A 246,738-nucleotide genomic window follows, 5' to 3' on the forward strand; every position below is an offset into this window, starting at 1 on the left:
CAAAACCACCTCACCCAGGTGTTAATGCTGCCAGTGCCTCTGCACGTTTTGCCTAATGTCTTCAAAAACAATGCTGTTCTCCGTTGTTCTATCAGGATGACAGGGAAACAGAAAGGGATCATAAGGAGGAAGTTGTGTTCTTGAGACTTTCTGGTCTTCAGCCTTATGCTTCAGAAGATGATTAGCCCTTTCTTTTGGTGTTTTATGTGTGTTTAGAATGGGCAACACAGCTGTTCTCAGGACAGCAAACAAGTAAAATAACTGATTATAGTTCTTTTAGAGGACTTGTTTCTTTCTTTTGAATTTTTACAAAGTAGAGAAGAATCTTCAGTTTCAGTTGGGGACAGGGAACGTGTTTCCTCTTCAGTGTTTTCCCCTTAGTGGTCATATACATTTTTTCTGGTTTGGGATAGTGGCAGTGCAAGTCCTGAAAATGCATTGCTACAGCTGGGGGACTACAATTTTATTGCAGCAAGATTCAAAATCCACGTTTTTGGTGGTAGGATGAGAACCCTCTGTAGGTGTCCCCTTTTTTTGATGGCATGTCTCTTGTCTTCCAGCTACTAGCCAGGAGTGGAATTCTCAGTGCAAGGTTGGGAGTATTTGGCGTGTTTTTAAACTGTGGGGCATGTTGTTATACATAGTATGAGACTACTAAATTGCACAAGCAACATGCATTCATACTGAAGACTATTTTGAAATAGGTATGTACATTAGACCCCATCTTTTGGTTTAACAACCCCTCTGAGGTAAACGAAATGAGAATTGAGATTATATTCAGTATGTGAGAAATAATCCTTTCATATATGATGCTATCATATATTCGTGAGAAACTAGTAAGTTGTAGAAATTCATGGTACATGCTTAATGTTCCATATACAACATATATGTATACATATATAATGTGTGTGTGTATATATATTTTGTGTGTCTGTAATTTGGCACATAAAATTGCTCTGCTTGCATTAGTAAGAAAGTTAATATTTAGTTTTATGTCTAGAAATCCGTAATGCATTTCCGGAATGTGTTTGGAACTTGGTCTTGTAGATTTGCTGGATGGTGATTTTTGTGACTTTGCGTGTGTTATTTTAACCAGTCCACTGAGCAGGAGCATTTCATGAGTGATCTACAACTTCATCTCCTTTCCTACAATACAAAAAGTTGGAATAAAGCCGTAACAAAAAACAGAGCAGCCATTAGGTGAGTTTAGTTTTAGTTATTCACAAGGCTTTTCAGATTGTTGATGTAAAACCAATTATTATGCTAATACTTGATATGAGTCTTAATAGTCCCTCTGTAAGAATAAAAAAGAACACAATTTGTAAATGAAATGGATGTAAGTGTATCTGTGTGGGAAGGGTTCATTACTGAAAAGACCAATCAAGGGGTAATTTGCCAAGTTTGGCCATCACATTCAAGTGTTAGATTTAAGATGCACCTCAGAACTCCCCATCAGGGTCTGAGCTTCCATCAGCTGTGGCAGAGCAACAGAGTCCAGCAGCTGCTTGTTTCCTAATGGATTCCTTTACAGTCCTAAAATCCAAAACAAAGTTATCTTCAAGCACAATCTCACAGGCTTCTAGTGAGTGTAGAAAATGAAATCCCCCATGAGAGCAAGAAGTTTGTTTAATGTGATTCTACCAGAACAAAAGTGAACAAAATAAGGTTGTGGTAAATCTGGCTGCAGCAGGGTCTGTCTGCCAAGGAGCCCATGCTCCGCACAGCTCCGTGCTCTCAAGCCAGGTTCCCCTTGAGAGAGGGAGGCTGTGGGCACCGCAGTCCTCTGCTCTTTAAGGCCTCTGTGAGTGCTACACATTTCAGATAAATGAGCTCCATTGGAGAAGGTAACACACTTTGCCTCTTTAATTTGGATATTTACACTTACTTCCAGTGGGTGATACGGCATATGGCTATATTTCCAAAAAAGTGTTTATCTCAGCCTTTTATGATGTTTTCATAAAAGATGGGTATTTGGTTTTCTGTGGTGCTTCCTAGACAATCAGGTGCAGAGGTGAGGTTATTTGCTGGGTAAGCGGCCAGGCATTCACAGCTAGATTCTTTAAACTTCGTTGTCTTCTATTATTATTATTATTATTATTATTATTATTATTATTATTATTATTATTATTATTATTATTATTATTATTGTCAGACTGATGAGTTCTGGATAGAAAGCATTATTTTCTTAGTAAATTAAGTAACAGAAATTCGAAGGAAGCAGAGAGGACTTCGTGCGCTTCCCCTAATCAGATTAAATACTTCCACAGGCTTTTTTCCCTTACCATGCTTATAATCTGCAGCAAAACAACACTAAAAGTAAACCCCTTCTACTAGGTGACATGAAGCTACACTCCTGAGAGATTCCTGAAGGAATCAGGCCTGTTAATGAATGGAAAGAGGATTATGTAAATTCACAATGTCTACATCTGCTTAACCCCATTTGTAAATTCCTTTTTCCTATTAAATGTTTCATTTATATTTTTTTTCTTGTCATTACCAAGCTTTGGATGAATCTGAATTCCTCTGGTACACTACACGGTCTGTCTGATGCAGGCTGGATACAATTTGACTGTTCCACCTCATTTTCTCCATGGATTCAGGAATCGTGTATCTTTTCACATGGTAAGCTACAGTATGACGCAGCAACTATTTTAAATGTAAGAATAAAAACAGTGTGTCATTGAAAACAAAAGCTGTTGTATTAGTGGGTTGTTAATGCAAGGCACGAGGTGAGACAGCGCTGTAGGAGAGAGGAAGTTAAAAAACATAGATTCAATTTTTGTACCACCCACAGACATATGCATTAGATCCACATGGATCTAATAGATAATTAGGGCAAGTCACATGTCTTTGTAATACCACAGACTCTTTCTTAGTAAAAATGAGTAATGAACTCTCCCTCTCCACTAAACCATCCTGAGGCATGCTCTGTTCCCACCAAATAACGGTGTCACTATCTCTGATTTTTGCATGGTGTTTGCTTGTTGGAGTGTCCATTACAAGAAGTTTCAGCAAGTTCGCAGCAAATAGAACTTATTTTTTTTTTAACGCCCAGAATCTGTCTACACTTCCTATGACCCACTATTTATTGCATGATGTTGTAGCATGATCTTACCAGGTATCCATTCCACTAGAGCCATGTTGCAGGCTGGAGCTTTCCATCTTAGTCCCATCCCACACAGAGTGTGTCGTCAGAGTGTAATAATTTCAGAAGCTGGGATCCTCATGGAGACCTGCAAAATCACCATTTCTGCTTGTAGGCAGCTGGACCCTAGATTCAAACCGTATTCTTTCCTTCAGTGATTCTAATGCATTTACTTCTTGGGTTTTTTTCCCAGCATATATGAAGTTACAAATTCAAGAGCCTGCAATACTGCATGATTGGAGGGGAGTCAAACCACCCTGCCATGATGGCAGAGTAGAAAAATAAGACCGGGTTAGATATCTATGAATGTTATGGCCAGACCAAATCAGTATGTTTGCAGTCACTCACATACAGTGTATATTGTGTGAAAATATCATTACAAATGTCTAGGGTAGAAGTTCCCTGGAGAAAATTTTTAACTTAGGGCCGACTGTTTAGATTTTTAACAGTTAAATTTTTAACTCAGGCCAGACTGTGGTTCAGATGAGGAGAAACTCCAAGTCCCATAAATCCAAGTTTGTGGACTTGCTTGTCCCTCTACAAGAAATACCAGTAGAATGCTGACGCTAATGATAGCATAGCCAAGGACACTGCTCTGCTGCTTTGCTCACACCAATACAAATCAGAGGACATTTCTGAGAAGTAAATAGAGCCAAATTACTGTAAAGCAAATCTAAATCAGAAGCATTTCAAGCCCAGTTGATATAATCTGGAACACCACTTTGAATGAAAACAGGATTTTTCCGACTGAGTAGGATCTTTCACTGATGTAGGTCAATGCTGTTGTATGGATTTCTCTCAGCTGTGCTGATTTACACCATTACATAAACGACTAGTGGACCTTAAAATCACAGTGAGAAAACATGTGTTAAAATGAACATCTTTTATTTCTTCTAGAATTGTAGATCATTTAGTGAGTCAGCTGCAAAATTATCCATTTGTATAGAATAACAAATCACATAAACTCAGTTTCCTTTTACAGGGTGTTGTACATGCAACTCATGAGGGGATGCAAACTGAGCCTCGTGAATTAGGAAAAGCAGTTCCACCTTAGACAATGTTCAGGTACATTGATGAGTGCAAAGCATTCTGGTTATTTCAGTCTGAAATAAGATAAGGTCATGGCAGGGCTGTTCAGCAGCATATCACCTAACTCCTCATGAGCAAGCTTTCTTTCATTTTAGGTAATAGATGAAAATCGTAACATTCTGCCTCCAGGAGAAGGCGGCAACCTTGCCATCCAGATCCAACCTTGCCAACCAGCAAGGCCTTTCTGTCTTTATGCTAGGTATGTGGCAAGGAATCAAACACATTTTGGGGAATATTTTCAGTTCACTGGTGACTTTTCAAGTGCCTCCCTCCAAACACGTATGCTTAGCTTATGAAAAACTGGGTTTTTCACACAGCTCTGAAGGCATCATAACTGATCTCAGAAGCACTGGGTTTGGCTTACCACTGAAGCAAAGATTTCAGAATTATTTGCTCAGCTCTGCTTCTTAATACCAAATTCTTATTTTCTCTCTAGGTATCGCATTAGGCTGCTTGAAGTAGAGAGGGAGTATGCTGATAGAGCATCCAACAGGAGCTGAAACAGCTGCTGTCAGCAGCTCAGACCCCATCAGAGGAGAGGTAAGGACATTGATATTAGGAGCTACCTAAAATATCTAATGTACATGTGTACTGAGAGAGAGCTATGTCTGCAAGGGAAATCTTGGCTTGTATTAGCATTGTAAAGATGTAGACCAGCGTTTTCAAATACATTTGAGGCAACGAAGAGGCATCTAACTTCCTTTTGATTTCAGAAAAATTTGGCGTAGCTAGCCCAATTTGAAACTCTGGCAATGGCTTCTCTGAATCCCAATGAGTTCCTGTACCTTGAAGGAATGTCCCCTAGCTGTTCTTTTTAGGAAGGCCATTAAGGAAATGTGGCCTACCTGAGTCACCTCTCGTCTTGAACACTGTGAGGACATGACATGGCTGCCCAGACACCAGTGAAGAATTCCTGTCTGCTAGGAACTCCACTATGCTCACTATAAGTAGTTTTAAGGCCCATGTATGGAGCTCAATAAGCGATAAAACCCAAAAAGGTGTCCGGCATCTGGCCAGAAACTTGTATTTCTACTGGCCTGAAAGAAATTTGGTTGTAGAAAATTGTTATTCATCTTAGTTTTTCTGCTGAACATTATTCATCAAGTTAGTGATTGCTGAGTGTTGCCTTACTCTAGCTCTCTCCTTTAGGTGGTAAAAGCTTTTATTGTTCTGTCTCCTGAATTTACATCTCATGATCCTGAAAAATTAATTCTTCATCACAGGAAAAAATGTTACTGCACCTTACAAATACCGGAGGAAGGCAAGTTTCACTGAGTTCTGAATATACAAGTAGTTCCTGGCAATGCACCCTAAAATTAAAACTCTTCTAATCAAATGTAACAATCAATCAGATTAGAAATAAAATCAGGTTATATTTTGGAATAGTAGAATTTTGCTTTTTTTCTCCTGGAACTTCTTTTACTCAGGTTTTGAAATGTAACATTGAAAAATCTGTCCCCATCCTAGCTACATAAGTAAACACTGCTTAGCTGAACATCACAGGCCTATCCTGATAGGATCTGATGTTGTCTTCTTACATTGAAACTACAGATGAACCTATATTAGATTTCACTGGGATTATGTACAGGGAAATGAAATGTTCCTTCACCTAATCAAATTGTGTCTATGAGCATAAATTTATCCTAATTACTTTAAGCAAAAGAATCAGATTTTACAAATGAAATACAGTTATAAAATATTAAATGTATTTCTAGACTTTTTGAATGACTAACTGAACAGAGAAAGATAATGCTTGGATGTTACAATAACAGGGGTTTTGAATACTATAGCGTGGGCGAAAGCCTCCGCTGGCAGCAATCAGTAGCCTGTCAAGTTCCTCAGCAGAGTTATCACAGTTTGCACTGGTCGCGTATTATCAGGCTCAAAGGGTACTGAAGGTTTGGGGGAATCTCAGCATGAGTTTCACAGCTCATTACTGGTGGCAGTGGGCTGTGCAGAGGTAAACAGTAGAACAGCCTTTCCAGGTGAGGCAGGAATCAAACTCCCCTAGCCAAGTATCTAGAATGGTTGAAAAGAATCCCAGGGTGTCCACGTTCAGAGTTGCACGTGAATAGTTTGTCAGGAGTAGCAGGATAAGCCCCACGTGGCTAAGCAATGATGTGCCAGCTCCCACCAGAAGTCTTCAAAAAAGACTTCACTGTCTGTCTTTGGCTTCCCTCAGTTTCTGCACAGGGTTCCAACAACAGTGATGCAGGGTTTTAAATTTCTCTTCCCTTTTCCTGAGTAACAGCTTCGTTCTGGGAGATTAATTTTCCTCTCCTTGATTCAATCAGAACAGAGGGAAAACATGTTGGATATTTTAAACGTAATTCCATTTTTGGACCGGAATAACTAGAAATAGCACCAGATTTTTAAGTGCAGTCATAAAAGCATGTTGAAAAATGTAATCTGATCACAATTTCAGAATCAGATTCTTTTTAAGCACATTCAGATTTCAAATGTGAGTAAGTACTTTTTGGCAAAGTAATCCACTTTGTCTGAAGTGAAGTAATCAGATTGTTCATGTAATCTATTTATTCTATGTAATCAGTTTTTTAAGATAAGCTAATTATGACCTTGGGAAGTAATTGTTTTTAAAGCATTCTTAAAAATATAATCCCGGAAGAGATTATTGGGGTTTCGCACTGGTCTACGTTGGGCTTTTAACAGATCTGGCTAGATATTCCCCTGAGCCCTGTTCTAGTGGTGTAAATTGCTCATTGCAGCAGGGAAGGTCTCACTCAGGTTTCCTCTCTGCTGCCTCACAGACTTCTCAGAGTCAGTCAGAGTCGCCAACACTTTTGTAATGATACAAAACCTGAACTTGACCAGAAAAAAATGAGGAAAGAAACAGGTGAATCAAAACATTTCTGTTTGCTGTGTGGGCAGGAGTCCTAGCTCTGCCTCATCGGCCAGGGTTTCACACAACCAAACAAAGCCCCCTAGTTGCTCCCTTTGAAGTCCAAGTTGTGCTCAAATTCAGTGGCGTGTGATTGTCGCGCACTATTGGTTTGAGGAACTACTGAGTCATCCAACTGACGAGCTCTGTTTCTCTAAAACGTAACTCATTCCTTTTGTTGGGCACTGGGACTGATGTGCTGCCTGCCTGCTTCATCCTCAAAAGAGCCTGTAGCTTTTAAAATCGCAGGCTTGCCGCAGAAAAGGAACCCAGCTTGGAATCAAGCTGTGTCAAAGTGCTAAGTATTGTAGTTATTTCTCTTTACAGACAAGTTGGAGTTTGTTCAACAAATACCAAAGATGATCTCTGGGAAGATCCAAAGGAAGAAGCTAAGGAACAGAGAGTGGGGAAGAGCTTAGCTTTGCTGCTGAGCGCCCGATCAGAACATGCTCATCCTGGACTGCTTTCCTGCCTTCTGGCATCCTGTTCCCTATCAGTCTTAAGAGTTGCTGGACAACTTTCTGAATACCAATTTTTGTTCTGGTGCTTTGGGGTGTTTCTAAAGCAATATGTTCCCTATAATTTTAGATGTATGTGGGAGAAACTGTTTTGAAAATAATGATAAAAGAGGGGAAATCAGACTTGACTTTAGCTTTTGCCTTTATTTTTGTATGTGCATTGTTATCACTGAAAGCCACAAAGTATGCAACTATGTGTCAAATATTATTTTGTGAGAATTTTTTTTTAATAATTGTTGGTGATCAGACTTCCAGCTTTAGCCAGTGCTGGGTCACATATAGTTTCAGGATTAAATATAATCAAGGATTTCCTGGACTGAGTAGTAAGTTCAGACTGTGAGATATTTCCATAACAGTCAAGCACAGTTACGTGGGTATGGGTGCAGCAGAGGTTTAGATCATCCCTGTTAGGTCACATCTCACATTTCTTGTTACCCCTCTGTAGCACTTGCACCTCACACACTGCTGCTACAGCACAGCCTGTGTACTCTTTATTCTTGCTTCAGAAGATGTAAGTAGTAGCTGAACTCTGTGACCAAGGTTGTATTTACTGGGAGCACAAAAACACCAGTGAACCAAAAAAAAAACCAGGGTTGTTTATCTCAAAATTTCCTGGTTCTGCTGTAAACCCACTATGCAGTACCCATGAGCACATCTGCTGTTGTACCAAGAGCCTGGGAAAATAGCAAACGTGCTGTGTAGTAAAGCTGTTGATGACCTTTCAGGACAACTAATTGAGTTATTAACTGGCAAACAAACACAAGTCCCAGGAGAGGCTGTGCCAGGAGGGTTCTGCAGGTGGATCTCGCCTCTTTCATACCCTTAAGCTCTGAAATGGATATTGCTTTGCTTTCCAGCTACGAAGCACGTAATTGCCTGAGGTCAAAAACAAAGAGAAAACAAATGCGCAAAATGCTTCATCCGTGTAGATTACATCAATCTAAATGGATCTGAGCTTGCACTACTGAAACCAAGGGATAGTTGAAAATTTATTTCTTTAGGAGCAGAATTAGACCTCAAACGAAAAATAAACCCCACTCTCTGGCGTATTTGCATGCTGAGAGCATTACATTTTTAAAGGAAATTACAAAAGTGACTGAAAGGAGGTGGTTTTGGTTTTTTTATTAACCAGTCCTTTGGAGATTCATTCCACAGAGGAAGTCTTTAGGCTGCCTCCTGTCCAAAGTGGTGTACTTGAAGTAAGCAACAGACATGCCAGAGATGAACTGCATCATCTGCCTTGGGTGGTTCCCCACTACATTCGCACCACCAGCTGCTCTGAATTCTACTTTCTGGGAGCAGGTAGTTACATTTTGGTGAGCAAATGAGAAACTTCTCTGGATTTCATTGCTACTACCATGAAAATCACTGGTCAACTTTCTTCCACATGTGCTGGTGGAAGGCTGCTATAGTACACTCACTGTTTGGGGGTTGTCATACTTCTTATTTGTTTGTTCTAGGACTTTGAAGACAAATTAGGCTGACCCATCTGTGTGTGTATTGCCTATCATTATTGCACGCAATAATGGTTAATGACATCTCCAAACAGTAGCAGCTGTATTAGGTGTCTCAAAATGTATTTACATGGCGCAGGCAGCCAGGGGGATGTCACTAGAGTTGTTGCTGTAAACCCCTGAGCGCTCTTAGGAATTTACCCTGGGAAAAGGGCCAAATCTGGCTGCCTTGCAAACTTGTGAGCAAACTCACTCATCGATTTCAGTCTCTACACACTGGGTTGAAGACGGGCTTAATGCCCTCTTGTGTACATACGCTAGAAACACTGTGTGTTCAGAATGGCTCTTTGTGTGTGTGTGTATCACACAGCTCGAAAGCCACTTAGCAGCCGCAGTAAAGTGAGGAATGGGAGAAGTTATTTGCAACATGAGGAGAGCAGATGGAAGACATTGTGCCCTGTTACAGAGGCATGAAGTTCCTCAAACCCTGACCCAAACATTCTTGCTCTGAATCTCACTGTATGTGCTCCTGAAGTGTAAATTCAAAGAACTGAGCACTGCACTGTGGTTTTCTCCAGGTTTCACTGGGAATTTCATGTGGTTGTCATTGCCCTGTCCATTTTAATTTCTCTGACTGAGTACCTAGGCTTCTGGACACCTTAAAACATAGTTACCCTTGCTCCCAGTCTTGATTGAAAAATGGTAAGAGAAGAAGCAGAACCAGTTAAATAGCAGTCAGATCAGAAAAATGGGGTTATTCTCTTTTCAGATCACCTTAACATCAGTAAACAGTGTCACTTCAGGTAGTCTGCTGTATGCCCTTTTTAAAAAGTGTTACAATGAGAGACAAGTAGCCTATAATTACTTTAGCTTTTTCAGAATATCATATGTGATTTACCAAACTGGGGAGGGTCATCTCCTAACAGTGAACTCTACAGCAGTAGGTCAGGGAAGCTGGCTCTGAGTCCACGATGAGACACAGAAGACAGGGAGAGAGAGGTGGTACATGACTTGTGCAAAGACACTGATGCCAAATTGGATAGTTTACTTTTGAGTAATTTCAGAGCTTACATTCAGTTTGCAAAAAGTGACTTGAAAGCTTTCAGATACCCCTAACACATAGCAATTCAGTGGTTTTCCTGGAAGACTGGCCATGCATTGATGCCTGCAGAGATTCCACACGTGGGCTCTAACAGCCTGATTCTGCTTCTCCATAGTCCATTACTTCCATAGCTGCTATCTGTGCTTGTTGTTTCTAGCAACATCTCTGACTGTCTTCTGACTCTGATCCTTAATTATACCTTTTATTGCCTCTATATAGAATCATAGAATCATTTAGGTTGGAAAAGACCTTTAAGATCACTGAGTCCAACCATAAGCCTAACACTGCCAAGTCCACCACTAAACCATGTCCCTAAGTGCCACATCTACACATCTTTTAAATACCTATATTTACATACAGTCTATATATATTATATAGTCTATGTGTATGCTTATGTATAGCCTTTATTTATCTAGGTCTCAGTTTAAAAATATTTTCCCCTTGCAGGGCTTATTGCCTGCGGTAGCAATACTAGCAGACTGTACTGTGACTGTAGTAGATTCATCTAAACCAAGTGTCTCATAATTGAATAGCTGGAGATCCTGTATCATGCTGCTGCCTTCCAGAGCATGGATTTTGTGCCTCATCCCTTTGTCACCCTGTTTCATAGCAATGACTCAGTAGTCTGAGTTTTCATTGTCCTCCTCAGAGCTGGTGGCCCATGTCTGAACTGCATTATTTTCTCCACAGAAGTGTCCATCAGATATTAGAGGTGATGTTTACTGGCACCAGGCTTATGAAAATCTTCATACCTTTATCATACCAATTCTCATACTGTGTTTAACTCCAGAATCTGAAAATAAAGCCCCACTGTTGCCATTTCCAAATTCATTCATGCCATAGAATAGAGTTACATATTAATGTATGGTGGATTATCCATTCTCCAAAGGCAGTGAACCAGAAATGCAGTCATTCATATTCAGTGCTCTTCCATCTTCTCTTAACTTTTTCAGTGATTGTGCCTTTCTTCGGAAGGTAACTGGAGAATTGACATCTGTGTTCTTGGGGGCAAATAATCCCCACCACGGAACGCGATGTGCGATACTAATGAAGGGCCACAACCACTCGGAGAACTAGAGTGAGCCAGGAGGAGGCAAGCCTTGCCAATTAAGTTCTAGGCAAGATACATGAGAGGGAGTTGAAAGAAGTCTCACCTGATCACAAATAACATCTCCAGGTAAGCACAAATTACTTAAACACCCTGAGAAATTAGTTTTTATTTAGTAGTTCAAATACTTAGTCTTCTCAAAAACGAAAGATGCCATCTGTTAATGTAAAAAAAAATCTATAATGCTGTGTTTTATTCCTCTTTCTTCACATGATTGTCACTTTTATGAAGGAGGGTGGACTACCAGAAAGCAGTTATACTTCTCTGTTTTGTATCAAGCAGACTGAAGTAGTTTCTTTCTGCAAGAACATCTTCTAGGTCTGCGTCTGCTTGCAATCACTGGCTCAGATCTGAGGGAAAAATAAAGCAGCAGCCAATTCTACAAAGATTTCACTGATTAACTGTGAGTTCTGGAATCAGGCCTTTTTAAATGACTTGCTCAGGATAGAGATAAGAAGCAATATGTTATAAGCAGACTGTGAAAAAAGAAAAAGCCTCCATCTGTATCTTTTAGTCTCTGAAGCTGAATGTATCCTGAGCACCGTGTTCCCATACATACAGCTCTAATTCACTCTTTTGCCAAGTGTTTTCAGGGTAATACACAACTCCAGATAGTATTTTGTGAAGCCAAATGCAACTCTGTATATTCAAGGACAAATGCAGACATGGCAAAAGCATTAGTCCGGTAAACAAATCAATAACAGAATGTGGAAAACCACCTCTGAGTTATTCATGATAGTTTGCTATCCAACTAATACAAGGCAAATGCCTGGGGGAGGAGGGGGCACAATCTTTTCTTTGGACAAAAGGAAGGCAGAGCAAATGGTGCAACGTGGAACATACTTCTGGTTAATGTTTATTGCTTTAGCAACAAAAGCAACAGTAAGGATGTTTATCCCATCTCTTCTGTATTGGCTATTGGTTATATCCTGGATTCTGAGGCAAAAACCAGGAACAGAAGATGGCATCCATCCTGCAACCAAACCTGTGTTTGCCATTAGTAGCCTTGTAGGGCAGGGTGAGACTGCTGTGGTGCTTAAAACATGGGAATAGTGGGTACCAGTCCTGACAAGTTCTTAGGTTTTTTGGTTGGATGGGTTTGGTTTTTTTTCGAAACACCTAGTTGTTCACAGTTTCAAGCCCCTACTTTGGCTGGACAGAATAGGAATTTTCAGCTCCAAGGGGAATTCTCTGAGAAACCTGTGGACAGATGAAAAAGCAGGAGACTTAAAAGGGTGACCAGAGCTCTAGCTTACCCATAAGGAGAGGTGGGATAAAATGTCATATAGAGATGGACTTGCTGCTCTGTATACATCTGTTCCATTTGGAGCCAACAGCTCATCTGGGAATTTGCACATCATAATACTGTTATTGATTTTTCTGTCTCTTGTAGGAGGGAAATAATCATTAAAAAATAGTTCTGATGGTTATCGTCTCTAAAAGCTCCCATATACTTGCTTTTGTGCCATGAAGATTTTACTTGAATTTCAAGCGTTGCGGTCCCCATGGAGCATCCAGACACTCCGTAGATTATTCCACCAGCATCACAAGACTTTTGCACCTTTGAATTTCTCATATTATGAAGCTATCAGTCGTTGTGAACAGGAAGTGCCCGAGTACTTCAATTTTGCAAGTGATGTGCTGGACAAGTGGTCTCAAATAGAAAAGGTAGCATTTCTGACCCTATAGATTCAGTATTTTTAGTGAAACTGTGCCCCTATCCCCAAAGTCAAGTCTAAAACCATCACTGGCTTCAGTGGGACTAGAATTTCCTCCCCTATTTCTATTTTAACATAATCTTACATTGCAGAGAAAGGAGGGGCAATTTGCTTTAGCATCAGAGGGAACATGGTGCTTTGTTTCTGTGACTCTGATTCAGCAGTGTGTGCAGTGCTGGGTTCATAAAACCATGTGAGTGATTTATGAGCATTGCAAATGGGGTAGATATACACACCAAGTTATATGTGCCTTGGAAAGGGGCTTTTTTAAACAAAACATGCTACGTGCTTAATATCCCTGCCCTAGAATATGTAACACTATCCGATTCCACTGCCTGGAGCGTCCCAAAAACTCCGCAAGGAACTGCAGGAATCTCAGAAGTAATCAGCATGCTATTTACCCTTGTGTTGTGTATAGGAACGAAAGGGACCATCAAATCCAGCTCTGTGGTGGATAAATGGAAAAGGAGATGAAATTAAATGGAGCTTTGAAGAGCTGGGCCTCCTGTCCCAAAAAGTGGCCAACGTGCTCTCTGGGCCGTGCAGTCTGCAAAGAGGAGACAGAGTTCTAGTGATTCTACCCCGAATCCCAGAGTGGTGGCTGCTGAATGTGGCTTGTATGCGAACAGGTGAATTGTATCATTCCTAATGGTCTACAGATTGTTTGTAACTGTCTATGCCAAAAGTTGGTTAACAGTTCATTTAGCAATTACATTTCTTATTTGACTTTGTAGCTTGAACATTTGACAATCAAAGGGGCTGACAGGGGTAGTCTCTTATGACTGATGGAATTACCTTCATCATTTTTCTTTAACTTTCTGTGGCTTGTGTTAATTGTGTTAAATCAATTTGGTTGTGCTAAATCGATTTGATTTAATTTCAACAGACTTAAGTTAAAGCTGCTAGTGTTTACTGCCCCAAAGTTATACTTTCTACTTACATTGTGCCTGGAGCAAAGGATCTTGTAGAAACAGAAGCTATTTTGTACTTCAGATCGGCACACCTGTATTCAAGTTCAGGTGTGTGGGACTTGTTTTACCTTCTTCTCATTTCTGGATTGAATGGTGCTGTTATTCAACGAATCAGGAGAAGCTATGAAGTGATCAGGACTGAAAGTGAAAAATACCTAGTAAATTTCCCATTTTATTGCACTTTCAGGTGTTATCATCATCCCAGGGACAACACAACTGACAGCACAAGACATTTGCTATAGATTGCTGGCTTCCAAGGCTAAGTGCATTATTACAACTGATGCGCTTGCTCCTGCAGTGGACTCAGTTGCATCCAAGTGCCAGTTTCTGAAAATGAAGCTAATTGTATCTGAAAGCAGCAGGGCCAAGTGGCTGAACTTCAGTGATTTGCTCAAGTAAGTGACTTCTACCTTAGCTCCATCATAGTTATCTCTGGTGGAAGATTTCTCATGCTGTTTAAACGCACTTGTGTCTCATTAATGAACTAGATACCTTTGAGGGGGTGGGAGAGAAGGCAATTTAGTCTCATTTCTATGAAGAAAGGGAATATTTGGGAATAGCCAAATTGTTAATTAACAAATAAGTACAGTATTATGATGTCTAGGTTTGTTACATGTGACTATGAAATAATATGGAAAAATTGATAGGAAAGCCTCTTTTATTGGCAGCTGTGGCCTATTTACCCTCTAAAGCTCAAAGAAAAATATTCTATACAAATTATTCCAATCCATATTCCTAAAACTTGATGATAATAAGACTAATGTGAATAGCTTTTCACTATGAAAGGCTAAAAAAAGCACAATGTAGAATGGACCTCGTATTTAGGAATCCACCTGCCTCACTACTGAAAAGCAGCTACTAAAATGGCACCCAACAGGCAGCTCTTCACTGCAGTGTGTGGGACTGTAGAAGGGGTGGAGAAGCAGAATGGGGAACACAAGCAAATACCCTGCTGCAATCTGCTCAAGGTGTGATTTTACCCCCTGATATTTTGTTAAAAGCATCTGTGTAGCTAAAACCATTCTTTCAAGGTGGGGTCCAAGCTCTTCAGTCACTTTAAGAGCTTTGTAAGATGTACCATGTGTCCTCACAACCACAGGTGTCTGAACTAGCATTACCTGGGCAGCTCGCTGTACAGTGTCACTGTATTTCCATCTGCTCCTTTGAACAACTGCTCAGTTCAGTGTCACTGAACCAGGAGACGGAGGAAGCAGTAACATTGCATTCTCAAACCTCCTGGAGCTACTAAAACATTGTCAAGTCGATTTGATGAATCCTCTTTGCTGCTGGGCTAATATTCCATGGCTCAGTTCCATGGCAGAGGGTAAAATTGATTTGATAAAACCTAAATGTTGTCTGGAACTGCGTCAGTCCTGCAGAGGCTGTCACTGGCGGTCAGGCAGGTAGGCTGTCTGGTTTCCTCGGATGGCTGCCTTGCAAAGTGCTGGCTGTCTGGTTCCAGGGTTGCTCAGCTGTCGGGCTCCTAGTCTTCCCAGAGTGCTGGGCTGCTGTCCTGCCTGGCTTGTTGTCTAGCCAGATCACTGGCAGCCTCCCTGCGTAGTGGGCTAATTGCCCAGACTTCCCAGCTCCCCATGTCCTCAGCTGCCTTAGCTGGCTGCTAAACTGGCCAGGAGGCTGCGGGGCTCCAGAGTGGGGGCTCCCGGGCAGCCTGTCTGCCTGCCCGCCAGCACAGGGAGACGGCTGGCCGGGGGAGACAGACTTCCCATGCCCAGCCTTGCAGGCATGGGCAATGTTTGTGTGCCAAGCAAAATCTTTTTGAACATCAGTCCTGGCAGAGAAAAAGAAGCGATTTTGCTTTCTCATCTTAGTATGAGATGAGAAATGTTTTCTTCCCATGTGCCAGACAACCAGGAGTTTGAGCCCCCCCATGCTTCCCAAACATGGCAAGGATAATTAACAGTGGGACCACCTGCCAAAAGAAATGGTGGGTCCTCCCTCAGCTAATTGCACTAAGGCTAGAAGATACGCTTTCTGGAGGGCACTTTGGTCAAACACAAGATGCTGGGTCTTTTGGTGGTTGTTAAGGGAGGCAAATGAAAGACAGCCAGTTGGCATTTTTACTCTGGAGAAGGTGGACATAAAGAATAGTTAGAGAGCAAGATCAGCAATACTTTAATACAGAACTAGTAGTGCAAGAGTGAGGGGATCTCAGTAGTTTCTTAGCCCTTACATCTCACGGTACAAACAATCCTGCATGTACTGGGCACAAAGGATCCAAGCTAAGTGTGCTGAATAACACCAGCCACTGTTTCATATAGCCTTTCATTTTTATTAAGGGCTGCCCCTGCTGTCCATAACTGCGTGAAGACAAAAAGCCAGGATCCAATGGCAATCTATTTTACCAGTGGTGCCACAGGCTCCCCCAAAATGGTTGAACATTCCCATGGAAGCTTTGGTCTGGGGTTTTTTCTCTGTGGAAGGTAAAGTATTCAGCTAATTATGCCTTTACAGCTCTGAAATGTGAAGCAAATAGAAGAGGTTTTGTATGCGATAAAATTATGATAGATTATGAGGCTGCCACAATACTGTACATGTCATTTCTTTTGGTCTCCTGAGCTGAATTGTACCGAGGAAGCAACGATCTTGTTTGATATGGTATATGGCTCCATTTTAGAAACTACTTGCCTGTTAATCCAGGCTATATAACATATTTAAATGAGATAGGATACTGTTTGATTTTCTTTATCTTTGCCATCAGTATAAAGGCTAGACAAAAGGCATTTCTTTGAGCTCTTGAGTTGCAGATCAAATTTACCATGCCTTTGTAAGGAAGAAAAAAAAAAAAAACCAAAACACAAAACCTCACATTTTTTAATTTCCACTTGCAGACTCCCTTATATTGGCCACCTTTGTCTTCAACAGATACTGGATGAATTTGACTCCTTCAGACATCATGTGGAACATGTCAGACACTGGTTGGGTAAAGGCAGCTATTGGGAGCGTTTTTGGTCCGTGGTTCCAGGGCACGTGTGTTTTTGTACATGCCATGCCACAGTTTGATCCAAGAGCAATCTTAAATGTAAGAACACCATGCTCACAATGAACAGTTACTCATATTTCATGTTGTTTTCCAGGCAGGCCACAAAACTAAGCCTCTTAGGTTTATAGGATTAGCTGTTTTAAGATGGCATAACCACAAGGTGATTGTTCTTTGAATAGGAATATAATACAGGAAGGATTTTGCAGCATAACTCTTTTGGGCACAGGATATTACCAGCTGGTTCCGATCAGTAGGAGTTACTGGTATTACTTAAACCTCTTCCCTACTGTATTTCACTACTGAAATGATAAATGAGCTGAATTACATGTAAATTAATATTTTAATTACGCTGCTGTGACCCTGAAGAAAGGCAAGTCAGTACTGAAAAACACTGAAGCCGTGAGATTGGCTTGGTCTTAAATTATTTTCAAGCTTTTCAAGCCAATCTGAGTTTTAATCCAACACAAAGGGATGAGTGCTGTTCCCAATGGCTCAAAGCACCTACATGGAAAAGTGTACATTCCTAACACGTGGGGGTTATTTGGGGATTTTAATCCCATTTCATTTCCTTTCTAAAATGGTAGCTGCTAGTTTGGTTTTCTTTTTCGTATAAATTTCTTGGCCTTGCAAACACCCGCTTGCAACATGCATGGGGTTTCACATCGCTGCGCAAAATGAAGTTTGATAGGAGAGGCTGCTTTACCCATGGTGTGGTTGAAGTGAAGGCTGGTGAATGAGAGGTCTTCCCCTGGCTTTTATTTATCGCTGCCTGTCCCCCTCTCTGAGCAAATTTTTATTGCAGGCAGAAGTGTGTTTAAAAAAAAAAAAAGTAAGGCTTAGCTCTACCTGAGGGACTGTGAATCATCCACTGGTGTTATGGGTGAGAAATAAAGATGTGTCAGAAAACAGAGGCTCAGCTGAGATCTTTATTTTTCTAGCAAGGCACTCATGTCCTGTGTTCTGTCCCAGCTAAAGGAGGATATATAAATTTGGCAGTCCAAAACAACCTTTTAATACAGTATTACTCTCAACTCAGCCAGAGCTCATGGAGACTTGGCTCTGTCCATGTCAGGCCTTTTGTCAGGACAGCTGAGGGAATTGCAGCATGTCTAAAGCTTTGTGACAGTCCATTTCAGAAAGCGTGGGGCCAGATAAAAGACTGACATAGGCAACACGTTCAAATGCAACCTCTAGTTTTAGGTGCCTCCATTTTGAGATGCCTGTCTTTGTCCTAGGGTGAGATGCAGGCTTTACTGAAATCTCCTGCAAAACTTCGTTGCACCTCCAGGACCAGGGTTTCATACCAAGGGATGGTCCTTGTGCTTCAAGTGAGCATCAGGACAAATTAGGTACACCATTTACCACAGTCAATGCATCACCTCTTCAGCTGATGTTGTAACATCTTTCCTGAACACTGACAGTGATGGCAATTACTTTGCTTTCCATGTAAGTGAGGTTACAATCAGGTCTTGTAAGTTGTGCTCTAGTACGGAATAGAAAGGAATAGTTAGCAGCAAGTTTTTTCCCAAAACAATATTGTTTAACCCTCTTTTTTTTTTAATATGTCAGACCTTGTGCAGATATCCAGTGACCACTCTGTGCAGCGCCCCAACTGCCTACCGCATGTTGGTACAGCATGACCTCACCAGGTACCATGTGTCTGTTACAAGCGACTACACTACGTTTGTTCAAGCTATTGCCCAGCTCTTTAACAATTATTCCTACAGGCTCTTACAGCCACTTAAACTCTCAGAGTGGTGGAAATGCTGTGTTGGAGGCAGGGGCTGTGAGGAGGCGGACCCCTTTCCTTAGCACTGCAGAGACAAGTGGCAAAGTCCACCCCTCAGGCACCTCCAACCCAGGGCAAATTTTGCCCTGAGGCGTTACAGACAGTAAATACAGAGGCCAGTATTCAGCCCTTGAAGGCACACGCATGGCTGCACTGCCATCAGTCCTGTGCATCGTTGCAGCTCTCGGCTTTGGCAGCCCCTTTCCAGCCCTACTCCAACTGAAGCTCTAGGCTTTCCCTCAATCCTAACTCTTAAGAGAGTCCGGTGTGTCCTGAAGTCATGGGGTTGGACATACGGATGTCAGGGAGAGCAGAATTTGTCCCTTTCTATTCTCTGGCGCTCAACAATGTCCTTTGTCCATGAAGGTATGCATTCAAGACACTGAAGCACTGTTTGACTGGAGGGGAACCACTCAACCCAGAAGTGATGGCACAGTGGAAAAGCCAAACAGGACTGACTATCTATGAAGGCTACGGCCAAACTGAAATTGTATGTTCAGCTTTTTTGTAAAGGGTTACAACTCAGCTATTACTTGGGGGACTTAAATATCTCATTCCTCTTGGTACATATGGAGCTTGGCCATATATATTTGACTAAAAAGAAAGATGGCAGTAGAATACAGAGCAATTGCCTACAACAGGGTTTATTGTTTTGCTTAGAATTGCTGTTGGGTTATGATACTGCTTCTAAGACTACTTAAGCTGTAAAATATCTTTAATTTTTTGTCCAAGACTCTTGGTGAAGTTCACAAATGTTTTGGCTCGCACAAATATAAGATTTAGATCTTATCCTAGCAAAATGGTGGGCATAATACAAACCAGGAATAGCCTCAGGAATGACAGTGAAAAATACCTGGGCTGGTTGGTTGTCTTTTCCAACAGGGAATGATATGTGCAAATATGAAAGGAATGAAAATTAAGCCAGGTTCCTTTGGAAAGGCAGCTCCCCCCTGCGATGTTCAGGTATGGTGGTCCCCTTTTCTGTTAGCTGTTGATTTCATAAGAAGTAAAACACGAGAGAGTACCACAAAGTAAAACACGAGAGAGTACCGCATACAAGTTTTGGTACCATACAGTGGTAGGGTGGCTGACTTTTTTGGTTGAGCTGTTGGCTGCTGGTTAGTTTTAGAACATGGCTCTCTTAAAATGGGAAGTTAAAATCACTCATTTGCCTTTCCTACTGCAGATTATAGATGAAAATGGCAGTGTTCTGCCTCCTGGGAAAGAAGGAGATATTGCTATCAAAATGGATGCCAAGCGGCCGTTTACTTTTTTCACTCGATACCTGGTAAGCCAAAAGTGAATTTCTGGAGAGCCAGTTCAGGCCTGCAGCACGATACGTATTTGTACCACCAGGAGCAGGTGCAACACCAAAGACCTGTGGCTCTTCTTGGCTTGACTTGACAGTGTTCTGACTTACGAATTTTTCCACCATTCTTCTGCAGACCTACTGTGTGATCTTCAGTTCTATACCTGCCCTTGTGATCAGTTTTCCCCTCTGGAAAAAGCAAGCACAAGCTCTTATATTCTTGAAGCAAAACAAGCAGTGAAAGATATGATGGGTGGTGTCCAAAGAGGCAAAACTCATCTCTTGGCTTAAGGCTTCTCAATATTTAGAATATTTAATTGTTGTTTGTTCAACAGGATGATCCAGTGAAAACTGCCGCCACAATCCGTGGGAACTTCTATATCACTGGAGACAGAGGGAGCGTGGATGAGGATGGATATATATGGTTTATGGGGAGATCTGATGACGTCATCATCTCCTCTGGGTTTGTAGATTTTGGTTAAAATGCCAAGAAATGTCTAAAAAATAACCATATACCTTTCCCCTACTAAGCATTTAATTTCTCTCTCCTAGGTATCGTATCGGACCATTTGAAATAGAGAGTGCCCTGATACAGCACCCAGCTGTCATTGAGTCGGCTGTTGTCAGCAGCCCAGATCCCATCAGAGGAGAGGTAACTGGTGGTCACTCTCCTATTCATAAAGTGCCTTGTGTGACAGAGCTTACACTCAACTGCCACTGAATTCATAAGACTTAATATAGTGATACAGACTTTTCCATCTCTTTACCCATAAGCAAGGAGAGCAGTAGTTTGTATATCCTGTATGCCATTTATTTTTTTTTTAATGAAAATATAATCCTTAGTTTCCTGAAGAACACAGACACTGAATATAAAGGTGATTCTGTTAAGAACTGATGTACACTTTGACCCACTGCCTGGAGAATTATATTCTTTACTTTAACAACATATGCTTACAGAAAAGGCCCCAGCATCTAAGAACTTTAGAACAGTCCTTTACAGAACTCTTACAAATTTGGAAGCAGAGTTTGAAACGTTTATCATGTATTACTTAGGACCTTTACTAATGTAAGATAGAAACAGTCTTTCATCCTAATTTTAAATTTGCTTACACAAAAGCAAATTTTGCTCTACAGTGCAGGTGTGATACAGCAAGCCTGTACTGCAGGCAATACGTACTCTCAATTAATTGCCTCATTTGTTAGGTTGCTGTAGATTAATTAATGCTGCATTTTTTATTTATGTTCCCTTTGTAGGTGGTAAAAGCTTTTGTGGTCTTGTCTCCTTCCTTTAAGTCACAAGATCCAAAGAAACTGGCCTGTGAATTGCAAGATCATGTCAAGAAAGTCACTGCTCCATACAAGTACCCCAGAAAGGCAAGTAAACATGAGTGTATTAAAAAAAAAATAAAAAAATCCCAAACACCTATTTTAACCGTGGAGAGGCTAGAAACAGAGAGAGTAGACTCAGTTCAAACTCAGTAACAAAGAAAAAAAAAACAAATATGTACTGTGCAAGAAAAATGACAAATATTATTTTAAAGAAGATTTTGGAAAATAATAGGTACAACACAATCTAAAACCAAATCGGAGTTATTTCCCCAGTCACAAAATTCTTATTTAAATTAAGTAGGATGGGATATCTATGCTGTTCTGAAAAAAATTCTAAATGAAATCTGCTCATTTTACTTTTTTCCTCTTTTGAATCAGATTGAATTTGTCCAGCAGCTGCCAAAGACAATCACTGGGAAAATCAGACGGAATGAACTGAGGAACAAGGAGTGGGCACAGATTTAGTTTTGATAAGCAACCTAAAAGAGCCTATCCCTATCAATTTCATTCATAATCGAGCTTTTCTATTACAACTGTAAGCACCAACATAGGACTATATTTCACCCGTTAGGCAGTGATTGTGTAATAATGCACAAGGTTTAAAAACTCCCAACTGTATGGTTTTTAAATGTTTGTGTTCTTGCTTAACAAAAATCAAGCCTACTTAGCAAGGCATATGCAAACATATCTTCCAGCCACCTAACGCTTTTCAGAATTACAGTACAAGCAGAAGTAAGCGATTACCAGGTGAAGGAGCAGTGTGTTCATTCTTTGAGACCAGATATTTAAACTCACAGGAGGCTTATTAATGAGGAAATTGTGATAGTATGTAATGAAGTTCCCAGAAATGGCCACAGATCTTGCATGCATCCAAATTAAGCACCCTGCTTATATGAATCCTGAAAGCCTCAAGATTAAGGAATTACGTGTTAACAATGAAAGTTCAGTAAGTGCAAATTATGAAAAATCAGAAGTAAAAGAATGCAGACATCTTTAAGACTGCAGCATAGGCAGCATCTAAATGTCAGACATAGGCTTGACAAATGGATGGTAGCTATTCAGCAGTTTCTTCTGAAGACCTGTAGGTCCTGTAGACACACAGATGAGTGAGAGAGAGAAGGAGAAAAAAAACCCACCAAACCCACAAACTATCCAAGAGTCTATCTTTGTCCTTAGGAATGTAAATAGGCTGTACTGAATCATGATCTCGAACATCAGCCACCAATAAACATTGACAGTTGGCCTTTGTGTCTGGTCTCAAATGGTTCTTTCCTATGTGTGACATTGCTGGTTTTAATCCACACACAAAAAGCTTTAAAATTTAAAGAAAACGCCGATGGAGGTAAGAAAGCTGAGTTTTAATAAATGGGTGGTAAGGGAGACAGGACTAGGGAAAAAAGTCATTTTAATTTTCCAACTTCTAAAACAATTTTGAGAGAAGAAGAAAATATAAATTAAACTCTGTTGAGAGACTTGAACACATCCTTTTCACTAAAGCAAGACAATAACAAGTGGTGTTCTTCAAGATGAGTCTTTTCCCATTAGCAACCCACAGACTTTTACGCTAGAAATGAAATACTAAAGCTAGACAGTTGTACAGGAAGCATACTCAAAACCCTACTGGAAAGCAGGTTATAGCTGCACTGGTTTTGGTTGTTTTTTAAAAGTCACTGGGATATCAAAAAAGTTGCTGTGACAAATGGACAACAGAAAGACTCACTAACATTACTTTCAATCTAAAACAAAATTAATACTGTAAAGCTAAAACTGTACCAAAATTAAACTTAATTCCCCTTATCCAGTACGGTATAATGGAGAGCTTCTTTCATAAGAACTTTCCAAGCAGTATTTAAATTCAAATTTTGAGACCTAAGAAAAAAATAAAAACAAAAAAAGACTTTATAACCCCCCCCCCCCCCAAGGATTTGGAAAGAGCAGCAAAAGGCTATTTGCAGGAAATTACTCAAAAGGATTCTGTTCAGTGACTACAGCATTTCCTATAAACCAATAACTGCTGTATACACAGCTAATGTAAACACACATGTAGTTTTTGCTAAAACCGTCTGCAATGCCTGCACTGTACTTCTGCTGTTGTAGAACTGTCAAATCTATTACTCTAAATCATCTCATAGTATTCAAGTATTTTGATCGTAGCAGTTCTTCCCATTCACTTTCAAAACTTAGCATATCCTTGTAGAGCGATGCATGTATATAGACATATATAAAACCCTCCGTCATACAGGACATGATCAGTTTTAGCTCATTCCGTTGTTCACACAGAAAAATGTATCTGAGTTCTGCAGTCACACAAGTTGTCAGATCGCTTCCTTAAAAACCCTCTGCAAGCAACTGTCTTTTTCACATCTCTCACTTATGTCAATACTTCCTGACAAGAGCTGATTCTGCACTGCCTTTTGATTTCCGTAGCCATCAGATATAACAAAGGAGAGTCAATATATATCAGGATGGCCACATTTACATATGCATGCACACACGTGCTTTTTGTGCTAGGTAAAGGCAATGCAGAACAAAGCCGTAGAAGAATGACAGCAAGCTTCACCAGAAAGGTGAGGCACTCTTGAGCACTCTTACATCTGCTGTAATGTCAGCTCCACCTGCATGGAGCATTAAAATTCTTACACATGTGGATTTTAAAAACGAGATTTCAAAACAAAACCCACTCTCCTCTTTAAAATGCCCTGTCAGAACTCGTAGGGCAACTTTTTTTAATACGTTTCTATTGTATTTATCTTTCCCTTCTACCACATTTTCTACACTGTCAGCGCATCATTCCCCTTGGGCTCAGCTTCTGTTTCACCTTGATTCTTGTTCTCTTGTTTTACTTCTTTTGAGCTCTTCTCCTCCTCGGTTTCTGGTTTTACTACCTTTGAGTTCTGGTCTTCTGTCACACTTGATGGGTTTTGTTGTGTGTCTTCTTTGTTGCTCTTCACCACCTCCTGTAGATTGTATTTTCTGAACAGAACATAGTCTCTCACCACACTCAAGCAACAGACGTTTTTTATTATTTCCACCACAATTGTATATTGTGGGTTATTAAGATCGACTTTGTTTTCTGGATTGAGGCTGCCCACAATTCCTGTAAAACAAGATGTAGTTTAAAAGATGCTGGAAAAACTGTTTCAGAGCATAAGCATACCCTATTGAGAGACGGCAACATCCCCCTTAGTTGTAACCAATTACTTGTTTTTGTAATCGCTTAAAGTAGCAGAACACAGCGGGACCCTTAGGATATACCACCAGTATGACTGAAGTAATTGAAAAACTATCCCACAAAGAAACAAAATATTCGAGTAAGGTGGAGCTATTTTCTGAGTCATATATTCAACAGAAAGAGTAACACATTATTTCAATATAGCATCCAGAGGGAAAGCCTGATAGCAGTCATTTCAAAGCACATGTGACTGACACTCCAAATTATATTCAACGCTGTACTCTCATCAGCTTGTTGTCTCTTAAGACGTCAACAAGGAATATTGTCAAGCTTTTTTATCAGACAAACTTTTGTAATTCAACATACAGATTTTAAGTAACAAATATGTATGCCCATTAAAACCACTTTTAATCATATGACCTGTGTTATGCATGCAGTTGTGGGCTGCTTATATACTTGTTCTTAGTTCTGTGTGAACATACATACCTGCCAATTCCTTAATTACTTCTTCCCTACTCATATGACTGTTATTACGAGCTTTGTAAACAATCTGAAAAGTACCCTTATTAGGGGCTTTAAACCAAGGCTCAAAAAACGTTTCCGTGTATTTTTTCATATCCTCTATAAAAGCCTTGCAAGTTCCAGAAATGGGCAGCATACGCAGAATGACTCTCGTCTTCTTCTTTTTAGTGGCATGCATATCCTTTAATATATGGTGCACCAGGTTCTCAGGTTCTACAAGAAAAACAGCTAGGTATGAGAATCAAATTAAAGGCATTTTCTCCCTTCTTCCCCCCTCTAAATAATAAGCTGGGGAAATGCACGCTTGGCTGCACTGCTGTCAGCCTCAAATCGTTTTCTGTAAAGAGTTGTTTTACTATACTGAATCTGGATAATGAAAGATTACTTTGTCAAAGCAGATTCCTCTACCTTCAGCGACTCCGCTAATGACAAAATTTAGTGGCAATGCCAAAGGGAAGGGGAAACCCTGTATTAGTGTGGTGTACGCGAGCTTCTTGAAAGTCATGCTCTGTGGCCTGTTACTAACACCGTTCAGAGCAGTTTATCCCCACAGCATTACGCAGCATCAGTTGATGTCCCACCTATGCCCCGGGTTCTGATGAAGACCACGTTGTTGGCGCCACTCTCCACCGACTGGAACCGCCGCAGCTTCTGCTCCATCGAGGCGCGGATCTGGCCGACCTCCTTCTTCAGGGCAGCCTCAACATCGTCCTCATCCTCCTCCCTCTCGCTTCCAGACAGCCTCTCCTCGTGATCTGAAAACTTCACACAAGGCACGTCTCTTGTTTGGCGAGTACCGACCAACAGCGCCCGCAACTTAAAAACCAGCAGCAAGGCACTGCCATGCCCAGGGGCTTGGCGGTGACGGGCAAGGGCCTTTTTTCTCCGGCCACCCCGCGGGGCTGCGCTGGGGTCTGCTTACAGAACCCGGCATTTTCGTGTGTGCGGTGACCACAGCGAGGCTCTTTTACCTACAGAAAGGGAGAGGAGGCCTCCCGGCGCTGCTCTCCCCGCCCCGCCGGCGGTAGGCGCTGAGGGGGGCGGCCGATACCGCGCAGGGCCGCGCTCCCTGGCCTCAGGGCCGCCTCCCGCCCCGCACAGAGCGACCGGCCGGGCCCGCCCGCACGCACCTGCTCGGGCCCGTAGAGCAGGTCCCCGTACTCGCCGAGGAGGCTGTAGGCCTCCCCCACGCACTTGCGCTCGTTCATGTTGCAGGTGATGAGGATGCCGCGCATGCCGGCCTCCAGCTGCTGCCCGCCGCCGCGGGGCCGCTTGGCCCGCCCCGCCGCCGCCGCGAAGTGCCCCCTGGGCCGCCGCTTCCGCGCCGCCGGCTCCGCCGCGGCCATCGACCGCCACCGCTGCTGCCGCCGCGCACCGCGATGGCGTCAGGGCCGCGCCCCGCCCCAGCGCCCGCCCGCCGCGGCGCGGCACCGCCCCGCAGCCCGGCGTCGAGCGGCGGCTGCCCTCCCCCCCCCCCCCCAGCCCTGCCGGGGAGCGCTGGGGGAGCCCGCGGGCGCAGGCCGCCGGCGCCTCCTGTCGGGCCCGGGGTGGCGGGGCGCAGGCCCGTGCGTGGCCGTGCTGCTCCGAGGAGGCCGAGCCCCGGCACCGGGCCGGATCCCCAGTGAGGCCCTCGGCCGGCTTCCAGGCTCCTCTCGCAGCCGGTGGTGCCGTAGGCAGTGCGGTGCCCTTGGAGGTAAAAATAACCCGAAAACCCACCCTGGACAATTACAGTTCACCTCAGACTCCACGCGTGCCGGGGGGAGGTTGAGCATTGCCCAGGCACGGTCCTCTGGACTCGACGCGCTCAGCCGTGGTCAAGCTCAGTCACCCGTAGCCCTTGGCGCTTTCTCTTCCCCCCAAACTTCGGTTCCAGGATTAAAGCCTGGGTTTGTGTTAATGATTCCAGAATTGAGAGAAAAGGTTGGGTGGGGGAGAGGAGAGGACGGACGCTCGCTGAAGAGCAGGGGGGCCAGCAGACCTCAGCCCTGCTCTGCCGTGATGGTCAAACACCGACCCGTACACCCCAGCGGGGAGAGAGCCGGCCTTTGGCCGCTTCCCCAGCTTCCTATCGAACTCCTGAAGGTGTCAGGGTGTAGAGGGACCACCTGAAACAGAAACTCTTCGTACAGGTAGATTTAGGCCTGAGATACTAGAGAACATGCGTTGACAGAACGCATCTTGGCATCCCTGTCCATAAGAGCCTCCTCTCCCTGCAGTAACTCTTGAGCTTCTTGGACAATTAAGGGGGAAAAATTAAGTTCCTCGACATTTTGTGGAAACAGGTAGAGGAGACAGCTAAGGAGGCCTCACTAGGGGCAGGACTATCTTATTATTTACATCCAGAGAATCCAGCTGGGCTAAAATAGGGAAAAAAGGAAACTTCATGAATTGATGGAAGTATTTATCAGTTACAACCACAACAGGAGGTGGCATTTATATCTTACATGAAGCTTTGTTCCTGCAAAGCCTTTGAGGCTCATACAGTTCTACAGCCGTTGTTAGACATCGGTGCGATTATTGGCCACACATTAATTAAAAGTCACTAAATCTTTGCAGGGCTGAGGTCGTGTGAAAGACTCAAAGTTCTGGTGAATTATAGTGATAGTCTCTGGAGCTGGGCATGTCAGGACATGTTTGAAACACGAGGGAGAATTTCTACAGGCAGCTGTGAGTGGTGCAGAGGAAATGCAATTAACCACTCCGAAAGTAACTAGGATACTCCTGTGGTGAAAAGTGCTGGGGGACTTAGAAATACCCATCGGTGTTCTGGAAATTAGTTACATGCCCTACCAAAAGAATAGGTTACAGGTTAAGTGACTGTGGGAGTTACGATTTTCCTCCTAAACTGGAAACCTTCTTGCCTGGCACATTTGCTGACTCTTATCATAAGCCATTGCTGTAATTTTCTCCTAATGTTCGTGCCTCCTCTAGGGTGATGTGATCTTCTGGGTAGGGAATCCCTTTAAGGCTGTTCCTCTGCCTTTCCTCTGGGAGGATTTCATCGCATGCGTTTCAAAGAGCTGTTTAAAATGTCACTACTGCAGACTGACTGTAGGTCTCCCTTTACCACTAGGCAGAGAGCAGCTTTGTTGTTTGGGGAAATCTGTTTTGAATCAGTTACTTCCTGCTGCAGTGAACATTTCAGGGAGCTGGTTAACATCTCCTTTGAGATGCTGTTTACAAATGTTGCTGTTTACAAATGGACGTGGACGGAACCCCAGGAGGGAGTTCTGGCAAACGTACAGGACCTACATGCCAGGAAAGACTGCAGCGTCACCCTCACTGATCAGCACCCAGAGGACTGTTCTGGTCCAAAGATGTAGATGGGTGCTAGCAATCTCTCTGCTGACCTTAGAGCCATGGTTTGAGGATGGAAATACAGCAGGAGCTATTTAGAGCTCTGGCAGCCAAACCCTTATGAATCTTCATGCCCCAATTTAAGTTACAGCTGTCGCTAGCTCCCTAGTGAGTGACATCCTTGCAGGAGAGGCTGAAGGTAGAGGAACACACCAATGTCACAGCCATGCCCACAGTGATGCTGGGTCCCGGCCTGGATGGCAGAGAGGATGGCACACGTTCCCTCCTGCCTCTCCCGTGGGAGCGGAGCAGAGGAGGCAGCGATGCTGGAGCACCACATAACTGCGTGCTCTCTGAACATGAGGTAGAGCCCTTACAAAACCTCACAAGTCACCAGGTATTAACAAAGCTGGTCCAGGCACCAGCTGCAGCGTCCCAGGAATCGATGCTCACTGTTGTCATGGCTGAACTGCTGCGGTTATCTGGGAAGCAGGTACCCAAGCTACCCACTGAGTGGTGCAGTCACAAAGTCAATCGCAAGGCTGTTGCTCCTGTGTTGCCCCAGCCAAAGTGTATCAGATGTGATTTGGCTGTAGCAAGGTCTTATGACTGTGTTCCTCCATGGGCTGGTGGGTGGGAAGAGGGAAGAAAAAGGAAACGAGAGATTTGGGACTCACGCTTTCTACCTCCCATCTGAGCTCTGCAAAAACCTATCGGCTCTTCTCGCTGAGTTGGACTTGGCTGCCCCTTGTGTGAGTCCAAAGTACATGTAAGGAACACAGGAGCCGGTCACTGGACACAGTAATGGTGCAAGAGTGAGCACATGGCCAGGAGTCTGAGATCTGTGTAGGGAGTCAAAGCTGTGACACATCTGGGCACTGAGAGGGCTACGCTTCAGTCCAAGGCAGGGAGGCAGTAAATTGGGACTGACGGCCTTTTGACGAGGTAACTGACCTTCCACCCACCCCTGCAAGCTGCTGGCCAGGACATGTTCTGGCACTGGAGCAGTGCTGATTTGCCTCTTGTCTGTCCACATTCCTTCCTCTCCCTGTCCCTTTCTGTCTTTCATTTGGCTGGGTTTCTCTCCTGTGTTTGTCATATGCAGACTGAATGTTACAGATCCAAAAAATGTCCCTTTGCTTCACTAAATCACTAAAATCACATGATTTTACAGCTGGATAGTTACTGATTCCATAAGGAACTAGCAGTGTTTATATTATTTTGTAAATAAAAGACAGTTGACAACGCATGAAAATAATGACTTCAGAGTTTTCAGACCTCCTGCTAAGTTGACTATTTTTGAGAAGCAAGGCTTTGCATTTTGAATCCTTTTTCAGGGAGTGTTAACGTTTCCCTGCCTCATAAAGTGATGCTTTTTGCTGACCACACATCAAAATAATGTTTAAAACATCAATACTTAGAATCTTTTCAGGGCTTTGCTACATTCCTTTCATTCCTGGCAACCAATATATCCCCAATGCTGATAAACTAGAAAAACTGTAAATGTCTTTGTACCAAGGGACACTGTGGTCACATCCCAAGGGCTATGTTCCTGCGGACTCCCCTGAGAAGATCTCTCCAGCTTGGCAGCCGGTGCTACCCAGTTCACGGCTCTTTGAGTTATGAAGCCATAAAACAACAGTATAGACCAGAGGTGCCAGAGTACTTCAACTTTGCAAGAGATGTGCTGGACAGATGGACTGGTGTGGAAAAGGTAAGTTACTTGGCTTCTCTGATGCCGAAGTATTTAATGCTGGTCATTACTGCTGAATAGCTGACAAATCCAATAACCGAGACACTGGGGTTATGTTCTGATTATAATCTGGTGATCATCTCATGCAGTTTGAACCTGTACATCCCTTAGGCCACACGCTGTGCTGTCCACAAGTCCAAATAGTGTTTCCTTTAATCAGTAACTCCAGTGAGATTCAGTATGAGTAAATAGGTGCCTCATAAATGAGACTGTGAACTGAGCCACTCTAAACCGTGCATCAGTTCCGCCATCAGCCATGCCATGCACCCTACCTGGATGTGCCAGGGAAATCACTTGAGCTCTATGTGTTTTATTGCCTGCCTGTAAAATGAGTAATAAATACAGTGTAATGTGAAACCTCACCCACCTATCCCAAACATGAAATCTTTTGCATCAAGGACTGGAAATCTACAAAACTGAACAACTTTGAACCCCAAACCAGACATAAGCTCTATGCAAGGAAAGAAATAGAAATAATAGAAAAATAGAAAAAAAAAAAAACATGAAGTATAAGTCTGTCACTTTTTTTACTATATAGGTCTGGTCTCTATGGATGTAGGACTGGTTTTGCAGGCTCAGGCTGTTCATGAGGGGCTAAACACAGTTACGTCCAGCCTGGCAGCAAGAACAGAGCGGAGGTATTGCCTGTCTGACACAATTGTTCCTTTTGCAGGAAAACCAGGTTTTGGCAGGCTGTAAACAGAGCAAGGAACAGCCGCTGGAGAAGAGATTTTGCCCTCTGAAGTGCACAGATAAAACCTGCTCCCCTGAAAGTGAACCTTATTGTTATTGTACCTTCAAATAGATAATAAGGTGTCGTATTCTTGCTGCCCCAGTGAATTTTTTGCTCAGGAGGTGACTTACTACACTGCTACTGCTAAATGCATTGGCCCCCTTTAAAGCACATCGTATGCATATATTTCAAATCACTTCACACATCAGTTAGGTGAGACATTGATTAAAGATCACACTGTGGGCCTATGCTTTTGAAACTTTGATTGATTTTCAGAAGTACCAGATAGGCCCAATTCCAGATGAAGTTGAAAATGAGGTCTGAGGGCTCAGGAGACTCTGGGGCACAACCCAGAGTTACCCACATTCATCAGCTGCTTTGTTGGTGTGACCTGAACCAAAAAGATTCTTCTTTCTCCGTGCTGATTACTGTACAACCTCTTCAGAGTGTAAGATGAAGAACTCGGGAAGGGAATACAAATTTAATTTCCTAAATGATATTTATAGGCTGTTCTTTCTAAGGCAGAGTTCTCTGCCTCATTTGGAATCAGTGGCAAATTTCCATTGCATCCCCAGGTTTCTCCAGCACTGAATAAGTGATGAATGCTTTTCTTCCTCAAACTTAAGGTAAAGGCAATGTGTTTCTAAAATGAATCATTTGTACTGTACCCTGTTGTTCTATAGGAAGGAAAAAAGTCTAAAAACCCTGCATTATGGTGGGTAGATGGTGCCGGAGAAGAGGTGAGGTGGAGCTTTGAGGAGCTGGGAGTGCTGTCCAGGAAAGTGGCAAATGTACTCTCTGATGCCTGCGGTCTGCAACGAGGAGACAGAGTTATTCTGATTCTGCCCCGGATCCCGGAGTGGTGGCTGGTGAATGTGGCTTGCATGAGGACAGGTTAGTAAAAGCATAGAAATGGTATATAGGTGCAGAAATTTTGACTTAAACCAATCCTTGCTATTTAATGCACTCAGAACTACCAGCATGCTAATGAGGATGAACTAGTGTCATGCTGATCAAAAGCACTCTTCATGCCAGGTTTTTTCTTCGTGGTATTTTTAGGACTTTTGTGCATGCCCTAGCTGTTAAGGAAACCCTGTGAGTCCGTGTGCCCCTGTCATTCTCCTTTTTCCAGCACTTGTGACGTATCACAAATGCACTCTCTTGCTATCTTGCAGTGAAATTAGCTCACGCTTAACGAAGTGTTTCACATGTTCCCGTGTGGGATCTGTTAAATACTCAGCTTCCTAGTATTTACAACCCAGAATGTCTTGGTGCCTCACAAACACTAGCAGTACACCTTGTGAGGCAAAGGCTGTGTTTACCAGTAAAGAAGTCAAGTCCAGAGAGATGACATGTTGCAGGGGCAGTGTTTTCAGAACAAGGAAAGTTATTCTGTTGATTTCTTTTACTGTCCCATGATCAATATAGTATTTGCTAACTTATGCTAATCCTCCCATTGCATTTAATCCATCAAAGAAATCAATATATTTACAAATGTAGGGCCAAGTCCTGCATTTAGCACAGCTCTGTCCCACTCAAAAGAACAAAGTAAGCTGAAGTCTGCTTGTAGGTACCGGTGCTATTCTTAAATGATGAGACTGTTTTTCCATTCCCCTTCCTTCCCTTTAGGAACTGTCCTGATTCCTGGCACACAGCAGTTGACAGCAAAGGACATTCTTCATCGACTACAGAAATCCAAGGCAAAGTGTATCATCACTGATGATTCTGTGGCACCAGCTGTAGACTCAGTTGGGGCTGACTGCCAGTCTTTGAAATTCAAGTTGCTTGTGTCAGAGGGCCACAGAGAAGGATGGCTGAACTTTAAAGATCTCCTGAAGTGAGTAAATACCACTGTGAAAGCACCACAGCAATATTGAAAGAAAAGCACAGTGATTTGCTTTGAATAGGAAATGTTGGCACGCACCAATATATTTTCACCCTTTTAGGTTTGCATAGTAGAAAAATATCAATGTTTGTGACACTTCTGATTGCTGCAGTTATTTTGGTTAAATATTTTCAAAAATGTGTAAGTCACACTTTCAAATCACTTTATTCATCATTTTGCTTATTTTAAGAAATGCTTCCTCTGATCACCACTGTGTGACCACAAAGTGTCAAGATCCAATGGCTATCTATTTTACCAGTGGAACTACAGGCTCTCCAAAAATGGCTGAACATTCCCACAGCAGCTATGGTATCGGCCTCACAGTAAGTGGAAGGTACAGATATCACCCTAAATTGGACATATTTCTGTAGCTGGTCACATAGCAGAGGGAAGAGAAACATAAGATTTTTACCAGAACCTTTTGTTTCAATAGTTCAAAAAACAGCAGTTGTTTTACATCCCAAAAAGTGGGGTTTTTTTTCCCCATAAAACAGGGCAGTTTGAGTCCAGCTGCCTTAGTTTATAGAGAATGTAGCAGTCATATAGTCATTAACTTCTTTTTAACGTTTTCTTTAACTTTTGGTAAATTCTTCACTGTGTATACTTAATAGATTGCCCATGAACTGAGCATCAGCATAAGTTTATGAAGTCTGTACCATAAAAGGGAAAAAAACATGGGTTGTTGGGCTTTTGAATTCCTGTGTGTCTGGATTAGACACAGCTCCTGCAGGAACAAAATGCTCATAGTTCAGAATCTTTAAATTTATAAAACAATGTTGTCTATAAAATTGATATGGCAGTGCACTTCACTCTAACAGGCAAAGAATAACAAATCAGAAATTACCAAACTAGAAGTAAGTAGACAACAACAAAAAAAAATCCTCATCCCTAAAAATGAGTTTAGCAAGACCCCAGCGATCTCATACATATTCATACAACACCATGTTCTGAGGTGGTGTTAGGTTGTCCGTCAGTATCATTTTTCCCTTAGAAGAATGCAACATCAGTCTATCCTGATGACATCCTCACTATGCTGTGTCTTACTCCTGCTCAGAAATTCAGCCTTTTCTAATTGCCATTTGCACAAGACAACCAGTGATGGATTTGCTTCACTGGCACATCTCTTGTTGATATTTTAATATTTGCCTTATTCCTGCCAAATAGAGACTGTGGACCGTTTCCTTGTGTTGCCAGGTACTGGCTGGACTTGACTTCCTCAGATATATTTTGGAATACATCAGACACAGGCTGGGCAAAGTCAGCTTGGAGCAGCATTTTCTCGCCATGGATTCAAGGGGCATGTGTATTTGTACATAAGATGCCACATTTCGACCCAAGGATTGTCTTTGAGGTAAGTGAGGAGAGCCCCGCAACAAACAGCACTGTTCTCTCTGGCTGGTCTCACCCAGGTTTTTGTTTCCCCTGGCGCTGCATGGAGGGAGCACGCAGCACAGTTACAACTTTCACCATGCGGTAACCAACTGATCAGTTAAGTAGCGAGTGCTGCAAATATGTACCCCAAAATGAGCAAATTTAACATCCAAAGAGTTTCATCATGTACTCTGCTCTGGGTTTGACTGCACAAACCTGCAAACATCCATTATTAGGCCTAAAAGTGAAGTACATAAGAAATTGTTCTGGGATTTGTGGAGCACTTTAGTGGTGGTGTTAAAGTAAGTGACAATAACAGATGAATGAGAATTTCAGTTGCCTGCACCATGTAATTCAAAGTTAAGGAGTGAAGAGGCAGTAAGGTTGAATTTCTGTAACAGGAGGCACCACCATTATATTCTCTTAGATCCTCCACACACAACTCTTCATCATTTGAAAAAGACTACTGTGTTTCATTTTACATTGAATGACTTTATCATCATATCCATGTTAATTAGATGGCTGGAAATTGCTAGTTAATATTAGGATATGTTGAAGAACGCTGTCAGTTGTACACCTACAGAGCATCTAAAAAAGTAGCCTTATGGTTTCACTTGTTTTCTACTTAAACTGCAATTATGAAGAAATTCTGCAAGAGAAACTGTAAAGCTTTCAAGAGCAAAATACTTTGGTGTGTTGAACTAATTGTAAGTTGATGTAGATTCTGTTTTGAAGAAAAAACTAATTAAATGTAATTGCTGTGTGTTGGTGTTGGCAAGTACAGAGCTCACTGCTTTTAGGACACTTAACGTTTTGTTCATGTGTTTCATAAGCTGGATGCAGAGATCATTACATTATCTCTTACAATGAAGATGGGACCTCATGGGTTTCAGTATATTGGCAAAATTCACTTTTTTCTATTCTAAATTCTCTAGAGTCTGTCAAGATTTCCCATAACTGTCTTCTGTTCTCCTCCAACTGCCTATCGAATGTTTGTGCAACATAAACTGTCCGGGTAAGCTAAAGCAGAGTATCCTTGTTGGTGTGTTTGATCAAAACAGCAGACCAAATGCTCATCTCACCTTGATTTTATTCCAAATTTACAATGGCGTAACAGTAACTCAGATCATGCATGTCTCAACGTTCGTAATATTCGTAATAATCGTAAATATTAGGAACAAAGTCAGAATAAAGATTTAGGGGTAGCTTAACAATTTTTTTTTGCAGATTTGTTTTTGTTTAACGCTGCACAGTTCAAATGGAATCAATAGGACTCAGTAAAAATTTTGTTCTTATGTAGCAAGAACCCTGCAATACAGGAACACAGTAATGAATGGGGCATAGCAGATAATGACTGCCAATTATGTGTTTTCTCTTTCCCACTAAGCTATATGTTCAAAAGCCTGCGGCACTGTGTGAGTGCTGGGGAGCCTATCAACCCTGACGTGATGGAAGAATGGAAAGCACAGACTGGGCTGGATATTCATGAAGGCTATGGACAGACAGAAACAGTATGTTCTGCTTTACAAATGTAAAAATGTATGCGTTACAGATACAGCAATAAATTCTATTCAGGTTGCCAAGAAAAAGTGATTAAAATTATTATATGCAGTTCTGACTTTTAGGGGAGAAGTCAATTGCAATAAGCAACACTGGAAAAATGTAGTTTTTGTAAGTCATAAAACAATCATAACAGCTTCACCCAAAATCCAAGGACTGTTTTTTATTCCTGTGGGCTTGGGAACTAACACAAAAGGGGTATATTCCTCATTACTGCATTCCAAATTCTGCTTTAGAATCTATCTTTAGAGCACTCACTGACATTATTTGGAGCTGTGGGCATGATTCTGAGGGCATAGTTTATTTCTAGAAGTTTGATCATTGTATATATGATTATAACGAAGACAATTAGTATTTCTTACAGAAATACACAATATTAGCTGAGTATTTTAAACCTAAGCTAAAGAGTGAATATACAAGCCACAGTTTAATTGAAAAAAAAACCCAACAAACCCAACACCACTTGTTACAGGTGCTGATCTGTGGAAACTTTAAGGGAATGAAAATCAAACCTGGCTCTATGGGAAAGCCGTCTCCAGGGTATGATGTCAAGGTATCGTACCTCTGGTGACGCAGTCTCACTCTCTTGCATAATCACTTTCCATTAAAGAGGTTTGAAAGCACTAACATGGAGTTGTACCATGTACCATCATCATTCAGCAGTGAACGAAAGAGTGAAGAAATGCATGTTACTGCCCTAAACTGAGCATGCAAAATAAGCAATTGGACTTCCCTCTTGCACCACCCTCACCAACAGATGACAACCCACTGCTAACTGACAGATATCAAACGTTAAGGCAGTGATAGAAATTAAATTTCTGAGTTAAGGAAGCGTGGGAGTGAATGGTGTTTCCTGGTGATAACAAAACTGCCGAAGCAGATTCTAGCACCAGATCAGTTTGCAATATGGGTTAAAATTTTTAGTATCTTTCTTTCAGTTCTTAAGTTTTCCCACCCCGTTACTTATGATCCTCCCTGGGGTTTTACTAACGTCATTACATGTTTGCATAGTACTTGGCATTCCTCAGGTAAAAGACATAGTGCAAAGTAGAGTGGATTAGTCATAATCTTACACTTCAGTTGTCAGACTAAGACCCGCTACTGCTCCAAATCATTTCCCAATAAAAAAAATACTTTGATTATGTATTTTAAAGGCACACCAAGGTTGTATAATCTTAACATAATGCTTTTTAATTTGGCTCCAAGACAATAAAACTGTGTTTTGGTTTTTTTTAGATTATAGATGAAAACAGTAATATTCTGCCTCCTGGAAAAGAAGGAGATATTGCCATCAGAGTAAAGCCTACAAGATCGCTTTTTCTTTTTACTTGCTATGCTGTAAGAATATTTCTACAGTTAAAGTAGATATCCTGTTAAATCTCTGTCACAAGAAATGCGGTGCCCCGTTTCATTTACATATACTGTGCTTACCGGTCTGAAAACCTGTAGGGAGGAAAAAGGGATTTCTGTTGTTTTTTCCTGCAGATGCTTGGTCTACTTAGACAAACAATTACATGCTCAATGAGATTGTCCTGCTTAGCAAGTTAAAATCCACTTTCTTTTGATTGCTATTTCCTTAATAAAAAGGGAAATGTTTGATGGAACCCCTAATCCCAAAATACTCTTTGGCCTGAGGGCTAGAGCCCCCATCTGAGAAGCAGGACACTGTTCAAATCCCTTCCCTCCAGATTTGGGCTTCATGGAGTGTTTCACACACGGCAACAATTTTCAGTTTGTTTTTTTTTTTCCATGTTGGTTAGAATTTTCAGTCTGAAGACCAGTAGAAGAAATGCATAGTGCTTTCAGGTCTGACACCAGGAAACCTTATTAAATTTTATGGATAGTATTGACCTATAATCAGGTCTTCTGAGCAGTACTGAGCATGTGGGAAAGGAACACCATGCATACCACCTAGAAAAATTCTTGCAGAAGTCAGTTGCATTGGCTGTAGAAAGAGCCAAAACTTTTCTGGGGGTGAAAAAAAAAAAAATCTCAGGATAGGAGATGCTCCAAATACAATGGAAATAATCATTAAAGGATAATCACCTAAAAGCAAATTCTCAGTTCCGTAAGCCTACATATTTTTGCAACCTTCCATGTTTCCTAACGTTGTGGGGCATAATACATTATGATTAAAATTGTCAGTCACAAGTAGTGAAACTTGATTCACTTATTGCAATTTATGAATTTTGTATCTAATTTTGTAGCTTAGTAATGGTGACTTAATAATTCTCTATTATTAATGTGCCACTTGAATCTGATGCACATGACCACAGTATAGACCAGTCTGAAAAGCTCAAATTTTTGAATATTTGACTGTACTATAACTTAAATGCTAAATATGTTAAAATGCAATTTCATGTATTTTTAAGGTTGTTTTCATGTCAAATGCAATTTAATATTTCCTAGGATGATCCACAGAAAACAGAGGCAACAATACGTGGGGATTTTTATGTCACTGGAGACAGGGGGATTATGGATGAGGATGGATACTTCTGGTTTGTTGGAAGAGCTGATGATGTCATTAATTCTGCCGGGTAATTTAAGACTGATTAACAATAAATCATTGAATAACACAGATGATTCAGATGTGACATTATGTTTATGTGTTAGTAAATAGAACTAAAAGCCCTTTCCTCCATTTTAAAGATACCGTATCGGACCATTTGAGGTAGAAAGTGCCCTAGTAGAGCATCCTGCAGTGGTGGAATCAGCAGTTGTCAGCAGTCCAGACCCCATCAGAGGAGAGGTAAACAAGTTAAACAAGCTTATATATTTAAATAGCTTTGTGCATACCAGAGCTAATAAAGCCCGACTTCCAAGGGATTTGTCTATCCAGGGATTTTTTTTTTTTCTTTTTTAAATTAAAACTGAATAAATTCAAGTTGGCATTTCTACTCTATCAGACACTGGAGAATCCACATAGGAAAAAACTGACCAAGGCAATTGCCCCAAATCCAATATAACAAAAGCGCCAGTTGAAGCTTTCCCTGTCGTTCAAATACCTATTTTTTTTGTCTTTATTAAATGCATATAAACTGCCTGCACATTCCAGACCAATAGTGAGCACCCACAGACTTCACCAAAGCTTTTTGTACCTGCCCTATGCATTACACTGCAGTTTGTCAGCAAATGTTTGATTAAAGTTTCAGATCTTAGTGTTGTGTAATACTGTTTCCATTGGTATTTAAACCATTGCTGCTGTAACTTCTTTAGGTAGTGAAAGCCTTTGTTGTTTTAACATCTGACTATGCTTCACATGATCCAGAAAAAATGATGAAAGAGCTGCAAGACCATGTTAAGAAAGTTACTGCTCCATACAAGTATCCTAGGAAGGTGAGTGCTCCAATATCCAAATCATTTTCCCGACCATAAGAACTGTTATGTGGCTCATAAGCCTATGCCACTGAGGTTAAGAAAAAGTAAAGATTTAGGTAAACTGAACCTTATTTTATATTGCAATTTCCTCCCTTTTCCAATAGATGGAGTTTGTTCAACAGTTGCCAAAAACTATTAGTGGGAAGATCAGAAGAAATGAACTGCGCCAGAAGGAGTGGAAAAAAGACTAGAAGTACTTGTTGCCTTTTTATAGGATTTTTTACGAAGTAAAATATTGCAGATTTACACAGTAACATAGACTAAAAGACATTATACTGTAGCCGCCTTAGTTAAGGGTCGAATAAATTCTTACCTGATTCCCAGCACTAGGCTGTCCCAGGTGCTACACTAATAGCTAATAGTACAAAAGTAGGGAGACTGATACAAATGAAACGGGAAACTCGTGTAGTCAAGAGCACAATAGGTGATGTGCGTTAAATAAAGTATTTAATGAAGTGTCACCAGCATTTTAGCTTTATTGTTATTTAACAGATTAAAAAAACCAGTAAGAGTTTAAGAGAACACTTGTTTCAAGAATCACTTTTGGTAAGTGCAACAACTTCTAAATACATTTTTAAAAGTTAGCTATGGTCATTACAAGTATGTTTACAATAAAAAGTGTAAATAAAATCTGTATCATTAAAATGTTCTTTAAGGACTGGACTAGTAAAGAATTTAAAATACATTATAAAGCAGATATTTAAGACTTGTAGCAACAGCTGCTCATACTTTAATTTTAGCACTTAATAGTTTTGTCTGTTCTGTTATACTTCATTGACAAGATACTTTATGATATATTGATACTTTTGTATGCTTGAGCAATTTCCATCTATGTTAACCAAGGATTGTCATTTTTGTCACATTCTCAGAACATATATCTGAGACATCAATTGACTGCGCTGATTATATTAAGCATGATCAACTTACTGAGTTTAAGATTGAGACAAAAAAAAAATCATCAGTTTTCAAGTTCTCATAGAGGGTCTAAGACACACATATTTTTTGTTGGAAGAATTTCCTGAATTACTGGTGTAAGTTCTAAGAGAGGTCAAAGCATCTGCATTCAGGGTGAGACCATGAGATTTCTGTTTTAGAAGCACATATTCCCACTTGAAGTATCCACAACCTTTCTTATTACCTTCACACTTGCCAACAGGACAACAAAAAAATGCTTTGCCATGATTTGGACCAGCATTTGACACATACAGTTTTTTAGCTCTTCGACCACAGTTACATAGAGGGGGAGTTGGTTTTCCATTTTTCACAGCTCTTACAGACTGATTCAAATCGACTGTGGAGTTCAGAATGGCAGGAGACACTTTGGGCAAATCTGAATTTCTTAAAGGTAAGGAATGATCAAAAGATGCGGTTTTCTCTTGATATATAGCAAAAGACTGTTTTTTTGCTGGTGGGAACATTTTTGGACTAGTTGGCTTTCTTTTAGGAACCTCTGAAGGAGTAGAATAATTTCCAATTAATGCTGATTGTGCTGAAATAGCATTTACCTTTGCAGGTGGTAACTTAAAAGCTGAAAAATTTGAAGTCTGCCTTTGTACTGCTCCTACATTATAGACAGTAGTATCAGGACTTTTGTAAACGATAGATTTCAGAGGTTCCACAGGTACTACAGTTTTCTCCAAACTTTGCTTATCTGAACTCATCACAGCCGATTGCTTCGAAATTGTTTTCTCTTCAAACACTGTTAAAATTTCTGTACTTGAGTCATCTTTGAATTGAACACAGTCTGAATTTTGTTCAGATTGAGATTCTGGTATTAAAGCGACATCTTCCCAGTCAGTCAACAGAGATAAGCACTCAGAACTAGTACTGATATCCTCGTTGGAGATATTAACTGAGGAGACGGTAGTGGAGACGAGCACTAGTCCTGATGCAGGTACTGGAGCACTACATCTGGCTGTACCCAGAGGCTGCCCGTTGCTCAATCCTTGCCGGAGGCCTGTTGCTACAGTACTGTGAGATTGCTGTGCCTGCTCAGGAGGGACAAGAAATCTGTCAGTAGATGCTGCTGAGGAGCTTTGGGCTTGAGCGTGTAACTCGGTCCTTGAGCTGCTGCTAGGTACAATGTGGACATCTGCAGAGGAATCAGTGCAAGTAGTCTGTTGTTCTTCAGTTTGTACATTAGAATTTATCTTAATTCCAGCAATGCCATTGTGGTTTTTCTCAGCCAGAGAGTTTGTTTCGCAAGTTCCATCTCTAGATGCTTCAGGTCTGCTGTTACTTCCCAGTGGAGTCTTGTCAGCAAAGTTGATAGTCAGTGTTCCGGAAATTAAATTATTTTTCGGCTGTGCCTAGGGAGTCCGTAAACAAAAGGAGATTTTGGAAAGTGAATACCCAGAAGTTTTAGGAATCAATGCACAAAATTAATAAGTGTATCAGCCTAGGGATGTTCTGTTCAATTCACAGTCAAGATGCTGGGTTTATTATTTGAATAGCTCACCTTTCATCTGTATTCCAGGCTACAAAGCAAGTAGAAGGGAAGATATGAAGTAGTTACTAACCTTATCCAAAGATTTAGTAACCTTCAGCACACATCCATCACAAATCAGCCTCCAAGCAAGACGGGCAGTATTCCGAGAATCATCCAACCCTTCAAAAGTATGGTTATATTAATGTCTTCTTTTTAAACACTACTGGGGCTAATTCTTACTGTTGGAAAAATGTGATCTAGGTAAGCCTTACATAAGTGACAGGGATCCACGGGACTCTGACACACAGTTATCTAGTTCAAAAAAGGGCAGCAGAAGTAAAAAATTTCCTGTGCTGAAACATGTGAAGGACCAATCCATAGAGCTGAATATACACCCACAATTTTTAAAATCCTTGTACTGTTTTATTAATCATGTAAAAAAAATTGATATTGTGCTGGTATTCTCTTACACTAATACGCTGTCCAGAGCTACTGGGTAAAATCAATTTTCCTTATCCTTCCTCCGCCTCTTTTGTTTTGTGCCCTAACAATTCAGAGATTGATCTTGTTGAACATGCACTCAATAGCACTAGGAGAGATTTCAGAGATAAAGCATGAGGTTAGAAATGACAAACTCTGATCTTTGAAGCATCTAGCCCTTCTTGTTTTGATGTTTTTGTAGGACAGAACATTGCATAACCCAGAAATAATAGTTACTATTTAAAGTAACGACTAGCAGTTACTAGCTGCTTTAGTTTAGCTAACTAAAGCTAAATAGTAGCTATTTAGCTTTATAAAAACACATGTATATTAAAACGAGGATCATCATATTGTACTTACCAGAATGTTCCCGTCCTTCAAAAGCTATCCCCAAATCCTGCAAAGCACCATTTAGCCCCTTAGGCTTCCTATTATAGAAGGCCTAAGGAAAAAAAATGCAGGTGCTTAACATAAAGCATTTCAAAACCTCTTGATAGTGAAGTGAAAACCATTTCAGAAATATCACCTTATGAATAATAAATCTCACAAGGCAATTGTGCAAGCCAGGTATCTTCATTTTACAGGTGTGATAAATAAGCATAAGGCAGTAAGTGACTTACCCTGCTACATATTGGAATGGAAAGAACCATGAATCCCTTCTCTCAGTCTTAAACTAATCAATTCTGTCTTAACTCTGGAGTGTCATTCATTTGCACTTTATGGCTTACACTGATGAAGGCCTTGACAGAGCAGCATGGAAGAATACAACTACAAATAATATCTTGAGATGTTTAAACTGTTGCATATTGCAAAGGCATGGGCATGAATATATTTGGCATAGGTATAAATTTTTTTTTTTTTTTGAGAAAAAGTGAGTATTGCTACTCACTCCCAGTATCTCATTTGGTCACAAGAAAGGGAGAATATTCACGCTGTTTGTCTTTAGAGACCAAATTCTGCTACCTAGGTTAAGAGCCTAAGCTCCAAGTGTCAGGAAAGGCAGACTGGAGCACCCTTTGAAAGCTTCCGTGACTACACAGGGGAAGGTACACTTAGGTGCTCTTAGCCCCCAAGTTAGAACTCTATTGCAGTGTAGACTGTGTAATAAAAAATTCATTCATTTTTTCAGTATTATTCATGCTGTTCAGAATATACTTTCTGGTCCATGTACAGTTCACATGCTAGACCTTTAAGTACCCCTAAACAGATGGCGATGGCTGTTTTCCATGCAGCAATGCAAGGCAGCAATAAGAGCACACAAAACCGGGGAAGTTAGAAAGCAAGCAGAGCAAAAGATGTCAGGAAAGGAAAGGCAGCTCGAAAAATTCTCCTGGGATTATCATTCATTTATCAACAGTAACACCAGGTGGTTTTCCTAGCATTGAGATTTCTATTAAAATTCACACAGTTCTAGGGCATGCAATTTGTTACCGAGCGATAACAACGTGGAAAGAAAACAAATGGGTTACTCTAGTCACTGGAACATACAATATTTTCTTGTAACCTCAGATACAGTTAGCCTTTGAGATGATAATATGGGTATAAATGTTTCACAGTCTATCGATCTTCTCACCCTGTATGTTGCTTTGAGATCAATCCAGGAGTTTAAAATGTCGGGTTTTTGCAGCTGCTTCCTTTTACACTCATACTGCAAACACACACCCAGGTCCCAGTCTGCACGGGAAAAAAAAAAACAAACCACAAATAATCCATCACTAAAGAACAGGCCTAAAATCTACATAAACATGGTTTAAAATCTACATAAAGGGACATACCGTCAACACTCTAGTAGCGTCCTGTACTGCTGGACAGGAAGCATAGGCTAACGGGCTTTGTTAGCACAGGCTAACGAAGTCTTTGTACATGAAAAGCACCAGGGCTGCTGCAGTGGGGCATCAGGAGAAGTGAATGCCGATTGTTAGTAAAGAATGACTTCATGATGGGTAAAGATCTCAAAGACCTCATTAAATCATTTAGACACATTAAGAATGGTGACACAATTAACTATATGTAAAGCAGAAAAATGTAACGATGTCAGACCCTGCAGACAAAGATGTAGTGAACAAACGAGGATTCAATGCATTGCATATTTTCAGTCTTAACCCAATACTGTACATCTTCAATACCTAATAACAGGATTTTGGCTCCCTAGAAGGGAAGACGCAATCTCACTAGCACCACCAAATGTTCATTTTTATGTGTACTATTCCACAGAAAAAGCAAATGAAAACTTTATTTACCTGTCCAAGTAACAAAGGTACATGGTTTTGCCTCTGAAGTAGAATGACTTGGAATATCTGAACTGAATGTAATTTTCTTCTCCTTTTTTATCTTTTGAATCCATTTCAAAAACTGTGATAAACAAATTTTTAGAGGGACCCCTTCATCAACTTGATCCTTTATGAAACAGAACAAGAAGTATGTATGTGTTAGTATGCACTGAAGTTCATTTGAAATTTGTTTCTCTTTAGCTCTTTACAGGCATGTTTAAAAAAAAAAAATAGTAAATTGCAATTATAACGGTGTAAAATAATACTAAGTAGTAATTATACCTGTGTTATGCCAGTTAGTTCTGTACAAAATTCAGAGAGAATAGGATGCTCCTGGGGCTGGACATATGTGTGGAATTCAGATTCAGTCTCTCCTGTTGAAGTGTTCAACAGGACTGCTGGAAATTCAACTGTGACAAAAACAAAACGAGAAACAAACAAACAAACAAACAGAACCCCAAAACACAAAGCCAGAAAGGTTAAAGCTGTTCACAGAAATTATTCCATTAACCTGGGGTTGAAATGTCAGGAATTAGAAGGAACACCGTGCAGTGACGAGACGGCGGTCAAAGCTGCCTCCTGTCATCGCCAGGCCCCCGGCCACCCCCTCCTCCCCGCAGCCGGGCTGCTGCCCTTCGCCGCCCGGCCGCCGAGCGCCCTCCCGCCCCGCCGGGGCCGGGGCCGGGGCCGGGGCCGGGGCCGGGGCCGGGGCCGGGGCCGGGGCCGGGGCCGGGGCCGCCCCCGCCCGCTCCCCGCGCCGCCGCACTCACTGATCTCGGGGCCGCGCCGCCCCGCCTGCCGCCAGCAAGTGGCCTCGAAGTCGACGACGATCAGGTAGGCGAAGCGCTGCTCCGCCGCCGCCTGCGCGCCGCTCCGCGCCCGCGCACTGCTCCGCGCCAGCCCCAGCTGCCTGCGGACCGCAGCGGCGCCGGCACCGCCTCAGCATCCCCGTGCTGAGGGGGCCCGCCCCGCCCCGGCCCCCTCAGGGCCTCGCCGGCCCGGACACCGACACCGACACCGACACCGACACACCCCCACCACCCCCCGGTCCCTTCGGGGTCCTCCGTGCGAGGGACCCCCCGCCCCGCACGCCCGGCCCCGTACCTGGCCAGGCGCTTGGTGGCCATCTCCGCCCTCAGCCCCGGAGCGGCCTAGGCGCCGTGGCGGCCACTTCAAACCTCCCGCTGGCGGCGGCGGCCCCGCCTCCACCCGCGCTGTCGGCGGATCGGCTGCTCTGGCCTTGCCCGCAGACAGGCGCAGGTAGCCGCGTGCCGAGGCGGCGTGCTCCCCGGTGGCCCGAGAGGCCGGCGTGGCTGAGGTGGGATCCGCGGCCGAGGTCCCTCCTCGGGGCACCGGGGGAGGAGGGAGCGGCCGGGGAGCCGCCCCACGGCGTCAGGGCTGCGGACGATCCCCCCTCCCGATGCTGCCCGGCGAGCCCGGGCAGCGGGCGGGCGCTGGGGCCTGCCCCGGAGGGGCCCGGTCTGACTGACAGCCCGGGCCGTCCCCCCGCTCTGAGGGGCCGTGGCGGCATCGCCCCGCGCCGCCCTCACCCCGCGGCGCTTTCTTCCGTAGGCCATGGGGAAGGCTGGCTGCGTAAACGGCTACAAAAGGCCCGCCGGAGCCGGTGAGGAGGCGGGGGAACGGCAGGCGGCTCGGAAGCGGAGGAAGGCGGATGGCGGCGGCCGGGTCCCCGAGGTGAGGCGCGGAGCGCTGCCGGCGCACGGGCGTTGTGAGGCGGCGCTGCAGGCCGGTGGCTGTGCGGTGTTTCTCTCTTACAGCCGCCCTTTGGGTAGGTTTATTGCATCACACGTTGGGATGCTGGAAACTCAGCAAAAACGTGGTTTACTGGCAGTCTAGCTAGAGGACTGGCTGAAGAGAATACCTACAGGTAATGGCTTGGTTGAGCGTTGGGCATTTGCATTGAAGGAATTCTGTCAAAAAATAAATACGCTCTGCAATATCGTTCTTTCCTAAACAAAGGAGATCTCAGAAGGAGCATTGTGTCTGCTCAGCACGTTCACACCTAAAGGATGCAAATCAGCCCAAAGTTTCAACCTCGCGGTAACACCTTACTCACCCAGGTTACAACTTATTTTGTGCCCTGTATGGACAAGAGTAAGCGTGTCTGACCTGCGCGGTCAGTCTCATTGGTACCTGATTAGAGACTGAAATTCCTGTGGTTCGCAGGTAGCCTTTGCTTGGTGAAATTAAACTTCTGCTGTTTGGTGGGATTTTTTTTTTTTGCAAAGCTCTCATTAGGCTGTATTGAAAACAACGTGTCATTACTTATTTGTCTAACTTAGCATGAGAGATGAGGGACTAACAATTACACCAGCCTGTGTTGTTATTACCAGATGATTCTTAACCACTTGAACCTCAAAGGGTGTCACCTCTGTTCAGCTTTCTTACCCAATGACAGATGGCTTTAAAAATGCACCGGCTCAACCCCACGTGGGCAGGCTCTGTCAAAATTAATGAGCACGAGGCTTGTTAGTGTGGTGGGGAACACACAACTTCTGGTAGTTGTTTGTCCTGGGGGATTTGATATTCTGTCATTTTCTATGGTCTTTTTTTCTTTTCCCCTGTATGCTGTGATGTCTTTTCATCACATAAAAAAAGAGTATCTTTAAAATTCTTACAGGTCAAAGGAGCTCCATTGGAACAGGTCTCCAAAATCATACATTAACTTGCTGATTAGCTTTTAGGAGAATTTGTGCATTTTGGCTTAAAGAGCTGTTGTGTTGAACTGTGTGGTACAGTCTCCACTCTTCCTGCAGTTTCCTGGGATTTTACTGAAACTTTTTTTTTTTGCCTGCAGGGGTCAGCAAACCCATCTGCCAAAACAGATCACATAATGTAAATTAAGTAAATGGGTTTCAGCAAACCCTTACATGAAATGGCTACATATAACACTTGTATAAATGCCCAAAGCTCTACAGCAGCAAGTGGGTGAATGGGTTGAGAGAGCAGAACATCGTGTTTGCAAATCAAGTAACTTTAAGTCTCCTTACTACATACATCTACTTACACTAATCTTTTATTTAATAAACATTTGAAGTTAGAGTACCTGGGTTGCTGAAATATTGATAGTAAATTTAATATTAAAGTGTGATCTGAAAGGAAACTTTTGCCCATAATGAGTGGAAGAGTTATTTTAAATGTAGTTGGTTGATTGTATCCAAATAGTAAATGGTTTCCTTTTACCATATCATTCACTTAATTTTCCATGAAGTGGTGTGATTACATAAAACCTTTCTTTTTAAAACCTTTACCTTTTTACAGGAAAAGTCATCTCGCTTGTCAGCAGCTTTATTTGGTGAGGACTGCGAAATCAGCTGTGACCAGCTGTATGAACTGTTAAAGTATGCAGCTTTGGGAAAATGCCACAATGCAACACAACCCAGGTATAACACATTCATATTCGGGAATCAACCCTCTCTTGTGTCCTCGCATGTTGTGAAAACGTACCTAAAGGCATATTGGCCACGCTGGTTTTGGAATCCTTGCAACGCAGTTACCACAATGACAGCCTGTATTATGTAGATACAGTTGTTGTTAGACTTGGCCAGAGACCAGAATTCCTCTTCTGACAGAAATTCAGCCAATTCATAGTTTTGTTTCATGCAAAAACTAAACAATTTTGTGGAACAGAAGAAGCTTCACACACTGAGAAATGAAATACCACGTTAAAAATATTATCATAACACAAAAAATATTAACAGGTTTTATGTCAGATATAATTGAAGCAGAGTGTTCTAGAGTGTTTTGGGAAAAACATTTTAATCATTTTGCCCTTTTTCAGAGCAGCTTCTCAGCAATGGACGGGAAAGGCTGAGGAGGGTATATAACCTCAGATGGCAAAAATATGGTGAAATGTAATGAATCTTGAAATGAAACTCAAGGCAAAAATAATCCCACTTGAGATTTTTAGTAGTGTATAGAAAATGATTTTGTGAAACTTTTGTTGATGCATTAATTCACTAGACTGCATCACTACAGCTGAAGTTACTCGTGTATTCACATTCTGATGCATATAAATGTCTTGAAACGGTACTGCAGCAAAATTTTGCTATAACTCATTCTTTGTCTGTCTCCCATATTATGTTGCTTCCAGGAATATGTGGCTGTTTGAGATAAGCTATAAAGCCTCTTCTCCTTGAAGTCATTTGGCACTTTGCCATTCACTGTCTGAAAAGCTGGGCTGGTTCCAAGTTTGTTTTTAAAAGTGCTTGATAATTGTTTTGATTTTTTTTTTTTTTTTAACTGCAGCTGGTGCCGTATTTATCACCAAAGCCACCTGGCTGGGGTTGTGGTTATTGTCCTACATGAAATGAGCCAACTCCATTTCTACAAATTCTATTTGCAGTTCAAACACCTCAGAAAAGTCTTCCGGCATGTAAGTCCCCAAACTGTATTGCTGTCTTCTAAACTTCTTCCAGTCCTGAAACCATGTCCCAAGGATTAATCACTGCAGTGAAATGATCGCCTTCTCCCATAGGAAGTGGCCATCTTTGACTCTCAAAGCAAGCTAATGAGAGGATCTATTTGTAGCTGTTGTCAGCTCAAAACAAAGGGCAAGGCTTTAATATTAGAAACAGGTTTTCAAGACTTGCGTCTTTGAAGCCTTACCAGGTGAAACTTGTATTGATGTTTCAGTCCTCTGACTATTACGCTTCCTGCATCTTCAGGATGCCAATGAGATTAAAAATATCTTGGTTAATTTGGAATTTACTCTGAGTGAGTGAGAAGACTCTCAACATTGAGTTATGCTATTCCCACTCGTTGAAAAATCTCACTTTTACTATTTGCACTTTACGTCAAGTTTCTTCCATTTCATGAAAAGATTATTAGAAGAATTATTTTAATTTTCTGAGTTACAAGCAATGTTTTTGAAGGAAGAAAGAAAGAAGCACTTTGATTCACACTTCTAGAGAATTCTCCCTGAACTGCAGCAGATGCAAATCACAGCTTAACTGGAAAGTCTGGAACTTGCTTTAGTTTCTATCAAAGAAAGTCTTGAGATTTGCCTTCTTGATCGTATCAGGCAAGGCAAATCTGTCCCTTAGTACAAAGAATCCTGTTATCGTCTGTCATTAAAACAGGTTTAGTTTGTGTTGGGGTTTTTTCTTCCTTGGGAAAACACCAAACAGATTTCCACTACTTCTTTATCCATCCTCCTCTAAATTTGGCTGGTTTGGGGATCAAGAAATATCTCATTTGCTTGATATTTCTGCTTCTGTTTCAAAGTCTCTAACACATCTCCTTTTTCAGAGATTCACATTAACACCTTGCGCCAACTTCCTAGCCAGCCTGTATGGAGCAGGAGCAAACCTGAAACCTCAAAACACTGCACAAGGTATCTTGCTTGGTTTTGCATCATCTCTTTTAACCACAGTGATTCACTTTCGGCAGTAATTTATGACTTTGCATCCTGTGCAATTGCAGCGTGCTGCTATGGTAAACGTGTTTACAAAGGAAAGCATACAATGGCTTAAACCATGAGACTGGTTACCCTAACTAGTTCAGTAACTCTCTGTTGGGCTTATTGTCACAAGTAAATGCAAAAAGCAGAGAGAAAGTTTTTGACATGTTTAATCCAAAATCCTGATGCTTTGTTATCCATTTTGTGATTATTTTATTCTAAGATGTATCTAATAAAAGTTAGAGAGAGATAAATTAGATTCAAGTTAAGTAGTTACTCATTTCTTCTTGGTTTTCTTTTTTATACTGAGTAGCAAATCAAGGTAAAGAATGGGTGTGTTGACGACTGATTTCCTATTTTTACACTCTTTGTAGAGGTGATTGTAATCCAACAGGCTTGTACAAAACCTGCAAGAGACTACAATGCGAACTTCACTGAAATTGTTAGAAGTGTAACACAGAATCTTGAATTCAAGTCCTAAATGGGAGAATGAACAGCTGTTGCTTTCAATGTATTGACAAAGTCCTCTAGCATCCTGACTGTAAACCTACTGCACAGTCACAGATCTGAGATGTCAGGTATATTTTTCTTTTAAGTGCAATCTGCAGAGAATCACCTACAGGATAATTTAACTTTATACAGCTGTGGATTCTGGTGTCAGTTCAGTGCTTGCTTCCTTGTAAGCCCCACTTAGAGCACGTTTTCTCCTGACAATACTTACGGAAAGAATTTCACAGAGAAGGTAGAAAAAAAAAAAAGAGAACTTCTTTTACAGCTCACATGAAGTAAGAGATGATTATGTTGTCATGCTTACAAGGCAAGTTCATTCTCTCTATTTCTGAAAGGAATGTGAGACAGAGACTTGTGATGTGACTTGCTTCTGTATCAGCCAGCAGTGTCAGTAGCTGAACTGGGAAAAGATGGAAGTATCCTGAATATTAAGTATATTTTATATATATATCTAGTATATACACTATATACATTATATATATAGTATTGTGCATATAATTATGTATATATAATGTATATAGTGTGTGTGTATATATACACACACACAAAATAAATGAGATATAAACTAGATACATATATATATATATTAAAAAAAACTGGGGAGTGAGCAAGAGAAGTAAACTGGCAATAGACAGATCTATAAATCGATCGATCTGTCTGTCTGTCTATCTATCTATCTATCTATATCTCCCATTTATTGTTCCAGGTAGTGTTTTCCTTTCAAATGGTGTAGCCTCTTAGTGTGTATGTCAATGCAGAAAACTGACTGCAAATAGGGAGTGCTATCTGAGCTTGACAGATGCTCCTGTATTTTACAGGTTTGACTTCCGCTAGCAGTGAATGTATTCCTAAAAGTTCAGACTTGCAATGTGATCCCATCATTCGGAAATACGGAGAAAAAAAACGAGGCCTTACTAGCTATACTCTAACTTTAGAAGAACAGAAAAAAAATGACTATCCCATAAAAGGTCAGTTTTTGAGGACTTTTGTTTGGTTGTTTGTTTGTTTTTTAATTTTGACAGTTAGTGATATGTTTGGTCATATAAGATACGTGATGAGTTTTAGAAGAGAGAGGTCTGTTTGTTATTCATGGGTGTCTTTTCATTCTAGGCTCCCCTGGATGTAAGGGCTATATACATACAGAGTGTGATCAGCAGAGGACGGACAGCAGCCCCCTCTTTGGTCTGGATTGTGAAATGGTAAAAATAAATGTCTGTGGCCTTACAAAATACAGCCAAGCAACCAAACTGCTACCAGCTATTCCAAAGTGAGCCAAGCACCCTCTGTATTTGCTAAACCACTTCTGATGTATTAATATCTGCTGCCAGTCCCTTCATTGATGGTACCAGTGCTAATGCAGCCACGGGAGGGACTCAGGAAGAGGTTCTGGCGACAAGACAGAAATATTGAGCAGTGCAGCAGAGAGCTCAGTTCTGCATTGGCTGTCAGAGCAGCAGCTGGATCTGCCAGGCCCATCAGCAATGCTGCAGTAACCCCTGAGACTGCTGGGGAATTCCTCTTCCCAGCCCTCCCCGAGGTTTGGGAAAGGAAAGATACTTCCCTATCACACATCTTTCGTTTGGCCATCACAGTTCTTCTGGCAGTATGCTGAGGTGAAGATGCCTCCTTCAGTGCAGTTTTGACCTTGCAGAGATGCTTATTTGGCATCAGCATTGAGTAACTAATGATACAACCTGGGCTCTGCTTTTAAACTGTGCATCTTCTCTGGTGAAGATGCTCTCAGTGACAGCTCTGCGGTACAGAGCACAGGCTGATACTGTGAAATCAGCACTTCTTTGTAACTGTTTTCTTTGTGTTGTGCTTGCCTGTGTGTTTGCTGTGCTTATGGTGGGCATGTAACAATTAAAATGAAGCTTGCTACAGTATAAAACAGCTAGCTATGAATGGTAGATCTCTAAGTTGAGTAACTCCTTAGTAGCCAAAGCAGCTGTTAGCTAAGGTTTTTGAGTGGCAGCATCATGCTGATTCAACAACTGCCTCTGCTTCTTCCTGACAGTGCCTGACTGCAAAAGGGAATGAAGTCACTCGTGTCTCTTTGGTGGATGCACAGGGTCAATGCCTCTTGAATGAACTAGTCAAACCTGAAAGCACAGTAGTGAACTACCGCACCAGGTGACTTGCACATAAGTTTCTTATCTCTTCGTCTTTAAGAGCTGCAACCCTTTCAAATTAAACCTGTTACACAGGACCTTTCAAAAGGCTTTGGTCTGCACAGATGCCTACTGCATTTTACTCTGTTAAGAATACAGTTCTTGCTATGTGATTAGAATAACCGACATTATGTATACTCTCTGCTACGTAGTGCCCATGTGGCTAGGCAGAAGCATTATCATTCTGCAGTGTTCTAGGAAAAGTTCTGTTACAGATTAGCAATACACAGTACGAGTTACTTTCTACTGCTGGTTATAACAGCATACAGGGTAAGAGTACGGGATTGCAATCTGCGTCTCTCTGCTCCATAGTTAAGCTTGCTCATCTGTAAAAAATGAATAGAGCAGCCTATCAGCTTTCACACACCTCTAGGGCTGGGCTCAGGATTATAACAAAAGCAGACAAAACTCAAGCCTTGTCTTCTCTAGAACTTTGCCTGGCTTTATCCAGGAGGTGACATGCCAGTCCCCTCAGGTTACTTGGAATCATCTCCTTCCGCCATCAGTCTTGCAGTATTTCCTTACCTGTGCTATCTGATGCTAAGAGCTGCATCACTTAAGTTATATTTGAGCAAGATAAGATTTTGAAACAGATGTGGTAGCACTCATAGCAGTTTAATATACCTGCGGTATACCCTCTTATGTTGGAACAGAAAGCAGTAAATAGCATTCTGTCATTAGTTATACTCGGTTCATATTTTACATGCCCTGCCTGTAATATTCTCCAGTAGGCGCTGCTGCTAATGTGTTGCTTTTACCTCATCCAACTTTTCTTTTGAAGATTCTCAGGAATCACAAAGAAAATGCTTCTTCCAGTGAAAACAAGACTGCGAGACATCCAAACCAGACTAAAAAAAATGCTTCCCCATGATGCAGTATTGGTGGGTCATTCTCTGAATGCTGATCTTCAGGCTTTGGAAGTGAGTATTTTTCCCAATGCTGTGATACTCATTTCAGACATGAAAAAACTCTATAAACAATTCCTTTTTATTAGTGAACACTTGTTAATTGCTTTTTATTATGAATAGCCTTATGTCTGTAAGGATTTAAAAGAGAAAGACTCTCCTTACATCTATAAAACTTGCAAGGGGCCATTCAGAACCCAAAAGGAAGGGAGGAGTCTGTCCAGACATAGATACGGTTGCAACAGAAGCTTTACCTCTCTGCTTCAGGCAGATGCTTTTGACAGCGCTGTCAGAGGAAGAACCGAAGTCCTTCCTATATTTAATTTAACCAACCTAAAATGCTTGAATCAAAATTAATCTTTCTAACCCAGTCTAGGTCTTCCCAATAGAGTGTCAGAAAGGAGAGTTGGGCTTGTTTCATTATTCCCATCTGCTCTCTTGTTGTGGACCAGTTATCTGTCACTGAGAAACTGGCAACTGAAATGAAAAGGCAGCGGCACAGATAACAATGGAGTTACTGCCCAATTCTGTATGACTGCTGTTCTTAAATTAAACTGGTGATGTTTTGTCTCCTCCAGATGATCCACCCCAGTGTTATTGATACTTCATTGCTTTTTGCCAGAAATGAAGGTCGAAGATTTAAGTTAAAATTTCTAGCAAAAGCTGTTTTAGGGTAAGATTATTATTGTATTGTCATGGGAAATATTAGAAACTGTCACGGGCAGGTCATAGGGTCTTGCTTTTCCATTAGTAGCATCAGAATTTTTTTTTTTTTTCACTAAAATTCAAAAGAAAGGAGCAGGCTGTGCAAATAGACATGATAAAGAAGAATTTACTGCCTGTTTGAAACATCAGGCAGCATAATAAATCGGCTTGTCTTTGAGCAAGCAGGGACGCTGTGACCCAACCAGATTTGCGTCCTCACAAAACTAGCTACAAGTCTGTAGCAGTACCAGCGTATTGAATTGTAGAGCAACAAAGACACTCTGGCTCATGCAACGGAGATCTGTTGCAGTTAGCAAGAAAGAAAGGCTAATGTATGAAAGTATGATTTACTGATTTAAATCGTATTCCTCAGTATACTAGCTGCCACCAGATAGAATGTCATAGCGATACAGTTCTCACCATTCATGTAATGAATATTAATACTCTGCAGCGTCAAACTTCACGGAGTTGGAGGTTCCCTCCCTGTCTGTGTGCAAATTGTGAGTTGGGTCATTGGTCAAGGAAGAAGTAAAATTAAAAATAGTCATGCATCAGAGTACTGAGTGTTAGCACTGCTTCTGTCAAACCTGGTAAACAGTGTTTTGCTCAACATTGCAAAAACATTTCTTGCAGTAACTTTTGGGAATATTTCACAAGAACGCTGCTGCACAGAACTGAAATCCTTTTTGGAGAGGGGAAAGCTATTTTGCCCGAAAAGGACCCAGTTTAGAAAAGACAGGATGTTGATCAGTGTGGAAAAACAGATAACCTGCCTGTACACCTAATTTTGATGCCCTAGGAAGGAGATTCAGTGTGAACAGAAGCTTGGGCATGATCCTGCAGAAGATGCTAGAGCTGCATTGGAATTGGCTCAATTCTTTATTGAGCAAGGACCAGCAAAGGTAGCTATATCTAATTAAGATTTCTGTCCTTAATCACAGTACGTACAAGTTGTGCTTATGAATGAAAAAAAACCCCAAACATTCCTGCCCATCCTCTTGTTGATTTAAAAGAGAAAATGGAGCTGTGATAGAGGCCTCAATTTTGGCAGCTTGTTACTTTCAGCGTATATCCAGGTATCTTAATAACCTGGAGCATTACCAGCATTTCAGTACGCAAACACTGACGTGAATCAGCATTGCTGCTGATCTTGAAGAGGGGCTTTGGATAAAGAAGGATTGAGACACTTCCAGCCTACAGGAATGCCTGTCATTTTTCCAGATGACTGAAGTGAGAGACCTTGTATGTTGTGGTAGTGATTCAGCTGGTTTTATGAGTCTCTTGCTTGTATCATTGGTTTCTGAGAGAACTTTTTTGGAGATGATTACTGGTTGATGCTGTGAGTGCTGCATGCTTGAAAATGACAACAGAAAATAATAAGGCAAGAAATTAATGCCTGTCTTTCTTCACTACTGTGGAGTGTGCCTAGGTGACTCATAGAGAAAGCACATGCTTTTTGGTTAACAACAATTAGCTGAGATGAAAGTCAACTACTAATCTTTTTCCTTCCCCAAGGTAGCAGAACTAAACTTGGAGATGCTTCTGACAACTGAAAAACTGGCTGAGGTCTCACAGAACAAAGCTGCGTTACAGCCACAAGGACGTAGGGTCCAGAAACAGCTGAATGAGCCTCCACATTTGTCCAAACCATGGTAATAAGATTCTCAGACATGCATGTTTTTCCTTCAGTTGAATCCTCAGTAAAAATCAAAGAAGTGCATTACGTTTTTCAGGAGCCATCAGGATCTTCTGAGAGACACAAATAATTGTAGCATAGCACTGAAAAACTTTCAGAAGTTGCATCCTAAGTTTCACAAAGCATTTTCTAGGCTTCTTTTGATGTTGAGGACAAGAATATTCTTTCAAATTCCTTTAATGAACCGTATCATTTTTCTCTGACAAGCACTTCTTGAAAGCTTTTAATTCACCATATTGATAAGTACTGTGATTCACAGCTTGCTTCTCTCTGCTAGTTTTTTAGACTGCTTGCAGGTGACTGGCCAAAAACCGCTCCTTTTGGGCAGACAGGAACTAGACTCTTCTGGCCTGTGTCAGAGTAACCTGAGCACTTCAAACAAACAGGTGAATGGACTTAGAGTGGGTTGGTCTAAGCAAGCATCAAAGTAGTTCAAAGTTCTTCTTATTCTGGGGGTGGGTAGATGAGTCCTATTTTAAAAAGCTGACTGACAGTACTGTTAGCAATAGTGTTAATACCAGGTTAGCCAAATCCATTTTAACATTTCGGAAATAAGCTTTGATCCTCTACATCCTCTCATGACTCACTGAAGAAGAATTTCTGCCTGAGGGCTTCCTTGGACAATAATGAAAATTAAAGTTGGGAATTCAGTTCCATAGCTTTGTTTCTGATCCTCTGCAGTACAATTGTCTTGTACCTCTTTGACCCTTGTACACTCTTTTCCCTCCAGATCCTTCAGAGAGCCTTACAAGATGTTCCCCTGTCCACATTCAGTATCGTTCAGTTCAGTCTGGGTCCAGAGTACATTGCATCTCACCTTCCTGCTAGACTTTGTGAAAAGGTACTATTTTTTTTTTGAGAATAGCCTTCATTGCTGAGCTTGGAAAGAGATGTTATTTATCTGGAGGCATGAAGTAGTTAGTTCTTTTGCTTTGTGAAGTTCCTTCTCTAATCTGTGTTCCTACAGGTGAGAAGCAAGCTGACTGACATGCTGACAATTTACGCAGGTCCTTTTGAAGAAAGCTTTTGCCTGAAGTCTGTGAAAAAAGAATTTGGGAGGTGTGGACCAATCCAGTCTCTTACAGTGGTAACTGAAACGTACCAGGTGAGGAGCACTCCAAGCATTAAGCTTGCTGACAGGCATGGAAGGCCTGAGTAATCTCCTGGAAAGATAAGATTAGAACCACTGAAATACCAGTTACTTTGTTTGGGGATTTTTTTCCTGATTATTTAGTCATCAGCTACAACAATTCAAGCTGCGCCAGGGGAGGTTTAGGTTGGATATTAGGAAAAACTTCTTCACTGAAAGGGTGGTCAAGCATTGGAACAGGCTGCCCAGGGAAGTGGTTGAGTCTCCATCCCTGGAGGTATTTAAAAGACGGATAGACATGGTGCTCGAGGACATGGTATAGATGGACTTGGCAGTGCTGGGTTAACGGTTGGACTCGATGATCTTAAGGGTCTTTTCCAACCTTGATGATTCTATGAATTCAGGGTATCTAAAAGCTGCTCCACACAATGACAAGAATAAACACAGCTCATGTGGCTTAACTGTGCTGTTCAAGCTAGAGGACTTTGAGCATTGGAGAAGCTGAGATTATTTTCATCCCTCTCTAGAGAATTGATATGCTAAGGCCTTTAATGGCAAAAAAAGGTTGTTATTAATTGATGAGCTAATTGAAGGTTGTTTTTAACAGCTATGGTATATGGAGTGTTACATATATTACCCCCAAACCTTTTTATAGTCTATTTTTAAAAGAAAACACAACTTTATTAAGACCTGACGTTTAAAAAGGGAGGGCTAATGTGTCTTATTGGTAAGCCTGAAGTATCTTACCATTCTGTTTCAAGCCTTATGTCTGTATCCAATATGAAGTGCTGGAAGCTGCCCAGCTTGCCGTGGAAAGCCTAAATGGAGCTGAGGTAGCGGGATCCTGCATTAAGGTAAACAATGCAAATAGCAAAAACCCAAGTTATGTTGAGCAGAGGACCAGCATCCAGTATTTCTCTTTTAACATCTACTCACAGCATAGCGTCAGCAAATGCTGGCTGGTTGTGCTGTTACCCTCTCCCTGTCCCTGGACAATTTAGAGCCACTGGCAGAAAGGAAATGGCTATAGCCCTCTTTCTTCCTTTCTGCCTGTCAGCAGAAGGGGGTTAGAAAGCATTCTGACCTCCAGCTGCAACTTTAAAAGGAAGAGACAAGTAACAGGGTGTTAAAATGCCATATACAAAGTCTGGGGTTCTTAATTTTATAGTGTTTCTGCATTACAAACATGATCTCTCTTCCTTTTTCATGACTAAGTTAGCCTTCATTAGTCATATTTTTTTCAAGAGAGGGAAAATAGTTTGTCAACTTTGGGTAATGGGAGAAAATAAGTTAAAAAAAGAAGCTCAGAACACAGAGCTGCTTGGGCTGATGTGCTGTGTTTGTTCCTGCTGAATCCACCCCAGGTTCAGAGACCTGTCACTGCAGCAATGCTGGACTGCGATGTTTTGATAAAGGAACTAGAACTGGATGTAGAAAACGAAGGTGTGATTTATGTGGCGGGTTTAAAGAAGTCAATAACAGAGACGGACTTGCAAGAAGAATTCAGCCAGTTGCAAGACCTGGAAACACTGTTCCTGCCAAAGGATCTCCAGAGTGGAAAGCACAGGAACTGCTGTTTCCTCAGTAAGTAGCTTCACATACAGCCTGCTTATTTCCTTCAAGTAAGCCCATTCAGCAGCCCTTGGGACTTTGCACAGACACAGCAAGAGCTACTGAAACCCGTGTATGCTCAAAGTGATGGTATTTAAAATACTCCAGTGAAAGCATGTATTGTTTGGAGGAGCAGTTTACAGCTAAATACTTAAAAGGGAAAAAAAACCTGCTTAAAAGAAAAGGTGATATTTACTTAGAGAAGTTCCAGGATAGCTCATTGGCTCCAGTACCTCAACGTGAGGGCTGGCTACTGTGCAGCTTCACACAGATGAGTAATCACGTCTAAAAAAGGTGAGGAGAACAGGATGAGTGCTGTTGCAGTTAACGGGCATTTCTACAGTCTGATGTTTACCTGTAGCAAGATGACAATCTGCTTGCTGCAGTGATTTCAGTTTCTCGTCTCCCTCCTGCTCCACACCTTTATCCCTGCCCGACAGGTGCCAAGGAACAGGGCAGCAGCATCACTGCCAAAGCATGTTTCCCCTTCTCTTTGCGTTTCAGAATTCCAGACATCACAGAGTGCTGTGGATGCCCTTGAAGTTATAAATGGATGGACTGTGAAGGGTAGAAAACTAAGAAGTAGGAATGCTCTTGCTTCAGGTCACCTCTGGAGATGGATTCAGCAAATGAATCACAGCAATGGGAAGCAAGGAGGAAACACCTTGTGTGAGAAAATGGAGCAACTGTCTGACTCTGTGAGTTTAAGGCTATGCTGATGTTTGTTGCAGTTAGTGAGGAGGTACTGCCCTGGCAACCGGGAGTGGTAACTTTGAGCAGACTTAGGTGCAGAGCTGCGTGTAACGAAAGGGTCTCCTTGCGCTGGAGCAGCGAGGCTGCCAAGGATCAGGTCCCACAACACAGTTTGGAGAGGTAATACCACGTGAGATAATGTGATGTCCGCAGGATACTGTATAGACTTAAAAAGAAAAACCAACCAGCATAGCTGCTCGGGGCAGTGAGCGATGCTACGCAGGAACTGAAGCCTACCACTTGAGAGCAGACGGAGCAATGTACAGGTGTAGCAAGTGGGTATGGGAGTCAGAGGGAGAAGTGCCTGGTTGTGCAGCCCTACAGGAGGGAACAGCTCTAGTTGCAGCTCTCGTTTTTACTGGAGGAAGCTGTAGCACCATTTGAGTAGGGCACGTGGTTCTCCCTGCTGCTGAGCCACTGCACTGCCACATGCCAGCCCGTAACAGAATCACTGCTGTCCTCACCCTGACACTGCCTGAGGGCCAGTCTTGCCACACACGCTTTTAAGTGTGATTGCTACAGATCTGCAGATGAATTGGGGATTTTAATACTTATATTCTGTTATGCAGGAGCAGGATACAAGGAAAAAGGTGAAGAAGTTAGACCAGCATATCAAGAAGCTTTATAGAAGTCTGCAGAATAACACCCTGTGCGTTGTTCTTTTTCCTGGAGTGAACAGGTAACTTGCCACTTATTTTGCAAAGAGCCAAGGAAAATACACAGCCAAATATTTTTATCTTAATCTACTAAAAATTAAAACCCTGCACAAGGAAGTGAAAGCCTGAGAGAAGGCCTGAAGATGCTGCTGTACTTAACTCAGTCTGACTTTCATGTTAGGCCAATAAAACCCGAACAGTAAGTTCTGCCCATAAGCCATGCCTGATCCGGAACAAGCACAAGTGCTGAAACCACTTACGTAGCTGATGGTCCAGATTAGCAAGGCTGAAGTACAGAGTGTTGATTAATTAGACAGGTATTCTCAGTTCACCTACCTTCCCCTGTTGGATGTTTCATCCCTGCTGACAGCAAGGTAAGTTTTATGTGCTTATGAGCGAATCGAGCAGAGTTTCCACAGCAGACAGTGTTTTGGGGTGGTTTTGGTGGGCTTTTGTTTGTTTTTTAAAACCACCTAACTGCTGCAGCCAAGGCACCATCTACCAGCTGGCTTGTGGTACCCTGCTGTATGTGCTTCAGCCACAGCTGCTCAAGGAGGTGGTTCATGCCCTCGTTCTTACGTAAGGGACACGATTGGAAAAAAAAGAACACTCTCACCGAGTCCTTAAGCTTTCATAGGAAAGGGCAACTCCTAGAGTTGAGTTGGGCTTCAGTGCGAATATCGAAGATGCTTCCAGATGGGGTGGGCTTCCTGCAATCCAGACCCTGGGGCCTGAACTGCCACAATCATTCACTGCTTAATTATTAACCAGAAAGGTTAAATCTTTCCCAGGCAAGGCCCTAGTTACAGAGTACATACTTATTTCAGCAGTCTTCTTTCTGTTCTCTCACTCTGTCTCTGTTCAGACAGTCAAATAAAGGTCACATCTACCCTTCCTTTTCTTCACTTCCCCTTCAACAGAACGGGTACCATTCCTTCTGGAGAGAGACGACAGGCCCTGAAATAGAAGCAGGGAGACAGAGCTGCTCGGCAGCATCCCTTCTGCCTGGCTGGGCAGCCACGCCAGGTTCCCTTCTCTTCCGTGCAAAGCTCCCTGAGAAGACTCATGATGCTGTATTAGCCTCTGCACCAAACGGCGTCCCTAGATGGGAGATGCATCCCAAGCCAAGAGTATATTTAGGCTTAATGCCAGTGACAAGCCATTTCAGCAAGGCTCATGCCAAGGACTGCTCTTGGCACGATCTGCTCTACTTGTTGAGTTTTCAATAACTTTTTTTAAAAAGAATATTTTTTTAATTTTTTTTTCCAATAATTTGTGTTCTTAAGTAAAGGTCATTCAGCTGTGCCCACCACCGAAGAATAATAGCATACAAAATGAGACAGCAGCAATTCCTACCTTATTAGAGAAGTGCTGAGTGCATGTAGCTGTGTGTAAATGGTTTCTTGCACAAGGTTGGTGTCAAATACTGCCGCAGTTTAAATCAGCCATGGGGGGTGGCCTGAACTGAGGGCTAACCTCTGCGGGCAGTTTCGTAGTGCATGTGATCCTTTAATCAGCTGCTGCCGCCTTCTGGGCTATAACCGAGTCAGTTTTTACCTTTCTGAGCAATCAGTCATTGGCCTCTTCTCTACGCCACTGTGTCACCTCAGTTACTTTGCGTACTAACCCATCAGCCCCGCTGGAGAGCTTTGAGGAGAGGATGGCTGTGGAGTTACCCTCCACACTGTGTCTTCTGCAGCAGATTCACTGGTCTCAGCAGGTCCAGATTTGCTTTTCAAGGGCCATCTCTCACTAGCCTCATTTAGCACACGCTTGCCTGTTGTCTCACATCACCGAGGGGTGTGAATCCCACTAGCAGAACAGGGGATTCAGGCGTTCGCATCCACAAGGAGCCTGCAGAAGCCCCCAGAGCCTGGGCTCACATCTCTCAGGCTGCTGAGTGGGGTGGACGGGAGCTTCCTCCCAGGCTTGGACGAGGTTTCTTGCCAAGTGAGGTTCCTGTATTACTGTTTCCCCGAGGACTGATAGTCCAGAGGAGGTTTCTTGATTAAAAAGAATGCCAAATAATTGTTGGGTGGAAAAAAAAATAATAAAGTTTTTCAATCTGCTGACCCTGAGGGCTGCAGGCTTCTCACTACTAGACCTTATGTGCATCAAGGCTACCCTGAGCAGAAATAACGCACCTCTTGTTTCTGTTGCAGCATGCATGGATCACAAGCTGGCCTTGGTCTGATGGGAATAAAAGATGACGGAGGGAGGAGTGCTTGTTAAACCGCCAAGTTTTTAAGCAAAGCTTTTGTTAAGATATTTTTAATTACTTTAAATATTGATGTCTTTGTAAAGATCTCTTACCATAAGAACAATAGGCTTTCACTCTGTATCTTTTACAAAGTCTAAAAATAAAAGCCATTCAAAACATCTTAAAGCACAAAACCTTTTCCATTAACCCTTCTTGCTGTGGCAGTTTTCCTTGGCAGGGGGTGAGCTAGGCAAGCGCTGAGGAGGCGCTGGGGGCAAACCGGGGGAGCGCTGCACAAAAGCCGATCAGTATGGGCCTGTAAGGTGTAACTCAGCGCGTCGGTTGTTGACGGAGACTGACGTACCCGCGGGGTTGTCGTCACTGAAACACTGCAGGCTGTAAACCAGCAAGGCAAGTTAGTGTAGTACCTGCAGCAGCTGCTCAGCGGTTAAAAGCTGTTCTCGGGGAATTGTGTGGATTTCTGGAAACGTGCTGTGCCAGCTCTGAAGCAGAGTCGCTGCCTCCTTTCCGGGAAAGTACTGTACTTAGTCCATGGAAAGGAGGAATTGGTGATTCATACTTCTTGGACAATCTCCACTTTCTCCTCCCCCCCCCCCGACCGCCCCCCACCCCCCTCACACACAAAAAAAGAAGAAAAAATAGAAGTTACAGTGTGGCTGTGGGAGGGGCGAGGGCCATTTTAAGGAAAGCACATGTCTCTGCGAACTTCACACATCACCGCTTTCCGCAGGGAGCTGGAGGCACAGAGTTGCAGTAAGACTCTGCGCGTTACCAGCAGCAGGATGAGGTGATTTGCAGCCGGACAGCTTCAGTCCTGTGCTTTGCAGCCATTGCTACTTAAAGGCTGCTTGAGCATCGCCTGTTAACATACGGATTTCCAAGCACGAGGATGCCCAAGAGACTGTTGGCACTCAAAAAGAAAAATTAAAAGGAAATGTTTGTTACAAGGTTTGAACGTGAGACGAAGGATTTCTAGATATGAACTAGAATAGGCTGGGATAAAGCTGAACTAGTTATTATTCCAGAAATCATTAAATGCAGCCGATTGATCGATAGAATATTTACACTCTCCTACTTTCCAACCCCAAGTTCATTTCGCCGGGCTCCTGAGCACAGAGCAGCTCATCACGTAGAAGCTGGGAGCTGCTGCGTGGAGGGGCAGGCAAAAATAAAGGCAAGGGAGAGAAAGGCAGATGCAGCACGAGCCCAGAGGCAGCACCAGTGAGCGGGCAGGAGATGCTCACGTCAGCGTCGTTCGTACCTAAATTTAAAGCCTCGAAAACTGAAATGAAATCTATTATTAAGCAAGATGAATGCAGACGGGTTTTTTTTTTCCTTTAAAAAGGTACTTTATCCGCTCCAAGTGAGCCTGGCATCCTTTGGCTGTAGCTGCTGCAACCTGGGGTAAGCATCACGGTCAGTGCTAGTGCCGAACGCGGAAGGAGTCCGTCCCTTCGCCCGGCGCTGCCGGTCGCCACTGCCGAGCCAGCCCCGCAGAGCCCAGGGGTCGGGCAGCTCAGTGGAAGGGGGTGAATGGCGGACTGACCTCAGCACCCGTCCCTCTGTAAGAATACGCTCCTTTTAGGACTGTTTGCATCCAGCATCTCCTTGGTGTAGACAGTTCCACTGCAAAGTTGAAAAAAACCAGCTAGTTTTCATTCCATGCACTGAAAAACGATGTGGTCACCTCCCTGCAAGGGCTAGGCAGGATTTAGTAAGCAGCCGGGATTCCTGCTTGAGAAACTCTGGACATGACAAATAAAACTAGCAAGAGTCCTATTTATAGGCATGAAAAAATAATTAATTTGTCCCCTTTTAATTGAAAATGTAAAAAGGACTTCAGCTTTAAATAAAACATTTTGTACAAAGCTTGAGCACAAAAAAGTGAACACCAGCGTGTCATTATGTAAACACCACAAACGTTACTCATTTCTTCGGTAACGCGCAGAACGGCGTGCAAGTTCCCTTCCCCGTGGAGCAGGTTTCTGTAGCTCTTCCCCTCCCTCCCCTCAGACCTTACTGGAACACAGGAAACCCAGGAGCTCTGGAACATTTACAAAGCTACAGTAGGCGGGATACATTGTTGACTGAAGGATTTTTTTTTTTTTCTTTAAGGGATTGGTCATTTAAATATACAGAAATACAATAATCTCACAGGTAAATGAATGGCAGCTTGGATTAGAAAAAGCACCAAAATATTTAATATACATCTGGCACAAATTCCACAAGAAGTCAGTAATGGACAAACCAATGCTTTGCTTATAAGAAAAGAAAAACCTCAGACCGCACTTAATGCTCTTCTTCCAAAAGGGACACGACAAAAACATTGCACTCAGGATTGCTATCAAGTAAAGACAACCTTCTTAGTACAGCCTACGTGCACTGTGCCTTCGATTGCACATTGTAGAAGATGCTGTTTCCATTCTGTTCCAGACAACAACGGTGAGCAAAATTTGATATAAGAAAAGTAATTGTAAAACTCCAAACCAAATGGGACTCAGTAGATGCATCATCTTGAACTTCTCCCACTTTTCCTCTAGATCACGGTTTCAAATTTGGCCACATCCCTTTAAAAAAAGATCCTACATGAAACAGAATTTACTCCAGCCATTTTCAAGCATTACATTTACACAGCACTTCTGTTACTGCTGTCTGAAGAGGAAGCACGGCTCTGCTCCACGACACACAATACATTCATCGTTTCCCAGAGCGAGAAAATTGGATCATACGTGGTTCTCTCTCGGGCAAGTCCAAAAAGGCAAAAACCACTCCCGACACGAAGAGTGGCAGATTTGATCCTACCCACCCTTGCTGGTTTGCTGAGGGACTGAGAGATCGATCAGCTAGTTGTATTCACATGCGATTCAACAAAAGCCGCAAGAAGGTGTGCTCTCATTATTTCCTTAATTAGAATTAGTTACTTCTCTGGGAGCAAACACACTATCAAAACGCACTCCTTCCATACAGGGTGACTTCAGGCTAAATTGGGGCCGAGATCCACAAGCAAGTGCTCCAAGAAATCCAGCTGCACCACCTAGCTCTCCCGGCTGACCCTTCTCCTCCACGCAGCCTGTCGAGGACTCGCGGTTGCTTCATGCCCTCAGGACCAGCCAGTACAAACCCCAGTAGCGCTGGGTCGGGGCCTAATCCTGCCAGTTGCATCCATGTCTCTTGGAAGTCAAGTTACTCAACAACCAACAGCACGAGGCCCTCCAACCACTCCTGCCAGCCCATCTCCTTTTTTAAAGACTGTTTCAAACTTAAGAAAGCAAGCGTATTTTTAAGATAACTATGTTTAGCGTGACTTAAAAAGTCACAACTTCAAAATATTAAGCACTATTCTGTGAAGGCCTCTAGCATTTAATACACACGGGAGTATAAAAACAGCAGCCAGCCTTCAGCTCCGCTGATCCTCTGTGCGGGTTTGCCGCCTCTGGTCACACGATCTCCCCTCTCACGGGCCCAGAGAAGAGCAACAGTCAGCAGTTGTAACTGCATAAAATGGCAACATTCAAGTAAACACACCGATTCAACAGCAGGCAACCTTTAGTCCAAATATAATTTACACGGGAAAAAGAAAACCCAAAACTTTACAGCAAGACCACTGGAGACGGATGGTTTTTTCCTGTCTGTGTGTGAAATGATACGTTATCCAGAAAGGGCTTATCTGAAGAGTGCAATTACGCAAAGAGAGAAGCTTTTTAAAAATAAAATAAAGTTCTATAACCTCCAGAACCTGTTGGATTTTAAAACCTAACTACAGAAAGACAGAGGATTGCAATAGTAGCAAGGAACCGCTGCAATTTCAGTGAGTTAAGGCAAGCTGTTAGCAGGACTAGTACGTGCATGCTTCTTTCACCCATCGGCTCACACGCTCCCCTGCTCTCTTGCAATATATGCCCGTACAGATAGCGCAGGAGGTCACACCCCAAACGCAGCCCTCCAACTGGAAGAGGAATCTTGTAGCAGCAGTTGCTACAGCACGGCATCTATGCGGGATGTGCAATGACAGCAACTGGGTTGTCGTTTTCTTTGGGGGAGGAAAGCAAGGGACGCAGATGTGTTGCATGAAAAAGAGACACCACCTAAGCGCGTTAATGAATACAACTGAGCACCGAAGCCACTCTGGCGGCTCCAATACACTCAAAACTCTCCAGCTTTGCTCAAGCGCAAGGGTTTTATCCTGAGCAAGATTCTGACCTCAGGGAGGAAAGGGATGCGCGCAGCCCTTACACTCTTGCAGCTCCCGTCTTTGCCAGGTGTTACGGGTCCAGCCCAAGGGAACAAAACGCAGTATTTTTCATCAAAAGAAAAATACGCTCATGGCACTGCATCAAGTGGGTTCCTAAAATTTTTCAAGGGCAAATGAAAAGGCTGATGGCTCCCTCTTGGGGAGTAGCTGCTCCATCTTCAATTTATTGTCAGGACAGGCATCCCGACCAGGGAAGAGGACATGTGATGATAAAAGCCCCTGAGCCACGTGCGCTGAAGCTCGGGTCGGTCACGCTATTGCACTCCAAAACTAGCACCCGGGAGGACCGCCACTTTTGTTTGCAGCTCGACTTGGCTCCCTTTCAAAGGGTCAATTGCATGCAGATTAAAAGCAGTATACCAAAAAGTATGGCAAATAGATAATACTTGGGTCAATTAAAAAAAAAATAGATTACTCATCCAGGCATAAAATCCTGGGAGCAAAGGAGGGTAACCTTAAACTATTCAAGTCTAAGAACAAGAGGTAGAGATACCTATGTACTTCATGGTGAAGGAGTTACAGCCTTCTGTCCTACAATCTCACGTATTTCACTTCAGTTGGCAACAGAAAACCAAAGATTCAATCTTCAATAGTCCAGAGAGAAAATTTTAACACTGGTGGGTTTGTTTGCACACAACAAAATTTAAGCAGACACTTGGCTTTCAATACTTATTTGAAAAAATAATTATGTTTTGCTGTATATTGAAACACTACCCTGAAGAATTCTGAGTTTCAGGTTAAGCATCTTCCTTTTTAATATGAAAGGCTAAATTCACATGCACACATTTGGAGCAGAGTGAGCTCAAGGGAAGAACTGGGTGCCCAATTTACCGAGGATCTTCTAAAAAAGGACCACGCTGCAGAACACAAGGCTGCAAGACCCAGAGACTCACAATGACTATCATTTTCCGAGGAATGGGAATGATGTAACCTCAGCCAACAAATTACATCACGACTGAGGTGGCTTTTAACTATGTGGTGTTTAACTTTGCTGGGTTTTTTTTGGAAAGAAGGCTTAGAACTGTAAGGAAGATACTTATGTTGACAGTGTCATGAAAATACTAAGGTCACTAGTCAGTGCATAGCCATGTCTGGGAACCACAGGTGACAGGCTGGGACCTGTCCTGGGATCCACGGGGTATTCGGGCTGTGACGGACACGCAAGGAGCGAAATCAAAGTCAGGCAGGCAAAGCTGCTGCTGCCCCCAGCACTCTGAACCCCCGGGAAGAGGGGCTGCATCTATTTGGAGCCAACCCCGAGGCACCCACTCGTCAGCAGAGCAGGGTGAACTCGTTTCATGCTCTTACGTGTGCTTGGCTGCAAAGCTATAGCGGTTCAGAGGCTGATTCACGAGCAGATCTGCCCTGCCAGCCTGGGGAAGCCAGCGCTCGCCCTGGGGCGGACCGAACTGCCACAGGCTTCAGCTATCTGATTTTGTGCCACCTGCCACACCTTCATTTATTATTCCTGTGGTTCTTTCATTATGATTGCACAGTATTAAAAAGCTATAATTTTCCAGATAGAATAGCACCAGCAGCAAGTAAACTCACAATTCAGCATTCAATTTCAACTGATTTCCTTGGTCATATTTTATGGCCAACTATGGGCAGAATCTTTCAAATCCTTACTTGAATCAATAAATAGTCTTTGACCTCAGAAACGCACCCACACAAGTAAAAATTAGCACAACTGAAGCTCCAGTTGATCTGGGAGCCAAATTTTAAAGGTGTTGCAAACTATAATATGGTGCAGGTGGTCAGTGTTTTATTACTCGGGAGTAAAGTTTACAGGAGTTTTATTTCTTTGCATATAAGGGAAGGCAATAAAATGCCACAGAGTGTGGATGTCAAGACCGGTTTTCCAGTATATTACTAAAACTATCTATATCGTTATCTATAGTTATTTAACCCAAGTTGCAGCAGATTCACTACATGTATCAAGTTTCCTAATGCATACTCTAATTAAAAAAAATAAATAAATAGTTGTAACGGTTTCAAGGATTCCAGCAGCATCACTGCTCACTACAGTCCTGTGCCCTACACAATAAAGATTTAAATTATATCAGAATGAAGAGTGAATGTATTTGGCCTGTTCCACAGATATTCACAGTTTAACCATTAAACAAGCATATTTTCAGAGGCTCCAATATTGTTAAAGACTTCTCAGAAACACGTACAAAACCCCACTCCCACACAGGTCCACCAGCATTACAGAGCACGGCCTCTTCTGGGTTAGCATCATAAAATCACCAGGCAATCCAAGGGAAGGTCTGATGCCCTCTCTCACTTTCAGCAAAGAGTTGCGCCTTCAGCTCCTGGTTCAGGAGTTTAAAACTGATACAGGTCTGGCTTGCATTCTGTAAATGGTAATTAAAAACCTGAAGTTAGGCTAAAAATACATGGTACTTCGCTAGCTAGATCATTTGCAAGTATTCTACCCAACCGGTGGAGTTGCTCCTGCTAGGCTGAAAGCAGCAGAACAAGAGCAAGGCTGTCCTCTCGTACTGAAAGCATGCGACTTAAGCCACTGAGAACTGCATGTCCTTGCCCCAACTGGAAATAAGATTTTTCCCTTCCTGTATATTCACCACCACTGCCTTTAAAAAGAAGCTGTATTACATTTGATGCACTACAACAGGCTAAGCCTTGATGTGCTGCAATTTGATTTCCTTACTGCAATCCCCATTCAGACCACAAGATAAACACCTTCCTTAAAGAGCTCTATCCCTCGTCCTTCAGAGCTGCTGCAGTTTGACGTGTAAATCAGTAGCAGCCACTGCCACGACTTTGTGTGCACGTGCATGTGCTGGCTATCCATTTGAATAGTTACGTTTTCACACTCTGGACATTTTAAATTCCCTTTAGGAAAAAAAAAATGAAGTGAGGAACAAATAGTTTAACAGCTGAATGAGTGAGTAGTCTCAAACTTATAAATACAGTCTTCATTTACTATCAAATCAGGTCTCCATTTGGAACTTTTGCTAACAAAGTAGCCTCTGTTGGGGAATTTTTTTTCCTTCTTTAAAATAACAGCACTGGCAAAAGCCTCACCATAAATTCAGTTATACCAGCACAAGTGCTTTGGCCTGCTTTGCTCACCAAATGAGAATAAGGTTTTGCTGCCAAACAGTGCTTGTGCCATGGTAGCCTGGAGGGTTACAGTAGCAAGGACAAAGCTTTGGGTGTATTTCCCTATAAAACAGCAAGTCCAGGGCTCCCCCCCTGCAAAGAGACAGGCTCAGCTGCATCCGGAACAACTACATTTGTTTTCCACAGCTTAACACGTCTCCCAGCAAGAGCCTGCAGACGCAGCATGGACCAAACTCTCCTTTTATTAGATGAAAGGGATGCTATCTGTGGCTTGTGGGCTTGTTTTTAAACAGTTTTCAATACCCACGTTTTGTTAGTGATTTATGATCTCAGAGCCAAGCTATTGCATAGGCTGCACACCAGCGAAGCCAGTGACAGAATTCAGGCAGATCCTCCTCCTCTCTCTGCTCACCCCCCTGGGGCCCAGCAGATGTGCAAAGCATGCCATCCTGGATCCAGTGACAAGCTCGCCACTTAACATCTGTTTCCCTTTAGCTTTAAAACCCTTATATCACAAAAGCCATTAGATGCTATGGATGACTGTCCAGGTTGTTTTTGGTTTGTTCTGCTTTTTTAATCGAAGCCGTTTTATGATCCTGAAATGCAGCTCTGAAAATAAAAGGTGTGTAATGGAAGTTTATCAAATTCATTAAGCCAGTACTTAGCTCTATAGAAAGCCTTGGCAATCATCCCTTTTACCAAAAGGTGTAAAAAAGTTGACATACTAAAATTAAAAAAGGTAGCATCAATAACCAAAAAAGTTTCAACCAGTGTTAATAAAACTCCCTTTAAGTCACAACAGTTTCAACAGGCAAATAGTCCCAATACAGGCATTGTAAAATAATAAATTGACTCCTATTGAAATATTATCAAATCAGTCTAAAAATGACTCATCTACACTGTTGTCATTAAGAACACATTAAGAATTCACTTTGTCATCAGATGCCGATATTGTTGCTCCAGAAAGTGTGGAGTATTAACTGCGATTTAGCAATTAAACATAGGTTTTAAAAAATCGGTTTGTCAATATTAATGCAAAAGATAGTTCCTTACATGGAAGTACTGTGCTTGCCAGACAAGTAAGATAATACTTTAGGTATAAATCAAACAAATTAAAGCAGAATTATACCACAGTTTTCCTTGAAGACTTAGGGTTTGTGTGTTGCTTCTGTCAATGTTTAGCAAACTTAAGAAGCAGAACCTTTGGTTCTTTTAGTCAAGTAAAAATATTCTCATGTTACCACAAAAATACAACTTCCAGAGAAAATGGAAGTCCATCAAGAAGTCCACTTTCAATAAAACTGAGGTAGCACTGCTCTTTTATTACGTGATGGGTAAGAGATTTAGATACAAATCGTCATCTACCACTCAGTTGACTGACAGGTACAGTAATTTTATAAAACAATCCCAACATTTAGTTTGAAACTCCAAAAAAAGGAATGATCTGGACTCATTCACTAGGAGTTAGCTTAAAATGGGAATTAGCCATATTACAAAAAGCTGTTGCTTATGTTGTTTAGAGCCTTATTACCGGGGGATTAATGCATTTATAGTTAACAGTTAACACTGCTGTTCATCTTGGTATAAAACCTTAAAATTATTACAGCCTAAAATTTCAACAATGTAAACAGCACTACACACAGTACAGACCTGCCCTGACAGATGTAGTCTGAAAAACTTAATCTGGCACTGTATAATTTAGCAATGTTAATTTAACCTAACTAAAAAGATCTACATTGTGCAAGAAGTATCAGACTGACTTATACTAATCTGAAGTCTTAAAAAAAAAAAAAAAACAAACCAAAAATGCTTAACTTGTAGCCAGGGTCAAATATTTCAGGGCAAGAGTAAAAGGAATAACCAAAATTAAGAAAGTGCCTAAAACATGATACAGCATTTTAGAGCCCTTTCAAAGACAAGGCAGAAAAAGGTGTAAAGTAGAAAAATCTGGAGTCTCGGTAATTTCCAGAAACATCCAGAGTTTACATTTTATGAAGGGCAACAGGTTGCTTTCATCACTGCTGCTTCGACGCCGCTAAGTCTGTTCCTCCGCACACAGGCCCTCTGTGTCCGAAGACGTAATACATTTGGTTTCCTCTTCCTTTTTCCTTCGCTCCATTTCCCACTCCACAAAGGTATCGAAGAGACTCGGCCAGGCCTCGTCCTCGCTGTAGTTGCTAAGGTCCGGTCCAATCACCTGAGTAAAATTTAGAAACATGTTCCACGTGTCCCGGGAGATTCCCTTGATTCCTGAGGGGTTCTCAATTAGGAAGTGTAACCACTGGTCCAAAATGGGGGGCTTGTTTTGGGTGAAGACTAATTTCCAAAGGGCAATGGCTATTTCCCGATGTAGCGACCTCTGTCCTTCTTCAGAGTCCAGGCCGAACTGGAAGGTGAAACGATAGAGATCCTTGAATTTATCTTCCTGCTTGGCTTCGTTTAAGAGGCTGGGGAACCTTGCACAAATGCCATCAATGCTGTCCGCGTTTATTGCTTTGCAGCCTTCAAAAAACTCCTTCCTATTAAGCAAGAGAACAGAAATTAGATCAAGCGCTTCCCACCGACCTCACCTGCTGAACACTGCCCATCTCCATTCAGCTAGGCCAACTCAGAAGAGGGTTATCTGGACAAGACAAGGTGTGCTCTCAGCCCAGGTGGCACAAAAATCTTGACAGTGGGAGCTGTTGGAAGGGGAGACGTTTCCAAGAAATTTCTCATGGCTTGGGGAACCACAGACACCACTCAGATCTGCTGGGGCACTGTTAGCATTCGAAAGTGATTCTGCTGTCTAGCTTTCTGACTACGATAATACCACATCCAGTGCCTTTCACAATAAAAAGTGAATAAAATTTACCACAGAAGAAATGCCAAATGTTTGAAAACACCACATTTATAGACTGAAGTGCCATATATAAATCAGCTTGATTCAATATTGCCCATGCCTAAATGCCCATGCTATGGGCAAGCTGTTCTCAAGGGACAGAGCAGTTCACTGGTGGCTTTCCTGTGGTTTTTGGTTGCTCTTCCAGCCTGCAAAATAAAAAGGGTGCCAGCGGCGACAGTCAGCAAGGCACCTGCCAAGAGAGTGGAAGAGAGCACATCATCACACAACACAGGCTACAATGCAATGTATAAACACTGCTCGAAGCACCAGGCCTATACTAATTAGCCTACTAATAATCTGGCCCAGTGGGTAGATGGTTAGCTCTGATTTCTCTAATGCTCGTGAGCAAGTGTTATAACCAGCCAATATTAACCAAAGCCAGCAGGCTCTGACGCAGGGCAGGCTGGAGGGAAGACAGGAGATGGGGCAGTGCTCAGGAGAACGGAAGACTGCATTGCTTTCTTTGACAGAAGTCGTCGATCAGCACCCGTATCACGGAGCGTGCCGTTTAACAAAGGTAACCTCTCGCCACTAGATTTGCCCTCTCTCCAAGAAAATCAAAACAATGTTAATAAAACTCATGGTGGTTGTGCAGAATCACAGACACTACTTGCGATTCCTTCACAATGTTAGCAAACACCTGCGCCGTCAGCCTCTAGTAAGTCCACGTTTGCATTCCAGAGTAACTCATCCATTTGACACGCACCCACATCCACAAAGACTCTGAGGATGCTGGAAAAGCTGTGTTCAGGCTCAGAACACCAAAGTAATTTTGAAAGTTAGAAGCTGAGTAAAAATAGGTAGCGTTACTCAAACCAATCTGGATAGACTATTCATTCTCTCTCAGCCAGTCCCTGTAGGAAGTCTTTACTTGCTCTTACCTGGACATTGATAATCAAGTTGAGGGGGCTGTTGTAGTTTTGGGTTTGTTGGTTTTTGTGTTTTGTTTTGTTTTTTTTCCCCTGGTAAGTTTTAGTCTTTCTGTCGTTTCCTGTAGCATCACATATGCTATAAGCCTGCTGACTGACCCCCTTGTCCAGGAGGACAGACAGTACTTTAAATAACAAATGACTTGTCAGCCTGTATGAAACAGCTACCAGTGTCAAAAACCTTGCATTTCCGTCTCTCTCCGTGCTTTAACAGGATTACGCTTGGAAAAAGACATTAAGTGTAACACTGGTTGGGCAGGAACAATTCTTAGGAAGCAGTCTGTCATTCTTTCACAGAACGATAACAGAGTTGGTAGCAATTACAAAGGAATCTCACATTACTTTAAAGCAAAAATTAATTTCAGTGTCCAATCTCATCACCAAGATAATGCTGGATACAGTAAAACTTCTGTTGGTAAATCAAGAATAAATGAATGTCTACAGAATCTCACTACACTGTTCATCATTAGCAGCATAATGCCCAAAACCACATTTTCGGTTCTGAAATCCACTGTGAGGGGAAGGGCAAAAGAGGACAACATAAAGCTTACCTTCTGCGGTAGTAGGAATTAATTTGATCAAAATGCAAGTGTTAGAAGAAATAAGTAAGTGAAGCTAATGAGGCTGTCTCTCCAACATACAAATGACAGGATATACTTTAACATATGAAAATAATTACAAGTTCTACAAGAACTAACCTTGTAAATTTGCACATGGTAGCAGCCTGGAATTTCCAAGCCAAAACTAGCACTTTAAATTCAGTGGGATCAACACAGAGGTCATTGCAAAATCGTTCCATTCCTTCTTCCAGTATGGCATCTTCCCGTTCATCCTTATACCTCCTAAATAACTCCCCGATCCTTTGGAGCGAAGATTCTTCTGTGCTGGAAACAGAGTCTTTCTTTGTATCTCCAGAAAACGTTGGAGGCTGACTAGACTCTACAGCAGCGTCCGTTTTCTTTGTCCCATTCACAAGTATATCTCCTGAAGACTTCCCACAAGCTGAACCATGGTCGTCTTTGTGGACTGCACTTCTCTTACTATGCGACTTGCTGCCGGATTCCCTTTCCCCATTTTTGCTGCCAAGGGTAGAAGAAGGATTCTTGCACTTCGTGACACACTGGCCCATGATGTTGCAAGCCCAGCTTCTAGAGCAGTCCCCTTGCCGTCGGACACCCTCGCAGCTGCTCTTCAACACATCTCACCATGCCATTAGCGGCAGTCAACTAACCTGAAAAACAGTTTCAGAGTCAAATTGCTGTTTCTCCACAAAGAATATTGTAAGCATTAAATGTGGGATAACATTTGGCAGTAAGAGACCGACTTCAGGATATTTAAGTTTTGCGTACTGAAAAGGAGTAGTGTACAGAAGGTTGGCATATGCCATAAATTTCAGGCAATTTCAAGCTGTTTTACCTAGAAATCAATGCAGCTCACTCAGTGGCTGCAGTACACTAACAGGTCCTAATAAAGGAAATTCCTAAAATTCTTACTGTAACATAGGTTACAAAGAGGTTGATTCATGTACAGGCTTCATCAAGACAGACTACTCTAACCCAGAAATATTTTAAAGGAAACGGTTTTTAAAAGTATACCCATATTTTATACACAGAATATAAACAAAGCGGGGGGGGATGGGGACACTGATGGGACAACCTGGCAGAGGCTTAAGTAGTAGATTTAGACTGTACCTTCAGCAAATGGGCAAAAGGGTTTTTTTCAGGGGGGGTGGGGTTTTTTTTGGGGGGAGGGAGTTGTGTTTTTTTTTTTTTTTAACAGAGTTTGGAATCTAGATTTTTGTTCTTAAAACATACACAGAGCGTGTTTGCAGAAAGGAGGCAACACTCACTTTTCATGCAAGACGGTGTTTAGGAATTATTCATTGTTTCAAGTGGGCTCCTCTCTTCAGGTAACGAGACAGGGAGAGGGGGCCTTTTTAATGAAACTTTTTCAGACACACAGACAGACAAGAAGTAGTAATTCCAGTTCATTTAAAAAAAAAATCAAAATTAAAATGCCAAAATTATTTCATCATACTCTGTTTTTATAAATCACAATGTTAAAGCCTTGCATATTTGGAAAAGATATTTTACCCACAGAAAAGGTTTCTTAAATTTTCCCTATTAAAACCAAACTAACCCTCTGACACTATCCTATCAGCATGCAGCCATGCCGTGGGCAGTCTATTTCTCAGAAACATCAACTCCAAGAAAGCAATTGCTTATCATATTCCTCCTTTACCCACTTATTTGCATTTCATCTCCACTGTCAATTAGGCAAAAGCCTCAAACATAAAAATTGGGTTTGCCTTGTCTTTGTTTACTGCTTCCAGGTTACAGAATTAGAACAAGAAATAAAAGAGACAAAAACTAAAAATGAAATAAAATAGATGTCATGTCAGTTTTTCTGTATTCTTTCTTGGATAGAGCTCTTCTGAAACCGAACCCCTGTTTTAAGCTGCAAACCAGCTTGGAAGAGCAGCACCAAGTGCAGATGAATTCTCCAGATATTAGGATTACAAACGTAAATCTTCTCTCAGCCATTATACCTGTTTTGGCAAAACAGCATGTATGCATTTTCACGAGCAAAAAAAGTATTTTTGCCTGTACAACTACAACAGCCAAGATGCTGGTTTCAACTATCTGGCTTCCCTTCCCCTCCCCAATCCCTTTTCTTAAGCCCATAACCCACAAACAGAACTAACAAAAACCTATTTTTAAGCAGCAGAAGGAACAAACAGCTGGTACATCCTTGCATCAAAATGCTTTAAAGATGAACTTTGCAGCATCATTTTATAGGCAAGTTCATTTTAATGTATTCAAGAATAATTTCTTATTCATTTGTATTTTAAAGGATTCATTAAAAATATGCATTTCCACAAAAGCAACCCAAAAGACAATTTCACTGGTCCTTAGTACTTCACAGCTCGTTGTGAATTGCAGAGTACAGCCTGGCCCTGGTTGCTGTGCTGCCATGCGTCTGAGCAACATCGTCTTCTCTAGTCTACACCAGTCATTTTTTCATTACACCAAAACAAACAGGATATTATTAGGCAGTGTAAATTACTGCTTAGTGATTAACTCCCAGATACCAGCCTTCCTTTTCCCCCCCCTTAAATTCATCAGAATTCAAATGCTCAATCTACACTAATTCTTGTTTACCCATCAGTTTCTCAAAGGCAGCTAGCACTACTTTGGCTAAGTTTTTCTGTAGAGAGAAGCACGCAAGTAAAGGAACAGAATAAAAAAAAATCCTGAGTAAAAACTAGTATTGGAGTTTAAAGTAGAGTTTAGCTAGTTTATAAAACTTACTGCTCAAACACATAACAGCAATTATTAGCTGTTGGGGATTTGGAACAGCTTTTCCCTATGGGCAGGTTAAAGAATACCTGTCTATTAGTGAATGGTACTTTCCTCTGAAGTAGCTGGTAGTAGTCAAATCACATGCAGCATAATGGCCAGAGATGAATCCAATTCACTTTAGGAACCCCAATTTAAAGTTTGTTTTTTTTTTTTAAGAAAAAAAAAAGACAGTTTGCAAGACTAACTTACATCCTCTGTCCATAAATTTTCCTAACGGAAGTGATTCATGCTGTCATGCTTCCTAAGCAATGGCTTGTATTAACAATGATAACAATCTAATAGTCAAGTCTACAAAGTGACATCACCAGTATGATGAAACAGACGGGGTTTATTGTCATTTGCTGTCATGAAAAGACAGTATCACGATACATAGAGGGAAGGTCAGCCAGCATTATTAAACACCTGTATGTAGGGAAGTGTCCCAGCAGCTGTTTCCAAAAACCACTGGAGAGCACAGTAACCTTAACCCATAGAGCGCAAGTTAGCCACGTCCCCCGCAGCGTACCCCTCTCACAAACACGTTTTCGGTACTCCAACCTACTTGCCTGCCAAGGAGCTGACTGCTGCTCCCAAACAGCCACTGCCCGGGCTCTGCTAACACTGCTCTTCCCTGCAGTAATGGATTTCTTCCTTCCTCCTCCCCGCCGAGGAGGTTTTCAGAGCACAATCCTACTCGTTATGAACAAACACTAGAAGATACTGAAGTACAGTTGCTGCAATTCCTCACTTTTCTACTACTTGAAACTTGATGCCACGTGCCAGATACTTTGAAGCATTCTACCCCAAAAATAGCAAAACCAGCTTGGGGAAAAGAAAACAGTCAGACTGCATCCGCTGGCAGTTTATGCATGTATCTGGTTTTGTAAGAGAAGTCTTTTGGCGCTCCATCAGTTACCCTTTTATAAAATGCCTTCACTGAGCTGGATCCACTTCACTTACTAGTCACCTCCGCTTCCTACATGACTCAGGTTTCAAGGCATGAAAGGAACAAGAGCCTCGGAAGGAGATAGAAACAAGTGGGAGAACTCGGCCCTTTTGTTAAGGAAGGCTGGAGAGAGGATCCAGTTGCAGCATCAGGAGCTGCACTGAACTCGGTGTTCAAGGAGCATGAAAAAGCACTCCCAGGAAAGCGAACAGAGCTACTCAGTTAACTGTGGAGCAAAGCAAATGTCACGTCTAGGTCATGCCAATTACAGCTAAGTGAGGACAAGGACGTGCAGAGATATTTCTCCCAGCTGGATTGGGAACTACAAGTATAAAGTTCTCACAGAGCCAAAGGTTATACTGGATTGGTGGCAAAGCACCAATTCCCAAAAGGATCGGTTCCCAGGAGCAAAATCATTGTAACAGCGTTGTACAACCTAACAGTGAGACACAAAGGCAGCACTGACCACTAGTTTTGCCATTCTACTAAAAAAGATCAAAATCCAGGGCTAAGGTTGGAATGTACTCAGCGCTACAGGATGCGGTAGTCCCAAAGAAGTTCGATTACTCAGACAAGTATTGAGCAATAACCTACAGTAAACATGAATCACCAAGATGCCCATGAGGCCATCTTCCACACAATAGGAACTGCAAAGCAGAGACCAACAATGATGTTCTCTGCTCCTTTCTAGAAGGGAGTAAGCAACTGGAACCACAGGAAGACTTGTGCTGGTGAATACAGCCAGTTAAAGGAAAGCCACCCTCTAAGAACAAAGGATGTGTAGAACCATATTGCCCAATATATTAAATGGAAAACCTGAATAAGATTGGAAAGACCTTGCTAATGCTTGGTGCGGTGTTTTGTTTTGAGGGGTTTTTTTTTAGGTTTTTTTGGTGGTTTTGTTTGGGTTTGTTTTGGTTGGTTTTGTTTGTTTGTTTGTTTGTTTTTTAAAGTGCTGTAAAGAAATCAGTTTTTCTTCATTTTCAAGTGACCAGATCACACGTAACCCCAAGATTTGAAGGGAGCAAAACAACAAAGTGACTCAGTAATAATTCTCTGTCATACAAGCACACCATGGCACAATTGAAAACAGCAGCACTGAAGTGGGGGAGAGCTGGCAGGAGGAGAGAAGATGCAAAGGAGATATTTAAGTAACCCTGTATTTTTCTTTAATGACCGACATTATTGTAATAACAGAAATTATTGGACATGTCCAGAGAATAACAAAACACAGCCAAGCATTATGCCGTTTAATAAAGAATTGCATCAGAAGGTGTTTACAATAAGTTTCAAAATGCAGAAAGTATCAAGAGAGAAGAGGAAAAAACCCTCCATTCAAGAACACCTCAAAGACAAATTTAGGAAATCTCACAACAAAAGGGGACACAGCTCAGCCAACCATTAAATCCCTTCCCAAGTAGCAGTTCACTAGCTAAGGCAAAGACAACATTGCTAGAGCTTAACTAAGTCTCAACCCAGCCTCAACTTTTCACAAACACTTGAGCATAGTTTGTAAGAATTGTACAGAATTTCACTATGCATTATCTACCTTTTAGTGGACAGGGATACATGACTTCTAAAATAGCTGAGTAGGGAACAGCATTACGGGTGGCCTGTCTTTTTCCAGCTCTGAACAGATACAGACAGCTTTCCATTGGGAGGCTTGAGAGGATCATTGCAACTGCTGAACCAGAAGCAATCACTGCTCTGACAGTTGATGCTGGGCAAGTGATCTTGTAAGCAAACATCTAATACTTACATAGTTTCAGCTACACGGGGAATCATTCCACTAGCTGCACAGCCTTCTTCAGGCTCCCTGGGTTCCACATGGAACGCTGCAAGACAAAAGACCACACAAATCTTTACATTTACAAGAGGCTATGAAAACCATAAAATGCACTAAATCGCTCAGAAGCGACTATACATTTAATAAAACCCCTCATAGCCAAAACCCATTTGGTGAAAGAGTCATTTTATAAAACTATTTCACTTTTTGACTTATAAAGTAGCATTAACACCATTACCTCCGCATTGTCATGTAAAGCATAGATCAGGTACTGAACACAACAGACAAGTTCAAATGTTTGTTAGGAGTAAACACACACTTCCGGATACTTTTATGGCTTTCAGCATGGGAGAGTTAATTCCTCATTTCATGCACTCAGAGCAAAACAGAGGACATGCTACCATTGTCAATGCATGTTAGCTAAGCGGCTGTTTAATCTGTGAATGCCAGACAGCTGCTACCTAGCAAAGCATAATTTGGGTCTAGAAAGTAATTCTCTTTTTTCATTCTCTAGCACATTCTTTTCCATGTTTGTTTTCCCATGTTCTGTTGAGCTGTCTCAACTTCACGTCTCTTAAATTCCCAGCTCTGCTATATAACTACAAAGGTCTGAAGATAAGATGACAGACAAAGGTATGCCTGGTTTGTGCAGCAAGAGCTACAACTGCAGCATCTAGTCAACATCTCTGTTTGTATCTGATCTACAAAAAAAAAAAAAACAAACAACCAAGAAAGCTCTGGGCAAATCTCCTCTGCTCTACCATACTAACAGAAACACTAAAACTTCTTGTTTTTACAGCTCTTAGTACATCTAGGGAGCAGACAGGTGATCAAAAGCTGCCTTTCTGCATACTTACTTTTTACATGAGACCTACTTCTTAGGAAACAAGTGGGAACATTAGCTTGTTCAGTGCTTTCTTCAGTAGAAAGTGGGGAATGGATGTGAAAGACAACCATGAAACCAGTTCTTATTGCACATGCCAATCTCCTCATAAGTTTAATTTTTCCCCAAACTTGAGTCCTATACCTGGATTAGACCAAATTTGACTGACAAATAAAGCCTAGTTCAGATCAAAGCTTTCAAAAAAGCTTTTAAAAGCCCAGGGAAACAGGCATCCAAAATGCTTCAAAACCCCTACAAACTGTGGAGTGGCACTTTCACCCATAATACACACACAGAGCAAAAACTCCACTCCACTGAACCATTTCTAGGCATTTACTTTTGAGATGGATAGTCCAAAAAGCCTACTTCACTCTAGATTTATATCCTCCGCTTCCCAACCTCATCTTCTACACAAACAACCACCCTTTTGCCCCACCGCCCCGACAGCCTCCCAGCTCTTTTAGCATACATTCCTGCTGAAAGGGCCACCCCGTGCAGGTGCACGGCCACCAGCCAGCCTAAATGTGTACGGGAACAGAGGATTTCCTGCCTCTTTTGTGGTGGAACTACTAGCTTGGATTTCTTTCTATTTGACCATAGCATCCCATGAATTTCAAGAATTTAAAAAAAACATAACATCTGGCACTTCTATGTTAATTTCTTTTGGCCCCCTGCAACTAAATAATTCCTTTTATAAATCATCTGGGGAAGAAAGAAGAGCCAGGAGGGACACAGAGCACCGTGCAGCCTAATTCCCCCAAGAGGAATAGAGGAGAGGCAACATCTTAAACGTCGCATTTTAAAAAACCATTGTCATGGCAACTTTATGCAACAAACTAACTACTTTTCAAACAGATTCGTATTCCTTTGGAAGAAATCTATGATCCACCAAATCTACATTTCCAGTTGACTACAGCACATACTGGAAGCAAACACTTAGTTCAAGTTCAAAAGAACCTGAATCTGATGGAGTTCAGCCCTACCCAGCAAAAGCCAAACTTTTTCAGGTTGTTTGAAGTAGTTTCCACATTGGCAGACCTGTACACACACAATGCTGGGAGCCAGAAGCCAGAAATTTTAACATCTGTTAGAACCACCAGCTACAATTCTTCCCCCACTCTTACTAATTTTATCCTACTAATTTGCCCATTTCACCTTTTTTTAATTTTTAATGTAGTAGCAAGTATACACTTCTGTGACAACACAATTATGGAATATGGAATAAAAAGTCAGTATGAGTTAGCAGTTAAAAAAACAAGCCCTTCAAGTCTGTATTTAAAGGCTACCATAGCACAGCAATGCGTTGTGGCTGAGTTCATCCTAAATCACACAAGGTGGTTGTGGCGGGGGGGGAAAGAAGCATCAACACTTTCGTGCCACAGGTTTTAATTCAGTCCTTGGGTCAGGGTTCCAAGGCAGAGCCATATGCTATGATCACCAAGCATCCCCCCTTGCTGGCGCGGGAGGAGCGTCACGCTGCAGTAACTCAGAAAGCAGCCTGCATCGCTCGTTAGCAATCCCACTCAGCAGTCCACTAGGAAAATAAGTAAATAAGCAAGTGGCATGCACCCTCAGGATTATGGAGACTTTTGTTTTGCTCACCTGCCTCTTTTTGCACCTGTGTCTGACTCCCCCCTGTGACTTTGGCTCTCCTGAGCACTGGTGCACGGAGGATCACACTGCAGAACACTGCAGTGCCAAAGCTGCTGTTGCCCTCGACACTTGTCCTCAGCAGCTTTTCCAGGGGTAAGAGCTGATAGTGTTCTCACAAAAGGCAACTTTCTTTGCTTTTCTGTGGGGAATCAGTGAAGAATTAGCAATATCATTTCCCTCTTCAGCAGGCAGAAATTGAGAGGATCAACTCTGCATGGGGAAGATTCTACTGCGTGCAGTGAAGAGTTTTATACTCCAGCATCAAAGCACTTGGTGCGTAAGTGTTCAAGCATGAACGAAGCTTCGGTCAGCAAAGCCATCACGTTATGGAAACTGCTTATTTCAAGTCATAACCTGCAATGAAACTTTCTCAGCAAAAGCACTCTGACTCCAGCACAATGGACACATTATGGGCTTTCATTAGCCCAGAAGAGACCTCACCACATCCCTAACCAAGCGCTGTGCTAGCACCGGTCTGTCAGAGAGATCTGCTCCGCACCTCTGCCGCAGAAATACATTTATGCAAAGTTACTTACGAGGAAGTCTAAAAGCAGGAAAGTCCTGCTGCAATTAGTTAAAATTAATTATTAGTTTGTCAGGCTTCCTGCAGTTCAAGCACCTTTCAATGAACTACAGCCAGGTTATGATTTTGGGTGCATAGAGATGGGAACTTTGTCAATCTGTTCCAAATCAGGATAACAAACTATTTCTGATTAATTGTGCTTTGAGCTTTGGAAACAAACCGGATTTAGAAATGTGATCAAACTGGGTAAGTTTGTCTCTACAGAACACACCCGTATCAGAGGAGAAGCTAGTTATACAGACGCACGAAAAGGGACCATGCAGAGCTTTGGCTGCCACTTAGCAGAAGGCTACATGGCAGTCAATGGGAAAACCAAGTCACGGAACACGTATGTTGGAAGCCTGAGTACTTTCTCAAATGAGATGTGGACTTCTTTGAGAAAGACCATACCAGAAAGGCTTAACTAGTTTGGAAGGGAACAGAGGGGCAGGTACAGAAATAACTAAAAAAAAATGCGAGTAAAAATACATTCAGAAACTGCTTCATCATGTCTACAGTCCATAACGCTGGGCCAGCTCTCAGTACCAAGAACCGGAGCTATCACCAAACCTCTTCCTAGAAAAAAAACACACAGTTGCCAGGAAGCAGGCAAAAAACTTTTTAACAAAAAACTGCACCTCGACCTGGTGTGCTTTCACTTCAAGTCCAGGGCTGGGATGTCAAGGGAGATTTTTCCATTCAAGATTCTGGGCAGAAGAAACATGCTTTCTGCACCTACTAAGAGCACCCTACTAAGACACAGGGCATGACACCACATTTCATGTTCAAACTCCAACAAGTAGCCTTAAGAAAAAATGGAATAGATGTTTCGGATCTGTAGTTCACTGTGTGCAGCTAATTATAAAAGGTTAGCTTAAGAAAAAATTGATAATAATGTAAAAAACGATAGGGAAAAGAGCACCTTACCCTTTTTGTCATGGAACACACATTCCTTAAGCAGCTTTTTCAGCAGACACACATGCATCATCCTCAAATCCCTCCCTTTCGTTTACACTCTCTAACCACACAATACCTTACTGATTATTTCTCATTGTTTTTCCACTTGGCCCTATTAAAAAGTTTTAAATCCTTTCCTAATATACACTTCATCCTACTTTATTAGGTGGGTGGAATGATTTGTTAGGTTTATTGTATTTCACAGAGCAAACCCTAGTCCAGTTAGCTAAATAGCATATAATCTTAGAAGGGTGCCTTCAGGTGCTTCTGTAACATAAATAAATTAATGAACTAACTCAAGCAGCAGCAGTACTTGTTTTGAGAAGTCTGTTTAGGCTATGAGCAAGACAACAGGCAGAGGGGAAATCAAGACAGCCAAACGACGTGGCTGTTCAAGATCACGCCATCAGTTTTCAGTAAAGCTGAAACCAGAACCCCAACCAGATTCCATCTGATTCCCTACCTCGTACATACTTAGACATGAACAAACTTGTTTATTTCACGGCACGCAACTCAAACCCTGGATGAGTTTGAATCTACCACCTTCAAAAAACAAAGATTCGGCCACTGAGCAATTAATCTCCATCCATTTAAAAACTATTAGTCTTCCCCCTCTCCCCTGAGCTCCTTGTCAAAGGCCATACAACTCTCAAGGTCCAGCACTTACAAAAAAGCAAATCATCATCTAATGCAGGTTTGTGGGTTTTTTCCCCTTTAATGTGCAAGGGTTGTAAGAGAATAATCCTTCAGTATTTTTCCAGGGTACACTGTAACTTTTGCACAGCATGATAGACCTTTAGCACCTCAGTATGTATTATGAATAATTAAAGCAGCACATGCCAGGGGAAGAGCTACTCTGTGCTCAGACACAACCAGTTCACATCTCTACAGTAAAACTGAAGATTATGGGACCAGCAGAAACCATGACCCTCAGATATTTGACACAGATGCATCCCGCTGTAAGCATCTGAAAGTAGCTGTGTTGCAAATATTTACCTTACTCTGTCTCAGTCAATTCCGTAAATTAATCTACGGAAAACTGCAACTACCCTGTAGCCAAACCAGAATAACTTTGAAAAACCACCTTGGTCTACAATCTGCTCTGCAATGGAAAAAACACATCTACTTTTAAACTGAGCTAAGTGTGCACAGATTTTCTTTTGCACTGAGTTCAGCTAGCAGACTTCACCTTGAAGTGGCCGAGGCACCTTCATCCATTACGTTCAGCTGAATGTAATTCAGGTAGATATCAAGTGATTCCTGTAATAATAAGATATGCTTTAAACTAATTGTAAAAAGTGAATAACTTTATATTTCTTACTGCTCTGAACAATGAAGAAAACACACCAATCACAGAAAAAAAGGAAGTCCTTCCAGGAGCTCTGGTTAACAGCATCCCATCTCCAGCACAAAGCAGCTGTGAGAACGGTGACCCATACAGCTGCCTAACAGGGCAGCGAAGGGACAAGTCTAAAGACAAGAGCCAGACCACCTCACAAGATCACTTCTGGCAGCAGATGCTCATAAAGAGTTTACAGAAGGCCCGCTAGCCATCTCGGCAAGTGTAACATAGTTTACAGGCTGCCAGCCAAGAGAATCACTCATTTCATGCAGTTGTGTAGGAACTTCATTACCAGCTGACCACGTAAATACTGGAACTATATTTAAGTTATGTACAAAGATTTGTTCTAAGCGAAAGGACTGACATCTGAAAGTGCTTTAAGAGCATATGCTTGGATTTTTAAACTGACTGCAGTTTTTAAAGCAGAAAACACACAAAGCCACCCGCAGAGACCCTAGTTCTCGCTACTGATTTGAGTCCTGACTTCCCTATTACAGTGACTGACACTAACACTTCACACTGTACGAAGGATGCTGCAGTATTTAGATGTTAACTGTATCAACAGCTTCAAAGGAGCTCCTTTGAGTACTTGAACTTAGGTCATCAGTTGTAACAAAGAATAGCAGCTCTCCTTAAGAAATCTGGTGGCAGCTTCAACCAACACACACATTTTGTTAGTAAGTTTTCACATATCCTCGATTTCACTTGATGTCCCGTGTCTCACAAGAGAGGTAAGGTGTGTAGGTATCTATCCTGTGCTTCACCAGACATGATCACTAACTCCAAGCACAGGTAACTGTGCTGGAAGCTGGTATACATCAGACCTTTGGCACTTCCAGACCACCCATTTATGTGTTGATCCAGAGTACTCGAGGCTTTCAGTACAGACTAATTTGCAATGAAAATATTGAACAGTCAGCATATGACCAAAATCAAGTTCTAGGACATTTGTGTTTATGAGTCTATTACTAAGCTACACACGCCTCCCATAATCATAGGCATTAAGATGCTTTTTCTCCCTCCCTTTCAATTTTAAAACAAAAGGATTAGACTGACTGCATTAGACGTTTCAAAGTTGCAGAAGAAAAAGTTGTATTACACTAAAAAATTTCAGAGTAAGAACTGAAAACTGCCACTTTCTGCTACTACGTGGATGCAAAAATAAGACTGGTATTTTTCAGGAGCACATAATCCTTTTGATTTTAAAAAAATACTAAATAGGAGAAGTGAGACAACAAGTAACTATGACTGTCATACTGTCTTTGGCAGTCTGACTTTCTGGGAATAACAAACTGTGACAGGAGGTCAGTAACAGCATTCTCACATTTTGCTAAGTAAGTTTTGTCTTTCACAAAACAGATGTCGCAGACAGAACAGCATTTATAACTATTCTTTCTGAGACACCAGAAGATTATACTAGCTCATTCTCTTTACTGGAATGCTGTCTCGCCACCTATGCTTTTGTTGGTTTCTCTACAGTATTCTGACTTCTGCGACAGAGTTCTTTAATACTTACAGCTAAGTAGTCCCCTAACCACCACTCTTTGACTAGCAAAACATCGCAATTAAATAACCTTTACCTAAAATCCAGATTTTCTGCTTCCTTCAAGATGCAGATCATTGGACTGGAGAGCTGCCCCCCCCCAAGACACATGGATAAAATGGAGACATAACGAGTCTAAATGGGTTAGTTCCCCGATTATCTTTTAGGCAAGAAGCTTTGATTCACTTTCTCTTCCCCTCTTTGCTCTGTTCTGGTTAATGCTGAGATCAGAATGTAAAAGCATGACCAAACTGTCACACCAAAGCCACATGCGACAAGGAGAACCTCCTTATATCACCATAAAGAATACTGGCATTTGTGCAAGGCAAAGCAGAGCTCCCCTTCCGATTGCCAACCACCATCGCCCCGGGGCTCTCAGACTTGCTCACCGACAGCCGATAGCTGAGCATTTCCACAAAACCTTCTCATGAAAGGGTGAAGTCAAGGTACAAGTGAACGATGGGAGCACATCTGCAAGTCTTGGCTTTTCTGATCACTCCCTGGGAAGGCTTCAAGCCAGATCTGTAATTACCTGACTCAAACTAGAGTCAAAAGAAGGGGCGGGGGGGGGGGCGGGGGGGGCGGGGAGAAAGATAGCTGACTGTTTCAAAAGACACACTTGAGACAACTGACTGCATAGAAGACACCGAGAAAATTAGCACAGTTTACTCGTGTCATATGTTTACAGAGGGTAAATTGCAGGTGGCTCTTTACCAGAAAGCAACATTTGCCTGCAACATTTGCCATGAAATTACCATTGTTTCAAGTCAAGTTACTATGTCATTACTGCTGAATAACTTAGAGTCAAGTATACAATTAATCCATGTCACCAATGCAGACAACCTGCAAAACATTACAGCCATTTAATCTAGTATTTTTAAAAGGAGGAAGGGGGAAGAGACAAAAGAAATTATTAGACTTCCAGTAACCAGAAGACAAAGCTTATTAGTCAGAGGCAAGTAGAGGAAAGGAAGCCAGCGAGATAAGATGCAGACCCCTAGGGAGAAGCAGCCAGAGAGAAGGAGTCCAGTCAGGGCATTCTGATGAAGGCTATTAGGGGGGTTCCCTCTTATCTTCTTGTGGATACCAAGTCCCTCAAGTGTTTACAGATTGTTCTTTCAGTCTCCAAGAATTCTGGCTACCAATCTTCAGCTCCTTCTTTATTTTAAAGAACGAGGATGAAAGAAAGGACTGTTTTTCTAACATCCCATGCCTTTATTTTTACAGTCTCTTCTTACTCAGAGCAGAGTTTTCCTGTTACATTCACTACTACAGACCCATGTGCCTCATGGAACAATAACATTGTTTTTGCACTTTGCAAGTTCTTACCAACTGCCAAAACCCCACCACCATGTATTTTATAGTGCTCCAAGGCTCTAAATTAAATTTATCAACACTTCCCCAGCACCAATAAAGAAAACTGAGTGCGGAGCAGTACTGGGGGACTCACACTCCTGCCGACTTGCAGCTGTGCATCTTTTTATATCCAAACCACCTCTCCATCCTTTTCTGCCGTGAGGAAATGCAAGTTGAAGAGAGTCATGTCTATCCCCCATTCTTCCACCCCCTTTCCATCTACTTTATATTCCCCTGCCCCAATACACATACACACAACATATAGGATTTTTTTTCCTGTTCCTTAAGCTTAACCAAAGAAAGCAGCAGAACCAAGCCTCTTCCTCATCCACACACAAATTTTCAGAACAAGTCCCTTTGTCTTAGAAGTCTGTCAAACTCTCTGGCAGCCCCTCCTGCTCAATATATACTTCTTTAACCAATTTCAATGACGGTCTTCCAAAAGAGCTGTTCTTAGTTTTCTCTCAAAGCCACCCCTTCAGTTCATCTGATCACCTTTTTTTAATACAATTCACACTAAATGCAAGCAAGATGTAATTATGAATGAATTTCCAAGATCAACAAACTATAAGAACTACTGACACAAATCAGTTAGAATTTGCTATGAACATGACAATGTTCAACTCCAAAATAAAGCAAGAAACTGCGCAGAGAAGGCACCTAACCCAGCCTTAAAGATCCAGGAACTGATTACAGCTCATATTGCAGGCTATCAGTGTCAAGATAAAAGCAATTTCAAAAGCATCACATTGAGCAGCCAAGTAGTATCAAGAGTGTAAGTTCCCCCATTAACAGTTTTGTGAAATTTTTTAAGGATTATAATCATTCATGCCTGCATATAACTTGCTATTAGGAAATAATCAGAATTTTAGAAATCATTACAAGAGCTGATACTTGCAGTAAGTTTGTAAAGCCAGTTGTACTTTGCAAATCTGAACTAATTCAACACAGATCACCTGCTCTTCTTTTTCTGCTGATGTGCAGAAAATCTTTCCTTTAGACTGCCTGCTGCCTTTCATGTCAAGGGCTACGAAGGTTTTTCCACAGACCACTAACACACACACCTGTGTGGGAAGATTTTACAGACAAACTACAGAACTGACAAGAACGTGCAGTCAGATCTCTCTAGTTTCACATGCACTCTTAACCGAGGGACTATGTTTCCTTTTCTGAGGATCATCTTTTACCAGGGAAATACGCAGCAGGGTTCAGAAGCCCTCAAGAAACACCAGTACTCAGACATTCTCTCTTCCCTTTGCTAGCCCAAATAAAACACTAACACCATAGTTACACATTAACTGTTTAACAAAGAGGCTCTTAAACAGATAATAAGAACGTGTTTAGAAGAGATGTCTTTTGATCAACTGCTCTCCCAAAAAAAGACAGACCATGCAGCACAACTGCAGCTGCCAGCCAGGCCTGTCTGTAATTTTCAGAAAGGCAAGGCGGTTCTGTGCTTTTTGTTTGTACAGCTATATCCCTTTTTTCAGAGCACTTAACCTATTACCCCTTTAAATTATACGGTAGACATTGCCATTTAAAAAAAGAGTTACCAGCTGCAGATCAATGCCGTATTCTGATACTTGGCATCAGACTGTTCAGTTATCAATGTAACATTTTGAAGGACAGCATATCAGCAGTGTTAACTATTTAAAAGATAATCAATGATTCTTTCCAGCAACCACAGCACTAACAAGAAAGGCATATTCTCTCAACCAATATTGGCTTGAAACACTGATTATGCAAGTTACAATTTAAGTTGTTACGAGTGGCTTATTAGTACCACCATAGCCCTAAAGAGTAAGAGCGATTAACGCAGGTTGCAGCTTTCACAGGAAGGGCAAACATACCCAGGAGAGGGAGCGAAAGCTAAAGTAAGACGAAAAGTGGCTGTGCAAAGGTGGTGCGTTCAGATTACGAGAACTATCTATCTTGGAAATAAATCGCTCTACGTTTTTATCTCTCTGTCTTTTTCCTGAAAACGCTACAAACACACACCTTCTGGCGTTACACGTGTAAAGGCCGGGCAGGACGAGTGTTTGAACAAAGCAGCTGATCCCCTCAGCCCTGGATGGTGCCGCACGCAGAGAGGCGGTTTGTCAAGAAAGGGTTTAGGATCCTGCAGATACCACACGCCAGAGTAAAATTTAAAAAAATAAGAACACCACCACCACCACCCCCACCCCCCCTCCCCCGAGGCGCGCCAGCACCGTGACTTGGGGCACACGGGCCGGTGACGGGCAGGCTCGGCTCGGCGGCACCCAGCGCTACGCGGCCGCGGAGCCGCCGCACCGGCCTGCGCGGAGCCAGACCCGGTAAACAGCAGCCGGGGAGCGCCCCGGCCGGGACCGCCCCGCGCCGCCGCACCGGGGGAGGCTCCCGGCCGGGCACGCCGGCACCGCGGGCCGGCCCGGCGGCTGCCAGCCCCGGGGGCCGGGCGGGCTGCGGCTCCGAGGGGGCCCCGCCGTGAGGGGGGCAGCAGCGGCAGCGGCGCGGGGCCCCCAGCGCCCAACCGGCCCTGGCGGGGCTGAGGGGCAGAGCGGCGGCCGCCGCCACCGCCGAGGCCACCGGCCGAGCCCCGCCGCCGGCCGAGCCCCGAGCCCCGCGCCGCTCCCGCCGCCCCCCCGCCCGCGGCGCCCGCCGCCCGGCGCGGACGGGAAGAGGCACGGTCCAATTCACTCACCTCCGCGGCGCCCTGCGAGGCTGCCTCCCCCTCCCCGCATCACTTCCGGGGGGGAGCAGTCAGCTGGCGGCGGCGCCGCGCGCCGCGCCCTGACGTAAGGCGGCGTGCCCGACGCCGCACGCAGGGTGAGGGCAGGGAGGGCAGCGGGTCGCCGCCTCCCTCGCCCACCGAAACGGGGGGACGGGGCCCAGCGGGGCGGAACCGCCGCAGGAAGGCGGGGAGCGGGGCCTCGGCGCGCTCCTTCCCGAAGGTAAAGCCAGGGGGCGGAGGGCGGGGAAGCCGGCGGGGAGGGGAGCGGCCGGAGGCCTGGGGGGGCTGGGCAACCCTCTCCGCCTCACGCGGTGGTTGCTCCCGGCTGCGGGGGCAGTGCCGTCCCGGCCGCCAGGGGGCAGAAGGGTGCCCGCGCCTGCAGCGCCCCCCAGCGGCCGGGCGGCTGCGGGCAGTGGCGGGGGGCGGCCAGCGCCATCTTAGCGCTGGCCCCTGCCCTGCGCGGCGCAGGCGAGGCGGGGGGCTGCCCAGCCCCACAGCCGCCCTCTGCTGCCTGGCCCCGGCCTTTGCCGGGGTAGGCCTGACCCCCAGAGCGAGGAACGTGCCTGGCTGGTGACGCCCGCGGCGGCAGGCATGGCTGTGGGATGGCCCGGCTGCCGGGGAGAAGGTCCCGGGCGTAAGGAGTCCTGGACCTCTCACCTGGGCCTGCAGGTGCTGCTGGCCTGGAGCTGATGTCAGGGCGGTGTCCTCCCATCCCGTCACCACCACAGAAACCGGGAGAAGGCTCTGGGACAGGCAGGGGCCCTTCCCCTGACCCTGTGCGCCTCTGCGCTCCTGCTGCCTGTGAGGCAGGAGGCCCCAAAGGCTGACCCACACCATTCAGGAGAGTCTAGTGCAAATACTGCATGCGGATTTGTTTCAAAACTCCCAAATCTGAAGGGGATTCACACACTTGATTTCCAAAAACCAAATTTTTTCGATACATGCCCTCCTCTAGGTCTCAAATAGTGACTACAAATCATATCTATCGATGTCTTGGGACCGAAGCATTTGGAAACTGAAGCAGAGGGTTCATGAAATGAGTTCTATTAGGTGACCCACAGAACAACGTAGGAAAGGGGGTAGGGAGGATTGTTTCTCTGCTAGCATTAATATTTATACCTGTTCTCAAGTTTGGGAACCATTCCAATGCTGGGAAATATTTCTATTCATGCATTCAGTTGCATTTGGGTCAAAGCCAAGGTATGAATAAGGTGCATAAATGCATACTGGGTTTTGTGTCCATGTTGTATTTCTGTATGCCTCTATATTATATAAGTAAGGCCACCCAAGGATAGCTGAGACTTCATTTTCTCTGCTAAATTTGTTGCACTGCATTAAAACCGCTTTCTCTGCTTGTAACAGAGAACTAAACACACAGGAGAAAATGGTTCCAAATGTATAAAAGCATGAGCGACAGGGTTGCACAAGACTAGAGACAAGTTCATGTTGCTTTAGAGTTTACCTGGGCACTGCATGCTTTTCAGGAGAAAGCCAAGAAATATGTAAAGCCGTTTTTTTGTTTCCCCTCCTCTCCACGGTCTAAGTCAGCATTTCTGTTCTTCCTGAGGCTACTACAGCACAGGAGGCACTCCCAGAACCAGAGTCGGTATGTCCTACTAAAACCAGATAATGCCTCGACCACCTCCGACTAAGAGAATGAAAACTCTGTGATCGAAAGGGACTAGTTAAGGGTTTCCACTTTCATTTATTCAAATGAAGAGAATGTTGTAGAATCCAAATTTTCTGCAGTTTCACTTATTTGAAATCACATAGGAAAACCAGTGATAAAATCCAAGTCCTTGCTTTTACTATTTAATTATATTCTCTTTGCATGCTGTTTCCTTTTTCTGATCAAAAGACTGCTCCATATGTAAGAGAAAGCTTAAAAGAGAAAGCTTAAAAGAGATCCAAGTTCAGTCAGAAATCTGAGGCACGAATAGAATGGCAGAGGTCTCATCCCAGCTGATGAACAGTGTAAGTACAAAGACTCAAGAGAGGCTGGTTCAGAGGTGTCGATCGGTGTTTCAGATCAGGGTTTCAGATCACTTCAATTTGCCAGCAGAAAGATACTGGCGTGACAAAATCTAAACCCATGTGAAAGTCACCTTGCTTTCAGATATCGTTACTGAATAACCTGATTCAGTAACTTGGTTCTTTTTCACCGAATCTGCGTAGATTTATAATTGCTGCTTGTAGATGGAAACAGTGAGAAATACTTGGAGTCAAATTAATCCTTGATGGAAATGTCTTGAAATTTACAGGCTCGTGTCACTGGTAGATATGAGGATGTAACACCATCATGGAAGAATATGATGTTTCATTGTAGTTTGTTTTTCACCATGTGGAGATGGAATATTTTAGCTGTGATTGAAGTTTTGCTATGATTTGGTTTTGACTGAATCTTAAAAAAGTATGAATGTTCAATCAAGAATGAAAATCAAATGAAGTTTTCACTTTGCCAGGTACATACTGCAGCCACATGTGGTCGATGTTTGCAGGGTACTAGCTGTCACAGGCCACTAAGTCGTCGATTTGAGTAAAAGAAGATAAAATTACTTTTGTGGAAATGGGATTTTGAAATTTAGTATCACTGGAAGGCATGTGAGCTGCGCAGCTACCACAGCAATCTGTGACCCCTTCTCTTCTCCCTGTGCCACAGGAACTCATTGTTTCAGTAGTTGTCCCTCAAGGAAATGATAGACCAAACTCATCGCTGCCTTAAGAACCGCAGGCTCATTTTGGCAGACTTGCACAAAAGACGAACATGGATTACTGACCTCTAGTTGCTGTGGCTAGCTGTGAAAGGAATGATTGATTATCTGTTGCATTAGCAGCAGGAGAGAGACTGCAGGTCACTCTTTAGCTAAGTGGTATAATTTAGCTCTTTAAAAAAAAAAAAGCCAGATATGCACAGTTTTTTTCATCTCTTTAAATAAACGTTAGCCAAAGAGCACATTTGAAAATATGAGATATAGATTGTCATACAGGCTGTAGCTGATGATGTTCCATACTATAATGTTGATACCCTATGCTTTTGAATTATGTCATTTATTTCCATAACAGAAATGTGATCATAGCTTGATTCAGAAAGCAATCGGCCCAGCAGTTTGTCATTATGTCTTTAGGACTCCTTGCCGGTAGCAAACCAGCTGTCAAATAGCAGTTGTGTTGCTCCTAAATAAAACATTTTACATCTGAGAAGTTCAAAGCCACTTTTTCAAATTATTTCACGCAGAGTTCTGTTCCTCACCATCTCCTCCCCTGAGCCAATATGGTTTCAGCATCAGCACTAAGTGTGTGTTCCTAATGCGTGCCCTAGTTAGCTGGGATGTAAAAGAAGAGATCTATTGTTTTAAAATATCCTTTATTTCCCCATGGGCTATTACTTTCACCCTTTGTTTCCTAAAATCTTCTATGTACTCGCTGCTGGCATATTTTATGTTTAAAGAGAGTAGCTAATGCTTGACTTGAAAAGAAAGGGTGAAATAAAATAGACTTACAACTTGAGCAAAGGAGCTGTGCAGACAGGAGGAGAGTGCTGGACACGCATTCTTAGCCAAGCATCCCTTGCTGGGAAGCAGTTGTAATTTAGCTGCTCGTATATAAGTAGTCAGTCTCCGTGCAGCTTGCCTTCTGTCCTAACTTTGCTTTGACAGTGCACTATTGGGGTCGCTTTACAGTGCAGTTGACAGATTCCTTTCCTTATTTTTATATAAATTTCTAATTTAAATTCTAAACAAACCTGCAAATAGCAAAAGACGACTGGTGTTTCACTGATTATTCAGATTATTGAACTTTTGGGTCAACCGTATAAAAATCCAAAGGAATGCGCATGCATTTCCTGAAAGAAAAACTTGTTATTACATTTTATAGTCTAAAGGATTATTTGTTTTAATTAACAATGAAAAAAGTTTACGTCTTCATCATGTAGTAACTCATTAACTGCTCAAGCCTCCTTTGCAAGTTTGGATACAATGGGATATTTCATGTGCTTGATCTGCATGTTGATAACAGGGGTTTGCATGTAGATCAAACAGAACGATACAACCCTGCATCGTCAGAACTCTGCCACAGCATCCAGCAAATGCTTCTCTGGAAGGCAACGCTTGGCTTCCCTCCAAAGGCTTAATTCTAACAATCAGCTCAAAACCAGCCTGCAACCTACCACTTCTCCCATTGATACGTTTGTGCATACACACCTACCTTTGACCTCTCCTGGTTTGGTTTGTTGCAGTAAACACCTGAAATTTGCTCAGCTCATACAATAGCCCTGTACTTTTTGACAAAAACGCCTGTGGTTAACCTCTGTGGGCTGCATTCTGCAATGAAATGAAGGGTGGTAGAAGTTAAACAATGGGTGTGACTACCACAAGATGAGTGTTAGTGGGAAAGTGGTGTAACATCCACTTAGCATTCCAGAGATGTGAAATATAATTATGATTTAAATGCCAAAGATGTAAGTTGCAAGATGAGTAACTACAAGGACATGAAAGCCTCCCTTATCTTGCTTTCTGTCCCACTCAGAATCATTTTGCACACCCACAAAACTAATAAAACTGTCACTTGATGAAATTACACCTGATACATGACTTGTACCGTCACTTACGTTTCTGTCGATGTGGGCTCTGTTTATACCAAAGAAAATAATTCTGATCTCATTTACAACATTTTAAGTTGGAAGTCATTTTCCTCTTGGTGGAATTATTCCCTATTTACACTCCCACTCAGATCAGAATCTGACCCAGGCTTTGAATTTTGTCCTATTTGCTCTCATCCTTTCCCATGATAGACAGGGTCCTCTATCCGTGAAGGGCCCCTCACACCGTCATTTATGTATCTTTGCAGAAATGGTTTGTGAGCAGGTCTGTGATGTTAGAAATCGTTGACTAAATGAGCCACGGGAGCAGCTGGTTACTGAGTATATATGAAAAGCTGCTTAATGTCTTTTGCATCATTTAGTATATGTGGGAAGGAGAGCGATAATGCAGAAGTGCAGCCCATGCCTAGATGAGGGGGGCTACATAGTTCTGTATCAGTTCCAACACTGAGAAATTAAAGAAGGAAAAGATAAGTTCTAGGTGGGGGAGCGGAAGCAGCTAGCGGGGAAAAAAAATTGTTGGTTCTAAACTTTTAAACCAAATCTTTATAAACAGATTCTCGGTATGTTTAAAATCCAAAAGCGACAGGTGTGGTAACAGCTCTGAGCAAAAGGCATGCACTGTCCCAAGTTGTGGCCTTGGAAAGTGTCCTATGCGTAGATCAGAATTTAAACCTGTATTTTAACCATTTTTTTCCCCTGACATTATTCCTCTTATTTTCTGTATGGATTACATGAAAACCTAAGCTGAAACTTTCTAGTGCAGTACTACCTTTTATTAGCTGTCAGCAGGGAACAAAGAGCATTACCAGCTCCACCAGAGGTGACACCTTCAAATAAAAGCCGAGGGGTGAGGCCAGGAGGGGCCCTAGGTGAGGATATGATTTGGGACTCAGCTTGTGCTAGGTCAGCCCTTGTAATTGAACTGTTTATTTTCTGTACAAAATACGCACTTGACAGAGGGAAGCAATGGTTTTTCAGATACCTGTACACGCTTAGCTTCGTATATGACTAATTTTATTGCCTGAAATGGAGCTGTAGAATGGATAAAGTGAAGCATTTATTCCATAGTGTTTGACGAGCTGGGAATACCTGGCTATTTTATTGTGGCTATTTGTTTCCTAGGAATACCATAAACATTTACTATAAATCGTTTTTGTATCTGGGGAAAAAAAATATGATTGGTTAAACATTTTAAAATAGCAAAATAAAAATGGTCTCTTAAGAATCAGAGAAAAACAGTTTTATGCCTGTACTTCTTAAGATCCCTAATAGAGTTCATGAAGCAACAAAAAGTCTTTAGATCATAGCAACAGCTAAGACAAAAAAGGCTAGGATTTAACAGTTTGGGATTTTTTAGCAAAAAGAACTATGGGCCAAATCCTGTCTTCAGGTTAGCACCTGTAGTTCTGCCTTTGGTGAGGCAAAGACGGCGTGACTGCCTGAAGCCCCAGGAGGACCGTACTGCAGTATTAGCGGAGGTCGGCTGCTGTGGTGGAGGCAGCCGCTTGAGAACGGCATGGCCTGAGAAGACTTTGGTTCCAAACCCTCCTCTGCTACCCACAATAACAGGAATTGGCACAGACTGCAAGGAGATGAGTGGTACCCGCATTGCCAAACCACCCGCAGTAGTTGGGGTGCAGGCATTTGGAAGCAGCTTTTCCTCTGTCACCGAGGGAGAGCGTGCTCCTCCAGAGGGCAGGTCAGGCTCTCCGAATTACCCTGCTCCAAAGTGTCCTCCGGAGGAGCTATTCCCAGCACACAGCTCTGATTTCAGGGTAGATTCAGCCACGGTAACTAGAGCTCCAGGCTGGCAAATGGATCCTGAGACAGTCAGATAATGTCCCATCCCTGACACTTGTTCCTCATTGCATCCATACACTTCACTTACTTTGCAGTGCCGCTGCATCTTCCTTTTGGACAGCAGGGTGTCCCTAAAGCAGAAGTCATTGTTTCTGTGAATCTAATCCATGTCAGAAGTGCTGTTATTCCAGCAGTGGATTTGTCTCAAGGATAGTTGTGGTCTGGGATGAAATAGTGGCACCACTTACATGATAAAATACTCATCTACATAGAATAAGAATAGGATTTCGGTCTTGATTTCTGACCAAGATTCTTATCGCACCTGGAGGCTGATTCAGTGGGCTCAGCAGGTACACAGCTCTCTGAAAATCAAGACATTCAGGACTTTCCTAAATACAAAGTTAGTCTGCCTCTCCTGCAGTGCTTGGATAAAATAGCTTTCATCACCTTTTCATCACCTCAAACTCCAGCTGAGTCATTCCTACATATTATCATGGTATCACAAATAAGCTGCTCAGCCTCTGAAACCTATACTGGTTTTCAGCAATATCGTGGTGGTGTAATCAGGTATTTTATTCACAGATTTCAAGGTGCTTTTGCAAAGATAGGGTCAGCATTGGTATGACAATTCCACAGGAAGGGGGACGCTCAGAGTTTCGGTGACTTGCCCAATGTTTGCAGTTGCAAAATAGCAGTGAAACACAACCCGGGCATTCTTGTACCAGGCTTGTGATTCAGCAGAGCACTAAAGCAAGTGCTTAACTTTGATCAAGTTTGACTGGAGACAAATTTAAGTATCAGTTTAAATACTTTTCTGGACTGGGTCTTCAGCTTTCAACAGCTAATTATTGTTTACAGCCATTTCAGTTCTTTTCATATAGCTCAGCATATCTTTAGATGGTGGAGATATTTTTAAACGAATTCAATTGTCTGAAAAACTGTACTGCTTGCTGGCCTTTTAGCAACTCAAATGTTCATGTGGTTTTTGTCTTGTTTTTTCAGATGACACCGGTTACTCGACAAGAAGTTCTTGGCCTTTACCGCAAGATATTCCGAATAGCCAAAAAATGGCAATCGGCATCAGGACAGATAGAAGAAACTATTAAAGAGAAAGAGTACATTAAAAATGAAGCCAAAACATTATTCCGAAAAAACAAAAATGTAAGTGGGTGTCCTTACAGTTTTGAATTTCTGAATGATTCTCCTCTTGCTCTTGGCACTGTCTCAGTGATTGGATGCTAAGATACCAATATAAGAGTTGATTTCCCAAAATTTCATTCACCTTAAATGCTAGTATATTCAAGTTATAGTTTAAATTTCACCCCTGAAATAGTAATAAGAAAACTCAAACCATTTCAGCCCTTTATTAACTACTGTAGAAGTCTAAAAGGTCTAGAGCATTCACTAAAAAAATGCCAAGAAAAAAATAAATTCCAAAGATACTGCCTAAGTAATTGAAGCAGCTTTTTATCTTTTAGAAAGCTAGCTAAGTGTATCATTACTCATGCAATGGCAAAGAGCTCAGTAGCTTCTTCTTCTTCTTTTTTTTCTTTTCAAAGCAACAATTATTGGCACTTCTTTTAAAAGCACCACTTTAATTTTTTTCTTAAGGAAGAAATTTCAACCCCCTTTTGAAAGGGGTGATACACACTCCATAGTAATCAAAGTTCCTTCTTGTAATTCAAGATCACAATACTTATTTATATCCCGTTTTGGCCTGGGACTAAATTGAGGTAATGCAAGATCAAAAAATGAATTTAAGTCACAATTTACACCACATTTCTGACTTCAAAGGGAGTTTCTGGATAGGATGATAACAGAATGTAGACCAAGGATTCTCTTCCCTTTCTCCTCTAGCTACCTTGCAGAGTGACGAATAGGTGAGTGGTTTTTTCATGAATGTATTAGTAGTTTACATGTGTATTGTCATTTTACACAGAAAGTACCATGTTTGGGTAAAATCCTCCTTCTATAGCCTCAGTCGTGACAGCCTCTGGGCCTTAATATCCAGCGCCATCAAGCCCAGAACTGTTGAGTCAAGGCAAATACTAATGTTACCTTTTATGGATGTGAAAAATGCAATCATTGTATCCTTGGCATTGCCAAAAAAAAGCTAAAGAAAGTCATGTGGCAGTGCATCATTTATGCTGGAGCTTCCAATTGCTAATTGCTGTACTTGTACAAAACGTTTGTATGATCTTAGGTAACGGATCCAAAGTTGATTAAGCAATGTATAGAAGAATGTGAGGCAAGAATAGAAATTGGACTTCACTATAACATCCCCTACCCGAGACCTGTGAGTATAAATCTAGTCACAAAGTCTTCAGCTATACCCACTTAGCTCTCACTGGACAATAAAACTAAGTTCACATCACTGTCACCGCACTGCATTTCTAGATAAGCCAGTATTTAAATGCTATGCTAAATCAGATAAGCCAAATAAGCCAAATGTATCTTGACATGTTCTCCATTTATTTCACTGTAAATTGGCTAATTTCTTCTCAAAATGAGTCAAAGCATAAATGGAGTTGCAGGAGCTAAACTCCCAAGGCCTGTGAATATTTAGGCAGCCTTGACCGACCAAGGAATCATACTATGTAAAAAAGACAGTAACGGAATCAAATCTGTTAATCTTTCCACATAATACAAGAGAATGAGAGAATAAAAATACTTAATTACATCTGCCATAGATACAGTAATTTTCATAGCCTACATTACTGGTAACTCTTCTCCTGGTCATAAATCAGGTCTTACAAAACACCTGTCTATGCTGCTGCTGCTTTTCCCCTGTTCCTAGAGAAAAACATGTCCAAGATTACCGAAATGCTGGAAGTTGCAGCAATGTCTTCTGTTGCACCATTCAGTATAGTTTCCTCACTGCCCGGTCACTTCTGTCTGTAGTACTTTATGCTGCCTCCCACAGAGACTTCCTCTCTACTCCTGTTGATTAGTTTACATTTTCACATCTATAGTTTCCTGATCAAGGCAGTCATGGTCAAAATTAAATGGTATCTTCATCAGATGCTTGCCTAGAATACGGTCACTGTTAGCATCTGTTTCGCATATAGCTTTTTCTTTTTCTCCAGTATACAGAATAACAATGCACATCTGGCAAGCAATGCTCCTAGAAATGGGCTTAAAATGTATGCTCTGCAGTGGCTTCAAAATCCCAAAGGATCAGCCCTAGATCAGCTCCCTCACACAAACTGGATTATCATTATTTTTCAGATTCTAGAAATGTCTATTGCTGCTTTAGTCAGTGCTTTTACTACTATTTGCACCTAAACAGCTATCTTACAAGATGACAGCCTCAGCAACAATAACATCTGACTGCTAACACCTACATTTTTCAATCACTTAGGGGGGGATATAGCTGCATGACTCCCACTAACAGTCTTATGAAGTATAAAGACTTTGTCAATCAAAGGAAGAGCCTGTCACCTATTGCTCTTCTGCTTGTGGAGTCAATGACATTGTGCATTTTAATATGGTATATATAATCATACAATAAGAAGGCAGTCTTTCAATACATACAGTTTGGGGTTATTTTGTGACTTGTTAGCTAGGTATGAATTAAGCACACATTGCTTTAAGAAATCTACTCAGGAATTTTTAGGGTTTTCTAGGTCTTACTGTTCTTGCACATTGTCAGCAGTCCTATTTCAACAAGTACTTTATCATTACAGTCTGATATCAAGATACAAAACAAGGTTACTAAAGCCTAAAATATACAGGATTTTAATAAATACAACATTTAGGGCCTGAAAGTTACACCACTAACCACTTCTCAGAAAGTGCTCCTCCTAGAAATCTACTAACCTGGTTTGAGACGGTACAGTTGCCCTCTCCAAAGTGTGAAGAAATTATTTGAGTCTGTATATATGCCTTCTTTTTCTTGTAGCTTCTCAATTTGCACCTAACCGGTGGAATTTTCTTTTCCAGATCCATCTGCCTCCTATGGGTCTTGCCCATAAACAAGGCCGTATGTTGCGACACCAGGAAAAGTTAAGGAAGATTTCTAAGCCAATATACCTGAAATCCCATGATGAAGTTTCATAACCCATTATTTAAGCTGTGATGTGTAAGCACATCGTTTAAGCGGTGGACTGTAATCCAGGTGATTTGTGTGCACAACTGTGAATGAAGCTGTTTTGGTCACTTGCTCACACATTTCCTGAGGCCAAAGCGCTAATTGATACATTGCATATGATGGATAAGGTTGGTCTAGTATTTATTACATTTCAACCACTGACTCATCAATAAAGGTAACACTTTTGAAGGAGTGAGGTGTGATACGAAGATTACTTTGACATCAGGACAAATTACAGCAAGTTTTCAAACTCTGTTAGTCTATAGCAGGGTTCTCTGGTGGTTTGAAGATTATACATGCTCAATTGTGATTCAAGGCAGTGCCTTGTGTAAGGGTCAGCAAAAATCAAGAAAGTCCAGGAGAATCAAGCAGACACAGTGCCTCCAGAGTTTCCGAATGCAAGTGGGAATACGGTGACTGCATCATGCAGCAGCATTGCTTCTCCTGTCCCTGCTCTGCCTGTTGCCCCTGGAGAAACGTTCCAGTTTCATAGGATCCTTATGGTGAAGTATTGTTTCTAAATGGACAGTAGCAAAGAGACACCAGAAATGCCACCACTCCTTCTTTTTCCTTTTTGCAAGCTGCAGAGGAGTGGCCTAGAGCCTCTATGTCAGCTTTTCTTTCCCCTTTCCTTTGGAGAGGGTGTGGACGTGAAATGCAAAGTTTGGAATGCCATTACACAACTCGGAGTAAAACATTCCAGTGTTGGGTTCCCCAGGTTCCCACGTATGGACTGACTGAAAACTCTCCCTTCAGGGTATCACTGGGAGCAAGCTTAAGATGCTTTGGGTGTCTTCACTGTGCATTTTTACATGGTTAGCTTTTCAACATAATCAGCACACTGGCTTTCTCAACAATCATTTTAGTGTTAGGTTTTAACTCTTACATTATGGACAGAACCCCAGCTTTATTAAAAGAAAGTATCTACAACTATCTCTTCAGTCTCTTAAGTTCGAGGGGTATTTCTGTTTTGTAGGTGCCTCATGAATGGAAGTGAAAAGAAATTAATTTCCCCCTCACTGGCCACCAATTGTTTTGGCTCCTTTTGAGTCCTCTGGCTTTACTAGGCTGTTTACAAATTCTCTTCAGGACAGTTAGTGGAGCCTTCTGTCCTTCAGGCTAGTAGTACCAATGAGACCAAGCTGTGGACAAGAGCCACACTGTACGTAAGCACAGCCCGCAGCTGCTTGAAGGACAGAGGGTATAAGCAGTGACCTATTCCAACCAGAAGTTAACGGTGGCAAAAAAGCAAATTTGAAAAATGCAGTGTGTATTATTTCCTATTAAAGTGGGCAAAACCAATGAAATCTCATCTTCTGAGCTCTGCAACTCATCCTAAACTCTCCAAGCCCTAATAGACAATGGCAAAGAAATATTCTTGTCTACCTTAAAAATAAGTTAAAACTGGTCATGTGCAGACCAGAATGACAGTTTGTCCCCCAAGAACATAGTTGTAAGAGCGAAAAAAATACAAGCGGATGAGAAAGTACAAGGAAACAATGAGAACAGCGAGTCAGCATGACAGGTACTGGCTAGCCCAACTTCTCACTACCCTTTATGGCTGCAGTCCACAAAGGTATCTATTGCTATATAATTATTTCCTGGGAATGCCTCATGTGGGAAGTAACATGTAAAATGCCATTGTTCTGCCTGTCAGTGGGAGCTTTGCAAATTTACTGCTGCCAGGAAGACACAAAACAAAACTCCTTTAGCCTAGGAAAAGGGGGTTGGAATAAAGACGGTACAAAATAACATGATTATACACACTGCTTAATCCTTCATTGAAAGAAGTCCAAATACAGTCTTTTCCTATCCTCGTTCTGATACACCAGTGTAGAGATGTGTCAACTGAGCCACCCCAAAATGTGCAGAGACAAGGGTTTTGAATGGAAGCTTAGGCTCATTCTTTGTCATTAAACTATCATTTGAATCTTTTTAATTGTTAAAATTCGTGTGACTAATGAAGGTACTGATGCTGTGACTCATCAGGTGAATAAACAGCTATGTAAATGAGCAGTCTAAATTTACTGTCTGTATTAATAGTCAGAACTTTTTCCTGAGCACATACCGTAAGATTTAGATTATTTCAAAAGAACATCCCTAAAATTCCAGAAGGTTTACACCAAATTGAAATAACAACATGAGTCTGAGTTTATTTCTGAAGGGAAGCATAAATACGCAATTTTAAAAAGGCTCAAGTAGCCTTAAGTAACTCAAATGAGTAGCCACTTGCTTAACTGAAAAGCCAGTAAGTTGAACTGCAGTAACAGCATCACATTATTTGAGATGCTTTAAACGCCCATTAATTTTTCAAAATAAGTGTTTGAGAAATTTTTAACCAGTGCCTGATCCTTATTATTTTCCAGTACCAGAAGGCAAAGACTGAAATTTGTTAAAACCTCAGGCTGTTCAGCTAAAGGAAGGATTAGATCAGCTCTTTTGTCCAGTCTGGAGAGCAAAACACTTCTTTCACAGCTGAAGTTAAACTCTGTATGGAAAAGAGAATCTGCCTTAAATAGAGCCCTTTGTTTTTGGAGCTCAGACTGGCAAACTACCATTTTGAGGGAGTTTCATTAAAAAATTTCATCTGCAACTCAGTCCAGCAGGTAGGCAGATGTCTCAACTGGTACTCATTGTATTAAAGTCCAAGGACTGTATAACTTCCGTCAAGAAGTATCCCAGCAATGGTGCAATATGTCATTCCTACACATTAATTTTACTTGCAAAAAGATGTCCAAAAATACCTCTGTGTTCTCAAGAGTTTGTAATGCACTGGATTCAATCAGTCAGTATATACTCTGTCCTGTACTTCCTTAACTTTCTCTTACTCCCCTTCCAGTAAATACTGTCTCTTTCCAATTTATCACACTAGTCAGGAGAAGCTTTAGAATAATTTAGAATAAAAAGATGACATTAATTTTATATTCTTTAGAAATAAAAATCCTGAGTCAGTTGCATAAACTCTCCTGCAAGGTAACTGGTGGGCAATGCAGCAGTAATTTCTTGGCACAGTGTCTGGCCTTGAATATCTAAATAACACTTCCTCTCTAGAAATTCTGTCCCTAACTCCATCATTAGTAAGGTTGTAATTTATGAAGCCCTGTGCTTATGAAACCAAAATTAACGCTAACAGCAGCAAGCACACCATCATTTCAGAAGAGGGACTTGGCACCTGCTTACTGAATGTACCCCCTCAGTGTTGTCTAGGGGTGAGGAAACGCTCATTAAGTCGCAGCAGTGACCCAATCTATTCCAAGGGAAGTATCATGGAACTGAAACAGGTTAAGACAGATTAGGGTATCTATCTGATCTATCTTCCTACTAATACAACTTTGTTCTTGTAATGCTTTTTAGATCTGGATAAAATAAGGCAACCTGGACCTCACTCTCTTGGGGCCCTACTATGTATCCACCAGAAATTATGTCAGTAACATACATCTTTTATCCACAGACAGAAAGGTCACTTATTTGATCATACCTATAAATTCATTTTCAAGAATGCTAATTACAGGAGAGACCTGCACCTTTCACTAATTTTCCTAATCCTATTAGGCAAAACATTCTAGCTTATAGGAACTCCTAAGTAGAAGAATTTGGGGCCTTTGTGTTGTCTTTTGCTTTTTCATTGTATAATTTTCCCTTTAACAGCCCAACAGTGTTAAAATCAACAGAGATAGTACTTTCTGTTTCTGAAATGGATTTTTGTACAGATAAGAGAAAGGTTTCCATCTCCTAAGAAAATGTACTAACCCTATCTGTCTTATAGCACCCCTAGCTGAAAATCTGTCTCTGCTATTTTTAAGGAAAAAAATATGTCTTGCTCGGTAATGTCTGTATACTGCATTTTTTTCCATCTGCTTTGAGTTATTAGCAAGGCTGTGGATCTATGATTTGCAGTAATTACAAGTGTTTTCTGTGGTTTGTTTAATGAGAGTTTCTAATTAAAAAATGGAAATACTAAACCTGTAAAGCCAAGAATTCTAATACTACTATTAGAAGGTACTTCATTTGTCCAAAAATTTTGCACATTTTGATCATGTCCGACTAACAGCCGAGTTGCCTTTTTTTAATGCATCTCAGCCAAGAAAGGTTGTGAATTCCAATGTTTAGCCAGCTTGTCATTCTTCAGGAAGGTCTAAACAATGCGCAGGAAATAAGGCTGGGAAGCTCATTTCAAAGAACCACAGAAAAACATCTCTAAGACAGATACCCCTCAACAGTAAATTCCATTACTTTTTCTCTAATAGTGAGGGCAGCTCAGGAAATCACGTACTTCAGTAATCGTCAACTAAAGCAACTCAGCCATGCCCGCTCCCTGGCAAAGGGGGCATAGCAACTGGCAGATGCATGAACCCTCTTTTACAGACTTCCCTCTTACCTGTATATTTTGGTCACATCTACAAAAGCTTGAAATACATCTTTAATTACATTCTAAGAGATGCCTTCATCTCAAACCTAAACATTAACACAGAAGAAGCATTTAGAAAATCAACACAGTAACAAGGACATTGCACACAATGTAGTAGCAAAGCCACTATATATTCACAAGAACCACAACTGTGTCATTTAATAAACTATCCCTTAGTGTTTGTTCACAAAAAGGCATTAACAAGAAACCCACATGGCAAGCTATCCCACCGTATTTTCCAACAGTTTATAAGTAATTTATCTGCATAAAATGTAATTTAGCTAGCATATACTAGTGAATATGGCTTTTAATTTAAAATGGCTTAATTTAGAGGACTGTGTTTGCAAGACTAGCATTATCTGAAGACGGATGGAGAAACTCAATCCTCAAATTTCAACTTCTCTTCATTTTAGTGTTTTAAGAATGATACTCTACTGTTGCCCCAGCTTCCCTTTCAGCAGGGCCTCAGCAGCGAGAGGTAAGCTGTCACCAGTCACTTGCATGCATAAGCTCAAATCTAAATGGAAAGATCCTTTTAAGAGCAGCGACTGGATGCCTGGGCCCAAAGAGTTGTGGTGAATGGAGTTAAATCCAGCTGGTGGCCGGTCACAAGTGGTGTTCCGCAGGGCTCAGTATCGGGGCCAGTTCTGTTTAGTATCATCTTTATCAATGATCTGGATGAGGGGACTGAGTGCACCCTCAGTAAGTTTGCAGATGACACTGAGTTTTGGCTGGGAGTGTTGATCTGCTGGAGGGTAGGAGGGGTCTACAGAGGGACCTGGCCAGGCTGGATCGTTGGGCCGAGGCCAACTGTGTGAGGGTCAACAAGGCTCAGTGCCGGGTCCTGCGCTTGAATCACAACAACCCCATGCAATGCTACAGGCTGGGGGAGGAGTGGCTGGAGAGCTGCCTGGCTGAAAAGGACCTGGGGGTGTTGGTTGACAGCCGCCTGAACATGAGCCAGTAGTGTGCTCAGGTGGCCAAGAAGGCCAATAGCATCCTGGCTTGTATCAGGAATAGCGTGGCCAGCAGAACCAGGGAGGTGATAGTGCCCCTGTATTCGGCATTGGTGAGGCCGCACCTCGAGTACTGTGTTCAGTTTTGGGCCCCTCACTACAAGAAGGACATGGAAGTGCTGGAGCGTGTCCAGAGAAGGGCAACGAAGTTGGTGAAGGGTCTGGAGCACAAGTCTTATGAGGAGCGGCTGAGGGAGCTGGGGTTGTTTAGTCTGAAGAAGAGGAGGCTGAGGGGTGACCTTCTTGCTCTCTACAACTACCTCAAAGGAGGTTGTAGCGAGGTGGGGGTCGGCCTCTTCTCCCAAGTAACGAGTGATAGGACGAGAGGAAATGGCCTCAAGCTGCACCAGGGCATGTTTAGGTTGGATACTAGGAAAAATTTCTTCGCCGAAAGGGTAGTCAGGCACTGGCACAGGCTGCCCAGGGCAGTGGTTGAGTCCCCATCCCTGGAGGTATTTAAAAGACAGGTAGATGTGGTGCTTCGGGACATGGTTTAGTGGTGGACTTCGCAGTGCTAGGTTAACAGTTGGACTCCATGGTCTTAAAGGTCTTTTCTAACCTAAACGATTCTATGATTCTATGACTGAACTGATCAATCCATAGGGAAGGATCTAACAGCCAGGTCCAGTCCCTTTGGCTTGCATGCAAAGCACCTATAAGAGGAAGCTCGTGACTCGTCTGTTATCTTTGATGCCGCAGTGACCTAACTAGTGATCTGAATTGTTAATGTGATAACAACAACAATTAGATGCAGCCATTCAAAAATGTGGTAATTACCACAATGGTTTTTAAGTATGTAGTAAATTTCAGCTAATTTTAATTATATGAAAAGTGCAAAGTATCTGTGTTACTCTTATGAAGCCTAAGAAAAGACAATTTTTTTAAAGAACCAATTTTAATTAATTTATTTACAGATCTTCTGAAACATGATTCTCTTCTCAAAAATTGTTGTCTGTTTGGATGACTGTGCTGTAACATTTACAAAAAAGTTTTATTTTTGCTATAAGTGCCAAATATAATTTAGTCTAAATTGTTAAGAGTAGTTTCTTCCTATCAGTAAGTTGAAACACCTGCACATTTCCATCCCCTTTATTAAAACAAATATCCATTAAGTGTCCTGGCCTGACATCTTTGCCCTAGTCACCACATAACAATAATGATGCAACAAATGCCTGTATACTGTACTGTTAATGAGGCATTGAATATGGTACATATGGTACATGAAAATACTGTACTAATTACCTGTGCATATCTTTGTGCAGAGCAGCACTGTACAACGTGCCTGTAACACTTCTTGCTTACCTGTATGTTACCATTCTTAAAAGTTACTATTTTATTAGTATCTATATAAAACAAACCAGTGGTTAATAAAACAATAATGAACGCTGTTTCCACCTGTAACAGCTAAGCACAACACAACAGATAAATTCCTACGACAAGAACCATGTTTTAATGAGTTGTAGCAGCATCACTGAAGGATTGTAGCAGGATACTGGGAATGGCTGAATTATAGCTGCATCTCTGACTTTGTGAGGCCTCGAGCAAGTCATTAAAATGCTGCAATTTGGGCAATGAAAAAAAAAAAACCCAACAAGATCCCAAATCAGTGGATGTTTATGCAGTGGGTTGTTGTTTTTTTAAATGTTTGCCTTGATCTTTGTGCTTCTCTTGTACTGTGTACACAACAAGTCTAATGATCCATCTTTAGTACCTTCTTGGCATGCTGTGGGGATTAGTTAATGACTGCATGGCTCTTTGAAGATGTTCAGGCTATTTTATTTTTAATTAATGTTTGCAAGCTACTTTGAGCTTCTCTGATGAAAGGGCTTAAACAAATGCAAAATTTCAGGTGGTTATTAGTCCAACATGGAAGAGGGCAAGACAAGGAAGTAAAATGAGACTATGGGAGAAAGAAAACAGCTCCATTTATCAGGCACCTGGGATATGTAGGTAAATAATACTGAAATAAAAAAAGTTTAAAAATTATGAGACAAGCATACTGCTCTGAGAAATGGCAGGTTCCTAATGCATGTGCTGTCTACAAGTTTTCCATGGAAATTCTGAGGCACACCTTCAAGGAGCGTCAGTTACTATATAGTTTTATAATACAGCTCTGGCAGGTCATTCTAGCTGAGGATTGGTTTTACATGTTGACAATGGACTAGTCTCATCTCCTCCCTCCTTGCCCTACATACTCCTGGGACACAGAAGTGGTAGGCAAATCCACAGAGTCCTATTTGCAAGAGTTGTGGATTAGATTCCCATTAAAATCAGCAGCAAAACTCTTTGGGCCCAATTTCATTAAAAAATAAAAGCCCTATGATAGCAGCTAGGTGGTAATATTAGGATTTCACAAGATTTGTAATGACGTGGGTGGCACACAGTTTGATGGGAGTTCTGTTCATTCTGATCTATTGGAAAATAAAGCCCAGGCCTTTGAAATAAGTTTCTATTTGTAGTATTCTATTTTCACTCACGCTTGCTCAGTGGCTGATAATGGCTAAAAACCAAACCAAAGAAACTGGGAGCTGCTTTGAAGTCAGAAGGAAATCCTGATATAAAAAAAAAATGCAGCCATTGGGGAGTAAAGTATATCTTTTAATAACAAAATGTGAGCGTTTTGACTTGCATACTCTCAGTCGTCTAACTGGCATAGTGCTGCCACACCTCGATTTATCCAGTGTTTCTGGGGCTTGTCTGAAGGGAGTTCAATTGAGAAAACATAGTTGGTTGAGTGGCCAGTAGTGGATAAGACACCTCTTCTTGCACTTGTCTTGTATACAGGGCATGAATAGATGTTCATATGAGGAAATCTGGAACTTTCTCCAGGTTTCAGCCAAATTATGGGCAAAGAATCATAAAGGATTTTTGGAAGCGATTCTCCAATTACCAAGGATTCTCTATCCCACCGTGCACCTTCCAAAAAAAGGCCTCTCACATAAGCCCCATCTTCTGGCATTTTCTCCATCGTGTGCTCCTGTTTCATCACCTAGAATGATTAAACCATTGCTTGATTTTATTTTTGTCTGGAGTATATTAAATCCTATAAGCGATAGTCTGAAATTACTCCTTTAAATAAAATTTCTTTTCATTTGAAAACTCTATTCCTTGCTGCCCCAGAACGCATTTCAAGCTGTTCCAAGAAAAACAGAATTCCTCTGCATTCTCTTACCTCAAATTCAAATCCAATATCATCAATTGGGATGGTGTATTTTCTGGCATAGTTTTGTAAAACACCAGTCAAAAAAGACTGAGTGAAGAAGAATCCTGAGAGCCAAAAGACTGTGGGTGGCCCATTGATAACCCAATCCTGAATATGGAGAGAAAAAACAAGCATAAGAAAAAAATACATTCTGTGGCTTCACTGTGCCAATTCACCAGAAAAAGGATGTCTTTTCAGATACACTCAAACAGCACAATGAGATCTAAACCTTGATGGGACCTTTTGGATACTACCATTAGTTCTAGATTTTTCAGAGACAACAAATCACAGAAGTCAGTTATTTATGATGACAACAAAAATAATCACTCATTCTGAAACAACCAGAACTCAATGCTACTAAGAAAGAAATTTCAGAAAGTAGCATAAGCATCTTTTGGTAAGTCTAGATACTAGCCAGCAAAAAAAAAAAAAAAAAAAAGATTGAATTTGGACACTTTTATCAATATACCTTCTTTTACAGTCTTGCAAACACCAACCTCCTAACATGAAAAAAGGCCAAATTTTCTTACATAGTATCTTCACCGATCACTGTGAGGGCACTCACTACAGCCAACCCATCAGATCCTAGTAGAGGAAATCACTCCAGTACAAAGATGCCAGACAAGGAGATATTTGTTGGGTATCACAAAGGCAGCGGGAAAAACAAGGCAAGAGCAGAATGTCCCCACACTACTCTAAGCCACTTGGAGTCAAAAGAAGCCCATATGGTACTCTGATCCAGGAAACAGGAAACTCTGCTGCTTATACAAATCTTTGAGACACTTCTTTCTAGCTTTCTCCTCGGCTGACTTGTATGGGGTTCCACTACATCTCAGTACCTCAGCTATTTAAGGTACATCTGAAATTTTAAGTAATTTAAAGAGAGCACTAGGAGTGCAAGGGAAATAATGGAAGGGTGAGTAAAGAATAAAATAGCTTGTTCAAAAAGTGTGTGGAAGCAGTGTCACTTTTTATTAAACTTGAAAGAGATTTATAGTCACATATATAAAATTTAATAGTGCCTGTTATGCACTGTTTCTAAAGCATTCTCACACCTGGTTCAGTGTTCTTTGAGCAGGGAAGTCATTAAGGCATCAATGCAAAGTAAAACGCACCTTCTAGAAATAGAAAAATGGAAACTACCAAATGCCATGCTGGATTAGCACCAAAAGATTATACTCCCAACTCACCCTGCTGAGCAATTGCCCAGCTAATTCCAATGCTGTTAATACAGTATATATTTGGTCATGAGTACGTGCAAGTAGTTCACAATCTGGAGCTATAAAGGTACTGCTGAGTGAGGACAGTACTGACACACATTTCACCCATTCAGCTTTCAACTACTGAGTCCTTAGACCTGTCAGTCTCAGTTTAGCATACCTGGAAGAAGACCAAACGACAGAGGAGATCAGACACATAACTTCCCAGTGGCTTCAGTGATGGGTAGGATTTGGCAGCCCACATTGATGGTACTTTTCCCATTAGCATGCTGTTGAAAACATCTTCAAGTTCAGATGACATCAACACTTGGCCTTTAATGGCTTTGCCTAAATTAATGAGGCTGCTCCGAACAACTTCAGTGAGCCTTAAGATAAAAAAAAGAAATTGTCGTCTCATTATTTACTTCTTACTATCTGGCTAAAGACATCTGAGTCCAACTTGAATGAAGGGCCGATCAAAGCTGGTAAATGTCCTGTCAGAAATTCCTTATCTCACCTGTAGTTATCAAAACTCTTACAAAAAAAGAAAAGCAATGTTCTGGTTTAACCCGAGCCGGCAACTAAGCACCACACAGCCGCTCGCTCAATCCCTGCCCCAGTGGGATGGGGGAGACAATCGGAAGTGTAAAAGTGAGAAAACTCATGGGTTGAGATAAAGACAGGTTAATAAGTAAAGTAAAAGCCATGCACACAAGCAAAGCAAAACAAGGAATTCATTCACTACTGCCCATCGGCAGGCAGGTGTTCAGCCATCTCCAGGAAAGCAGGGCTCCATCACGCGTAACAGTTACTTGGGAAGACAAAATGCCATAACTCCAAACGTCCCCCGCTTCCTTCTCCTTCTCCCAGCTTTATATGCTGAGCATGACGTCATATGGTATGGGATATCCCCTTGGTCAGTTGGGGTCAGCTGTCCCAGCTGTGTCCCCTCCCAGCTTCTTGTGCCCCCCCAGCCTCCTCGCTGGTGGGGTGGGGTGAGAAGCAGAAAAGGCCTTGACTCTCTGTAAGCCCTGCTCAGCAGTAACGAAAGCATCCCTGAAATATCAACACTGTTGTCAGCACAAATCCAAAACATAGCCCCATACTAGCTACTATGAAGAAAATTAACTCTACCCCAGCCAAAACCAGCACAAGCAAAGAAAGAAAAGACACACCCAGAGAAATGAAAGATAGTGTCCCATTCTAGACAAGGGAAATCAAGAGACAAGAGCTTTAAAGATTATAATGCTAATTAACATAGTGTGCTGTGAATATTGGGGCCGGGGTGTGACTTAAAAAGAATAAAGTATGCTGCCCTGCCTCAACACAACAAACTCAAATCTGATTTAAGGTCATATAGTCCAAGAATATAGGTACTATTTCTATATTCAGGTAGTCAGCTGCAGCTTTCAAGTCTTTTTATAAGGTTCACCCAAAGCAGAAGCTATCATGTTAAGAACAATGTACTATAAAAGGCTTATAACTGTTTAAGACTTGTGAGTGGCTAGCACTGATGAACACAAGCATATTTCAGTATTAGTAGTGCTACACAAAACACTGAGCCATACCTGTTAAATCGAATTAGCTCTTGCCTAAGAACTGTATTCATGGACTGTTCATAAAGTACTGGGTATACCTTCATAACCTCTTTAACATCAAAGCCACTTGGTAATTTGGATAGGATGTCCTGCGCCAAATCTTCAACAGTTTCCTGAAATCACAAGTTTGCAGTGAATGAGGAATTTCCCTTTTTTTCCCGCCTATTTTTATTCAATAAATTCCACAAAACACTATAGATTTTATATTTTTTCTGTATAACCACATAGGTATTTTAGTGCATTTTCCTAAAGAAATAATGCTTACATGCTCTTTGTGCATCATCCTGTCTGTCTCTGCATGTGCCTGCTTGCTCCTTTTCCCTTCTTAATAATTTTAAATTTGTTAATAATTTCAGTTTAATTTGCAAAAAGGTTTTAGGCAACTTCCAAGGAAACAGGCAGCAGGGCAGACAAGCATAATCCTACTACTGCCACAATGAAGGAAAAGACAAAGTATGCAGCATGGGGAAAATGATGGGAAGACAATATGAATATCCCAGCCATGAGAGAAGCTTTACTTACAGCACATGGAAGTAGGTATGATAGGGCGTTGGGGTATTTTCCATCAGAGAATACGATTAATAGACAACCCCACAGGAAATGAGGCTCCATCGATCCCACTTTTCAAGAATCCACTTGTGTATGAAATATAGGATGTCAAATCTGAGGGGCTTGAAAGGTCATTTACTTATGTCTCAAAGGGGCATGGATTTGGCCTGAGTAACCTGCGCTGCCAGGACAGGATGAAGGAAGGAAATTCCCAGCATCTTCACAACCAGGTCCCATGGAGGGGTAGATGACAGTGAGGTCCATGTCCAAGTGATTCCATTCTGCCAAACCGCCCCCTTTCTTTGTGCCACACAAGTCACAAACACAGTTACGTGTTTGGGAGTGTAGAAACTGAAGCAGCCAAGAGGAAGCAAAAAATCTTATCTCAAAATCCAAGCATTCAATGAGTAATAACAGACTGGAAGTGCCATTATAGCACAGACTTCACCAGGAACACAACTTTTGCCTCTAATGGGCTTATATTGGTTGCCTGATGTTTGATGATTTGATGTAATTTCCTGGCACTCTGGAGTCTGACCCCTAGTGAGAACGGCAGGGATGGTCATATAACCACTGCTGGATGAGGTCAGGCCAGTGCATGAATCTCCATCATTGGAATTTGTAGACTGGAATTAAATGTCATACTTTAAAATTGCCTAGAGATGGATGTGACTTGAGGTGCTTTACCAACTGTGATTGTTAACTGTGCTCTAACTACAATTCATGACTGAAGTGAAGCACTTCACTCTTATTTTAAGACACAAAATATCAAAGAAACTTTCTACTACATATTTGACTCAACCAGGTGGGGTTGTGTGGTATTAGCCTATTTGAATTCAAAGTCATTAGGGTATCTTCCATCTTTAAAGGTTCTTCTATGCCAAATCTGTCTGCTTCTCTACAGGGACATTCGCGTCTACTCCCAGTGCCACAGTCATGTGATGAGAGGTGTTGGATTACTCTGAGACCTAGGTCATGACAGGAAAAGGCACCTTTCCAGAGTGCAAGTTGATCTTTCTTCCCCAGTTACCTGAGGGGACTTCCCACCTCCCCCTGCTTCTCTAGGCAAAGTCAGGAGCACTCCACTGAAAAGCTGGTTAGTCTCCTGGTTATCCTTGGTGATGTCTGCATTTTCATGAAGTCCAAACACTTCAGGGTGTGTTGTAATTGGCAAACTTCGCAGGTATTCAATGTAAGACTGTAAAAGAAACATTTAGATACCAGAAATCATGCAATGATATATTAATAAATGATCCGTAAGCCCAACTTGGACAGAACATTCCCATTTACAATCAAACACATAAGTTCCCAGTTAAATGCATCCAGGAATTTACTTAGTCCACAGAGATAAATATGAAAGTTTTGAATAGTTCAAAGACTCACTGAGGCGTTGTTCTTACCACCCTCATGTAATTAGCAAGAGAAAGAAATGTACATTAGAAATATACAAGAAATGCTGGCAGGAGTCACAGAAGAGGGTGGGATGCTGTATGTATCACCCCTACAATGGCAGGCTACACAAATAAGTGGGATTTGAGCACGTTCGTTCTCTCTATGCAGCTGGTAGAAGGGAAAAAGGGGATGAAAATTGGGTATATACCTGCCATTCCACCTCCTCATCCTGATCGTTGCTTTGAAGGCAAAAGTGGTTGCAAGAGGCTGCAGAAGTACCCTGTAAATTCCTGAAGCCTGACTCCTATTGGCTTTCTAGAACTGTACTGGAAACCTGCACAGGGGTGGCTCTTTGCATCAACAAACATCAGAATACTGGATGATCACTACATCTCCATTGGGGTGTGTTAGATATTAGGTACCAGATTCATTTTGCATACATAAGATATATTCTGGCATGGCTTTGTGATCTTACGTTTTTCATTTTCTACTTGTTGTACTCAGCATATCAAAGTAGAGTGTAGATAAGGTTTTTCCCCAATAACTCAGAGAGAATTTACATCTGTTATCTTCTCACCTCATACGGACCATGTGGTGGTATGTAGTAGTCATCTCCAGGTGCAAGCATATACTTGTCCTGCGCTATATCCTTGCTATAGACTATGGAAAGAAGGGACAGGAGAAGACGCCTGTCTTTATCATCTGTTACTCTACCTCCATAGTTACATTCCCCTGGGAAAGGACAAAGAAAACCAGGATGAAAAATTGGAAGCTAATGAACAAATAAAAATTGTTTTGCAATAATGTATAGTTCCAGTAAGTTGAAATTCTGAAGCTCCAGATCTTCAAGAGTTTTTAGGCTGTATACTTCAATTGCTTCAATGGAAATTAGGCACTTTAACACCTTTGGAACTATGGGCCAAATTTGCGTGTCTTGATTGACAAAAGGTTTAGGGAACACTATGAGTTGGTCTGAGAAACTGCTACTCATGCCACAGTAAATAATCTCATGTTTTAAATGACAGCTCTTTTGCTTGAAATTCTCATTAGTAAGAATTTTTAGAACTGTCAAAATCGGGACAGTGCTACATAGCTGATTCTTGTCTTGTTCCTTTCACGCAAACTTAACCTGATTAATTATGTATACAGTAAAAAACAAGGGATCACAAATATGCAATACCCCTGTGCAGAAGGGGTTGGAGAGATTTAAGTAATGGGCAAGCAATGAGGGGAAGTTTACACTGACATAAAGTACAGAAAACAGCTAAAAGCTCACAGTTATTCCTTTAATCCTGACTCCTGAAATTCTTTTTCATAAAGCTAATCATAATATTAGCAAAAATCAGGAATGATCTTTATGAAGTTGACAAAGGATGTGCCAAGAAGCAGCTATCTGAGAAAGAGAACTGAATAGCCACAACAACCAGGTTATTTACACAAGTCAACACCTCCTGCTTTAAACTGATAAGTATTATCACATCCTCTGGTAAACGGCCAATGCTTACTGTGTCAGGATCATATTGATCAGCTAAGGTGAAACAGAGGCCATTGATGTTTTTATTTGACATATATGAAAAAAAGACTAGGAGGGTTGCTGGACCATTAGTAATTCTTCTAGCTATATATGAGCCAAGACAGCAATGACATCTGAGGGCTTGGGATCCAACTTGTCTGTATGTGGAAGGCCAAGAAAGTAAACCTGAATGGAATCCACTCAATTTGTCAAGAACTCATCAGTTTATCTGATGATATCTGTACCAGATGAAAGTGCCTAGCAAAGTCAACACATGTTAGAGGGTGCAATCCTGTACCTGTTAGATACGTCAGAGCTTCAAATGGGATTTCTTCATATTCATTCAGAAACATCTGGATCTGTCGCATACTGATTCTGAGGTCAGATTCATTGAACTCATATGGAATATTCCAACCTGTTTGGTTCAGAAAAGATATACAGGGCAATGGTGCACTGTACCAATAACCATGCTCAGGAAATGATGGTATTGCTACTACACCGCTACTACAGAGCTGAAGATAAGAGCTGCCAGACAGTACGTAGAAGAAGCCCTGGAATTTACCAGGCTGTTTATTGCACAAGGGAGCAAATGACTCCATAACAGTATCGTGTCCTAAGGCACTATTGCCATCATTCTATACAATTAAAACATAAGCACAGGCATTTTGGCATCACACACTCCTGAAAAATTATGTTTTACCTGAAGTAGAACACAAACCTGCTTGGTACCTTCAGCTAATCTGTTGCTATCTGGAGACGATGAGAACAGGAGTTTTAATTCATTGATTGATTTTAATTTTTAATCAAACTACCCATCTATTAATGCTGTTGCTATATGACATTCACAGTAACAATACAATAAAAAACAACCAGGAGAACACTTCAGATAAGACAATCCTTCAGAAAACCTATACCCCTAGCACAAACCAAAAATTAGGGCTATTGCTGCAACTCTCTTTCTTCTACCAGAGAGCTAGTCACATTAAGCAGTAGATGTTGCTTTTGAAAATGACCTCTTTGTCACTTACAAAAATTATATTTTTACTTTAAAGCAATAAATTAGTATCTTCATTCTGGCAGTGTAGTGTTTATTCAAGCAGCTGCCTATCAAAATAAGAACAGTGGCTTTCAGTCAAAGTATAACATTTCGTAACAGTTACTATTATGACAAAGGCAGACTCAGTCAGAATGGAAGGCTGAGATCTTCACGTACACCAATGGAGACTCTAATCTCCACATAGTTATAAAAATGGAAACTATAATTCCATGCATTTCTGCATTTTATGAAAAACTTCAGAATTCTATAGTTTTCTAAATATTTTAAGATTACAGAAAAAGCCCAACCACAAATCTTACTGATACCTATCTTTACGTTGCTATGTTATGAACAACACACTGCAGCTACATAAATTTCAGTTACACACCAAGTAAACACATGCATTAGCTTTGCTAAAACAAAGTATACACATAAATAGCAAAAGCAGAATTGAAGATGACACATCTTTAATTGTGAAAATTTAAAATGGATCTAGATTTGATAGATAAATTACTGTAGTTAGTAAGAATAAATTAATAATTTAGTAAGCTATAATTTAATGTAACTACTGTATAATATATTTGCTTGGAAAACTGGCACTTTCTACTTCTCCCCCAGGGTAACACTTCTAGTAGCTTCAAGAGTAGCTTTGCCTGAATAAGAATCCCTGCAAATAACAGCTTTTAAACTTTACTGTGTTCTGTGCAACACACATTGCACTCTTGTAATATTGCTAACAACAATACTGCCGTTTCACAGAGACACTCCAATAATGCATTTCAAAACTACTAATCTTTTTGAAACAACCTGAAAAATAATCTAAATCTTACCCAGTGCGCCAAAGTTTCTCCTTTCCTGCACAATAGCATGAAAAAAGCAAAGGCCAAACAGCAGTTTTTGCCACATTTCTGGCTTTTGGCAACTGCTAAAGAACACGGGGTCAGAGATGGGGTCATTAAGGTATGATCGAAGAATGTTCGCTCTAACTCCTTTTGGAGGCTCATTCGTCATTTTGATGCCATTCTGGAGAATACTAACAGGAAACTTTTCTGATGGATAACTAGTTAACCACAACCTGAAAAGAATTTTGAAAAGCACATTATCAAAAAAACATCAATATTGACAAATCCTCAATATTGATCTGCAGAAGACTAAGTTTTATTACTTGCTTAAGTAGAATAATAACATCTAAATTTGTTTTAAAATGCAGGCATAAAGTAGATTATACTGGACAGGTAGACAAGATAACATCCTAATTAGGTATCTTTATTTTATCACTGCACATAAACGATATGAATGTTATACTTAGTTGTTCACACAAAAGATGTTTCATTTCTTTTTACTAGTGTCTTCAGCAAACAAGAAATAATCCCATTAAAAAGAGCAAAATAGTAAAACTCCTACCTGAACTTATCATTGGTATTCTCAGGCACTATAACTTCCTCGCAGATTTTTTCCAAAGCAGGCATCCAGCTAGTTGCAAGATGGCAGTTTTGTAACACTACCCAGGTTCCATCAGTAATAGCCTGATAAATCATTTTTGCTGCTATTGGGCCTTGGCCCTGTCCAAGTGAAATAGTTTGAATGCTTGTGCCTCCCATACCAACATCATCAGCAAATTTTAGCAAACCTATGATGGCAAGTTTCACACATGCAAACAAACATAAAGTCTATTAGAAAGTAGATCTATGTTATGTTCATCATTTTTATAATGTAAAATGTAATTAAAAGGGCAAAAGTCAACAAATATTTTACTCAATTGAGAAAAAAAAAAACAACACCTCAACAACCCAGAAGCATCAAATGCTATATCAGGTACTGTGTTTCTGAGGCATATGCTAAAATTTAGGTGTATAAAGTAATAAAAACAAAACAAAACAAAAATAAAAACAAACAAACAAACAAAAAACCAAAACCCAAACAAAACAAAACCAATCCAAAACAAACCAAACAAACCCCTAGCCAGGTTAAATGCCTGTCCTCTCCTTTAGCCCTGAGTGCTCAGTTCCAGCCTGCACTACAGGCCTCTGCTCTCTGTTGCATGGGTACAAGTCTTTATGGGGTTGAGCTGTAAACTGGATCTTTAGATCTGGTTAAAAATAATGCTCCAGCTTTGTCATCAAAACCAGCACCTCCTGGAAATACATCTTTATGGTATGGCTCCATATTACAATTCTTTTGGCAGAAAACCAGGTTTAAAAATAATCTGGGTGGTTATTTTTTAAAGGACATTTAACAGATGTGTTTTTAAGTGTGGTCATATACACCATTTAATTAGTAACTGAGAGGGAGGAAACTTTCTGGAGGAGGGATTGTAACAAAGACTGGGGCATGTCCCAAACACCCACTGAAAGAACTGTAACACAAGCATAAATTATAAACTGGTCTGGATGTTACAAGCTGTTAGATCCCTAAATTGCTGCTCAGAGACCTAGACATTTCATCACCACTACATTCATTCCACCCTCTAGCAATTTTACTATCACTGTATACATACGGGCAGATGCAAATGTTTGATATTCCATCATTGCTGTATTGTACTTTAAAGACACTTTAAAGATCAAATGAAGAGGCCTACACTATTACCAATTTAGTCACACTCAGTGATATTTAACCAGATAAAAAAAGATTTTTTAATACCAATCTCACCTGCCATAGGATCAGCACCTGGTGATAACACAAAAATCAAAGGCGCACAACAATTTGAATCACTGTAACTTCTTCCAAGATCAAAAGTAGGTGGTTCAATAAATGTTCTTCCCATATTTTTCACAATGAACTCCTGCACTGCTGGAATAATTTTGTCAGGTCTTAAACATCTGAGAACAGCCATGCGATCTAACCCCCTCAGTGTGCTCCACGCATCTGGGAAGGCTTCTTCATGGGGTCTTACAGAGTCATATATTAGTTTCCACTTCGAAAAATTCTCTCTTACGTGTTCCATTAGTCCATGGAGGTTTGTCAGACTAGATGCACGTACGAGCTCAGCCCACGATTTGCCAGATAGCCAATCTGGAGCTGGATTGGGGTGAGGATTATCAAGAGCAACACCCCCTGTCAGTAGGAAACGCCAAACCTCATCATCTATTTGGTCTTTTCCCTTCATAATGCCTACTGTCAGAAGGAAGGAGAATAACAGCTTATCCTTTTCAAACAGTGAACGACAGACATTATTATAGATGCTTATTGTGAACTGCTCGGTTATATTTTTAATTCTCTCTTCTAGATCTTCACTCTTTTTGCTTTTTGCAATAGATTGAACATACAAGTTAATGAACCAAATCAATGAATACTGGTACATAGGTTCAATGTTTGCCATATCAGAGATGCAGAAGAAGACAACAGCTGAATGAACAGCAACTGGCTTATACCCCATTCGAGTAGAATCTATTTGCATCTCAGTTACAGAGGCAATTTTTTGCTTTTCAGAGATTTCTTCAGATAACTCTTTGGATGAAGACAAAATATTAATTGCTGTTTCATCTTCTAAGATGTTTCCTTCTGAATTGGAAAGGATCTCCAGGATTTTATCTTCTATATCCTTTAGTTGTTTCTTGTTGGCTGCGCTTTCTATAATCAGTTTATTTTTCTTTTCTTCTAGCTCAGGCTTTTCCTCTGCAGCTACAATTCCAAGAAGTTGGTCCTGAAGACCTAAAGGTGTAATCATGAAGTTGAGTAGACAAACTTTCACAGCCACTTCAGGAAGATAATGAGGATTTCTTAAGCGGGTTGTTATGTAAAACCTGAAATCTCTTGAATATTCAATTATATTTTCCCCCAATTTCATGTATTCTACTCCTTGTTGTTTGAATGTTAGCTTTAATAAAATGGGTTCTATGAAAGCATCTAGTTCTTCACCAATATTTTCTAGCAAGACTGGTGTTCCAAGCTGAATAGCATTTTCTAATGTCCTCACATAATGTGTGTCAGATAATTTGATAACTGACAGCCTGTTAGTTTTCTCCATATTTTTTACCCACTTGTTAGCTTGCCTTTGAGGATCTATCATTAAAGCCCATCTTCTTGAGTTAGAAACAATTATGCCGTTGTCAATGGAAAAAGAATCAATTGGCAATCCAGCAATCTGCCATGCACGGATTTTGACTGGATCCCCTAATGTATTACTTAAGCTAAAATCACTGGAGCACGGTATGTTCTTTTCATTGCACAGGACCTGCCATTGCTTTTGACATTTTAGGCGGTAATCTACAGTAAAGGCTCCCAAATAAGCCACAGTTCCTGATGATAACAACACATCTCCTATAAGGTCTATGTACCGGATTCCTAATAATCGTGCAGCTTCTGTCCACCTATCTTTCTCTCCACCGAGACCACTAATAAGCTGTTCAGCTCTCACAAGCTTTTGTGAGCAGAGTTCAATATTATTTTCTAATTCTCTCTTCCGGTCATTCATGTTGTCGAACTCGGCGTTCAAAGCTTGGAGGCGATCAACTACCTCCTTAAGTTCTGCTTGTTTTGTTTTTAGCTTCTGCATTTGAACATCCAGTGATGCTTCTGCAGCTCTCAAACGTTCGCGCTTTGGGGCAACCACTTTTGCAACACGGTCATATACCTCCATGGCTCGCACCCACTTGCATAGTCCTTCACAGGCAGATGAGACATTTTTTATGACAGCTGGCTGAAAATCTGGATGATCAATAAACCTCTCTCTAATTCTCTTCATTATAGCAGGAGGAATATTATCCTTGTCATACATCTTTAAGCTCTCAAGGAATTTCAGATCACCAAGAATTTTTCTAGATGGTCCCCAGTAGTCTTCTAGCATTTTACCTATATTGCAAGTAATACTAAAATCAGGCTTAAAACATGCATGTTCAAATTGAAAAAATACTTGAAACATACTATGAAGAATTAAAATCAATGATTTCGCAACAGAATTTCACTATGCAACCACTGTTAACTAGTTTGGGAAAGTCATTACTTGAAGAAATTCAGACAGGAACTTCAGCATCACTAACCTATTTCATATTTATTAATTACATATTAATTCTACATCAACCAAGCAAAATAGGGGATTAAAAATAAAATTACTATACAGCCTTTCTTAGCATAGTTTAATAGATAAATCAGTAACTATGTGAAAGCATTCCTTCCTAATCTAGGTAAGACAGTTTTGGATGAAAGACATTTATAGAATTCTTATTTTCAATTATGAAGGGTTGAACTGTGGGGGCATAAAGTAGAAAAAAAGTGAAAGAAAAAGGTCTCTTTCCTTTCCTACCTTACAAATCCTGTGCAATCCCACAATAACAACATAACCCACACAGAAAGAGCTTGTTAGAGTAATCACCTATGGCAGGGGTATAGCTAGAATTCTGTCTCCCAGTATAACTGGTAGAGTTTAGTAGCAGGGATCAGAGGGGAAAATACAGGTGAATGGTGCACAGCACATCTCCAGCTCCTAGAGTTCCTCAAGGCAATGCAAATCTCAAGAGTCAAAGCAAGTTGAAGAGATGACTTTGTGCTGGTGACTGGGATCATATTTACAAAGCTTGTACAACAGTGTCAAGCAAGTGCAATATGTTACAATGGCAAAAGCAGCTGTTAGCTATTCAGTGTAGTTATAAGTCATTGCTAGCAAAACGCACTTTTAGTGCCCATGGCTGCAATCACGCCAGAAGCACTTCACTAGTACAACACAACAGTACCCCAAGCATTCCTAGGGCAGGGATGACAAATACTGCATCATTACCACTGCCACTTGGATCAGGCTTTCTCTCTGGTTTAGTTCCCTTCATGACACAGATGCTCTCCATGACAAGCTTAACAGGACCAGGTGGATTCTGCATGGATTTCACAAGAGAGATGTCTGAAGGATTCAGGGTATCAAGAGCTGTAAGTGCTGCCTCCAAAGCTGGCATGGCCTCAGCAAGGTCTCCTTCACATTCATCCTGTTAAGACATTGGGCAGAAGCCTGTAAAGCCTTCATACCATACCATGTCTGCAACCTGACTACCCCACTCCAGCACAGCCTCAGAGAACCTTCTCTACTTATAAGTACCTAATAAAAAAAATTCTTCACAACATTGTGTTTCTTGGAGAGAAAACTACTTCCACAATTTGTCTGCACAGTTTAAAGAGGGAAGGTTTGTAGAGAAATTAGTAACTTCCATAAGCTGAACTGATAGCTGAAAAAGCCAGACAAGCTTTCAAGATCAAAGTTTCTCTGGTCTGACAAGGAGAATTAAAATACAGGTTAGATACCATTGTTCTTAGTTAAATCTTACAGTGCTGATCATGTAAAAATATATACTGTGTAGCTTAAATTCTTTATCAGGTATTCAGATCTCAGTAATTATCTATCACTGACATTTCCAACTAGTTACAAAAAAAATATTGAGGAATCCTGCGGCTTCCCACGGGAAATTCTCTGCTACAGACATCTGGCTATGGCAATACCTCTTAGGTTATGCCTAATAGGGCTCCATGCAGCGCTATGCCAAATTACCTCAGCTAACTCTAAATGAACTGTCTTTGGGCCTGGAAACAGTGTAACTTCATTACTCAATCTGTTGAGAAGGAGAATATATTAGCACAGAAATAAGAGCCATACAGCTTTTGGGATGTGAACTAGAAAGGGAAGCTATGCAGTACTGTGAGATACAGTCACACTCCAAACAGCCAAAATTTACCTTGTTTATATTGGGAACATCTCATTCATCATCTCATGCAACTTTGTTACTTTAAGAGCTTGGATCATACCATTAACACATCATCACAACTCCCGTTTATTTGGAAAGACTTGGAACCCATCATGCTCCAGGCTAAAGGCCTTGTACACTACCTTAATAGCTTTAGCAACAGCTGCTGCTTCATTAGCCTCTTTTTCGTCTGCTGACACTAGTTCCTTCTTTGCATCTACTTCAGTTGTTTCCTTTTCAATCTGGATCATCATTTTGTCTGTTTCTGCAGAAGTTCGAATCAGTTCAGGCTGAAGGGCAGTCAGTTCTTTCTGCATTTCTGCAACCTGGTGAACATAACAGGAAATCAAGAAGTTTGTGTAAACATTGCATGCATTTCACATCTTGATGTCTTACGAAGAAAGGTCAGAAGACACTATAATAATACAATCTAAACAGGGACGTTTGATCTAAATAATTATTAAATTAGTTCTCTAGCCTATTTACTAAGAGCTGTTTTATTTAACTGAATAGATTTTTAAAAAGTTTTTTTTTATCATCCATGCAATACGCTTGCTTTTTTATGATCCACTTAATTTCAATAATGAGAAATAAATTGATTAATTGTATTTTTTTCCTCACAGTCAGTTTCAGTTTATGGAACCCCAAATAATCCTTTATTGCACAGGTGGAAAACAAAATCCAAAAGAAACTTGGAAGGAAACACAGAATTGGTGACAGCAACAGCTGCAAACTGGGTGTTCTTCTTCATCCAGCAAGTATCTGGAAGCCCCTTTACTCTGCATCTTGGAAAGATCAATCCCTGGATCATATGGGTTGAAAAAGGGGGTTATTTACCTGGAACCTGATCAATTTCCTACTGGGAATCTACTCGGGAATTAAAGTTTATTATTGTCTTATAATATTCTTCAACTTCTCCCCTATTTTGAAAAGCATAATAGGTACTAGGATGCTGAGGCATCGATTCTCCATATAAGGTTTTGAGAAAATAATGAAATTTTAAGTTTATTTCTTCAACATTTAATGAGTACCATCAATTTAATTTAGCTTTCTATTAAGTGCTATAATCTGAATTTACATACCACAATTTCTTAAAATGACTAAGCAGTCATCTAACTTTTCCTGCTGGCTTTCTATAGAAAATTATCAATAGCATCATGAATATAGTGAAGAGGGAATTTGATAAGTTTTATTTTTATAAGTTTTAATCAGCTTATACAGACCCCATACTAAAGTATGCATATGGCATATATTCAGTGTTTTCATCTGAAACTTACTTGTGAAGATGCAAAGTCAAGTTTTTGAAGTCCCATAAGATAACGAGTTCTCATCGTGTCAACTTCTTGCCTTTTGCTATTCAGCAGAGTCTTAAAGGTAAGAATCAATTCTAGGTATGAAGTTGGTGTCACATAGTTGTGTCTTCGCAGTGTAGTGTAATAGCTGACGGAGAGCTCTCTCACACTTTCTTGGAAATATTTGCACATTGACACAACCCTAGAGAAAATTTTTCCACATTACTATGGAAATACAATCTGTCTTTACGTTAATTACGAGGAAATTACTCTAAGCTTATGAAATTATATTAGTGTTAGTGAAGGCAGAATTGTTTTTTCCCCATTATAAGAAATATTTTAGACTCCTTTTGAATAGTGGCCTGATTTTCAGAAACATCAGATACATATATCTAGGTATTTTTGACTTGCACTGAAATCCCAGAGTTGGCTTAGCTTTGTCCATTTATAAGGACAGTTTCCTGATCAAGTATGTTGGGGGCGTGAAGGGGAGGGGAATGAACATTTGCTTCATATGTTTCTTGACAGATAAACTCATACTCTTTTCTAATGTCATCTTTGAGTTCAACATCCTCTAAAAACTTGTTAGCAACCATTTCCAAAGCATCTGTAGGCCAGGTTTGGAACCAGTCAATGGTGCAGCAGTTTATCAGTGAAGGGAACATCCGTAATCGATTCCGAAATGCATCTCCAATAGGACTCATGGCTAGAAAAAAAAAATATCACAATTTGTTTGCAGTTAGGAAGCAGAAAAAACTAAGCCTAAGAAAAAAACATTCTAAGAAATAACACATTGTATACAGACCTAAGACAATATGCAAATTTTTCTTCACCCTTTCAATAAAGAAGTTGTACATAGCAAGGGGAGTGGCTTCAATTTTCCTGTTCTCCATCCTTGCTGCACCTTGCATTTTCTCAACGATTTCAGCTTTCTCATCTGTTGCAAAGATATTAGGCACATCACCGGTATTTAAAAGCATGTTGATATCTTCTACAAATGCTTCATCCTTTATTTGATTATCACAGAACAAAAAGGACACATTCTTGTTACCAACACCTGCTTTCAGCATGACCCGTTTAACATCTTCTTTCCATTCATTGATTCCATAGGACTTCGTAATTTCAATTTGAAAGAGTTCAAAGGTATTCATGTAGGTGGCTAGCTTGGTAGCACTTTGTCGACCACTCCCGCCAACCCCCACCAACAACAGATGTCCATTATCCTGTTTCAATACCCTGCATATCCTTGAGATATGCTCAATAGCAAACTTGAACATGACTAAGGACATTGGTGCTTTGCTGATATTGTTGTATTCCTCAAGGTAGTATTCCATCACAGTTGTCAGTTGCTTTAAGTCTGTGATTTCATCATACACTTTTACATTACTGTCCGGCTTCAAATAGTCTCCAAAGAACAGGCTGCGAATATTATCATCAGAGATTTCTCCAGTAGGTGAGAGATGACTCAGTAGCTAGAGAAAAGACAAGAATCAACAGATAATTCAAACTATTAGAGAATTATTTTCCTTAAAGTCATAATCGTTCTTATCTACATAGTAATAATACTGTGGGAAGCACTGTTTTCCAGCTATTCTAGTTATTACCTTAGTCTGGGAAAAAAAACCCAAAAACACAAAAAAACACAAATGGGGAATATGCTGTAGGTTGACATGCAAGTTTCCACATATGCATACTTCACAGAAAGATTCTGCTGTCAAATATAGGACAAGTTCCCAAAAGGCTTCTCAGAAAAGTACCCACTACTCCCATTGGCTCATCCAAATATTAACTTAAGCAAAAGCCCAGATAAACATTGTAAGACATTTATTCCAGATAGTCCTCTGTACCAACACAGAATCCTTTTGAAGTTATGAATTCTGATATGAAGTAATTTGTATTAACTTGACTAAGAATATGTATAATATTCAATACTGAATAGGAGACCATCCATAATTTTTAAATGCACTGATTGAAATAATTCAAAAGGTGTCCAATACTCATGTAATATCAATGTCTAAGTACTTCTGAAAATGCATCAGTCTCATTCTTGGTCCCAGCACATTACCCAAAAATACCTTATTAAAGCTCTGCTTGAAGCTGTTTGATGTTGTCTCTTGTACCATCTGAAAGAATACCTTCCTGTCCTCCTCATCAACTAAGCGATCATAAAAAACTCTGTAAACCTCATGAATCCAAAGTCGGATCAGTTTATCTCCATCCTGAAAATGTAAATACAAGAAAAAGTGTAAATATAGCTCAGACAGGATTTGTTTAAAAACAAAGGGATAGAAAGGTCCATCTGGACCCTGCTCTATCTTGTACTAAACTCAGTGGGAATCTTTCAATTCCAAGCCATTCAGCACGTGGCTCAGCATCTGCTAACTTAACTGGCTTCCTCACCTAGTTACCATCTTGTCCTTCCTGCCAATACAAACTGGGACTTTTATGTCAAAGCATTTTTCTCTACTGTATCAAATCTCCCCACCCTTCCAACATACAGTAAAGAATAAATCTTTCAAAGGTATGGCTCATGGGCTCTAGCCCAAGCCCTGCCCAAAACTGTTGCTGGCTAAGATTTCCCCTCAACAGCTTGTAGCTGTTTTGTTCTGTTTCTGCACCAAAAACATTCCCTCAACAGAAATAAAATTTTTAATACTCCTTTAACCTGACATTTTACTGAAAATGGATGAAAAAAGTAGAAGGATGAAAATCATATATATCACTATTCATTTGTAGCTTGTGACAATAGGCAAACTTGGGGCTAAATTATTGAGTCTTGATCACTGATGAGCTTGCCATTTGTAAAAGAGAGATACTGAGTCTTTTTCCACTTTTTTTCTTTTGTATATTTAGTTTGCAAGTTCAAGAGAAGGGACTGTCTGACTTGATGTACAGGCCTTAACACATGGGCCTTGGACTTCTGGGCCCAAATGTAATATATGTAAAGAATATTAACAAAAATGACAGCTGTCTCTTTCAGAGACAGACAGAAAATATATAGCAAGGTATTCAGGGACTATCCTGATTTTAAACCTTATAAATCTATTGAAATCACAGTTCATGTATTTTGAGATGTTTACTTACTGATATTATAAAAAGAATTTACTTTTTCCAGCAACATAATTAAACTACAACTTACTTGCAAATGAGTGTGTGGACAAAGCAGCACTCCTTTAATAACCCTGGAAAAATCCCGTAGATTAAAGACATAGTGGGATTTTGAAGGAGTTGGGAGAAAATTATCAACCGCCATTTTATAAATCACCATTGTCGCTTGGACCATCATCTTACCCAGCCTTAAGAAGGAAGAGATACAATTTTAACTTCTGCAGATAAATCACAGGAGAAAAGATGACAAAGGTGTTACAGGAAATATATCACATTACCTTAGAAACACAGGCTCAAAGCCTTTGCTGAAGTGCCAATCAGCAACTGCAGTAAAAATATTGGTTAATATCTCATCATCAAAATAACAAATAGATACAATATTCAAGTGCCGTGTGAAGCGTCCTGTAATACACACAAAAAGATGCAGAAAGATTTAGGAACATCCGAACATTTTTCCACCTTTCAGCTAGCATATTCTAGGATTGACTGGCACTCTAAAAACAATATTTGAATCTGGCTCCAGCTCCATGATTTTGTTTCTGGCAAATTTCTGCCCCAGCAGTGATGCAAAAGAAATATAAACTGGTTTATATTTTTATATCAGTATTTCACTTAGAATAACTGTTTTTAGTATGAAAAACATGAATCTCCATTACAACAAGGCCACTGTTACCCAAATTTAAATTTCAGCTCACATTAGCCCTGTTGATTGTGATATGACACAGTAAAACTTCATAAAATCAAGGATCTTATTGGCTTTCATCTAAAAAAATTCAGTCTATACACTAGTAAATTTTATGAATTTATCTGTATCAGAATAGTTATTTTAATAAAGCCTCCTCAGCATACATACAGTTATACCTATATTAGAGTGTTTATATGAAGCAAAGTAGCATAAAGTGCCTTGTAACGGTGTAGCTGTAGCTACATTGGCGGTTTTACTGATAAAACTTTCTCATTAGAAAATATAACCTCCCTTACATTGATATGACAGGAATCGTGGACTTGCAGGCAACATGCTTGTCAGTAAATGCAGGCAGCCTATCTTAGCAGCAGGAGATACAATTTCAGAAGAGAACTGCCAGAAAGACTTGGCAAGAAGATGTATTCCCTCCCTTTTCCAAAGAATAGAAAATGGAGAAAGTGTCCAATTCTCTAATTTTAGAACTAATTTCATCTTTCGTAGTTTAATCAACATTAAAAACATTGTTTCTAATTTGATTAAACTCTCCCTAGAAAAGGTACAGATTTGACCTTGAGCATACAGACTTCTATTTGGAGTGACCTAGCCAGTGAATGTATCCGTAAGTTTACAGGTAATAGACAAAGGTAGAATTTGTCATCAGCAAAATTGAACCTGCCTCTTAACTTCAGTCAATTAGATAACTACTTGCCATAGTAATATTTTTCCTACCTGTAATATCATTCCTGCCTCCCCCAGGTGGACCCATAGCTGAAACAAGCAGCACATCTATGATATTAATCTTGGATGTATCTTTCTTGTCATACCAGTGACCATGATCAATCCATTGTCTGAGAAGCTCAATAGGTGGCTGGGCTCCATACACCTCCTTTGCAGGCATGTTTAGGTCATCTATGGGGAACACAGACATTGAATAAAAAAATCTCAGCGTTTAGGAATTACAGTTTTCTCTCAAAGCTCAGAAGAAAAAATAACTGAACTAGAGGTAGAATAAGGTTGCGTCTTGTTATTCTTGCTTCCGCTTAAACTAATCAGAATCAAATGGCATTATACTTCGCAGGCGTACTTAGAGGTGATGGTTTAACTTAGTGTGGTTGGTGATTTTCTTTTATTTTGTGTGACACTGCAACACTATGAACTATTCGGACGACAACCACCACTTAAACAGTTAGAAATCTTTCAGCAGGGGGCAGTGCTAATCCTTCTTTGGATGCCTGAAAAAAGCCAAAGAGCACTGAGGCAATCCAAAATTACTAGTCTCAGTGAATCACTTCCTGTGCCTAAAGCCAGAATTAAAATGATATAAAAACCCTGAAAAAACTGTCTTACCCACAAATATTATAGCTTTTTTCCCCGAAGGAGGTCCATATAATCCTTTTCTTCTTCTGTCCAGCTTTGACATAATAATATCCTGGGTTTGGTTAGCAGAGGTCCTTGCAGAGAAGTTGATGAAGCTTGGGATGTATTTTTGCTTTGGAAGTTGTAGTAGAAAATTGTTTGTTATAGCTGATTTTCCAGTGCCAGTGGGACCCACAAAAAGCAAAGGCACATTATGCTCCACATATATTTTAAGAAAAAACATTTGTCTGGCAGTTTCCACTGTTGGAATGATCATCTCAGATACCTATTATGCAGGAAAGTAAAATAACACATGAAAATCAAACATCTAATACCTTAATCAACATGAATATTTGCAAGCAACCACAGGAAGCTTGTAGCACAAATGCTTTTTTAAAAAATTCTTTTTTCTGAAAACCTAGGCTATAACAAGGTTCTGGCAGATAGTGTGGCCCCACTTCTTGTTCAGTGTTTATACAGTAAATAGCACAACTAGTATTATCTATATTATGGTTCATAGACACTGTATAAAGCTCGGAAGGAAAACTGCAAGGTTAAGTATGGCTTAATTCTGTTCCTCTACTGTGCAAAGGGAAAGGAACAGTGCTATGGAAATTTTTTTCTCTTCCTCATCTTCCACTTATCACTAACAGCTGTGCACTAGATAGATATCAAGAAAAGATTTTAGACAGCAGAATGAAATGTAATCTTACATCTCTCGTGTACTTAGTAGACAAGACAGTTGCAATTACAATGGAATGAAAAGCTGAACAAACATCACTTAAGTTATCTTGAAATTTCATCTGCAGAATAGGTACTTTTTGCAGATCTCTGCTGTGTTACACTTCCCTTGAGTTCACAGCTGCCATTAAAATGTGAGTGCCCCTGTTTGGAAATGGAGGGGATCCAGGACTCTCAGTACTGCTCTGCATATCCCAAAGAAGTAGTAAGTCTCTTTGCTTGCTTTCTCTGATTAGCTCATACTATAATATCATGATATCAACCACAGAAAACAAAAATGAAGGAACGGGAATTCAGGCTCTGGCTTTTTCCTACCATGATTTCCCCAACATCAGATGCTATTACAGAGACAAAAGCAGAACCAAAAATTTTAACCAGCAGCCAACCAACCTCAGGGATCCACGTTCACCTGCAGTGCTGAACTTTCAACGCTGATGGTACCAGAATTAAGACATAAGCATGAAAAAGATCCTACAGAGATTAATGAAATATTGCAGATCAAACATTAAACAGCCTAATGTAGTAGAATCAGAGCTAGCTAAGGTAATTGATTTATACCTCTAAATCATTTAGTCAAGTAATTATTTTCTATTATGAAAGATATCAATGTGAACCTTAGCCCCTGGAGAGATAACTTGCTCTTCTTTTGTGATGTACTCTGTCCACATGTTCCAGTGCCCACTGCCATGCTTGTAAAAATAGAAGTCATAAACACTCCCTGTTAATTGAAAAGCAACACAGGAAAACCCACTGATTAAAGAATAAAAATAAACTTCAATAATTTTAGTGTGAGACGTTCAACACTGTGAGATAATGAAGGCTTTCTAGTACGCGAGATACTCTCCCCCCCACTGCCATTATAATCACAAAATTATTTTAGTTCGGATTCAGCTACATTGTTTGAGTACAGCATGAGGCATATGCTACTCTTGGTTAAAGGAGCCAGGAAAGAGCACCCAACTGTGCAGCCCAAGGTCTGGCAGATGGTGGCTCTGCTGCAGACTTAACATCTGCCAGGCACTCTATTCTCCCTTAAAGTGCTGAGTTTTCTTACTGCTTTATAAAAGGCCAGGCAAGTACGGTTATGAAGAAGCACCTTTTTCTGGGAAGATATTGTTTCTGGTAAGCTTCACACTTTTAGGGCGTGGGTTTTCATCATCCATTCCCAGCAGCAAGTTGCGGTAAAACAAATCAAATTTCTTCCTGCTGTCTGCATCAATGATCCCACCAACTGTCCAAACCAAAGCAAAAAGGAAAAGCCCCTGCAGCCACAAGGTGATCTGCTGACTAGACATGCTTTCCTTCTCCTCTTCCTCGGATTGCTTTATTTCATCTAAAACATATATTTTTAATTTAGTTAAATGCCAGTAATTACCATAAATCCCAATTCAAAATGCATTTTTGCAAAAGTAGTCTGAGACAAACTTAGAGCATTGTCTTCAGTGGAACAAAGCCAATCTACAGAGTAAGGATCTTGTCTGTGTAAAATTCTGTTTACAAATAAAAATAAACGAGAAGAAAAAAATATTTACAAAGGGTCCTAATTCTTTTCTTTGGATGCTAGCAAACAGCAAGCAAGTGTATATGGAATACACTCATAAGATCACGTTCAGTTTTGTAATGACACCAGTGTCCAAATGTGAAAGCTCTGTATGCTAGTCAAAGCAATATTATTAACACTGGTCAGTGAGAAAGGCCTTGTGTCATATGATCTCAACAGTAAAGGAATTCCTTTGGTATTTCCTTGCATCTGATAACATGCATCTTGTTATGGGACACGGCAGGAAAAAAAAAGAAATATTAAAATAAAAAGAATACGGCTTAGGGTACTTACCAAGCAGACAAGTGAAGAGTTTCATCAAGCTATAACTCAGATGAATAGAGGACGTTTGTACAATGGCTTTGCAATGAAGGTGAATAAACTGTAAACAGGGCTGGACGAGCCACATAAACATGTCACTGATCTGCCAGGAGAAAAGGAAATGGCTTTCAAACAATGCAGGAGTTGCCACGTTTCCCACCATCCCTCAATTCTCTCTCAATAAAACATAAGGCACCAAAATTCTCCAAGTTAGCAGAGGGAAGACCAGGAAGGGACCTCTGTGAGGCAGTACTTAAGTGATCACAAGGTCACATTGTCATTATCCGATAGTGAACACAAGTTGCTTCCGCCACGGAGCATTTCTCAGGCTAAACTATAGATGTCTTAGACAGAAAAAGGATGAGTTAAAAACATTTTGAGTCTTCCAATATTTCCCACATTGCATTTCTAGTACTCATGGCATCTCCAGCTCTCATGCACTTTCCTTGCAACAAAATTTGACATTCATCACTGCAAAATAATTTACAACAGTCTCTAGGAGATCTAGGACCCTCTAAATGATCAAAGTACTTCAAAAAGTTTGATTCTGCATGCCAGCCTTCAAGTTGGCAAACTGTGAACATCACCTTAATCTTCTAAATTAGACCTATGTAAAAAAATTAAGTCTCGCACCAGTTCTCGGTGTTCTTCCTGCAGTTTTGGAGGCAGTGTATTCATGTAGGAATCCTTCAGTGGCTTCCAACCTAACTGTTGTGGGTCCATATAGATCATACCACACCTGGGAAGAACAAACAACTATGTCACAGGAATAGATGTGCAATGTGGGACAGTTCAAGTTTGAATACTTTCACATTACCTGCTGACAGTTGCTGGAGATGCCTCCTCTAAGTCTGCTGGCTCAAAGATTAAACTCATTTTTGAATTCATCTGGATTATTTCACCACTCATTAAGCATAGCTAGAAGAAAAGCATCACGTAAACATGATCTAGTCATGTCAGTGCTGATCATCCAGTGAAAGCAATGCCTGTCATAAAGATCACTGAACATTCTACTTAGTGTCACTCCTCATAACACATGAGATTTTCTGACCTTCTCAACTTTTCCACATATTACTGTAATGGCTTGCAGAGACACAGAGAACAATGCTCTATCTTGAAATAACTCTGCAAGGAAAAGCAGTTATGACCTGCAGCTTTTTTTTAGTTAATTTATTCACTAAGTAATTTGAGCAAGTTAAATTTTCAGTTACAGAACTGAGTTTAGGTATTTCAGTTTCCTAAATGGGTCAATAAAAAAGCCTCAGTGAGCAACCTCATTTCAATAAAGTAGGAGCAAGACAAGGCTTCTAGGGAGAAATAACAACTTAATATCATCTACTAAACCACTCATATCATTGGGGAAAAAAGCAATGCTTTTAAGCACATCAGTTTTCCTGAGTCTCACACCTCCTTTGACTACCATGGTAACAATATTGCTACTACTAAAATAAAGTATGTATATTCAAGGACAAGGTTACTGGCAAAAATTAGGCTACCTTTTTATTATCATCCAGCACAGTATTCATGTTCTCTATCCAAACTGCATCCACTGGGCCATCAAAAATAATCCACTTCCGATCATCTCTGGTAGAAGATGCTTGTTCCCTGAAGGCATTTGCAAGAACTCCATCTGTCCACTCATGGCTTACAGGATCAAAACTGCCATACAACTGTCCCATAGTAATTGCTTTGGGATTAATAACTTTGTATTCAACAGCAAATTCATCCATGGATTTTGCTGTGTAAAAAGACAAATAGATGACCTTAAGAATTTGATAGGTTAGTTTCATTCAACAACTGAAGTACAGAACAAGAAGATTCCTGAGGATCCTACTTTAGCTGCCCAAGGCAAAAAACCCCCAGACATTTGGCAGCTAGGCAGCAGTAAATAAGAACTTCCATTACTTGTACAAGGTAAGTACAAAGTCCTATGTGCAAAAGCACATGAAAAAAAGAAAAAGCAGAGCGGAATAGATTTTATATGCTTATGAGAGCTACTTACACTCTCCCTATCGGAGTGAGTTTTTTTCAAGAGTATTATGCACAAATTCAATGCTTCTTAAAATTCATAAAAGCATAAACACATTAGTGTGTTTCACTATTTCAGTAAATGCAGACAAAAATACTTCCAGACAAATATACCAGACAAAAATAGTTCCATGAATAGAAACTTTCCAGATGAGAAACCAGAATATAGGATAATTAACAACCTGTGCATACCTCTGCAAAGGAAAAACATTAGTCATAGAATTAACTTAATGAGAAGTTAGTGGCTGAACAATGTTACCTGCACACAAATCGCCAAGAGCTCCAGCTAGCACTTTGTATGCACAGGTCTTCCCACTCAAAGGATCTCCAACAATCATGAAACCATGGCGCACCAGCATCATTTCATATATCTGTATCAGTGACAAGACTGACTCTTTAACATAGCACAAAAGCAAGCATTATGTGTATGAAACTAGAGCTCTCTCTTCTGCACTCAGATGCGACAGGACAAAGTATCAGCCAAATATCTGCACTCTATTAAGGCTGACCAAAGCATTAACCCAAATCAGAAGGCAGTCATATTATTATGGCAATTCTCACTGATATAATTTAAGAAGTCATCGCCTCCAGATATCCTCCCTTTCTCCTTGCTAAATGTCATCCCTCAGCTGTAACAGCATCATTGTACAGGGTGTGAGTCCACTAACCAGACGCTACAGATCACAGCCCAGTGTAAAAGCCTAAACTGACATCAATGGTTACCAATGAAGCTAACACAAAGGGATTGAAACTACAGTTCTGAGGATCTGTAATATGACTGGTCCCACAGAGGCTGACTTTGGACTGCAAAACTGGTAACTTCTTCAGTCACCCCACAAGATCTTGCCAGAACGCAAGTCAAAGCCTTCAAACAGAACACTTTCAAATAGACCTGTAAGAAGAATCCTTAAGAAGAATTTTTTTAATCTCAGGTTAAGGCTGATATTTTCTGGTTTAGCTTAAATTCCTAACCAGCTTATGCTGCTCCTATTTAAATGAAAGATAAAGCATGGTTTGCAAAGCAGCATAAGCCAAGTCTGAACATAAGCCATAAAGTCTGAACTGCTGTCGGAGGGGCCCCTCATGATCCTGCCCCAGGCCACACATTTTTGACCTTGCCATTGCACTGTCACTAGGCTGCATACTCACAAGAAAAAAAAAAAGTTAAGCATTCTTTAAAATGTCACTAATACTAGTAAATGGGAGACAATGGGAACACAGAGCTGGAGGTAAAGCATAAGCAAGAGTGAGAAATGTTACCTCTTTCAAGACTTCTCAAGGAGACTGTGAGTAGAACTGGGAACAGAGCCTGACTCCCAGTCCAGAGTTCTGTTCACTAGGCTACACCACCTCAGCTAGTAATAGATTCAGTTTAATTTTCTATCCTGAACCATAAGACCTATGATGTGGCTGCACACATTAGGTCCTTCACAGGCTAGCTGAATTAAAAAATCACTATGAGCAAAGCAGGCTTTTACTCCATGATTTTTACTCAGTAAAAATAGTTGTTTGTTAATATTCTATTAATTGATGACGGAAACAATTAGCTATTCATTCATGACACAGACAGGGAATGAAGAGTGTTTCTGCTCTCACACTTTTTTTCCCCAGAAGTAAGTATGTGAAAATAAACCTGAATAATTTTTCCAATGAACCATGGAACTGGTTGAAGATCCATTTTTTTTATATTTTCAGTTAGTGCCTTGACAAACAGGTCATAGTCTGGTGTAGGAAGAACCACTCCAGGAAACAGGTCAGATATGATGCCCTGTTAAGGAAAGACAGAATAGAACAATATTTAAACACAGATTACAAAAAGGGAAAATTCCCAAAGCATAAAAATCTACAAGTAAAACAATGTTCATACAAATAACAGGAGCTTAAGAGGAAATGTCCTCAGCTGAACAAAACTAACTTCTAGGCAAACTGTAGCCATGAAAGTATTCTGTATGCATGAGACAGAAATGAGTGCCTGCACTTTTCACACACACACAGTTATTGTAAAAGGAAGCTTAACCTTCTGCAAATTTGCCCCAGAAAGTATTACAGGAAAGGATGTGAAAGTGGTTGAAAGAATTTCAGTGATTTAATAGATATGTGTTCTGAAATCTCAGAGCAATGATTCTGTGTGTGCTTGTACCCTAGCTTTTAGGTCTTTAATATTGATTGCTTTGGAGCTTAACGTAGTCTTTATATTCTATTAAAGCATCATGCAAACAGAAACTTCATCGTTTTCATTCTGACTTCAAATTTCTAATTGGCCATAATTTAGTTGTCCACATCTCTTTGGCAGCACAAAGCCAGAATGTAAACTTCAAAGAATGGTTTCCATGAATGAAACAGCAAAAATGACTTTTAGCAAGATATCATATAAAACATTTTATAGAATAATCTAAAAGGCACCACTGAAAGTTTGTTTTTCAGAATAATACTAACAGAACCAAAGAGTGCATCCAGATCAGTGGACTTTCTGAAATAACTCTACACTAATATGGCAGCATCTAAACCAAACTGTTCTAAATTAAGATAATGGCCTGTTTCTGTAGGTTCTTATAATGGACCTCATCATCACAAAACTTAAACACACCGGCCTGATAGCTTACCTGAAACAATGGCACATCCTGCGCCAAGAATTTTGCCAAGTTAACATCCAGCAAAGCCCGAAGTAACAATACGCTTTCATTTTCAGTTGGGTACTTCAGTTTTAAGTTTCCTACTGCTGTCAGGACAGATTTAACAGCACGCATTCCATAATCATAGTGATGCTGAGATGACAGCTGCTCAGAGCACAAACGGTAAGTGGCAACAATTTTCTGGGCAAGGCTGTGGATATTAAAATATCACGTGTAGAATGAAAATATCTCACCATGCAAGGAAAATGATTTAAGTACCTATATACACAAAGTAACTGCAGTGATTATCAGACAAATCAGCTGATAAGATGGCTCAAAACCCAGGAAGCAGAACTGTAGATTATGCCATGCCAGAGAATGTGTGTGCCATTTAGGAATTCTCTTTGATATCATGATACATTTTCCAAACGATCCTGTGTAGAGGTGCATATCTGTCAACATGAGGTGGTAAATGAGAATTGAGGATAAAGCAGGAGATTAAAAAGTACTTTCTGGAGAAACGGAACATGGACAGCCTTCCAGAATTATATGCCTCAAACACACATATATGCCTTATAAAGGAATGAGGTATATCAGACTCAACTGAGGTGGAAAATTCAGCATGTCTTACCTCCGAGAGTCCAAAAATCCCATTGAATAAAGTGAAATTTCTCCAATCAAAGCATAATCTGGAACCATCATGGCAACTGTACGGAACAGTGCCTGTAAGAAAAAAAGTAAGATATAAGCTTAGACTGTGGAATATGGTAATAGCTTGCGCTTGTTTTGCAAGAACAGTATCTCTCCATAAATTCATGAACTTCTATACTCTCTTCTATTTTCATGACTTTAGGAATCATCTGGAATAGATGAGATTGCATTAGAATTGTTACTAGAACTGTGATCTTATCAAGAGGTTCAAGTGGTCTGTGCTAAGCACTGTAGGAACAAATGTTCAGAAAGAGTAACAATCCTAAAAAACTATTAATGGAGGAAAACAGAGGTGTCATTCATCTCGCTTTCATAATAGACAAACTAGCACATGGTGTGTGGTTAATATCTTGTAAAAGGTCATGCAAAAAATTGTGGCTAGGAAAAGAATTAGGACCATATCAGTCTCTCTGCAGTGTCTCAGCAACTTGCAAAGTTATAATAAATTTAAATTGGGATTTGGATAGCCAAGTCATTGTAAATGAGGAGAATTTCCACTTAGAGAGAGCACAGTTAAAGTGGTGAACTGGTATCAGTATGATTAGACTGAGACCTTTCATCTGTGCATTTTGTACAATCCTAAACACTTAGAAAGCTTAACAAAAAGCACAGCAGAATACACTTGAATGGGTTATCAGCGTATTATTTGATTGCTGCCTTCCTTTTCTTATTACAATAGACCAGAAGTTGCAAATTCTGCTTAATTTCTACAAGAAATCAGGATTCCAGATTTACCTTCAGATTATCAGGCAGCTCTGCCCGTCCAGCATACCCAGGATTCATTGTGATAAACACAGCACAAGCAGGATTAAGAGAGATCTCTGTCCCTTCAAAGATGAATGTTTTGAGTTTGCGAATAATAGCTTGCTGTATGCTAAGTATTTGTTGGGCAACTACAGATAATACTTCAACCTAATACAGACAGAACAGATTGGAAAACATAAGACACTTGGAGACAATATAAAATGGTTTTGTTTCTATATTTTGATGGCTATATCTGCGTTCCTCCAGGTGAAAATCACCCTGTGTCTGATAACTGAGCCTAAGTATTAGCTGTCTATTGAAGTGATCCTCTGAAAGTTAGTGCCACCATCCCCTATTCAACCAATGTACACAGATCAACAGAGGCCTCCAAAGGGAAATATCATCTGCCTGAATGTAGACATCCAAGTTAAGTGGACAGGAACTCCCTCTGGAGGCCTCCAAAAGTACTTCCCTTTCACCTCAGACAACATAAAAAATTTAGGCTTTTCGGAAAGACTGATTCACTCAATGCCCCAAATTGAGGGTAAATGTAAAGAATGGGTATGGCAGCCTAGGGCCAATCTTCAGTGCTTTAAAGTATCAAGGTAACAGAATATTGGAAAATGAGAATGCTAACACTTGAATTAATGAAAAAACAAGTTACAGCAGACAAATGGAGAAATTCAGATGTTAAGGATACTTAAACATACAAAATAGATCTTAATGGAATTTCCACATTTACTAGTATATGCTTAAATCGAACTCCATCAAAATAACAATAAAACTTTTCCAAAGTCATTAGTTACCAAATTAAAAAAAAACAAAACAAAAAAACAAACACAAAAAAATCAGAGTAAGACCAAGGAGGGGATAAGATGCATCTGGTTACACAGCTAGTTAACCAGGTCACTCAGGTAGTGACACTCAGCTAGTCATCGCAGGAATTCCTCCACTCGGATTTGTCTGTTTTGTGCTGAACATAGATAAATGCAGCCCCACAGCTGTAGCTTGATTTCTCAAGGAGGAGAGAAGGACAGTTCTCTGCCAACAAATGAGTGTCACATACAAAAGAGGAAATTGTACAGGAACATTTTTTTTTTCAGCTAAAATAACCCAGAACACAAGACTTCTGCAACACAGCACAGGTAGGCAGGTGCTCCTACAGCAGGCAGCTGAGTACCTATTTCTGTGTCACTGATTATCGAAATGAAGAGGCTATACCACAAATAAAAGTAGAAAATTGGCAATAATGCTCTCATGTCTAAATTGAAAACTTCTCATGTCTTAAATTAAAACTTTAGCATTTTGTCTGAGTTAAAATGTTACCTCAATTCTATTGAACTCGTCAAAGCAGGACCACGCACCAGATTGTGCCAGCCCCTTAAAGAACTTGCCCATTGCCTTGTAGTCGAGACCATCGGAGCAATTAAAGACCACACACTACAACAAAAACACAGAGAGAACATCTCTCAGTATTAACATAAAGTCCACTATAAAATTCTTAGCATCTAAAATGGGAAGGGATTATTATTGCTAATTTTGGATTATAACACTAGGATGCCATATAGACACAGTGCTAAATGTGTAATTCTTACCAGCTATTTCTGTGAATAAACAATAAGTACAGATCAAGCAGTACTTGCTTAAGAATGGCATTTCAGGAACTATCCACATATCCAAACATAAACAATACAAAGAAACAAAGTTTGTATTTTGGTACCTGCTTAGCTAGGGCTTTTGCTAGATCTTTTGTTGTTTCTGTTTTGCCAGTCCCAGCAGGTCCTTCTGGAGCACCACCAAGATTTAATTTTAAGGCACCCATTAACGTCCTACATAAACAAGAACACAGGCATTAGAAACAGTAATCTTTAATGGCAGATTGTTTCTGAAGGGATGGATAAGTATTTTCCTATACAGATTCCCCTGGAAACAAGTTACTTGTTCCCTGCTGACTTTGCAGCTTGCCCTAAAAACCCAGTATTGTCTCATAACTGATGCCCAATTGTGGAAGCTCACGTTCACCCACTTGGCCTACAAGGAATGTCAAGGCTTTTTATTACTTGCATCCCCCCTGTATATCCTCAATTACATAAGCAAATGCACAGTGCCATAACCAAAATGGCAGAGTTTGCAAAAACACACATTTTCACCAAGTGGCATTCCTCACGACAAGAACTTGAAGCTGGCTTTATAAACGAAGTCAATCTTTAGAAATGGCTGAGAAAGCATAAAGGTTGTTTCATAAACCTGGGTATCACGTTGCTCTCCAAGTGATTTTCATACTAAAAATGAGATCCCTGTTAACACTGGAGTGATCTGATTATTTTACAAAAGCCTCATTCAAAGGCTTTGCCACCAAAACCAATTGTTAAGTTGTGCTGAATAGAGTCTGCTTGCTCATTGCTTGCACTGAAACTACATCTGGCACAGCTGACTGCATAGTCTTAGTTTAGATTGAGATAATGACAACAACCCCAGTTTACAGCTAAATCACCAGCCACATGGCTCTTTCAACACCACTGTGAATGCCAGAAGATTAAGCATTTGCCAACATAGGCATTAACACAGGCACTTTACTACAAGTGCCTTCTACACGATGAGGAGTTCACAGCCCAGTGCTGAAGTAAAATCTTTACATCCTCACCATATATTTGCCTGGAGATACTATAAAGAAAGTTCTTTAAACCTTAGACCTAAAATTACCTGCTGAGATAACCTGTGTCTCCAGGGTTCACCAGAAGTGAAATACCAAATGCCCTTGAATGCTTCACCCTTGGGGGATGAAGTATTTCCATTTCAACCTCTTGCAAGTGAGTAGAGGAACAGGAAGCTAACTGCATACCTGCGAAGGGCTCTATAATTACTTCATTTATTTTACAGGCAGGCATACCCTACCTGTATGTCTTATTTCAAAGAAATGAATTGACCAGTGCTACTGCAGAGTTCTTTACAGTTCCAGTACCACGAGCTGCCAGCTTTAGTCACAAGCACATTCTTGGATACAACAGAGACTATCACTCTACTGGCGTAGAAACCTATACATTGTAAATACCTTACCATATTTGGGCAAAGAAGATATGTAAGATTTGCCTCCAAAACCTGCAGGAAAATCTTAGCTGCTGAGGTTCCTGCTATTATTAGCTATAACAAATGAAAATAAATATAGATCAATCCAAAAAATGAGAACGTTATTCATAGACAACATGACTTTACCTATAACATCGATCTGTTAGTGGGGTTATAACCAGACGTAGAGAATTGCCCAGATACTCATAACCATATTTGGCTTCTGTTGTAATCATTCGCACTATTACATCCTTCTCTTCCCAGTAGTATCTCAGCTGAGAAATCCACTGGAAGTCGTTCAGATCTGTGATTTTGTCTTCAACCAATTTTGCAACCACATCACGAGCTGCAGAGTAAGAGACTAAGATTTAGAAAAATCTAAAATACTTCTACTATGTTAGTTTACTTAAAATAATAACGTATAAGTAAACTAACATTTACTTATAGCTATGTAAGAGTAAACCAACATTTAGAGTAGTAGACTGGCTTTCATGTTAGAAAGGAATCTGCATCTGTTTTGCATAGGGAATCAGCTTAATTCGATCTAGATTCCAGCGCCTGTTCTAAGTAGATGGGAGATAGTCCATTTGCCCAAAGACACTGTGCAATAACTCTGTAAAGGTTGTTTAAAGTCAGAGAAAGCATTTTAGCTGCCTCTTTCAAATAGTTCACCTAACTAACAATAGCAGTACTGCCCCAGATGTAACAAGAGTAGCAGCAACTGCAGATTTACCATGCACATCAATGACAGTAAGAGCTCCAAGTGTCAGCCGGGCTCCACTGGACAGCTTTCCTCTCACTAACTCAACAATGTCCCCAATTTGTAGATTGCTCTTCTCCAAGAAATCCTGTCACAGAAGCAGAACACAGGCATTAACATAATGCTGTAGCTAGCAGTTCCTAAGCTCCCATAGGTGCCGTCATTGGAGACAGCCATAACAATGGAAGTCCTGGCACTACACAAACATTCGTATATTGGCATTTTATTTTACTATGAATGCTTCAAAAACCTTTATGGCCTGAAAATAGTGTAAGCAGAAGTCTTTCTTTCTAATGGAAATGACAAAATTCTACAATAGGAGATGAGCAGATTCTCTCTGTTGGGTAAATTTGGATTAGATTTCTTCTGTAAATTAGTAGTAAATTTAATAAAAGTAATAGAAATGTAAGATTCTCCTAACTTTGCTATAAACATTTTAAATTATTTTCTCATTATTAAATGAGAAAGTTTAATGAAATGAAAGATTAATGAACTTTTCATTAATGACCTAGACAGCAGGACAGAGTGCACCCTCAGGAAGTCTGCAGATGACACAAAACTGAGAGGAGTGATTGATAAGCCAGATGGGTGTGCTGCCATTCAGAGGGACCTCAACACACTGGAGAAACAGGCAGACAGGAACCTCATGAAGTTCAACAAAGGGGAAAGTCCTGTCTCTGGGAAGGAATAACCCCATGTGCCAGCACACGCTGGTGGCCAACCAGCTGGAAAGCAGCTGCAGAACAGGACCTGGATGCTGGTGGACACCAAGCTGAACATAAGCCATCAATGGGCCCTTGAGGCAAAGAAAAGCAACAGCATCCTTGGCTGCATTAGGAGGAACATTACCAGCAGGTCAAGGGAGCTGATCCTTCCTCTCTAGTCAGCACTGCTGACACCACATCTGGAGTGCTGTGTCAGTTTTCGGCTCCCCCACAGAAGGCAGGCATGGGCATACTGGAGCAAGTCCATTAGCAACCTCATTTAGTTGGCCTTGCTTTAAACAGGGGTTAGACTACTTGATGTCCAGAGGTCCCTTATATTCTGTGATTCACTGTTCTGTTATTCCTTCTCATTTTTCTTAACCTATGGATTGTTCAGGATATTTTCTTTGAAAGCAATAAATATTTACAGTTCTGACTGTTCTGACTGGGTATGTGGAATAAGACCTTCAACTGGTATTAAACAACACAGGCAAGTTAAACCTAAGATATTCAGTAAGGATACAGAAACAAAGAGCTAACATTAAAATTTAGTATTTGGTGTAAAGTTTATTAAAACTTCACTATTTCCACATTTAAAAAACAGCCCAAACACTCTGTTGACAGAATTAATCCCCAAATAAATCCCCATCCACTTAGCTCAATTAAGATCAGACAAGCGCCCACTGAATTAATCAGAAATTATTCCCATTACTTGAGCATGCATTTGATTAGCCTCAATGAATTGATACTTAAAACTGTTGTGATGACAGAAGCGCTACAAACGTATAAGGAAAGTCTCTTGTATGAAATAAAAAACTTGGCTGCTGCACCTTTATCACCAGCAGAATCTGGCAATAACCAGACAAATAACTGCACCATTCTCTAAGGAGAGATTTCTGCCTGCACATTTCCCTGGGGCTTCACATGTAAAGATAGGAGTTCGAAATAAAAATACATAGTGTTTAACAACAGTCTATTGCTTCTTGTTTGGTACTTTTATTTACAGCAGTATCACTTGTAAAAAAAAGTAATAATTATCTTCAGTGGGACTTCTCCTAATACACATCAAAGTAAATGAGAACAAGCCCTTGCTAAGACACAAGAAAAAAAGGAAACAGAAAATAAAGCACACTGCATGAGTAAACTATAACATGTTGTTGACTGAGGATCTTTGCTGGAAGGAGTTTTTCATTACTAAGCACTAAACTCTGATTAATTAATAGAAAGGTAGAAGAAAATCTTACTAGTAAAGTTCCTTTCCTTATAGCCTCAGACACTTCTTCTGTCCAGTAAATGGATGAAACGCAAATAACCACCTGTCCAGGCCACTGAAGTACCCATGTTTTTCGAGGAACCTTAAACAAAAAGATCCATTGCAGACCCAGAAAGGCATATAAACACATTAGATTATGGCATTGATAACAATTACTTTCCCCAAATTTCTTTTGTCTCATGCTGTAAATAAATGAGAATCAGCATGGAAAGCTTTGATACTTTTTCTTCAGGAAATTAGAGTTAAAACTTCAAACTGGTACTACTGAACAAGGAGAGCTGGATTACACTTAGCTTCAAACATGCTTCCCTGGTTAAGAATTTGAGCAACCTGTTCACGTACATTTGCTTGTGAAATCTATTCTATACTATAATTCAGGAACAATTACCTTGATGTAATCTCTTATGCCATCTTGAAGAACTTGTCTTACACTGGCCAGCATCATTTCCTCTACTTGCAAAAGCCATTTTTCTACCATGCCCTTCAAACAAGAAAAACAGTTAAGAGTCAATACATATTTCCTGATTATATTCCTCTTAAAAGGCAAATTCTTTGTAATGTGTTAGGCTTAAATATGCTGTTTTCTCATCTAGATGTGGTATGTAGGAGAAAAAAAGGCCAAAGCTTCCCGAATTCTGACAGCCACTACTGCAGTTTAACACTGTCTGAAGGTAGGTAAATCAAGCTAACTCTAAAGACAATCCAGCTGAAGAAACAGCTGGATATGTTTCATATAAGCGTAAACGAAAAATGCCGATCACAGCTTGCATGATCAGGGCACGTTTTATTCCTGGAGGATTAAGGGAAACAGGGTATCTGTAACTTGCAACACGTCCCACCTTTCATTTCTTTTTGATTAACATACAGCAATTCAGCTCCATACCTTCACATTCAGAATGGCAGAAAAAGCTGGAACTGAGATACTTTTCAAAACTTATAAACTTGAAGACCGTAACAGTGGAATTGTGCTGACCTAAGTTTAATTTAAACAATCTTGTAGTTATCTTATACTCACAGTGTACCATGATAACTTAAAGTTCAATTTTTATTGTGAATCACCACTAGTTTTAGCAACAGCCAAAACAGTGTGAGTTACTCCTTGCATATACCAATGAGAGGCATTAGTAGTGTGGGAGTAGAGTAACGGAGATCCTGTAGCCCTGCTCCTCTCCTGCTTTCTACAGCCACTGAATAACGCAGGTCTAATAAACCTAATAGAACAGTATTCAAATGGTACTCTTGCCCTTGTAGGACCTTGTGTGCAAAGAAGGCAGACTGTTTCTTTACTTGCCTAGACACTACTATTTCTACTCAGCCCTCTTGAACTAATGCTCTGACTATTCACTGCCAGTCATTCATCTTTTCCCTCATTCCTCTCTGTTTCAGCCATGCTGTGCAATGTTACATACATATGTAAATAGAGAGATTGGGGGGTTTATATATATAGGGGTGTGTGTGTATCTATGTATTATCTATTTATCTACATCTTAAAAGTAATAAGTGCATAAAACTTATATAAAAATTTACCCAAAAAGTTGCATGTCTTATTCCTTTTTGTAGGAAATCCTTTTTGTTCTAGAGTACCAGCGTGCACTCTCACTTCCTAAATACCTTTCATGATCTGATCCTAAATGTTTTCAACCTCATTCCCCAAAAACCACACACTTTAGGCAAAGTATTAATTTAACATCATATAGCAAAAAAAAAAATAAATACATTTGCATTCGCTGGATAGATTTTAGCTATGAAAGGAACAATTTCCTTCTCCGAACTGATCATGCCTATGATCTCCAGATCTTCTGTGAACTCCAGTTTAGCAATTCCTTCAAAACACTTCTTTAAATGTGGTTGTACTCGAAGGGGATCCTTTGTTTCGGACAGTATTTCGAGCAGCTCATCATTAGACAAGAAAAAGAATCTGTTAGAAAAATACAATTAATGAACATGAACTTTCCAAACATGAAAACTGTCATTAATAATCTACTATATGCAAGATAAATTGAATTGGTTTTATTGTTGCTTAGGACACTAGTGTAACAGAGAGGAAATTATTATCTCAAATCCCTTTTCTTAAGCAATTTTTAACATTATAAAACTCATCAGGCCTGGTTTTTTTCAGGATTTCAATATGAACATCCTTTTATGCAGAGGAAGAAAGAAGGGTTCTCAAACTCACACAGGAAAGACCAGATATATCTTTGCAGCCAATGAAGACCTTGTAAAAACATACATCGATTATGAGGAACGGGATCCTGTCACTCCTAGGTATCCCATGCCTCTGCACAACTAAAGAGGGTAGGGCAGAGGCATAATTGCAAATCAGCCATGGGAAGGCAGCAAGTTCCTTCAAAAATCCTCTGTAAGAGATAATGTGTTTCTAACCATATGTTTACACTGTGCTAGACAGATTTTGCCTCCCCACCTCGGCCTGTCCCTGGCATTGCAAATTTAACTGGAGCTGAGGAAAATTAATGATGTCTGGAAAAAAGAACAAGTTTTCATTTTTTGTTGCACGGGACTGTCCCACATGTTTATAAAATGAGACTTTTCAGTTCAGTAGAAATGGTTTGAAAGAGCTTATGGCTTTTTGTCTCTAACTTAGGCCTGTTTAATTAATTTACCTTGGGAAAAATAATCTTTTCTTCTCCAAGTAAGTATTCAACCCTTTTTGAATGTCTTCTAAGAGAGTATTTGCTTCCTGAAGTCTGTCTAACATCATGGGTTGTTCAGTTGCTACAAGTACCTTTGTGTCTTTCACCTTTATAAAAACAAATACACAGCAGAAACTGCTAAAAGTTGCAATATGTTTGTACATTAAAATTGTTATCATCAATCACATATGTTGCATGAGGCTAAAAAGCTAGATATTATTCTCTGTAGTGTGCCTTCATGTTATTAAATATGTATGCATTATTTGATCTGCTTTTTCAGACTCTCAGTTTTACCAATTTGAACTTTACAGCAATAATGCAACAAGGAAATATCCACAGGAATTAAAATCTTTGGCACTTGCTCCTGTGTCTGGGCTTGCTACATTTTTTTCCATTCACAAATAAGGTCTGTCAAACAGAGTCACAGACCATGACAATTATTTTCCATTCTTGCCATCTAGGTTGCATTTTTTCCTTCTGGTAACATTCCTCTTAACTTGAAAAGATATACCTATTTCAGAACAGGCTTCATCATTCACAGAGTCTGAGCTGTCAGACAGGTCCCAACTTCAAATTTGTTACACTGATTATTTCAACACCTTTATCACACAATCACACACTCCTAAGGTTTTTGACAAACATCTCAGCTCATGCTACCACTAAGTATCTGGCCTCTTACCCAACTTCTTAGTTATAGGGAACTGAACAGGATACCCAATTGCACTTACTATCCCCATTATCTTATCCTGACATGCTACCATCTCAGTTCATATTCACCAAAGTTTTGAATAAACATGCCACCACATATTAGAAAACAATCATATGCAATAAAAGCCATTTAGTTGCTCTAATAATGTGTAAACCTTAAAAGCCTAATCCAAAATCTAACTGTATGCAGAGAAGGCTTTCTACAGATTGTCAGTGAACTCTGAAACAGATCCTGAAAGCATTCATCTTTCTACCTAATTCTGATCATTTAGCCATACAAAAGCCAGAAAATTTAGAATTAAAATGTTACAAGCTCTAATTCATCCTACAATATCCAGTCTTTACAGAAATCTCAAAGCAATAATGACATAATCTACCACTTTTACTGCAAGACTAGATTTTGGTGGGCTTTAGTAAAGGATTTTCCACTCCGTATTATACCTTCTTGTGACTTAAATATAAATATCTAACTCCAGAAAAGCTAGTACATCTTCATGATAGTAATAATCATGTTATAAGAGGTGCATAAAAATACACGATTCATTAAATGGAAGCACTTACCACTTGTGCCATAATGTCCTTCCAGTATGTATCCACAACCCCAAACTTTCTGCCCTCTTCAGGCATTTGAGCTATAATGTCTTCTGAACTAAAAATTGGTTCCAAATACAACCATGTTGCCTGACATTTTAACCAGCTATCTACAATATCTTGCATTAAACACAGCTTATCTTCCCAAGCCTGTAATGAAAACATTTCATATTTAAGCAAAATTATATCAAGAATTAATCTACACTGAGGAATCAAAGAACACAAGTTGCTTGGCTTCAAAGAAGAAAAAAAAAAAGAGGAGGAAAAAAACAACTGAACAATTTTAAAAGAGGGAGAAACTTTATTTTTAAAAAAAGGGAACACTAATAAACATCTGAGTATTTCTTATAAACAACAGATGTATTCTTTCACTAGCACTTTTTACAGCAAGTTGTGGGAGAACTGCCTAAGAAGTGCAGAGATGACTAGCATGACAATCCACAATCTCTTCTTTTAACTCTACTTGTGTACTCTCTATCTTATAATCAATGAAAGGATAGAAGATTAACAAGGTATTCAGCAGACTGAGTAAATGTCAATTCACAGGCCCTGTATATAGTGGGTTCAATCTTTGCCTGGCCTAAAAAAAGCTATTTCATGCAACTCTAGCAGTACAAGCCAGTTTTAAAACTAGAGAGATTCTTTTTGAATAACAAATTTCAGATAGCATTGCTTTTGTGACTTTGACAGTCTACAGTGTAAGGGATATGCGAGGGGATGTATTCAGTGAGAAAACACAGCCAGCCTGTATTGTTCATTACTCTGCAAGAGGTACATGGAGATTGTTAAGATAGCTCTATATTCATCATTCCCTTTCATTTCACCAGCTCCACTGGAAAGCAGAATTCAGCTTTACCTATGATTTGGCTAAAGTCCATAGGAAAGGATAGAATTTAGGTCTTAGCATCGCTTACAATTCATCACTATGAGGCCAGAAAAAATGATATTAAATACTGACAGGAAAGAAGTCTCTGCTTTCTGCATAATCTTCCTAATAGAAATTCATCGTCTTTAACAAAGATCACATCTTTACAAAATAGTACGACAGCTAACAAAAGACTTCGAAACCCTTATGGATCATGCCAATACCAGAGGATTACAAATAAATTCTCTCTCACAACTGACAGACCTATGTCTTTTTACACAATGCAGCAGGATTTGTTTAAATCAACTGACCCATTCCCAAGACATTCAACTAAAACCCCATGCTTATAATGACTAGATTAGCAATGCAATTACAATTTCCCTAGCTGTAAAGCAAGCTTTGCATATCTTTGTCTGGAAACCATTAATTCAAAGCTCTGGAAGAAAAATATGAATGTGTGTTCTCAGAAACAGTTAAAAACTATGTAACTTCTTAACATGCCAAAATACCTTAAAGCACTTAGGGAAAGCATATTAGGAGACATGCAAGCTCAATCAAACCAGCTTTTCCTTACCTGGCATTCAGCTTCTATTGGTTTGATGAAGGGAGAGCCACGCATTGTCTGAGTCTTAACAATGTGATCATCCAGCAAAAGCTGGATGTCATCAATTGCTGACAGGATGCTGGTGTTCTGTAAATACATCATATTTTGATAAGGCAAATAGCAGTTGCTTTATTTCACCACTCTTCAACCTCACCCTCATTCAGCTTCCTGTTCCCCCTTTCTCTATGATGGTTGAAGGTAAGAAAGTAGCAAGGCATTGAGAAAGCCTGCAACATGTTTGAAAATATGCAATGGTATCTCCACTGTACATCTCTGTTTCAAAGGTCAAGAGATAGATGGGTTTGTGAATGGGAAGCTAGCCAGGGATGCTAGTGACTTCTGACTCAATCTTTTGGACTGCATGTGATTTCTTGTTTCTTCTGGGCAAGTTAAAATTGCACAACTGTCCAGCTTTCCATACAACATTGCAGAAGCTCTGAGGCTTACAGATTTGTTAGGATGAATATGTTGAGATCACAAGTTATCCAGATACTAAGGTCCAAATATAAGGATATATAGTAATAGAGACATTTGTCCAGGCTCTGGGGTATGATACTGCTTTCCACCATGACACAATGAATCAGCAGTAACTTCCCTCTAATAGTTCTCAACTGGTATTCAGAATCAAAGTAATTCTTTTCAACAATATATATATTGATTTGGTGTTTACTCACAGTATCCCTGTATTTCACCAGACTGAAGTGCACGTTGACCCACTCTAATTTCATTTTCTCTATTGATTTCTCTAAGGAATACTCCTTACTTGCAGCTGCTCCAATAGGTTCCAGCCTAAATTGAAATGAAACATATCTTTGAAATGCTTTTGCAACATAGCTGAAGAGTAAAAAAATTCAGTTGTAGGCAGAGTTGCATATGAGACTACATTTCATATGGATTTGTTAATAATATCATAAGACTCTTATTTCAGGGAATATTTTTTCAATTTCAGACTCACCACATTAGAGATATTAATATTAATTTGGAGATAAATACAGACAGAAAATTCTGACTGTGCCAATTAAGTGGTTTAGGAATATGACACTGGTTTTTGGTGCCTTTGTGCTACAAGAACAACTGACAGTTCTATCCGTAGCCTGATAAAATACAGCTGATTTTACAGCAGGGTTTAACAGCACACAAAAAAACCCAAACAAACTAATAGTTGGTATCTGACATATGAAATACAGTGATTGTCTAAAAAAAAGGAGAATAGAGTAAGCTGCTTACTGATCAACGTATTTTGAGAGTCCAAATTCCAATATGTTTTTAAGAGTAGTAGTTTCATCAGGTCTGATCTCACATCCTACAATTTCACTAATCTAAAAATAAAGTAAGAAATAAAATCTATTATCAAGATGCATGTTGGTAACAGACTTCTCAAACATCAAGAAATAAATGCTAAAGAAGTATTAATGCAACCCCCCAATTTGCTTTTCCACCATAAGTTATTAATTCAAAGAAGCTCCTGCCTGTACCATTACAAATTTCAAAACTGGATCTATTATGTGGCAGGACGAAGGATCTTCTTATTGTGAAATACAGAACTATTACTGTATTTCACAGTATGGAATATATACAGTAGTATATTGAACTGTCAGTTTCTGTGGTAGAATACTCTCACAGTTAAAGCAGAGTTTAAAGTACCTGCTCCCAATGTCTCTCCTTCATCCCACGATTGCAGGCAATTGACAGGACAGGAAGATGCTGTTTAAATTTATCAAGCTTATATTTCATAGTTTCTGCTAAGCGTCTAGGCCCAGCCAAATCTGGAAAACTCTTACTGAGCTTGTACATAGTCCTCCACATATTTCCAGTCTCTTCAGTAATTTCATCAGCATTCAACTTCTGGAGAGATCCTGAATACAACAGTATAAACAAAGCACAGCAGGCACATCAGCACAAGGAAATTGCCAGGGTGGTTTATTTACAGGTATTTATAATCATTCGCCTTTAACTGGAAATCAGCTGTGTTACAAAAAATTATCTTAATGCAAAGTCCAAATCAACAACTGTATTTCACACTGCTTAACAGCATTTATTTCTTCAAAATTATTTTCTCACAATCAACCTTTTCAGCTTCTACTTAACTAACTGAAAATGACACATTTCATCAAAGGAACACCAAAGCCTCACCATTCATCCATTCCTCTGATTTGGTATGGAAATTATATGCTGTTATCCAAAGTTGCTCAAAGGCTTGTTTGTTTGCAATTATAGTTTGTAGTAGAGGAAACTGACTCTTCTCCTGCTCAAGTAACTCCTCTTCTTTATTAATAGCCTTTAAGGGAAAAAAAAAAAAAAACAACCAAAAAAACCAAACAAACCTTATTTCCATCAAGAATTCCTACTGTTGTTTAAACTTTTAAATAGGCAATATTGAATACAATTTTTTTACATGTCAAAGCCAGCCAGATTTGTAGATTTAGGCCTGTGGATTTTAGGCCTGTGGATTTTAGCTAGGTAACTGTGTTCTTGAAAATTCTCCTAGTTATTTGTTGGTATCTTTTACTACTCAAATAATTTTAAAAATCTATATCTATTTTAGAAATAGATAATGCACCATGGTATTCAGTGAAACCAAGATTCACAAGTTACCAACCCACTTTGAAACCTGGATGTAAGCTCCTTGGTCACATAGGATTATAGGAATCATTTTTACTTGTGATTATTTTTTTCTATTACAGAAACATCTGGGAGCTTCAACCAAACCAGGTATTAATTGTTGTGCTTATTCATGGTAAGATATTATCTTTGTCCAAAAGACCTTACAGTATAAATCAATGTGTAAAGACTTAGATTAAAAAAAAAGTATTACCTTCTTCATTTTACAGGTAGGGAGGTGAAACACAGAGAAGTGCTGTCTGAAATGCAGACATTGAATTCAGATTGAGTCCCAAGTTTGTGCTTTTACAATGCCAACAGACCTTTCACAAAACTTAACCATTCAGTGTGAGATGCAGGCAGAGAAACTTAAGGACCCATGTTCCAAGATAATTTTTAACTTCATGTATTCACTAAGCCGATTGTCATGTCATTTAAATTGTGTGGATACACTCCTCATTGTGATCATGTATTAAGAAACTTAATTACTTATTCTGGTCTACCTATAACAACATATCAGTGCTGTTAACTCACACTAATTAAATATACTAGATGCCTTTAAATCAGATTAAGAGGGTTGATATGTAGGACTAGTAATTTATCTAAATCGTAAACTCATTTAATTGGTTCAATTTTCTCTTTTGAGCAGGACTTAATTAAAATCTTGATCCTTAAGGCTCCATATATGCAGAAATCTCGTTGTCTCACTGTGATTTAGAAGATTAATTAAGCCTCACAATGCCTGTGAGATCTCTCAAAGGTAACCATTCTCATTTCCCAGCAGACACACAGCTAAGACAAACTATTCAACCTAGAACCACACTGGATGGAGAGCCCTGAATAGAATCTAGGAATCCTGGTCTTCAGTTTCCTTCTAGCACCTGAAACTTCCCTTTCTGTGATACAACACATATTTAATGCCTATAGGCAACTTCTGGAAATGATACAAACAGTTGAAAAACATTTGGTTTTAATTAGAGGGCGAGCAGAGGGACTGAAAACACAGCTCCAGCAGCACAAACCACAGTTCAGGGAAAATGCCACCTCCCTAACATTCTGCTCCTGCCAACTCTGCCAGAAGAATTCTGTTTTCTGTGGATAGCATCCTGCTACTGCTGACTGCTTGGAAACACTGAAATTCAGTATTTCAATTTAAAAAACTCCCTCAACTTTTTTCCCCAGAAAATATGCTCTTCAACTCAGCAGTAGGGACAACTCAGCATACAGGGACAAGAAGATATTTGCCACACGTTTGTGAATTTGGAAATTTTAAAGCCATCTTAACAATATATGGCCAGAATCCTGAAGAAAACAGGGACAAGAACCAAACTTTTGCTCATCCGGCACATTGCAGCCCACTCCATACTTGACTAATAAATACTAACCTCAAATTCTCTTAGTGCATTATCTATATTCTTATTTAACTCTTCAAATTTCTCAGCGTTGTTCTTCATTTCTTCTATGGTCATGACATCCCGCTTTTTGTAGCTTTCTACTTCTCTATTATAACCTTCAAGAGTTTCTTGAAACTGAGAACACCTGAGGTAAAGATAGCTAAGGTAATATGTTCTGTTTCATTCCTTTTCAGGTTTCTATTATTTTATTAATTATAACAGGCACTGCCACATGAAATCAGATCTCAATACTAGTGTAAAGTAAATATAGATGCCAGTGAAAACCCATTAATCAGTTATATCAGTACAATGCAGTTCACAGGATTAGAATTCAAGGTTCATTTTCAAACCTCCCAATTGACTTAGTTCACTTACATTTGCTGCCTTTACTACCTGGAGGAAATAAGGGAAGAGTGAAAATAATGTAACAAAATTATGTATAATGCTGTACTAAGCAATATAACAAGACAAAATTATGAATATTCTAGCAACATCTTTCATTCCTCCTTTCAGACCTATTTAAGCATAGGAATATTCTAATCCACCCTCATCAACAGAATTTTTCTGAAATCTCCCTAATACTGCAAACTAGATTTCTTCCTTACTTTCTCAGCTCCCTTCCAAGTTTTACTTCTTTGACATTATCTCCCTTTTACTGATAATGAGATTTTTCTTTTCTTTAAAAATACCCAGTGAAAGAAAACATCTTAACACCATACCTTTCAAGCAAAACCATCTCTGCATGATTCCTCCTATTACACAACTGATCTCTACCGTTTTCAAAGATTATCTCAATCTGATCAGGCCAATGGAAAACCGTGCTATTCAGGTTTATGTCATCATCTAAAATAAAAAATATAGAGACATCTTTAAGAAAATACCTTTTAACCAATGACCTAATAGAATGGCTGTTGTGAAGAGTAAGCAAAATAGCTGAAACTACATTTAGAAATAAGCTAAGAAGCTACATATTTCAAGCTGCTGGCTGAATTATCTTCACTGCAGAGAACTGTTCCCTAAAACAAGTTAGATTGATAGCAAATCTCCAAAATCAAGTTAAGAATGTGAAATTCTCTGAATAACACCTTAACTAGGCAAAGAAAATTAGTAAGAACAGCTATTCCAGAATATCAATTCCGTTCAACTACACACAGAGACAGACCACTCCTACCTAAATATATATAATATACCTACCTTAGGTGGATAGAAGTTTAAATCATTTTTAGTCCACAATGTGTAAATGCTGAGTTATTCAAAAAAGCTAGAGCATAACTACAATGAGCAGACATCTCCATCTTCATATTTGTCTATTTGTTCAGTGCACTTAGCTCATTATAACTAACTCCAGGACACATGCTTATAAACCCAGCCACAAAGAATACGTGATTATGAAATACTGTGCATGCAAACACTCCAGTCCAAAATGTAACAGGAAAATGTCCTGGCTTCCATAGGCATCCTAATTTTTATCAGAAATAAATTCTACTAAACATGGCATATCATAGTTATTCTATCACTGTCTGATCTGAGACTGTGTTTTGCTTAAGGAGAAAGGATCATCCTGCCACTAAAATGGGTATGCATTCATATAACTGCTCTTTGTTTTTATGTACAGCAAATAACATACAGCATCTGTGAAGGGCACATTTTTGCTTTCAATAGAAGTGCAAACTAAAAGCAACTTCTACAAATATTTCTTCCATCTTGGAGAACAACCTTTATATTAACTCAGAACAGCAAAACAACAAAAAGCCACCACTGATCTAATACTCAACTGCAGAGACACAAGTTCTCACAGTTTGTAAAAGCTGTCATAGAGCCTTCGAGGCATTGCTTTTGAGATGGTCTTGCACCGAAGACTTTTTGTTGAATAACACAGATGTGTAACACCATTTGGCCAGATTACATGACATTAATCCGATAATGCCTAATACAGTCTAAAACACAGAAAAAAAGCAGTGTCTGTGCTGTACGCCATTTCTCTAACCATTCCTTCCTGCATTGGTACATTTTGGCCTCTGCTAAATTCTTTTTATTTCCTTTCTGTCTCTTTTGGAGCTTTCCATTAGCATTCTAGAAGATGCAACATTAATCCATTCAGAGTCCGATATCTATATACAAATATTTTCATATGGAGACTTTTATATTCTGTAATTGAAACATACAAGAAAGATCAGCATAGTCCATGAGGAATTCCAGCCTGTGTGCTGCTTCAGCAACCTCCTGTCTCAGTTTAAAAACAGTAACTTCACTGGATTTCTTTAAGTATGCACCAAGTTCCACTAGCTCTTCAGTGTTCAGGGGCACCTCACTTATTCTCGTTGCAATTAAGTCATATTCATTGCAAATTCTACAACAAAAAGAAAACAGGCGTTATCACTGGGATCATAAGTGAAGAAAGATTTAAGATCTTGTTAACAAAGTTTGTCTTTTAAACAAGAATATTACATTTCTTCATAAATTAAGTATTCAGATTGAACACACACAGCAGACAGGCATTTATTAAGGATGCCATTTTACTCTGTACAATCAGTTCTATTCTCCTACTATGTTTACAAGAATTGATATATAATAGAATGATTGCTAAATTGGTTCCAAATTACAATTAACAGCATATTAACAGTTTCCTTCCTATAGGTTTAAAATTTCCTTTTCAAGACCCAATCTGCTGCAGAAAGAAATGTTTGAATGCAGGAAGCAAGAGCTCACTTAATCACCTCACAAAAATAAAATCAAATGCATGGTATGAAACAAAGTTATAAAAAGAAAAATTAAACAATCACATTTATTTTAGATTGTATTTGGGAACAGAAAATACAGAAAGGAAAAATCCTGTTATTTTCCTTCTTCCCAGCGATACATTTTCTTCTTTCAGATTCCAGTTCAGTACTGCAAATAGCTATACAGATAGCAGGCATGCAAACAGCAACCATGCACTAAGGATAGGTTCATATAAACCAACTCGAGCCTTCCAAATGGCAGGTGTTCAGCATAAGCTCATTGTCTAGATCCCCTCCACAGTAAGGGCATGCACAGAGGCCCCCCTAGACTGTGGTTCATCTCCACCTGGAGATGCTTTTTAGCGAAGTGGGTTGAATAATTTCTTTACAGTGATTGTCTCTCTCCATTCACTGTGGAAGTATTCTTTAATTCCCATGGTGGTGGGTTTTTTTTTCTGTTGGGGATTTTTTGTGTTTGCAGGGGGTAGGGTGGGGGTGTTTTTAATTCACAGAACCAAGATTATCCCATTACACTGGAGTCAAATTATATTTTCAAGGTCCTTTTAATTTCTTGTTCTCCCCCCCCCCTTCTTTTTTTCTTTAAACTTGCCAAGATATGAAATCAGGACCATTACTTCGGGGGGGGGGGGGGGGGGGGAGGCAGGAACAAGATGCAGAGCTGCATAATACATTCTTCATATTGCTTTAGCTGGACACCAGCAGGGGAAGCAAGAACCTCAACCCAAATCCTGGAAGGTCAGTAAAGGAGAAAAGAACAATGGCATATTTCCAATCTAATCTCTGTATACACCACAGACTAAGTTAGATATTTATTTACAAGTATTTCTGTTCCTGATAATTTTAAATACCCACTTTGGTGTCCTTGCACATGTCTGGTCAGCACTGGAAAACCCAGCAGATGAATAAAGTTCTCTCATCCACAGATACACAGTATCAGTCCATGCAGACAGCAAGAACCATGCATGCATAGAACATGTACCTTTTATTTAACTCTCTGTTTTCCCTCACTTCAAATTCAATCAATCTATCTTTAAGATTTTGGGTCCGATTGCAGAGTTCCTCATTCAGTTGTACAGCATCCAGACAGAACATGGCCAAAGGGACAGTGACATGCATGGAAGCAATCTCTCTTTTCAGTTTTGTTAAGCTGTCAATCTTCTACAAATGGAAAATAATACATCTGTTATTTTTCCTTAAAGTCTATAGATGTGATCAGTTTTGGGCCCTCACCACAAGAAAGACATTGAGGTGCTGGAGCATGTCCAAAGAAGGATAACGAAGCTGGTGAAGGGTCTAGAGCACAAGTCTTATGAGGAGCGGCTGAGGGAGCTGGGTTGTTTAGTCTGGAGAAGAGAATGCTGAGGGGAGACCTTCTTGCTCTCTACAACTACTTGAAAGGAGGTTGTAGCAAGGTGGGGGTCAGTCTCTTCTCCCAAGTAACAAGTGATAGGACAAGAGAAAATGGCCTCAAGTTGCACCAGGGCATGTTTAGGTTGGATACTAGGAAAAATTTCTTTGCTGAAAGGATAATCAGGCACTGGAACAGGCTGCCCAGGGAAGTCATTGAGTCCCCATCCCTGGAGATATTTAAAAGACAAGTAGATGTGGTGCTTCGGGACATGGTTTAGTGGTGGACTTGGCAGTGCTAGGTTAACGGTTGGACTTGATGATCTTAAGGGTCTTTTCCAACCTAAATGATTCTATAAAAAATGCTAAACAACAACTAATTAGCTCCCATCCAGCAAATGGATAATATATTCCAAATAGAAGAAGGAACAACTATTTTTTATCTTTCCAGAGCTCAGCTCCTATCCACAGATTCCAGGGCTGAAAGCTTTGCACAGTTACATGCCATATTAAGGAACACCACAACTTGCCTAAAGAAGTATTTAGCCAGAGGCTAACTCAGGAATGCAGAGAGAAAAGTAGACAGGGCTGACTAAGGACAAGACAGTCAAAAGCAAGATGCAGATTCACCAAATACTCTGGGCAGCCTTCCACTAGACTTCTATTAAGACCCAACAAAACCCACAGAAGGAGGCCATAAAGAAACCTCCTTCTACATTTGCATAGCAGCCCTACAGTGAGGGGCTATGTAAACTGAGATGGCTTCCCTAGTATTCCCAAGGGTAAAACAAGTGATTTGAATGGGAGTTCTTTAGGCAATGTATTAGGAAGTGTGATGTGTTAGCTGCAGTATGAACATGTAGTACTTGTCAGTTACATGTTACCTCTGTTAAAGCTTCTAAAGAATGACCTTCGTTCAAGAAATCTGTGACATCTTGCTGTGCATTGTTGTTCAAAAGATTGCTGTATTTCCTGTACATGTTTAAATACCTTAAACACAGAAGGTCACAAAAACAAACTTAAGATTCCAATGTGAAGATTCTCTATAATAAGAAACAAATCAACTCAAATTGTTTGAGTCAAACGGATAGTGTTATGAATCTGAGGGTTTGGATAAGCAACGGAGTTAACAGCCAAAACTTACTTCTGTGGACCACGTATGTTGCTCTCAAAGATCTTTTCAAGTTTGTTCACACACTCTGAAAACAATGATTCATCTGGTTTGACCGTACTGAGAGTGAGATCATCTCTTTTTAATTCTGGAAATAGAAGTCTTTCTACCTAAAGAGAACCATTGCAAATACTGTAATAACACATACAATAGAGGAAATAAGGTATTCTATTACCCATTCACCCACCACTTCAAAAGAAATTATTATTTGGTAAAAACAGTGCAATGTGAAAAGCCTCTGATTCATAATTAACACTTGGTTACACACATAGTTTGCTTGTGAAAACAATACAAAAATCAAACGAGGACTTTAATATAACTTGAATCTGCAAAAGAACAATTTCTATGCTATCTTCTATAATCACAAAAGTTCACACAGTTCGTGACACACAACCCTCATCTTTATCTTCTATTTGTCAGTTTTCTGTCTCATTCAGAACTTTTTATATCATAGATAGTTTTTATTCATATTGCATTTTGTATGCAGCTGTAACTGATTCAGTACCTTTGGAAGTTCCTCAGCACTTTGCAGGATCTCCCTGAAGCAACGACTGATTAAACCCCAACATTCTTTCAAAGGTGGCTCAAAGACAATCTTGGGTTCTTCCACACTGAGTTTGACTGTTAGTATCTGAGGCATAAAGAACTGCATTTCTTGATACGGTTCTGTAAAATCACTTCCATCCTTAGGGAAAAGAATGAAAATTGTACATGCCAAAGAAATCAACTATAACTATAATAATTTTTAAAAGATTTAAAGTCCCCCAAATTTCTTAACTACACAGCACCAATGTGTAGGGATCTTCGTCCCTGAGTTTTATTCAAAGCACTGATGCCTCAATACACAAGAGGTTAAGGTGCCAACCTTATAAAAGTTGGAATTAGGACACTGCATTTAAGCCTAATTGCCTTGATTTTCCCTTAAGTAACAGAAGTAAAGCACTAATTACTGTACAGAACAAAAGCTGTAAAAAAAATTTCCATAATGCCTATCACAAATAAAATCTAGAATCAAATTAAAGATCCTGCTTTTTTAATTGCCTTGTATGGTTAGTAAGAACTGCCCTAGCCCCAAATTGCCTCTACAGTAATGGAGTCCTAATCCATGACTAGACTCATAAGGTAGATGCTATAATGATTTAAAAACAAACAAAACCCAAACTCAAACAAACTGACAAGACAAAACAAACCTAAAAAAACCTCCAACCATCAGCAACACCATCATCACCCAGATGCAAGGCTTAGCGTAAGTTTGACAGCATATTGTATTAAGTGTGATCCTCTGGCTGCAATGAGGTATTTAATCTGTCACATTTATTCTCTTTAAATATGTTTCATTTTGTCTTATCATGGTAGATCCTGGGTGATCTGGTATTTAAAGAACGCATTTCCACTAAGAGGCAACTTTATCATAGCCAAAACAGTGGTAAAAACTCTCGTGGTGTAATGTTTATTGTAATTATGTGCATTACATGAAACAATACAGGGCACTCATTTGGTATAGACAGGGACACCGCATACATAAATTACCTCTGGAAAGGATTCCATGCATGACTATGCACACTTTTGACTTCAAAGGGGATTATTCATGTGCTTTCAGAAAAATATGTTTAAGTGTTTTGCCTGGTTAAGGCCAAGAAAAATACAACTAAAAATTAAAAAGAAAAATGCACTCTAACTCAAGACAGAGTGGAACACTCCTATAAACTGCTAGTTATAACCCTAGGCCTGCAAAATGATTATTCAAATGAGCCATTCTTGACCATGCAAAGAAAATTCCACTGAGTATGCACAACTGTTTGAAGCATCCATCCTTTTTTTTTATGGAGGCAGGAGCTATGTGGGATATTTTAGCCTTCAAAGAGCATTACATTTTATGGATATATGAATTATTAGCTCTATGTAACACTGAAAACTGTAGATATACTTCAGAGCATATACCTTGTGGATCATAAAAAATGCAAGAAGATCTTCTAAGGAGTTAACAACCATCTCACGTAATTGTAATGACATTAGAGTTGCCACAGAATTAAAATAGCTTTCAACTTGCTGAGAGGAATCACAGTCATTTTCAGGAGTAAAATGAAGCCATTTCGGTTTTTGATCAAGGAAAATGGATGCACAAGTTGGGATCCACCTACAACAAAATAATATGGAGACAAAGTTTTTAAAAGCTTATTAGTCTTACTTTGCTCCTTGCAATGAAATCTAACCTCAGCATTTACCCAAAGAATAAGCAAAATTCAAAGGGCTAGCAGAGAATTGTTAACTAGATGTCAAACAAAACTGTACCTACCAGGACTTAGAGGAAACCTGAGTTTTTAAGCTAAGGATTCTTTCTATAATTGGTCCCTATTATTAGTTTAAATTAATATTAATAGATAAAATACTAGTCACAATATTAAATTATTAGCATTAAATGGGAAACTTGTGTCTGGAAGAGAAAGATCTCAGGTGGCAGAATGAAGTCACCTAATATAATGGGCTATTACCTCATATAATCTCTTTCTTAAATTGATCAATTTCCGTAATTAAAAAAGGTTTGCTGTCACCATTTTTATAGATTTAGACTCCACTCCTCTCATGGTTAGAAATCTTCTAATTTCCAGTCTACACTTATTCATAGTCAGTTTATTCCCATTTGGTCTTGTGCAAGCACTCTTACAGTTTCGATAGCTCTTTCAGCATCCAGATGTTTAACCCCCTCCGCTATTTTCCCCTTTGTTTTGGCAGCCTTGTGGTTGGGACTAGTGTCATCCCAGTCTAAGATCTGTTTTAAAAAGGGATCTTCATGTAAATCAGACCCTAAAATACTCTGTTTATCTACTGTTACTACAGTTGGCACTGACTTGTTCTGAAGAGCATCGCGAGCTTCCACACAGTGTCTTCGAATGACCTCCTCAAATTCTGTAGGCAACAGTGGCAGGTCTCTACAAAGCATTTCTTCAGTGCGAACAAACCTTAGATGACTATATCTACGGAAGTAAAACACATAGTAGATATTTTATGGAATTTTGTTTTAAAAAAAACATGAAATATAGTCAGGTAGGTCTCATGTATTTATAAACACTAATAATTTCATTGATGCATATCACTTCATTCCTAAGCTGTCCAACAAGTGCACTTCTAATGGGCTTTTTGCTATTGGCAAACATAAAAGGCTTCGCAAATTTCATTTTGTACTTGTTATATTTAAAATTGTCTTCATTTTTTGCTAAAATGGTCAGAATAATTTCATAAAATAAAAACTTTCTCAGTTTAATTAAGATCCTATGAAAAAGACATCTTACTGAGAAAGCCAGAGCTGTTGCAAAGTGGGCATCAACGGATTCACTATGAATAGATTCCTTTCATTCCAGCTTTTCACTTCTTCGTAAGAGCTGTGCCATGGGACTGGTGCACGGACAACTCTCTGGGGAAAAGGGCGTGGGGTACTTCCAATAAACAGTCTCTCTCTCTCAGCTGGATCCATCAAGACGTAATCAACTAGAACAAATCATATATATCACGGTGAGACTGCAGGTATGGTGAAAACCTACATATGAAAACACAGTATCTCCATAGTTCAGAAAGTCAGAATTCTGCACGTTTAAAACTTATACACTGTCATATAGTTACTTGCATGCTTTAGGATGAAATACAGCACCATAATCAAATTACCAATTTGACTATAAAATTATTTCAGAAAAAGAAAACAAGAATTGGTCCTGGTTCTAAAAATGGGAGGTAGAAGAGACCGTTTTTCATGCTGTCTTTCCAGTTGAAGTACATTTATTTCGTGCTTCAATTCCTCCTCCATAAACCAGGGGTGGAAATAGCTCCCTTTCAAGGATGATTTTTAGAAGGCTTCTTAAATGTTTGTGAAATGCAGGAATGTTATGAATCATCTGTTGCATCCAGGAAGGATATGACATTCAAAGGACTTATCTATGATCTGCTAAATGCCAAAACTCAGGTGCTACCAGTTCCAACCAATGGCCCATTACGTGAGATTAATAAACGCTGAGAAGCAGACTCATTACCCCTTGTTGACATTAGCATTACCACAAAAAGGGTCTGCAAACACTAAAACTGTGACATTGATAAAAGGCAAATTAAAGTGTACCTAAAAAGATATCAGAGACTATAGAAGGCAGAGTGAAAACTGTTTAATCTCTCCTTTTTATGCTGTCATGAATGAGAGGCCACACCTACTTACTGGCAAACGTATTTAAGAAAACTAAAAGGAATTATTTCACATGTGGAAAACACAAGAAAACTGTAAGACTACTGGAAAGCAAATTAAAAAAATCTCATGTTCTACAGAACTGTCTCTTTCACATTCCCTTTCAGATGGGCATTACCAAATTTCAAGGATTATGACATTCTTTTGTATTTATTTATATATGATGATCTTCTATTTGTTGAACATGAGCAGTGTAATCATGCACATTAATGTATCATCTAATTTTTCTTAATCCTGTAATGTCTTAAATGAAATTCTTTGAACTTGTGACATGATCCCAGTGTAACATCTGAGTTCACTGGAGTTCTGAGACAGATTAATTTAGCTGTTAATGGGTATCACTGACTTACTGCAGAATAACAAAAAAGTTAGTCTGGGAAGTATCTGTTACAATAGCCTACTTTACCCTCTCCCCCATCAAGATCAAATATACGTAGACTGCTGTTGACAGATACTTGTCTATCATGCACTTCAAAGCATCATTCATCAATGAATCAAAGCACATTCACCAATGAATAATCTGATGCAGTGCTTCACCATCTTGTCTTTCTAATTTCTTATCCAATTTCTTTTGCTACAAATTAAGATGATTACTCCTTGTCCACCATCATTTGATCAAACCCCTCTTTACACATCCGATGAGATGATGCAGAATTATGCATTTTGAATGTGATTTGGATTTGAATTAGGAATGTAAAATTGCTTAAGTATGGACAAAACGATTCCATGCACCCAGAGCTACTGAACTTGGAAATGACTATATTTACGCGATGGGATGTAGGTTTTAGTAAATAGATATTTGTTGAAACTGGAACGTTACATAGCATGATGACAGATTATATTCTCTCAGATATCTACTGCAGTTCTACTGACCCCACAGGAATTCTCCATGGGTGCTAAGAATAGAATGCAGACTTGCTTTCAAAGTGCAATAAATGTTTACATACTCTGAATTGCTAGGAGTCTTTTGAGTCTTACCAATAGCTTTCATGAGGCTGATATGATAGTCTGCCTTAATCTCTTCTTTTAAACTTGCAAGTAAATTGTCCAGGTCTGGGTTAGCAAGAATGTGAGTTGGAATATGCTTTAAAATTACATTCATCACTTCCTTATCCTGAGGTGCCAGCATGTCTTCCTGCACTCCATTATATATGTAGTAACAGTACCGCTAAAAAGTAATGTTAAAAATGTTATGCTTATTGTATGAATTTTCTGACAGATAATGAATTACTACAAAATATTTTTAGCTTTTCTATCACTTGAACCTTTTCCGCAATTGAAAGATGTTTGAATATAATGGATTTTGGCTATCTATCTCTTCATTCTTTTTAAAGCATTGCCATGCCTGACATTTTCACACTACTTTCATCTGTTTTGATGTAAGCATATATACCAATAGAACTGAGTGCAGCATATTAAATTACTGATCTCTGAAGTCCTAGCCAACAATGTGAGAGGTTAAGAGTTTGGGAAGATACTCCTGCTTGCAAATCCACTAGAACAAAAATCAGACTGAGTAGCTAGAAAGAGAAACAAATGGTAAAGGAGTTGACAGTATTTAAGAGCAGTTTGTTATATTGAATATTTACATCTTTTAAACCTCATGTACTGCCTTCTTTTCTCAACTACTTTTAAGTAAACAGTTTACAGACCTATATTGCAGATGATTACTGCTGCTACTTCTATCTTAAAATTAAATGATATAAATACCTCTATGTCATTTCTTGAAGGTGGCTTTTCTCGCTTACTTATCTCCTTCTCATTTAAGTGCATGACAACAAATTGTTCTTCTGGGGTCAATGGTTGGTTGTCTGTATAATGTATGACATGTAATTCTGGCATATGAGCAGGTACACACAGCGAAATGGGATCCAAACTGTTCAACAAAGCTGGTTTACTTCTGAAGAAAAAGAACACAAGTTTAGCCAATAAAGAAGGAGTAATGGATTCTTAAGTCAATATGGACAAATGACAAGCATCATATAAACCACTTACACTGCACTGAGGACAAGTATGACCTATTAAGTATTTCAATTACTCATAAAAAAACCTCGGTAAAATTGTATAACATAGCATACTACTTTAACAGAAAGAATACAACCGTGTAAACCTCACAACTGCACAGTATCATTTAGACAGGCAGTATCTTACAAGCAATTCTATCAGAGCCAGACCTACTAGCACTATTATTTAGGTTGCCCAAGATCTGCACCTATTTTCAGGTATTATCTAACCAAAACCTTAACAACATGAGCCAAAAGTTCAAATTGCCTCATTTGCATAAATGTTACACTACAGGCTTCATTTTCATGATTATATGCTGTTTTCTATAGGGCCTTTGTCCACACTGCTCAGGATGAACAACACTCAGCCAACAGGCTGTCACTACATACTTGATTTACTTCACATTATCAAGTCCTTAGTTGAAGAGAATTTAAATACCCCTTTCGTCTTTTTCATGGTACTCATCCCCATGTTATCTTAACAAGGGTGAGAAAGTTACTGTCATAGCACTTCCAGCGGGGACTGTTTCCTTGTTTTACAGATGAAGAACACAAGCACAAAGAAGATTAAAAGAAATATTCACTACAGCAGAACACCCAATTTGACACAACTCTAGGAGCATTACAGAGCATTTAAACACTCACAGCAAAACTGAGAGACTTCATTTCTACAACTTGCATCTCTATTAACTAAACTCTGGGCTCTCAAGTCAGTAATCATGAAAGGAAGACATTTCATTTAGCATGCCTAAGACTGAAATTTGTCCTGCCACAAAGAGGCAGTTAAAGGTGCTTGCTTAGCACACCATGGAATTTCAGTCTTGATGCACATATTTTTTAAGAGACTTAAAATTTCATGCTTGGATGCTTAACATAGCATCCAAGTAAAAAGAAATATTAAATCACAACTCAGATGTCTGTACTGATTGTAATAATCTGTATCTCGATAACAGTACAGTACGTTACCTATCAGAATTCCACTGACTTCTTTGTGTACGTTTGAGCTTTTTCCTAGAAGGATCAAATTCTTTTGAAGCTTTAAGCACCAGTTAAGAAAATCACATACAGGAATATTTTTCAAATAACATATTATTTCAGATTGGTGAAAAACAGAGCTAAGTCAATTAATCAGATAATGAAATAACAGAAAACAACAATGTCACAAAGAAGTCTTTAGTTTTGACTTAGCATCTAGCAAGACATTAAAATCATGGGTTAAATCTTGCTGATTCTGGGACTATAAAACTAGCTTCAGGAGAGCACTAAGCTCATGCTTAAGACATCAGTGCTTACCTACCTCCCTGCACAAACCATATTTTTTGCACTGGGACTTTCTATTTTGAATATAAAAGCAGTTCTATACGATGTATAGTTCCATCAAATATATCGCACATGAAAAATCTGAGAAGTACAAACTATTACCATATGCTTTTCAGAGTACAAATAAACAGGTCTTTTAACAAAATTAATACTTCATGCCTTTTCACCATGGAAAGTACCATGACCTGCTTCCCACATCCCACCCAGGTACTGGAGAAGTATACAGAGTAGAAGAATCAGGTGTATGATAAAGAAACTGTTGAAGAGACCCAATGAACAAAACCAAACCCTTCTTAAATAGCATACAAAGGGACTAAGCAGATAGTGATGCTATTATGTCACATATCCCAGGGAAATGAAACAATTTCTAACACTTTGGGGAAGCAAAGCAACAATGCAGGATGACTATATTCACAGACAGACTGACAGTATGTAGAAAACTATGGTTTATGAATGTCTTACCCTTGATACAGAGGACATTTAACTAGATCATTAAGTTATTAATGAGCTTTATTTCCTACTCACTTTGGAATTTTCAGACTAAGTAATGAAGTTAATTTGACACCTGCAACTGGTAAGATATCTAAAGCCTGAACAACTTGTTTTCGTAAAATGTTCGATATATACATATTGGTAAACTTAAATAGCAAGAGTATTACAACTCAATCTTATTTGCTTTATATCACAATGTCATGTTGAATCAACAGCATATAATATCTCATATTGTAAGATTTACATACGTATGCAGAGTTTACTAACAAATACATCAATTACATGGTTTAGATGTAAACAGTGTATTAAGCAACACTTCTTGGATTTGATCCTCAAGTAAATATTTTAATGACTGTCCCTCATCTTGTTTTGCCAAGCAAGACTCATGAATATGAGCATAACAGGGGTGCACATTGAATTTGTTTCTGTTTTCGTGTTGGTACTAACTTTTACTTCTAGCAATAAGAAGAGCTAACTTGTATTTTGTTCATTTTCTGCATGTGATTATTTGGAGGGGTGAACCTAACTAATTAATCAGAAACTGGCCTTCCCTTTATTAAAGTTATGCATACTTTTGGAAATTTGTCTATATTGACCCTGAGGTGATAAGCTTGTAAGCGTTTATTAGGGATAAGTGATTTTTCCAGGGATGATGCTTTAACAGATAAGCAATTAGAGACAAAAATGTGTAGAACAAGCAAGGCTAAACTTCTAAACACATTCAAATACGGATACGCGGTGAGGCTGTTCTCTGCTCTGCTGAACCCAGTGATGTCCCTGTCATTGAAGAGGGCTTTAATTTGTGCACATTTTTCAATTTTAAATCCCGTGCAGTAAGAGTATAGTTATTAGCTATGGAGTCACTTGGGCTTCGGTAGTAACTCTGTTCTTTGAATGGAGCTGCCAAAGTCCATGATGCTCGTTGCATCAAAGGAGGATAAGAGCCGCTCTTAAGGACAAGCTGAAATTGGAAAAAAACGCAACAGTTTTACACAGCACAGTAATTTAAAGAGTCGTCTTAGAGCTAGAACAGGGTTAAAGATCAATTAGTATAAAGAGCAAATACATAAGTCTGACTTAGAGTCATTTGACCACCAATCTATTTTTAGATCCTGATGTTCCACACATGTATAAGAATAATTTTACACAATGCTTCAGTAGGAGTACTCGTGCATTTTTTTGCATAATCAAGGTCTTTTTTAGAAATAAGAGAAGGCATTAGTACATTATCTAGTACTCTCTACTCCCCCACATCTCCATCTTGCTTCTTTTCTTCTTCTCCTTGCATTCGCTTAAATTTAGAAAATTCTTATTCCTCAAGCCTTTGTTAATGACCTGTCTACTTTTAAAACTCAATCCTTGTAATACTTGAATAACACAAGTTAACAAATTCAGCTCTCATCTTTCTCTCTCCCCCACATCAATACAGGATTTGTAATAGATTTCTTCTGTCTGTTCATTCCATGTTTCTCAGGTGACTTGGTATCTATTGATATTGATTGTCATCAGTCCTGATGTCTGAACTTTAATGAGATAGCTCACGGGCATAATGGACGTGGGATCAAGAAGTATGTTTCTTATCAAGATACCCTCAGAGAGAAAACGTACATAAGACAGAATCATGAATGTACTTCATACCATGGTTCCTAAAGCTCTTAGTCTAGATTCATATTTAGCTTGTTTCTGTATTACATCTTGTTTAATGATTTTTTACTCCATTGCAGTAACACAACTATATCCCTATTACCAATTTCTTCCTCTTTACAATGCAGCATTACCATCATCAGTTTCAGATCGTTCTTAAAAAAACCCATAAAACAGCGTCTTTTCATTTAACCTATAGATGCAGCCATGAATTTCTTTTTTTAGTCTATCATGAGCTTTAGTGAGAACAAAAATACAGTTTGTCAATCTGAAATACAGGCTAAGGCAACATTATTACATCTGCCTTGCATTTTTCTTCTGACTGACAGGGCTAATCTTATCAGCAAAGAAAAAGGCATTCACACTACTGCTGCAATCATACTCCTTAAATTAGCTTCTGAAAGATCACAGAATCTTTTCAGCTCAATTTCTTCCACTGCATGCACTAGACAGGTGGGTAGGTCCCCGACTTACAGTTTTGGGGGACAAACTGATACAAGAATTAAAAATAATTCAGAGATTTGGAGATTTTCCCCAGAAAGTCACTCTGTATCTTTAGGAACTGCTGAAGTCAGCATAAACTCTGAATTCTCATCTCCTCTCTTAATTAGGCCCACTTTGAAAACTATATTCTTTCTTCTCTACCAGGTAGAACAAATTTCTGGGTGCAGAGCAGGTGCCTTGCTAACGGTGATACCTATGGGAACCCCTTGGGCAAAAAGTTGGTCAGAGAGGAACAGCTGCTTCTGGAGAAGAAAGAAAATCACCAGGGAAAAATCTACTGCTTATGCAACACAAAAATTTCAGGACTGGCTATATCAGCTCCCATGTCTTATATAAACCCTTAACATATCCCCAGAAGTCTGATTGATTTTTGGATGAAAATAAAAGATTTTTATGTAAATCTTCAATGAATAATTTTCACTTTTTTACCATTATTTTAGAGTATATGTTTCACTTAAAAGTTCCTATTTTCAAACAAAGTCCAAAATAACCCATTTTCCATCAGAATCTACTTCAGTTTCTGCACAAACAATATCTTTCTAAAGAAAAACATCTTAGATGAACTGAAGTGCTGACACAAATGAGCCAAATGAGCAACTGTGAGGCACTTACAGTGGGGAAAGCCAGCCCTCTCTTCTTCCTCCCACTAAGTGCTGTCACGCATAATTTTTGTTTGTGTCATGCAGCATAGGTTGCAGTTGTACAGCTATACAAACTATCCATTCTGATCAATGCTGCACCTGTCAAGCTCTCAGCTGGTTTTGGAACAGCAGTATAGCTTTTTTTTGTGTGTGCTCTGCCATTAAGTATTGGAGGCGGGGGGGGGGAAATCATAATTTGTTTGGAAGAAAAATATTTTTACTATTTGATTCCTTCCCCAGAAACTTAAACTCAAAATATTTAATCCAAAATTTAACAGCAAATAATTAACTATAAATTTAAAAAACAGATTTAAACTGCCAAAGTTTAATATCCAAATCATAGCAGAAGTTGTAACAACACTTTTCTAATATCTGATGCCTAAAATCATGCTAGCACATATAATTTAATGTATACCCAGACACCAGGGGAGAGAGCACATACCTGATACAATTCTGAAGGTGCAGCTGAAGCAGGGAGGGGCGGTAACTCCGGTAACCGTTTTGCATGACTCATGTTATACACAGAATCGTTTTGTGACTAGAGAGAAATGAAAAACAACTTCAGACACATTTATGAAATACACAGTTTTGAAAAAGATTCATTCAGGAAGAACAGAGACTTTCAATTTTCATTGAAAATGACGTATGCAACTTTTCTAATTTTAAGGAAACAGACATTTTGTGGAGTGGGTTCCTCAGCAAAACAGGTTTTCAGATTGCACTGTTCTTTGCAGTCATTTGATAAAGCTTCTAATCACCAATAAATACCAGATTAAAAAACCAAACAAATAACATTTTTGTATCACTGAAAACAATTGGAATAGTTTTAAATATTTTTATACTAAAAACTCCACATGTTGTGCAGAGTTTGTAATGGTATAAACACTGGATATTGAAATATTAAAGCCTACCAGACTGCCAAATTGACAGTGAAACAGTCCAAATTGGGCAAACTGCAGAACAGAAATGCAGGGCATCAGTGGGGAGAAAAAAAACCACTAGATTTTTTCATGTCTATAATGACCCAGTTCCAGAAGAAGCTATAATGCCAGGATGTCACTGGAAGAACAGATTGCTCACAAGGACTCCACAAAGTGTTTTAATACAAATGTCAGAATACCTGTGTCTTAGGACTATGTTCCACCTCCTCAAGGTGACAATATTTTGAGGTGGCCTTCCAGGACTCCATACAAAGTTCTCTAAGAATATTTTCTCAGAAATATTTTCTCTCTCTGAGTTTCCCAAATTAAACTTGTTTAAGAGATTCACAAGAAACAAATTCCCAAATACATAGTGACACTATCAGAAAAAGGAGGTGGAAGTATGTGGTATCTGAATGTCCATGAATTAAATCACCATGAAAGAGGAAGTTGTTACCCACTACAATTATGTTTGAATAACGTATAATCATTTTTCACATAATTCTTAATACATTTTTGGCAAATGGTTATTGCTTTCTGATATATGACTAGAAAACTAGGCTGCCCGAACCTAGTTTTCCAGCAGACAAAACTGTGCCCTTCTCAATATCAAAGTAGAGCCCATTTAGAAATAAAATTTGAGAAAGGACTGATCTGATTTACCTCCTTGATATTCCCCAGTGTGTCCCCACACAGACACACAGAAATCAAGATATTATCACTGCCAGGCATATTTCACTAAAGACAGCATGAATTGTTCTTGATTAATGAATAAAGGATTGGGCCTTAGGGTACTTTAAAAATGAATAAACCATGTGGTTTATTAGGAGATTTGTTCATTCTTAAAGACCCAAGAGTTAAGAAAGCCATTGTTCATTCTAAAGCAACTCTTGATTTATATGCCACCTAACCTTTCAAAAAGTTAAATACTTGAGCAAAGGAATTCTTAATAAGAAGTATATTATAAAGGCTTAAGTCCAAAGAATATTCAACAAGAACGAGCATCTTCAAATAAGAGTTCTTCCAATGTCATCTGAAGTTTTGGAAAAGTTATCAATCTTTCACAGTCACTGCAGAAAGAACTTACCCTCAGGAGCCTCGGGCTCTGTGTTGGCTTCATTTTGCTTTGTTTTTTGTTTGCTTAGAAGTTTTTGGTCCTCCCCCTCAATATAAGCATCCTTGTCAGTTACCTGCACTGGAAAAGAATGAGAGACTTATTTCAGGTGCTACACAAGGTGCCTACAATCAGCTTCCTATCCCAACTGCCAGGAAGAAGAAAAATCTCTCCCCCAGCTCCCTTCTTCCTTGTTTACAACACTAAGCTTTCCTCCCCTCCAAACCACACGCTTTCTTTTTCTCCATTCCTCTTCAAGCTCACTTTTCACCTTAATCTTTCTAACTCTCTCCAGACGTCTTTCAAGCAAGACTTTTTCCACCCTGCTCTTACCACTTTCTCCAAAAACAGTTTCCTTCCCACTGCCTGTTCTCTTCTAATGTCCCAGGAACTCTGGGCCCTTAATTGTGGTTTACAGCAGACGGAGCCACATATTAATTGCCATGAGAAATAAGCACACAACAAAAGGAACAGGAAAAGAGAAAGAGAGAGACGCCCAGCATGCCTTACACATCCAAAGAGTACGTGAGTGAGCAGGGTAAGAGCAGGTACTACCTGCAGACCCCCTGGTTACCAGCCCCTCTCCCTGTCCAGCTTGGTGAACTTCTCTGACACTCTGCCTTTCAGTCCTCAGCTTCGTTGCCCCAGTTACAGCATAGTTGGTGCTTGGAGACAGGAATTCCCTCCTCCCTCTCTTCCCCCAGTGGAGAAAAACCAGCCCCTTTCAGCGCAGTGTTGCGCCAAGCTGTGGTCAGGGAGATTCAGTTCTGGAACCAATGAGCAACTGTACAGGTTCATTTTACCTCTGAAAGCTACTAAAAACATAGTCCTAAGACATCTGAAATATTCTGACATTTGTATGAAAACACTGCACACAGCAAGGGAGCTTCCAGAACAATAAAGGCTATACAAACCCAAATTTCTTTAGGAAGAACTAGAAAAAAAAAACATTAAAGACTCAAAATCTTGAACCCAAACATCTCCACCACTTTTCCACCATTCAGAATCAAACTCCCTGAAGATGCAAAGACAGCAGGTGGGATACTTGTACTCACAATTCCTGTAAATCTGCTTGTATGCATTTGCCTCCCACTTACAGTCGTCACTATGTCCTGAAAGAGTCCTCCATCAAATTTCTTCACAAATGGGAATTATTACCACCTGATGTGAAATCTACCACAGTCTCCTTATACCAACCCTCAAGAGAGGCCTGGTACATGTTCTGCCAACACAGCAAGCCTTCCATTTTAACTTTCGCAACATCTTTGGATGCTATTTTTCATCCTATTTTCTCTAAACTGTGAGAATGGCTGATATCCCTGATTTAACAGCACCGTTTTCCTTACATCTTGACCTAATACCAAATACAAATGGAACATCGCTCCTGCCTGGCCACAAGTGAAAGTTCCTACCATAAACTAAGTTGCTCTTTAAACACAAGCCAAAAGTGTGGGGTCAAGAACCAGGGCTGATAATGCTGGAGCTAGCAATTGCTCGGCTGGTGTGTACGGTAACTACAAATACTTCACTGCTGGTTTGTAACATGAGTATTTTCCTGCTAACTCGAGCCGACGCTGGCACCAAGACAAGCTCTATTAAGCAACAGTTATAGTACCTACTGTTCCTCTACGCACAGCAACTCAGATGCATATATATGCATGCCCTTTGAAGTTAAATAAATTACTTGTGCTGCTTGGGAAACATTAAAAACAGTTATTTTACACAGGAAGAGATTATATGTGAATTTTTAGCAGAAGAAATAATTATGCATAGCGGGAAATTGATTTAATAAGATGTACAAGGCCATCTCCAAAACTGCAGCTACGGCATATTTCGAAAACAGCCAGAAATTTAAAATCTCCAATATACTTCTAAACTCGGTGGAGGCATTAAACTTTATGGTGCCATTATCACTGGATTATGTCACACTATAATTCTACCCGTTAGTTTTTCCCTGTGCTCACTTTAAAAAAAAATCATATAAAAGCAACAAATTGAAAATTAATTTTATATGCACTAGCCTACTAAGAATACCAATACGCTATGCACTTTCACAATATGAGATATAAACACTTTAATAGTTCAAGCAAAATAAACTTGCCCTCACCATCCTCTTCTTGCAGGTATCTTGTGTTGGGCTTTTAGAGTCTGTGGTCCAAATCTGCATTAATATGCAAATCTCTCTTACACCCTCCATCTGCACAGATCCTTGTATCTGCAGAGCTCATTGAAATCAGCACCTCAAAGACACAGAGCTCTGACGGTCTGACACGTTAAAACCCCCACATTTTATAAAACCTCTCTTTGCATTATAAGGCCAGCATGTTCCAAATTAAATGCGCTCTTTATTTTGTTGCCTTTAAAAAATAATCATTAAACCATTAACATTAAGTTTTGCAATACTCTCATGGGTGGCACCAATCAAAAAGAGTGATTAAAGTAGTCATGAGAAACATTAATATTTTACTAATCTCTGACTGTAACTTACAGCATGTGAAAAATTCTATGTAGCAAAAGCTGGGAACTCACTGCAAATTCACACTTGCATGTAACACCATCATGATGGCTCTGGAAAGCGGCCAGGCCAAACCATCGTGCAACACACCTCACCAAGCATCATTTCTGAGATGAACAGTCCCATCCGCCTGCCTCCCCACAGCTGCTTGCCCTTGCTCAGCACAGGCCCTCCTAATCTCAGCACAGGCCCTCCTAATCTCAGCACAGGTGCTGGGACACCGTAGGATGCACGGATCTTGCTAAAAATCCATCTGAATTCTTAAAGTAACTATTCCTCATGTGGAGCACCTCCCCGAACAGGTTTGCCACATGGCCACCCAAACACCTGTGGAGGCAGCAGGACGGGGTGGAAACGCGTGGGAACAAATGACCACAGAGGGGGGAAGGTGGTTATGCCAGCTGAAGCGTTTCACAGCTGCCGTTCCACTACACCGCACGGCGTGACTGCCTGAACAGCCACAAGTCACTGAAAGCTGCCTTCGTAGCCTCCCACTCCAACGGCTGCAACCCCTCCAGCTGGGGCTGGTGCGATTATAGACACGTATCTGAGCAATTCCTGGCTCATGGAGTCGTGAGGCGCAGCTCAGAAGCGAAGCGGGCAGTGCCACAGTGCTGTGGTACCGAATACCCCCCTGCCCCGGGTGCCCTGGCCTGTGGCACCCCGTTTCTTGGGGCTGAGTGTGCCTCTGCACGCCTGTGCTTCCCACAAGGAGGAACTATTGCACATATCCTCATTTTCTATCCTTAATTCGAAAAAGCTGAAGGCTGCGTGTCTTAAAGCACACGAAACCCTGGGACGCTCCCTGAGGGTGCCCAGACCCGAGCGGCTGAGGCAGGGCCCGGGGGTGAAGGGCAGGGCAGGAGCGGGGACACTAAAGGGCACAAAAGGGAAATAAATAAGAGCCTCTAAAACCCCGGTGGACTGTGGGAAACCCGCCCAACCCCTTCCCCACTGGAAACCCAAGTGCGGTGCCACGCCAGGGGCGGCCCTGCCCCGGCCCTCGCTCCTTTGCAGCCTCCCCAGGCGCCCGGCCCGGCCCTGCCCTGCCCGACGCGCCGCCGGCTCCCGCGGGGAGGAGACAGCGGTGAGAGGGCGGCGGCGCTTCCCTCAGCCTCGGCAGGCCCAGCCCGGGCCGCGCCGGGCGTTGCATCCGCAGGGCGGGAAGGCGAGCCGCCGAGAGGGGATGCGGCCCGGCGGGCAGCGGCCGCAGGTGAGAGGGACAGCCCCGGCTCGGCAAAGGGCGGGCGGGGAGCGGCGCCGCCCCGCTCCGTCTGGCCGGGGACTGCGGGGCGGCCCGTCAGCCCTGGCCGCCGCTCGGTCGCAGCGGCAGGGCCAGCAGCGCGGCGCAGCCCCGCGGGAGCGGGAGCCGTGCCCCCCCCCACCTCCCTCGGCTCGGGCGGGCAGCGCCCCTCAGCCCTCCGCGACGGGGCCTGCCAGCCGCCAGCGCTGAGCCCGGCGGCGGGGCAGCGCGGCCCCCTCAGCCCTGCGCGGCCTCCGCCCACTCCACGTTGTCTCCGCACCGCGGCTTGGTGCGGAGCCCAGCGGGGAGACCCGCGCCGTGCCCCGGCGCTGCAGGTCGGGGGAGGCCGAGGCAGCGGCCCGGTCGCTGCCTTGGAGCTACTGCTGCCCGGGAACCCGCTTTAAGGGAGTGCTTAATCCGCTCCTGACCTCGGTTTTAAGCGTCCGGTGGAGGCGGCGGGCGGCGGTGAAGGTAACGCTTGGGGCTCGGGGCCGCGTGGCCCGGAGCGGGCGTTCGCGGTGCGGCGGCTTCCGCCGGCGGGAGCAGCCCCGGGGCCGTGGCCTCGCCGGCGCTGCTAGGAGCGAGCAGGCGAACGCTGCCGTGTGAAAACACTGTGTAAACAAAGGGAGGCACCGTCTACGAAGGCCGAGTATAAAATAGTAATACTGACACGGCGACTGTTTAGATTTGCAAGCAGGAAAGCGCATCTTTTAATCTTCCCCTGGTAAGGGTCCCCCTGGCAACAACAGATGACGTTTTCGTGGGGGAAGGGAGATTCTTGAGCTGATTTTGCCTTTAAACTGTCACAATTAAATACATTCAGAGCATATGAAAGCATTTTGCTTTTATATGCAGAGCTTTGAAGCTGTACAGGGTATGGTTTCAATTCTGAGCATGAGGCTACTCACAAAACCAAGTCTCATTAATGTGTTACCAGTTTCCAGCACTAGTAGCCATAAATTGTCCATGCGGATAGTTAGAATTGACCTTTTTACTGGTAATGCAACACCTTCATGGTTAAATCCGGGGTTAATGTTATAAAGGAAGGAGGTGAGAGTCATCTCATATCTTGATACTTGGCTTTGGGAGTTTCAGCAGAGCCTTCAGGGACGAGCCCCCTGTATTAGATGTACTTTTGTAAAAGTAATGTTTTAGACTTTCTGGGTCACATTAACATCTGAAATCTACATTCTCTGTTTTTGCAAAAGAAATATATCATTTTCACAAAACGTCTGCATGAGCCTGTAACTAGTTGTACCTTAATTTTAAGGAAAATTGGATGGCTGAGTGAGAACTGGTTGTTCAGAAGATTCACGATCGTGGCTGAGGATTCCAACATGTCTAAAGAAATGCAAGAGCTGCAGAAGCAATGGCACTCCGTGGTGCAGTCCATCCACAGCAACTCAAATGTGGGTCTGGATTATAATTTTATATAATATATTTATAAAGATACTCCTTTCATAACTCTCAGAATATGACACCCCAATTTACTTAAATACAATTTCAAAACTTTCTTTTTTCTGAGAAAATTGGCACTCCCTTTTTTAAGTGAACACTGAGGAGCCTATGGGAAGGGCTGTCCTCCCACACCTTCAGCAATCAAGAAAAAAGGAAGCCGTTTCTGCATTTCTGTGTTTTACTGGTGTAACCATTTGATATAGTAGAGTGGCATTTTAGTGAAATGGTTGTGCTGCTATAAAAAGAACTAAAACTACAATACGTATTTCCTTAAGAGAAAGGAAATGTCTCTACTACAATAAAATTCCAGTGTATAGGTATGACTGCCTCTGTAAAAAGGATTTTTTTTCTACCAGTAACATTATAATTACATTCTTAACAACTTTGTGATACAGACATGCCTGCACTGTACTTCCACTGAATAAATGAGCAGGCTGCAGATTTTACTGAGGCGTGGAAAAAAGAAAAACCATCATAGTTTTTAAATGTTACGGTATTTTTTCTTAACAAATACAGTTCTCTAGATCAAAATCATCACTGTTGAGACCCCACTGAAATCTGTGCAGCTAAACTGTGATTTTTTATTTTTTTTTTACTTGTTTTCAGGGGTATTGGGGTTTTTTTGTTTTGTTTTTAATCTGTGCAAGAATGGAACTCGGAAGTCCAAGGGAAACATGTCTGTTGTTGGTAGAATTATATTTGCTATAGAGTTATCTAAATTCGCAGTAAGTCCTCATGCTTTTGAAATACAGAGGCAACAGCCGCCCTCTGTTCAAGCTGCAGACTTGACCTTTAAAAGTTATCTATGACAAGAGATACAAACAAAATCTGAAATGTGTTTTTTTCATCCACAGGTTGTTGCATTTATGAATTCTCGTGTTGGCCAATATTTAGATGACCATCCTTTTATTGCCTTATCGCTCCTGATGTTTATTGCAGTGTCTGCTATTCCCGTTGCGTTTTTCCTGATTTTTGTTGTTGCAACAGCCATAATGGCCTGTATCGGTGTGATAGTTATGGAAGGTATTGTATACATGCATGTACTTATTCCCTTTTAAGGCATGATGTCTTTTCCTTTTTTTCTTCTTCCTTCTGGAATTTTCAGTTCAAGCAATTGAGGATTTTTGTATGTAGTCCTCAGGTCTCAGCAGCAGCGAAACTCTTAATACAAGAAGAGTAATCCGATTAACTGTAGTCTATACAAGGGAAGTCCTATTTCCCTTTCTAATTTCAGCCACCAGGATTGGCTAAACCAGTTATTTTGACCATGCGTAGCGGCTAGCTAGTTGATTGCAGACTAGTTTCCCAAATGGTTTGAATTTGGAGTTGTAGAATGTCAGGTCTTCTAATTTGCTTGTATATAAACTTGTTTAAATAACAAACTGATTTTCTTTTATTAGGTGTTGTAATAGCCATAGGTGGCATAGCCCTCCTTTGTGTACTGTGTGGCCTGGGTGCACTTTCACTAGGAGTTTCTGGAGTACTGAGTGTTTGTTATGTCATTCTTTCAACTCTGGTCAACTACTGGTATGCTTCAAGGTGAGTATTGATGTCTTGATCCATGCTTGGATTTAAAATTCTGCCACTGTACTACTGCATTGATTACCTCATTTATTCTAAGTGAGCCACTGTTGCTTAGTTTAACAAATGTTTCTTGAATGCTAGAGCATCTTTGGTTACCCTGGTGGCTTAATGTGCAGCATATAAATGTCTAGTCATCAATATGTATTTTACTGAGAGTTAATACACGCTCTCTTTCCTATTTAGGTAAGAGGAAATGTAAATAGTCTTTAAATGTGCATATGCTAACACAACACGACATCAAGCAATAAAATACAATTTTGTCTCAGTCAGAATATTTGTTGCTTTAAATGTCATTAAAACACACTTCCAAATTGGACTTTGCCTGGAGGATGAACCTTTTGCAATTCTTCCTGCATGATGACCCAGCTATCTCTGCTTACCTGCATTTGTAGAGCAGTGGACCAAAATGAGTTGTAGACTTGGGATGAGCAGAGGGCTACTTAAAAGGCACAGTGTGGCCAAAATCGAAATTGCAGGTTCTGCTGGATGCTGCACATGTGCCAGTCATGTCTCCCAGTACTTACGGTTTGGAGGCCTGTTTCAGCCAGCATTGCCTTAGCCCTGCTTTTACCAAGCATCTGGTAGGAGTAAGAGGCACTGGTAGGTTGTGCTGGAGTGCCACCTATTGCCCGCTTAAATATCTACCAGGGAATGAATAATGATAACCACTTAAGCATAGGGAAGAGCAAGAAGAAAAATTACAGCTGCTCCCTGCTTAGACTTGCTCAGTTTGCTCCTTCAGCACAGCTGTGCTTCTTGCACAGCTCTCAAGGACACACAAAACTGACTCTGGAGCCCGTGATATCGTCAGGATGAGAAGACCATGGTGCAAGGCCCAGTGTGCTTGCATTTGTTCTAGGGCTCCATACCACTCCTCCAGGGCATGCTTCCACATCCATAACATTGCCCACCAATTCCAGAAAAGACTTCTTTTTTCTCCATAGCATATCCGAACATGCAGACCAGTCATCTGGACTTACAGCTTTGATATTAAAACAGATGATATCTGCTCTTTTTATGTTCCTGTGTCTTTTGAGAGGAGCTCTGGTAGAGCAGCCATGGATGTTCCAGGAATCTCAGACAGGTTTACATCTCACATTGCTCAGCTTTTTTTGAGCAAAAAGTTAAAAGACAATAATCTTAAAGAAGAACAGACTGTAAAACCATTCTTTTCTCCATATGCAGGGGTCAGATAAGGAAGCAAGAAATTAATGGAAGCTTGCCACAGAAGAGTCCTTCTGTCTTGGATCTTTCTGCCAATAATGGAAAGAATGAATAAGTGGGTTTCTCCCCACTTCCTTCATAGGCACTTAACTGTACTACTCTGACTCTTGCAATGTAATTGTTTACTCATTGAGCATTCAACCTTTATGCACTCCTTATGGGAACTGAAAAAATCAATATGCATCTTACATTGTCACTGTAAAACTAATATTAAGAATAACCATTAAGCAGCAGTGCATTACAATATTAAGTCTATATGCATGATGGAATGTTCCACAGGATTTGGTGAAGGGGTGTAATAATAACAGCTACTGTTAAATCAGTGACAATTAGGTGGAAGAAAGGGTAGGCAGGCATTAGACTTCCCATTCATTACTGGAGTTCTGGATGTACTATCTTTTGAAATTTGTATGCAGCAGTTGGTCATTTTGATACATAAGTGTCAAAGCTCAGAGCACCGGAAAGGTGTTTTGAATGTTAAAAAATATTTTTAAGCCTTAACAGCCTTTGTTAAAATAGTATGAGCACACCATGCTAATGCTTTGTATTTATTATAAGAGGAAAATGGGCTTTTATCATAATGTTAAGTTATGGTACAAGCTTTTATATACCTTTAGACGTTGCATTATTCTGAAGGATATTTTCCTTGTTCTCATTGCCTCATCACATCAATGGTACGCAATTAGGTCTTGCATTTTGTCATCTTTGTTTAGGTATTTAAGTTGGCTGGTTTGCTTCTCAGTTGTAACTTCTTATATGTTATTTAAACTTTTTTTCATTCTTGCAAATGCTATAGTATTTCTAAGCATTAAGAAAGTATCTAACTATATTAGTTTAATAAAGTGCTGTTTAACCAGGTTGTCTTGTTATTCTGTTTATTCTACAGTAAAACAAAGTTTTCCAGATCTACTTCTAGGAAGGTTACATTTGGAGCTGAATTTTTCTCCTCAGTTAATGCTGAAGTATTTTGGCTGGCCGATATTGCTGAGCCACAAACTGCAGACAGCTTGTATTACATGAGATTATTCCCCTTCACGTGCCTGTAAAGGAAATGCAGAATCCTAGGACTAAATTAGCATAATACCCCAGTTCTGCATGAACCAACATGCTGCTTGACTCCAGCACGGAGTCAAAGTTTATGAGCTGTGATGTGTTCCACATAGTATTGGTGGTAACGTTTTCAGCTGTAGTGATAAGCTGGCCCCACACTGCAGCAGTAGAGTGAAACAATCCTTAGCCCTACTCTCTGTTACTCTCTACAGGAGACAGACAGGACCTGATGCTAGTTCATAAAGCCCTGCGGTATTTACTAAATTCCAGTTACATGTGAAGAATTTACAGAATGGAGACCACAACAGGAAATTTCTTTCATAATTTACTAAGTAGATAAAATGTTAGTTTTTTCAGGTGCTTTAAAGTTTTATCCCAACTAGATTTTTTTTTTTTAACTTCCAGTTGACAGTAGTATACAAGTAGAAGGAAGAGAAAAAAAAAAAAAAAGAAACGGGAAAAGTACTTTCTCTACTTTCTTTGTAAGAAAAGCTAGTGCTGTGATATTGTTTACATGACATACAACGTGGAGAAATCCATCTAAAAGATGGAACAAAGATTTAACATGAATATACGTACATGTTTTGTTGTTTGTTTTTTTTTTTTTTTTAATTGCTGTTATCCCCATGTTAGGATCAAATCTGCAGCTGCTGTCAATTGCAGTAGAGCTCTGCCAGTTTACAGCAGGTGAGGATCAGTGGGGGGGGAATAGAATGCTGCTGTTAACAATTGTGTGGTGCTGCCCAGTGATGCACATCACAGCTGTAGGTAATACAACCTGAAAGCAAATTCCCCAGTGCATTCACTGGACTGCAAAAAAATGAAAGATACTGGTGTTTGCAAACGAAGAGACTCCAATGCTGGGGGCATTGAGGTGAAGGAATGGTTGGTAAATGTATGGTAAATGGAATGTATTATCCCTTGTGCAAGTGGGACTGGTGCCTGCTTTTAAGAGCTGTAAAGTACTGAAATAACAACTACTTCTAAGTGCTAGAAATCCTTATGGCTAGCAAAAAGTAAGCCTTGAAATGCCATTCTAGTCATTACAGAATCCTTCCTGCCTCTCACCAGACTACTGGCCCCCATCATCAGGATATGGTTTGAGTCTAATCTTACTTTCCAAATCTTATTTTTTCTAGCCAGTAATGCCTTCAATCTAGGAACAGATGAATGGTTGTAAGGGAAATAAGGCAGAGATGAGTGCAACTTGATTATAACACAGTCACCATCTCATTTATTTAATGTTTCCAGTGTTTTGCCTGGTTTACATACCAAACTGCTGTAATTTCAAACACACCTTGAAAACAAATCCCTTGTTTATCTCCTATTCTCTTCTATCAGTCTGCCTAAAATGAAACATGTATAACTCTCTTATTCCTGTGCTTGAGACCTCAAAATGAATTGAAATGGAGAAAGCACCTCACAGGAGAGAATAATGATGCTGTTCATCATCTGCGCTGCAACTTATCAGACGTAGCCAGAAAATATCATATTTCCACATACTTACACAGCTTGTACTGTTCCACTTAGGATGACCTTGCTTCAGAATCTAATGAGATTAACCCCAATCTACACTTGCAAATCTTGCTGCAAAACTTGACTTTAGGGTAAGATCATTCTTTGCAGAATTGTAGAGATATTTATACTCAGTTAGACCCTGAAAGCAAAATGTGCTCTCAGTGCTAGCTACCCATCATTTTATTTAATTTTCATTTACTTCCAGGCCCCATTTGCCTCTCCAGAGCACAAGTTCACTGCTTAGTCCATCAGTGGATCCTGATTCACTGCCTTCAGCACTAAAATGAAATTCTGTTCTCCCTGCAAGCGTATTTCCAGCACTCTGCTGCCAGCCTGGTGACAGGCGCTGCCTCATTATGTCTTGGTGTCACTTTTGCCTGGTGGTGGTACAGGGAGCAGAGAAGCTGCTTTTTAACCTGCGTTAACAGCCTCTGCTGATGCTTAGAGCAGTAGCTTTCTGAGCAGCCCCACAGATCTCCAAGGAATCGGCAACCTTTATTCTTTCAACATGAAATACTAACATCTTCAAGTTGTGGCTGAGGACCAGTTTTTCCTGAAGGATGGATTTTAAAACAAGCCACACGGAGAGCTTCAACAGCTGCATCCCCAACAGCTCCAAAGCTGTTCAAAACTTTTCTCTGCCTGGTAAGTGCAATAAACAGGTAAGTGAAAAGATACATTAGTATATAAACTATGAGTGTAGGCAGGCGGAAAGAAAAAAAAAAATCACTGATGTGATATGGTTTTGAAGAAAGCCTGAATATGAATATTAATATCCATACAGTTAAGCAACATGAATCCAAAACATGAATATATCTATTGAAACATATATTCATTATGTATGTATGCATCTGAAAGGGTCTCCATCACATGTATGGAATGATACACACATTAGTGCTCTTTCATTCTATTGTTAATATGTTTGTGTTCATACACATGAAGGGAAGAATGGGTGTATGCACACTTGATTAGACACATTTTAATGTATACATTTGTGAAAGCTGCTGAGAAAGTGCCTGTGTGTAGTTAGACACAACCACACAAAAAAAATCCCCTCCTCATCTTACATGTGCTTAAGAAATCTGCTATTATTTGCATTCAGAGCACTCATTGTCTGTTAGAAGCCAGCATATCCACAAGGCGTCCTCACCAGTGGTCCTGGCACAGCTGACTTTTTCCGGCCTACACTTGTCTCTGCAGGTGACCCCAGCAGGATGAGCTATGGCAGCTTCATCATGCCCACCCTCTTTGGCATTATCTGCCTGTTGGGCATTATTGGTAACAGCCTGGTTATCTGCACAGTCTTAAAGAAATCTGGCCCTAGCAGTAGTGTCCCAGGCATCTTCATTATCAGCCTCTCCATGGTGGACCTGCTCTTCCTCCTGGGCATGCCCTTCCTCATCCACCAGCTGCTGGGGAACGGAGCCTGGCACTTTGGGGAGACGATGTGTACAATCATCACTGCCCTGGATGCCAACAGCCAGTTCACCAGCACCTACATCCTCACCGCTATGTCTATCGACGGCTACCTGGCCACCGTCTACCCCTTCACTTCCACTCACTTCAGGAAGTGCCCTGTGGCAATCCTTGTCATCTGTGTGCTCTGGGCCCTTTCCTTCCTCAGCATTACACCTGTATGGATGTACGCTCAGCTCATCCCTTTACCTGGAGGTCTACTAGGCTGTGGGATTTGTCTGCCAGACCCCCAGAGGGACATTTATTGGTACACTCTCTACTAATTCTTTCTGGGGTCTTTGCCATCCCTTTTGCCTCATCATGGTGGCCTACAGGAGGATCCTGCTCAAGATGGCCAGGTCCTCAGAAGCGCTGATGAGCCAAAGATGCACCAGGGCACGAACAAAGAAACTGACCCATACAGCAATTGCTATTTGCGTAGCCTTCTCCATTTGCTGGGCACCTTTCCACATCCTGCAACTGGCCCAGCTCACCATGACTCGCCCCACCTTGCTTTTCTACTATGCCTACAATGTAGCTATCAGCCTGGGTTATGCCAACAGTTGTCTGAGCCCCTTCATCTACATCTTGCTGGGCCAAAGTTTCCAGAGGCAGCTTGGGGTCCCTGTAAGGCCAGCAGCTGCAGGGCAGGCTTCCCCACATGGGAGCAAAAGCATTCAGGGGGATGCAATTGAGTCAGGGTAGCCACTGCTGCATTTGGTACCTGTCTCTGGCAGGTAACGAGCCCTGCAGCAGTTAGGGCATGCCCCACAAGCCAGCCACTCTCCTTTCCCATCCAAACACACAGGCAGTGGCAGGCAAGCACCACATCTCCTATGGGATGGATCTTTACCTGGCCTGGAGACAAAGTAGTGGCAGCATTTGGGCAGAAGCTTTGTTTGGCCTTGTGTTTTTATTTACATCTTCTCTGACAACTATGAATTATATTCTCCTCAAGAGATTAAAAGCTTTCAGGCATTTTATTAGATTAACCCACATACTAAAAATATTTTTATGCAAAACCCCAGACAAGCAGAAACCCTAGGCCCAGGGCTGAGACACTGCCACCATTTGAAACTTGGGGAGTTTTTTTTAAGCTTTAAGGAAGACAGAAGGAATTTGGACTATTTTGGATCACTTCCCCCCCCCAGAAGCGTGGTTCAAGAGCTTAACATACTTTATGAAGATTGTAAACAATAGGACAATACTTTTTCATCTCCTTTCTAACACACCAGCTCCATGACATCTTTAACAGTGGGTGAGACATGAATTGTTTTCTGTCACTTTAAAGCCAGAAAAACTACTCATTTTCCAGAATCACCAATTGTCAAGAAGTCCAATAAATATTCTCAAATACATTTAAAAGTAACCATATTGATTTATTCACAATCACTCTGAGAAACAGTTCTGTACCATCTTGTTAGGGGACAACAGCAACCCAAGTTAATCAGTAGCTGTTGCTAAGTCACCAAGTTGCTTTACCATAGAAAGTAACAATTAGGTTCTATCTACATTAAAAAAGAAAACAATAGTTTAACATTGGCTGTGTATCACATGTACATGCATATCATCGTAGTATTTCCTCAGCTGGCAGCAAGCCTTTAGTAAATACACATCTTGAAGCATATTGCTCAGGTTTTCAACATGATTGTAGGTGGCTCAGTTTTCATGTGCTCATCTTGAGCAATTTTGAAAGGACTTGACAGTAGAAACCACAAAGCATCCATTCTCTGACAATCAAGCCACTTTGTTGCACATGGCAACCAAAAATCATTAGGTTTTGGTTTTAAAATACTATTATTCTACTAATAGCAGGCACCTACATCCAGAAAAATGGGCAAAAGCAAAGGTTCTACACACTTCAGTTTTAAGGGAACATTTGCCTCTTCATGGTAGGTCAGTTAAAGCTGCTTAAGAAGTGCTATTGTATTTCAAAAGATCACAAAGACCAGATCAAATTCTTTATTAGGAATACCCGGTTGCTAGAATGCACAACCTACTTTAGTTTTAACAAATTAAAAGTTAAAAACATCATCACTACCTTGATTTATTCCTGCTCCTATAAAGTAACCAAACATCAACACTGCAACATCCACTCTGTAACCGGGAGGATCCTTATCTCCAACTCTAGATTTTCAGGAGCTATTTATTTTATTTTAATGGCATGTTAATTCAGCAAACAACTACTACAAAACCACATAGCCAGCAATGCCTGAGGCAATGCTGTCTCTAATAGCTTCAGGAGGCACTTCCAAAGACCAAGCAATAAAACCCTTACACCTGTCTCAAGTGAGAACACTCAAAGCTTTAGACCACAGCTTATATACAGATACACAGCTGAAGGGATCTAATCCTTTCCCCTAGATTTTCTTTATACCCTCATCTTTTGCTGAAGGGAGCAGGCATTACTTAATAAACTCAGCAGACACTGAGGCAAGTGAATTTATTCCAGCTCAGAGTCCGGCCTGACACAAACCATTTCCTTCTGCATTTTAAATTGATTTTTCATTATGTAATTCATTCTGTCATCAGCACTTGTCAGGAGCTAAAGCTGTGAATTCTCAATTAGCAGCAGGTAAGCAAGGAACAGTTTCATTCCTGCTGCCCTGACCTTTGCATGTTCATCAGTCACTACCATTTCAAAGCTTCTCACCATGTCCTTTTAATAAAGGCTGCTTTCAGCATTGTGCCATCACCACATTAGCATGGGTTTTGATAGGGATATGCAGAAGAAATAAAACTAGGTCAGCATAGACCAGGTGTTTTTACTGGAAAAAAAATTAGTGTGTAGATTGTTTGGGGTTTTTCTGATTATTAACCACTACAACAGAGCTAAGAATTCCTTAGCAAGGGATGCTGGGGGAGATGGTGCCAAGGCCCCATTTTCACAGTCACTTTCTTGGCTTCCTATAGAATAGCACCAGCCCAGCAGGGTAATGGCAGGAGCCTTTCCCACCCTGATGGCACCATTCCCAACTGGGTCCTCAGCCTGCCCTACCCCAGCGGCCTAGTTCGCTGGCCCTTACTTCAGACATAAGCACATCTCAATAGACAGCCACTCCCACAGCCCTAATCCCTACATCCTGGGGGACCCCAAACAGCCCGAGTCTTTCTAAGGAGATTTGGAGCAACCAACTTTGCTACAGTTCCTGAAGCAGCTGCTTGAACTCAAGCTGCAGAGACCCCAGTGCTGACTCCACATGGAACAGGTTCATTGACTCTTTTCTTATGCCTCCTCTTGCTGCACCTCATTCACACTTCATCCTTCCATATGCATCAGAAGAGACAGACATCAGGCTCAAATGTAGTAAAGAAATCTTTTGTGGGCTAACAAGAACCTTATGAAGTTTAACAAAGACCAAGGGTCTGGGAAGCCTGCTGTATGAGGACAGGCTGAGAGAGCTGGGTTTGTTCAGCCTTGAGAAAAGGAGGCTTAGAGGTGATCTCATCACCATGTCCCAGTACTCAAAGGGGAGCTACACAGAAGATGGAGACTCCCTTTTTACAAGGAGTCCCATGGTGAGGACAAGAGGTAACGGGTACAAGTTACTCCCAGGGAGATTCCAATTGGACACAAGAGGTAAATTTTTCACCATGAGAACAGTCATTGGAATAATCTCCCCAGGGAAGTGGTTGACTCTGCTACACTGAACATGTTTAAGACTCAGCTGGACATGGTGCTGGGCCATCTTGTCTAGATAGTGCTAGAAAGGGTGGACCAGATGATCCTTGGGGTCCCTTCCAACCTGGTATTCTATGATTTCTATTTGTGAAGTGTGCTTAAAAATTCCACAGTTAACACATTTAAACAGGGGACTGAGAAACACCAGCACTCATATAGGAAGAGGGAAGGCACACATGTGGGCTAGGCTCCAAGGTAAGTTATTTTCAAAGCAGGAACAAAAACAAACCCATGTTTTCCTTGATTTAAATAAGTTATGAGTCTTCATTCAAACTTCCCCTACAATGTCCACAAATAGAGCACAACAGGACCACCCTGGGAGAACCACAGAATTAATCCTCCCAGAGACTAGGGACAGATCTCATGTGCCACACCTGAAAGTCTTCCCCTAAGCAGACAATATTGGCCAGGGACAGGAATCATACAAGAACAACCTTCCCTTTGACCTGGATGGCTGTCACCATGTGCAACCTCTTTGTCTTGCCTCCCCAGCTACTAAGGAGAGTATAAAAGGTAGAAGTTAAAGAGCAAAAGTAAAACTCTTACCTATGCCCTTACTAAAGATAAGTGAGGTATTTTAAACACCCTCAACTAGTACAAACTTCCAGATTCATATACACAAGCCACGTGAGAAATATTTTAACTTATGGGGACATCGGCTAGCATTTCTCTCTTACAGAGCATTCACATGACAGCCAATGTAATGTTATTTAGTAAATTGCATCCATCCTGGAGCGGAGATTCAAACTCCATCCAGCAATAAGAAACAAGGAAACGCTTCTCTGCCTGAACTTGCACCAATCCTTTCCCACACTTAGGAACAAGGAGAAAGATGGAAAAGGGGGAATATTAAGAATACCAGCCTTGTTTGCCTCAGAAGAGCTAAAAGCCCACACACATTAAGTACAATGTGCTGTCAAGTACATAAACCCTTTTCATCAAGCACCACTTTTCCACTTTTGAAGAAATACTTCATATTCTATCCAAGTGCTAAGTCAACAGGACTTAAGTATAGTAGGTGGTTTGCTGGACAATAGCCTAAGTAATCATTTCAACCCTAACCCCTATCAGGCTGATAATAAATAGTAAAAGTGACTTACAAATAAATAGCTCTAACATGAAATTCATAGTTCCATTGTACTTCTCTTGACAGTATAACTGTGATTAACAGCAGCATAAAGCCTTCCTAATGATCATGTTCTCAGTACTCCATGCTCTCCTTGCACAGACTTTACATTAATATTTAGAAAATGTACCCTGAAACCTGTTGTACTAAAAATAGCTCAATAATGCTTATTAAGTGAAGTAGGGGCTGTGGCAGATGAGTCCCCAGCCCTATGCTATTTATGCACAGCATGTTTAACAATTAGCATTAGCAGAGTCCATCCACTGGCCTGAAGCCCTACACGCAGAGAATAAGGAGCTGGACTCGTGGTGATCGCTCTCCCTGCTTACACAAAGTTGCCAGACAATGTTTAACCTAAGGCTGTTACGCTCAGAGTGCAACAGAGCACTTTCACCCCTTTCATTGTCACATGCAATTGTATTTTTATGCCCTGTTTCCTTGACTGTGTAAGGTAACATGTACTGAATGTAAAATAAAAAGCACAATTGCACGACTGAAACTGTCTCACTTCAAATGGACTGCGTTACATCTACAGATATTGCTGCCCTCATGTACAACAAAAGTGCAATGAACAACTGCAGTGCCATTTTAAAAACATGCACTGACCTTTTAACAAAACTCATTTACTGTATTTCTTGCCATGCTGAAGTTCCAGGTGCCACCACCTTTCATGCCAGGTTACATAAAGAAAAAATCTTAGGTTTAATTTATGGGACAGTAAAACTAAAGATCCCAAAAATGTTTGTGGGCCTCCAATGTATGGCAAATCTTTAGTAACTCAGTGCTTTTGCTCTGCTACCAGCTTTAGGATGGAGGGTTTCTAATGTATTTGCTTTGGCTACAATTCCAAACATTTTGTGTTTAAAAGGGAAGTACAGTTGGACCTCGCTAATCCCAGCACTTTAGGACTCTTGCTATTTGGCTTACCACAGAAGCCTGACTGCTAATACAAGTCACATTCTTCACATATGACTACAGAAGTGGAGTTCCCCCTGAAAATTAGTATTTTGGGATAAAATAAAATCAAAAGGGAACACCACCATACAAGCAAAGACACCAAGCATAGAAACTCTGATACCAGTGATGACAGCAGAGGTAGGAAATGGTGTAGCAAGTTCGCATTCAGTTTAACAGAGCTGTCCCAATTATCAAGTCCTAGAGGAATGGAGATCAGCTGTTGTAACCTAGCAGAACAAAGAACCTACAGGTCAAATGCAATCTAATGAAGTCAGTGTGGTACAACCAGTCTTCAGATTAGGTGGCATTACTGCAGAGGCAGCATTAATGCTCTCCCTTCTCTCCACCTGCCAGTTAAACATACTGTTACACCCTGTGCAGCTGCCTGCAACCTAACAGTATTTCATTTATATGGTTACATGGCATTTCTTTCAAACTTACTTGAATTTGGAAAATGTGCCCTTAGAGAGAGGAAGAGCAACATGTCAAACCCAGAGTCCGACTCTTTAATAAAAATATTAATCATGCAAATAATACCAAAATGTGACATAGGAAGTCTTTATAGCCTCTTCCAGCCCACTAATAAGTTAGAAGAGTTTTCCAATTTTTGTACAGATAGGAAGACTTGCATGTAAAGAAAACTTATTAGAAAGTTAAGTAATATATTGCTATGCACTTTCTTCATAATCTAAGTGCCTCTTGGGCAGAGGGAGAGGGAAAATAACAGGTATGAGTAACTTCCAAACATCAACACAGCTCTATTTTGCTTCAGTGTGTAAGTGTTACAGACAAGACAGCTTTATCCGTTATTCACAACCTTTTTTTCTCCTTTCAAGAAATACCTTATTTCCTCCCTCAATTTTCAGAGAGACCAAAATTACATATTCCCAGTGCCCCTATTGAATGGCCATGGAAGTTCTGGCCACCAGAACGTCACCTCTGCAGCAGGAAGAGTCTGTTCCACTTTCTGGGAGTTTTCTTAATATCCTTCTAGCCTGCTGCGTTCAGAAAAGACAGGCTCCAGCTTCGCTGTAAGTGCTTCTCCAAGAACCTTTTGTAATTATCTGAATCACATAGTAAGGAGGAAGATGGCTTGGGTTTTTTTTTTTTTGTTTTTACAGTAATGTTTTGAAACAAGTGCTAGGTGTTGTTAACATTTAACTAAAGCCAAGTTTTAATCCCCAGCTGCAGCACAGAGCTCACATTTACAAGAACAGCTAGAAGAGCTGCACATTCATGTTGGTACAACATGAATTTTTTTTAAAAAAACCCACACAATTGAATGGAATCGCAATTGTGAAAAGCATTTGATAAGCATTTCAAAAAGGAAATTGGCTGCAAAGTCCAACAGGAATGTAAGACAGCAATGGGAGATTTCAGAACAAAGTGACTGAGGAAATTCAGTATTATAGTCATCATTAAAGCCAAATCTTCAGTGGGGAGATATTAAAAGGACTACAGTATTCAGTTGCATGAGTTGATGCAGGAGAGAATACATAATAGACACAAATAATTAACAGAGTAAGAGTGCTACACTGAATGCCCTCTACCCTGGCAGGTAGTAGAAAGCCACAAGAAAAGTAAAGGCAACAAACCCAAAATGGATCTAGTAAACAAATTTTCTACATTCCATAATTGGCCTGAAGTATTCATTTCATTTATCATGAAGATAACAAAGGTTAAAAGTAGTAGAACCAGAAATAATTTGTTAGTAATAAGCAAATCTATTCATGATCCTCTTAGACAGAGCTTTAGTTTTAAACTGTTGTTTTTCAGAGCACCCCATTATCCCTGGCTCACCACTACTGCAATACAGTGTACTCTAGTAGACTAAAAGCACTAGATAAGGACTCCAGAAGCCTGAGTTTTAACCTCCAAACTCTGAGCATAAACATGCTTTTATTTATCAATAATCATGAACAGGCTCCCTCCATGCCTCTTTTCCCCCCCCTAAAAAAAGAACTAGTAATTGTATTGCCTTTCTTTTAGAGAAGCTGTGAGGCTTAGAGGTAGAAAGCAAGGCAATACTAGGGACTGTTCCTGCTCCCTTTAACTGGGCCAGTTGGGAAAACTTTGTCTGTTACCCAGACAGTTACAATACAGATACCTCATTTTAAGCTCTTTAAATGACAGCAGAACACAAAATCTGGTCTGGTAAGGGTGACATTTTTCTACTTCAGAGAAGTGTTCTTGGCTTTGTTATCACTGCTGGAATCTCCAAAATAACCAACTAATTGGTCTACAGGGAACAGAACAAGCAGATAGGACATTTAAAAAAAAGCCTTCTAAAGTACATTACTAACAGCAATATATCTAAAAATGAGGACCAGACCTACAAAAGGTAGAGATGGCCAGACAACAGAAACTACTACTAACTGCAACAGAAGGAGGAGGTAGCAATCAGCTGGCACACTTGCAGCACAAGATAATTTCTTTCAAGGGCTTAGTACCAATTAGAGAGGCAGATACTAAGCATCTGCTGGTTAGCAAGATGACTAGAAATCCTAAAGCTGATGTTCAGTATGAGAATTGGACCAGGCTATCATTAGCTTCAGGCCTATCTCCTTTGGGCACCTGTGCCCCCACACCACAGGTGGGTTGCTTGGCTGCCTAAGGGTAACTGCAACATAGCCACAGCAGCCTAAGGCAAGGCAAGCATGCCCAGTAGGAAGGGGAGCTGTGCTCAACAGCAGCACACTGATGCCAGAGCAGAGGGAAACATGGCTTGTAATCCAAAAAATACAGAAGGGCAGCCCCAGACCACAGGTGAACAACAAGGGGCTTAACATACTACTGCTGAGCTTCATTTAGCCTCAAGAAGTTTGTGATCTTCCACTCAAGTGTAGTTAAAAAAAAAATCAGCCAGTGAACTTAAAAGCTATATTGCAGTCTTCAGCTCCTCACAAAGAGAGCTAGAGCATTGAAACCAAGTTGAAGGCACAAAACAAGCAAATAAGGAGCTACTTTTACATAGTCACTTTCTAGTCCTAGAAATAGGACATGAAGTTAATTATTCTAGGAGACCTTATTCAATCACATTTAGTCCTCCCTGCCTGTAGTAGTGAGGCATAAAACACAAATAAAAAAGTATTCCTGCTTCAAAGCATTTTGCTATTTTTGAAAATGGCATACCTAAAGCTACATAGATAACACAGCATATTCTCTATCAACCAAGTCTTCTGTAACCACTTCAGTGTTGCCCTCAAGTCTCCCTTATGTGGGAGTTCATTTTATACATTAAAACTGAGCTTGAATTGCAGGCAACTAGGTGTCTCTAGGCCTCTGTGGGCTAGAGCACATCAGCCTGTGCCAGAGGGCACATCCTGAACACGTTTTAAGCTGGAAAGCAACAGCAGGGACATACATATGTGATTTTTTTCTTTAAATGTAGAAACATTGACAAACTGACATCACCCATTAACATGGCAGCTGTCTTGGTCTGTAAAAGACAAGGAAGTCTCTTGCCAAGTTTTTTTTATAGCCAGTTGATTCATTTCCACCTTCACTAGCAGTAAGCTTAAGGCTGCTTACAGGCTATAGCTTACACATCACACTCCCCACCCATGCAATGCAAACACTTGATTATGACAAGCCAGAACCAAGTAAAATTATGTCTGACCTTACTTTTACCTTGAAGAGCAATGTGGCATTGAGTACTGCTGCACAGACTGATCTTTAGGAATTAGGGAGTAAAGCTACTACCTGGAACATGTACCCCAATGTACTTTTACTTAAATGCCACAAAATACTCACTGAGCAGCTACCATTTGCCCCTATTAAAGCCTTATGTTCACCCAGGATCAAATCTACATTTTTTTGTAATCTAGATGACTAGCATAAAGTGCTATTCACAGTTGGGCTTTGATTTTGCAGAGCAGGTGTCATGAAACACTGCTTTTTTTCATATAGCCCCAGCTAAACTAGTAGTAAATTTATACAAGTATTTGGTTACTGCTGTAAAGGGTCTAGATGATGCTGAATTACCAACATTAGACCGAAACACCACAAGTTAACTGCACAGTTGTTAAGGAGACATTGAGAGCAGTACCACTGCTCAGCAAGCCAACCATCTTTGTCCAGTCTAGTTCCCCAAATGATATATAACAACTCCAGAGCTATACAGCTCATCCAGGAGACTTTTGCAGTCCAAGTTTATTTGTAAAAAAATACACTAACATACTGCATTTACCAGGAACGCTCTTCTCTTTAGGCATTTAAGAAAAGCCAAAAATAGTAGCATTATGGCCACCAGAGAAAGAATGCCAACAGCAGTCATTGTAATGCCAGCCCATGCTTCCTTACTCAAGAGAGCACTCCCTACAAAGCAAGCAGAAAGATAGTTTGTGGAGACAGCTCTTCACCAAACCTAAGCAACATACATTAGTACCATACTTGCTTAGCACCTTGGGTTGCAGACCATCCTTCTGGCACAAGGAGGACAGGACCCTGCAAGCTCACCACTGCAGAGTTCACGCCTGGCATCCCACTCTCTACAACAGCAACGTAGTAGAGGTTAACCCCATCATACAGTGGCTTATCTTAGATAAGTACAACCTAACATCTGCTTAGGCATTACCTCGCTTGCTTCTAGACGGCCTAGGGCATCTTGTCATACACAGAGGGGAGTCTGGTTGAAAACGGTCACAGATCAGGACACTGCAATGGAAGTATACCTAGGATAGAGAATGAGAGGTCCATTCATTTTGAGGCAATAACTGCTCCTACTTGCTGCTCTAAAGCAAGCGTCACCTACTAGGCCAGGGAGGGCTTTGTCACCAGAGACAAAGGCAAAAGTCTTCACTTCCAGCCTTTGGCGATAGTTAGCGTAGCTGACACCATGCCCCACAGAATGAAACACAGTCCTGTAGCTGTCCAGATCATACTCACACCTGCCAATAGGTAAGAAGCAGCAAGTCAGAACAGCAGAGTTGAGACCAATGGTTCATTTGGGGTTTTTTGTTTGTTTTGTTGGTTTTTTTTCTTTAAAAAAAATCAGCAAGCTAGAGTTTGAGGTTGAAGGATGTCAGCACCTCTACAAGTTCCAGCATACCAGGGCAGCACCACCAAGGTACCTTGAAGGCCACCTGAAATGAAGCCCTTATACCTGGGGCTCTGCTCCCAGGGGAGCAGCAGGGGGAATTAAGGAATCCTCCCATGCACTGTCCAAAATACTTTAAACTTCTCTGGCAGGACACTCACCCATCAACAACAATACTCCACTGGGGAAGTGAGCTTGGATCTTGTGAAGCTGTTGCCCAACAGTCATCCAATACCAAATAGAGATTGGGATCATTACGGTTCAGGACCTGAACTTCCAGGAAGATGGGCTGCCGTAGGTACCTTACTATTGGGTACTGATCATCACGGTATGGCTGCCTGAATGAGTCCTCTGCAAAAACCAAAGCCTTTTAGGCAAATCAGTGTACAAAAAGAGTCCTGAAGAAACTCTAGTGTAGAGCTCTTCAACAGCAGCCATCCACCACCTGCAATTTGTCCTAGAGTCACATATTTAAGGCATCTACCTCAAGCAACATGAGCGAGACAGAAGGAAGCACATCAGGTCATCAGATGCCCATACACCAGAACAGTTCACTCATACATCCTCCCCTGCCAATCTCAGTTGCTTCCCAGCCACCTGAGCTTTACCTGGGTAGCTTAGAAGAACTAAGGAGAGGGGACCTTGGTTCACTGAAGAAGCCAGAGGAGGAAGGTTGTCCACCCTTATAGTGAGGGAGGCATCACCATTGCTGAAGGAGCACAAGACTGTTAGCCTGTAACAAGGAAGGAGCAGGTGAGTCCTATGCTCATATATAGGATATCCAGGATTAAGCATTACCTAAAGAGGTTTCCAGACACACCTGAGTTCACTGTCCCTTGAGATCCTGCGCAATGGAAAGTCTGTCCATAATGCCCTCACCTCATTCTCATAAACAATTTTCTCCCCATCAAACTGTGGAGAAATAACAGCATTAGTGAGGGCATTCCTGATGCATGAAGCCCTCCCCATTAATCCTGGCTGCACACTTACCCAATACCTGGTCCCACATCCATTCAGTGGGACATGAAACCAAACCCTGTCATTCAAAGACGACCCAAAGGCTGGCCGGCACGCAGGATCTCTGAGCCTAAGCGTATCCAAGTCTAGTGGTGGTGTAGTACTGTCAGCAAGTATTTCAAAATCCATGTACCCATCCTGGGTGCATACAGCAGCTGTAACAGAGGTTCATATAAGTTGTCATGCCAGTCATCAACAGCTCAGTCTAAGAGCTGTCGTGTTGTGGCTAGAGATGAACTAGTCTTTCACAGGAAAGTGTCAGAACAAGCCATGCTGAAGGATTGCCACCCAAGCACCACATGGGCCAAGTCCATTGCAGAAGTCAGTCACTTACCTATTGGTGCATGCTGGTCACAAGGGCACCCTGGGTGCATCACCATTGCCACAGTCTCCCCATGGAAGCGAAAAACCAATTTCAAAGAGGACATGTAGGACTGAAGTCCTGAGCAGCTCTCCCCATGTAGCTGAAAGACAAGAGTTACTCTCCTGGAGTGTAACTACAAGAGCTCATTTTAACACATGCATGTGTTAGTGTTTCACTTGCCCTGGGGCCACAGTGCTCTTCAAAACTTAGCTAGTTTGTTAATTTGCATTGCTCCAGGAATACCAAATACCAATCCACACCAAGAGGAACATTTTCACCTCCAACTGTTTTTGCCAAAAGACCCCATAAAACCCAAGTTCTCCAAGTGATGCCTATCAGTCAGTTTACATTCATCTTAATCACAACTGCCCTCAGCCAGCCCCAGGGCACATGGCTGACTTGACAGGTGTTTAGTCAAGGTCAAAACTAATGTGCTCTGGTTCTCAGTAAGCACCAGTGAGTTGTAATCACACCCACTCCTGTGACTTGAGGATCAGAACTCACCCTGGACTTCAGAACTCCCCTGCTAATATGCAACTTCACCCCTCTCTTTGTGTCCAGAGCAAACCCATTTTCCTGAAGCTGGTCCATGGGTATGGTCTTATCCTCTACACCCACAGCCATAAGGGTCCCTGGGAAGGCTGGGATGGCAACAGTCATGTGTGTTGCATTACAGGTTGCTGGACCTGCAACAACATCTTTGTTAAATATAAGACTAGTTTCCTCAGGGCAGAAGCAGGCCAGGTTCTGAATTTCTCCATGCATTACCTGGTGCACAAAGCATTCTTGACTCCACAGTCAGTCTGTGTTCAGGAGGGCCATACGAGAGCTTGAGTGCCACAGTATAAAGCACCTTATCATTGTGCTGGCAAAGAAGATAGGGGTCTATTAGAGAGTACTCAGCTCACGATCCATCATAAGACCAACCCTGCAGGGCCATACACTATGCCTGGTTCAGGACTGCTGCTATTCACATCTGCAACAGCAGTTTCTTCCCATCTCAACACCCTTTCAGAAAGGATCTGCCCACAAGACTGCCAGTCAGGTGTTCACAGGACAGGCTATAGCTAGGATCCCACTTACATAGGTGCCCATCAGCTGTACTGCTGAGGGACACACTGTGCTTCCCCATTTTATAGGGCTGAGCAGTACACACATTTCCATAGGTCTACAGGAGGGAGATGCCTAGCCTCTGTTAAAACAGCACTGTCTCCTCAGTGCCAATTCTTTGTTCACCTACCTTGTAGGAAACAACTCCAGTGGCAGTAAAGGCCACCTGAAAGATCAGGTTGTGGTCATCAGCTAGAAAGTTATAGCCTTGCTGCATGGCTTGCCCAAGGCTCAGCTGATGTATTCTGTTTCCATCATCAACTGAGAGAGTCCAGGTCACCAGAGCTGCTGGAACCTGCAAAGCAGGAGATCCTTCCTTAAGAAGGAAAGGCACAGCCATGCAGAAGCAGCAAAGCATTACAGTTCTTCACCCTGCAGGTCTCGCATTCAAGATCCCTATATTGATAGTACAGGATTAAGCTTCCCAACAAGATGCTATTACCCCAGAAGAGGTAACTATTCCAGCTTGGAGACATCAGACTCGGTTTAGATCCAAAAACCATGCATTCCCACACCCTCCCTCTGCAAAACATACCATATGCTCATCACTGAAGCTTGGAGTGGGTCTTGGGAAAGCAATCTGGAACACAGCACAAGGGTTAGACCACAGGAACAGACAGTACTCAACCCTACAGCTTCTCTTAGAAAAATCTCCACTATAGTTTTCCAAAGCAGACAGCTGGCACCAGCACCTCAGTTTCCCCTGCAATAGAGCTGGAGCCAGACCATGTGTATAATTAATGACCATTTGCAAACTAGCTCTTCAAAGAGCTAGCGGTCACACCAAGAGGGACATGCAGTCAGACTTCCCTGAAGCTGGCTGGAGCTTTCCCCATCTTTCTGCCAATCCCAGCTATGCAGTTCCAGGAGACAGCCATCCCACTTTGCAAGCCTTTAAGCAGGATCTATAGGACTCCTATTCCTCTACTTACTGCCATGAAGTCTTTTGTACAGTTTGTTACACCAGCAAAGAAAGGCGTAGTGATTTCATCTGCATGAACAGTATCACAGCGAGTGCTGTAGGTTACATTCCTCTCCTCTCCCATTGTGTCATTCACCATCAGCCTCAACCTTAGCTGGTGCTGACCATGCTATAGAAAGAGACATTAATTAGAAAGAGGCAGCAGTACTTGCTGCAGCATGAAGACAACTAAAAGCCTTTGAGACTAAACTGCAGCTTCAGAGTTGTTTTAGGTGTTTGTACCAGTGCAAGGACACAGTGAACTGTCAGAAGCTTATGGAAAAAGGATCAGTTCTCTATGAAAGCATAGAGTAACAAGGCCGGGTTGAAGAGCAGAAGGTACCAAGAAAACTGCAGGAGTCAAGAAGAAAGCCTTCAAGGACTGGTGGACTGTAGTGCCAGAGAGTTATCTGTTCAAGAACCAATTTAATAAATGCCAAAACTAGAAGTCTTGTGGTATTTCAAAAGCCTAAAGCAACTGATACCAGCAAATACTCTGTTTGAGGCTAGTTTGGGTTGGTCTCCCACTTACTACTCTACCTCAACAGCTATGAATAGCATGCATTCTTAATTGCTCTATCAATACACATATACAGAGTGGTGCTATGAAATTTTTAGGACCTGGTCCACTTCCCTACAAGATGTTATATAACATCAATCTCAATTTCTTTACAGGAGAACACAACATTCATGGCAGTGTCTGAGGGGGTTTAATCCACAGTTGAAAGAATAAGTATTAAGGTAACAGGGTTGTTGTTTTTTTTTAAAACTACTTCTGGCATAAACTGCTCATTGGAGTAGTTAAAGTATTTCCACTCTTGAAGAAAGTTAGAGCTAGAGATCCTATTAAACCCAGTCCTGACCAGAAGAAAAAAATAAAAACAAACCACACTCCATAGCACCTTCCCAGAATGGAGACCCCTTTACCTCCAGGCTAGTGCAGTTGACAAACAGGACACTGAGCAACAGCCTCTCATAATCCACAGTGTGGTCACAGGACACCATCTCCTCATCACTCGCATCTAGGGAGAAAGTGGAAGATTAGCCCTGCAGGCGGGCATCTGCTTTCAAGCTAGATTAGAAAGGACTAAGCCAAGCCAATAGCAATACCTACCCACAACACACACATGCCAGGAGTAGTTACCAAGCTCACTGGAAAACTCAACTTGCATCCCATCCCTGTGACAGGTCACGCTCTCTGCAGAGGGAAGACCACAATCAGCTACACCATCACCCTCCTGAAGGCACACACCCCACAAGCCCTCCAGCTAGCCAGCCCTGCTTCAGACACCGCTCCCACACCAAGGCATGGGGGAAGCAGCTTTAAGCAAACCTAAAGCCCACACCCACACCACTACCAGCCCAGAGAGGCCTCATTACCTAAGAGATCCTGGTCCCCCAGGCCATCAGCACAAGGGGCTAAGGGCAGCAAAAAGCCAAACAGGAGCAGCAACCTGCAAGAAGAACAGAAGCAAATGAGAGAGCAGCAATGAAAGGACCCAGCTCCCCACCCCACCCCCAAACCCCACTCACCACATCCTTGAGTTGGTCAAGCACTGCTGCTCCACAAACAGCCCCATCTTCTCACAGCGACCACAAGCTTACTCTTTGCCTGCCCGGGGAGGATTATTATAGGACCTGGTGCAGGCTCCACACAGGTGCGGCCTTTCTGCTGCCTGGGGGACTGAGAGCTTGCACCTGCCTCTCGGTGAGATGCAGCCTCCTTGCTGTGAAGGGGGGGCTCGCAGGAGACCTTAAGGTGATATTAAGTCTTTGGCAAGAGTTGTTGTTTCCTTCTATTTTTAAGGCATTTTTTTCTTGCTCTGATAGCTTATTCCCTTTATTCCCTTGTCAGATGTTGCACAGAAAAATGTACATCTTTTGGCAGTCATTTTTTAAAAAGGAGATTTCTGTGCCACTTTGATTTTCTGATAGTTTAAAACAATTCCACCAGTAGATTTGTATGTAACTGAGAATATTTTGTTCCCCTGTATGGGCAAATCTGCAATGCTGGTATAGATCTAATTAGGAAAACATGAGTGACAGGTTGAGGAAGAGAAGTCCTAGATCAGATCTTTAGACTGGAAGATCTCTGGAGGCTTTGGTCAGACTGTCATTGTTTAAATCTTTGGGGAAGAGGCCTGGGAAGAAAAAATCTCATACTTATGTTATCTTTCAGCTTCCCCAATGCTTTTGAATTCAGACAGACTTGTAAAAAAACCCCAAAGACTCATATTTTTAAAAGTAGTTGAATTTTTGAGCTGTAAGAAAGCAAAAAGATATATCATAGGAACAGAAGAAAATTAATATTATGGAATAGTAATTTAGGAATGGGATGTTAAATTGGGCTTCAGGGAATAATAAATTTTGTATTAATGTACCATGTATTAATGTTAAATGTATTCATTTATATTTCTGCTTACAGTTATAGACCTGTGCCTAGAGCAGATTTTAGAGTTTCCCAGCCCAAGTGACAGTAGCCTCATTTCTCATAAAGATTTAGAGTTGTTAGAAAGAGCTTGTCTATCAACTGCTGGTAGGTACCGAAGAGCTGGGAACTTGGATGAGACAACAGCATGGGTGGAGGCAGGTAGCTGCAGAGCGTGTGTTGCCATCAGTGCGCTGTGTAGCAAAGCAATATGATCCATATAGGCAGAGCAGATGTCTAGTGTAAGTAATTTTAAAATGTACATTCTTTAGAAGCATCTTTTTAACTGTCATCCTTGTGAGAACAGGGCAAATGCAGAGTTAAAGCTATTATGCAAGTGGGGATACCAAGTGTGCACGATGCCACTCACAGCAACACGCAGGCACTAGCTCGGATCCATAACCACACCAGAGTAAATAGCACCTGATGTTCGTAGCACAAAAAGCACAAAATTGCACTTCTGCTTTTGCCATCAATAGGATTAGCAGGCAGATAACCTTTGGCAAGAAATTAACTTCCCAGAGACTCCTGAATTCACAAACATACATCATCGTTGTGGTTTAACCCCAGTTGGCAACCAAGCACCACACAGCCGCTCGCTCACCCTCTCCCTCCCGGTGGGGTGGCTGAGAGAATCGGAAGGGCAAAAGTAAGAAAATTCATGGACTGAGATAAGAACAGTTTAACAAGTAATGAAATTAAATGAAACTAAAAATAATAGTAATAGTAGTAGTAGTAGTAGTAATAATAATAATAATAATAATAATAATAATAATAATAATAATAATAATTTTTAAAAATTGTAGTGAAAAGGAAAACAACAACAACGAAGAGAGGAACAAAACCCAGGAAAACCAAGTGATGCAACTGCTCACCACCTGCTGACTGATGCCCAGCCTGTCCCCGAGCAGCGATCGCTGTCCCCTGGCCAGCTACCCCAGTTTATATACTGGGCATGGCGTCATGCGGTATGGAACAGCCCTTTGGCCAGTCGGGGTCAGCTGTCCTGGCTGTGCCCCCTCCCAGCTTCTTGTGCACCGGGCAGAGCAGGGGAAGCTGAAAAGTCCTTGACCAGTATGAACACTACTTAGCAATAACTAAAACATCCGTGTGTTATCACATTATTCTCATACTAAATCCAAACCACAGCACTATACCAGCTACTAGGAAGAAAATTAACTCTATCCCAGCCAAAACCAGGACAATCATGTACCTTTTTTTTCTCTCTCTTTTTTTCTATAATAAGATTCATTGTTTTCAAAAGCAATGATTATACAGAAAACTAATGAAAAAAACTTTGAAGCCATGCACAAGTTTGTTGTATTATGTATCTATTATTATTTAGCTTGGGTTTAACTAACACAGTAGGGAGAAAAAAGTATTTCAAATACACATCCTTTAAAGAATTACATAAATGAGGTACTTTCAGCCAGTCAAATCTGATGTAAAGTTAAACTCACTCATAATTCCCAACCCCTGATTCCCAGCTTCATTAAATTCATGGAAAAGCTGTGAGTCCCAGGGAGCTTTGGATCATATTCCCAGAGTTTGGCTGACCCTGGGCTGGTAAAAGCTCGATCTTGCATCATGCCGGAGTGATGCTGCTTAGCGTGGGGGAAACCTGCAGAGGCCTGGGCAGTGGCAACACACAGCCCCTTCACAGGACAGCCTGTCCTTGCCTGCCAGAGTTAACTCAGGGTTTTCCCAGCTCCCAAAGGCCTCATAACAGGTTGTGGCTTGTGTAGCTGAAAGGTAATGTTGGGCCAGACAACATTTAGCAGTTAGAGCAACACTATTGCCACAGTCACCACAACTGGGTTTGTGCTGTGGTGCAAGTTAGCAGCTCCTACTATCAGTCTTCAAGTATGTAGGTTTGTAGGATGTAATTCATCAGCATGTGCTAAAACAACTAGTTGTTGCTTCACTTAACATGCCTGAATTTGCAGCTTAAGCTGCAGAGAAAGCACAGCCATTCCTCCTTTCAAAAAAATTCAGTTCCACCTGTCCGAGTTGTTGAGCCTGTAACAATAACTATGGCCTGAGTTACAGGTAAACAGCTAATTCATGCCCTGACACACAAAACCACCTCCATGGCTTTCTTTTTTTTTTTCTGCTGCAAAAACCTGCAAGGTCTCCTCTTCCAATTCTCTGCTTTTCTCCTTTACTTGTTTGATTTTCTCTCTTTTGGGAAAAAAAAAAAAAAGCATTGCCCAAGAGCAGTGCTGAACACCCCTGAGCGTTGGGGCGTTGCATACCATCTCCGGAGAGCCCGGATCTCCTCAGCATAGATGCACTTTGCTATGGGCTTTGGCTGTGCCTGTCCCTCACACACTGGCAGCAGGACAGCATTTGAGACACCAATGAGCTCAGTGTGGCTTTCCCTGGGACTGTTTGTAGCACTGCTGATGATATCATGGGAAAAAAAAACCAAGAAAAAGGCTTTAGCAATGCAAAGAGCCCAAATGCCAGGTCAGGGGTCCTGCTTTTGAGCATTCGCATCAAAAACACTTATTGCAAATGTCACTATGGTACAATAGATAACGTCACTGCTTCCAGCCCTACAAAAGTCCCCCAGTCTGCTTTTAAATGCCCAATATGGCTGGGCGTCGAGGTGTGCGGGTAAGGAGAGACAGGGCTTTGGTAGAGTTGGCTTTATTGCCTTTCAATTTTATGTATCTTTCCCTATTGATCGGGGCCTCACTCCTGAAATTATGTCTGCCGGCAGACTGTGAGGGCTGCCCTTGGACCCTCGCCTCAAGCACAGTTGCACATGAACAAAGATCACATCAGGATGGGTCTCGGGCAGCAGCGGCATGGCTCACACTCAGCCTCGCTGTGGGAACGGGGCTGCTCAAGAGGACACCCAGCAACAGTGTCCTTGGGCACAGCAGTTTTGCCTTTCCAAGGAGTGAAGAAATAAGCTTTTATTGTTGTTTAAATGTTGTCGTCATCTCTGAATTGTGTAGCCACAATTATTACCCCATGTGACTAATTTCATTCTTCTCTAAGCCCATTAGTTCCAAGGATCTCATTAGACAAGCAGAGACTTACTTGCCTCCCCTCATATGGCCTTTACCATACCACGCTTGGTGCTTATAAAAGTTGCAATGAGGAAATGTTGTGCTGGATAATACCTCATGCAAAACAGATGTCACAACAGCATCACTGTTCAGACCGGACTCTGAGTCATCTAGAACAACGTAACTAATGATGCTGTAGTCTTTCAGTCTAAACAGTTTGTTTAACTGGTGATATTTTATTTAAGATAGTTCTCAAAAAAATAGAGCTATAATCAGAGATATAGCAAAATCCAGTAACAAATCAAAACTGCTAGCTAAATAATTCATTAGCTTACAACACCACGTACCATCACAACAGAATTTCTCCTGAGCCTGGTAAGACACTTCAATTGGAAGTGGAATTGTTTTGAAGTTCTTTTCAAATCCCAAAAGAAAAGCCTCATTCTAAGTACTCAGGGAGTTTAAAACGTTCACAATTTTGAGCTTTGGTCTCAAAAGAAAAATCTCCATTCAGGCTGAGCAATTTAGCTCATTTGATGTTGAATCATTTATCGCATTTTAAGTTGAGGTTTTTGGATGGGACAAAAATGAACAAATACCAGGAATTTAGAAACAGATGGAGATTTTGTTTGGTCTTTTCTTTTTTCTTTCTTTTTTATGATGCCCACTTTTGTGACATAAATAATAATAAAGCTTGCAAAGTCCCGGAGCTTCTCTCCAATTGACTTGGGTTTTGCTTTACCTCTAATTAAAAGTTGGATCAATAGTTTCCCACTTAGCATCGTACAGAGTAACTTTCTTTTAAAATCAATATTTTCAGATGTTAGATGACAAAAATCACTCTGAGATCAACACTTCTCATGCTGAATTAATTAACAGAAAAGCAAATGAATGTACTTCTGTGGTAGAAATCAATAATCTTGAAAAATGAAAAGGTCTCTTTTGCCACCAACTCACTTCCATGGGTGTAGCTAACAATGCGAAATGTCGACGTACAAGAAAAACGCTGTCTCCTCTCTTCTACCAGGCACTGGTGGTATATGCAGTGTGTGCCTCGGTGATCATTTTACACTCTTGAGAGTAAAAAAGCTTACACCACCCAGTAAAGGAAATAAAATTCAATGGCATCAAGAAACAGCTAATCTAATATATACATTAAAAGTATGTGTATTACCTGTCTTTGTTCTGCAACAGCTAGTTTTTCCTAGTAGCTGTAAATTTAACACAGTGCTGAGCCTAGTTAAATAGAAAATGGAATAAATGACTGCATTTTTTATTAGAAAAGTATTACTGGCAATGCAGGGAACTTGAAAAAGGGCTGAGGGTAAAACTGTCTTCTAATGCGGGGATGGAGGTGGCCTGGGTGAAGCACAGCCCTTCCTCACTGCCCTGAGATGGCAGGAGAGCACCGGGGATGGCTGGGTCTGTGGACAGCACGAAGGAAAACCAGGGCTTTAGCTTACTCCTACCTAGACTTGTTTATTCAAAGATTCAAACCTGTCACAGGATCTGACTGACTCTCCTTGTCCTCATGGAGGAAAATGCTGGTACAAGTTTGTTCCTGAAGAGCTCTTCAATCCCTGTCTGAGAAAATAATTAAGAGAGAAAGCTCATTTGGGGAGGTCTCCGGTGTATTACATGGGGGGCATTATGGGAAGTAAATGAGGGGGCACTCCATTCAGTAATTGCACCAGCTCTGGACAATGAGTTGGTTTGCAATTGCTACTGCTTCTGTAACAGGGGCATAATAAGCAACAAAACCTCACTGCTAATTGCTGAGGGTAGATTCTCTAAGATACAGGTTAATTCAGTTAATCATAGAAAACAGCTTGACAAAAAAGTAACGTTTATCTGGCAGCTGTTGTGAATGTGACCAGAATAATAGATAGCCTGCAGCATTTTAATAAGCAGCAGGTAGTCTATTGATTTCTCCTCAGCTACTGTTTTAAAACTGACCTTTTACATGGTTTGCTCTTAGTAATTCTTTTGAACCTAAAAATTAGGATTACAGTCTAATTCTATAAGCTTCTACTCATAAAAGTAGCCCTTAACACCACTGACATCAGGGGAAACAATTTCTAAAGCAAGAAGTGGTTATGTGAGATGGGGACTGGACCCATCTGTTCCCAGGTGAGGACCACGGTGCCCAGGCTGGGGCAGTGGGCTCAGGCCCATCACATTTCCATTTCCTGAATTCCCTGTGCTATCCTGAGGAAATTCTGCACATTTTTTGCATCTAAAACAGAGATTACAATACCTGTTTAATGAATTTATATTTGCCAAGTGCCTTAAGATGAAATTCATCCTCTGATGAAATGCAATTTGCTGTTAAAAGGATCACACACTAGGCTGTGGTTTTGCCTGCAGTGACTTGCGGACCTGCTGGCAGTTTTATCCGAACACCACCCTGGTCCCGACAGGCCTGTGTCCATCCGCACATCAATCTGTGTACATGAATTGGCTTCACGGATGTGCCTGGTTTGGTGGGGGAGAGGCTTGTTTTTAAATGCAGTGTGGTGGTGCATACCCCCACCCCCCTTTTCCTCTTGTGCACCTGGCAGAGCATGGGAAGTGAAGCTGCTTTACAATCTCAGTAACTCCCGTCAAAACTTGGCCTTTGTGTAAAACGCGTTTGGCGGTTAAGCATCCCTTGACCGTATCAAAACTCTTACATGGCTGAGGTGGGAGCAGCACTGTCTGTACCAGGGAGGCAGCCCTGACAACCTTGGAACATGTTTTTTGTCTGTACCAGTCGCCATCCGGCAGCCTTGGGGCCCGTCTTATCTAGGCTGTAACCCAGGAGGATCTGTACCAGCATCACTGGAATTTTTGAGAGCTTTAGTAATCTTCAACACAGGCTGTGAAAGTAGTAGGGAAATTTACTGATGCCTGAAGTCAATCATCTCATGACCCTATAAACAGCGGTGCCGAGTTGAGACCCCTTGAGCTCTCCTGGACCGGAGCGGGCTGCACCAGAATCTCCCTCTGCGTGGGACGCCTCTCCGAGCAGCGAACTCGAGCTGATCTCTGGTGATCCTTGTTCCTCGAGATTCCACCCTTGCCCGATCTTCAGCAATCCTTGCTCCTCGAGGTTCAACCCTCGCCTGTTGAGACAGTCATTTAAAGTGAGTATTTCGCTAAGCCCGGGGGAATTTTTATTGGTACATTTAACCAGGTTATTGGTACATTTAACATACTTCCCCAGGGAAGCGGTTGGCTCTGCTACACCGAACACATTTAAGACTCAGCTGGACGTGGTGCTGGGCCATCTCGTCTGGATTGTGCAAATTCTTGCCTAGAAAGGTTGGACCAGATGATCCTTGAGGTCCCTTACAACCTGGTGTTCTATGGTATTCTATGGTATTAACTGCGCATATAATGAGTACTTAGGCCTATTGTGCATGTGTGATATAAATATTGTAGTAAACTTCATTTAATCACTTTGTAGATGCTAGATTAATTAATGATTAGTTATTGCTAAATTTTGTGATTCTCTCCTTGCTGCAAACAAACCTTAAACTGTTGCTAAACCTATATAATCCTCCTTTTCCTCCTTGTATTTTCTTCAAACTCAACTTTCTTTCTCTTTATATGTATATATATTCAATTCATTTAATAAGTAATAGAGTGAACCTTGCCATCCAACTCTGTTAAATCACACTTTTATAGATTTCTATTAAAATCACTATTTGCAAATATCTTTGACGGTGATTTTTTAAGTGGCTTAACCACTCATCCATGACATGCAGCAACCCATTAAATGATAGGTTACAAAGGACTTCACCAGTAAAGGTGAAATGCTTATGCATTTCATCCTATCAAAACTCAGGGATACTTTATTACTTAGGGTGAAATCTGGTTGTACTGACATTCATGGCCTTTTTAAGGTTTTTTGAAGTTTTTGAAGGTTTGTTTTGAAGTTCAAGGTCCTTTTGAAGTTTTCCCAGCAGAGTTAGGCAAAGACACAGAGAAGACGAATGAATCCCCTCTACATTTAAACAGTCAGATACGCAACAAATGGTAAACAGCAGAGCCACCTTCCAGAAAACGAAAGCATTCACCACACCATCGCCTTATTGCCTATGCAGAGCTCCAGATAAGTTGTCTGCTAGGATGAACTTTGCCTCCTCATTTCCATCCTCACAGGGACGTCTCAACTTGTAATCATTAATGAACTATGCCTGCATTGGAAGGGTGACTGTGCAGTCTGGATATTGTTCAGAGCTGCTTTGGGAAACCAGAAGTTACTGAAAATGTCCAGCAGGTATCACAAAGCAGCAGCTGATGGCAACTTGGCCCTCTTGAAAGAAGCCACTAGGAAAGACCTCAATACTTCAGATGAAGCCGGGATGACGCCCACCCTTCTGGCAGCATACCATGGGTATCTAGAAGCTCTGGAAGTCATATGTCGGAGAGGGTAAGTCAATCAGCCTCCATTGCTTAAAGCTTGTGGCTTAAAAGTATAATTAGTGCGTCATTTTCTAATGGCCCGATGACTTCAGACCCAAAAGGCTGAAAATCACGGTCATTTCTATCAATGCATTGCCAAGAATTGTTTCTCTTCATTTGCAATGGCCCAGAACCTGCAAGCAGGTCTGTACGTGTGGTCAGTGAAGCCGCATCGACATGAGCAGGACCGTCCCGTACATGGAGTCCGCAGGGAGCGGTTAATAGGAGCAGGACCCTGGGACCTCGCCTCGCTGTAATGGAGGAGAAGTTGGCCAACAACCTTTGGTGATAACATATCTTTGAAACTGGCTCTAGGGAAATGCATTGTTTGCAACATTTTTAGCAAAAATTCTATTCCATTTGCTTCCAAAGTGCAGTTAGACACCTGTGAAGGTTTAATGCTTTACAGAGGCAAGTCACAACCAACAGTTTTGAGACAGTAACATCTAAAATTGTTATTTCTCTGCTTTTTATAGTATTAGCAACTACCATCATGACAAAAATGAAAATACTGTTTCAGAAGCTGGGGTATGATACTTGCAAACCTGGGAAAAAAAAAAAAAAAGAAAAAAGAAAAGGAAGGTTTACTACAGGTTTACTTTCTAATAGTGATATTTCTGTTTGGTATCATTTAAATGTACTACATGCTTAAAATGTATTATTGAAATGGTAATTACCTCCCCACCCTTCACACTCTCTTGCTTGGAGCCTACCTTTTAAGCTGTGATTCTGTAATAACATCTAATAAATGAAAATCTGCTCTTGTGTAGAGATACAGTTAATAAAATATTCTTTCTAGGCTGAGATGAAGATTAAGTTGACCCGTATTTTCAATCATAATAGTTTAAAGAAGATTGGAGGGAAAAGTTGAATAACTGCTTGGATGTATCTGAGTTTTCTTTTATTAAAAATAGAATTGAAAATATGGAATAAAAATAGTTTTTTCTCAGATTTGCTTTATAGCCCATTGAGCTCAGGTGTGGCTGTAATAACACAATAAAAAAGACCTTTGGACTGCATGGTTATTGCTGTGTTCCCAGGAGAAGCAAAAATAGATTGACAGGTTTTCAACTCATATAATTAAGGCAGCTGCAAGGAAGTATCTACAGTCAATAAAGGTTTGTCCCTGAACACCTAGAAGACAGAACAACTAGCTAAGGAACAAATAACAAAATAATTTCTTTTTCAAAATTTGAGTGAAAAATATGTCTTCTACCATACAAGCTGATAGAAGTCACAGAGGATGACACAAAGATCAGAATTTCTATGTATTTGTTATTTAATGTATTTCTAACTCTTTTTCTTGGTAGAGGACAGCTTTGGGACAGTATTGCCCTCAAAATCTTCAACATATGCATTCATCTCTATTTTAATCCAAGATTTCTTGACACGCTCAGCAAGCTCAGAGATATGGTTGTAGTCTCACTGGTTTTCTTGGGAGAAGCTGAGTTTTGGCAGACATTCAATCTGTTCTGCAGTCAGTTAATGTTTTCTTGTGTATTTTATTTATTTTTAACAAATTCATCCTTTCCTTGAAGAGGTTTTCTGATAAAGGCACTGAGATACAGGATGGTTTTCTTTAGAGTGGTTGCAGCTTGTAGGACTTAGGCAATGCATTCAGCCCTTGGAAAATGTAGCAATACTAACAATAAACCCCTCTCATCTTGAAATAGTTTATCTTCAGAGGGATCAAGAGATGTTTTCTCTGCTTGCTTTGCAGGTACATGAATAAAAGCAAGACCAAGTAGCAGATCTGCTCTCTTTTGTGTGAGCCTCTTTCTTGGGAAAGCAGGGAAAAGAGGAGTATGAGAACCCAAAGCAGATACCAAACTTTATCCGAAGTCCCACTGAGCTGGAACAGACACTCTAGTTTGTCAGTTGTTTGAGGCTCAAAGGCTGGCAGGCTCCACAGGGAAAAGAGACCACAAACAGCTATGAAGGGACCTGGGGGAGGACGGATGACCCGGCACTCCCAAGGCTCAGGATCATGCAGCCTGTTTGCTAATGTGGGAATTAAGGAATCTGGCACGCTGAGCTGCAGTCAGGCAGTTCCCCAGGGCAGAGCCACAAAAGCAGAAATATGTACACATGGTTTCCATATGTCTAAGTGGAGAAACTTTGATCCTCAGCGGCCACCTCCTTGTAGAAATGCCTGTGCTCTCACAGCCTGGCATGCTCAGACTTCCCATTGTTTCTCAATGCAAGGAGCTCTGCGTCTCAGCTCCGTGGGGACGCCCAGACTCTCTCTTGCCTGTGGCATTTCAGGATGGAGGAAGTTTTCAGATTTGGCCCTCAACAAATATTAGTGTTTTTCTTCAGAGATACTCAAAGCCAGAGATCAATGCCTAAGGAGATCTTGTGGTAGGATGTACCATTCATTCATAGTACAGCTGCTGTGGAACGAGTCTCCAAGACATTGAAATGTTTAAACTCCCAAGAGTAGAAATTCTCCTTGTAAATTTGGCCCCTGGCTCTAAAGTTATTAAAGGTTCTGGGCTACCATGGGTGCCTTGGTTATCAGTCACAGATCACTCAAGCTCTGTTCTGAACCATTGCTAATGTTGATCCTGCCAAATACAAATTAAAAAATTCGAGCTGAGTCTCATCTACAGGCAGCAGTTCAGTGTGAAGTCCGTGCAAGAGTTAAAAAGAAAGCAATACTTTTCCTGGCTTTAAATTCAATTGAAAAGATGCGGTATTTTATTTTCAAAAGACCTTCTGCTTTTAAAACCCCATGAGCAAAAGCAGCTTAAGGAGAACAAAAGAGCTGAAGAAAAACAACGGCATCTATCTGAGCTTAATCTAATAGCAATGGAGACAAATGTGTAATCAGGGCTTTACCCCTAATCATTTACCTATTACCCACCAAAAACATTACTGCATCGCCTCATTAAATATGTATCACTGTGGCCAGTGAAGAATCCTCCTAACATTGTCCCTGCATTTGACAATGCAAAAGGGAAGAGTCATCAAAAAGCCTTTAAAATATTCCACCCAAAAGCTATTGAAACAATTTTGCCATTAATTCCAAGTTTAAGTTGAAGCCTGAGCCCACAAGACAGGCAGGAATTAGAGCTTATGCCACACACGCAGCCGAACTCGGTGCTCATGTAAGTAGGTGCAGCGCCGTTCTAGAGGATGGAGCTAAGCTGACTCATTTTCACTGGGCTGTACGCCTCATAGCGAAGCTGAGCGAAACATTTAGTATCTGTTCAATCCCACCGCAGTGCTGTGCTTAGGTACATCCAGCTCACTGTATGCTATTTTCCTTCTCAGAGGTGATCCGGACAAATGTGACATCTGGGGGAACACTCCTCTCCACCACGCCGCTTGCAACGGCCACATCAATTGCGTTTCTTTTTTGATCAACTTTGGTGCCAATATATTTGCTCTGGACAATGACCTCCGCACTCCCCTGGAGGTGGCTGCCAGCAGAGACCGCAATGAATGCGTCCGAATCCTGGACAAAGCTGCCACTGAGCAGAACATGCTGAACCCAAAGAAGGTCTCCAAACTCAAAGCACAGGCCCAGAGGAATGTGGAGAAACAAATCAAGGAATGCGAGAAGCGCCAAGAGAAACACCAGCATGAAATGAACCGGAATTATATGAAAGAAAAGGTTGGCACAGTAAATTCTTCCAGAGGGACACACTCCAGAGTAAAGTTGCCTAGTCTCTTTGCTTCGAATACAACAAGTCCTTTCTCCAAAAATCTGAAAGATACCTTCAAACTGAAGGCAAAAAAGACAGCTGACAGCACAAGAAGCCAGGAAACAGAAAGCAGTGACCAAGAGGAAAGTATGGGTAGGAGAACTGTGATGCATTTGTTCAGCGTGAAAGAGGAGGACGAATTACTGAATGACCTCGGAGAGAAAAACTTTTCTGATAATGACAGTCAACTCTCCATTTTTAAGCGGCCAGGTCTCGGCAACATTGTATTCGGAAGGAATTTGGCTGCGGATGTAAATCCTGGAAGTGTGTCTTCTGAGAAAGAAGGTATAAGCTTTAAAATGTCCAGTGAGCTCTTTCAGTATGAAAATTCTGAGAACGGCAGGGAAGATGATGCTGAAAATGGTGCTGATACCCCTTGGCAGGAGGAAGAAGTCATTTGGGATGACGACGAAGCAGAGAACACGGCCCTTGAGGTATTTCTGGCATCACAGATGCTGGATGAGTTTCTTCCAGTCTTCATGAGGGAAAAAATTGATTTAGAGGCCCTGATGCTATGTTCTGATGAAGATCTACAGAGCATTCAGATGGAGCTTGGGCCAAGAAAGAAAGTCCTGAATGCCGTGAATAAAAGAAAACAAGCACTCAAGAACCCTGGAAAGACTGTAGATACTTGCTTATAAATTAACATACCTGTTGCTGTAACCTGCACACTGATTCATTCTTTTCCTCTTTCCAAAGAGCACGCAATTTTTTTCAGACGTCTGCTAGAGCAAAAGGCAGAGAGATGTTACCAATTGCTTTAGAAAGTGCAGTAAGGACAAAGGTTTTTCTCTCTGGATAGATGGCTGTGGTGCACAGGATATTAATTCAAGCATATTCTGCCAAAAAGAATGTGAAGGTAAAAACCCAAAAGCTATAGGTTTAAACCTTTTTCTCCCCAAACTGTTTATGGGGATTGGATTTCTTCTCGCCAGAATAACTTAAAATATTACTGAAGGCCAGCCACACTACATTCCTTAATAAAGCTCTTCCCTTCCTCTCCAAAACCACAATGCAAAGAGCATTCCCAAAGCTTGAAAGCTTCGAGTTTTCTCCATTAGCTTCTGTTAGACGGCTACAAACCGCAAATACCATCTGAATCTTGATTTCAGCTATGGCTTATTGACTCTAATAGCCTCTGAATGAATGTAAGTAAGACTGATTTACAGCAAGTTTCGTGTTCTTGTCAGTGAAGTGTTTTGCTACTGTATTGATATTAATTTAAAAATAGATGAAGTACCTTGCCAAGAGATGTTTGGTGTGAGTTGTATATTCTTTTCTCTTGTCTCATTAGACTGGACCCAGTTGCCAGCACCCATCATGTCCCAAATAGCATCAAGACTGCAGTATTTTTAACTACAAGAAGCTGAGGTTTTATTTTCAACATTTTTGATCTGTTTTGGTATATCCTCTGCTTGGTTCCTATAGGGTGTGTTTGCCGCGTGAAGTCCCAGACACCAGGACTCTTATCACCCAGCATTTTCTGTTGGTTGTTGTCAGCCTCAGCCTGAAAACTGCGCATAACACACAGATACAGCTCATGAAAAGAGAAAGAAAATGAGACTGTGCTTCTGTGGAAGCGCCTGTTCTTTACGGTCTCTCTAGAGACATTCACAGCAGGGTTCCCTTCATCTCTCTCAGGCCTGTTCCCTTGGGAAGGCAGCACTATCCGATATGAATTAAGCGCTCCCGTTGAGTTTTGTGAATCTAATAAGGTGCTCGTAGCAGTCTTGCTCTGCCTAAGATCTCAGATTTTAGAGGCATAATTATTAGCAGGACTTTTATCTTTAAATCTCTTTTTATAGCTTTCCATTAGTCAGCTATCGTTTTTTCCTTGGGGGTCATTTGTGGACACTAATCCTAGTTAATAATCTATTTTGTCATGCTTCTCTCTTTCCACATCTTCTTCTTGTTACTTTGATTTGTGTATTATAATTCCTTTTCTTGGCTGGACTTTATACTGCATTCTTTCCTCCTTGTATTCCTGTACGTCAGCAGGTTGATATTTTCTTCTGTTAAGCAGTCCCATCAGGGTCCTGTTCTGCACAACCGTAACTAACTGCTGTGCTTAGCACAGTAATTAAATGAGTGAGCATCCCCCCAGATTCTGTGTTATTAACCTGCTGGGGTGTTTTCATTTTGGCTGAGAAACTCCCAAATGTTTAACAAAGCAAGAAGTGAATCTTACATATTTGAAGGCATAGGATGAGTGCATTTTGAAGGGTCAAATCCTATCATTCTCAGTCACGTAACTGATGTATTTGCTGGTTCTCTACCTGCCCAAATGCTTGTGGCCTGCTCACAACACACCACCAAAACATCAGTAAGTGGTGTCACTCACAGAGAACCTGTCCAATAACTGCCATTGTCACAGAACAGCTTCAGCAGTCCTGCGACAGGCCCAGGCTACCTCTAAATTACACTGAAAATCTGCCTCTCTGCATACTCATCTGTAAATCTGCCTGACTACTGCGACCTCTGACAACCAGAGATAATGATGGCAGAGGCCGCCTGCACATAAATGGATTGACTCCGTTGCCGCAGGCATCCAGCAGGTTTTCGTACATCCTAGGTATCCACAGTAACTCTATGGAACCAGGCGGTACAGGACAACATCCACGGGAAGGGGTTCCTTGTCCTTTGGGAACTGCATCTAGAGACTGACTAAGAAGCCCCAGAGCACCCCACATGACACTTATTTTCAGGCAACTGAATCAACCTCAAAATATATGCCTTTTTAAAATAAATAATAAAAAAAAAAAAGTGCAATAGTGCTAGCCCTTTTCTTGCAGGGTGGTCCTGGAAATTGGCCTCTGGTATAAAGCAGCCATGTGGAAAAATTGGGGGGGAAAAAAAAAAAATAAAACATAACACATTTCAGTTTTTTCCACTTTTGTGCTTTGCTGTTTTCCAAATTTTTTCACTAACCCCTCTGATTTATGATTTGAAGTATTTAAATTAGTGAATCCCACATCTGACTCCTTAGTAACATTCGTATAGCTCCGTTCAGTTGGAGACACTTTATGTACCACATGTGCAGTCTTACAGCCCAATCCAAACCCAAATCATAAAACCATGGGATCTCACATGATCACAGCCCTGCCAAGTGCAAGAGTCTCCTTCCTTAAGGATTTAATACTCTGCACTGGACAGACATCCAGAGGGAACGCACAGCATGGGATAATGACTGCAAAACCGAGTATCATGGTGGAGCAGAGCAGTCTCAATTTATTTTCCCCTTTACATTCAGTGATCACAGTTCCTGAGAGTAGTCGCTGCAACAACTTGAATACTTCCTTCCTCATCTTCAAAAAAAAAAAAACCCCACCCAAAACAAAAGTATTGGACAACAACATGAAAGTCAAAGAAAAACAGCAGTATTTATTTAATTTTAACATAAATGCAAGTTACACAATTTGAGACTGATTTGTAAGAGAAGGAAATGTGGAAATTAAGGCTATTATTTCCCCTCAAAATAAACGTAAAGACGGCATCCAAGCAACAACCATTGTAATTGAATCGAATCCTCTTCATGAATTCAGAGGTACAACGCTGAAGCCAGGCTCCCAGAACCTCCTATTGCCAACGAAAGCCAAGAACACTGTGGGTTTTCAGAACCAGGTTTTCAGACTAGTTCCAGCTACTTTTAAAGTGCATCGTCTGTAGAAGAGTACATGTGAAAACAGCATGTACTTGTCTTCTTCCCAAACACTATGTCTCACTTCAAATTACAAACCTTGTTTTACACAGGCACAGAACTGGGATAATACTGTCATAAATAGTAAGTGCAAGTTTCCACGCAGTTCTTGAATGATGGAACATTGATGGCTGTCACGTTTCTTCCACACTAGCGGAGGTCTCCATTGCTGAAGTAACAGGCTAAGTCAAAACAAATTTCTGAACACTTCAGAAATGACAAAGAAGAAAAACCACGTGTAAAAATAGAAGGGTAATTATGCTACAATTAAAAAAATGCAAAAGCTTATACAGAAATTTCTGTTCTTGTTTCTGCTGATATAAACAAGGTCAACAGAGACAGATTTCTATCCACACAAACGCATCCTTTGGCCCTATTCACTTACTGGTCTGGTACCCTTCCATGCTAAAACTCTGCAAATTACAAACTCTGCCACTCACTACTTTTTTCCAACTAGTTTACACCAGTTTACAACTTGGAGTATTATTTATGTCACACCTGCACAGTACTCATTAACCTCTTCTATACTTACTTATGCACCATCAAGGGCTTTAACACTAACTGCTTCCAAACCTCCTTCCTGTTGCTCTGCTGTATTCTACTGGCATCAATATAGAACGACCACATCATCTAATCCTTCCACAGAGTGAAGAAACACTTAATAGCCTGCATGAAGTAATATGCAAGTAGAAATAAAATTTCATAAAGCACAACTCTAGCCCAAGACAGGAATTTGTTTCCAGGGCAAGAGCTCTTTTTCAGCAGATGCTCAATCTTTTGTAAGGCAGTTGCATAACAGCACAAAACTGGAACTTGTCCTTATGCAGAACATCACTGGGTTCCTCTGCCAAGAAAGGATCATGGAAATTCCTGCCCCAGCAAATACCCACTGGGATAAAAGAACAATTACCCATTGATGCATAGTACAGCCAAGGTGAAAATATTTGCCTGTATACTTGAAGTTTACCCTACTGAAATCAATTTGCACGGTTCCAATCTTCAAGAAGCTTAGAAAGAAAACTTACAAACACCATAGATTAATAAGAAAATCTCCCCACTGGGAGAATACAGATAAGAGTTAAATAAAAACACATTTTTAGTACTCACAGTTTGGGTGACTGCTTGCAATATGAAAATGGCAATAACCCACTCAGGAATGTACTAAGGGAGGTATTGAGTATAGTTTCCTCCCAGTTAAAATGGACATAATATTAGCTCTGATTTTTCGCACTCTGTAAGTCTTCCTGAGCCAGGTCTTTTACAAAACCAGACAGAAATCTAACTGTATGGAAGCATCATTTTTTATATAAACTCCCACTCAGGAGTGTGCTCTTAAATGAAAAACCATTGGGTCTGAGGTCAGAGAATGGGGATTGTGGGGGGTGAAAGCAAGGATGGTGACTTCCAGATCCCAGTCCGAGCTGGAAGGAAAGGGGTGTCCAGGAGTCAGGAGAGGGCTGTTTTCCCAGGAGAGACTGAAGACTCTGTTACTGACAGCGCAGCACTGAAACCCACAGTTGCGTTCAAAGTACCATCACAGGTAAATAGGATGCCAGAGTCCATTCTCCAAGCTGATACATTTTACTCCAGTACGAATTACCTCTCTAAAAACACAAAATATACCCACAGATTTCTGCTACATAAATAATTAGGGAGGAAAGGCATCGATTCCAGAATTATACCAAAATATGCGAACATCTAATACTTGCCGTTACATGAGATACCTGCAGTATTACTAATAAATGTATCAAATAGTTGCCTTTCTTGTTAACAAAACATCCAGGAAACTAAGTGCAAATAATTTTCTTGGCCTCACTGGCATTGTAGACTTCTCTCTTTAGTTACCAGCTGACCACGAGTCATAAACAAATTTTGCTGCCACTGTATCTTCAACCGCCATCCCTGAAAAAGAATTAAAGTCACCTTCAAAGGGTTCTTCAGCTGTACAAAATAATCCGGCTTCAGAAGGGAACAGAAGGACTCAGGAATTTATCTAACTAGACAGGAACATAAATCATTCCCCATCCCAAACACCTACAGTGTTACATTCAAAGTTTATAGCCATCATGTAACTGTTAGGTGTGCTATATGAAGACAATGTAATAGTATGAACTTAATTTTCAGTGTTCACATCACAACTTGGCCCTTTTGGACCTCTTTCCCCCAAACATCAACTCCAACCCCAGAGTACACTGCCACATTGTCTGTAGGTCAGACAGACTTCAGGGGCATAACAGCAGGGCATTCAGGTCGGAGCTCCACTAATAAACACTGCAGTCATGTGTTGAACAATTGTGAAATGGAAAATGTACTTCTTCCTATTGTTTGTTCGCTTTCCTATCACTTTTCATTACATCAGTCCTGCTAGATAAATAAACAGGGAAATAAAAAGCGAAAATGCAAATCACATTCTAGTTTCTTCTGGACAGTGCATTGCCACAGCAGTTTTGAAGATGATCAGCAGCTTTCCCACGCATGGGGGAACCTAATAAATAACAAGGCATTGTTTTCTATCAGACTTGTACACAGAAGGGGTTGTTCTTACCCAGTGATTTAAACACTGTTGTTTTCTCAGGCAGGGCTGGTTTCGTACCCTTCACTACCTCTCCCAGCTCAGCAAAAATCTCTGCCTGTAAAACAAATATATATTTATACAAAAACATAATATCCATACATTCATTAAGAGAAAAACTTTTTTTCTGAGTGACTTCAAAAGAAAGAACTCCTCCAGTTCTGCTGTCCCAGAACTGATTTCTTTCCATGCTAAAGCAGATCAGTATTCAGACAAATAATACAGAAACTGGACAGAAATCACAGAGTGAAATGGTTTTCAGAGACAAACAGCTGACAGACTTTCCTCAGTCAGTAAACTACAGTGGATAGCTCCAACAAAACACATGGGGTTCCACACACCTTACCGTATCTGGACCTCTTATGTTAAACCTCAAAAGTGGAAACCATATCTGTTCTGCAAAACAATTAAAAGAGAAAAAAAAACAACCTCCATCAAATGTAAAAGAGTCCCTGCCATCAAATTTCTGCAGATCACTAACTGTCTGCTTGGCTTCTGTCGTCCATTCTCTAGAGGCCTGATGTGTATCAATCACACTGAAATATTATGGGAAGAAAGTTACAGGTTTTAACAAATAGATCTGAAAAATATTTAACATAACTACCAAACACTGCAGGAAATGTAGGTCTTTCAAAACCAATACTTTGTTACTGTACACAAAAGCCCATGCTGAAAACATGCTACTGTAATATGGTGCCACGTAATGGTTGATACAGAGGTGGCATGGTTTTGGCATAGGCATAGAGAAGCCTCAGTTTGAAATCAGTTATCTTTCAGCCTGTGCCTGGCAAGTGTTAAAAACTACACTTGATGCTCTAAAAAGTTTCAGTGCAGCACATCACCAGTACCAACTCATTTCAAACGCAAGCCAACTGCCACAAAAATAAAGTCCATAATTTAAGAAAGTCTTACCCCTGATAATATAACATCTCCCGATTCCGTAAGAGCAGCCTCTCTGGAATCCACAAACAGAACAGAATTCTTCATCAGCTCATCATCCAGCTCTCTCCAGTCTGGTCTGCTTGCTCCAACAGCTAAGACAACAAAACTGATGAACTTGGGGGGAACGTTTAAAACAAATTCAAACCACATTTTGTCCAAAAGACACGTGTGAAGTAACAACGGACATTATTGTGGAAATGCTATATACAAACAAACTGATGTTATCGCTGGAGACATGTTGATCAATAAAACAACAAAAAAACAGGATGTGCCTTAGCAACCGGGAAAAAGCCTGGATTTCTCTCAACCTGGCCTCAGCTGTAACACGGACATATATATGGCCTATTTCTGTAAGGTGCTAACCCCCTAAATTTCCACTGATGTCAATGAAGAATGACATTGGGTCCAACCCTCCAAATTACAGCTCATTAAAATGTATCAAGGCATCCTTGACCTCTCGTCATGCAGATGCTGCTGCTGACAAAAGTCTTACATTCCCCATAAGCACAGCCAAAACAAGTGGAATCAATTGGCCTTTGCATTTCAACTTGCTGAAGCATTAAACTGCAGCTCTTCAGGAAGCAGAAGTGAGTTTCTTGGCTGGCACTGTTTCCACCTCTTTGGTACACTCGTCAAACTGCTCCTTCCAAATAACACTGACAGAGAAGAGAAGGGGAAGTAGCTCTGCTTAGCCCTTCGTCATCTCGTATCAATACAAGAAATGTAAAGATATGTTTAAATATGCATAGCTACAAAACAAACAAGCCTTTGCTAGGAGCCTTGAAAATGACACCAATAAGTGTGTGTCGTAATTGCTCTGTTCTGTTTACAGAAGGCACCGTTAGAATAAACTTTGATCATTTGGCGACGCAACTCAGGGAAGATAATCTTAAGGTTACATGGACTACAACTCTTCTGCAGGCAAACAATAAACTGTTTCTGCGACTGCCAAATTAACAGGGTTTTGTTGCTTTTTATTTTTTAAACAGAGTTAACTAACACCTAATACAGCTCCTCTAAAACATTCAATATTTTATTTGTCAGTAGAATATCCTTGTCAGCAGGCACTGGGAAGCTGAGGCATAAGAAAATGATCTCCCTTTGTCCATTATCTCTTGTACCCTTGTCTTTCATCAGATCATTACCAAGTGCCCCAAATTTTATAGTCCTTTCCTTTGATCCAGACTATGTTTGTTACGTGTCTATAGAGAAAAATAAGATTTCAAGAATCCCTCAGTTATCCTGAACAGATGAGAACCAAAGTATTGTGCAGCAAAGACTTGCACATGCAGACAGAGAGTTCAATGTTACAACTAGGATTTTTAAACCTATAGCCTTCTATTATTTCCTTGTAACTTTATAAGCAGTACAAGTTGAGCAGGTTATGGATTTTCACTTATCCGGAGAAACTGAAAACAAATCAAGGAGCTTAACTTTTTAAATATAGCAAGGCCGCTATCAACTCGTTACAGGCTAAAAACCAAACCAAAACAAAAAACCAATTATACTGTAGTCAAATGTTTTTAAAAAGTGTCCAACTGTTATGGAATAATGAATTCCGTGTTGCCTGAATGCGTCTTCAAACAGCACAAATGCCTCAATGGAGGGGGAAAAAAAAAAAAGGCAACGAAAGGAGAGGGGTCTTTGTGTATGTGTCGCCTCAGTGACTGTAGACCTTAATTGATTTTGGTTGTGCTTCTGGCTTCCATTCCGTGACATAACACAGACAACAACATTCAATGACAAAGGACTAAATTGAGTTTGAAAAATTGGTAGGATGCTACTGGAATGCGGGACCTTCCTTTAAATTGTTCCCTTTGACAAGTTGCTTTTGTCTTATTACCATGCCATTTGGAAAGTGCAAAAGGTCATCTGAACCAGGCCCACAATTGATAAAATATGCAAATGTGGGCATGTCCAGCGACTCCAAACAATAGTGTGGCAACATCATTACAAGGCAGGAAAAAAACAAAAAACCACAACAACAAAAAACCAACCATGTGATCAGCCCAAAAAGTAACAAATAGAGGAGCTTCCAAAATTGGGTGAAGAAAAGATAACAACTACCAGGGAAACAGTAGAATGAGCAGGAATCACTTTGGAAATGACATGTTTGTATGGGTTAGTTAAACGGAGAGCAAAGCAAGTATCAAGTGACAACATGGTAGCAAAGATGATGCACCCCTATGGGGAAAAAAAGCATATCCCATGCTCTAGCAAACATCCAGTGCTGGAATATGTAGGAGTCCTGGCTCCAGACAACCAGGAAGACAGGGCTGCCAAAAGTGGTCCTCACTAAAGGGGAAGAGTCAAAATGGAAAGAAAATTCATTCTGAGAAGAAGAAAGTATTGCTTTTCAACAGTTTTTGATGCTAAACAATGTGACAATAAATATATCCTTTAAACGATGAGAACATAGCATACCATTGATATGGGCACCTGGTTTTACCCAGGCTCCGAGTAAAATCGGTGTTGTTGCCATAGTGACTGTTATAATCACATCAGCCCCAGTAACTGCCTCCTGAGCAGAAGAGCAGACCTGCACTGGACCATTAACTGAATTAGCAAACTTCACCGCTTTCTCTTTGGTGCGATTCCATATCCTGACCTTCAAGGAAAAAAAGACAAACAGATTAGCTTGCAGAATTTCTCCTTGCTGAAACAGAACACTGTTTCAGTTTTCAATAGGTAATTACACGTATCCTAAACATGGGGTTTTTTTCCCTTTAACATTCTCATCACACAAGCGACTAAATTTCATGTGTGAGCAGCTACATTTGAATGACTGTTTTGTGATGCCAGAATAACAGCTCCTTGTAGAGCTGTATTTATAAGACACAAATATTTCCAATAAATATTTTTAAGGGAAAGTCACAGAAAGCTCATCCACGTATGGCACATACTATACACAGTAGGATTTTTCTCAGAGGAAAAGCCCTCTGAAACTTGACGTAGTTTCCAACCCCCCCCCTTTTTTTTTTTTAAAGGCCAACATTTGAGCAAGAGATTCTACAGCTATTCAGAGTACTCTTGGGTTCTGTAAAAACAGAATCAAAATATGATTAATCCTTTAACTTCATTGGCTGGAGTATGGTTTATTTATATTAAGTGCTCCTGAAACATAATAGAGAAAAATAGATGTATCCTGTTAAGATGTGTCCATTACCTCTTTAAATGTGAACAGCTCCGTGAAGATATCATAATGGCTATATGCTTGAACACCAGCCCCCAAAATGCACAGCACTTCCGCAAAAGCTGGCATTAACAACTAAACAGTATGAAATATAAAAAAAAAAATAAATCTGTAAGGACAATATATTAACAGATATGACAAATGTATATCAAAATACTACAAAAGAAAGCAGTATCCTTAGTCCTTTTAAGGAAAAAATAATGGTTTTATCCAACAGCTAGTATCAATACATATTAATATAAACCAGTATTATAAACCAGTATTCAATTACCACTATATATATATATATACAGACATAATTTTTTAAAATGCAAAAGCTAGTATCAATAGCACCAAAGAACATCTTGGCTTGATTCCAGTTTTGAATTGTCCAACTCCTGAAATTCAGACTTAACATGCAACAGCATGAGCCAATGCAAATTCTGGGGCCTCGGCACACTCTAATATTAATATAATGTATTACACCTAGGTGACTTAAGTGTAAAACCATAGTGTTTATGTTCTGCACTGGCTGAAAACAAGGCTCATGATACCAAAAACTATCAGTACTGAAAGTGGTAGCTGCATGGGTAAAATGGTCCTGGTAGCCTCAAACTAAACCTTCTTTTTCAATTCACTGAAGCCATAAACGATACCACAGGCAGACCTTGGCATTGTAAGAGCCATGATACACATGCACCAGGTATTGTAAAAATAGGGATGGTTCTGAGGAACAAATATTAAAATTCAGTTCTGTGATTGCTTTTGGTTTTCTGGTTTAGTTCTGGTTTAGTTTAGCCTGTCATTCACCAGTACTTGGTGAAAATGAAAAGAGGGCTGCTGGAGTGCAGCCTGAAGCTATCCTTGTGTTTTGTTTATGCATTTGCTGTGGCCGCTCACTTCTGTGTAAAAAGCTTTAGAATTGTCTAGGCTCTCAACACTCATGCTGCTGCAAATAAATTGAAAAAAAAAAAAATCTCATTGATCCCATTTTTCGGTAGCAAGAACTCTTTTTAAAGTTCCTTTCAAAGACCCTGAAGCACTGATTTCAAAGGTTCCTTGCATAAAAGCATGGGTCTTTGAAACGCAAATGCCATAAAGAGGACAAGATGACAACTACGAGCTAAACTCACACACTCCTGAAAATTTCCCAAAACAGCAGACAAGAATGAAGGATCTGAGCTTGAAGTGCCTTCAGCAGCCAAGCTCCTTTGAGGCCAGCAGAGCCTTGACTGTGTAAAAACTGTCAGAACTGCCCAAGTGTAGAATGGCTGAGATGAATGAGGTCATATAACCTCATGTCCAAGGAATCCATTGTAAATTGTTCTGTCCTTTGGACCAGGGGAAGCTCTTGGGGACAGGTTCTTCACTCCAATTTTATGTCAGTTTAGCTCTATTGCCAAGGATAGAGTCACGCTGGCAAAAAGACTGCCACTAACGAAGTGGTGAGATCAGCCTTCAGTCTGATGCAAAGCTGATGGGTGAAAAACAGAGCTCTGACCCTCTTATCACCTCATCCTTTGAGGTGAAGACTAAAACCCTGCTGTGCAATGGACAATGACTTGCTTGCCTCCCACTACTAGCAGCCCAGACAAATATAGTTTTAAAAAAAGAATTAAAAATCAACAATTTCCAACTGAAACTGAAATGACATAAAGCAACGTACAGCAAGATACACCTCACCTGTCTTCAGACACTGAAGTTTATGGCTGTAGTCAGGGACAGTCATCTGGACATCTTCCAGTGACAACAGCGGAACTGACTGACAGCCAGCCAGCTACCTCTGGACAAGTCATCCATCTATCCTGGGCATCATCTATCTTAAGAGAACCCACACTGCCCCCTGGAAACGTGCCTTTTTCCCATTTCTCCAGGTCCAGTAAAACCCAGCTGGCCTGGCCTGACAGCAGAAAATGTACATTTAAGTAAAACTGAATTTATCACCACAGCTGCATCACCCAAAGCCGTAAAGCGACATGTTAAGACAAGTGTTAAGAAAGAAAAATCACAGAGGAAGACACCTCAGTAAATTCCCAGAAAAGCGTGCAGAACGAGCCACAAAAACATAGCTCAGATTCCTTGTCCAATCACGCATAAAATGTTAAAGCCAGACATGACTCACTCAAAACAGAAAACTCTGCTTCTAAGTTTTCCCTGAAAGTACATATGTTATCATGAATCTAATTTAAAGCTGTATTTGATGAAAACCATTTACATCATTCCTTCTAGTTATTTTATATATAACACCACTAAATCTGTCCCAATTTAGGAAACAGAAGACATACCTTGGTAGCAATTGCAGAAACTGCAGCTGTTCGTTTTGCTGTAATCACACTGCCATCTAGGACCTTTAAAAAAAAAAAAAAAGTTCAGACAGACTGAAACAAACACTGAAAATATGAATAAATACCAAACATTTTCATCTGATTTGTGAATTATGTGATATTACAGTGCACAGATAAGAATATAAAAGTTGGTAATTACTATTATAGCAACCACAAACCATACAAAGTCACATGTTAAAACTGGGCAGATTCTCTGTCTATTCCAGTTCTTCCACCAGCACAAATGGAGTGAAAACTGGTCAGAGCTGAGCCATCCGTAACTCACACAGCTCTTCACGCACTGCACTGCCCTGGCTCTCCAACGCAGGGAACTGAGCGATATAACTGCAATACTCTGCATTCCAGTAAGACCAGGGACCGGTGCAAACTGGCAGTGGTTCATGAGTCCTGCACTGTCTTGGTCTGTACAAAGGGATGACAGGGAACCATGGAATTCCTGTAACGTGTATCATACGGAGCAGGACACTCCTGCCTCAATGTGCATTAGCTACTGCGTCCAAATGAATTAAGTGGCTTAAAAAGCTGACATGCTTTCTGATACAGTTTAGGAATAAAAGCCCAGTATAGTTTTCTTGACCAGTTTTGGCCCTTTAATAATCATTACTAAAGTGTAATGAAATTTGTTAATATTCTTAAAAAATTCTTAAAATTCTTTAAATAAACAAATTAGACTCTGAATACTATTCCCTGTTATACCAATTGTAAATCTCTTTAGATTTAACTTAAGATGGTTCAATATCTATTCTTTCTTCAGCAAAGGTTTTTTTTTTTCCTTTCAAATACAAGGTAAACTTTTCCAGATCATTTCTCTCTTCCAGTCACCCTGTGAGCCATCAGATTCTCTGCAAATCACAAGTAGCAGTAAAGAGCAGACAGAGTACAGTTTAACACATGTGAAAGGCATAAGGCTTTAGGCCAAATCCTCATTTGGCACAAGCACATTTTCATTGATGATGTCGGTAAACTCAGGCCCACTTACACCAGTTCCAGCTTCTAAGAATGAGAAGTGAGAACTGACAGAGCATTAACAGAGAAGAACGCAGAAGCACGCGTGAAACTCACAGCTTTTAGAGAACCATTTCTGGGGTCAAATAAGAGGACAGTCGCTTGGTGGGAAGGGACAGAGGAATCCTTCTTGTGCTCATAAAACGTCACCAGCTTGGTTGTCAGAGCGTCGTCTGCGGCGCTGTAAGCAGGCATGACTCCCAGGAACCTCGTAAGAGAATTGCTTACATTACACTTCTGGGCCTTCAGTGCTGCAGCCCGCAGCCACCAGTGGCTCAGTGGTTGACACCCAACGGCTACTGACCGTTAGTTAATGACTAACTCGCTACCAACGACCTTTCCTGATGCTCCGATTCCTTCCGCCCCGTCCCTCCCGCGCCGCGGGCGCGACCCCGGGTGCCGCGACCCCGGGTGCCGCGACCCCGGGTGCCGCGACCCCGGGTGCCGCGACCCCGGGTGCCGCGACCCCGGGTGCCGCGACCCCGGGTGCCGCGACCCCGGGTGCCGCGACCCCGGGTGCCGCGACCCCGGGTGCCGCGACCCCGGGTGCCGCGACCCCCGTTCCCCGCTCCGGCGGGGCCGCACCTCCTCCCGCCGGCGGCACCCGGGCGCCGCCAGGCCGCCCACTCGCGGCGCGCACCCCGGGGCCGGGAAGGCGGCCCGCCCCTCACCCGCCGTGCCGGTGCACCGGCACCACGGTGCGCACGGGCTGCGCGACGCCTCCCGCCGCGCCGGCCGAGAAGTTGGCCAGGGCGGCCTCCAGCGCCGGCAGCAGGAGGCTGGCGCGGTGCAGGTGCTTCTCCACCTCCTCGGCGCCGATGAAGACGGGCGGAGTGGAGCCCATGGCGAGCACCGGCCGGACGAGACGGGGCTGCGGCACCTCGGACCGCCCCGCGCCGCCGCTAAGTACCCGGCGGGGCGCCCCCGCCCCCCGGCCCGGCCGCGCTGCCGCCCGCCCCGCGGCGGCACCGCCCCGCGGCCCACCCCGCACCGGCTCCGCGGGCCGCCGGGGGCCCAGCCGCCCCGCGCTCCCCTCACGGGCATGGCGGGCGGGCGGGCACACGCACCCCGAGCGCTAAGGGCCGCGCCGCGGCTCGAGGCGAGCCCCGACGCCCCGGGAACGGCCGCGCCCCCTCAGACACCCCTGTTGGTCGCCGCCCCCGCCACCCCTCCTCAGGCAGCGCCCGCCGCGGCGGTAGGCGGCTGCGAACGGCACGAAATGGGTCTGCCCTGGGTCGCTGACGGTTCGCCGCAGCCCGGGGGCAGCACCGGCGCCGCCGCGCCCCGAGGGCTGGGACAGCCCCGCCCGCCCCGGTGACCGGGGGGGGGAGGGTGGTGGCACTCTGCGCATGCGCGCAGCCGCCCCGGAGGCCCGCCAGGTGTCGCTCTACGCTCAAGGCGTGACTCTGACCACAAGCAGTAGAGTTTGGGCATTCGCTGGCTAGAAAGTCAAAGCGGCGCAGGGCGTGCCGGGAAGGCAGAGTCTTCCTCCGGGGCAGCCATCTTGTTCTCCTCGCCGGGGCCGAGCTGAGGGGCGCGGAAGGATGAAGGGATTCCCGGTGGTCGCGCGCTCCCTCTCAGTGAGTGCAACCTGGGGGCGCTGTGCGTGGCGGGGAGAGGCACGGGCGGCGGCGGTGGCAGCGGTTGTCCGCGTCCCGGCGGCTGCGGGCAGGCCTGACCCCAGCCAGCCCCGGGGCGGCGAGCCGGGAGGGCGGGCAGCGGGCGGGCGGTCGAGCGGGCTGCGTTCGCGGCTGTGGGGCTGTCAGCGAGGGGCGTGAGTGGAGGCCAGGGTCGGGGTCCAGCCGGCCGGGCGGACGGCGGAGCGGGGCGGCGGGGCTGAAGGTCAGACAGGCCGCGGGCTGGGCCCGGGGCGGCCTGCGCGCAGCTCTGGGGCCGGGAGCTGCCGGCGGGGCCAGGCGCTCCCCGGGGGCTTCACCCGAGGCCTCTCCCGGGAGCAGCCGACGAGGCAGGGCCGCCCGTATGGCCGGGGAGGGGAGGAGCGGTCTCCGAGGGGATCCTTTCTCGCTGGGGAAGCTTTAGCTGCCTGTGGCAAGGCGGTGCCCTTGGCGAGCGGGACTCGGCTAGTCCCGCAGGCGTGGAGGGGCCCGGGGCTTCTGCTGCTCCCCACGGTCTTGTTGGGCCGGCGGACAGCTGCAGCACAACTTGGGTTGGGTCTCTGCTGGAAACGCACCCTCGAGTAGGATGGTGTCTTCCGAGTTGCAGTATATTTGTAAGTCACTTTCAGACGTGCACTAGTAATTCATAAATAAGTAGGCCTGGAGGTTAAAATTAGGTGTCCTAACAAATTTGTGGTGGGGGAAGAAAGGAGTTTTTCCTAGACTCATACATTGAACAGAGTCTGTGGCAAAGCAAGGGGAATTATGTCATTGGTATCCCTACAACTGAATGCAGTGGCGTTTCTGTCACTTGGTTTTTACTTTGAGATGTATGGGAATGAAGTTGTCTTTTTTTTTTTTAACGTGAAAAGAGTAATGAATTTATTTTACAAGTATAAGATATTCCCAAAAAGGGTGGAAAAGAACAGCATTTCAGATTTGAAGTCAGTAGTCTTGTCATTTCTGTTGCCAGCTACTGAAGGGAAGGCTCTTGCGATGCCCCCCTCTTCAGTCTGAAGGCCTGCTTCTGGTTATTACTGTGTGGTTTGGGGACTTGCATACGTGCCCTCTTTGTACGCAGTAGTCAGTGTTAGATCAGTTGTGTTCTGAGAGGTGACTCTTTAGGAATTGGACTCCCTACACCTAATAAATTAGAAAGTTGTCTCCAAAATTGTGTTCTGTGTATGTGGATTGCTGTAGCAGTTTGTTCAGTTAATTGCTATACATTGGTCCTACAGACTGTATAGTATCAGTAGAGATTCCTACTGCACGACAGCAAAGCGGGGGGAGCCTTCTTACAGTGCTATTTCTTGAACTTCCAGAGATTTCGTATAAGTCATTGCACAGGTTCCAACAGTGACGTAAAAAATGATCAAAGGCATTACAAGGGAATCACTGTTTTTACTCTGGGGCTTGAAGTCGTTCGTTGTATTTCTACTTTAAAATTAGTTGCTTTTTCAATATGTAACAGAATATGTGATGAACTAATTCAGGAAATCCATTCTTTTGTGCTTTCTCCTCTAGAAGAGACTTTACTCTCTTAAGGTAGCTCCTAAAGTTGCAGCCTCAGCAGCTGCGGAACGAGTGAAATTATCTCCAGAGTCTGAGGATCTTGAGGTCAGTATGAATACTGGTAATTTTTTCTCTCTCCTCTTTATTTATCTTTTAAAACTCAATCAAACCAGAGCTGTGACAGTACTTCCAGACTAAACCAATTTTTTCTTTTTAATACAGATCACAAAATTACCAAATGGCTTAATTATCGCGTCTCTGGAAAACTTTTCTCCAGCTTCAAGAATTGGTGTGTTTATTAAAGCGGGCAGCAGATATGAAACGGCTAGTAACTTGGGAACTGCTCACTTGCTCCGTCTTGCATCTAATTTGGTAGGTGTTTATTCTCTTTGTTATTACATTGGCAGTAGATGAAATAGGGGAAGGTTTATGATCGCAAAGAGAAACGATATGGTAAAATTTAACATAAGAGATCTTATAAAGTGGAAAGCAATGTACATTGATTCTTGGTTACCCAGTTCAAGTGCAGGAGAAATTATATTATTCCCGGAAGACAGGCAGTGATATTTATTTAGAGTTATGTTCCCCGGTGATGTCTTAAACTACATATATAAAATATATCTGTATCAAGCTATGCACATAACTCATTTTATTTAAGCTGCAATAAAAGTTAATTGGGTGGCTGATAAAAACTCAATTTTGTGTGTGTGGAATATTTCTGAATAGTTTTTCTTACTACTGCCATCAAGATACTTTAAGCTCCCTGTTTTCCCTTCCTGTTTTATGTCTAGTTATACAAGATGCTGTGGAAGCAGATACATATCAGCAGGTTCAAAAAAGAATCGGACAAATTCATTGATAGCAGGTCCTTAAACAGTTGCTAATAGGAGTAACTCCTGTAGGTACTGCAGGAATACCATTGAATGGGTTGTGGGATGTTATATTTAAACAGCCTTGTCTGTTGCCACTGTCAGGTACAGAACATTGGGCTAGATGTCCCATGGGCTTGACCCACTGTGGCCGTTCCCCTTATTCCTGTGTACCTCAGCTGCTGTCTGGCTCTAGCTGCAGGTGTGAACGCGGCCTCTCTCACACGCTGGTCAGGCTGTGAGGATCAGAGCTGCACAGTGCCACTGGCATGTCTTTGACTGCTGTTGTCTGGGCTCAAACCATATCAGTTTCAGGCAGAAAAATAGCATCCCAGCTGCTTATTGCCTCCTTCCCAACTTCTGCCCAAAGTTACTTTCCCTAGGATGCACAGGCATTCCTTGCCCTGGTTTTGTCAAGCTTATCTAATTCAGAGAATCCTATTAAATGTTCAAGCAAACCTGGGTCATGCTAGAATGGGGCTGGGGAGCAAATATGTAAGCAATTATGGTGGAAAATCAGAGAGGATGATAGCAATGATTGGGAGAGGGATGTAGTAAGCTGGCTCAACTTTTCAAAATGGCTTTTGTCTAAATGAATGAAAACTGACACTGTTTCAACTTTGCCTGAGCACTGAACAACCTCAGGCAAATCTGGTCTTAAGATAGTAGAATTTTAAGTTTGCCTTTTTTTTTTTTTTTTTTTCCCCCTCCCTTAAATAGACTACTAAAGGAGCATCATCTTTTCGGATTACTCGTGGCATTGAAGCTGTTGGGGGTAGCCTAAGGTTTGTAACCACATACGAAGATAATCAGTCTTGGTAAAATGCAAACAAGCTGTATGACTGAAGGAAACTTAAAAAAATAAGCATAACAATATGTAGGCGGATAAGCTCAGTGTGGTAATGGTACTTGAATGGTGAATGTTGACAAGGAACATCTTTTGTACTTCTCATTCTATTAAGGTTCAAGAGTGAACCCATGACTGGTATTTTTAAAACACCTTTCAGTTAACAAAATATAAACGTTGTGTACCTGAAAGAAATATAATTTATCCAGAAAGCTTAATGTTCTTTCTGCCTTTTCAGGCTTTGAGAGTAAACTTCCTGAAGTCAATAGATTTTTTTTTTATTTTTTTTTTTTCTTCTTCTTCTTCCCCCTCCATCTTTTGTGACTAGATACCACTCATCACACTGCAATTTTGGGAACAATTCAGACAGTAGTTGGCTTTCGTGATTTGAGAGTTTAAAGCCTAGAAAACAAGCCTAAGAGAAATAAAAGAGGGATCTCGCTGTGCCTGCTTTCTTGCAAAGTATCTTGAAATCATCCAGTAAGGTTGTTTTATATAGAATTTGGTTAAAAGCAGTATTTTATGTAACTTGAGAATCTACACTTTTTTGTTCCTGTTAATCACAAATGTGTTGAAGCAAGTGGAAAAGACCAACTATGTTTTCTGCCCAAAGAGAATAATTTCTAAATTGCCTTGTTTAATACATACACGCATTTTTCTTCAAGTTTTGCTATTCAGCCTCATTTGTTGTTTTACCTTGAATTATTATGTTATCTTAAATTCTGATGGTCACAAGACACTTGTTATTACTTGAATGCTTAAGATAGGAGTTTTAGTTATGTCTATTTCTGCTGTGTGTGTATTATCATTCCTTTAAACAGTCATCTCAAGCAGATTTAAGGTTAACTAGATATTCTAGTCAGTATCTTACTGACAAATTCATCAAAGGGGAATATGTGTGAAAATCCAATTCTGTGTTCTCTGCTGAAATGGATTTTGTATTTTTTCTCATTTAGTGTGTACTCAACAAGAGAGAAAATGACTTACTCTGTTGAATGCCTGCGTGACTATGTGTAGGTATCTGGATAAGCTGTAAACCGAATTATTGCATTCTTTACGAACTGCTCTGTAGTAGAGACCTATCATTTTACGGGGAAGGACTAATACCTATTTTCATGTCTTTGTAATAAATCAATAAATTACTGTATTAATATTCAGCTTCTGTATCACGTTACTGAGCATACAAATGCTACAGAACCGAAGTTGATTTCTCATACTTTGTACAGCAATGCTAATAACTACTCTGGCTTGAGTGATGTATTTTGTTGTTAATGTGTTGCTTACAGATTAGTTTGAATTGCTTTCAACTTAAAAAAAAAATACATGCTACTTCTATTGTGTTTAATGCCTTTGTAACTTTCTTAATCTAGTGATACAGTAATGGAGTACCTTCTTAATGTCACCACAGCACCGGAGTTCAGACCATGGGAAGTAACTGATCTTCAGCCACGACTAAAAGTTGACAAAGCAATCGCATTTCAGAATCCTCAAGTAGGTAAGTGTATTTTCTGATCCACAGCATTGGCTTCAGGGGAGTTTCTTCAAAATGGAAAACTTCGGAAAAAATAGTTTCCCTTTTGCTCTGTCACATGAGCATTTCATTTTTTAGCTTTTCCCCATTGATAGGTATGGTCTTTCTGTTGTTACGGAACTTTTATTTATAAATCCACAAGTTTTTCCAGTCTGTGCTTAACAACATTTAGCAAGTAACATGCTGAAGACGGCTTCCATTTTACCTTTTTAATTTTTTTGAAGTACAACCAAAGCATGTGCAAGTCATGACTGTTGTTGAAAATATATTTGCAGCAGCTTGTGTTCTGGAAATAATATTTAGGTATTACTCATCAATGTGGAAACAATATTCTACGAAAGACTTCTTGAATTTATATAGTTATTGTGGTATAAAAACAATATGTATTTTCATTACACTGAAAATGGATTCCAGTTTTAGGTTTATAAATTTAGGTTTGTGGGTTTAAAAAAAAAAAAAAAAAAGGCCAACACAAAGCCTCAGCCAAACCAAGCCTATTCCAGTATATCTTGTGTTACTGAACTCTAGTCATCCAAGTTCACCCAGCTGGTTCTGCACAATAAACATCACTTGTACTACTCTGTGAAGCATGCTCACCTTCATAACCCATTAAAGGTGACAACGCAGTGTTGGGCTTTGGAAAATCTCTGGCTTATATTGAAGTGCTACTATTTTTTTTAAATTGGAATCAAGAATAATCTTTTTTTAAAACTTGTATCAACTACAGTTTGGTTTCATAGTAATTTAATATTTTAAGTTACAGTTATGTTCAGAATCAGAACTATGAAGAAAGGAGTGTCATCTTTCTCTTAATATTTTGAGAATATCAAACAGGAATGAGTAGAATGCTGTTGGATGCAAGGAAAAACTAACGAGAAGACACTAGCATCCTTCTTCTGAATAGGGAGATAGATGGGACATCACACAAAGCTACAAATAGTATTATAAACAGCCTGTTCTTTCTCAAGCTCAAGAACCCTTGTTCTTGATGCTTACAATGAGGATGATTATGATTCTGAAACAAATTAAAAGGATGTTGGGGTTTGTTGTTGTTTTTCTACTGCTCCCCCTCCCTGAAACACTGATTACATTTATAGCTTGCTGTTGAGGCCAAGAAGTGTTGAGCATATGGAAGTTATTAGATTTTTTTTTTTTAATAAGTTACAAAAGAATAGAAGCCCTCAGACCAGATTCTGTTGCCCAAGGATTTGGATGAAACTTCAATGTGTATTGGATTATTCCAGACCTGCTTTTGCAGATCTTGTGGTCCTTAAAGTGGACCACAGCTCTGTTTCACTGGGGTAACATTTGGTTTCATTCATAATCTTGGCTCTTATGTTAATCCTCATCACTGAAACTTTGTTTCTCGTAGGAGTGCTGGAAAACTTGCATGCTGCAGCTTATAAGAATGCTCTGTCAAACCCCTTATATTGTCCAGATTACACAATTGGAAAAATTACTTCTGAGCAGGTAGGATTATTTGTGTTGTGTTTATAAATCTGTTTTGGTTTCTTTATCAAGGATAGATAGGACAGATAATTTAGTAAATATACAGCCAGTATTTACTATCATATTAGTCTGGTGTGAAAATAATTTACTTTCATGCAGCTTTTAGTATTGACTACAGAACTCGCGTTCACATTTAGAGGTGGTTAATGTCAGTGGCTTTTTCTTGATAGGAAGGCTGTCAATGAAATGCAAGTGTTCTTGTATCAAAGGGTTTTGTAGTTGTCACTGGAGAATGCGTAAAATGCTATTCTGTAGACAGTTCTTTTTGGAAGCATTGGAGTTTGCTGCATTAAGAAGTATAAGGCTGAACAATGGATGTCAGAAACACACTTGCCATTTTTGTTCTTTATACAAAATACCCTAAAATGTGAATTTACTGTTGCAGCTTCACCATTTTGTACAGAACAATTTCACAAGTGCGAGAATGGCTCTTGTAGGAATAGGTATGTATGTTCTTTAATGGACACTGCAATTCGTAAGGGAAAACTACTGTAGAAATTTGAGTTCTCTGTAGAAGTAAAATGTTATGGTACACTTAAAACACTTTTATATAACTGCTGTAGCTCTTCAATGGCATTACGTTACTTGGAATGAACTATTGTATTGCAGGTGTGAAGCACTCTGACTTAAAGCAAGTTGCAGAGCACTTTCTAAATATCCGAAGTGGAGCTGGTATTTCTAGTGCAAAGGCTGTCTATCGAGGGGGTAAGTATGTTTCTTGTATCTGTTCTGAATGACTGTTTTTCTGTTTATTATAAATGTGGTATTATTCAAAGTTGCAACTGAAAACTATATAGCTGTACTAAATGCTGCACATGGAAAGTGGCAGTTCAGAGGCATCTCCCATCTAAATAAACAGAGGATTATTCCCCACCATGGAAAGTTCTGGGATAAAACTGAACCCATATCTCCAGCAAAGCTTTACCTGCAAGATCATTTATTCCATAAAGTGAAAAACAAGCTGGCACATGGTTTCTCTTGGCATTTTTGGGAAGATTCCCTTAAGAACAGATTAAAGACTGTCTAGAAGTGGTGGTGGGTTTTCTTTTAGGGAAGATCTGTTAGGATGTCCTAAGTCTTTCATATAACTTCTGTCTCTACAAAACAGGATAAATATTACTGTGAACAGACGGCACGCTACTTTTCTGGATGTTTGTTATCTGGAGACTCACTGAGTTTTACCATCTCATACTATGTATGGTTTAGGGTCAGGTTCAAATAAGGCATAGTAAGGTACTTGGTTTTGTGCTTGCAAAAAAATTTCTGAACGGGAAGGACTTTTTTAAAATGACCTACAGCCTACTAACAGCTTCTTGCTGTCTTCCTGAGTGGACATGGAATAACTTCACACCCTGGCTTCTCTCTCATGAAGCCAGCTCCTGGCTAGAGATGTTTCCTTTCCATACCTCTGAACGTACAGTAGTTTCTAACTGAACACTGCATTACCTTTTATTCTGTTGTATTTTTAGGAGAAATCAGAGAACAGAATGGTGATAGCCTTGTCCATGCTGCTATTGTAACAGAAGGAGCTGCTGTTGGAAGTGCAGAAGCAAATGCGTTCAGTGTTCTTCAGCATGTTTTAGGTGCTGGACCCCTTATCAAGAGGGGAAGCAACGTTACCAGCAAATTGTCCCAGGGTATTGCTAAAGCGACTACCCAGCCATTTGATGTAAGTTCAAAGGGTTACTACTGTACTCTAGTATTTTAAGTAACATGCATACTATCCTGTGAGAGGCTACTACCTCCAGCTAGAATCTTAATTAGTTCATTCTTGCACAGGTTACAACATATCAGAGAAGGCCTTCCAATCTGACCTTTCCTCTGCACAGATGGAGCTTAGCTTCCTCAATTACAGTATTTTAGATCCTAATAGTAATTATTTTCCTATGCTTGATGCTGAGTTGTTCTGATACTTGAAACGGTTGATGATGTTTGTTTTGTAGGCTTCCGCGTTTAATGTTAACTACTCTGATTCTGGGCTCTTTGGGATTTATACCATATCCCAGGCTCCAAATGCTGGGGAGGTGAGTTGCAGATCAGAATTTAAGTATTAACAACATAACTCTCAAACTAGTGTTTTGATTTGAGATAGTGACTGATCAATCTAAAAAAAAAAAAGTTAATTCATCTGGTTTCTTGTATAAGAATGCTGCATGTTCAGTTGTGACTTAACTCTGTAAGCTGGGAATGAGACTTGCTTTCTGGGAAGTACAAATACCTAATACGAACTAGAGCTAGTAAAATACCTTGAATTGCCGACTGTAATTGCTGATTTACATGTGTAAGCCTAAGCGTATCATGAGGAACATGCTGGCTCTCGAAGCTGGCAGAACTGAATACTCTCATGAAAAATGGTGAGACCATGCAAATTAATGTGGTGTTGCAACTTAAATCCACACTGGTTTTTGTGTCTCACTTGGGCATTACAGTGTTTTTAGTTTTGTTATAAAGCTGTTCAGAATTGAGTTCAGGCAAACAATCCTAACACTCTCAACTGCTCTCCCCTGAAGTTTCTAAGGTGTCAGATAATAGAAATAACATATTGAAATTTAATGCAGGAAGAAGTCTTAAATGATTGCATTTTCCTCAGGTCATTAAAGCTGCTTTGAACCAGATAAAGGCAGTTGCTCAGGGCAGCATCACTGATGACGATGTCACAAAGGCAAAGTAAGTGAGTAAAGAACTGTCTTGTGTGTTGTAAAGAGAAGTGTTTTAACATGTAGCTTCTTGTCAAACACTCAGACTATTCTGTATAGCAAAGCTTATCATTGCCCTGTAATTATTTCCACGGGGAACTGCTCACTTTCCTCCATTAAAATTGAAGCACTGTCAATGCTCTTTTTTTCAAAGCTACCCTGATTCTCTGCTAGTGGTATTTCCTAATAAAAACCTGTCAGATAAGTGTTAATTTCTGAAAACTGCTTCAATGTAAGAAATTAGCGAGTATCAGCAGATGCTGTCGTTCTAATCATACCCTGTAGTATTAAAATGTATTTAAATGAGAATCCTAAATTGCATTATTTAGGTAATTCCCTTTACAGTTGCACTGTAGCAATTCCCAAAACAATTATATTAAGCAATCTTCTGTATCTTCAAAGAATAGTAGTAATGAGGGTCTGCAAGTGTGAAGCACTGAATTAGCCACGTTACATCCAAGCGCTCGAAATACGTGACCCTAGGAATATTTGAGATGGGGGAAAATTACTATTAGCGATGTAGTAACACCAACAAAGTTTTAGAGTTTCTAATTTATAGAAGGTTGTGCACATTAGTTGGTGCTTCATCTCCAAGTAGTGTTAAACTGCACTGAGCCTCTAAAACTGTAGTTGTGCAATACAACAATATAGTACAGATTCACTCAAGTAGAAAAATCAAAATATTGTCTGTTGTGTATATAAAATACTTGCAGGACTCCACGGAAAGCTTGATTACACTAAGCATAATAACCTAGACACGATTGCTTGTGCCTTAGTCATTAGTAGCTGAATGGTGAATTCCAGACCTTTATATTTGGCATTATTAGTTTGTGGGGGCGGGGTGTGGGTTTGTTTTGGTTTTTTTAAAGTAGCTTCCTAGTTTTAGGGAGTTACAGTGCTATGGCTTGGTTTTTTTGGGTTTTTTTTTTTTTTGGCATTTCCCTTCTGGAATGGCTTCATGTATTTTCTGTATTGCTCTTTTTCCTTCAGTGCCCAAAAAAACCAAACAAAAACTTAAATTCAAGGTCAGTGATATTTGCAGAGTCTTTCAATTCAGTCAAAAATACCAAGCTACTTAATCGTATTCTATTGGAATAAACCATTTCCTGCCATTTTGACTTTTAAAAAAGAATAGAAGGACTAGCTGATAAGAATAAGATTTTCATATGTAGCAGTGAGACTAAGTGAAACAGAAAACAGTATAAACGTTCTGTCTTTTAACAGAACATGGAACTATTACACAAAGAACCTAACCATTTACGTTCATTGCTGCTTTGTTGCTTACAATAAAATTGCTCTGCGTGTATCTGTTCTTGATGAGAAACTGGAATCAATTTTAAACGTAATTTGTTAACTTGATATATTAGTTTGTCTAATTCCTGAAGTACCTGCATTAGTTACTTCAAACAGAAACAAATTCTGAGCTAGACATCTTCGGACTCTGGGGGGTAGCTGATCATTCCAAGGCCGTAGGTGTTCAAGTACCTTGTCCTTTTCATGCTTGGACTATTTGTGGTGCCTCTTTCGTAAATACAGAACCCTTCCATACTTGAAAAAGAAAACAGTTCAAAATGGAGAGGAATCTTGAAAACTTAAAAAGCACCAAAAACTCATTGCAGTTATGGGGGCGGTGGGGAACATAATAACAGGACTTAGATGCTTACTCATCCTTAATGCTTTGTTTGATGGCAGAAACCAGCTGAAAGCCACCTATTTGATGTCAGTGGAGACTGCAGAAGGGTTACTGAATGAAATTGGCTCCGAGTCATTGGTTTCTGGCACACACACATCACCATCTGTTGTTGCTCAAAAAATTGACTCTGTAGCCACTGCTGATGTTGTGAATGTAAGTATGTGTCGGCATCTACAGGTGTTCCTTAATCACTCTGTAACGTTTTCTTATACAAAACTGGTGCTCATTTGTGTGTGTTTATAAACAAACACATATACTGTCTTTAAAAAAAGGCAACTCGTTTACAAATCCCAGCTGGCTATGTTTATTAACAGAAGATCCTTTAATCCAATACACTGTAAAACTAGCGTAGCTGGGAGTATGTGAAATTCTCATCTACTTCACTTAAATTTACCAAAACTGCCAACTAGTATTCGTGGAAAACTTGATATTTCTTCCAGTGTAGGCACTTCTGTGTCAAGGCTTTTAGGATTCCTGAGTCTAGAATATTTGGTGTGCTTAATAAAACAATTAGGCTTTCCATGATAAATGCGCATAACTGCATTGCTATTCCAAATTGTCTTGTCGCTTATACTTGAAGCAAACTTCATACAGAAATCCATCAGAAAGAGAAACTCTAAGAGAAAACTTGTTTTTTCACAGTCACCACTGATTTGTGTTGCAGTAGCAACTAGCAATAGCTTTAGTAGTAAGGAGAGAGCCACTGTATCTTGTGGTGTAATAATTATTCTAATAATAACCATTTTCAAAGAGTTTATGCCTTTTATATCCAACTGTCATTCTGCCATTCCTGTTCAGGTTATAAAGTAACGAGGAGCTGGATTAGAAGCAAGTAAGTTTAGACAGCAAAAGGAAAATTGTTTACTTGATGTACTGTAGTCGTGTTGGGATTTGTTGTTTGTTTTAATAACTTGAAGCTGAGGCTATAAGCAGCAAGATAAATTCTATTATAGTGACTATTTCCTTATATCCATCTTTCTGATTTATTTTCAGGCTGCAAAGAAGTTTGTCAATGGGAAGAAATCAATGGCAGCTAGTGGGGATTTGGGAAATACTCCTTTTCTTGATGAGTTGTAAAAACAAAACTGGGGTGCGGATTCAAGATGGACCTGAGCTCTAAGTCACCTATGTTCTAAATAAATTACTACTACCGTGTTATTTATGAATTCAGTTCTTTCAGAAAATTAATCTGGAGTAATTGTGGGCTTGCACTCATCAAATAAAGTGCTGAGTTCATACATGTTGTGCTGGGGTTTTTTCCACTGAAAATGGTATCTGATAAGTCCGGCTCTGTACACTGAATGTAAAACTACAGTGAGAAAATAAGGTGAATTTTAGTCAATGTAAAAAATAGATATATCAGAAATGATCATTGTGATGCAGACAAATACTGTAATTGCCACTAGTTGTCCATGTATTCGGGAAAAGTTCTTGATTAAACTGTCTGCACCATCCTTATATCAAGTAAATGAAGAAACTTCCCTTCAAACAGAGATGAATATATTGAACCTTAGAGCTTGCAACTGCTACTTGTCTGGGACTAGCAGAGGTGTGTTTCTGAATGTCTTCTCCACAAGTAGCATTAATAGACGTCTCTGAGGGGAGGAAGAGCATTGCTAAAACAGCTTTATATAGCTAATATATCATTTCAAGTATCTTAGGACATTTAGATTTTTGGGGGGAGTCTAGGCATGTATTAAAACAGGTAAGATACAACTTCAGAAATCCAGGTTTTGAAGAAGCCAAGTTTTGAGCTATTCTGAAACAAAGGCAAATTCTTCCAGATGGGATGTATCTGATGCAGAAGGGCAGGAGGAAGAGGAACTGGTCTCATTGTTTCTATTGCCCAGTATGAAGGAGGTCTAACACCACTACCATCAAACATAGAATTGCACAATGCATCAACATCATTATGAAGTACAGCAGCACAACCGCTGTCTGTTCCTACTCCAAGTGTCTGCCAAATTTTGGATATTGATAGTAACTTCTGAGTGAACTCACAACAGTGTGACTGGGAAGATTTATACTGAAAAGTTTCCAAGTCTACATCATCATCGCTACTGGACCCGGTGTCATCTTCATCCTCAGCATCTTCACTTGTGCTGAAAATACACAGCATGGTATTACTTTAACGTGCAATAATTCCCATAGCTGTTCACTTAACCAATCATGGAGCCTGAAGTTTTTTGCAAATACGTGTTCTAAAGACAAGTTCATTAGTTCTGAAGCTCCTCTAATATCAAACTAATACTATTGCCAATAGTCCTTTGCACACTCTTTCCTTTGGGCTCTAGAGTAATAGCAAAGTTGTAATTTGGTCAATAGAAAAGCCAGCTGTCCTTTTTCTGCTCCTTCAGAATAGCAAATAATTTGATTTATTTAAACATAAGCTTAGAGGTTTAATCTCTTGGAAAGCCCCTTGCTGCATGAGCTTCCTTTCTGCTGTTCTAGCCTAATTATCTCCTTTTAATAATTCTGTTCCTTCCCCTACCTCTGAGGTTTCTTTTCTATTAAAACTTTGTGCCTCAGGAAAACTTGTAACTGCCTCGTATCCTGTCTAGATTAATTATACTTGCTATATGAGCCACCTTCAGGATTGAGAGCAATATTTTTTTTAAAAGCTTCTCTATGCAGTGGCTCTCACAGGAAGAGTTTATTTTTCCTGAAGTTTAATTTAAAAAGTCATAATCGTTAACCACTGTCAGTAGTTAGACTGATTAAGAAACAGATAAGCTTTTTACATGGTAGTAGCAAGGCCTCCATCTTGGTATCATCAGCTACTTGTAATTGTCTAGGTCCTTGGCTATTACAGTCCACGTGGCCTCTTTGACTTCAGGGGCATTATTGCCAGCCAGATTTTTTATGGTCTCTGTGGAGGCAGGAAGGGGCATGTCTAAAATTAATGTTTGTCCTGACCCTGTCTTCACTGTAACTAGAAAAGTAAACTTTTCTTTTGGTATTTGTTCATTTCAAATCACAGTTTTCTATTTTGGAAAAATAAATGAAAGTAAATCCTTAGACTAACATTTTATCCTAAAATGAAAAAGCTATTACGCTATTTCTTGCTTCTTGCTAGAATAATAAGCAAGGTGTGAAATTCTAGTTACGTACAATACTTATTTCTTACTCTGCTGTCATCACAGGAAGCTTTGCTTTAGGGATTAATTCAACTGCACTTTGCCAGCATTGAGGTACTTCAACAAAATCTCTGTAAACTCTGCTTTGTAGGGTAGCTCCTACAAGAATATTGTGCAGAAGCTGCCTAAGCTCTCGTGGAGTCCATCCTAAAACATTAGCATGTCCAATTTTTATCAGAACACGACCTGCCAAGGAAGAAAATTGACAGCAATCCGTTTAAGAGACTTTTTCAATTTTTTTCTTGTTTGTATTACAAAATCTGTAGCCTTAACCACTTTACTTTCACATTTTTATGTAAAAGCATGTTTAGCAGTTCTTAGAATCATAGAACCGTTAAGGCTGGAAAGGACCCCTGAGACCATCGAGTCCAACCATTAACCTAACTGCCTGGTCCACCTCTAAACCATGTCCCTAAGCACCACATCCACACGTTTTTTGAACGCTTCCAGGGACTGTGATTGTACCACTGCCCTGGGCAGTCTGTTCCAATGTCTAACCACTCTCTCCATGAAGAAATTTTTCCTAATATCCAACCTAAACTTCCCCTGGCGCAGCTTGAGGCCATTTCCTCTCATCCTATCACTTGTTACTTGGGAGAAGAGACCGACCCCCACCTCGCTACAACCTCCTTTCAGGTAGTTGTAGAGAGCAATAAGGTCTCCCCTCAGCCTCCTCTCTTCCAACCAACGATGCAATGGTTTTTTTGCTTTCTTTTTTAATGAAACGGTTTTTATCTCTGTTAAGAACTAACCTTTTCACAACACTAAGGAAAGCTGCAGTTCACTTTGGGATTTTTCTGAGCAAACATGCTAAACTTTAGATTGCCTATGCAGTGCTACCTTCCATGTCTGTGGGTTTTTTTAGGCAAGATAAAGGTACAATGGTGCATGCTTTAATCAGGACCACTACCTGGGACCAGACAGACTCCAGCAAGGTTGAGCTGAGGTTACATAGCTGCACTCCCAACACTTCTGCTGGCATCTTGCCACTGCTTCACTGTACCTTTTCACAGCTGAAACACCCTATCTATACATACCTGCTGCCTACCCTCGTATGTCAGCTTGCTGTTTATCTCTTGGTATGGAGCCAAGCATACCCCTTCCTCCGCAGTGGCGAAGTTTACCCAGGTGGATGCTGGAGAATCTGTGTAACAAACAGCCATGTCTCCTTATGCTTGTCTGGGCCCCTGGAGGTTTCCAGGGTTTGCCTCTTGGTGGCTGGTGCCTGTCCCTCTGCTCTGAGAACAACCAACATGTGGGCACACTGCAAGACAACGTCAAGCGAGGGAGGAGAAATAGGAGGTGCCTACAAGAGCTGGTGCAGAATCTAACCGAGGAGTTCCAGCAGAAAGCAGTGATGGTTTTTGTTTGTTTGTTTGTTTGTTTGTTTTAAGGGATAAGGCTGCAAATAATGTTCTTATTACCTGCTGCCAGTGGAAAGCACTGAGCTGCAGTTTGCAAAAAGCAGTACTGCATCCAAGAACAACACAGTACAGAAGCCCCAGCACCTCTATATACCATGGGGTATAACAAGATGGGCTTCGAGAAATTGGGGGAATTGCAATTACTGTGTAAACCTGTAATTTTGGAGACTGCAAAAGGCAAGCAGAATCAACCTGCAGCAGGCTACAGCTCTATCAGCAGCCTGGCAGAAATAGTTGCACAGAGGAGCTGTATCAGTAAACATTATGTACTGAACTGCAACAGAACAGCATAGGGGATTTAAACAAGCAGTACAGCTGTCTGCTGCCATATTAGGCAGAGCAAGGAGCCTCTCTCCATCTGCTCTCTTTTCTTCTTAACCCTTTTGGGTTAAAAATGCCTGTAGCAAAAATGTACAGGCTTTAAAACTGTTTACCTGAACTACTGACTACCATTTTTTCATTCACGTTTTCCATTAACTACTCCTTCTACTCCATCATCATCGCACCCTCTCTCCACTCTACTTTATCACAAGATACTGGTTCTACTGGGGTGCAAACAAGAAGTTCTGGAACAAGTACCAGGATAGCAGATACGGAAAAAGCAACAGGAAATATTTTACCAGCAGTTTTATGTAAATTCTCAGCCTCAAACAGATTATGTGTTTCAAAATGCACAGACATAAATGTACTGATGCTTTAAAATATCTGCAAGACACTCTCAGCTTTTAACAGATTCTGTCATAATTCTATTTTTTCTGCCCATACTGTGCTGATAACACTGTTGTGGTGAGTCAAAGCCATCTCTGAACTGCAGACTTAGATAATTTTCCTCCTCTACTCCAGCATTTAGAGTCTGAGCCACCCAGCTTTTCAGTTCACCTATCAGTTTTGTGATTGATATCATTCAGTGGCCACTGAAGATTTATGTGGAGATAACCTCTTGCCCTATGAAGGTATTCTGAGGAAACACACGTACTAAGCAGCCCTGTTTCTTCTTGCTGGCATGGAGAATAGGGCATGCATACGTCCATACAAGTTTGGTGAGTCTAATTGTAGGATTTTAAGACATTAGTGCCTCCCACTACCTCTGTTAATTGCTATCTCCTCCCCATTAAAGTCAGCAGAATGGCACCAGCTCTTTCAAGCTATAAGCAGTAATAAAATTGTTCTTTTAGGCTCCAGTTTGAAATTGTACAGATAATACTCAGCTTACTTAACTGAAAAAATAAGTCTATAAAGATAAAACCTAATTCACTGCAAGAAAAACTCCTAAGCAGCGCATCATATTTTCTCATTTTTCTCTGTACATTGGTATTAGTGCCAAAATAAGTGTGCCGCCTCTGGTATCATTAAGAGACAGAGCTTCTACAAAATAGTATCTTTTCTGCAAAATTTTACAGCTTCGGTCTTAAATACAAAGTTTTTGTAAGTTCACTCTAAACATGAATTGAACAAATTCAGCTGTTTGCTTTTTTTGTGTGTGTGTAAAGTGCCGAGTTAGAGTCAGGTGCTCCATGGAGCATGCTCAAATTGGTTCTTTTGGCTCCAAAACCTAAAATCAGCTACAAAGGGACAATGTTTGTTACCAGTCTTCAACCCCCTTTAAACTGTTCAATACTTGCTGCAGTAAATCAAACACATCGCATGCCACAAATAATTTGACTCCTTGTTCTTGTAGCCTCTATTGAAAATACTGTTGGAGCTTGCCTTTTTCAAATTGTTGCAAATAGAACTACTTAGTTTCAGTGATTAATATTCTGTATTTTTTACCTTATGGATGTAAAAAAAAAAACCAAACCAAAATAACCAAATCAGTAGCATATATATGCTTTTGTATACCATAGGGGTTTTTTTAGGGAATAGATTAAAGCTATCAGCTCCTAAGATAATAATAAATAAAAAAAAGTACTTGTTCAAATCCAAATCCATTTCTATTTTATGCTCAGGATTTTTCCACTGATTTTTATACTTGGATCAAAAGTGCAAAGCCTTGTCTAAAAAGAGGTTAAGAAATCCACTCAATGGCTTTTATTGCATCAAACAAGTAGATCTTTCTTCCCAGTTCTTGGAATTCTAATTCTGTCTGAAAGGTGCAAGAAGAAAGGACTGCCCAGACTATAAAGGCAATGCTGGGAAAATTGTTCTAATCTAAAGATACGCATTTTCACTACACAGCCAGTAAATTTCTAAATTACTTCATTACACTCAAGTCTTAGCTTCATAGATTTCTATGTTAGAGACAATTTAATAAATGGTAATAACATAGCACACTATCGTTCCCAAACTGTAGTTCTTGAGTCTAATGTAATTGGTCTAGGGACCCATATGAAGCAGTCAAATTTACAGAGCTTTCAATTACAAGCTTAATATAGGAGTCCGATGTTCCGCAAGAAACCTTAATAACTAGTAATAGTCTGTTAGTACTGATATGGCACATTTCAGGTTTAAAGCGTTTAGCAAATGAACACCTGCATGGATTGTTAGAGCACAAAGATTAGTCCATTGCCACTTTGTAACTATTCTGTATAATAAAGAGAAATAAAAAGCAAACAATAACGCAAATTAATTTCAAGGCTTCGGGAAGTTTTGTGTTACTTGTAGAGTGAAATTACTTGAACAATAATGCACTGAACAAAGCATTATATTATTCAAGTTTAGTTGCTATATAAAGGCAATAGTTAAACTATTTTTGGACAAACCTGCTGATGAATAGGAAATCTGGTTTTGCTGGAGAACAATATATAGACTTAAATCTTGATCTGATTATGCAACAGTCACCCATATCAGCTATTTTAAGATCACAGGTATTTCATTACAATGGAATGCTGGCGCTGAGCTTTATACAGTTTGTGCTAGTTTCTTTTCTCTGTAATTTTAAATTGAGTTTCTTTTGATCTGTGTAAGTGTAAATAAATCAGAGACAGGCTCAAAGCATAAATGCAGAACAAGAATATTTTCAGTGCTATTAAATTTGAATATCACTGTTGGTTCTTTTTACCTGGTTTTAGCTTTCCGTCATTAGCTGCAGAGCTTTTCTCAAAAAAGCTTGTTATCTGGAGATATGGCCCATTCTGTGTGGTTATGAGACCTAATCCTTGTTCACCCATCCTAATATTTGCCTTCAGTGCTGCAATCAGTCTGTGCTGAGAGATGTCTTCCAGTGCTGGCAACTGCCCTTTGAAAAGTGAGAGGAAAATTTTACTAGTTGAAAGTGTGATATCATTCTTCAAGAAAATGTTTAAGGAGACATTTGAGCAGGTGCTGTACCCACTCTTAGTTGTCCAAAGAGTTAAGTCCCTCATCCTTAATTGCTTCTCTAGATAGGCATTGCCTGCTGAGTTGTGGCCAAAAAACCACAATAGCAATACTTATAAAAAGTTAGTGTACTCCATAAACTAGCTTTCTGCAAATAAATATACTGAAAGTAGTTTTTACTTAGAAACTTATTTCTTAAGAAGTCACATTCTACCAAGAGAAAAAGCAATACTGCTGTTAAGCATTGATTACAAATGGCGATATATTCAGGGAAGGTAGAGAACAGGGTACAGAATAACAGAACAGAGGAGTTGTCAGCTGTTAAGGACTTCAAGAAAAGACTGAATTCCTATTAAAAAATGGATTTTTCAAATCAATATTTATAGAGGAGATTCATTTCTAAATTTCCAGCACATTGGTTTCACACCCTACTGCTGACATGAGGGAAGGGACTGTGCTTGCCATATTTAGCACCTACAGAAATAAAATACTCTTGAGCATCCGCTATCCATTAAACTGCATAATACAAGTAATACAATATAAATGACATTAGCCTAGTGTCTCCACCAAGAAATATAATAGGGTAATAAAGTAAATCCTCCATCTTTCAAGCTTGTTCTCCTCATCAAGAGCCAGGAAAAGTTAAGACTGTCACACGAGTGCTTGAGACTCCTAAAACAAACTGTATTCTGTTAAAAATGACTTTTTTGTCTCTGTTTTAAGATGTAATCTCTAAATGTAACTTCTGACAGTAGGGTAGCAATAACTTAACGGCTTGAGACTGTCTCCAGCGGTCTGGAATCACTTAATGAAAATCCCCACCACTTTACCCCTCTTCTTTAACATACGGAAACTTGGTCATCTTTCCAATGGCTTCAGTAAAGCTTTGGATCAGGCTCTAAATGACAGCACAGAATGTCTATAAAAGAACTAGGATTGAAAGTATAGCAATGTGAACATTCAATTTGTGGCTCCTGAACTGAAAAACAGAGAAGGAAGCAGGACTGGTTTGATTTTTTTTCCCTTCCCAAAGTGCAGGGTTTTTTTGTTGTTGAGTAGAATACTACATTTCATTTGGATGAAATACTTAATTTTCATGGTCATGCAAGAAAAACAAAGGAAGACCCACTCTGGAACACATTTTCATCTGCTGATAATTCTGAGAGGTTGGATGTCTGACCTGCTACTGTTTTTCCAGTTCAGGAAT

General features: G+C 40.9%; 14 protein-coding genes across 44 annotated transcripts; 8 read left to right on the plus strand and 6 right to left on the minus strand.

Moving 5' to 3' along the window:
- Nucleotides 1–11,160: 11,160 nt before the first annotated feature.
- Nucleotides 11,161–22,680, plus strand: LOC104015041 (acyl-coenzyme A synthetase ACSM4, mitochondrial-like). 3 transcript variants are annotated; one of them, XM_087730630.1, is made up of 15 exons: nt 11,161–11,384; nt 11,547–11,718; nt 12,709–12,983; nt 13,452–13,662; nt 14,192–14,399; nt 16,302–16,445; nt 16,888–17,044; nt 18,575–18,654; nt 19,161–19,284; nt 19,677–19,757; nt 19,981–20,082; nt 20,439–20,566; nt 20,656–20,755; nt 21,358–21,477; nt 21,811–22,680. In XM_087730630.1, exons 3-15 carry the CDS (start codon nt 12,783–12,785, stop codon nt 21,895–21,897), a joined length of 1,743 nt encoding a protein of 580 aa, XP_087586756.1. In that variant the 5' UTR covers nt 11,161–11,384; nt 11,547–11,718; nt 12,709–12,782; the 3' UTR covers nt 21,898–22,680. The 3 variants fall into 3 exon arrangements, with proteins under 3 accessions (XP_087586756.1, XP_009466012.2, XP_087586757.1); XM_009467737.2 differs by lacking the exon at nt 11,547–11,718; XM_087730631.1 differs by lacking the exons at nt 11,547–11,718; nt 19,677–19,757.
- THUMPD1 (THUMP domain 1 NAT10 acetyltransferase adaptor) lies at nt 21,817–26,515 on the minus strand. Its single transcript, XM_009467885.2, has 4 exons — nt 26,257–26,515; nt 25,708–25,888; nt 25,091–25,339; nt 21,817–24,529 (listed from the first exon to the last, which is right to left on the minus strand). The coding sequence occupies exons 1-4, from the start codon at nt 26,470–26,472 to the stop codon at nt 24,204–24,206; spliced, it is 972 nt and encodes a 323-aa protein (XP_009466160.2). The 5' UTR covers nt 26,473–26,515; the 3' UTR covers nt 21,817–24,203.
- A 102-nt stretch (nt 26,516–26,617) lies between these two features.
- On the plus strand, nt 26,618–40,028 carry ACSM3 (acyl-CoA synthetase medium chain family member 3). 7 transcript variants are annotated; one of them, XM_087732072.1, is made up of 14 exons: nt 26,618–26,819; nt 29,943–30,137; nt 31,593–31,803; nt 32,539–32,746; nt 32,985–33,128; nt 33,989–34,145; nt 35,101–35,180; nt 35,553–35,676; nt 36,198–36,278; nt 36,962–37,063; nt 38,135–38,262; nt 38,375–38,474; nt 38,942–39,061; nt 39,208–40,026. In XM_087732072.1, exons 2-14 carry the CDS (start codon nt 29,970–29,972, stop codon nt 39,292–39,294), a joined length of 1,710 nt encoding a protein of 569 aa, XP_087588198.1. In that variant the 5' UTR covers nt 26,618–26,819; nt 29,943–29,969; the 3' UTR covers nt 39,295–40,026. The 7 variants fall into 7 exon arrangements, with proteins under 7 accessions (XP_087588198.1, XP_087588194.1, XP_087588196.1 ...); XM_087732068.1 differs by having other exon boundaries at nt 26,683–26,819; nt 29,966–30,137; XM_087732066.1 differs by lacking the exon at nt 26,618–26,819 and adding an exon at nt 26,940–29,368 and having other exon boundaries at nt 29,966–30,137.
- A 36-nt stretch (nt 40,029–40,064) lies between these two features.
- ERI2 (ERI1 exoribonuclease family member 2) lies at nt 40,065–45,491 on the minus strand. Of its 2 annotated transcripts, none has more exons than XM_087732064.1 (8): nt 45,386–45,491; nt 45,052–45,191; nt 44,564–44,691; nt 44,252–44,408; nt 43,585–43,685; nt 42,372–42,408; nt 41,623–41,711; nt 40,065–41,412 (listed from the first exon to the last, which is right to left on the minus strand). In XM_087732064.1, exons 1-8 carry the CDS (start codon nt 45,406–45,408, stop codon nt 40,069–40,071), a joined length of 2,019 nt encoding a protein of 672 aa, XP_087588190.1. In that variant the 5' UTR covers nt 45,409–45,491; the 3' UTR covers nt 40,065–40,068. The 2 variants fall into 2 exon arrangements, with proteins under 2 accessions (XP_087588190.1, XP_087588189.1); XM_087732063.1 differs by having other exon boundaries at nt 42,372–42,453.
- Nucleotides 40,320–63,950, plus strand: REXO5 (RNA exonuclease 5). 9 transcript variants are annotated; one of them, XM_087732054.1, is made up of 21 exons: nt 40,320–40,448; nt 41,580–41,719; nt 45,854–45,976; nt 47,564–47,685; nt 48,551–48,677; nt 49,553–49,637; nt 51,032–51,181; nt 51,324–51,412; nt 52,231–52,346; nt 53,166–53,304; nt 53,868–53,962; nt 54,794–54,896; nt 55,510–55,646; nt 55,950–56,076; nt 56,421–56,531; nt 56,658–56,795; nt 57,542–57,634; nt 58,145–58,364; nt 58,896–59,089; nt 59,714–59,823; nt 61,963–62,179. In XM_087732054.1, exons 3-21 carry the CDS (start codon nt 45,857–45,859, stop codon nt 62,030–62,032), a joined length of 2,346 nt encoding a protein of 781 aa, XP_087588180.1. In that variant the 5' UTR covers nt 40,320–40,448; nt 41,580–41,719; nt 45,854–45,856; the 3' UTR covers nt 62,033–62,179. The 9 variants fall into 9 exon arrangements, with proteins under 9 accessions (XP_087588180.1, XP_087588179.1, XP_087588185.1 ...); XM_087732060.1 differs by lacking the exons at nt 40,320–40,448; nt 41,580–41,719 and adding exons at nt 46,060–46,169; nt 47,100–47,272 and having other exon boundaries at nt 45,903–45,976; XM_087732053.1 differs by lacking the exons at nt 40,320–40,448; nt 41,580–41,719 and adding an exon at nt 45,533–45,599.
- A 147-nt stretch (nt 63,951–64,097) lies between these two features.
- On the minus strand, nt 64,098–90,364 carry DCUN1D3 (defective in cullin neddylation 1 domain containing 3). 9 transcript variants are annotated; one of them, XM_087732074.1, is made up of 6 exons: nt 90,229–90,364; nt 89,544–89,664; nt 79,223–79,298; nt 73,875–74,407; nt 71,350–71,882; nt 64,098–68,630 (listed from the first exon to the last, which is right to left on the minus strand). In XM_087732074.1, the coding sequence occupies exons 4-5, from the start codon at nt 74,303–74,305 to the stop codon at nt 71,399–71,401; spliced, it is 915 nt and encodes a 304-aa protein (XP_087588200.1). In that variant the 5' UTR covers nt 74,306–74,407; nt 79,223–79,298; nt 89,544–89,664; nt 90,229–90,364; the 3' UTR covers nt 64,098–68,630; nt 71,350–71,398. The 9 variants fall into 9 exon arrangements, with proteins under 9 accessions (XP_087588200.1, XP_087588205.1, XP_087588203.1 ...); XM_087732079.1 differs by lacking the exon at nt 64,098–68,630 and adding an exon at nt 75,026–75,121 and having other exon boundaries at nt 69,201–71,882; XM_087732077.1 differs by lacking the exon at nt 64,098–68,630 and adding an exon at nt 81,735–81,924 and having other exon boundaries at nt 69,201–71,882.
- On the plus strand, nt 90,344–100,940 carry LYRM1 (LYR motif containing 1). Its single transcript, XM_087732086.1, has 4 exons — nt 90,344–90,478; nt 97,661–97,819; nt 98,862–98,954; nt 100,601–100,940. Exons 2-4 carry the CDS (start codon nt 97,661–97,663, stop codon nt 100,715–100,717), a joined length of 369 nt encoding a protein of 122 aa, XP_087588212.1. The 5' UTR covers nt 90,344–90,478; the 3' UTR covers nt 100,718–100,940.
- A 140-nt stretch (nt 100,941–101,080) lies between these two features.
- DNAH3 (dynein axonemal heavy chain 3) lies at nt 101,081–176,125 on the minus strand. The gene is made up of 62 exons (XM_087732051.1): nt 175,987–176,125; nt 171,774–171,881; nt 170,209–170,304; nt 167,713–167,938; nt 166,132–166,201; nt 164,873–165,062; nt 164,141–164,330; nt 162,228–162,423; nt 161,787–161,912; nt 160,879–161,074; nt 159,443–159,622; nt 158,911–159,047; nt 158,651–158,756; nt 157,399–157,577; nt 155,844–156,028; nt 154,398–154,521; nt 153,670–153,823; nt 151,817–151,961; nt 151,328–151,539; nt 150,911–151,002; nt 150,358–150,472; nt 149,654–149,770; nt 148,185–148,364; nt 146,886–147,022; nt 145,981–146,182; nt 144,653–144,745; nt 144,236–144,346; nt 142,261–142,375; nt 141,675–141,873; nt 140,182–140,290; nt 139,788–139,901; nt 138,453–138,629; nt 137,638–137,729; nt 136,998–137,217; nt 136,028–136,162; nt 134,654–134,765; nt 133,863–134,104; nt 133,184–133,284; nt 133,000–133,105; nt 132,340–132,469; nt 131,602–131,838; nt 131,120–131,223; nt 129,756–130,050; nt 129,138–129,317; nt 128,002–128,125; nt 127,755–127,911; nt 126,691–126,834; nt 125,421–126,087; nt 125,156–125,321; nt 124,601–124,817; nt 123,467–123,649; nt 122,375–122,573; nt 119,311–121,452; nt 118,066–118,291; nt 117,492–117,736; nt 115,924–116,040; nt 114,690–114,844; nt 113,751–113,918; nt 112,142–112,284; nt 110,755–110,959; nt 109,345–109,482; nt 101,081–109,161 (listed from the first exon to the last, which is right to left on the minus strand). The coding sequence occupies exons 2-62, from the start codon at nt 171,804–171,806 to the stop codon at nt 108,808–108,810; spliced, it is 12,210 nt and encodes a 4,069-aa protein (XP_087588177.1). The 5' UTR covers nt 171,807–171,881; nt 175,987–176,125; the 3' UTR covers nt 101,081–108,807.
- Nucleotides 175,257–180,681, plus strand: LDAF1 (lipid droplet assembly factor 1). Of its 3 annotated transcripts, none has more exons than XM_087732083.1 (5): nt 175,257–175,528; nt 176,829–176,967; nt 177,871–178,039; nt 178,417–178,555; nt 179,786–180,681. In XM_087732083.1, exons 2-5 carry the CDS (start codon nt 176,896–176,898, stop codon nt 179,877–179,879), a joined length of 474 nt encoding a protein of 157 aa, XP_087588209.1. In that variant the 5' UTR covers nt 175,257–175,528; nt 176,829–176,895; the 3' UTR covers nt 179,880–180,681. The 3 variants fall into 3 exon arrangements, with proteins under 3 accessions (XP_087588209.1, XP_087588210.1, XP_087588211.1); XM_087732084.1 differs by lacking the exon at nt 175,257–175,528 and adding an exon at nt 175,614–176,029; XM_087732085.1 differs by lacking the exon at nt 175,257–175,528 and adding an exon at nt 176,160–176,282.
- Nucleotides 180,682–182,952: 2,271 nt separating this feature from the next.
- LOC104015184 (melanin-concentrating hormone receptor 1-like) lies at nt 182,953–184,588 on the plus strand. Its single transcript, XM_009467887.2, is given in 3 exon segments — nt 182,953–183,037; nt 183,593–184,140; nt 184,142–184,588. Coding segments are annotated over 3 exon segments (1,080 nt in total).
- A 9,142-nt stretch (nt 184,589–193,730) lies between these two features.
- On the minus strand, nt 193,731–201,438 carry ZP2 (zona pellucida glycoprotein 2). 2 transcript variants are annotated; one of them, XM_087731893.1, is made up of 19 exons: nt 201,409–201,438; nt 199,636–199,855; nt 199,483–199,556; nt 199,217–199,300; nt 199,030–199,124; nt 198,074–198,232; nt 197,677–197,721; nt 197,272–197,436; nt 196,800–196,896; nt 196,536–196,717; nt 196,002–196,131; nt 195,641–195,822; nt 195,471–195,562; nt 195,259–195,383; nt 194,812–195,001; nt 194,366–194,501; nt 194,189–194,285; nt 194,016–194,102; nt 193,731–193,929 (listed from the first exon to the last, which is right to left on the minus strand). In XM_087731893.1, exons 2-19 carry the CDS (start codon nt 199,680–199,682, stop codon nt 193,784–193,786), a joined length of 2,133 nt encoding a protein of 710 aa, XP_087588019.1. In that variant the 5' UTR covers nt 199,683–199,855; nt 201,409–201,438; the 3' UTR covers nt 193,731–193,783. The 2 variants fall into 2 exon arrangements, with proteins under 2 accessions (XP_087588019.1, XP_087588020.1); XM_087731894.1 differs by having other exon boundaries at nt 201,406–201,437.
- Nucleotides 201,439–206,430: 4,992 nt separating this feature from the next.
- ANKS4B (ankyrin repeat and sterile alpha motif domain containing 4B) lies at nt 206,431–212,884 on the plus strand. 2 transcript variants are annotated; one of them, XM_087732716.1, is made up of 3 exons: nt 206,431–206,675; nt 207,697–207,967; nt 211,276–212,884. In XM_087732716.1, the coding sequence occupies exons 2-3, from the start codon at nt 207,804–207,806 to the stop codon at nt 212,348–212,350; spliced, it is 1,239 nt and encodes a 412-aa protein (XP_087588842.1). In that variant the 5' UTR covers nt 206,431–206,675; nt 207,697–207,803; the 3' UTR covers nt 212,351–212,884. The 2 variants fall into 2 exon arrangements, with proteins under 2 accessions (XP_087588842.1, XP_087588843.1); XM_087732717.1 differs by lacking the exon at nt 206,431–206,675 and adding an exon at nt 208,131–208,252 and having other exon boundaries at nt 207,825–207,967.
- A 2,186-nt stretch (nt 212,885–215,070) lies between these two features.
- Nucleotides 215,071–226,731, minus strand: CRYM (crystallin mu). Of its 2 annotated transcripts, none has more exons than XM_087732235.1 (8): nt 226,510–226,731; nt 225,500–225,650; nt 224,378–224,440; nt 222,087–222,188; nt 221,345–221,528; nt 218,891–219,012; nt 217,952–218,036; nt 215,071–217,308 (listed from the first exon to the last, which is right to left on the minus strand). In XM_087732235.1, exons 2-8 carry the CDS (start codon nt 225,635–225,637, stop codon nt 217,244–217,246), a joined length of 759 nt encoding a protein of 252 aa, XP_087588361.1. In that variant the 5' UTR covers nt 225,638–225,650; nt 226,510–226,731; the 3' UTR covers nt 215,071–217,243. The 2 variants fall into 2 exon arrangements, with proteins under 2 accessions (XP_087588361.1, XP_087588360.1); XM_087732234.1 differs by lacking the exon at nt 226,510–226,731 and adding an exon at nt 226,114–226,385.
- Nucleotides 226,732–226,863: 132 nt separating this feature from the next.
- Nucleotides 226,864–238,955, plus strand: UQCRC2 (ubiquinol-cytochrome c reductase core protein 2). The gene is made up of 14 exons (XM_087732233.1): nt 226,864–227,022; nt 228,583–228,675; nt 228,793–228,942; nt 230,160–230,224; nt 231,243–231,299; nt 231,657–231,781; nt 233,190–233,287; nt 233,712–233,769; nt 233,936–234,031; nt 234,796–234,995; nt 235,270–235,350; nt 235,917–235,993; nt 237,715–237,868; nt 238,709–238,955. The coding sequence occupies exons 1-14, from the start codon at nt 226,987–226,989 to the stop codon at nt 238,790–238,792; spliced, it is 1,374 nt and encodes a 457-aa protein (XP_087588359.1). The 5' UTR covers nt 226,864–226,986; the 3' UTR covers nt 238,793–238,955.
- Nucleotides 238,956–246,738: the final 7,783 nt, after the last annotated feature.

Source organism: Nipponia nippon, unplaced genomic scaffold (assembly GCF_047370975.1).
Source record: "Nipponia nippon isolate SJK-2023a ecotype South Korea unplaced genomic scaffold, ASM4737097v1 scaffold_5, whole genome shotgun sequence".
NCBI lineage: Eukaryota > Metazoa > Chordata > Aves > Pelecaniformes > Threskiornithidae > Nipponia > Nipponia nippon.

What these genes read in the sequence shown, in the direction of transcription:
- REXO5 (XM_087732054.1), top strand. Translation starts at nt 45,857, where the DNA reads ATGGGGAAGGCTGGCTGCGTAAACGGCTACAAAAGGCCCGCCGGAGCC. An exon ending in CTAGCAAAAGCTGTTTTAGG is followed by an intron (nt 53,963 to 54,793) that starts GTAAGATTATTA and finishes TTGATGCCCTAG; the next exon opens with GAAGGAGATTCAGTGTGAAC. An exon ending in CTTTTTCCTGGAGTGAACAG is followed by an intron (nt 59,824 to 61,962) that starts GTAACTTGCCAC and finishes TTTCTGTTGCAG; the next exon opens with CATGCATGGATCACAAGCTG.
- DCUN1D3 (XM_087732074.1), bottom strand. Translation starts at nt 74,305, where the DNA reads ATGGGCCAGTGTGTCACGAAGTGCAAGAATCCTTCTTCTACCCTTGGC. An exon ending in ACCATGTGCAAATTTACAAG is followed by an intron (nt 71,883 to 73,874) that starts GTTAGTTCTTGT and finishes CTTGCTTAATAG; the next exon opens with GAAGGAGTTTTTTGAAGGCT.
- LOC104015041 (XM_087730630.1), top strand. Translation starts at nt 12,783, where the DNA reads ATGAAGATTTTACTTGAATTTCAAGCGTTGCGGTCCCCATGGAGCATC. An exon ending in GCTACGGCCAAACTGAAATT is followed by an intron (nt 19,285 to 19,676) that starts GTATGTTCAGCT and finishes CTTTTCCAACAG; the next exon opens with GGAATGATATGTGCAAATAT. An exon ending in CATACAAGTACCCCAGAAAG is followed by an intron (nt 21,478 to 21,810) that starts GCAAGTAAACAT and finishes CTTTTGAATCAG; the next exon opens with ATTGAATTTGTCCAGCAGCT.
- LYRM1 (XM_087732086.1), top strand. Translation starts at nt 97,661, where the DNA reads ATGACACCGGTTACTCGACAAGAAGTTCTTGGCCTTTACCGCAAGATA. An exon ending in TATTCCGAAAAAACAAAAAT is followed by an intron (nt 97,820 to 98,861) that starts GTAAGTGGGTGT and finishes GTATGATCTTAG; the next exon opens with GTAACGGATCCAAAGTTGAT. An exon ending in ACATCCCCTACCCGAGACCT is followed by an intron (nt 98,955 to 100,600) that starts GTGAGTATAAAT and finishes TTTCTTTTCCAG; the next exon opens with ATCCATCTGCCTCCTATGGG.
- ERI2 (XM_087732063.1), bottom strand. Translation starts at nt 45,408, where the DNA reads ATGGCCACCAAGCGCCTGGCCAG. An exon ending in GCCACCAAGCGCCTGGCCAG is followed by an intron (nt 45,192 to 45,385) that starts GTACGGGGCCGG and finishes TGCGGTCCGCAG; the next exon opens with GCAGCTGGGGCTGGCGCGGA. An exon ending in AACTAACTGGCATAACACAG is followed by an intron (nt 44,409 to 44,563) that starts GTATAATTACTA and finishes TGTTTCATAAAG; the next exon opens with GATCAAGTTGATGAAGGGGT.
- ACSM3 (XM_087732072.1), top strand. Translation starts at nt 29,970, where the DNA reads ATGTTCCTGCGGACTCCCCTGAGAAGATCTCTCCAGCTTGGCAGCCGG. An exon ending in GATGTCATTAATTCTGCCGG is followed by an intron (nt 38,263 to 38,374) that starts GTAATTTAAGAC and finishes TCCATTTTAAAG; the next exon opens with ATACCGTATCGGACCATTTG. An exon ending in CATACAAGTATCCTAGGAAG is followed by an intron (nt 39,062 to 39,207) that starts GTGAGTGCTCCA and finishes CTTTTCCAATAG; the next exon opens with ATGGAGTTTGTTCAACAGTT.
- ZP2 (XM_087731893.1), bottom strand. Translation starts at nt 199,682, where the DNA reads ATGGGGCTGTTTGTGGAGCAGCAGTGCTTGACCAACTCAAGGATGTG. An exon ending in AGTTCTTCTAAGCTACCCAG is followed by an intron (nt 195,002 to 195,258) that starts GTAAAGCTCAGG and finishes TGGTTTTTGCAG; the next exon opens with AGGACTCATTCAGGCAGCCA. An exon ending in AGGATGGTCTGCAACCCAAG is followed by an intron (nt 193,930 to 194,015) that starts GTGCTAAGCAAG and finishes CTTGCTTTGTAG; the next exon opens with GGAGTGCTCTCTTGAGTAAG.
- THUMPD1 (XM_009467885.2), bottom strand. Translation starts at nt 26,472, where the DNA reads ATGGCCGCGGCGGAGCCGGCGGCGCGGAAGCGGCGGCCCAGGGGGCAC. An exon ending in TGCTCTACGGGCCCGAGCAG is followed by an intron (nt 25,889 to 26,256) that starts GTGCGTGCGGGC and finishes CCTTGTGTGAAG; the next exon opens with TTTTCAGATCACGAGGAGAG. An exon ending in AGTAATTAAGGAATTGGCAG is followed by an intron (nt 24,530 to 25,090) that starts GTATGTATGTTC and finishes CTTGTTTTACAG; the next exon opens with GAATTGTGGGCAGCCTCAAT.
- LDAF1 (XM_087732083.1), top strand. Translation starts at nt 176,896, where the DNA reads ATGTCTAAAGAAATGCAAGAGCTGCAGAAGCAATGGCACTCCGTGGTG. An exon ending in CCATCCACAGCAACTCAAAT is followed by an intron (nt 176,968 to 177,870) that starts GTGGGTCTGGAT and finishes TTTCATCCACAG; the next exon opens with GTTGTTGCATTTATGAATTC. An exon ending in CGGTGTGATAGTTATGGAAG is followed by an intron (nt 178,040 to 178,416) that starts GTATTGTATACA and finishes TTCTTTTATTAG; the next exon opens with GTGTTGTAATAGCCATAGGT.
- ANKS4B (XM_087732716.1), top strand. Translation starts at nt 207,804, where the DNA reads ATGTCCAGCAGGTATCACAAAGCAGCAGCTGATGGCAACTTGGCCCTC. An exon ending in GAAGTCATATGTCGGAGAGG is followed by an intron (nt 207,968 to 211,275) that starts GTAAGTCAATCA and finishes TTTCCTTCTCAG; the next exon opens with AGGTGATCCGGACAAATGTG.
- UQCRC2 (XM_087732233.1), top strand. Translation starts at nt 226,987, where the DNA reads ATGAAGGGATTCCCGGTGGTCGCGCGCTCCCTCTCA. An exon ending in TGGTCGCGCGCTCCCTCTCA is followed by an intron (nt 227,023 to 228,582) that starts GTGAGTGCAACC and finishes TTTCTCCTCTAG; the next exon opens with AAGAGACTTTACTCTCTTAA. An exon ending in CAGAGTCTGAGGATCTTGAG is followed by an intron (nt 228,676 to 228,792) that starts GTCAGTATGAAT and finishes TTTTTAATACAG; the next exon opens with ATCACAAAATTACCAAATGG.
- DNAH3 (XM_087732051.1), bottom strand. Translation starts at nt 171,806, where the DNA reads ATGAAGCCAACACAGAGCCCGAGGCTCCTGAGG. An exon ending in TGCTGGATGATAATAAAAAG is followed by an intron (nt 133,285 to 133,862) that starts GTAGCCTAATTT and finishes CTTTTCTTCTAG; the next exon opens with CTATGCTTAATGAGTGGTGA. An exon ending in GTCCACACACTCATTTGCAA is followed by an intron (nt 126,835 to 127,754) that starts GTAAGTTGTAGT and finishes TTACATTTTCAG; the next exon opens with GATGGAGATAAACTGATCCG.
- CRYM (XM_087732234.1), bottom strand. Translation starts at nt 226,286, where the DNA reads ATGGGCTCCACTCCGCCCGTCTTCATCGGCGCCGAGGAGGTGGAGAAG. An exon ending in TTTCTGCAATTGCTACCAAG is followed by an intron (nt 222,189 to 224,377) that starts GTATGTCTTCTG and finishes CATACTGTTTAG; the next exon opens with TTGTTAATGCCAGCTTTTGC. An exon ending in AACAGTGTTTAAATCACTGG is followed by an intron (nt 217,309 to 217,951) that starts GTAAGAACAACC and finishes ATTCTTTTTCAG; the next exon opens with GGATGGCGGTTGAAGATACA.